Source organism: Dendrobates tinctorius, unplaced genomic scaffold, assembly GCF_039654945.1.
Source record: "Dendrobates tinctorius isolate UK_male_01 unplaced genomic scaffold, ASM3965494v1 ptg000231l, whole genome shotgun sequence".
Classification (NCBI taxonomy): Eukaryota; Metazoa; Chordata; class Amphibia; order Anura; family Dendrobatidae; genus Dendrobates; species Dendrobates tinctorius.
In genome coordinates this window covers 1,029,986-1,318,343 of record NW_027361898.1, presented here as the reverse complement: position 1 = coordinate 1,318,343, position 288,358 = coordinate 1,029,986, and the positions used below count along the sequence as shown (strand labels likewise).

At 47.3% G+C, this 288,358-nt stretch overlaps 5 protein-coding genes and 1 long non-coding RNA gene across 11 annotated transcripts in view; 3 read left to right on the top strand and 3 right to left on the bottom strand.

Annotated features, from left to right (window-relative positions):
- Positions 1 to 38,400, top strand: part of FIBCD1 (fibrinogen C domain containing 1) — a 135,695-nt gene extending 97,295 nt beyond the window's left edge. For all 5 annotated transcript variants that reach the window (XM_073555932.1, XM_073555933.1, XM_073555934.1 and 2 more), the window contains 6 exons: positions 25,973 to 26,440; positions 27,268 to 27,412; positions 27,980 to 28,116; positions 34,779 to 34,875; positions 35,633 to 35,812; positions 35,890 to 38,400. In XM_073555932.1, the coding sequence (XP_073412033.1) occupies positions 25,973 to 26,440; positions 27,268 to 27,412; positions 27,980 to 28,116; positions 34,779 to 34,875; positions 35,633 to 35,812; positions 35,890 to 36,149 (1,287 nt within the window). In that variant the 3' untranslated portion in view covers positions 36,150 to 38,400. The remainder of the gene's footprint in view (positions 1 to 25,972; positions 26,441 to 27,267; positions 27,413 to 27,979; positions 28,117 to 34,778; positions 34,876 to 35,632; positions 35,813 to 35,889) is intronic.
- Positions 38,401 to 61,240: 22,840 nt separating this feature from the next.
- Positions 61,241 to 85,200, top strand: QRFP (pyroglutamylated RFamide peptide). Its single transcript, XM_073555889.1, has 2 exons — positions 61,241 to 61,291; positions 84,145 to 85,200. Exon 2 carries the CDS (start codon positions 84,145 to 84,147, stop codon positions 84,556 to 84,558), a length of 414 nt encoding a protein of 137 aa, XP_073411990.1. The 5' UTR covers positions 61,241 to 61,291; the 3' UTR covers positions 84,559 to 85,200.
- Positions 85,201 to 119,590: 34,390 nt separating this feature from the next.
- On the bottom strand, positions 119,591 to 223,421 carry ABL1 (ABL proto-oncogene 1, non-receptor tyrosine kinase). 2 transcript variants are annotated; one of them, XM_073555930.1, is made up of 11 exons: positions 222,456 to 223,421; positions 132,443 to 132,616; positions 132,030 to 132,325; positions 129,991 to 130,267; positions 129,140 to 129,220; positions 127,997 to 128,174; positions 125,474 to 125,658; positions 125,178 to 125,330; positions 124,941 to 125,030; positions 123,282 to 123,443; positions 119,591 to 122,906 (listed from the first exon to the last, which is right to left on the bottom strand). In XM_073555930.1, the coding sequence occupies exons 1-11, from the start codon at positions 222,589 to 222,591 to the stop codon at positions 121,294 to 121,296; spliced, it is 3,345 nt and encodes a 1,114-aa protein (XP_073412031.1). In that variant the 5' UTR covers positions 222,592 to 223,421; the 3' UTR covers positions 119,591 to 121,293. The 2 variants fall into 2 exon arrangements, with proteins under 2 accessions (XP_073412031.1, XP_073412030.1); XM_073555929.1 differs by lacking the exon at positions 222,456 to 223,421 and adding an exon at positions 143,979 to 144,545.
- A 96-nt stretch (positions 223,422 to 223,517) lies between these two features.
- On the top strand, positions 223,518 to 225,854 carry LOC141059806 (uncharacterized). Its single transcript, XR_012222598.1, has 2 exons — positions 223,518 to 223,631; positions 225,636 to 225,854. It is a non-coding gene; the product is annotated as an uncharacterized lncRNA (long non-coding RNA).
- Positions 225,855 to 226,114: 260 nt separating this feature from the next.
- Positions 226,115 to 242,742, bottom strand: EXOSC2 (exosome component 2). Its single transcript, XM_073555931.1, has 9 exons — positions 242,523 to 242,742; positions 242,279 to 242,380; positions 242,098 to 242,143; positions 230,753 to 230,842; positions 230,526 to 230,591; positions 230,141 to 230,209; positions 229,891 to 230,067; positions 229,550 to 229,678; positions 226,115 to 228,951 (listed from the first exon to the last, which is right to left on the bottom strand). The coding sequence occupies exons 1-9, from the start codon at positions 242,642 to 242,644 to the stop codon at positions 228,871 to 228,873; spliced, it is 882 nt and encodes a 293-aa protein (XP_073412032.1). The 5' UTR covers positions 242,645 to 242,742; the 3' UTR covers positions 226,115 to 228,870.
- A 41,008-nt stretch (positions 242,743 to 283,750) lies between these two features.
- Positions 283,751 to 288,358, bottom strand: part of PRDM12 (PR/SET domain 12) — a 9,090-nt gene continuing 4,482 nt past the window's right edge. Inside the window, exons 4-5 of the mRNA XM_073555928.1 lie at positions 286,785 to 286,896; positions 283,751 to 286,024 (exon numbers count right to left, since the gene is read on the bottom strand). Of these exons, the coding sequence (XP_073412029.1) occupies positions 285,639 to 286,024; positions 286,785 to 286,896 (498 nt within the window). The 3' untranslated portion in view covers positions 283,751 to 285,638. The remainder of the gene's footprint in view (positions 286,025 to 286,784; positions 286,897 to 288,358) is intronic.

The following is a 288,358-nucleotide window of genomic DNA, read 5'->3' as shown; positions in this document are numbered from 1 at the left end:
GAGGAGTTTCCTCGGGAGGGACCTCACCTCCCACATTCCCAGACCCCACCGGCGCATCATCTTCAGAACCGGGGTAACATAAGCCGGGAGATGCCCATGCGGTGTGCGAAGATCCTTCAATCTTCCCCCTGTCTCCCATTCCTGGAAGAAAGGCTGAAACCATCCCTTGCAGGAGAATACCCACGGAGGAGCCCTCTCTTTCCAGAGGTTTGCCACGTTGACCTTCAAAAAGGTGTTCACTAGGAACACCACGGGGTTCACCATATTCAACCCCCCTAGTCTCCTCGTGCGGTAAGTGACCTCCCGCTTGACTAGGTTCAGTCTATTCCCCCATAACATCTGAAAGAACAGACTGTAGACCCGAGTCCAGAGAGGCTCTGGCAAGACACAGACGCTGCCCAGGTAGATTAGTAAGGGGAGCAGGAAAGCTTTGCACAGGCCAACCCTTTCCCTCAGGGTCAAAGACCAACCCTTCCATTGGTCCACTTTTTGAGCGACACCTTTGATTCTGCCTTCCCAGTTTTTCGTGGGGTAATCACCCTGACCAAATTCGATGCCTAGGACTTTGGCGTGTTCTTGGGGTTCGGGGAGGGTGTCCGGAAGATCAAACCCGGGATCCCCGCCTCCCAGCCAGAGACTCTCACACTTGCCCTGGTTGACCTTGGACCCGGAAGCCTCCGAGTAGCTCTCCACTTCTGACATCACCACCATCGCCTCCTCTCGCGAAGAAACAAAAACGGTGACATCGTCCGCGTAGGCCACTACCCTCAGGATAGCCTCTGGCGCCACCCCGCCCATCCCCACCCCCGCCAACGGTCCACACTCGATCCTTCTGAGGAAGGGATCGATCGCAAACGCGTACAGCAATGGGCTAAGAGGGCAGCCCTGACGGACACCAGATCCTACCCCGAAAGGTTGTCCAATCCACCCATTTACCAGAGGGAAAGTCTCAGCCCCAGCGTATAAGGTCTTAAGCCAGTCCACAAACCCCCCAGGCAGACCGTACCTCAAAAGAGTGGACCAGAGGTACTCGTGGTCAACCCGGTCAAAAGCCTTTGCCTGATCCAGGGTCAGCAGGAACCCCTTCCAAAGGCCCGCCCTGCCTTGCTCCACGGCCTCTCGGACACCCAGAACAGCACTGAAAGTGCTACGGCCAGGAACGCAACAGTTCTGAGCCTCTGAAAGCAGCCGCGGCGCAAACTTCACCAGCCTGTTGAAAAGTATCTTAGCCAAAACCTTCCTGTCCACATTGAGAAGTGCTATGGGACGCCAATTCTCAATGCGTGACGGATCCTTACCCTTTGACAAAATGATCAAAGCTGACCTCCTTAATGATCTCGGCAGGGTGCCCGAGGAGAGACACTCATTAAACACCTGAGTCAAGAGGGGAACCAAGGAGTCCCTAAAGGTCCTAAAGAACTCGGATGTTAAGCCATCCGGACCTGGTGATTTTTTGGGCCTGAGCCCATCGATCGCCAGTCTCACTTCCTCTTCTTTGATCGCTTCTGCCAAAACGTCCAGCGAGAGGTCAGCCCCTGGCTCCGGAACAGCTTCAGCCAGGAAAGCCGACATCCTGTCACGATCCAGTTCCCTCCTTCCCAAGAGGTGTGAGTAGTATGAACTGACGACCTCCAAGATCCCTGATCTGGACCTCTTCAAGGATCCCGTACTGTCCATCAGCCCCGTCACTATCTTACTATTCACTGACATCTTGCAGCTTCTGTAAGGGTCGGGCGAGTAGTACTTCCCGTAGTCCCTCTCAAAAACCAAAGATGCGTGCCTATCGTACTGACACCTCTTCAGCAAGGACTTCACACCGGAGATCTCCTCGCGGCTACCTCCAGTCGAGACAAGATGCTCGAGTCTCCTCCTCAGGCTCTGATACAGGCGATCCCTGTTCAGGCTTCTGAGGTTCGAGAGTTGCCGGAAGAATTTCGCCACCCGATGTTTGAACATCTCCCACCACTCTGACTTAGTGTTACTTAGGCCCAGCAGCGGTACCTGGCTCTGAAGAAAATCCTCAAAAGACCGTCTTACAGCTTCTTCCTCAAGGAGTGATGAATTCAGCTTCCAATAACCTCTTCCCATCCTAGGAGTCTCTGTAACGTTCAGAGAAAACATAATCAAACAGTGGTCGGAGAACTCCACCTCCACAACCGACAACGGCGAGGAGACGGCTTCCTCCTTCAAATAAAACCTATCTATCCTAGACCTGCACTGACTACCTCTAAAAAAGGTGAATCCCGTGCTGCCTGTGTTGTGCCGGATGTGGACATCCACTAGGCGTGCCTCACTTACTATCCTGTTTAGCGCGACGCAATCATAAGTCAGCCGGTCCCCAGAACCTCCTCTATCACAGGGTCTCGTGACGTTGTTGAAATCCCCTCCAAAGACCACCTGCCGACTTGAAAATAAGAAAGGTTTGAACTTCATGAAGAGACATTTGCGGTCCCACTTGGATTGGGGACCGTAGATGTTAATGAGCCGAAGCTCCTGTCCCCCCATGGAGACATCTAGGATCAAGCATCTCCCCATTTCTAATTCAATTAATCGTCTGCATTCAACCGCTGCGGTCTTAAAAAGGACCGCCACACCGCTATACGGCTCGGCCGCAAGAGACCAGTAGGAGGGCCCATGCCTCCACTCCCTCCTTGCTTTATGCATGGTTGATAGGTCAGTCAACCTGGTCTCCTGCAAAAACAAAATGTCGGCATCAAGTTGGCCGAGAAAATGAAAGGCCGTGTACCTTGCCGCTTCTGACTTTATGCTGGCAACATTAATGGTTGCCAGCGTCAACGGTGTGGGTGCCGCCATCATGATTGATTGGATTAGATAGCCTTTTTCTTCCCACCCCCAACAGCTTCACCCTCTTCCTCAGACAATGATGAGCTTTTAGTGCGCTTAAGACACACAGACTCATCCATTCTCTCCTTACATACACTCTGGCCCTTGTCTGGTGGTCCCGAGGTAGTCCCCCCCCAGAGGGCCCTTTAATTGCTCCCTGACAAGAAGACTCAGCGACCCCCTGAGCCCCAACATCCTTGTCCGCTACCTCCGGCTCCGGGCCCCTGTCCTCCCCCTCTGCAGGGGAGTCCTGGAGGGCCCCGAACCGGTTGGAGAGATCCACCAGAGGGGGGGCGGCTGGACCTTCCAATGGCACCTGGATCAGGGCCAGAGAATCAGAGGGGTCGCACTCCAGAGCGGAGGCTCGAGACCCGGACCCACTCCTACCCTTGGTTGTTTTCCGGTTACCCTTTTTCCTTTGTTGTGACCATTCCCCCTCTCCCTCATCCAGACTGTCACCGAATGAGGGTTCCTGGGAGGACATGGCGTCTGCCTGCTCCTCCCTTTCAAGTCTCCTGACTTCCTCACTCAATTCGCTGTCTTTAGGATCCTCAGCTGCAAGTGAAGTACCTGGGTCAGGGTTTAGGGTCATTACTCCCTGCCCCCTGTTCCCATGGCGTTGCTCCTGCCGCCTGATGTTGGATGGCGGCAGCTTGCTCCTCACCGGTTCCCTGCCTCCTCCGCCCCTACTGGTCCTTTCACCGGCAAGATTAGTCCCGGCTTTCGCCTGTCCCGCACTCGCCGCTTTCAGGACTGCATTGGCAAAGGAACGCGGACAGCGACTGAATGGATGACCGAGGTCACCACACAAGTTACACCTAATCCTGCCACAGGTAGCAGCGAGATGGCCAAGGTCCCCACACAGTGCGCACTTCTGGGTGGTACACTGCGCACTGAAGTGTGTGGGGCTGCCGCACCTGTGACAGACCTTAGGCTGCCCCTGGTAGAAAATCAGGATCCTGTCCCTCCCCAAAAATGTAGAGGAAGGTATATGGGTAACAGTGTTTCCTGAAACCTTCAATTTCACCATGAAGGTCCAGGCCCCTGACCAGATACCATGGTCGTCGCGGGTCTTCTCAGGAATGCCGACGATGTCGCCATATCGACCAATCCAGGTGGAGATGTCCATGCAGGAAAGTGACTCGTTACTGGTCAAAACGGTCACCTTCCTGACCGAGTTCTGGCGGGATATTGCGACAGGGACGAAACCTTGCCATTCGGGGCGACCCCGAGCCAGCTCATGGCGAGACCAAAAAAGCTCAAGGCCCTCCGGTCTCACGAAGCTGACATCGAAGTAGGAGGTCCCATAGGGATGGATCAAGGCAAAGATGTCGTATGCCGCGAAGCCCATCCCCAGCAGGAGCTCAGCAACCTTTGACCGATCAGGACAGGCATCCTTGCTTACCCACTGGAGACGGGCCACGTTCCTACGGTTACTCCTCTGCCCCGGTGTCGGCAGAGACCAGACAGTCTCTGCCCCTCTATCTCGGAAGGCGGAAAGACCGTGTCTCTCTATCCAGAAAGACAGATCAACCTCCCTCCCCTCTACATTGATGGAACTCTCCCCTTTCTTCAGGGCGTCCAGGAAGCGCTGCTGCAAGTCACCGTCCTCGGGGCCACCAGACAAGGGCGCACTACTACCCCCAGCAGTGACAGCCCCAGAATAGCTAGGGGCTGAAGCCCTCGCCACCGCTGGGGGGGCAGTGGGACCACTACCTACTTCCCCTCCACCAACACCAGTGCTGCTCTCCTCATTCACTCCACCAATACTCCCATCATTTGCGGCACCACATCTCCTATCATTCACTCCACCACCTGTCCCATCATTCACTCCACCAATACTCCCAACGTTTGCGGCACCACAACTCCCATTATTCACTCCACTACTACTCCCATCATTCACCCCATTACCACTGTTCTCTGCACCTTCCACAGTCACATCCATTCCCTCCTCCCTTGTGTCTGCAGTCTCTGCACTCACACCTGCTGGGTCGGGGGAGGGGTGCAGCACCACACCCGTTTTAATTAGCTCAGTGCTGACATTGTGCAGTTCTTTTGGAGCACTGTGCCCCTTATTGTCCTGGGCTGCCTGCCCTGTAGCCACAGACTTCGGGGTGCTGGTATCACATTTAGGGGCATGCTGTCCCCCCGTCACGGCAGAGCGCACAGTGTTCCTTGCTGATGATGTTCCCTGCTTTTGCTGTGTATTTCTTTTTTCCCGTGGCTCTGTCTCAGCTGCACGCCTCCTCTCCTCTGTTGAGGCGCACTGCGCCCCTGTCACAACAGTGCGCCCCCCTTTTGCCGCACCATGCTCCTCGGCCCTGCCCCCCACAGCCCCAGCGTTAGCCGGCTCAGCTGCAGTGAGCAGGGATGGAGTCTGCCCACACCGTCCCCCTTTCGCAACGGCGTGGACATCCCCCCCGCTCTCCTCGGCCCCGGTGATAACCGGCTTAGCCGCAGCAGGCAGGGAGGGAAACTCCACGGGGTCCCCTATGTCCGGCGCCGTGAGTACCTCCATAGCCTCACCCCCTGCACTGTTCCCCGCACAGACGGCAGCATTGCCGGACGTCCTCCTCCTCTCCCCACCTTGCCTATGCCCCGGACCCACTGCAGAGCCCGTGCTTTTAGGTTTGGTGGGGTTTACACAGGATGTGGTAGGTGTAACATCAGACATTGGTACATATTTGTAACTCACCACCTCCTGTGTCATCTTTTTTGTCTTCCTCCTCTTTTTGGTCTCCTCCGCTGGCTCGTCCTCCCCGAAGGAGAATCTGGTCAGGTCCACAGGAGACTCCAGCTCTCTGATCTCCCTCAACAGACCGCACTCCTCCTCTTCCTCCGCTGACACTCTAGCCTGGGTTGTCGGAGTCCTCTGCCGTGCCGGGAGGCCGCTTCCTTGCTGGCTCTGCGACTCTTTCTCCCGGCTTGTTCCAGCACGAGAGACTCCAGACACGACTTCGTCGTCCTCCTCCTCCTCGCTTAGGATGCCGGCTGGCAGTTCTCCCGAGGTATTTAACCCCTTCATTTCAGAGAACCGCCGCTGGTTCTTAAACCTCTCCAGGAAGGGACCTGCGCTTTTCTCAATCCCCTCCCGGAGGAGCACTAACCGGACCACCTCATCTCTGAGGGCTTTAAACCTCTGGGAGGTCGCGGGTCTTTCCTTGTTTGAGGCACGGGTGTTCAGGATCCGTGCCTCCCGCAGCTGCTCCTTCAGCCCGGTCAGTGCTTTGCCGGCGTCCTCGTACTCTCGTAACATGGCGACCACTCGGGAGGAGAAGGAGCTCGTGGACTCGCTGGAGGTCATCTCGCCCCATGATGTTGCTGGGCTCTTCTTCCTGGGGCCTGGGGTGCCCCTGTCTCCCTCTCTGGGCGGACGATGAGCCGTCTCGGGGTTGGAGTAGGTGGGTACGGTCTTTCTCATCCGACCAGATCTCCTCACGCCCTCCTGGGCCGGTTGCTGCTGCTCTCTGTCCCCCGCCGGCACAGACCGGGGAACAGAAGCCTGGGAAGCCATGCCTGGCTCCCAGGAAGCCTGCCTCTCCCTGGGGAGAAGAGAGGCAGACTCTGGGCCTCCTCCTGGAAGTCCTGGAGCTCACAAGACAGGTGCTGCTCTCAACAGGGTGTGACTGATTGTAGTCTCCTGTCCTGCAGTCTCCTCTCCCCAGTAATGGCTGATAACAGGGAGTAATAGATTGCAGTCACCTGTCCTACAGTCTCCTCTCCCCATTAATGGCTGATAACAGGGAGTAATAGATTGTAGTCACTTGCCCATCACATGAATGCACAGAATAGACTACACTCTCGCAGCGGAGAAAAGCCAACCATTCCGATAAAGTAAATCCCATCTCATCATTATAGTAATTACGTTCCTGCCACTAAGAGAAAGCATGAACACTGCCAGAGAGGAGAAGGTGGACAGAGCCATCACTGCACCCTAAAATAGAGGTCTCTGACTGATCTGTCACCTCCAGACCCCTCTGTGGTCCCCAACTTCTCTGTTCTACTCCAGACCCATTTGTCCTACTCCTTCAGACCCCTCTGACCTCACTATGCTACTATACTCCTATCAGATCCTTTCAACCTCATCCAGACCCCTTTATCATTATCCAGACTCCCCTGTTCTTCTCCTCCTCGATACTCCTCTGTCCTCCTCCCCCAGATGCCCCTCTCCTCCTTCAGATCCCTCTGTCCTCTGCTCCCAGACCCCTCTGTCCTCTTCCCCCTGATCCCTCTGTCCTCCAGACTCCTAAGTCCTTTTCCTCCATACTCCTGTCCTCTTCCTCCAGATGCCTCTGTCCTCCTCCAGACCCCTCTGTTCTCTCCCTCCAGACTCCTCTGTCCTCCTCCCTCAGATGCCTCTGTCCACTTCCCGACTCCTGTCCTCGTCCTCCAGACCCCTCTGTCCTATTCTTCCAGACTCCTCTGTACTCCTCTCTAGATGTCTCTCTCCTCCTCCTCCTCCAGACCCCTGTCCCTCTTCTTCCAGACCCCTGTCTCTCTTCTTCCAGACCCCTTTCTCATTGGTTTTTCTGCAGCTAGACCAAAAGGACTGTATTCCAATCCCCTTTCCCTCTAAACTTCTGCCATAAGCAGTGAGTTCGGAGATCCCCAAACACATTATCTGGTTGTGCGCTGCCCACTTTCATCTAACGTGTTTGGTTGTCCCTGGAATCGCTCATTAATCAGTATTGTAGATTTTGCTGTAAGATCAGTTATTGTGATTGACAAGGTTCCATTATTTGTGGTCGGTTCTGTGACTGTGGAGCGGCTGTCATGGCCCTGCGCTGATTTCTATATCAGTGTCAGTTTCTGCTGATCCTTGGTTTGAAGATAACAGAGAAATCTGCCCCATGTAAAGGTCAGATAAGAAGCCCCGCCAGTCACATGACCCATTCCCCTCCTCCAGAACTGCACCCACTAAATGTCTGCCCTAACATCAGTTCAGGAGTAAAAATTAAAGGGCCAGCTTTGCCAAAAAATAAGGGGCAAATTCCAATAGTCCGGAACAAATGCCTCCGTTCTTTGCTAGACAATCTGATAGTGCAGACGAATCCCTTGTGGAAATCTAAAGAAAAAGTCGCCTGTAAATGTTTCCAACCTTCTCAGAAAGCCGCTGTCACGTGACCGCGGTATGAAAATACGTCCACATTGCATGTTCTGTCAGAACCAGGGGGATCCAAGGCTTGGGGGGGGGATCAGGACAAGGGATGAACCAGCAGCTGAGTTCTATCCTGGTTGCAGACGTCTGCGAGGATGGATAGAGGAGGGGATTTGCGCAGAGACATCAGTGGCCGCTTGTAGATTTGTTGATGTGGAGGAAAGGTAACGATATCGATGAAGAGACAGTGGACGTGACAGCTCAGCGGCAGGCAGTGACAACTCCCGACTAATGAAACATGTCACATGGAGACATATGGCGGCCAGCGCCTGAGTCACACGCGCCGTACGCCATGCTTTTAGGAAAAGAACCCCCCTCTCTTGTCTGACAGCTCCAACGTCTCCACGAGAGCCCTGTAGGGACAGCTCCTCCAAAACATGAAGGCTCCCGCCGAGTCTCCGCCATTCTTGCTTTTTCCCTGGAATACTTAGCAGGCGTTACAGAGTAGCAGAGCCCAGCGGTGTCAGAGGGTGAGGCTGTGACAACCTGGAATTTTACAGAGTTGTCAGATCATAGATTGGGTTTTAGAGCAGAAGAATGCAAGTTACGAGGGGCGGTCAACATATAACTGGCGCCATCTTTATCAACGCTAATTATCCCGTCATCTGATTGATGCTGCGATAGAACCCTACCCCAAAAGAAAATAAGAAGAGAAAAAGAGAGATCATACTGCTGAGAATATAACGTGGTAATGCTAATGACTATCAATACTTTCTATGATTTCGTCAGACCTGTCCTCCCTGGGGGTCACATACTTAATGGTGGCGACTTCACTGCAGATTGTTCTTTGGCGGCAATTACCCGCAGATTACGTTTTTCTGCCGCTCAGCAGAATCTGCTTGATTTTGGCACACAGAAAAAATCATAAAAATTAGAGTATAACCCGGCGCAGGCTGTCATATTGTACACGTATGTAACATCACATCAGAGAAAAGGGACCCCTAATGATCAGTAGGTAACAGCTACATCAGTGCCACGGCTTTGTAAGCTTGTCCAGCATTGGGGGTCACATGTGGAGTCGATAAGTCAAACTTCCGGCCCCTCAGTCTCCCTGACTCCCAACTCAGACCCCCTTCATTGGTCACTACTGACATGTACATAAAGTGCAGCACAGATTCATCTCATCTACGACTCCACAGCACTGGTCACTACTGACATGTACATAAAGGGCAGCACAGATTCATCTCATCTACGACCCCACAGCACTGGTCACTACTGACATGTACATAAAGGGCAGCACAGATTCATCTCATCTATAACCCCACAGCACTGGTCACTACTGACATGTACATAAAGTGCAGCACAGATTCATCTCATCTACGACCCCACAGCACTGGTCACTACTGACATGTACATAAAGGGCAACACAGATTCATCTCATCTACAACTCCACAGCACTGGTCACTACTGAGCATGTGCATAAAGGGCAGCACAGATTCATCTCATCTACAACCCCACAGCACTGGTCACTACTGAGCATGTACATAAAGGGCAGCACAGGTTCATCTCATCTACGACCCCACAGCACTGGTCACTACTGAGCATGTACATAAAGGGCAGCACAGATTCATCTCATCTACAACTCCACAGCACTGGTCACTACTGAGCATGTACATAAAGGGCAGCACAGATTCATCTCATCTACGACTCCATAGTACTGGTCACTACTGAGCATGTACATAAAGTGCAGCACAGATTCATCTCATCTACGACTCCACAGCACTGGTCACTACTGACATGTTCATAAAGGGCAGCACAGATTCATCTCATCTACGACCCCACAGCACTGGTCACTACTGAGCATGTACATAAAGGGCAGCACAGAATCATCTCATCTATGACCCCACAGCACTGGTCACTACTGACATGTACATAAAGGGCAGCACAGATTCATCTCATCTACGACCCCACAGCACTGGTCACTACTGACATGTACATAAAGGGCAGCACAGATTCATCTCTTCTACGACTCCACAGCACTGGTCACTACTGAGCATGTACATAAAGGGCAGTACAGATTCATCTCATCTACAACCCCACAGCACTGGTCACTACTGACATGTACATAAAGGGCAGCACAGAATCATCTCATCTATGACCCCACAGCACTGGTCACTACTGACATGTACATAAAGGGCAGCACAGATTCATCTCATCTACGACCCCTCAGCACTGGTCACTACTGACATGTACATAAAGGGCAGCACAGATTCATCTCGTCTACGACTCCACAGCACTGGTCACTACTGAGCATGTTCATAAAGGGCAGCACAGATTCATCTCATCTACGACTCCACAGCACTGGTCACTACTGAGCATGTACATAAAGGGCAGCACAGATTCATCTCGTCTACGACTCCACAGCACTGGTCACTACTGAGCATGTACATAAAGGGCAGCACAGATTCATCTCGTCTACGACTCCACAGCACTGGTCACTACTGACATGTACATAAAGGGCAGCACAGATTCATCTCATCTACGACTCCACAGCACTGGTCACTACTGAGCATGTACATAAAGGGCAGCACAGATTCATCTCGTCTACGACTCCACAGCACTGGTCACTACTGACATGTACATAAAGGGCAGCACAGATTCATCTCATCTACGACCCCACAGCACTGGTCACTAATGAGCATGTACATAAAGGGCAGCACAGATTCATCTCATCTACGACTCCACAGCACTGGTCACTACTGAGCATGTACATAAAGGGCAGCACAGATTCATCTCATCTACGACCCCACAGCACTGGTCACTACTGAGCATGTACATAAAATGCAGCACAGATTCATCTCATCTACGACCCCACAGCACTGGTCACTACTGACATGTACATAAAGTGCAGCACAGATTCATCTCATCTACAACTCCACAGCACTGGTCACTACTGAGCATGTACATAAAGGGCAGCACAGATTCATCTCATCTACGACCCCACAGCACTGGTCACTACTGAGCATGTACATAAAGGGCAGCACAGAATCATCTCATCTATGACCCCACAGCACTGGTCACTACTGACATGTACATAAAGGGCAGCACAGATTCATCTCATCTACGACCCCACAGCACTGGTCACTACTGACATGTACATAAAGGGCAGCACAGATTCATCTCGTCTACGACTCCACAGCACTGGTCACTACTGAGCATGTACATAAAGGGCAGTACAGATTCATCTCATCTACAACCCCACAGCACTGGTCACTACTGACATGTACATAAAGGGCAGCACAGATTCATCTCATCTACAACTCCACAGCACTGGTCACTACTGAGCATGTACATAAAGGGCAGCACAGAATCATCTCATCTATGACCCCACAGCACTGGTCACTACTGACATGTACATAAAGGGCAGCACAGATTCATCTCATCTACGACCCCACAGCACTGGTCACTACTGACATGTACATAAAGGGCAGCACAGATTCATCTCGTCTACGACTCCACAGCACTGGTCACTACTGAGCATGTACATAAAGGGCAGTACAGATTCATCTCATCTACAACCCCACAGCACTGGTCACTACTGACATGTACATAAAGGGCAGCACAGATTCATCTCATCTACAACTCCACAGCACTGGTCACTACTGAGCATGTACATAAAGGGCAGCACAGATTCATCTCATCTACGACCCCACAGCACTGGTCACTACTGAGCATGTACATAAAGAGCAGCACAGAATCATCTCATCTATGACCCCACAGCACTGGTCACTACTGACATGTACATAAAGGGCAGCACAGATTCATCTCATCTACGACCCCTCAGCACTGGTCACTACTGACATGTACATAAAGGGCAGCACAGATTCATCTCGTCTACGACTCCACAGCACTGGTCACTACTGAGCATGTACATAAAGGGCAGTACAGATTCATCTCATCTACAACCCCACAGCCCTGGTCACTACTGACATGTACATAAAGGGCAGCACTGATTCATCTCATCTACGACTCCACAGCACTGGTCACTACTGAGCATGTACATAAAGGGCAGCACAGATTCATCTCGTCTACGACTCCACAGCACTGGTCACTACTGAGCATGTTCATAAAGGGCAGCACAGATTCATCTCATCTACGACTCCACAGCACTGGTCACTACTGAGCATGTACATAAAGGGCAGCACAGATTCATCTCGTCTACGACTCCACAGCACTGGTCACTACTGAGCATGTACATAAAGGGCAGCACAGATTCATCTCGTCTACGACTCCACAGCACTGGTCACTACTGACATGTACATAAAGGGCAGCACAGATTCATCTCATCTACGACTCCACAGCACTGGTCACTACTGAGCATGTACATAAAGGGCAGCACAGATTCATCTCGTCTACGACTCCACAGCACTGGTCACTACTGACATGTACATAAAGGGCAGCACAGATTCATCTCATCTACGACCCCACAGCACTGGTCACTAATGAGCATGTACATAAAGGGCAGCACAGATTCATCTCATCTACGACTCCACAGCACTGGTCACTACTGAGCATGTACATAAAGGGCAGCACAGATTCATCTCATCTACGACCCCACAGCACTGGTCACTACTGAGCATGTACATAAAATGCAGCACAGATTCATCTCATCTACGACCCCACAGCACTGGTCACTACTGACATGTACATAAAGTGCAGCACAGATTCATCTCATCTACGACCCCACAGCACTGGTCACTACTGAGCATGTACATAAAGGGCAGCACAGATTCATCTCATCTACGACTCCACAGCACTGGTCACTACTGAGAAGTACATAAAGGGCAGCACAGATTCATCTCATCTACGACTCCACAGCACTGGTCACTACTGAGCATGTACATAAAGGGCAGCACAGATTCATCTCATCTACGACTGTAGATTTGAATTGTGCCCTTTGGAATCCACGGTCTGTATGCAACAAGCTTCCTTTCCTACACAATTATTTTCTGAAAAACTCTCTGAATCTGTTGGCCCTCACGGAAACCTGGATTCAGGATTCTGACACTGTCTCTCCTGCTGCCATTTCCCATGGTGGCTTACAATTCTCCCATTCCCCGAGACTGACAAACAGACCTGGTGGTGGAGTCGGCATACTCCTGTCCCCACAATGCACTTTCCAGGTCATCCCCCCAGTTCCATCACTCTCATTCCCTTCTTTTGAAGTCCACACCATCAGGCTCTTTCGTCCCCTCTCCCTCAGAGTAGCGGTCATATACCGGCCCCCAGGCTCACCCACCCACTTCCTGGACCATTTCTCTGCCTGGCTGCCGCACTTCATGTCCTCAGAACTACCAACCCTTATCCTGGGAGACTTCAACATCCCCATTAACAGCCCCACTTCCACATCTGCATCCCAGCTTCTATCACTAACCACTTCTCTAGGCCTCTCTCAGCTCTCAACCTCTGAAACACACAAAGACGGTAACACCCTGGACCTGGTTTTCGCCCTGCTCTGCTCAATCTCCTACCTAGATAACTCACCGCTTCCCCTCTCTGACCACAACATTCTCTCCTTTACACTCACAAATCCTCGCTCACCCCAGCACCCTCCTACCTACCATTCAGTCAGAAATCTACAAGCCATTAACCCTCATACACTTTCAGACTCCCTACACTCATCATTGTCCCCAATCTCTTCTTTGTCCTGTCCTGATCTGGCTGTACATCACTTCAATGACACTCTTAGAAGCACCCTTGACCAAGTAGCTCCCCTCACCCTCAGAACCTCCAAACACAGAGTGAAACAGCCCTGGCTCACATCGCAAACTCGATTTCTCCAGCGATGCTCTAGGTGTGCTGAACGCTTATGGAGGAAAACACGCACACCAGAAGACTTCATACACTTCAAATTTATGTTAAGGACATATAACTCTGCCCTTCACCTCGCCAAACAGACCTACTTCACCACCCTGATCTCCTCACTATCCAACAACCCCAAGAAACTTTTTGACACCTTTCACTCCCTCCTCAGGCCAAAAGCACAAGCCCCTATCACAGACATTTGCGCTGATGACCTTGCCTCCCACTTTATAGAGAAAATAGACAATATCCGTCAGGAAATCCGCTCCCAATCACCAAATTCAGTGACTCCCATCCCTCCCTGCATTTCCCCTGGCTCACTCTCCACATTCGATCCCATCACAGAAGAAGAAGTCTCCAGGCTCCTCTCCTCTTCTCGTCCGACTACATGCACAACCGACCCCATTCCCTCACATCTCCTCCAGTCTCTCTCTCCAGTCGTCACAACTCACCTAACTACAATCTTTAATATCTCCCTCTCCTCTGGCATCTTCCCCTCCTCCTTCAAACACTCTATCATTACTCCATTACTAAAGAAACCCACCCTCGACCCATCCTGCACAAACAACTACAGACCAGTCTCCAATCTCCCCTTCATCTCTAAACTCTTGGAGCGCCTGATATACTCCCGCCTTACCCGTTACCTCTCCACTCACTCCCTCCTAGACCCTACACAGTCCGGTTTCCGCCCCCTACATTCGACAGAAACTGCACTCATCAAAGTGACCAATGACCTTCTGACAGCAAAACGTAATGGTGACCACTCTCTGCTCATTCTTCTCGACCTTTCTGCAGCTTTCGACACTGTTGACCATCCTCTCCTACTCTCTAGGCTCCAGTCACTAGGCATTAAGGACACTGCTCTTTCCTGGTTCTCCTCCTATCTTTCCGACCGCTCCTTCAGTGTTCTGTTTTCTGGCTCCACTTCATCTCCTCTTCCTCTCGCTGTTGGGGTACCTCAGGGCTCAGTCCTTGGCCCCCTTCTCTTCTCTCTCTACACGGCCCCAATTAGACAGACCATCAGCAGATTTGGCTTTCAGTACCATCTTTATGCTGATGACACACAACTGTACACATCATCCCCTGACCTTACCTCCGCTGTACTACAGAACGCCACTGACTGTCTGTCTGCAGTCTCCAACATCATGTCTGCTCTCTATCTGAAACTCAACCTCTCCAAAACTGAACTTCTTCTGCTCCCACCATCTACCAACCTCCCTAAATCTGACATTTCCCTCTCTGTGGGTGGCACCATAATAACACCCCGACAGCAGGCGTGCTGTCTGGGTGTTATGTTTGACTCCGATCTCTCCTTCACCTCCCATATACAATCTCTTGCCCGCTCGTGCCGCTTACACCTAAAGAACATCTCTAGAATCCGCCCTTTTCTCACCATGGAAACAACAAAAACTCTCACTGTCGCCCTGATCCACTCCCGCCTGGACTACTGTAATGCTCTATTAATTGGCCTCCCTCTCACTCGACTCTCCCCTCTCCAGTCTATCCTTAATGCAGCAGCCAGGGTTGTCCATCTGGCTAATCGTTACTCAGACGCGTCCGCTCTTCGCCAGTCGTTACACTGGCTGCCAATTCATTACAGGGTACAATTCAAAGTACTTGTTCTCACTCACAAAGCTCTCCACAGTGCGGCACCCCCTTACATCTCCTCCCTCATTTCTGTCTATCGGCCTAACCGACCGCTGCGCTCTGCAAATGACTTTCGACTAACCTCTGCCCTAATCCGTACCTCCCACTCCCGACTCCAAGACTTCTCCCGTGCTGCGCCAATTCTCTGGAATGCTCTACCCCAAGATATTAGGACCATCCACAATTTGCATAGTTTTAGGCGCTCACTCAAAACACATTTGTTCAGAGCGGCCTATCACATTCAGTAATCAAAGTCATGTTATGTTTGTGTGTGTGTAGCCCATTCACTATCTCCATCTAACCCCCACCCCCTGAAGGTGACTGGACCATCATTGTAAATACATCATTGTAAATACAAACCTGTGCTTTGTATCTCCCCCACCTCATTGTAGATTGTAAGCTCCCACGAGCAGGGTCGTCTTATTTCGCTTTAATTATTGTATTGTTAACGTTGTTACTTATGACTGTTGTGTTTGAAACTGTTTAACTGTAAAGCGCTGCGGGATATGTTGGCGCTATATAAATAAAGATTATTATTATTATTATTATTATTACGACCCCACAGCACTGGTCACTACTGACATGTACATAAAGTGCAGCACAGATTCATTTAATCTACGACTCCACAGCATTGGTCACTACTGAGCATGTACATAAAGGGCAGCACAGATTCATCTCGTCTACGACTCCACAGCACTGGTCACTACTGACATGTACATAAAGGGCAGCACAGATTCATCTCATCTACGACCCCACAGCACTGGTCACTACTGAGCATGTACATAAAGTGCAGAACAGATTCATCTCTACGACTCCACAGCTCTGGTCACTACTGACATGTACATAAAAGGCAGCACAGATTCATCTTGTCTACGACTCCACAGCACTGGTCACTACTGACATGTACATAAAGGGCAGCACAGATTCATCTCATCTACGACTCCACAGCACTGGTCACTACTGAGCATGTGCATAAAGTGCAGCACAGATTCATCTCTACGACTCCACAGCTCTGGTCACTACTGAGCATGTACATAAAGGGCAGCACAGATTCATCTTGTCTACGACTCCACAGCACTGGTCACTACTGACATGTACATAAAGGGCAGCACAGATTCATCTCATCTACGACTCCACAGCACTGGTCACTACTGACATGTACATAAAGTGCAGCACAGATTCATCTAATCTACGACTCCACAGCACTGGTCACTACTGACATGTACATAAAGGGCAGCACAGATTCATCTCATCTACGACTCCACAGCACTGGTCACTACTGAGCATGTACATAAAGGGCAGCACAGATTCATCTCATCTACAACTCCACAGCACTGGTCACTACTGAGCATGTACATAAAGGGCAGCACAGATTCATCTCATCTACAACCCCACAGCACTGGTCACTACTGACATGTACATAAAGGGCAGCACAGATTCATCTCATCTGCGACTCCACAGCACTGGTCACTACTGAGCATGTACATAAAGGGCAGCACAGATTCATCTCATCTACAACCCCACAGCACTGGTCACTACTGAGCATGTACATAAAGGGCAGCACAGATTCATCTCATCTACGACCCCACAGCACTGGTCACTACTGACATGTACATAAAGTGCAGCACAGATTCATCTCATCTACGACTCCACAGCACTGGTCACTACTGAGCATGTACATAAAGGGCAGCACAGATTCATCTCGTCTACGACTCCACAGCACTGGTCACTACTGACATGTACATAAAGGGCAGCACAGATTCATCTCATCTACGACCCCACAGCACTGGTCACTACTGAGCATGTACATAAAGGGCAGCACAGATTCATCTCATCTACGACTCCACAGCACTGGTCACTACTGAGCATGTACATAAAGTGCAGCACAGATTCATCTCATCTACGACCCCACAGCACTGGTCACTACTGACATGTACATAAAGGGCAGCACAGATTCATCTCATCTACGACTCCACAGCACTGGTCACTACTGAGCATGTACATAAAGGGCAGCACAGATTCATCTCAACTACGACTCCACAGCACTGGTCACTACTGACATGTACATAAAGGGCAGCACAGATTCATCTCATCTACAACTCCACAGCACTGGTCACTACTGAGCATGTACATAAAGGGCAGCACAGATTCATCTCATCTACAACCCCACAGCACTGGTCACTACTGACATGTACATAAAGGGCAGCACAGATTCATCTCATCTGCGACTCCACAGCACTGGTCACTACTGAGCATGTACATAAAGGGCAGCACAGATTAATCTCGTCTACGACTCCACAGCACTGGTCACTACTGAGCATGTACATAAAGGGCAGCACAGATTCATCTCATCTACGACCCCACAGCACTGGTCACTACTGACATGTACATAAAGTGCAGCACAGATTCATCTCATCTACGACTCCACAGCACTGGTCACTACTGAGCATGTACATAAAGGGCAGCACAGATTCATCTCGTCTACGACTCCACAGCACTGGTCACTACTGACATGTACATAAAGGGCAGCACAGATTCATCTCATCTACGACCCCACAGCACTGGTCACTACTGAGCATGTACATAAAGGGCAGCATAGATTCATCTCATCTACGACTCCACAGCACTGGTCACTACTGAGCATGTACATAAAGTGCAGCACAGATTCATCTCATCTACGACCCCACAGCACTGGTCACTACTGACATGTACATAAAGGGCAGCACAGATTCATCTCATCTACGACCCCACAGCACTGGTCACTACTGACATGTACATAAAGTGCAGCACAGATTCATCTCATCTCCGACCCCACAGCACTGGTCACTATTGAGCATGTACATAAAGTGCAGCACAGATTCATCTCTACGACTCCACAGCTCTGGTCACTACTGAGCATGTACATAAAGCGCAGCACAGATTCATCTTGTCTACGACTCCACAGCACTGGTCACTACTGACATGTACATAAAGGGCAGCACAGATTCATCTCATCTACAACTCCACAGCACTGGTCACTACTGAGCATGTACATAAAGTGCAGCACAGATTCATCTAATCTACGACTCCACAGCACTGGTCACTACTGACATGTACATAAAGGGCAGCACAGATTCATCTCATCTACGACTCCACAGCACTGGTCACTACTGACATGTACATAAAGGGCAGCACAGATTCATCTCATCTACGACTCCACAGCACTGGTCACTACTGAGCATGTACATAAAGGGCAGCACAGATTCATCTCATCTACGACCTCACAGCACTGGTCACTACTGAGCATGTACATAAAATGCAGCACAGATTCATCTCATCGACGACCCCACAGCACTGGTCACTACTGACATGTACATAAAGGGCAGCACAGATTCATCTCATCTACGACTCCACAGCACTGGTCACTACTGAGCATGTACATAAAGGGCAGCACAGATTCATCTCATCTACGACCCCACAGCACTGGTCACTACTGAGCATGTACATAAAGGGCAGCACAGATTCATCTCATCTACGACCCCACAGCACTGGTCACTACTGACATGTACATAAAGGGCAGCACAGATTCATCTCATCTACGACCCCACAGCACTGGTCACTACTGACATGTACATAAAGTGCAGCACAGATTCATCTCATCTACGACTCCACAGCATTGGTCACTACTGAGCTTGTACATAAAGGGAAGCACAGATTCATCTCGTCTACGACCCCACAGCACTGGTCACTACTGACATGTACATAAAGGGCACCACAGATTCATCTCATCTACGACCCCACAGCACTGGTCACTACTGAGCATGTACATAAAGTGCAGCACAGATTCATTTCATCTACGTCCTCACAGCACTGGTCACTACTGAGCATGTACATAAAGGGCAGCACAGATTCATCTCATCTACGACCCCACAGCACTGGTCACTACTGAGCATGTACATAAAGGGCAGCACAGATTCATCTCATCTATGACCCCACAGCACTGGTCACTACTGAGCATGTACATAAAGTGCAGCACAGATTCATCTCAACTACGACCCCACAGCACTGGTCACTACTGAGCACGTACATAAAGGGCAGCACAGATTCATCTCATCTATGACCCCACAGCACTGGTCACTACTGAGCATGTACATAAAGGGCAGCACAGATTCATCTCATCTACGACTCCACAGCACTGGGCACTACTGAGCATGTACATAAAGGGCAGCACAGATTCATCTCATCTACGACTCCACAGCACTGGTCACTACTGACATGTACATAAAGGGCAGCACAGATTCATCTCATCTACGACTCCACAGCACTGGTCACTACTGAGCATGTACATAAAGGGCAGCACAGATTCATCTCATCTACGACCCCACAGCACTGGTCACTACTGAGCATGTACATAAAGGGCAGCACAGATTCATCTCATCTACGACTCCACAGCACTGGGCACTACTGAGCATGTACATAAAGGGCAGCACAGATTCATCTCATCTACGACTCCACAGCACTGGTCACTACTGACATGTACATAAAGGGCAGCACAGATTCATCTCATCTACGACTCCACAGCACTGGTCACTACTGAGCATGTACATAAAGGGCAGCACAGATTCATCTCATCTACGACCCCACAGCACTGGTCACTACTGAGCATGTACATAAAGGGCAGCACAGATTCATCTCATCTACGACCCCACAGCACTGGTCACTACTGACATGTACATAAAGGGCAGCACAGATTCATCTCATCTACGACCCCACAGTATTGGTCACTACTGAGCTTGTACATAAAGGGCAGCACAGATTCATCTCGTCTACGACCCCACAGCACTGGTCACTACTGACATGTACATAAAGGGCACCACAGATTCATCTCATCTACGACCCCACAGCACTGGTCACTACTGAGCATGTACATAAAGTGCAGCACAGATTCATCTCATCTACGTCCTCACAGCACTGGTCACTACTGAGCATGTACATAAAGGGCAGCACAGATTCATCTCATCTACGACCCCACAGCACTGGTCACTACTGAGCATGTACATAAAGGGCAGCACAGATTCATCTCATCTATGACCCCACAGCACTGGTCACTACTGAGCATGTACATAAAGTGCAGCACAGATTCATCTCAACTACGACCCCACAGCACTGGTCACTACTGAGCATGTACATAAAGGGCAGCACAGATTCATCTCATCTATGACCCCACAGCACTGGTCACTACTGAGCATGTACATAAAGGGCAGCACAGATTCATCTCATCTACGACTCCACAGCACTGGGCACTACTGAGCATGTACATAAAGGGCAGCACAGATTCATCTCATCTACGACTCCACAGCACTGGTCACTACTGACATGTACATAAAGGGCAGCACAGATTCATCTCAACTACGACCCCACAGCACTGGTCACTACTGACATGTACATAAAGGGCAGCACAGATTCATCTCAACTACGACTCCACAGCACTGGTCACTACTGAGCATGTACATAAAGGGCAGCACAGATTCATCTCATCTAGCACTCCACAGCACTGGTCACTACTGAGCATGTGCATAAAGGGAAGCACAGATTCTTCTCATCTACGACTCCACAGCACTGGTCACTACTGACATGTACATAAAGGGCAGCACAGATTCATCTCAACTACGACCCCACAGCACTGGTCACTACTGAGCATGTACATAAAGGGCAGCACAGATTCATCTCATCTACGACCCCACAGCACTGGTCACTACTGAGCATGTACATAAAGGGCAGCACAGATTCATCTCATCTACGACTCCACAGCACTGGGCACTACTGAGCATGTACATAAAGGGCAGCACAGATTCATCTCATCTACGACTCCACAGCACTGGTCACTACTGACATGTACATAAAGGGCAGCACAGATTCATCTCAACTACGACCCCACAGCACTGGTCACTACTGACATGTACATAAAGGGCAGCACAGATTCATCTCAACTACGACTCAACAGCACTGGTCACTACTGAGCATGTACATAAAGGGCAGCACAGATTCATCTCATCTATGACTCCACAGCACTGGTAACTACTGACATGTACATAAAGGGCAGCACAGATTCATCTCATCTACGACCCCACAGCACTGGTCACTACTGAGCATGTACATAAAGTGCAGCACAGATTCATCTCAACTACGACCCCACAGCACTGGTCACTACTGAGCATGTACATAAAGGACAGCACAGATTCATCTCATCTATGACCCCACAGCACTGGTCACTACTGAGCATGTACATAAAGGGCAGCACAGATTCATCTCATCTACGACTCCACAGCACTGGGCACTACTGAACATGTACATAAAGGGCAGCACAGATTCATCTCATCTACGACTCCACAGCACTGGTCACTACTGACATGTACATAAAGGGCAGCACAGATTCATCTCAACTACGACCCCACAGCACTGGTCACTACTGACATGTACATAAAGGGCAGCACAGATTCATCTCAACTACGACTCCACAGCACTGGTCACTACTGAGCATGTACATAAAGGGCAGCACAGATTCATCTCATCTACGACTCCACAGCACTGGTCACTACTGAGCATGTACATAAAGGGCAGCACAGATTCATCTCATCTACCACTCCACAGCACTGGTCACTACTGAGCATGTGCATAAAGGGAAGCACAGATTCTTCTCATCTACGACTCCACAGCACTGGTCACTACTGACATGTACATAAAGGGCAGCACAGATTCATCTCAACTACGACCCCACAGCACTGGTCACTACTGAGCATGTACATAAAGGGCAGCACAGATTCATCTCATCTACGACCCCACAGCACTGGTCACTACTGAGCATGTACATAAAGGGCAGCACAGATTCATCTCATCTACGACTCCACAGCACTGGGCACTACTGAGCATGTACATAAAGGGCAGCACAGATTCATCTCATCTACGACTCCACAGCACTGGTCACTACTGACATGTACATAAAGGGCAGCACAGATTCATCTCAACTACGACCCCACAGCACTGGTCACTACTGACATGTACATAAAGGGCAGCACAGATTCATCTCAACTACGACTCAACAGCACTGGTCACTACTGAGCATGTACATAAAGGGCAGCACAGATTCATCTCATCTATGACTCCACAGCACTGGTCACTACTGACATGTACATAAAGGGCAGCACAGATTCATCTCATCTACGACCCCACAGCACTGGTCACTACTGAGCATGTACATAAAGTGCAGCACAGATTCATCTCAACTACGACCCCACAGCACTGGTCACTACTGAGCATGTACATAAAGGGCAGCACAGATTCATCTCATCTATGACCCCACAGCACTGGTCACTACTGAGCATGTACATAAAGGGCAGCACAGATTCATCTCATCTACGACTCCACAGCACTGGGCACTACTGAGCATGTACATAAAGGGCAGCACAGATTCATCTCATCTACGACTCCACAGCACTGGTCACTACTGACATGTACATAAAGGGCAGCACAGATTCATCTCAACTACGACCCCACAGCACTGGTCACTACTGACATGTACATAAAGGGCAGCACAGATTCATCTCAACTACGACTCCACAGCACTGGTCACTACTGAGCATGTACATAAAGGGCAGCACAGATTCATCTCATCTACGACTCCACAGCACTGGTCACTACTGAGCATGTACATATAGGGCAGCACAGATTCATCTCATCTACCACTCCACAGCACTGGTCACTACTGAGCATGTGCATAAAGGGAAGCACAGATTCTTCTCATCTACGACTCCACAGCACTGGTCACTACTGACATGTACATAAAGGGCAGCACAGATTCATCTCAACTACGACCCCACAGCACTGGTCACTACTGAGCATGTACATAAAGGGCAGCACAGATTCATCTCATCTACGACCCCACAGCACTGGTCACTACTGAGCATGTACATAAAGGGCAGCACAGATTCATCTCATCTACGACTCCACAGCACTGGGCACTACTGAGCATGTACATAAAGGGCAGCACAGATTCATCTCATCTACGACTCCACAGCACTGGTCACTACTGACATGTACATAAAGGGCAGCACAGATTCATCTCAACTACGACCCCACAGCACTGGTCACTACTGAGCATGTACATAAAGGGCAGCACAGATTCATCTCAACTACGACCCCACAGCACTGGTCACTACTGAGCATGTACATAAAGGGCAGCACAGATTCATCTCAACTACGACTCCACAGCACTGGTCACTACTGAGCATGTACATAAAGGGCAGCACAGATTCATCTCATCTACGACTCCACAGCACTGGTCACTACTGAGCATGTACATAAAGGGCAGTACAGATTCATCTCATCTACCACTCCACAGCACTGGTCACTACTGAGCATGTGCATAAAGCGAAGCACAGATTCTTCTCATCTACGACTCCACAGCACTGGTCACTACTGACATGTACATAAAGGGCAGCACAGATTCATCTCATCTACGACCCCACAGCACTGGTCACTACTGAGCATGTACATAAAGTGCAGCACAGATTCATCTCAACTACGACCCCACAGCACTGGTCACTACTGAGCATGTACATAAAGGGCAGCACAGATTCATCTCATCTACGACCCCACAGCACTGGTCACTACTGTGCATGTACATAAAGGGCAGCACAGATTCATCTCATCTACGACCCCACAGCACTGGGCACTACTGAGCATGTACATAAAGGGCAGCACAGATTCATCTCATCTACGACTCCACAGCACTGGTCACTACTGAGCATGTACATAAAGGGCAGCACAGATTCATCTCATCTACGACCTCACAGCACTGGTCACTACTGAGCATGTGCATAAAGGGCAGCACAGATTCATCTCATCTACGACCCCACAGCACTGGGCACTACTGAGCATGTACATAAAGGGCAGCACAGATTCATCTCATCTACGACTCCAGAGCACTGGTCACTACTGAGCATGTACATAAAGGGCAGCACAGATTCATCTCAACTACGACTCCACAGCACTGGTCACTACTGACATGTACATAAAGTGCAGCACAGATTCATCTCAACTACGACCCCACAGCACTGGTCACTACTGACATGTACATAAAGGGCAGCACAGATTCATCTCAACTACGACTCCACAGCACTGGTCACTACTGAGCATGTACATAAAGGGCAGCACAGATTCATCTCATCTACGACTCCACAGCACTGGTCACTACTGAGCATGTACATAAAGGGCAGCACAGATTCATCTCATCTATGACACCACAGCACTGGTCACTACTGAGCATGTACATAAAGGGCAGCACAGATTCATCTCATCTACGACACCACAGCACTGGTCACTACTGACATGTACGTAAAGTGCCGCACAGATTCATCTCATCTATTAGCCCAGAGCCTTACATCAGGAACAGAACAGACATTTATAGGACATTTTAGAACTTTCCCAAATTACAGTATTAGGGTGTGTGCACACGTTGCGGATTTGCCTGCGGATTCGCAGCGGATTTGACCCTGCAGGAGTTTTCCATGCGGTGTACAGTACCATGTAAACCTATGGAAAGAACATTCCGCGCAGGTTTGCTGCGGTTAATTTTTTGCAGCATGTCAATTCTTTGTGCGGAATCCGCAGCGTTTTACACCTCTTCCATTATAGGAATCCGCAGGTGTAAAAACGCAGGTGAGATCCGCACAAAATCTGCAGAAAATCCGCAGGTAAAACGCAGGTCATTTTACCTGCGGATTCAGCCAAATCCGCTACAAATCCGCACATACCCTTAGGAAAACATTTACAGCTCATCCTGCATTGTACTAATGCACTTAATGTATTATATATTTTAAGAGTCGGAGTCTCTCCATTCAATACGAACTCCGACTCCACCAAAATGGACTCGGACTTCACGGCCCTGCACATGACTGCGTGTGGAATAATGTGATGATATTGATGCCATATTTTCTGGGAGAGCAGCCTATAAACTCGCCAGGATTTTCTTCAGGGGGACATCAGCAATATATTGTAACCAATATAGCAAGCAAGTTCCTGATTGGCTCAGAGCGATCACAAGATAGTCAGTTTCCTCCTCCCACTCCTTGGCTTAGCAGAGGCGTACACCAAATAGAGACCGCCCCACAGGATCTTGTTGTAGTCATTCAGCCATTACAATAAACACTGCTTAACCCCCAATCTCAATCTTTTAATACTAGTTTTGCCAATTCAGTAGAAGGGGTAATTTTGGCCCCGTGCCTCGTTCAACACAAGCTTCTACATCAGACGATGGGTATATCTTCTTATGGTCAAGTCCTACTTCTTCATGCATCATGTCACTATTGCACGTGATTTTACACTCCCTACCGGTTCAGTGTCTGCCATGATGCCTTATGGGAGCTTAGCAATGCTTTGTAACAGTAACAAATAATTGTGAATGCAGCTCTGGATGGGACTAGAGTATGATTGGCAGCTGGTAGCAGAGCTCTTGACTAAGTCACTATTCCCTTTCTTTTGCAGAGGACCAGCTGTGGATACATCCTGTGCACGGTGCTTCTGTCTGTGGCTGTCCTGCTGGCTGTCACCGTCACTGGAGCCGTCCTGTTCATGAATCATTACCACGCCCCGTCCACCGAACCTCCACCAGTCATCACCACCAACATGGAGGACCCCAACGCGCTGGTCACCATTGAGAGGGCGGATAGCTCACACATTAATATATTCATCGACCCCAATTGCCCCGACCCGCTGCCGCGCCTGGATGGATTTCAGTCCTCCCTGATATCCGCACTGGCCGACCATGACTCAGAGATGAAAGCGGCAGTGGGCAAGGAGAGGGCACTACTGGCGGGACTGGCCGACCAAGTATCACAGATGGTATCACAAGTTTCCCGACAGCGAGCGGACTGGGAGAGCCTGCGGAAAGGGCAGAGCGGACTGGTGTCTGAGCTTGGGGCACTGCAGAGTGAGCAGGGGAGACTCATACAGGTAACACCCCACTTTGCTCCCCAAAAATCATAAAGTTATACCAGCCAATATGGCAGCCCACAGTTCACATCAAACTCTGTCCCTTTAAGTGACTATGATGTCTCAATTCTGCAGCGATGGGAAGCGGCAGCATACATGCAGAGATGCCTGGCACCGCTTGATACAGAACACATGGCTATGCTGGCTCTCTGCACACATAAACAGACCTGTGCCAACCAGAATCTGGCAAGAGTACATGGTACAAACTTCAGTACAAATGCCAAGTGATTGCTGCCGGTTGTGAGGGGCAGGATTTTCAGGAGACCTGAAAGCTTTAGTTACACCTGTGGTGAGAGCAAGAATGGGACCGAGAGGTTTATACAGTCTTTATGGGGGTAAGAGGTTGCTGTCACCCTGACCAGGAGAAAGAAGTCACTAGTCATAAGGGTGGAGCATGGACATGTGTGGGAAGAGCTTCACTGTGACTAGTCATTAGGGTGGAGTATGGTTAATGCGTAGAGGTGGAGTTTTAAGCTAGTACTAGTCATGGGGGTGGAGCTTTGCAATTACACTAGTCACAAGGGTGGAGCATGACAGTATGTCGGGGTAGAGCTTTTCTCTGACAAGTCATGAGGGTGGAGCATGTGCGTGTGTGTAGGCGGAGCTTTATATAGGGTCTAGCTTCCCACAAGACCAGGATATTTAATGGATTATATCTAGGAGTCCTGAATGGAATACCAGAAGGACAGTGAGGACTGGCATGCGCCAGACAGTAGAAGATCAGATTGTGATGGAAATGATTCAATATTCCTTATACCCTCTTCTTTCTCCACTGTTTCCCCCTCTAGCTTCTGTCTGAGGGTCACAGCCACGTGGCGCAGCTCGTCAGTTCTGTTAGTGAAGTCCTGGATTCGGTCCATGGAAGATCCCGTGGGAAAGGGGATCTCGTCCGGTCACCAGCGAAGAGTTCCAGACCCCGTGGCTGCACCAACGGTGAGACCTGCAGCTTGGGGGGAGGCAGGTGGGGTGACAGACTCCATCACTCCGGCAAGGAATTTGCACAGTGTTCTTTCTGAGCCTCTTGATGCATGAATAGAACTGTAAACCTGCAAGAGGAGTGACAGAGCGCAATAATAGGTAGAAGAGTGAGGGACGCACAGCTACACGTGGCGTGTAGGGTCTTTTTGGATGTGACATCAGTGGCGATTCCAATAACACAAAGTTTATGCGGTGGATCATCCGGTGTCTGCTTACTCCACCTGTGAATACGGACGGATCTTTCCAGGCCTGCGTTTTGGATGAGAGCGCAGCTCCCCTTCCCCCAATCTTGATTCTTGTATTGTAAAGCCAGAAAACTGCGACTCCTGGTAGTTCTGCCATCTTGACAGCATCATAAATCTTGGCGGCGTAGTCTTCTGCAGCGCTGTAACAATTTCAAGGGAATTTTTTTATGAGTTAATCTGTGCATTTGACCAGGAATGGAATTATCCGGCACCGTGGCTTCGAGATGATGAAAACACTTTCTGTCTGGCACTGTATAACGTCGCCACTTATCCACAGGTTCTAAGCCGCGCGACTGCTATGACATCTTTATGAGCGGGCAGCAGGAAGATGGCGTCTACTCCGTATTCCCCATTCACTATCCAAACGGATTTCAGGTCTACTGTGACATGACCACGGATGGAGGCGGATGGACGGTGAGTAGCCAGCAGTTTTATTAGTGACTTCTACTCCAGTCACATCCAAAGCTGCAGTTACAATTCTGCTGCATGATCACATCTTATACGCCGGTCACATCCAAATCTGCTGTCAGAATTCTGCTTCTTGATCATGTCTTGTACTCCGGTCCCATCCAAAGCTGCAGTTACAATTGTTCTGTATGATCGCGCCTTTTATGCCACTCAGATTCAGAGTTTCTGCATTCACATTTAAACTGCTAGAATAAAGGACAGCCTGCAGAGATTGCTAATAGTGAACAGCAGAACTTTATAGGCAGCTCTGGATGTGACTGGAGTAGAAGATGTAATGTGGGATGTCTCTTGAGATCAGTACAAATGTAAACAACCCACAAAAATAACTCAATGCTATATATTTACACAGATTTTGATATTCTTGTAGCAACCATGATGAGGGTTGCCTCCTAAAACTAGAACTAGGGGGCGCACCAATACCAATAAATGGCCAATTGGGAAATAAGAAGGCTTAGATTCCTCCTCTTCAAATCCTAAGACTCATTCTTCCTGTTTCTAATCCACAGTAGCTGCAATAAGCATCACCTGTAAACCTACAAGAGAAATTGGAGTCTGTACGCCCCAAAATATATCTAGGCAAAACTGTCTTTTAAATATAAAATCTCACTTTATTGAAAAATACATATACCATAGTACAAACACATTAAAAAATGAGTGTATTATCCCAGGGTGGTACGACACAAAAGGGATGCATCAGAAAAATTGTATGGCACACATACATTACATTATAATACAAGGGTAGGTTTAAGTAGATTTCATCAGGCAAAGAGATTCACAATAATGGGCAAGCCATCCATCCGAATCATCCAAGTAAAGGCTGCTGAAATAACGCTTAAGTAACCCCTTTTTAATATAGGTAGCAAAAAAGACAGCACAAGTCCCTCCACAATGTGAGAAACAGATTAAGAAAGAGGATATAAAGGATGGTATCCCCCAAATGATATCCTACCCATGTGGGATCCTGATGCGTCTCCCTAACGCCCGACGCGTTTCGCCCAAAGGGGCTTCCTCGGGGGGCAGTTAACACACTGCCCCCCCGAGGAAGCCCCTTTGGGCGAAACGCGTCGGGCGTTAGGGAGACGCATCAGGATCCCACATGGGTAGGAACTTTTTGTATTCTGGCACTTTATTACTCTGTACCTGTGACATTGTAGGTAGTGTTTATGTTGGCTTAATATAGATATCATTTGGGGGATACCATCCTTTATATCCTCTTTCTTAATCTGTTTCTCACATTGTGGAGGGACTTGTGCTGACTTTTTTGCTGCCTATATTAAAAAGGGGTTACTTAAGCGTTACTTCAGCAGCCTTTACTTGGATCATTCGGATGGATGGCTTGCCCATTATTGTGAATCTCTTTGCCTGATGAAATCTACTTAAACCTACCCTTGTATTATAATGTAATGTATGTGTGCCATACAATTTTTCTGATGCATCCCTTTTGTGTCGTACCACCCTGGGATAATACACTCATTTTTTAATGTGTTTGTACTATGGTATATGTATTTTTCAATAAAGTGAGACTTTATATTTAAAAGACAGTTTTGCCTAGATTTATTTTGGGGCGTACAGACTCCAATTTCTCTTGTAGGTTTATTATTAAAGTGAGTTGCCCAATTTTGACAATGTATTGAAGATGGTAGGGTTGATAACCTTTGTTGTACTAATAAGCATCACCTGACCTCTTTCAGCTCCATTAATTGGTTAAATGGATCCTCATGGGAAGAGAAAATGTGGAGGCTATTTTCCAGCCTCTTAATTGTCTGAAATGTTTACTAAAGACACCCAAATGTACAGCGACCAGCATTGCTGCCATGTTCTTGGATCACGTGCTATGATTATGATTGATTATAATGAGCAGTCAGTGATTATAAGGACTCAAGGCTCCGCCCCTGAGTAGATCTGCCCCACCCCTGCCTTTACTGCTGGCAACAATAAGGTTAATACCAGACAAGTCTCCCGTTTCTCTTCCTACGGCCGATACCCTGTGACACACAGGAGACAGAGTCTGATCTTTCACAATGATATAATTTAGAAGATTACAGTTCTCACCACTTCCTGTATCGTCACCGCCCCCGCTGAACGCGTCACTGGTCCCAAACACGCTGTATCCCACCATGCGATTGACATTTATTGTTCTGGCGACAAAGATTAAATATTAGGTAGTAAAATGTCACCTTGTCTGATGTCAGTGATTTCATCAGCAGAATGTATACAGCATTTGCACTAAATAAATAGCAGCAAAACACGTGGAGCGGCACGGCCCCGAGAGCAGTGTGGCCCTGAGAGCAGCATGTCACAGAGACATATAGTGTAATGGGTTACTGAATACACAGACTATGGTGATATTTGGGTAGATGACCCCCTCCTGTCTCCAATGTCAGGCTTGGGGGAGCCTATATATGGATATATGGGGAAGACGGACCACATACCAATCAGGTGTGACAGGTCAGGGTTATGGGAGTCTCGCACACAAGGGGTTAATATCCCTGTAATATCGGAGCCGGGTCCTTGGCCGCTGTCGGCTCAGGAGCGTATTAATATTTCAGCGCCTCGGCCCATGGACCAGCTTATTTTGCTTTAGGGGAGGATTCATATTTAATGATGAGCAAACAAACAAGAATGACCCCGCTCCGCACCTCTATGCCCGCCGTGCCTGATCACATCAAAGCTTCAAATCTCCATTGGAGGTCACTTCTGGTATCAGAGTGCCTGGTGGTCCCTCATCTCACCCTTCTCTGCAGCAGAGGTTGGAGTCTTTCCTGCTGGGGCTCCTATAATGGGGTGGGGTACAACAAGAGCGAGAGGGTACAGCATTTTGTGACTCCAAAATCTCTTTAATCTAAATAAACAAGAAAAGAGAAAGGGACTATGCATGTATGTGGGATCACCACGCCAAAAACCAAATATTTATATAAATATAATTTTTATTATAGAAAACACAAAAAGCAGCAAAAGAGCAGCAAAAGACAATACACATAAAAACAATTAAAAAAATCTGATCAAATTGTAGACCGCTGGCTGCAGAATGTAAAGGCACCAATATGAAACAATAACATACTCAATGTCATAGCATATAATACAGACAATATGATGGGGACAAAGAAACACAAATGACTGGACAATATAGTGAGATCCTGTACCTACATATAAAGTGCATAGCACATGACTAAGAGTGGCAGTCAATACCTCCTGAGAGGAGCCCTATAGTGTTTGAAATAAATCTAATAAACGGAGTATAAATAACAAGTATAACTCCCAATGAGATGAAGTCAATAGCCCAAAAAGTAACCGAAGTTACCAAAAAGGAAAAGGGCTGGTAATGTATGGCAGTTAGAGACCCCAAGCAGGAGTATAATACATCACCCAAAGGCACAACAGTCAGTAAGTCCAGTCAGAGGTCGCCCCAGCGTCTGTGTATGGTGCCAGCAGCCACCGCGGAGTACAAAGACCCACGCGTTCCGACACCGCTAGGTGTCTTTCTCAAGGTGAGTGCTATTGCAAACTCTGAACGCCGCTTATTTAAGTCAAAGAAATCACAAATAAATCCAAACCAGGTGACGGCTGGCGGCGTGCAGGGAGAATCATGGAGGCGGATATGACCTCACAGCTAAACGCATATCTATTGCGCAGGCGCCATCGCGCGGCAACCAAAACACATAAATTGAAGTCTCGTGAGACTAGAGTATCCCGCGCCTGCGCAGTACGTCCGAACGGGTAAACACAAGCAGCCTTATGAGCACTATCAGCGTCCATCAAGGATCAACAACTCAAATGGATAACGAATAACACGCATGCGCGATTCAACCCCCAGATGGCCATGGCAAGAAGGCGAACATAGTGTCAAACATACATGTGCGTAAACACCCTTCCGACATGATGGATAAATATTGAGATAATACACACTCAAAACCTGTGGGGGATGTATATCCCACAGATGCACACTGTAGCCCAATGGGCACAGAATTGGTTATTTGTGGGTATTTTGTAAGTATGCAGCAATTCATTAGAAAACAGGTATCCACACCCGTTTGGTAAATCATACACATTCACAGACCCCCACAAAAAGATTTATCCAAACGATAAAGACAGTTGCTATCCCATCAACCAAATCCACATTTTATGTGGACTAAAACATTTTTACAAGCAACATGAGTCATAGTAACTGAGCGCTAATCAGGGTATATACCCTAATTAGCCCTAGAGCAGGGTATCAGAAAAAACACATATAGTGCACCAATGCTACTGTATCAGAAGGGCGGCGCTTAATAAAATGAATATTTTAAACCCCTCACGCAACACATGCATCTATAGTGATCGAGTATTACGGCCCAGAAGCAGATAGCTCAGATGTTGGCATAATGATAGAGAAAATCAAATCAAACATGTATATACATACTAGTTTGATATAACAAGAGCCATAATTTTATTGAGTTAGGTCAAGTAAGTGCCCCCACACACAAGAGGTCTCGTTGATGTACACCTAAATCTGTATACTCAAAATGGTGGTGGTCACAAACGCCACACCAAGATGTGATACAGAGCAACAACAGTATAAGACGCATTCGAGAGAATCTAAAGCTCAATACAGGTTTTGAGTGTGTATTATCTCAATATTTATCCATCATGTCGGAAGGGTGTTTACGCACATGTATGTTTGACACTATGTTCGCCTTCTTGCCATGGCCATCTGGGGGTTGAATCGCGCATGCGTGTGATTCGTTATCCATTTGAGTTGTTGATCCTTGATGGACGCTGATAGTGCTCATAAGGCTGCTTGTGTTTACCCGTTCGGACGTACTGCGCAGGCGCGGGATACTCTAGTCTCACGAGACTTCAATTTATGTGTTTTGGTTGCCGCGCGATGGCGCCTGCGCAATAGATATGCGTTTAGCTGTGAGGTCATATCCGCCTCCATGATTCTCCCTGCACGCCGCCAGCCATCACCTGGTTTGGATTTATTTGTGATTTCTTTGACTTAAATAAGCGGCGTTCAGAGTTTGCAATAGCACTCACCTTGAGAAAGACACCTAGCGGTGTCGGAACGCGTGGGTCTTTGTACTCCGCGGTGGCTGCTGGCACCATACACAGACGCTGGGGCGACCTCTGACTGGACTTACTGACTGTTGTGCCTTTGGGTGATGTATTATACTCCTGCTTGGGGTCTCTAACTGCCATACAGTACCAGCCCTTTTCCTTTTTGGTAACTTCGGTTACTTTTTGGGCTATTGACTTCATCTCATTGGGAGTTATACTTGTTATTTATACTCCGTTTATTAGATTTATTTCAAACACTATAGGGCTCCTCTCAGGAGGTATTGACTGCCACTCTTAGTCATGTGCTATGCACTTTATATGTAGGTACAGGATCTCACTATATTGTCCAGTCATTTGTGTTTCTTTGTCCCCATCATATTGTCTGTATTATATGCTATGACATTGAGTATGTTATTGTTTCATATTGGTGCCTTTACATTCTGCAGCCAGCGGTCTACAATTTGATCAGATTTTTTTAATTGTTTTTATGTGTGTTGTCTTTTGCTGCTCTTTTGCTGCTTTTTGTGTTTTCTATAATAAAAATTATATTTATATAAATATTTGGTTTTTGGCGTGGTGATCCCACATACATGCATAGTCCCTTTCTCTTTTCTTGTTTATTTGTCTAGTCAACTTGCATGTGGTGATCCCTGCATGAGTATTTACTTGGCTGGTGCCCGCTCACCTGTTTTTCAATCCAAAATCTCTTTAATCTGGCACAAATTATTCCGACAGAACATTACTGGACAATCTGGCGCAGATGTGTGCTGCGGTGTGGCTAGGATGCAAGTTGCCCTTTAAATGTCACTCTCGCCCCGCCCATCTTCTTTGGCGCCACCTTTGTCTCAGTGCGTCCTACTTCAGCCGCACAAGGTCAGATCGGATTAAGCTGGGCTTTCCTCTCACCACTAAGACCTGTGTGATGCAGTCTGCCCCCCAATCCCCGGCTGCGACAATCTTCTGGGATGCGAGCGCTGATGTCAGACTCATTAACGCTCCATAAACCATTAACCCTTTCTCTCCCACCCACGAGATGTAATCTCCACTGTCCCCAACCATGAAGCAACTTTCAATAAATCACAAGAACGAACGTGTCCGCCGCCACCATCGCCAGATTACTTTTTTCTGATAGATGAAGCATCTCTTCGCTTCGGGAAATCTCCAATCTGTAATTCCCCGCACGGCCATGCGGAGATGGATCAGGCAGTGCGCGGAGACAGTGCATGACAAATACCGACCGCTGGTAATGGGCTGCCACGAGGAACCGTGCAACACTTATCCTGTCATGTGATCTATCATTCACTGCACCGGCGATCCGTCATAGTAGCTGATCCACATGTGTCGCGCAAAAATACAAAAGGGCAGCTATTTTCTGTGTTATCAGCCATTATCCAGCACACCGGGGAGGACAACTCCTCCATCCTCCAAGTGATGCCTTCAGCGGGAAATTTTTGATAAACTAATGGCTAGTTGGTTCAGATGGGTTAATGATTTCAGGGCGGTGCGAGGCACGTGCCTCAGCCTCATTAGCGCCTCATTATCATTATCAGTGACTGTCTCTCCCATTCCAGGTGTTCCAGAGAAGAGAGGACGGATCTGTGAATTTCTTCCGTGGGTGGGAGCAGTACAGGGACGGATTTGGCAAACTGACAGGAGAACATTGGCTGGGTAAGAAACCACAAATTCATCACAATGACGTCGCATCACATCCAGCGTGCCCCATCATCATTAGTACTTATAGGGCCAATACAGAGATTATTACAGTACAATATGAGGACTGGCTGATAACAGGGAGTAATAGATTGTAGTCACCTGTCCTACAGTCTCCTCTCCCCAGTAATGGCTGATAACAGGGAGAAATAGATTGTAGTCACCTGTCCTACAGTCTCCACTCCCCAGTAATGGCTGATAACGGAGTAATAGCTTGTGCTAAGCTGTCCTACAGTCTCCTCTCCCCAGTAATGGCTGATAACAGGGAGTAATAGCGGTTCCTTGCGCATCATCTCCTCCATCCATAGTGACAGAAGCCTTTGAGCTGTGGTCTGGGGCTCGCTGGCCATGTAGGGTTTTGTAAGTCTTGCCGAACACTGCACAGGAATCTTAATCATAGTCAGTGACTGGGGGATGGAGCCACGGCCGAGAGGCACAGAGATTTGCATTCAGCCCTTACCTGATGTCCTCATTAAGATGGTGACTATGGAGCCGGAACCCCGCTTGGGCACCTCCAGGCAGACAGCGACAGCTTTAGAATGAGAAAGTCTCCAGGACTCTGCAGAACATCTCATAGGAGTAGAGCGGATAGTTCCAGATGACGCCAGATATCTGGGTGTAGCTTGCTGTGCATGGCTGGGAGCAGAAGGTGGTGCACCACATCCAGGGGTGGTACAGGGTCGACGGGTGTGTGATTTTTGCCCTTCCATTCTAGGCCTCCAGCGGCTCTACCTGCTGACCATGCAGACACATTACCAGCTCCGCATTGACCTGGCTGACTTCGAGAACTCCACGGCTTACGCCCAGTACAACACGTTTGGTGTGGGCCTGTACTCCGCGAACCCAGAGGATGACGGCTACCCACTCACTGTGTCCGACTACTCTGGAACAGCAGGTAAGCCCCTAATCAATAGACTGAGACTCTGGGACATCCTCGCTCCTCTGTTAATTCCCTGTGCCTTTTCTCCTCAGGCGATTCCTTGGGTAAGCACACAGGAATGAAGTTTACCACCAAAGACCTGGACAATGACCACTCAGAGAACAACTGTGCCAGCTTCTACCACGGGGCCTGGTGGTACCGCAACTGCCATACCTCCAACCTGAACGGGCAGTACCTACGCGGGCACCATGCCTCCTATGCCGATGGCATCGAGTGGTCTTCATGGACTGGTTGGCAGTATTCCCTCAAGTTTACAGAAATGAAGATCCGTCCTCATCGGGAGGACAAGTGATCGTCTCTCCTTTCTTGAACTTATTGTTCCATTTTTTACAGGTGGGGGAGAATGGGAATTCAGGACTTTTATTTTTGCTGGGGAGGGATTTCCTTAACTTTCCAACATTATATATCCAGAGAGTATCCACTTGGCCAACGATGTCCGATGAGCTAAATGTTCCAGGATGGACCTTTCTCCATGTTGCCCCTTGATCAACCATCCGGTGATTGACTATAGTTACTCCAGCCTGACTTCTCCGTGAACACTACTCCCCTCATCGTCCTAGGTGCAATTTTTTTTTTAATATTGTTAGTGGTCCGGATGACTCCTTGTGAGACAAGTCATCCACCTTGTGGATCATGCGGTGGACGTCTCCTGACCCTGGTGATTACTCCTGATATGTCACACTTTGAGTATTCCCTTACATTGTCGTCTTCGCCTCAGACACACGCACAAGATACATTTTTCATTCCAAGATCGAGATACAGTATCATAACCAGGTCCAACAAGGACTCTGAGGAGCAGAGACAAAGAAGACACTGTGGCCCAGAAGTCAGACAAAAATAATTAGTTCTGAAGTTTACAAAGTTGGAACTTTCAAAAAGTTCCCCACTGTGAAGGAATGGGCATCATTAAGTGGTGCTCTCTGATAAAGGATGTGCTGGGTCATCCAGACCACAGGGAAAACTGAAGGAGGTTCTTTGGCTCGAGCTTTTATCAGAACTCCCAGACGAGCCTTTAATTGGAACAGACGGTGAGACTTCGAAATTCAGAGAGCAGCGCTAATCCCCATCCCCCTGTCTATGGCTTATCGTTCTCTCTGACAGATCCCAGTCATCTTCCATATCATCACCATAAAGTTTCTAGATATCTCAGCGGATGACATTGTGAAGTCATGGTGGACAGCTGCTTAATGCGACATTTACCATCGGCGCAGGCAGCATTACCAAAGACGAGTGAGAATTTACCTTTCAGCTTGCTAAACCTTCTCCGCATTCCTTGCTGATGTATCACTCACTGGATAATTAGAGACAAAATGCTAAAAAAGCTCAGCGTCAGGTAGCTGCTCCTTTGGGAAAAAGACATTATATTTTTTGGGATATCAACAAATCCACCTCACGACCGTACTGCCAGAATCGTGGTAATGAATAGCATTTTTGAGGACGTCATTAGCGTCTTCCGGCCAACAGTCTTCACTTTCTCTGCTCCGTGGCGGCCAATATTGTAAACAAGTGTTTAGTAAATTAGAGGAACCGAGGCAGATATAACCTGGGACTTAATGGAGCATAGCCTCGTTTGGTTGGTTACATCCAAGGAGCTGTATTAACAGGCATCTCATTAAGACCCCATCCTGGCATTGGCGAACGTCCCCCCCCTTCCTCTATCTTGACAAGTAAAATAATTTGCTTTTAATGTCTTGGTTAAACGAGCATGAAGATGTGCGAGGAGCCATAACGCAGCATGAGCAACCGAGAAGGCGGTTTCTGCTGTCCCTGGCAATGAGGGACTGTGGGGAGGGCTTCATATAAAAGAGGTCAAGGTGGGGGGTGTACATATATAAATATGGGAGTGGGAGGGGATCTTTACAGTACAGGTACAGTACAGTTCAGATGGAAGTAGACAGATGGAGCAGAGAGCCGTGCTGAGCGAGACGAACCACGGAAGACATGGGAGGACGATGAGAGTAATGAACAAAGAAGAGATGGAGGAGCAATCACCACCACCATCTTCACTATACTGGAGCTCCCAGGGTTCGAGCTGCAGAGATTCTGTAGGGGTCTACAAAGGTGCTACTATACGTAGGAGAGAAGGAGGCAAGGTCCTGGGATAGAAGTGCAGGTGGAGCAAAGTTTTCTGTGTTTATAATGGAACGCTAGAAACTTCAATGAGGCGCAGGGAGGTGCAGTGACGCCTCAAAATCCAGTGATCAGATGGAGCAGGATTTAGTTTCTAACATCAGAAAGGTTTGTGTTCACAGTGCAGCACACTAGCGGTTATTGGTCTGACTACGGGGCTCCGCGAGGCAGAGAGGTTAGGCCTAGGGCTGGTGTGAAGTTGGAGTAGAATTTTGTGTCCCCCCTGAAACTGACCACTTCCTGTTTACATAACCGTCGTGGTCGGGGAGGTGCAATGAATTGTGGGAAATGAGACATGCTGAGATGTTTCCTTTTCTTACTTTTTTATCGATAGTTTCAATGTATGAGAATTTCCAAAATGAGATGGAAAAAAAAAATGATTTTGTGTAAATTAAAGGTTTGGTGACAGAAAACTGAATTTTGGGATCTTTTGTTCTGTGAGATGAAGATCTGATCATCCCCAGTGTGTATGGTGCTGCAGCTCCGTGTGGGCGGGACAAGAGTGATTGACAGCTCAGCTGCGTGCCACAGTCCTCTGCTGGAGATCTCTGTGTATGCATGACACAATATTCACTGACAGATTGTAATCTCTGATGGAGGATAGAAAGAGCAGAGGATGCCGGCTGCAGTGTATTGTGGGACTCGTAGAGTACTTACAGCGGTCAGTACACGTCTGGTGCAAAACACACTACACATCACAATGCATTTAACAGACTGCACTGCGACCCATCTGTATTCTCAACAGCCAGCAGAATAATGTATGCAGCTCTGGAGAGTAGGACATAATAAAAGTGTATGTGCTGAAGTCACCGTGGGCCGGGAAGGCAGGTGAATGAGCAGATCCGAGACTCATAATTTACAGTAACACAATCTCTCCCACCAGCTAATAAGGGCGTCTGTCGGCGTGGGTGAAGCACCAAGTAAGAGCCGTGGGACATCACCCAGCTCCCATCTGGAGTGGATTAAGCTGCCAACTTGAAGAATCCTCTTCAGAAAAACTTACGAGGCAAAGAAAGAGCTGTGAGAGCCTTAATGCAGAAGAGAAATGTTCAAGAAGCCGCTTATACAAGTGCACCAACTCCATGATAAGAACCATCACGGAGAAATATTGGCAGAAGTGTGAAAAGAACTAAAATAATGGAGCTGAAACAACACGATTAGAGCGATAGTTCCACAGGATCTAAATTAAAATTCAAATGCTGAATTATTGGAAGAAGCTCAACCCCCGACCGTGAGCAAACGACAGCACAACGATGAATAAAGTCAGAAGTTCAGAAATAGAAGAGCTGATTGGTATCTAATGACAAAATGCAAAGTGAATGAAGAAAACAGAAATGTAAATCACATCAGTATCCGGTGACCGTCCGGCGCCTCCATCATCAGTATCTACTGACCGCCCAGCGCCTCCATCACCAGTATCTGGTGAACGCCTGGCGCCTCCATCACTACTTCTCACTTGTACGCAGGTTGTGAAGAAACTCAACAGTTGGTTGTTCCAAATATCTTGGAAACATGACCCTAGATCATCTGTATATGATGTCCCTATGTACAAGAATATAACTATTATATTGCTCCATATCTACAAGAGTATAACTACTATAATACTGCCCCCAATGTACAAGAGTATAACTACTATAATACTGCCCCCAATGTACAAGAGTATAATTACTATAATACTGCTCCTATGTACAAGAGTATAATTACTATAATACTGCCCCCTATGTACAAGAATATAACTACTATAATACTGCCCCCCATGTACAAGAATATAACTATAATACTGCATCATATGTACAAGAATATAACTACTATAACACTGCTCCTATGTATGTAGGGAAGGTGACCGGACGGACGGACTAGTCAGAGTGAAGAAGGAAAGGTTTGCACAGTGTAGGTAGGTGTCAGTTATTACAGTGGGGAAACAGCTAGGAAAGTGTATTGGACGTGCAGTACCTCGGGTTGACCATTAGATGGCAGGGAGGAGTGTGAGCAAAGGACTTGACATCAGCTTAGGGCTTTAGAAACCGTTGGTCATGGGGGGCGGGGTTACAGTGACAGGGGACCGGGAGAGCTATAAATACTGAGGGAGGGTTCCAGAAGGTTCCAGTCCCCAGGGGGAGCTCCAGTGACAGGAGGACTGCGACAGTCTGTGCGCTGTGAGGAGAATCTAAACCAGGAGGACTGAGGAGAGAGAACGTCAGGGGGGTGGTCCTGACAGGAAGGACCGCAGAAGGGACGAGGCATTGGGTGTGAGACACCATATTTGACACGACGACTGATCAGTGGAAGCGCTGTTGGTTTACGGGTCTAAGGCGGCCACAGTGACGGACCTGTCAGGAGCGTCGACTAGTGAAGAGGGGACGGTGTACGCACACGCGTCCCCAGTACAGAGTAAGCGGCCCTGGAAACAGAGGGCCGTGAGGTAAAGAAAGTGCGGTGTGCTCTGAGGCCGTCAGACGGATGGCAAGTGAAATAAACTTGGACCTGTTGCACCCAGAATCTGCCTCCATCTTGTCTCTGTTTCATCTCTGCACGGTAAGAAGAGGGACCACCCCCCCAGCTCGGCCCACCGACCCTACATTTGGCGTAGTCGGCAGGATCGCCGCCGCTAATACATCATCTTCTGTGGCAGGCCTGCCTTAAAGGATGGAGAAGGACTTGGACTGTGCTGCTTGGATAATAAATACCTGTGGATTACAATTGGCTTACCTGTGGATTACAAATTGGGAGCGCTGTGGTGACTCCGTGGTGCTGACAGAAGATCCGGGGTGGTATCAGGTGCTGCGCAAGATGGCGGCATTACTACAGCGCAGGGGAGAGGTCCGGGTGTTTGCAGTCGTGTTGAATGGACTGGGACCCCCTCCAACGTACCCCCGTGGACAGCAGTATGTGCCCGGAGGCCGACGCTCCCATGTACTGGACCCTGGCAGATGGGTGGAAAGGCCTGCCGACGCCCCACCCAGCAGGAGGAGTGGCACAGAAGAAAAGCTTGGCTGTAGCTGTCTGGCGCCATTCAATTGCTGCCCAACGGACGGTATGAGATGCTGCGGGTGTCGGGGCATGGGCCGCCTAGAGTGGCAATGGAGGCGGGAGATGGAGCTGTGCCAGAAGTCGCCCTCAGAGCCACGGGTCAGCAGCGGAATACTGAGCTGGGGAGCGGAGCCTGAGCGGAGTCATCGAGAGCGGCCGCCACCAATACCAGCAGAGGACTTGGCAGCGGAGCCCCCGAGTCCGGAGGGAAGGCCCGCCGGACAGTGGAGCAAGGAACGGAGGCTGCGGGGGCCACCGCGTGATGATGGGACGGAGGCTACAGCGCCGGGGAAGGTGAGAGTACCCCCGGCCCTATCAGTTCCTCCGCAGGCGGCCCCCACCATTCTGCTGCAGCACGCGGCCCCCTGCGCACCGGAAGGCCTAGTTACCACGGGCCCCGTGGTGTATGCGGAACTGAACGAGGCCCCCGCTCAAGTCCCTGAGCTACCCTGCCCGGAGCTACCAGTGCGGCGTTCATCCGAAGAAGACGTTGCTGCGCTCCCCTTGCCAAGAGCAGCTGCCTTGTTGGAACCGGCCGTTACTCCGGCTCCGTTAGAAGTTTTGGATGCGGTCTACCCTGCGGCCGCGGTTATGCCAGCGTTAGAATCGGCTGCGGCCTGTTTGACAGGCCCTGTAACTCCAACCCTCAAGGACCCAGCTTGCCTCATCCGCCACCCGGCCCCAGCGGCTGCTGGGCCGCAGATATCATCGGCCGCCTCTGCCCCACGCGCTTTTACAGCGAAGTCCCGCCCACCGGACTCTGGGACTGGCACGGCACCCTCCGTTTGGGTCGCGGAGGTGATCAAACAAAAGAAAGTTCGGGAGCAGGAGGTATGGAGCCTGCTCCACTCAAAGAGGGAGGCTGGCATGGCGGTGGAAAGATCCCGGGGACGGCTGGTATACACCAACGTCGACAGGGGGTACGGCTTCATCCGTGACACGACCGGCCAGAAGGTGTATGTGAATGTGGCTTCCATACGGCATGGTCGGGCGCTTAAGGAAGGGGACTGGGTTTCCTACTATAAAGAGTACTGCCCCCGCGGGTATTATGCGGTGGCAGTGCTAGCGGAGCCCGAAGGAAGCGAACCCCCGTAAAGAGGACTTGAATGGACACCCTCAGTATTCCCGGAACTCCACGGCTGTGGGGTCCCTTACTACTGACCGCTAGAAGGCAGAATAAACTGTCAGGAGTTTGCAGCAGGTTATAAGGACAGTTGCGTTTGGAAAAAAATATGTTTTGTTGATGTTTATCTGATGCAACTATTTTTCTCTCTTTCTTTCTTCTTTCTATGTTCCTTGTACGTAAATATGTTTGCCTGACAGAACGGGAATACGGAAAAGCGGAGGAGTGTCCTGGTCCAAGGAAGGGGGGAAGGCGAAAGGGGATCTGCAATGTTATGTTGTATTATGTTGGTTTTAAAATGAGCAAAAGAAAACGAAAAAAAAAATATAAAAATGGGTACTTGTGCTATTATAAAGTGGTTTAATGTATAATATGCCAAAGTGAAATGCAACAGGTCCGGGTAAGGGAAGGTCTGCGGGACCAAAGGAAAGTGTGAGATCCGGTAGGGATCTAAGAGTTGAGGAGGTCTGGGAGACCGGGACGCCGACCATGACATGTAATTGAAAGAAGGGAAAATGAGTTGGAAGACGTGAGAAAGACAGCCGTCCTAGGTCAGGTCCCCAACACCACGGACACCCCTGAAGGAGGAAGGCGGGCACTGGTAATGACCTGGAAGGTAAGAGACCTCGATCATGGCGTACCGAATAGTGGAAGGTGACAGTAGGGGAGAGTAGGGGAAGGTACACGCCATAGAGAGAATATGGGTGTACCTAGCCCAATTTGAAAGACGTTGTCATGTGGCGTGCACGCTGGTGAGTAGCAGTAGGCTGCTCAGAGCATAGTGCTCCCAGTATGGTTCAGCCCCTGCAGATAGTGGGGTTGGCTCAACAGCTGGTCCGACAACAGAATGTAGGTGTAGCTTCAGAACGACGAAGGCAGGGATGACGATTGTCGAGGACGACAATGGACAAAGGAAGGGGAAGTGTAGGGAAGGTGACCTGACGGACAGACGGACTAGTCAGAGTGATGAAGAAAAGGTTTGCACAGTGTAGGTAGGTGTCAGTTATTACAGTGGGGAAATAGCTAGGAAAGTGTAGTGGACGTGCAGTACCTTGGGTTGACCATTAGATGGCAGGGAGGAGTGTGAGCAAAGGACTTGACATCAGCTTAGGGCTTTAGAAACTGTTGGTCATGGGGGGCGGGGTTACAGTGACAGGGGACCGGGAGAGCTATAAATACTGAGGGAGGGTTCCAGAAGGTTCCAGTCCCCAGGGGGAGCTCCAGTGACAGGAGGACTGCGACAGTCTGTGCGCTGTGAGAATCTAAACCAGGGGGACTGAGGAGAGAGAACGTCAGGGGGGTGGTCCTGACAGGAAGGGACGAGGCCTTGGGTGTGAGACACCATATTTGACACGACGACTGATCAGTGGAAGCGCTGTTGGTTTACGGGCCTAAGGCGGCCACAGTGACGGACCTGTCAGGAGCGTCGATGAGTGAAGAGGGGACGGTGTACGCACACACGTCCCCAGTACAGAGTAAGCGGCCCTGGAAACAGAGGGCCATGAGGTAAAGAAAGTGCGGTGTGCTCTGAGGCCGTCAGATGGACGGCAAGTGAAATAAACTTGGACCTGTTGCACCCAGAATCTGCCTCCATCTTGTCTCTGTTTCGTCTCTGCGCAGTAAGAAGAGGGACCACCCCCCAGCTCGGCCCACCGACCCTACATGTACAAGAATATAACTACTATAATACTGCCCCCCATGTACAAGAATATTACTACTATAATACTGCCTCCTACAGTCATGGCCAAAAGTATTGACACCCCTGCAATTCTGTCAGATAATACTCAGTTTCTTCCTGAAAATGATTGCAAACACAAATTCTTTGGTATTATTATCTTCATTTAATTTGTCTTAAATGAAAAAACACAAAAAGAATTGTCCTAAAGCCAAATTGGATATAATTCCACACCAAACATAACAAAGATGGTGGACAAAAGTATTGGCACTGTTCGAAAAATCATGTGATGCTTCTCTAATTTGTGTAATTAACAGCACCTATAACTTACCTGTGGCACCTAACAGGTGTTGGCAATAACTAAATCACACTTGCAGCCAGTTGACATGGATTAAAGTTGACTCAACCTCTGTCCTGTGTCCTTGTGTGTACCACATTGAGCATGGAGAAAAGAAAGAAGACCAAAGAACTGTCTGAGGACTTGAGAAACCAAATTGTGAGGAAGCATGAGCAATATCAAGGCTACAAGTCCATCTCCAAAGACCTGAATGTTCCTGTGTCTACCGTGCGCAGTGTCATCAAGAAGTTTAAAGCCCATGGCACTGTGGCTAACCTCTCTAGATGTGGCCAGAAAAGAAAAATTGACAAGAGATTTCAATGCAAGATTGTGCGGATGTTGGATAAAGAACCTCCACTAACATCCAAACAAGTTCAAGCTGCCCTGCAGTCCGAGGGTACAACGGTGTCAACCCGTACTATCCGTCGGCATCTGAATGAAAAGGGACTGTATGGTAGGAGACCCAGGAAGACTCCACTTCTTACCCCGAGACATAAAAAAGCCAGGCTGAAGTTTGCCAAAACTTACCTGAAAAAGCCTAAAACATTTTGGAAGAATGTTCTCTGGTCAGATGAGACAAAAGTAGAGCTTTTAGGGCAAAAGCATCAACATAGAGTTTACAGGAGAAAAAAGAGGCATTCAAAGAAAAGTACACGGTCCCTACAGTCAAACATGGCGGAGGTTCCCTGATGTTTTGGGGATGCTTTGCTGCCTCTGGCACTGGACTGCTTGACCGTGTGCATGGCATTATGAAGTCAGAAGACTACCAACAAATTTTGCAGCATAATTTAGGGCCTAGTGTGAGAAAGCTGGGTCTACCTCAGAGGTCATGGGTCTTCCAGCAGGACAATAACCCAAAACACACTTCAAAAAGCACTAGAAAATGGTTTGAGAGAAAGCACTGGAGACTTCTAAGGTGGCCAGCAATGAGTCCAGACCTGAATCCCATAGAACACCTGTGTTCAATAAGGAATAAATTCTTGGACTTTGAGTGCGCTCTCTGTGCTCACCAAGGCCTGATATTGGCAGGAGAAGAGATAGGAGCCATGTCTGACTGTGGTTAACACCAGTCTGGGATAAGCTGGGTGGGTAAAGGTGCACAGCCATTAGGCTGTGCACCTTTACCCACCCAGCTTATCCCAGACTGGTGTTAACCACAGTCAGACATGGCTCCTATCTCTTCTCCTGCCAATATCAGGCCTTGGTGAGCACAGAGAGCGCACTCAAAGTCCAAGAATTTATTCCTTATTGAATTGTGGTACGGTTCCGCTGTGGACCGTTGGACGTGCAGCAGGCTGACTTACTATACAGGCTTTATTACATCTTTGAGAAGGTGAGTCTAATACTTTCAGTATTTGAACATTTACCCGGATAAGACCCTATTGCGCTTTTGTTTCAACCTTTTAGTGAAAATAACCATAGAACACCTGTGGAGAGATCTAAAAATGGCAGTTTGGAGAAGGCACCCTTCAAATATCAGGGACCTGGAGTAGTTTGCCAAAGAAAAATGGTCTAAAATTCCAGCAGAGCATTGTAAGAAACTCATTGATGGTTACCGGAAGCAGTTGGTCGCAGTTATTTTGGCTAAAGGTTGTGCAACCAAGTATTAGGCTGAGGGTGCCAATACTTTTGTACGGCCCATTTTTGGAGTTTTGTGTGAAATGATCAATGTTTTGCTTTTTTCTTCATTCTCTTTTGTGTTTTTTCATTTAAGACAAATTAAATGAAGATAATAATACCAAAGAATTTGTGTTTGCAATCATTTTCAGGAAGAAACTGAATATTATCTGACAGAATTGCAGGGGTGTCAATACTTTTGGCCATGACTGTATGTACAAGAATATAACTACCATAATACTACTCCTATGTACAAGAATATAACTACTATAATACTGCCCCTATGTACAAGAATATAGCTACTATAATACTGTCCCTATGTACAAGAATATAACTACTATAATACTGCCTCCTATGTACAAGAATATAACTACTATAATACTGCCTCTATGTACAAGAATATAGCTACTATAATACTGTCCATATGTACAAGAATATAACTACTATAATACTGCCCCTATGTACAAGAATATAGCTACTATACTGTCCCTATGTACAAGAATATAACTACTATAATACTGTCTCCTAAGTACAAGAATATAACTACTATAATACTGCTCCTATGTACAAGAATATAACTACTATAATACTGCTCCTATGTACAAGAATTTAACTACTATAATACTGCCTCCTATGTACAAGAATATAACTACTATAATACTGCCCCTATGTACAAGAATACAACTACTATAATACTGCCTCCTATGTACAAGAATATAACTACTATAATACTGCTCCTATGTACATGAATATAACTACTATAATACTGCCCCTATGTACAAGAATATAACTACTATAATACTGCCTCCTATGTACAAAAATATAACTATTATACTGCTCCCTAACTACAAGAATATAGATACTATAATACTGCTCCCTATAAGCAAGATTATAACTACTGCCCCCATGTACAAGAATATAACTACTATAATACTGCCCCTTATGTAAAAAAATATAACTACTACAATACTGCCCCTTATGTACAAGAATATAACTACTGTAATACTGCCCCTATGTACAAGAATATACTATAATGCTGCCCCCTATGTACAAGAATATAACTACTATAATACTGCCCCTATGTGCAAGAATATAACTTACTATAATACTACTATGCAACAGAGTATAATTACTATAATACTGCCCTTTGTGTACAAGAATATTACTACTATAATACTTCCTCCTATGTACAAAAATATACTTATTATATAGCTCCCCATCTACAAGAATATAGCTACTATAATACTGCTCCATATAAACAAGAATATAACTACTATAATACTGCTCCTATGTAAAAGAATATAAGTACTATAATACTGCCCCTTATGTACAAGAATATAACCTGTAACAACCCTGCCGGCATCACTGCATGGCCTCCCATCCCCCACCTGCCTTACACACCAACTTACTCACTACTCCGGGCCATGCGGTGAGTTCTATCTTCTGGCGTCTCTATGCCTCTTGCCTTCTGCCTGCTCTCTGCATACTTCCTGGCTATGTGCCTAGGGGGGCGGCACCACAACTCTCTGGCTCTTATTGAGTCAGTGTGCACCTGCCTAATGTGTCCCCGGCCAATTGTTAAGAGGTCTCCAGTACTTAAGGCACCCTCACCCATAGGAGGATGCCTGAGCAATGCCTTTACTCAATTAGTATCTTGCTACTGAGCTGCCAGGTCCTGTCCTGTATTTCACCTTCTCTGGAGGCTTGATTCCCAGACCTGTATCTGTACCTGTCTGTTCCGCCATCCAGGAGGCAGAATGTCCTGGTCTCTGTGTCCGTGTTCCTAGCCTTGTCTTGTACCTGTCCGTCTGCCCTCCAGGAGGCAGAATATCCTAGTCCCTTGCTTTTGCTCCTAACCTTGTCTCATACCTGTCCTCTCTGCCCTCCAGGAGGCAGTATATCCTGGTCCCTGTGCTATTGCTCCTAACCTTGTTTCATACCTGTCCTCCAGGAGGCAGTATATCCGGGTCTCTGTGTCTTTGTTCCTGTACCTTGTTTCGTACCTTTACCTTGTCTGAACTCAGTCCAACCTCTATCTGTTAGTCTCCTTGTCTGTGGCTCTTTTCCCTGCTGTGTCTATCCTTGTGTCCTCTCCGTCTGCCTGTGCTCCGCACTCTTGCGGCTCTGCCTTGCTTCCCTCCTGCTGCAGAGCCTCATGCTGCAGCTCCTCTCCACATCCCTTGCTGTTCCGCTTTGCTCCGCTTTTGCTGCTGCAGAACTTCTTGCTGCAAACTGCAGCTCCTCTCCGTAGCCTTGCGGGTCTTCTCCAGTGTGAACAGGTCCAAACCTGTTCCCTCATACCTGTCTATGTTTCTGTCCTTCCTGAAACCAGTTCCTGCACCTCCTGTGTGAACAGGTCTCTACCTATTCCATACACCACTCTTTCCTGCCCGTGTCCCTGTGCCTTCCCAGTCAGTTCCTTCTCCTTGTGTCTCAGCCATGCCCGCTGCCAGTGTCTCAGCCGTGCCCACCTGCCTGAGTAGGAGCCGGGCCCGCAGTATATCCGGGTCTCTGTGTCTTTGTTCCTGTACCTTGTCTCGTACCTTTACCTTGTCTGAACTCAGTCCTACCTCTGTCTGTTAGTCTCCTTGTCTGTAGCTCCTTTCCCTGCTGTGTCTATCCTTGTGTCCTCTCCTTCTCTCTGTGCTCCGCACTCTTGCGGCTCTGCCTGTGCTCCGCACTCTTGCGGCTGCAGAACCTCTCTGCATCCCTTGTGGTTCCGCTTTTCTCCACTCTTGCTGCTGCAGAACCTCTTGCTGCAAACTTCAGCTCCTCTCCGCAGTCTTGCGGTTCTTCTCCAGTGTGAACAGGTCCAAACCTGTTCCCTCATACCTGTCTATATTTCCATCCATCCTGAAAACAGTTCCTGCACTTCCTGTGTGAACAGGTCTCTACCTATTCCATACACCACTCTTTCCTGCTCATGTCTCTGTGCCTTCCCAGTCAGTTCCTGCCCCTTGTGTCTCAGCCGTGCCCACCTGCCAGTGTCTCAGTCGTGCCTGCATACTCATCTGAGTATCAGCCGTGCTCACCTGCCTGTCTGCCAGTCGTGTCTGTCGCCCGCACCTGTCATAGTGTTCCGTCCCTCAGTGAGATCAGCAGCCACAGCCAGACACCACCCTGGAGTGGCACCTGACAGCTAACTGCCGCACAAGCCTGACCTCACCATCAGAGGCTCCAGTGAACACCAAGGTAGCAACTTAGTCATGCCCCTTCCTGGGTAGTCTGGTTTGTGGCACAGTGGGGTCACATCCCCACGCTCACATCAACCAGTCAGGGTGTGAGCGTGACATAACTACTATAATACTGCCCCTATGTACCAGAATATAACTACTATAATACTGCTCCTATGTAAAACAATATAACTACTAATACTCACTATAAGGCTGCTTTCACACATTCCTCTTTTTGAATCCGGCACGATGCAGCGAAAAGTGTGAAAACCAGATCCGGAGTTGGATCCGGTTTTGTCACATAGAAAGTAATGATCGCCGCATCGTGCCAGATGTACATGCGGTGCCACCGGTTTTTGCCGGATACGGCAAACATGCGCCGTCCGGCGTCTGCAAAAAACGTTCCCTGCAACATTTTTTTGCAGCGCCGGAACGGCTTTTTAAAGTGCGCATGCCCGGACACTGTGAGATTTAACCCCACAAGTGCCCGGCAAGTCTCTCTCTCTCTCCTCCATAACTTCCTTTGGCTGCCTCGCTCCTCCCCCGCTCTCTCCAGATGGCTCTCGTCCCCTGATGCTGCGGCTCCGCTGTCTCCAGCTGACTCTCGTCCTCCGGTGCTGCAGCTCCTTTAAATGTTATCCAAGCTGCATTAGGCGCCGCATCTACATCCGGTGTCACCGCTACAGGCCGGATCCGGTGGCCCGGGTTTTCGCCGCACGCCGCCGGAACCCTGACACCGGATGTGTGAAAGTAGCCTTAGAATATAACTGCTATAATACTGCTTCTATATATAATAATAAAAGTGCTAAAATACTGCCCCCTATCTACAAGAATATAGCTACTATAATACTGCCCCATGTACAAGAATATAACTACTATAATACTGCTCCCTATGTACAAGAATATAACTACTATAATACTGCCACCTATGTACAAGAATATAACTACTATAATACTGTCCCTATGTACAAGACTATAAGGCCGGCGTCACACTAGAGAGGAATACAGACGAGTGAGAGGCGTTAAAAAAACGCATTGCACACGGACCAATGATTCTCTATGGGGTAGCTCCCATCAGCCGTATTTTTCTCGTGTATTTTCTCGTGTGATTGTCAGTGTATTACGACCGTAGTACGCCAATGCAAGTCTATGGGTGCGCAAAAAAAAACGCATTACACACGGACCACACGTGTGACTTGCGAGAAATACGCAAGACTTCTGGTGACAGGAAATGGGCCAATCCATCATCAGGAAGCTTAGACATGCAAATTAGCTCAAAAAGCGCTCCAGACATCCAGGAAGTACGCCTCCATGGAGTCCTGCAGCGTCATGTCTAGCCACATTAATGTGGAGCTCCTAATTGTATTGGTCCAGGAAAGGCCCGAACCTTGGGACCAACGGGATGCCCATTATTCTGACCGGGGCCGCAAAGAGGCGGCATGGAGGCGCATCTGTGTGCACATGTTCCAAGACTATGCCCAACGGCCATGTATGGAGCAACAACAAATTCGTAAGTAATTGCCATTTTTACCAATCAGCTTAAAGGCCAGAACTGAGCTTTTTTAAATGTAGCCCCTACAATCCTAGACTGTGTGTGTAGGTATCCCTGTTTGCTAAAGAAAAATTTAGCTAAAAAGCACCCCCCTACTAGGCCACGTGACTGTGAAATGTTAGGAATATTGCTTGGCACAATTCCCAAAGGTTACAGTCCCTTTTCAATTCATATTGCAGTTGAGGATGTGATGAGATGCTGGCGCAGCATCCGCGACAAGTACCGGCGGGAAAGACAGCAGAGGGCCAGGAGTGGGGCAGCAGCACCGACCAAGCGGAAATACATCTATTTTGACCGCTTGGCATTTTTGGCACCCAGTATGGATCTCAGACCGTAAGTACAGACATCACACCACATGACACATATGCTTTTTAGGGTCAGAGCTACATTTTGTTTTTTGTACATTTCCTAACAGAACTCAGTCCAACCTCACAGGGAGGGAGACAGGGTCGGATACTGAGCCCATTATAGACCCGGACGGGGGATGTGAAGAGGTGGATGGCCCATCTTCTGACCAGAGCTTTTGCAACCCCCAAGCTCCACCAGTATCAGGCCCAGCATCAGGTTCTGCACCTGGTCCAGACCCAGCAGAGCCACCAGCAACCAGCAACTTAGAAGACCCTGGCAACAGCAGCAGCCCTACTGGTCGTGTTGAGGGGTCCCCCCAGCCTGCAGCCGTAGGCCGCCGTGGGAGACGGAGAAGGGACAACACTGCCTCTGATACCCGGAGGCATGTAGACACAGGTGTCCTAAATTACCTGTCCAGGGCTGCCCAGGATGAGGGTGAAGAGGCATATTCCTGAAGCCTGGCCCGGTACCTCCGTCCCTCACCCCGTGAGATGAGGCTACGTGTGCGCAGATCCATTCAGATCCTAATTGATGCATGCACACACCCCAATGACCCATATGAGTTGTTTGAGTATCTTGAGAGGTGGCAGCTCTCAACCCGTAACCGTCTCCGCCTTGTCCGACACCCAGCTGTGCATGCTCAATTAGGATCTGAGTGTCCGCCTGCACGTGTGCCTACACCTCCACCCATCCCCCCCCCAAACCAACCTTGGCAACAAAAGGGCCAAATGGCAGCCTATAACCAACCTGCCCAATATGGCCACTTGTACAGACCTGGTGTTGGAGGCTGGACCCAACCTGGGTTTGGACGACATGGTCATATTGGGGGGTATGATGGACGTGGCTACAATCAGCCACAGGATTATCATCGACAGTATCCTTATGGTCTCTTTGGTGAGCAGCTGCAGGAACATGGCCACATCTTCCCACGGCCAAGATCATCCACCCCAACAGGGTGATGGTCAAGCTGGGCACCCCAACCCCTAACAAAGAGATGAAGGCCTCCCACCATCACCTCCGCCAAGCTACCAGCAGTTATAAAATCCCTAATTGTTTTATTTTTTTTTTGTTGGTATTTATCATTTCCTGTTGCCTTTTTGTGTGTCAAAAAATGACAATGTTATATACAGAAAAGGCTAAATGGCCTGGGCAATATCTGCCATATGACAAAAATATGGTACACCGTATTGTAAGCTATTTTTTGCATTTATAAAACATTTGAAAATGCATCTTTGGCCTTCTTCAGGAATTATTTTAGCCATTCGAATAAGTAAGTCAACTTTATCACATATAAACAGACAACACAAATTAGAGAAGACCAAAAAAAATTATATACACACACATAAGAACATCACAACATACTGTAGATACAGCCTGATCTTGCCAGGTAGTAGAACCATGAGGTGAAACAAAATACTGGGTGAACACATCACGTACTTTGAGTCCTGAGAGAGGACACCGTAAAGGGAGCACATGTGGCGTAGGCCTAGCCCCATTGTCCACCACTCCTTCAGTCACATCAGATGAGGAGCTATCATGCAGTCTAGTGAAGTTATGGAGGACCACACAAGTTTTGATGACCTCATTGACGTTGGCTTCACTCAGCTGAATGGCAGACTGGAGGACACACCATTTGGCACAAAGAATGCCGAAGGCACACTCCACCAGTCTTCGGGCACGTGAAAGGCGCACATTAAAAATCCTGCGCCGGTGGTCAAGGTTTCTGCACGGGTATGGCCTCATGACATGCGTGGTCAATTGGAAGGCTTAATCCCCCACTAGGACATAAGGCACTGCTTCTTGATTTGAGCCTGGCAGCTGACGTGGTGGTGGTAGGTCCAACAGGTTATTGCGCAGCCGCCGACCCATAATGGAAGAATTGAAGACTCTAGAGTCTCCAGTTCTTCCATAAGCCCCAATGTCTACAATTATAAACCTGTAGTTGCTGTCAACCAGAGCCAACAACACTACAGAAAAATGTTTATAATTATAGAATTGGGACCCTGAGTTCGGCGGCTTATGCACACGGATGTGCTTCCCATCCAGGGCTCCAATACAACTGGGGAATTGGCAGTGCTTTTCAAATCCCCTGGCAATCCTCAACCAGTCTCCAATCTTGGGCTCTGGCATGACCAGATGATGAACTCTGGACCAGATTTCTGAACATGTAGCACGAACGATGCCGGATATTGTCGATCGCCCAATCAAAAACTCTAGATGGAGTGCTGCATAAGAAAGGCCAGTTGAGAGGAACCTACAATTTAACAAATGTAGAAAATATATACATTAAAATACATGCTCAAGGATGCACACATTACATATAGAACACCAGAACAGTGTGTAAGTAAGAAGCTAGGCGAACAGTACACAAGTCCCACGGCTATGTAATGTGGAATAACACATCAAAGTGTTCTAAGTTTAAGAGCATATATTTGGTAACAATACCTAATGTTTCTTGGCCAAAAAGGGGTTACTGAGTAAGAGAATTATTTGAGAAACTAATCATCTACATACATTCTGTAGCTGAGAAATACATACCGTAACTTAAGGAGAAGGCGCTTCTCCGCAGAGATACATTTGCGCATCCGGGTGTCCTGGAAGGTGATCCCTGGGCGCACTGTCTCCAACAAAACATCAAAGGTAGAAACGGTCATCCGATAATAGAGGAAAAACTTGTCGGGATGTGTCCTCAGAGCTGCATAAAGCCTGTGAAAATGGCCTTTATTGAGGCGTTGTCTCAAATGCGGATGCACCCACATTTATCTCCTCCTCCTCGTATCCACAATCACTGGGTATGGCTGGCCAAAGCACCTGGACAAAACCCAGTTGAAGAGAACACGGTCAGTTGGGGTGAACTGAAGTGTGTCAGACATGTCTGCTAACAACCAGCAAGACCCCCACACAAGCAGAGCACCAAAATGGGCAGATTGGAGGCTGCCACCTGATATTGAGGCTATAAATGCTGATGATTTAAATTATGTGCAGGCCTCAAAACCGTTAAATGTCCATTTTGCAAGGTTGCGAGAAAAAAACGCTATACGGATTACATACGGATGCTTACATGGGACAAATACACGACCACACCCTGACAACGGATGACATATGGAGCACTATTTAGGGACCATTTATAGCCTATAACGGCCGTAAAATACGGTCCGTATTTTTATACATTGTGTGTGACTCCAGCCTAACGCTTTAATACTGCTCCTATGTACAAGAATATAACTACTATAATACTGCTCCTATATACAAGAATATAACTACTATAATACTGCTCCTATGTACAATATAACTACTATAATACTGCCCCTATGTACAAGAATATAACTACTATAATACTGCCCCTATGTACAAGAATATAACTACTATAATACTGCTCCTATGTGCAAGAATATAGCTACTATAATACTGCTCATATGTACAAGAATATAACTACTATAATACTGCCCCTATGTACAAGAATATAACTACTATAATACTGCTCCCATATACAAGAATATAAATACTATAATACTGCCCCCTATGTACAAGAATATAACTACTATAATACTGCCCCTATGTACAAGAATATAACTACTATAATACTGCCCCCTATGTACAAGAATATAACTACTATAATACTGCCCCTATGTACAAGAATATAACTACTATAATACTGCCCCCTATGTACAAGAATATTACTACTATAATACTGCCCCCTATGTACAAGAATATAACTACTATAATACTGCTCCTATGTACAAGAATATAACTACTATAATACTGCCCCTATGTACAAGAATATAACTACTATAATACTGCTCCCATATACAAGAATATAACTACTATAATACTGCCCCCTATGTACAAGAATATAACTACTATAATACTGCCCCTATGTACAAGACTATAACTACTATAATACTGCCCCTATGTACAAGAATATAACTACTATAATACTGCCCCCTATGTACAAGAATATAACTACTATAATACTGCCCCCTATGTACAAGAATATAACTACTATAATACTGCCCCTATGTACAATAATATAACTACTATAATACTGCCCCCTATGTACAAGAATATAACTACTATAATACTGCCCCCTATGTACAAGAATATAACTACTATAATACTGCCCCCTATGTACAAGAATATAACTACTATAATACTGCTCCTATGTACAAGAATATAACTACTATAATACTGCCCCCTATGTACAAGAATATAACTACTATAATACTGCCCCCTATATACAAGAATATAACTACTATAATACTGCCCCTATGTACAAGAATATAACTACTATAATACTGCCCCCTATGTACAAGAATATTACTACTATAATACTGCCCCCTATGTACAAGAATATAACTACTATAATACTGCCCCTATGTACAAGAATATAACTACTATAATACTGCCCCTATGTACAAGAATATAACTACTATAATACTGCCCCCTATGTACAAGAATATTACTACTATAATACTGCCCCAATATACAAGAATATAACTACTATAATACTGCCCCTATGTACAAGAATATAACTACTATAATACTGCTCCCATATACAAGAATATAACTACTATAATACTGCCCCCTATGTACAAGAATATAACTACTATAATACTGCCTCCTATGTACAAGAATATAACTACTATAATACTGCCCCTATGTACAAGAATATAACTACTATAATACTGCCCCCTATGTACAAGAATATAACTACTATAATACTGCCCCCTATGTACAAGAATATAACTACTATAATACTGCCCCCTATGTACAAGAATATAACTACTATAATACTGCCCCAATGTACAAGAATATAACTACTATAATACTGCCCTCTATGTGCAAGAATATTACTACTATAATACTGCCCCCTATGTACAAGAATATAACTACTATAATACTGCCACCTATGTACAAGAATATAACTACTATAATACTGCCCCCTATGTACAAGAATATAACTACTATAATACTGCCCCTATGTACAAGAATATAACTACTATAATACTGCCCCCTATGTACAAGAATATTACTACTATAATACTGCCCCAATGTACAAGAATATAACTACTATAATACTGGCCCCTATGTACAAGAATATAACTACTATAATACTCCCCCCTATGTACAAGAATATAACTACTATAATACTGCCCCTATGTACAAGAGTATAACTACTATAATACTGCCCCAATGTACAAGAATATAACTACTATAATACTGCCCCCTATGTACAAGAATATAACTACTATAATACTGCCCCTATGTACAAGAGTATAACTACTATAATACTGCCCCTATGTACAAGAATATAACTACTATAATACTGCCCTCTATGTACAAGAATATTACTACTATAATACTGCCCCCTATGTACAAGAATATAACTACTATAATACTGCCCCCTATGTACAAGAATATAACTACTATAATACTGCTCCTATGTACAAGAATATAACTACTATAATACTGCCCCCATGTACAAGAATATAACTACTATAATACTGCCTCTATGTACAAGAATAGAACTACTATAATACTGCCCCCTATGTACAAGAATATAACTACTATAATACTGCCCCTATGTACAAGAATACATCTACTATAATACTGTCCATATGTACAAGAATATAAGTACTATAATACTGCCCCCATGTACAAGAATATAACTACTATAATACTGCCCCCTATGTACAAGAATATAACTACTATAATACTGCTCCTATGTACAAGAATATAACTACTATAATACTGCCCTTATATACAAGAATATAACTACTATAATACTGCCCCTATATACAAGAATATAACTACTATAATATTGCCCCTATGTACAAGAATATAACTACTATAATACTGCTCCTATATACAAGAACATAACTACTATAATACTGCTCCTATGTACAAGAATATAACTACTATAATACTGCCCCCTATATACAAGAACATAAAAACTGTAATACTGCTCCTATGTACAAGACTGTAACGCTATAATACTGCTTCTACAGATAAGAATATGTATGTAAATATGAAACATTTTCTTGCCTGAAACTACTGCAGATTTTTGACTTTCCACATTTTCCTTTCTCTCATCCTGTGGTTTGGTGGATGCAGCAGAGATGAATTAGTGAAGGGTTTACAAGTTAGCGGATCAATGTGAGAGAGAAGACTAGAACTGGGCTGGATTACTAATATCAGAGGAAGCGGGGTGGTGATGATCTGATCAATACCGCGGCCTCTGAATTAATATAGAGGCTGCTAAGAAAACTCACAGGGAAAGCAATTATAATGGTGGGGATGAAAAATACAGCCATGTCGGACCCTCTGCATGGAGATGTGAAGGATTTGCTCAGGGAATGTACACCAGTGTAAAAGAGCCGCAAAACTAACTATCGCACCACATGAACGGCTCGCAGACTACCGCAGAAAACTGCTCCTACCGTGTAACAATTGGGCTCCATTCACATTAATGGACCATGCAGGAGGTGGGCATTGATGTGGAAGGGCTTCTATAAGAATTCACACACGATTACCAAAGAGCCAGCGCACAAGAAGTGGATGGAGTCCTGCCAGAAAACAAAGGGTTAAAATTCAGGCCTGCAGGCTTCCTCCAATTTCATCTTTGCTTGTTGTCAAAGAATGGGAAAGTTCGTATTTATATTCTAGGCAGAATCTTGTATGCCGAATACTCCTCACAGCAGAGGGTTTGCTACAGTTGTATCTGGTGTGCACAGCCCAGCTGGCGATTTCTACTTGATACAATGTATCTGCAGATAAATTGGGAAACACCTGATAGGGGAAGAAGTGTGTGCTGATCTGTTCAGCTCAGAGGATTGGCTAGACTAGATACAATTGTAACACACCCTCAGCTGTGAGAAGTGTGAGGTTACATCTCAGGGTGTAAAAAAAAAAAAGAATTCTGTGACAGCAAGCAGAAATGAGGAACCAGAAGCTTGCAGAACAGCAAGTGACAGGGACTGTTTCACAGAGGAGTCCGCTGATCTTGCGTACCAGGAGCACAGAGTATTTCAGGAGGAGAGTCTGCTGATCTTGCATATCAGGAGCACAGAGTATTTCAGGAGGAGAGTCTGCTGATCTTGCATATCAGGAGCACAGAGTATTTCAGGAGGATAGTCTGCTGATCTTGCATATCAGGAGCACAGAGTATTTCAGGAGGAGAGTCTGCTGATCTTGCATATCAGGAGCACAGAGTATTTCAGGAGGATAGTCTGCTGATCTTGCATACCAGGAGCACAGAGTATTTCAGGAGAAGAGTCTGCTGATCTTGCATACCAGGAGCACAGAGTATTTCAGGAGGGGAGTCTGCTGATCTTGCATATCATGAGCACAGAGTATTTCAGAAGGAGAGTCTGCTGATCTTGCATATCAGGAGCATAGAGTATTTCAGGCGGAGAGTCTGCTGATCTTGCATATCAGGAGCACAGAGTATTTCAGGAGGAGAGTCTGCTGATCTTGCGTACCAGGAGCACAGAGTATTTCAGGAAGAGAGTCTGCTGATCTTGCATATCAGGAGCACAGAGTATTTCAGGAGGAGAGTCTGCTGATCTTGCGTACCAGGAGCACAGAGTATTTCAGGAGGGGAGTCTGCTGATCTTGCTTATCAGGAGCACAGAGTATTTCAGGAGGATAGTCTGCTGATCTTGCGTACCAGGAGCACAGATTATTTCAGGAGGAGAGTCCGCTGATCTTGCGTACCAGAAGAACAGAGTATTTCATGAGGGGAGTCTGCTGATCTTGCATACCAGGAGCACAAAGTATTTCAGGAGGAGAGTCTGCTGATCTTGCGTACCAGGAGCACAGAGTATTTCAGGAGGGGAGTCTGCTGATCTTGCATATCAGGAGCACAGAGTATTTCAGGAGGATAGTTTGCTGATCTTGCCTACCAGGAGCACAGAGTATTTCAGGAGGAGAGTCCGCTGATCTTGCGTACCAGGAGCACAGATTATTTCAGGAGGAGAGTCCGCTGATCTTGCGTACCAGGAGCACAGAGTAATTTAGGAGGAGAGTCTGCTGATCTTGCATACCAGGAGCACAGAGTATTTCAGGAGAGTCTGCTGATCTTGCATATCAGGAGCACAGAGTATTTCAGGAGGAAAGTCTGCTGATCTTGCATACCAGGAGCACAGAGTATTTCAGGAGGAGAGTCTGCTGATCTTGCATACCAGCACGGTGGCTCAGTGGTTAGCGCTGCAGCCTTGCAGCGCTGGGGTCCTGGGTTCGAATCCCACCAAGGACAACATCTGCAAGGAGTTTGTATGTTCTCCCCGTGTTTGCGTGGGTTTCCTCCGGGCACTCCGGTTTCCTCCCACACTCCAAAGACATACTGATAGGGAATTTAGATTGTGAGCCCCATCGGGGACAGTGATGAAATGTGTGCAAACTGTAAAGCGCTGAGGAATATGTTAGCGCTATATAAAAATAAAGATTATTATTATACCAGGAGCACAGAGTATTTCAGGAGGAGAGTCTGCTGATCTTGCATATCATGAGCACAGAGTATTTCAGAAGGAGAGTCTGCTGATCTTGCATATCAGGAGCATAGAGTATTTCAGGCAGAGAGTCTGCTGATCTTGCATATCAGGAGCACAGAGTATTTCAGGAGGAGAGTCTGCTGATCTTGCATATCATGAGCACAGAGTATTTCAGAAGGAGAGTCTGCTGATCTTGCATATCAGGAGCATAGAGTATTTCAGGCAGAGAGTCTGCTGATCTTGCATATCAGGAGCACAGAGTATTTCAGGAGGAGAGTCTGCTGATCTTGCGTACCAGGAGCACAGAGTATTTCAGGAAGAGAGTCTGCTGATCTTGCATATCAGGAGCACAGAGTATTTCAGGAGGAGAGTCTGCTGATCTTGCGTACCAGGAGCACAGAGTATTTCAGGAGGAGAGACTGCTGATCTTGCGTACCAGGAGCACAGAGTATTTCAGGAAGAGAGTCTGCTGATCTTGCATATCAGGAGCACAGAGTATTTCAGGAGGGGAGTCTGCTGATCTTGCTTATCAGGAGCACAGAGTATTTCAGGAGGAGAGTCCGCTGACCTTGCATACCAGGAGCACAGATTATTTGAGGAGGAGAGTCCGCTGATCTTGTGTACCAGGAGCACAGATTATTTCAGGAGGGGAGTCTGCTGATCTTGAGTACCAGGAGCACAGAGTATTTCAGGAGGAGAGTCTGCTGATCTTGAGTACCAGGAGCACAGAGTATTTCAGGAGGAAAGTCTGCTGATCTTGCATATCAGGAGCACAGAGTATTTCAGGAAGAGAGTCTGCTGATCTTGCATATCAGGAGCACAGAGTATTTCAGGAGGGGAGTCTGCTGATCTTGCTTATCAGGAGCACAGAGTATTTCAGGAGGAGAGTCCGCTGATCTTGCATACCAGGAGCACAGATTATTTGAGGAGGAGAGTCCGCTGATCTTGTGTACCAGGAGCACAGATTATTTCAGGAGGGGAGTCTGCTGATCTTGAGTACCAGGAGCACAGAGTATTTCAGGAGGAGAGTCTGCTGATCTTGAGTACCAGGAGCACAGAGTATTTCAGGAGGAAAGTCTGCTGATCTTGCATATCAGGAGCACAGAGTATTTCAGGAGGAGAGTCTGCTGATCTTCCTTATCAGGAGCACAGAGTATTTCAGGAGGGGAGTCTGCTGATCTTCCTTATCAGGAGCACAGAGTATTTCAGGAGGAGAGTCTGCTGATCTTGCGTACCAGGAGCACAGAGTATTTCAGGAGGGGAGTTTGCTGATCTTCCTTATCAGGAGCACAGAGTATTTCAGGAGGATAGTCTGCTGATCTTGCGTACCAGGAGCACAGATTATTTCAGGAGGAGAGTCCGCTGATCTTGCGTACCAGGAGCACAGATTATTTCAGGAGGGGAGTCTGCTGATCTTGAGTATCACATTGTATTTCAGGAGATACAAAGATTTCAGATGGTTTGTACAAGGGACACAGGGGTCAAGTTCACCAGCAGTTATTCCGCCCCTCAGACATGCACACTCCAGTTCCCATGTTGCATTGCGATCCCCACATCCCGACTATCGGGAGATATTGCCGATGTAACAGGTGAAGTAATTCTTTTTTCAGGCAGTGACCTAAGGGGTTAAGGCTCATGTTGCGGTGATGTCCGCAGCAGGCAGCGATGATGATGGAGGTAATGAGCCTTATTATCCACAACGCTTAATCTTCACATTGGAGCGATTTTGAGGCGACCAATCAGCGGCGCCTGCGGTTTGCGTAGTGGCGACCATAACCATCTTTGCTGTGAATGGGATCCCAGCCTGAGGAATGTCGGCCACTAATTCCCCTATTAGGGCTCCTCCGAGTGACGTCTCAAATAATCAAGACCCTTATTTATAAGGTAGAATGAGGATGAAGGGAACGATCAAACGCAGAAACCAGCATCGGACCCTGGACCTCCCGACAACTCCAAGGTAAGTTCTGGAATCCAAGTCTTCCATTGTTACAGGTTCTGCAATCCCTTATCACAGCCCCGATATCTGATAGTGTCACCCACAGAGGTCACCAGAGGGGCTTACAGGACAGACCCAGATAGGGACTGCAGGGAGCTGTCCGCTGAGGGGCGTTGGGGTGGAGGGATGATTATTAGGCTCATGTAGGAATATTACCAGGTCCCTAAAAGTCTAATGATCTTTCAGTAAAAAATTCATTCACATTTCAGAAATTTGTATTACCTTTTTTTTCCCAAGAATTTTTTATCATCAGAGTTCTGTACTCGGCACATACAGGAGAGCATTCCTGATGGTCAGATGTGCAGTGTTTATAGTATTGGGGAGGCCTGCAACAATCAGACATTCATGAAAATTATCTTGAGAAATAGATGGTGCCGAGCAGTAGTGGGGTACAGGGGGCTCATGAGCACAGGCTGATACATAATTTGTATCCATCTACAGCAGAGGGAACATGGAAGATACTAAGACTCCACACTAAATAGTCATGGTGGGCGGATATAGCACTTGCACAGCGGAGGTACATATATGTCTAGTCTTTTAGTGGTTTACCATTTTTCCAATTGACAATAGTGACTGGTATCACAATAATTAAAATATTTTGCACTGTTTGCCATCTAACCTCAAAGTTCGTGCAAAATATGGGATGTAACCTCAGATTACTGCAACCAGCATCACCTCCCTATACAGGAAAAGTTGCTCAATATCAAAAATAAACAGATTTTTACAGCCACCACTAGAGGGAGCTCAATACATGGAGATTTATACAGTCACCACTAGAGGGAGCTCATATAGCCACCAATAGGAGGAGATGAATACATAAAGATTTATACAGGCACTACAAGAGAAGCTCACTGCACATGGTTTGTTACAGTTGTTACTTTGGTGAGAGGTTTAAATATAGATTATTTATTGAGAATATCACAAATATTACTTATAAATGGATGGAGCGCCACCGGGTGGAGGCTGCAGACAGAAGTTTATCATGTTTATCGTGACATCCCCCTAGTGGTAGCTGCAGACAGAACCGTATCATGTATCTGTGTATAAAGGGAGCTCCCCCTAGTGGTGAATGCAGACAGGATCTTATGTATCTCTATATCCTGGGAGCTCCCCCTATTGGTGGCTGCAGACAGGATCTTGTCATGTACTGTATCTCTATATACAGGGAGCTCCCCCTAGTGGTAGCTGCAGACAGGATCTTATCATGTATCTCTACATACCTCTACATACAGGGAGCTCCCCCTAGAGGTGGATGCAGACAGGATCTTATCATGTATCTCTATATACAGGGAGCTCCCCCTAGTGGTGGCTGCAGACAGGATCTTATCATGTGTGATGGTCAACATGTGACTGGACACACCGCCTCCAGCAGGGCAAATTTCTATGGCACACATGACCCTGGATACACCGCCTCCAGCAGGGCGAATTTAAATAATAAAGTGAAACACCAGGGAAACCGATACAATGGAGGGCCCTGCGATAGGGAACGGGGATGTGGAGACCTCCTGCACTCCCCTGAGTCAGTGTCTCTACACTCCTAACGAACCCTAGGCCGGTTCCGCACCGGGCGCCGATCAGGAACCTAAAAACCCTAGCTCGCCCTGCACCTAGCCCTTTCTAGTGAAATGGACGGTGCAGAAACTAATCCCACCACTGCACTGAAACACACATAAGGGAAGTCACAAAACAGGGGTAACACCACTTAGCTTTGCTCTGTTGCTCTTGCTCCCAGCAACAGAGTCCACCACCAGAATGCAGTTTTCCTCCAGAATAGCTGCTGCTTCACCAAGCTTTGTCAGAGCTGCAAGGGACTCTCTCTAGCTCCTTCCACACCAGGACTCTAACTGAGCTGCCAGGAACTCTCTCTAGATCCTTCCTCCACCAAGGATGGTTGAAATGAACACTATCACCAACCACAACATTTTTTTCTCTCTGGTGAGCCATGGGCCAAGTTCAGACCGGTGAGCAGTTGTTGCTGGCCCTCACTGAGATTAGTGAGGAGCTGAATGATGTGGTTCAGCAGCACCTGCAGCGGAATTATGGGTCTGAGGCCTACCCTCTGCCTCAACTAGAGGTTCCACATACGGCTTTGGCCAGGATGTGCCGTGGAGTCCCTGCTGGGGAGCAGGACTTGCTTATACAGGCGGACTTACCCAGGTAGGTGGGTGGAGTTGGTGTCCCCATGGTGCTGCCTGGTGTTCCCCAAGGTGAAGGGGTACGTCCCTGTAGTGAGCAGACTAATGATTTAGTCCTTGGCACTGACACCGAAACTTTGTCCCCAGGGGTGGGATTCAGCGGGTTCTCCCCGTTTTGGTGGAACCGGTTGTTAAAAAAGCAGCCAGTTCCCCGAACCGGGGAGATTCAGAGCCGCGATCCGGTTCTGAGGACTATACAGGGGCCGGAGCTGCAGCCAGCACAGTGCGGGGATCGCCGCGTCACATCCACAGGGAGCACAGAGCTCACCTCCAGCCCAGCCCCAGGAAGCAAGAACCCGGAACTACAGCTACCGTACATTACCAAGGAGACGCGCCCCCGTCCTGCAGCAAGTGCCCAGAGAGCTGTGAGGATGCTGTGGTGCTGTGAGGACGCGGTCAGGCGCAGGCGCTCAGGTACACGGAACACGCTCAGTCTGGGGGGGACAGTGGAGTCTCGGGGACAGAGAGTTCTGGAGGGGATAGAGAGGAGTCCGGAGGGGACAGAGAGGTCTGGAGGGGACAGTGGAGTCTGAGGGAGATAGGAGTCCGGAGGGGACAGTGGAGTCTGGGGGGAGAGAAGTCCGGAGGGGACAGAACGGGACAGAGGACTAGAGGGGTCAGATGAGTCCAGAGGGGACTGAGGAGTCTGAAGGAGAGAAAGGAGTCCAGAGAGGACTAGAGGGGACAGAGGAGTCTGGGGTGGACAGAAATGACAGAGGACCTTTGCAGCACTGTGCTGCCTATTGGGGATGCGTGCTGCATATAGGGAACAATGCTGCCTATTGGGGACCTGTGCCTGCCTACTGGGGACCTGTGCTACCTATTTGGGAACAATGCTGCCTATTAGGGACCTATGCCTGCCTATTGGGGACCTGTGCTGTGTATTGGGGACCTGTGCTGTCTATTGGGGACCTGTGCTGTCTATTGGGGACCTGTGCTGCCTATTTGGGAACAATGCTGCCTAATAGGGACCAGTGCTGTGTAGTGGGGACCTGTGCTGTGTATTGGGGACCTGTGCTGTCTATTGGGGACCTGTGCTGCCTATTTGGGAACAATGCTGCCTATTAGGGACCTGTGCTGTGTATTGGGGACCTGTGCTATCTATTGGGGACCTGTGCTGCCTATTTGGGAACAATGCTGCCTATTAGGGACCTGGGACCTGTGCTGTCTATTGGGGACCTGTGCTGTCTATTGGGGACCTGTGCTGCCTATTTGGGAACAATGTTGCCTATTAGGGACCTGTGCTGTCTATTGGGGACCTGTGCTGCCTATTTGGGAACAATGCTGCCTATGTGGGAACAATGCTGCCTATTAGGGACCTGTGCTGTCTATTGGGGACCTGTGCTGTGTATTGGGGACCTGTGCTGTGTATTGGGGACCTGTGCTGTCTATTGGGGACCTGTGCTGCCTATTTGGGAACAATGCTGCCTATTAGGGACCTGTGCTGTCTATTGGGGACCTGTGCTGCCTATTTGGGAACAATGCTGCCTATTAGGGACCTGTGCTGTGTATTGGGGACCTGTGCTGCCTATTAGGGAACAGTGCTGCCTATTGGGGATCCGTGCTGCCTAGAGGGGACAATGCTGCCTATTGGGGACCTGTGCTTTCTATTGGGGACCTGTGCTACCTATAGGGAACAATGCTGCCTAGTGTGGACCTGTGCTGCCTATAGGGAACAGCTCCTTGACTGCGCCCCTACTTGTATATGTTTGAGGAAAAGGTGCATGTAAATGGGTGTGGCTTAATAATGGGTGTGTCTTAAAATGGGTGTGGTTTTCCTACAAACAAACACAGAACCTGTTGTTAAAAATTTGAATCCCACCACTGCGTGTCCCCCTGGTCGTGTGGAGGCAGACGACCTGGGAGTGTATATTTCCTCCTCGCCCTCAGAAGGTACTATGACAACAGAGGTGATGGTTGACGAGGTACCTGAGGGCATACCGGTGCTTGTGGACAGTGGAGCAGAAGTCAGTCTGGTGGATGCTCAGGTTGTCCAGACTCATAGTCTGAGGAGTAAGACGTTAGACAAACCCATAAGCGTCCAAGGCCATTAACTCTGTCCCACTGAGCCAGGGGGGGGTTAAACCAAGTCGTAGAAGACATTGAGCTGCATAGCGGACATCAGGATGTGTCCCAGCCATAGTACGTCTTGGAGGGAAATCCAGCAACTATCGTTGTGGGCCCCCCTTTGTCTAAAAAACACAACCCGGTTTTAGATTGGCAGACTAGTGAAATAGTCAGCTGGGAGCAGTCGTGTGAGGGCTGCTGCCTAGGGGCTACTGTCTCTGCCGTCTCTCTACAATCGTCCCCTTCCTCTCCAGTGAGAGCAGCGGAGGTGCTGCAGGAGAGTAGGAGCAAGGTTCAACCCTCGCCATTAGCTAACCCTGAGAGGCACAGACCTCGTAGTAGGAGGGGTTGGAGGGTGATGTTTCCCTTGGTGAATTGCGGGGGTGTGAGTGTGGTGACACAGGGGGACGCTTCTGTTGTCAGTTCCAGAAAGAGTTCACCCTATTTTGACAAAGAAATGTGTGGCAATAAAGGGTCAGGTCCAGACCTGTGTGTGAACGAGCATGTATGGGTGGCCACCAAAAACATCCAGTGGAAGTGTGTTGCGGGGGTCTGGAATTCTCAGGTGATCGGGCCGTATCTGGTGTCGGCTATCCAGGGCCCGGAGTCTTACCAGCTCGAGTTACTCCCAAACGTGCACATACACAACTCGTTCCCCAGGTCGGCGCTTCGGAGATGTGTGGTGCCTGCAGAACATACATTGCCAATACCAGCGGTGCTCATTTGTCATAAACCTGAAGTGCAGGTAGTTGCAGGTGTGAACTCTGGATCTGGACGTCCCCGCTGTAGGTGGTTCCCTGATGAGGAGCGGTCTTGAGGGTCCAGAGGCACCTCATTGAGGGAGGGTACTGTCATGATCCATGCACTAGTAACCTTTTTTTTCCTTCAAGCCTTTGGCTTTAAGGTAGTTTTGCCCCCGGTGGCCATTAGGGTCATTGCACTGTGGTGATTTCAGTTCTAGTTTTGCCCCCGGTGGCCGTTAGGGTCATTGCACTCTGGTTACTTTAGTTTAGTGCACGTGATGATGAAGCAGGTGTGATTGCTGGCTCTTAACTATAAAAGAGTGTCAGGTGGTTGCAATCACTGTTGGTGATATTGCTCAGTGTCAGGTGGTTGCAATCACTGTTGGTGATATTGCTCATTTCCAACCAAGTCTGGTGGAGGAAGGAACTACAGAGAGGAGTTCCTGGCAGCTCAGGCAGAGCTCTGGTGTAGTAGCTTCAGGTGGAAGCTGAATTCTGGTGGTGGACTCTGTTGCTGGGAGCAAGAGCAACAGAGCAAAGCTAAGTGGTGTTACCCCTGTTTTGTAACTCTCCTTTTGTGTGTTTCAGTGCAGTGGTGGGATTAGTTTCTGCACCGTCCATTTCACTAGAAAGGCTTGCTGGTCTTTCTTGGGCACCCTGGAGCCTTTTTGGCAACAAGGGAACCTCTCTCCATGAAGTTCTTGATGATGCGATAGATTGTTGACTGAGGTGCAATCTTTCTAGCTGCGATACTCTTCCCTGTTAGGCCATTTTTGTGCAGTGCAATGATGACTGCACGTGTTTCTTTAGAGATAACCATGGTTAACAGAAGAGAAACAATGATGCCAAGCACCAGCCTCCTTTTAAAGTGTCCAGTGGTGTCATTCTTACTTAATCATGACAGATTGATCTCCAGCCCTGTCCTCATCAACACCCACACCTGTGTTAATGGAGCAATCACTGAAACGATGTTAGCTGGTCCTTTTAAGGCAGGGCTGCAATGATGTTGAAATGTGTTTTGGGGGATAAAGTTCATTTTCTAGGCAAATATTGACTTTGCAAGTAATTGCTGTTAAGCTGATCACTCTTTATAACATTCTGGAGTATATGCAAATTGCCATTAGAAAAAATGAAGCAGTAGACTTTGTAAAAATTAATATTTGTGTCATTCTCAAAACTTTTGGCCATGACTGTAAATAGACCTAATTTTGATAACCTTCTGGCAGAATATAGGCTGAACTGGATGGAAAAATGTCCTTTTTCGGCCTTGCTAAGTGTTACTATGTATCTGTATATAGGAAGCTCCCTCTAGTGGTGGCTGCAGACAGAACTGTATCGTATCTCTGTATACAGGGAGTTCCACCTAGTGGTGGCTGCAGACAGGGAGCTCCCCCTAGTGGTGGCTGCAGATAGGATCTTATGTATCTCTGTATACAGGGAGCTCCCCCTAGTGGTGACTGCAGACAGGATCTTATCATGTGTCTCTGTATACAGGGAGCTCTCCCTAGTGGTGGCTGCAGACAGGATCTTATCATGTGTCTCTGTATACAGGGAGCTCCCCCTAGTGGTGGCTGCAGACAGCACCGTATCATGTACGTCTGTATACAGGGAACTCCCCCTAGTGGTGCCTGCAGACAGAAGCTTATGATGTATCTCTGCATACAGGGAGTTCCACCTAGTGGTGGCTGCAGACAGGGAGCTCCCCCTAGTGGTGGCTGCAGATAGGATCTTATGTATCTCTGTATACAGGGAGCTCTCCCTAGTGGTGGCAGCAGGCAGGATCTTATCATGTGTCTCTGTATACAGGGGGCTCCCCCTAGTGGTGGCTGCAGACAGAAGCTTATGATGTATCTCTGTATACAGGGAGCTCCCCATAGTGGTGGCTGCAGACAGCACCGTATCATGTACGTCTGTATACAGGGAGCTCCCCCTAGTGGGGGCTGCAGACAGAACCGTATCATGTACTTCTGTATACAGGGAGCTCCCCCTAGTGGGGGCTGCAGACAGAACCGTATCATGTATCTCTGTATACAGTGAGCTCCTCCTAGTGGTGGCTGCAGACAGAAGCTTATCATGTACCTCTGTATACAGGTAGCGCCCTCTAGTGGTAACTGCAGACAGGATCTTATCATATATCTCTATATACAGGGAGCTCCTCCTAGTGGTGACTGCAGAGAGGATCTTATCATATATGTCTGTATACAGGGAGCTCCCCTAGTGGTGACTGCAGACAGGATCTTATCATATATCTCTATATACAGGGAGCTCCTCCTAGTGGTGACTGCAGAGAGGATCTTATCATATATGTCTGTATACAGGGAGCTCCCCTAGTGGTGACTGCAGACAGGATCTTATCATATATGTCTGTATACAGGGAGCTCCCCTAGTGGTGGCTGCAGACAGATTCTTATCATGCATCTATGTATACAGGGGGCTCCCCCTAGTGGTGGTTGCAGACAGAAGCTTATGATGTATCTCTGTATACAGGGAGCTCCCCCTAGTGGTGGTTGCAGACAGAAGCTTATGATGTATCTCTGTATACAGGGAGCTCCCCCTAGTGGTTGCAGACAGAAGCTTATGATGTATCTCTGTATACAGGGAGCTCCCCCTAGTGGGGGCTGCAGACAACCGTATCATGTACTTCTGTATACACGGAGCTCCCCCTAGTGGGGGCTGCAGACAGAACCATATCATGTATCTCTGTATACACTGAGCTCCCCCTAGTGGTGGCTGCAGACAGAAGCTTATCATGTACCTCTGTATACAGGGAGCTCCCGCTAGCGGTGGCTGCAGACAGGGTCTTATATATTTCTTTATACAGGGAGCTCCCCCTAGTGGTGGCTGCAGACAGAAGTTTATCATGTATCTCTGTATACAGGGAGCTCCCCCTAGTGGTAGCTGCAGACAGAAGCTTATCATATATCTCTGTATACAGGGAGCTCCCCCTAGCAGTGGCTGCAGACAGGATCTTATCATGTATCTCTGTATACAGGGAGCTCCCCCTAGTTGTGGCTGCTGAAAGTTTATCATATATTTCTTTATACAGGGAGCTCCCCCTAGTGGTGGCTGCAGACAGAAGCTTATCATATATTTCTGTATATAGGGAGCTCCCCCTAGTGGTGGCTGCAGACAGGATCTTATCATGTATCTCTGTATATAGGGAGCTCCCGCTAGTGGTGGCTGCAGACAGGATCTTATCATGTATCTCTGTATATAGGGAGCTCCCGCTAGTGGTGGCTGCAGACAGTATCTTATATATTTCTTTATACAGGGAGCTCCCCCTAGTGGTGGCTGCAGACAGAAGCTTATGATGTATCTCTGTATACAGGGAGCTCCCCCTAGTGGTGGCTGCAGACAGAAGCTTATGATGTATCTCTGTATACAGGGAGCTCCCCCTAGTGGGGGCTGCAGACAGAACCGTATCATGTACTTCTGTATACACGGAGCTCCCCCTAGTGGGGGCTGCAGACAGAAACATATCATGTATCTCTGTATACACTGAGCTCCCCCTAGTGGTGGCTGCAGACAGAAGCTTATCATATACCTCTATATACAGGTAGCGCCCTCTAGTGGTTACTGCAGACAGGATCTTATCATGTATCTCTGTATACAGGGAGCTCCCGCTAGCGGTGGCTGCAGACAGGATCTTATATATTTCTTTATACAGGGAGCTCCCCCTAGTGGTGGCTGTAGACAGAAGTTTATCATGTATCTCTGTATACAGGGAGCTCCCCCTAGTGGTGGCTGCAGACAAAAGCTTATCATATATCTCTGTATACAGGGAGCTCCCCCTAGCGGTGGCTGCAGACAGGATCTTATCATGTGTCTCTGTATACAGGGAGCTCCCCCTAGTTGTGGCTGCTGACAGAAGCTTATCTTATATTTCTTTATACAGGGAGCTCCCCCTAGTGGTGGCTGCAGACAGAAGCTTATCATATATTTCTGTATACAGGGAGCTCCTCCTAGTGGTGGCTAGGGGTAGAATGAACTATGTAATATATAATCTTAGCTTTCCTGCTTATTGAACAGTAACCACTTTGTATTAATTTTCCTAATTTTGAGAGGATTTTATGAGTCTGATAAAATCTAATATTTCCTTCCCTGGTGGCTGCTAATGACTGTATAGTGCTCAGTGCAGACATGTCTATAGAAGCTGATGCTGTGCAGGTGTAGGGAATGTATTGCAGCAGCTCGTCCTCCCCTCGGCTCCACACTCCAGCACTAATTAATATGATAATGTAAATCTAATATTGCCAGCTCTGCCTGTATCTTCCTGAGAATATAGTTACTCTGTTCTTATATCTAAAATCAATACACTAATGAAGTGAACCCATCGAGCTCGGGGCCAAGTCGCTCAATCCCCCGATGCTGCGCTAACTCGCCGGGAATTACTGTTCTGCAATCTGATGCATTAAACAGATCCATTACCAGAGCGGAGAAAATCCGCAGACTGGTTCATCCTCCCCAATCCTTACATTCTTCATCATCTCAGTCTTATAAGTAGCACCTGCAGAACTGGGCATTATTTTTTCATTTAGATTTCAGCGAATTTCTTACAATTTTTATTTACTATTCTTAATCTTTTGCATTTCTGTCATATATTTGCTTTTTTTTTACTTGGCACGCCTTTTTTTACAGAGTGTAGTTCTTTAGTTCTTTTTATTGATATTTAACTGCACTGAATTGCTGTGTTAGTCTACAATGAATTATTTTAGCATTAAATTTAGTATGATATATATATTGCAAAAAAGTTAGTGACTGATTGCTGTCATTTTAATCATCCGGCCTAGGCAGTGTAACTGATTGCCGTCCCTTTAAAGGTCCGGCCTGTGCAGTGTACCTGATTACCGTCCCTTTAATGGTCCGGCCTGATTGCCGTCCCTTTAATGGTCTGGCCTGTGCAGTGTAACTGATCTCTGTCCCTTTAATGGTCCGGCCTGGGCAGTGTAGCTGATCTCTGTCCCTTTAATGGTCCGGCCTGTGCAGTATAGCTGATTACTGTCCCTTTAATGGTCCGGCCTGATTACCGTCCCTTTAATGGTCCGGCCTGTGCAGTGTAGCTGATCTCCGTCCCTTTAATGGTCTGGCCTGTGCACTGTAGCTGATTGCCTTCCCTTTAATAGTCCGGTCTGTGCAGTGTAGCTGATTACTGTCCCTTTAATGGTCCGGCCTGATTGCCGTCCCTTTAATAGTCCGGCCTGATTACCGTCCCTTTAATGGTCTGGCCTGTGCTGTGTAGCTGATCTCCATCCCTTTAATGGTCCGGCCTGTGCAGTGTAGCTGATCTCCGTCCCTTTAATGGTCCGGCCTGTGCAGTGTAGCTGATTTCTGTCCCTTTAATGGTCCGGCCTGTGCAGTGTAGCTGATTTCTGTCCCTTTAATGGTCCGGCCTGTGCAGTGTAGCTGATCTCCGTCCCTTTATTGGTCCGGCCTGTGCAGTGTAGCTGATTACTGTCCCTTTAATGGTCTGGCCTGATTGCCGTCCCTTTAATGGTCCGGCCTGATTACCGTCCCTTTAATGGTCCGGCCTGTGCTGTGTAGCTGATCTCCGTCCCTTTAATGGTCCGGCCTGTGCAGTGTAGCTGATCTCCGTCCCTTTAATGGTCCGGCCTGTGCAGTGTAGCTGATCTCCGTGCCTTTAATGGTCCGGCCTGTGCAGTGTAGCTGATTTCTGTCCCTTTAATGGTCCGGCCTGTGCAGTGTAGCTGATTTCTGTCCCTTTAATGGTCCGGCCTGTGCAGTGTAGCTGATCTCCATCCCTTTAATGGTCCGGCCTGTGCAGTGTAGCTGATCTCCGTCCCTTTATTGGTCCGGCCTGTGCAGTGTAGCTGATTACTGTCCCTTTAATGGTCTGGCCTGATTGCCGTCCCTTTAATGGTCCGGCCTGATTACCGTCCCTTTAATGGTCCGGCCTGTGCTGTGTAGCTGATCTCCGTCCCTTTAATGGTCCGGCCTGTGCAGTGTAGCTGATCTCCGTCCCTTTAATGGTCCGGCCTGTGCAGTGTAGCTGATCTCCGTGCCTTTAATGGTCCGGCCTGTGCAGTGTAGCTGATTTCTGTCCCTTTAATGGTCCGGCCTGTGCAGTGTAGCTGATTTCTGTCCCTTTAATGGTCCGGCCTGTGCAGTGTAGCTGATCTCCATCCCTTTAATGGTCCGGCCTGTGCAGTGTAGCTGATCTCCGTGCCTTTAATGGTCCGGCCTGTGCAGTGTAGCTGATTTCTGTCCCTTTAATGGTCTGGCCTGTGCAGTGCAGCTGATTACTGTCCCTTTAATGGTCCGGCCTGTGCAGTGTAGCTGATCTCTGTCCCTTTAATGGTCCGGCCTGTGCAGTGTAGCTGATCTCTGTCCCTTTAATGGTCCGGCCTGTGCAGTGTAGCTGATCTCTGTCCCTTTAATGGTCCGGCCTGTGCAGTGTAGCTGATCTCCGTCCCTTTAATGGTCCGGCCTGTGCAGTGTAGCTGATTTTTGTCCCTTTAATGGTCCGGCCTGTGCAGTGTAGCTGATCTCCGTCCCTTTCAGGTTCAGGTTTCCCGCATCATTCTCCCACATGCTTTATGCATCCATTAGCCCTCTGTGTCCGTACTGTCACACACCTAACATTATGGCTGGTCCATACAATCAGGGCAACTGTTACCACCCACCTTTCGTGTCTACCTCTTTCCTCATAGACTGTAAGCTTGCGAGCAGGGCCCTCTTTCCTCTTGGTATTTGTTATAATCTACTGTATGTGATTATTGTTATGCTGTAATGTCTATTGTCTGTACAAATCCCCTCTGAAATGTAAAGTGCTGCGGAATATGTCGGCGCTATTAAAATAAAATTTATTATTATTATTTAATCATCCGGCCTGTGCAGTGTAGCTGATCTCTGTCCCTTTAGTGGTCCGGCCTGTGCAGTGTAGCTGATTGCCTTCCCTTTAATGGTCCGGCCTGTGCAGTGTAGCTGATTACTGTCCCTTTAATGGTCCGACCTGATTGCCGTCCCTTTAATGGTCCGGCCTGATTACCGTCCCTTTAATGGTCTGGCCTGTGCAGTGTAGCTGATCTCTGTCCCTTTAGTGGTCCGGCCTGTGCAGTGTAGCTGATTACTGTCCCTTTAATGGTCCGACCTGATTGCCGTCCCTTTAATGGTCCGACCTGATTGCCGTCCCTTTAATGGTCCGGCCTGATTACTGTCCCTTTAATGGTCTGGCCTGTGCAGTGTAGCTGATCTCCGTCCCTTTAGTGGTCCGGCCTGTGCAGTGTAGCTGATCTCCGTCCCTTTAGTGGTCCGGCCTGTGCAGTGTAGCTGATCTCTGTCCCTTTAGTGGTCCGGCCTGTGCAGTGTAGCTGATCTCCGTCCCTTTAGTGGTCCGGCCTGTGCAGTGTAGCTGATCTCCGTCCCTTTAGTGGTCCGGCCTGTGCAGTGTAGCTGATCTCCGTCCCTTTAGTGGTCCGGCCTGTGCAGTGTAGCTGATCTCCGTCCCTTTAGTGGTCTGGCCTGTGCAGTGTAGCTGATCTCCGTCCCTTTAGTGGTCCGGCCTGTGCAGTGTAGCTGATCTCCGTCCCTTTAGTGGTCCGGCCTGTGCAGTGTAGCTGATCTCCGTCCCTTTAGTGGTCCGGCCTGTGCAGTGTAGCTGATCTCCGTCCCTTTAGTGGTCCGGCCTGTGCAGTGTAGCTGATCTCCGTCCCTTTAGTGGTCCGGCCTGTGCAGTGTAGCTGATCTCCGTCCCTTTAGTGGTCCGGCCTGTGCAGTGTAGCTGATCTCCGTCCCTTTAGTGGTCCGGCCTGTGCAGTGTAGCTGATCTCCGTCCCTTTAGTGGTCCGGCCTGTGCAGTGTAGCTGATCTCCGTCCCTTTAGTGGTCCGGCCTGTGCAGTGTAGCTGATCTCCGTCCCTTTAGTGGTCCGGCCTGTGCAGTGTAGCTGATCTCCGTCCCTTTAGTGGTCCGGCCTGTGCAGTGTAGCTGATCTCCGTCCCTTTAGTGGTCCGGCCTGTGCAGTGTAGCTGATCTCCGTCCCTTTAGTGGTCCGGCCTGTGCAGTGTAGCTGATCTCCATCCCTTTAATGGTCCAATCTGTGCTGTGTGCAGTGTATATGTAGGGATGGGATGTTAGGTTGTGGCTGCAGTAAGGTGAGGCCGCTGTCTCCGCATCTATCAAGGATTTATCAATAAGCCGCTCGCAGCTTTGTGCTGACACATAGCGCAGGGGAACAGATGCCGGGAGCGAGTGATGCAGCAGAAGGGTTTCTGTCCAGTGATTTAAAGGGTAACTCCACCTGCTTTAGATATTTGCCCCATTTTTATCTTTGCTCGTCCATGGTGTTTCCTGTAAAGACGTCAAAACTTTGAACCAAATATCAGATATTACATTTTTTTCTATTTATTTTATTGGCAGAATACTTTTATGCCTCTGGCTCCTTTACGGAAGACAATGGGGTTGGAAAGTTTGGGCTCCGCAGTCAATGTAATAGTTTATTTATTATAGAAATAAACAAATCCATCTGATATAATCAAATTTGTGTCGAATTTTATGAAATTTGCAGGTCTTAATGATCGGTTGCGTTCCGCAAATTTGAAAAGAATGCTCATCATCGTGTCACACTTTCGAGGACATTGCATAAGTCACATGACCTCAGATGTAATCACACAGGATTCCCCATTATGCCTTGCAGGTTTCACATCACATGGTATAGCACAGCCAATCAGGAGGGACTATCAGAGCCTGCATAAAAGCCGAAGCAGGGAATGCAGCAGCTAGTAATAGGCAGTCTGCCTCGCTTGGTTCATCTCACTAAAAAGAGCTGGCTCTTTTGGATCCTAAGGCTACTTTTACACTTACCAGTTTTTTTGTGGCCTGCAAAAAACCATCTCGGATCGCCGTTTTTCCCTGTTGTAACAAATTGCAGGGAAAAAACAGGCGATCCGCAAATATGGTGTACCGCTAAAACAAGATACCGTTGTTTTTGCGGTACCATTGTTTTAAATGGAGGCTGTGTCCGTGAGCCGTGAAAAATATTGAGCAAGCTTGATATTTTATACACTGCTATGCGGCACACGGCACTCCGATGTATTTTTGTGGCCCAATGGAAATCTATTGGGGCTGCCAAAACGGCCTGCAAAAACACGGCAAGTGTAAAAGCAGCCTAAATGGATCTCTATTAAATATGTGTTCACTGCAGATTAACACATATTTAAGATAGTTACCCACCTACTTGTAGACAGACAATGAAATTGATGGGTGGGCGGGATTTGGTTCCGGTGGGCGGGATTTCAGCCGCAGAACACAATTTTACGCCCAGGGAGTGCTATTCAGAGAATTTAGTGGTTCACCCTGGGCTGCCGGCAGGGAGCAGGCTCTTTGTGGCATCACTACCAGCAGTAGCTATTGGAAGAGCTTGAATAGAGGCTGCATACAGTCCTAGGAGACCTCAGAGTGTTACACACATCTTTTCAGAGGGTGGGATGCTTTTTTCAGCTTCTGGATGTAAATAACAATCCATGTAATTTCCTTTTGCTGACAGCCAGTAGAGGAATCAAAGCACAAAAATGTTGCAGTCCATTTGATCACAGAACCATGGGCAGTCTATGTGTTGGTCCCACCCGCCACACTGTGCAGTTCGATGCCTCTTTAAATGCAAGTCATTCTGTGTCCCCCGATGGTGCGTTGGAACGGATTTTGCATTATTTGTCGCGGTTTGTGCTGACTTGCAGAGAACAAGGACACAATGTATCACTGTCCGGAGTCACAGATAACGCCGCTCCATCCTGTGGGGATTATCATAGTAAATAATCACCCGCTATTCTGATTTATCAACACGCTAGAAGACGATGGGGCGAGGGGATACAGCCAGAATCCAGATGCAGATCGGACCTGTACTGTGTATTAATGCATTGCTCCGCATACAGGAGGAATGTAATAATCCTGAGTCACATCCAAAGCTGCATTCAAAATTCTGCTGTCTTCTTACACTGCGGGGTCTGAAAACTTCCAGTGCCCCCTGCTGGTCAGTACAAAATCCAAATTGCTGTACACCTAAGTAAACTGTGTCTGACCTAAACCTAGGTGCTGTCAGGTTCTTGGCAGAATTGTGATTCCAGCTCTGAATGTGACAGAAATAATTCCTAATGGAAATGATTAGAACATTATTTGACCCAAGTTACTGTGGTGGATGGAGCAGAACAGGAAAATTGTGAAAGACGCCTTCCCCCAATAGGCACATTCAGTCCAGGTCCCAGAGTCGGCTGGATGCTACCCTCCAGAGCGGTCTCTGCCTCAATCACTGACCACCCGCAGATCTGGGGGTGCGGAGACGGTGGGATACGGACAGTGCTCATTGGTGACAGCGGGTCCGGAGATGCTGAGAAGAGATGGGTAAGTGTCGCCCCATCACATATAACGTAATTTCAATTCACAAGGGGTATACATAATGGGTAACGAATAACCCTGGAATGTACCCCAAAATACTGACCCCCAACTGCAGCCCTCTCAAATCACACCCCCAAATGCAGACCCCTACACTGCAGCTCCCCTTCTCCTCCTCTGTGGACAAGGTCCTGCACACTTAGCCATCACAGCTCAGGGTTTGTTTGTTTTTTGTATGGACTCATCCTGGCTTGTTCTCCACAATTTTTGCTCCATGGCAGCACTCCCAGCAGTTGCCTCCTCCTATCAGCCCAGATTAACCCCAACATTAATTCTACAAGAAGTTCAGCAAAGTAGTCATCCTTAATAAAAAGACAAGACCAGCCACAAAGGTCGGGGTCTCCCGGGGGTCTGAGGACTCGGTGCACACAGAATAGTAACGTTGAGGGGGGTGCAGTGTTAGGACCCTGAGGCGACAGTCACCGCACACCACTGACCCTCCGGTCCTCTGACATGTCACCCACAATGTTCTACCAAAGCAGAAGGGATCAGCTTCTAAAGCGACAAACAGCCGGCATTAAGAAGGTGCTACTGAGCATGAGAAATGGTGTGATACATTGTGCTGAGCCGTGTATCTAATCCTATCCTGTGTGATACTGACTGCTGAGCCATGTGTCTAATCCTATCCTGTGTGATACTGTCTGCTGAGCCGTGTATCTAATCCTATCCTGTGTGATACTGACTGCTGAGCTGTGTATCTAATCCTAACCTGTGTCATATTGACTGCTGAGCCGTGTATCTAATCCTATCCTGTGTGATACTGTCTGCTGAGCCGTGTATCTAATCCTATCCTGTGTGATACTGACTGCTGAGCTGTGTATCTAATCCTAACCTGTGTCATATTGACTGCTGAGCCGTGTATCTAATCCTATCCTGTGTGATACTGTCTGCTGAGCCGTGTATCTAATCCTATCCTGTGTGATACTGTCTGCTGAGCCGGGTATCTAATCCTATGCTGTGTGATACTGACTGCTGAGCCATGTGTCTAATCCTATCCTGTGTGATACTGTCTGCTGAGCCGTGTATCTAATCCTATCCTGTGTGATACTGACTGCTGAGCTGTGTATCTAATCCTAACCTGTGTCATATTGACTGCTGAGCCGTGTATCTAATCCTATCCTGTGTGATACTGTCTGCTGAGCCGTGTATCTAATCCTATCCTGTGTGATACTGACTGCTGAGCTGTGTATCTAATCCTAACCTGTGTCATATTGACTGCTGAGCCGTGTATCTAATCCTATCCTGTGTGATACTGTCTGCTGAGCCGTGTATCTAATCCTATCCTGTGTGATACTGTCTGCTGAGCCGTGTATCTAATCCTATCCTGTGTGATACTGACTGCTGAGCCATGTGTCTAATCCTATCCTGTGTGATACTGACTGCTGAGCCGTGTATCTAATCCTATCCTGTGTGGTACTGTCTGCTGAGCCGTGTATCTAATCCTATCCTGTGTGATACTGACTGCTGAGCCGTGTATCTAATTCTATCCTGTGTGATACTGTCTGCTGAGCCGTGTATCTAATCCTATCCTGTGTGATACTGACTGCTGAGCCATGTGTCTAATCCTATCCTGTGTGATACTGACTGCTGAGCCGTGTATCTAATCCTATCCTGTGTGATACTGACTGCTGAGCCGTGTATCTAATTCTATCCTGTGTGATACTGCCTGCTGAGCTGTGTATCTAATCCTATCCTGTGTGATACTGCCTGCTGAGCTCTGTATCTAACCCTATCCTGTGTGATACTGACTGCTGAGCCGTGTATCTAATTCTATCCTGTGTGATACTGTCTGCTGAGCTGTGTATCTAATCCTATCCTGTGTGATACTGTGTGCTGAGCCGTGTATCTAATCCTTTCCTGTGTGATACTGTCTGCTGAGCCGTGTATCTAATCCTATCCTGTGTGATACTGACTGCTGAGCTGTGTATCTAATCCTATCCTGTGTGATACTGACTGCTGAGCCGTGTATCTAATCCTATCCTGTGTGATACTGACTGCTGAGCTCTGTATCTAATGCTATCCTGTGTGATACTGCCTGCTGAGCTCTGTATCTAATCCTATCCTGTGTGATACTGCCTGTTGAGCTCTGTATCTAATCCTATCCTGTGTGACACTGCCTGCTGAGCCATGTACCTAATCCTATCCTGTGTGATACTGAGTGCTGGGCTGTGTATCTAATCCTATCCTGTGTGATACTGTCTGCTGAGCCGTGTATCTAATCCTATCCTGTGTGATACTGACTGCTGAGCTGTGTATCTAATCCTATTCTGTGTGACACTGTCTGCTGAGCTGTGTATCTAATCCTATCCTGTGTGATACTGAGTGCTGGGCTGTGTATCTAATCCTATCCTGTGTGATACTGTCTGCTGAGCCATGTATCTAATCCTATCCTGTGTGATACTGACTGCTGAGCCGTGTATCTAATCCTATCCTGTGTGATACTGACTGCTGAGCTGTGTATCTAATCCTATCCTGTGTGATACTGACTGCTGAGCCGTGTATCTAATCCTATCCTGTGTGATACTGACTGCTGAGCTGTGTATCTAATCCTATCCTGTGTGATACTGACTGCTGAGCCGTGTATCTAATCCTATCCTGTGTGATACTGACTGCTGAGCTCTGTATCTAATCCTATCCTGTGTGATACTGCCTGCTGAGCTCTGTATCTAATCCTATCCTGTGTGATACTGCCTGCTGAGCTCTGTATCTAATCCTATCCTGTGTGATACTGCCTGTTGAGCTCTCTATCTAATCCTATCCTGTGACACTGCCTGCTGAGCCATGTACCTAATCCTATCCTGTGTGATACTGAGTGCTGGGCTGTGTATCTAATCCTATCCTGTGTGATACTGTCTGCTGAGCCATGTATCTAATCCTATCCTGTGTGATACTGACTGCTGAGCTGTGTATCTAATCCTATTCTGTGTGACACTGCCTGCTGAGCTCTGTATCTAATCCTATCCTGTGTGATGCTGTCTTCTGAGCCGTGTATCTAATCCTATCCTGTGTGATACTGACTGATGAGCCGTGTATCTAATCCTATCCTGTGTGATACTGTCTGCTGAGCCGGGTATCTAATCCTATCCTGTGTGATACTGTCTGCTGAGCTGTGTATCTAATCCTATCCTGTGTGATACTGTCTGCTGAGCCGTGTATCTAATTCTATCCTGTGTGATACTGTCTGCTGAGCTCTGTATCTAACCCTATCCTGTGTGATACTGCCTGCTGAGCTCTGTATCTAACCCTATCCTGTGTGATACTGTCTGCTGAGCTGTGTATCTAACCCTATCCTGTGTGATACTGACTGCTGAGCTGTGTATCTAATCCTATCCTGTGTGATACTGTCTGCTGAGCCGTGTATCTAATTCTATCCTGTGTGATACTGTCTGCTGAGCTCTGTATCTAATCCTATCCTGTGTGATACTGACTGCTGAGCTGTGTATCTAATCCTATCCTGTGTGATACTGACTGCTGAGCCGTGTATCTAATCCTATCCTGTGTGATACTGACTGCTGAGCTCTGTATCTAATGCTATCCTGTGTGATACTGCCTGCTGAGCTCTGTATCTAATCCTATCCTGTGTGATACTGCCTGTTGAGCTCTGTATCTAATCCTATCCTGTGTGACACTGCCTGCTGAGCCATGTACCTAATCCTATCCTGTGTGATACTGAGTGCTGGGCTGTGTATCTAATCCTATCCTGTGTGATACTGTCTGCTGAGCCATGTATCTAATCCTATCCTGTGTGATACTGACTGCTGAGCTGTGTATCTAATCCTATTCTGTGTGACACTGTCTGCTGAGCTGTGTATCTAATCCTATCCTGTGTGATACTGAGTGCTGGGCTGTGTATCTAATCCTATCCTGTGTGATACTGTCTGCTGAGCCATGTATCTAATCCTATCCTGTGTGATACTGACTGCTGAGCCGTGTATCTAATCCTATCCTGTGTGATACTGACTGCTGAGCCGTGTATCTAATCCTATCCTGTGTGATACTGACTGCTGAGCCGTGTATCTAATCCTATCCTGTGTGATACTGACTGCTGAGCCGTGTATCTAATCCTATCCTGTGTGATACTGACTGCTGAGCTCTGTATCTAATCCTATCCTGTGTGATACTGCCTGCTGAGCTCTGTATCTAATCCTATCCTGTGTGATACTGCCTGCTGAGCTCTGTATCTAATCCTATCCTGTGTGATACTGCCTGTTGAGCTCTCTATCTAATCCTATCCTGTGTGACACTGCCTGCTGAGCCATGTACCTAATCCTATCCTGTGTGATACTGAGTGCTGGGCTGTGTATCTAATCCTATCCTGTGTGATACTGTCTGCTGAGCCATGTATCTAATCCTATCCTGTGTGATACTGACTGCTGAGCTGTGTATCTAATCCTATTCTGTGTGACGCTGCCTGCTGAGCTCTGTATCTAATCCTATCCTGTGTGATGCTGTCTTCTGAGCCGTGTATCTAATCCTATCCTGTGTGATACTGACTGATGAGCCGTGTATCTAATCCTATCCTGTGTGATACTGTCTGCTGAGCCGGGTATCTAATCCTATCCTGTGTGATACTGTCTGCTGAGCTGTGTATCTAATCCTATCCTGTGTGATACTGTCTGCTGAGCCGTGTATCTAATTCTATCCTGTGTGATACTGTCTGCTGAGCTCTGTATCTAACCCTATCCTGTGTGATACTGCCTGCTGAGCTCTGTATCTAACCCTATCCTGTGTGATACTGTCTGCTGAGCTGTGTATCTAACCCTATCCTGTGTGATACTGACTGCTGAGTTGTGTATCTAATCCTATCCTGTGTGATACTGACTGCTGAGTTGTGTATCTAATCCTATCCTGTGTGATACTGTCTGCTGAGCCGTGTATCTAATTCTATCCTGTGTGATACTGTCTGCTGAGCTCTGTATCTAATCCTATCCTGTGTGATACTGCCTGCTGAGCTCTGTATCTAACCCTATCCTGTGTGATACTGCCTGCTGAGCTCTGTATCTAACCCTATCCTGTGTGATACTGCCTGCTGAGCTCTGTATCTAACCCTATCCTGTGTGATACTGTCTGCTTAGCTCTGTATCTAACCCTATCCTGTGTGATACTGCCTGCTGAGCTCTGTATCTAACCCTATCCTGTGTGATACTGCCTGCTGAGATCTGTATCTAACCCTATCCTGTGTGATACTGCCTGCTGAGCTCTGTATCTAACCCTATCCTGTGTGATACTGCCTGCTGAGCTCTGTATCTAACCCTATCCTGTGTGATACTGCCTGCTGAGCTCTGTATCTAACCCTATCCTGTGTGATACTGCCTGCTGAGCTCTGTATCTAACCCTATCCTGTGTGATACTGCCTGCTGAGCTCTGTATCTAACCCTATCCTGTGTGATACTGCCTGCTGAGCTCTGTATCTAATCCTATCCTGTGTGATACTGCCTGCTGAGCTCTGTATCTAACCCTATCCTGTGTGATACTGCCTGCTGAGCTGTGTATCTAACCCTATCCTGTGTGATACTGCCTGCTGAGCTCTGTATCTAACCCTATCCTGTGTGATACTGCCTGCTGAGCTGTGTATCTAACCCTATCCTGTGTGATACTGCCTGCTGAGCTCTGTATCTAACCCTATCCTGTGTGATACTGCCTGCTGAGCTCTGTATCTAACCCTATCCTGTGTGATACTGCCTGCTGAGCTCTGTATCTAACCCTATCCTGTGTGATACTGACTGCTGAGCCGTGTATCTAACCCTATCCTGTGTGATACTGACTGCTGAGCTCTGTATCTAACCCTATCCTGTGTGATACTGGCTGCTGAGCTGTGTATCTAACCCTATCCTGTGTGATACTGACTGCTGAGCTCTGTATCTAACCCTATCCTGTGTGATACTGCCTGCTGAGCTCTGTATCTAACCCTATCCTGTGTGATACTGCCTGCTGAGCTCTGTATCTAACCCTATCCTGTGTGATACTGACTGCTGAGCCGTGTATCTAACCCTATCCTGTGTGATACTGCCTGCTGAGCTCTGTATCTAACCCTATCCTGTGTGATACTGCCTGCTGAGCTCTGTATCTAACCCTATCCTGTGTGATACTGCCTGCTGAGCTCTGTATCTAACCCTATCCTGTGTGATACTGCCTGCTGAGCTCTGTATCTAACCCTATCCTGTGTGATACTGCCTGCTGAGCTCTGTATCTAACCCTATCCTGTGTGATACTGCCTGCTGAGCTCTGTATCTAATCCTATCCTGTGTGATACTGCCTGCTGAGCTCTGTATCTAACCCTATCCTGTGTGATACTGCCTGCTGAGCTGTGTATCTAACCCTATCCTGTGTGATACTGCCTGCTGAGCTCTGTATCTAACCCTATCCTGTGTGATACTGCCTGCTGAGCTGTGTATCTAACCCTATCCTGTGTGATACTGCCTGCTGAGCTCTGTATCTAACCCTATCCTGTGTGATACTGCCTGCTGAGCTCTGTATCTAACCCTATCCTGTGTGATACTGCCTGCTGAGCTCTGTATCTAACCCTATCCTGTGTGATACTGACTGCTGAGCCGTGTATCTAACCCTATCCTGTGTGATACTGACTGCTGAGCTCTGTATCTAACCCTATCCTGTGTGATACTGGCTGCTGAGCTGTGTATCTAACCCTATCCTGTGTGATACTGACTGCTGAGCTCTGTATCTAACCCTATCCTGTGTGATACTGCCTGCTGAGCTCTGTATCTAACCCTATCCTGTGTGATACTGCCTGCTGAGCTCTGTATCTAACCCTATCCTGTGTGATACTGACTGCTGAGCCGTGTATCTAACCCTATCCTGTGTGATACTGCCTGCTGAGCTCTGTATCTAACCCTATCCTGTGTGATACTGCCTGCTGAGCTCTGTATCTAACCCTATCCTGTGTGATACTGCCTGCTGAGCTCTGTATCTAACCCTATCCTGTGTGATACTGCCTGCTGAGCTCTGTATCTAACCCTATCCTGTGTGATACTGCCTGCTGAGCTCTGTATCTAACCCTATCCTGTGTGATACTGCCTGCTGAGCTCTGTATCTAATCCTATCCTGTGTGATACTGCCTGCTGAGCTCTGTATCTAACCCTATCCTGTGTGATACTGCCTGCTGAGCTCTGTATCTAACCCTATCCTGTGTGATACTGCCTGCTGAGCTCTGTATCTAACCCTATCCTGTGTGATACTGCCTGCTGAGCTCTGTATCTAATCCTATCCTGTGTGATACTGACTGCTGAGCTCTGTATCTAACCCTATCCTGTGTGATACTGCCTGCTGAGCTCTGTATCTAACCCTATCCTGTGTGATACTGCCTGCTGAGCTCTGTATCTAACCCTATCCTGTGTGATACTGCCTGCTGAGCTCTGTATCTAACCCCATGCCATCCTCTGTCCTAGATGCGCGGTGCACACGGCGTCTCCCTTCTGCTCTTCCTCGTCTGGGGGTCCCGCTGCTGTCTGCAGGAGATGATGGAGGACCCTGTGCCTTGGGAGAGGGTCCGCTTGTGGCAGCTCCTGCCTGAACCGGCCGCAGCCCTCCCTGGACCTTTCCTACAAGACGACGGCCCCAGAGATAAGAAGTCCACAGACCTGGCCTCATTATTCAGTGTGGCCAAGGAGCTGCAGGGCTTCGGGAAGGAGAGGGCTGGATTCCGATTCAGGTTTGGAAGGAGAGAAGAAGGGAACGAAGTGGAAAACCTGGAGCCAGAACTGGACAAGCGCAGCGCCAGTGCCCTCGGATCTCTGGCCGAGGAACTGAACGGATACAACCGAAAGAAAGGCGGCTTCAGCTTCCGCTTTGGCCGACGATAGGTTGCGCTCTGCGCGTTCCATCGCGTTCCCAGCGGGAACCTTTCTAATCAGTTTTCTATCTCCTGTTCATCCCCTCCGAGTCTCCGCTGCGGAGTCATCCTGCAACCTGAACAGCTGCGCAAACACCGGCAGAATCCAATCTCAAACAAGTCGATAACTTCTTCTGTAGCAAACACTAAAGGGCAACAGATCCGCAGAAAGGAAGACACGACGTCTGCACGCTCCCTACTTAGAAGTATTGCTAGATTAAAGGGGAACGCCACTTTTTTGTCCTTTTACATCAATCAGTTCACTAATATTTTAGCGGTTATTAAAGGAAGCGTCCAGTAAAAAATAAGTCTCCTCTCCGTTCTGCAGTCGCTGGGACGGTAGTCTCCACATGACAACCATGCGCCTGTGTCACACTCCAACCCTTTTGGCCATTTACAGTCCAGTCATGGGTACGGGGTGTTATCAAGGACTTGACTGCAGTTTCCCTTTAACATCCCCCTTCTATGATCACTGTACAGCCATGAACCTTGCGGGAGCAGGGCTCATTTTGGACAAGAGATGCAACAATTTATCATCAATTGTTACTTATTGGATAAGAGATTTCTTTTTGTATATTGTACTTTTAAATATATAGTAATGTCTGTTACAGCAGCACAGTGTTATGTTACTTTTGTGCTTTATTTCACCAAACATCTGGAACAAGCTGGGGGCAGAGGATGGAGTACACTCGCAGATCACCATTGTGCAGCAAAATGGACAAGATGTGTGTTAATCCAACAGGAGTGCGCACGCAATCATCCTGAAGGCTAGGCACCCTTTGCCCAGGATTATGTCTCAATGCTTCTTTAAGTCCTAAATGCAAAATTAGGCAACTTAAGTATTCATTAAAAATTTCCTACTATCTTGTAGCGTCTCCTGTAAACAGACAGCTGTACTGCTGTAGAGACTCTATAGTTCATAGAAAAAAGCTGGCTGAAGCCGTGTAGCATGGGTATAGCTCCAGTACATCACCAGCTCTGCTGCTGCAGTCTCTGTGTAACTTGCATACATCACCAGCTCTGCTGCTGCAGTCTCTGTGTAACTTGCATACATCACCAGCTCTGCTGCTGCAGTCTCTGTGTAACTTGCATACATCACCAGCTCGGCTGCTGCAGTCTCTGTGTAACTTGCATACATCACCAGCTCGGCTGCTGCAGTCTCTGTGTAACTTGCATACATCACCAGCTCGGCTGCTGCAGTCTCTGTGTAACTTGCATACATCACCAGCTCGGCTGCTGCAGTCTCTGTGTAACTTGCATACATCACCAGCTCGGCTGCTGCAGTCTCTGTGTAACTTGCATACATCACCAGCTCGGCTGCTGCAGTCTCTGTGTAACTTGCATACATCACCAGCTCGGCTGCTGCAGTCTCTGTGTAACTTGCATACATCACCAGCTCGGCTGCTGCAGTCTCTGTGTAACTTGCATACATCACCAGCTCTGCTGCTGCAGTCTCTGTGTAACTTGCATACATCACCAGCACTGCTGCTGCAGTCTCTGTGTAACTTGCATACATCACCAGCTCTGCTGCTGCAGTCTCTGTGTAACTTGCATACATCACCAGCTCTGCTGCTGCAGTCTCTGTGTAACTTGCATACATCACCAGCTCTGCTGCTGCAGTCTCTGTGTAACTTGCATACATCACCAGCTCTGCTGCTGCAGTCTCTGTGTAACTTGCATACATCACCAGCTCTGCTGCTGCAGTCTCTGTGTAACTTGCATACATCACCAGCTCTGCTGCTGCAGTCTCTGTGTAACTTGCATACATCACCAGCTCTGCTGCTGCAGCCTCTGTGTAACTTGCATACATCACCAGCTCTGCTGCTGCAGTCTCTGTGTAACTTGCATACATCACCAGCTCTGCTGCTGCAGCCTCTGTGTAACTTGCATACATCACCAGCTCTGCTGCTGCAGCCTCTGTGTAACTTGCATACATCACTAGCTCTGCTGCTGCAGTCTCTGTGTAACTTGCATACATCACCAGCACTGCTGCTGTAGTCTCTGTGTAATTCTTGTATACAAGCAGCTGTGCTGCTGTAGAGTCTGAGTAACTCACGTTCATACAGTTGTGCTCAAAAGTTTACATACCCCGGCAGAGTTTTTGCTGTTTTGGCCTTTTTTTTTTTTTAGAGAATATGAATGATAACACCAAAACTTTTTCTCCACTCATGGTTAGTGGCTGGGTAAATCATGACAACTCAAAACATCCAAATGACCCTGATCAAAATTTCACATACCCCGTTACACGTATCAATGTCCCAGCGATCCCACCAATGATCCGACATGGATGGGATCGCTGTGACATAGGTGATCGCTGGTGAGCTGTCACATAGACAGATCCACCAGCGAGCAAGCTGGTTTTCAATGTAAACAGCGGGTATCTAAGAGCCGCGCAGCTCCTGGATACCCGCTGTTTAAATTGGAAACCAGAGTCGTTGATCGCTGGTCTCTCGCTGACACACGCAGCGATGCGCGCTGGCCAGAGGGAGACCAATGATCAAAAAATGGCCCAGGACATTCCAGCGCGATCAGCGATACCCAGCAGGGGGGCCGGTCGCTGATCCATGTCACACACAGAAGTGTCTCTGGCCAGAACATTGTGGCGTCACAAAATCAGCGATCTCGTTGTGTGTGACGGGGCCTATACACTTGTGATTTTGGCCTGATAACATGCACAGAAGTTGACACACATGGGTTTGAATGGCTACTAAAGGTAGCCTCCTCACCTGTGACCTGTTTTTTTTTGTAATCAATGTGTGCATAAAAGCTGAGTGAGTTTCTGTGATCCAGACAGACTCTTGCATCTTTCATCCAGCCATTGACGTTTCTGGATTGTGAGTTATGGAAACAAAAGAATTGTCAACAGATCTACGGGAAAAGGTAATTGAACTGTATAAAACAGGAAAGGGATACAAAAAGATATCCAAGAAATTGATAATGCCAGTCAACAGCATTTAAATTGTGATTAACAAGTGGAAAACTCAGGGGCTCTGTAAAAAAAAAAAAAAACACCACGGTCAGGTAGACCAACAAAAATTTTGTCCACAACTGCCAGGAAAATTGTTCACGATACAAAGAAAAACCCACAAATAACCTCAGCTGAAATACTGGACTCTCTGAAAACTCACGGTGTGGTGGTGGTTTCAAGATGCACAAAAAGTTGGCACTTGGAAAAAAAAAAATGGGCTGCATGGTCGAGTTGCCAGAAGAAAGCCATTACTATGCAAATGCCACAAAGTATCTCGCCTGCAATATGCAAAACAGCTCAGAGACAAGCCTCAAAACTTCTGGAATAAGGTAATATTGAGTGATGAGACCAAAATTGAACGTTTTGGCCACAATCGTAAACGTTACATTTGGAGAGAGGTAAACAAGGCCTATGATGAAAGGAACACCATTCCTACTGTGAAGCACGTACTTTGAGCGCTGATGTTTGGGGATTTGTGAGCTGCAAAGGCACAGGAAACTTGGTCAAAGTTGAAGGAAAGATGAATGCAGCACATTATCAGCAAATACTGGAGGCAAATTTGCAATCATCAGCCCGGAAGTTGCGCATGGGACGTACTTGGATATTCCAACATGACAACGATCCAAAACACAAGGTCAAGTCGACCTGTCATTGGCTACAGCAGAACAGAGTGAAGGTTCTGGAGTGGCCATCTCAGTCTCCTGACCTCAATATCATTGAGCCACTCTGGGAAGATCTCAAGCGTGCAGTTCATGCTAGACAGCCCAGGAATTTACAGGAACTGGAGACTATTTGTCAAGAAGAGTGGCCAGCTTTAGCATCTGAGAAAATAAAGAACCACATCTAGCACAAAAGACTTCAAGCTGTTATTATTTAGAGGGGCAATACACGGTATTAAGAAATGAGGTATGTAAACTTTTGATCAGGGTCATTTGGATGTTTTGGGTGGTCATTATGATTTAAAAAGAGAAAACACAGTAGTTTGGCAATAAATGGCTTCACCCAACCGCTAACCATAAGTGGAGAAACAGTTTTGGTGTTATTCATGTTCTCTGAAAAAAGGCCAAAAAAGCAAAAATTCTGCCGTGGTACGAATTTTTTTTTTTTTAGCACAACTGTAACCAGCTGTGCTGCTGTAGTCTCTAACGCCTGTACATAACCAGCTGTGCTGTTGTAGCTTCTGTGTAGTGTCTGTATGTAATTCGTTCTATTGTCTGTGTAGTTTGTGGACAATAGCCGGCTGTGCAGCTCATCTACATTATCTGCTCTGCTACTATAATCTGAACAGCTCCTTCGTATAATTAATGTGCTTTTTACGGCTGGACTGATCTACTCTCAAGTTACTGTCACACTTAGCGATGTACCAGCGATCCCGTCCAGCTATATGACGCGGTCAGGATCGCTGGTACATCGCTAAGTGGTCGCTAGTGAGCTGTCACATAGGCAGATCTCACCAGCGACATCGCAGGGGACGGGGGTCGCTACTTACCTGTCACATCAGGCGATCCTGCGTCCTCCCGCCCGCGTCCACCGCTCCCACGCTGGTTATCGCTGATCGCGCGAGAACGTCCTGGGCCGTTTCTCGTCGTCAGCATCCTGCTGGGCTACCTGCTGTGACGACGAGAAACGGCCCAGGACGTTCTCGCGCGATCAGCGATAACCAGCGGGGTGCGGTCGGAGGTAAGTAGGTAAGTATCAGACATAGCGATATCGCTAGCAATATCGCTATAACGTCACAAAAACCAGTGACGTTATAGCTATATTGCTAGCGATATCGCTTAGTGTGACAGGCCCTTTACCCTCCTTTCACAGTATCAGGTAGACAGATCAGAGTGTGAAAAGGGAGGAAAAGCATCCAAGTCTTTAGGAAGGGCAGATGACAAAGTAGATGAAAGTAGAGGAGGCACAAGGTCTGGGTGAAGAGGATGGATCACAGAGGCTAAGCAAAAAGCATGGAGAGGAGAGCATCGGAAGAGGCAATCACACACTCTCCAGCGCAGTGTCTGGGCACAGAAGAGAAGCAGTGCAAAAACAACATTGTACTGATACGTGAGAGAAGCAGCAGCGACCAACAGTCCTCACATGGAGCGCCCCTCATATGCTGCATTAAATTAAAAAAAAAGCAAAGTAAAACCTAAACAGAGATTAAAGGTTTTGGAAATATTTGGCCAAAAAAAAACCATCCTGGATTATACTCCTCACTATTCTGCTGGTGCAGTCACTGTACACATACATTACTTGTCCTGTAATGATCCTGAATAACATCCTGTATTATACTTCACAGCTGCACTCACTATTCTGCTGGTGCAGTCACTGTGTACATACGGTACATTACTGACACTGTACTGATCCTGAGTTACATCCTGTATTATACTCCAGAGCTGCACTCAATATTCTGCTGGTGCAGTCACTGTGTACATACATTACTGATCCTGAGTTACATCCTGTATTATACTCCAGAGCTGGACTCACTATTCTGCTGGTGCAGTCACTGTGTACATACATTACACTATGAGTTACATCCTGTATTATACTCCAGAGCTGCGCTCACTATTCAGCTGGTGCAGTCACTGTGTGAATTACATTACATTACTTATTCTGTACTGATCCTGTATTATATCCCAGAGCTGCACTCACTATTCTGCTGGTGCAGCCACTGTGTACATACATTACTGATCCTGTACTGATTTTGAGTTACATCCTGTATCATACTCCAGAGCTGCACTCACTATTCTGCTGGTGCAGTCACTGTGTGCATACATTACTTATCCTGAGTTACATACTGTATTATACCCCAGAGCTGCACTCACTTCTGCTGGTGGAGTCACTGGGTACATACATTATTTATCCTGTACTAATCCTGAGTTACATCCTGTATTATACCCCAGAGTTGCACTCACTATTCTGCTGGTGCAGTCACTATGTACATACATTACATTTCTTATCCTGTACTGATCCTGAGTTACATCCTGTATTATACACCAGAGCTGCACTCACTATTCTGCTGGTGCAGTCACTGTGTACATCCATTACATTACTTATCCTGTACTGATCCTGAGTTACATGCTATATTATACTCCAGAGCTGCACTCACTATTCTGCTAGTGTACTCACTGTGTATATACACATTACTGATCCTATACTGATCCTGAGTTACATCCTGTGTTATACTCCAGAGCTGCACTCACTTTTCTGCTGGTGCAGACTGTGTATATACATTACATTACTGATCCTGAGTTACATGCTGTATTATACCCCAGAGCTGCACTCACTGTTCAGCTGGTGCAGTCACTGTGTACATACATTACTTTACTGATCCTGAGTTACATCCTGTATTATACCCCAGAGCTGCACTCCCTATTCTGCTGGTGCAGTCACTGTGTGCATACATTACTGTTATGAATGAGTCACCGGAGGAGGAAAAAACAAAAATACAAGCATAAGTCCAGAAAACCGGAGAGGTTGTTAGCTAGGGGATTGCAGACCCCTGATCCTATTCACAACAACTAACAGTAGCCGTGGGGTGTTCCTACGGTGGTTCTAGACACCTCGTTCACAGCCGGAGAACTAAATAAACCTAAAGAAAGAAAGGGGAAATCTAAACTGCCCCAGAGCAGACCCCAAAGCAATAGACAGCCCCCAACATGTATTGACGGTGAAAACAGATGAAAACACAAACACAAACAGAAAGACAGGCTGAGCAAACGATGGGGCCCTCACTAACTAGATAGGACAGGAAAGAAAAGCAACTGTCTGCAATCACACAAAAACCCTGCCAAAAAAAATGTCCAACACGTCTGATAGAAAAGGCCCTGAAGTCACTAGACTTCAAAATCACTATATCAGCACTCAGGTATATTCTGAAAACAGAGCAAAGAGATCAACTGATCAGAGACAAAAATGGAGTTCAGCCAGTCCCAACCAGGGCTGGCTGAACAAAAACACTAAGTAAACCAGACAAAATCTCATGGAACAATAGCAGAGCAAAAACTTAGCTTTAGTAGACAGGACTAAACTGGAGGCCACAGCTCAGAGCAGAGAGGATCACCAGCAACCCAGCAGGGCGTCGGCAGCCTTATATCCACTCAGAGATTCCGGATGTCCAATCACACTCCACCTGTTCAGATGACAGGTTTTTCCCATCCAAATCAATTTCACTACCTCCTTTCACCAGCAGAGGGAATTCATCGGACATCAAAGGTGGAGAAAATGAGCTCAAAACACATTACACTATTATCCTGTGCTGATCCCGAGTTACATCCTCTATTATACTCCAGAGCTTCACTCACTATTCTACTAGTGGAGTCACTGTGTACATAGATTACATTACTTATCCTGTACTGATCCTGAGTTACATCCTGTATTATTCTCCAGAGCTGCACTCGCTATTCTGCTGGTGCAGTCACTGTGTACATACATTACTGACCCTGTACTGATCCTGAGTTACATCCTGTATTATACCGCAGAGCTGCACTCACTATTCTGCTGGTGCAGTCACTGTGTACATACATTACTTATCCTGCACTGATCCTGAGTTACATTGTGTATTATACTTCTGAGCTGCACTCACTATTCACTGATCCTGAGTTACATTGTGTATTATACCCCAGAGCTGCCCTCACTATTCTGCTGGTGGAGTCAGTGTATATATTGTACATTGCATTACTTATCCTGTACTGATCCTGAGTTACCTCCTGTATTATACTCCAGACATGCACTCACTATTCTGCTGGTGCAGTCACTGTACATACATTACATTACTGTTCCTGAGTTACATCCTGTATTATACTACAGAGCTGCACTCACTATTCTGCTGGTGCAATCACTGTGTACTGATCCTGTACTGATCCTGAGTTAAATCCTGTATTATACCCCAGAGCTGCACTCACTATTCTGCTGAAGTCACTGTGTACATACATTACATTACTTATCTGGCACTGATCCTGAGTTACATCCTGTATTGTACCCCAGAGCTGCACTCACTTCTGCGGGTGGAGTCACTGTGTACATACATTATTTATCCTGTACTAATCCTGAGTTACATCCTGTATTATACCCCAGAGCTGCACTCACTATCCTGCTGGTGCAGTCACTGAGTACATACATTACATTACTTATCCTGTACTGATCCTGAGTTAAATCCTGTATTATATTCCAGAGCTGCGCTCACTATTCTACTGGTGGAATCTCTATCAGTCGATCACCAGGGATTACCATTATTGTCTCAGAATGTAAAGGTTAAAGGGAATCTGCTAGAAGGTTTTTGCTATGTAATCTAAAGACAGCAGGAGGTAGAGGCTGAAACACAGAACTCAGGGATGTGTTACATGTTGAAGTGTGAACGGTTTACTAACTGAAGGATTTAATCACTAAGAGATTACCATTGGGGACTACACTAATGCAGCAAAGCCCCCTCCAGTGATAGGCACCTCACCATTTAATTTTGTACACAGAGATCGATGTGGGCGTGGGTCCGCTGTGGTGTGGGCGGGGTCTGCTCCACTTCATTCTAAATCTCAAAGCTCTGATTTGGTCAGAACGGCTGCACCCAGTAATCTAAGTGATACATCGCTGGATTCAGCTTCTCTTTATCTATATTGTCTGCTCTCAGATGGGACAGCAAAAACCTGCTGACAGATTCCCTTTAATGTCCCATATTTCTTGTGATGTCACCATGTGGCGGTGGTGCAGTGCCCGGCTGGTGATGGATGTGGAGCTGTATCTGCTCCTGGGAGATTTGGGCATCAGCCACTGTGAAAGGTGGAAACTCGGGGGTGATTACATAAATGTAACATCGCCGGCCCATACAGCGACCTGAGGGCCGCTGAAGGAATTATGTCATTATAATCAAACTCCCAGAAAGGACATTGATGACATATGGTTGAGAATATACAAGACTGAGCGTCTGTATTGCCCCATGAAAATGAAAGGAAAGTGAGTGTATACTACGTCATATCATCTAATAGGGCCGAAACCCTGCACTCATAATGATGCTACAAAGGACCGAGCTCGGAGAAGACCGTAAGAAAGGTCAAAGCGGTAAGGCTGAGGTCACACGTGGCGTTTTTTTCACATTTCCGCTGCGGGTTTAACCGCGCGATTTTGCCGCGAAAAATAAGCATCCCATGCATTCCTATGGGATTCCGCAATGCTGTGCTAATGCTGCGGTTTTTACCGCGGCGGAATCGCTTCACGGTAAAAAAACGCAGCATGCTCATTAATTTTGCGGAACCGCGGCGATCCCGCACTCATAGGAATGCATTGTTCCGCTTACTTCCCGCATGTGGCTGTGCACACCATGCGAAAAGTAAGCAGAACAATTGCGGATGGTACCCATGGTCCGGAGGAGAGGAGACTGTCTTTGGGTACCATATCCATGTAAAAAATAGAATTTAAAATAAAAAATGGTGTTATTCTTACCTTTCGACGTCCCACGCAGCCTTCCCGCCTCTCTCCATGCTCTCGTTCCCAGTAATCCTTTGCGAAAATGCCCGCGATGACGTCCATTCTCGCGGGATAGCGACGTCTCGCGGTCATTCGCGCGATGTCATCGCGAATGACCGCGAGACGTCGCGATCCCGAGAGAACGGACGACATCGCGGGCATTTTCGCAAAGGATTACTGGGAACGAGAGCGTGGAGAGAGGCGGGAAGGCTGTGTTATCAGCCATTACTGAGGAGACTGTAGGACAGGTGCCCACAATCAGTCACACCCTGCTGAGAGCAGCACCTGTCTTATGAGCTCCAGGATTTCCAGGAGGAGGCCCAGAGTCTGCCTCTCTTCTCCCCAGGAAGAGGCAGGCTTCCTTGGAGCTAGGCATGGCTTCTCAGGATTCTGTTCCCCGCTCTGTGCCGGCGGGGGACAGAGAGCAGCAGCAACCGGCCCAGGAGGGCGTGAGGAAATCTGGTCGGATGAGAAAGACTGTACCCACCTACTCCACCGCGAGACAGCTCATCGTCCGCCCAGAGAGTGAGACAGGGGCACCCCAGGCCCCAGGAAGAAGAGCCCAGCAACATCATGGGGCGAGATGACCTCCAGCGAGTCAACGAGCTCCTTCTCCTCCCGAGTGATCGCCATGTTGCGAGAGTACGAGGACGCCGGCAAAGCACTGACCGAGCTGAAGGAGCAGCTGCGGGAGGCACGGATCCTGAACACCCGTGCCTCTAACAAGGAAAGACCCGCGACCTCCCAGAGGTTTAAAGACCTCAGAGATGAGATGGTCCGGTTAGTGCTCCTCCGAGAGGGGATTGAGAAAAGCGCAGGTCCCTTCCTGGAGAGGTTTAAGAACCAGTGGCGGTTCTCAGAAATGAAGGGGTTAAATACCTCGGGAGAACTGCCAGCCGGCGTCCTAAGCGAGGACGACGAAGTCGTGGCTGGAGTCCCACGTGCTGGAACAATCCGGGAGAAATAATCGCAGAGTCAACAAGGAAGCGGCCTCCCGGCACGGCAGAGGACTCCGATAACCCATGCTGGAGTGTCAGCGGAGGAAGAGGAGGAGTGCGGCCTGTTGAGGGAGATCAGAGAGCTGGAGTCTCCTGTAGATCTGACCAGATTCTCCTTCGAGGAGGATGAGCCAGCAGAGGATACCAAAAAGAGGAGGAAGACAAAGAAGACGACACAGGAGGTGGTGAGTTACAAATATGTACCAATGTCTGATGTTACACCTACCACCTACTGTGTAAACCCCACCAAACCTAAAAGCACGGGCTCTGCAGTGGGTCCGGGGCATAAGGAAGGTGGGGAGAGGAGGAGGACGTCCGACAATGCTGCCGTCTGTGCGGGGAACAGTGCAGGGGGTGAGGCTGTGGAGGTACTCACGGCGCCGGACATAGGGGACCCCGTGGAGTTTCCCTCCCTGCCTGCTGCGGCTAAGCCGGTTATCACCGGGGCCGAGGAGAGCGGGGGGGGGGGGGGGGGGGGATGTCCACGCCGCTGCGAAAGGGGGACAGTGTGGGCAGACTCCATCCCTGCTCACTGCAGCTGAGCCGGCCGACGCTGGGGCCGAGGGGGGCTGGGCCGAGGAGCATGGTGCGGCGAAAGGGGGGCGCACTGTTGTGACGGGGGCGCAGTGCGCCTCAACAGAGGAAAGGAGGCGCGCAGCTGAGACAGAGCCACAGGAAAAAAAAATACACAGCAAAAGCAGGGATCATCATCAGCAAGGAACACTGTGCGCTCCGCCGTGACGGGGGGGGGGGGACAGCATGCCCCTAAACGTGATACCAGCACCCCGAAGTCTGTGGCTACAGGGCAGACAGCTCAGAAACATTCTGGCCAGGACAATAAGGGGCACAGTGCTCCAAAAGAACTGCACAATGTGCAGGTGTGTGTGCAGAGACTGCAGACACAAGGGAGGAGGGAATGGATGTGACTGTGGAAGGTGCAGAGAACAGTGGTAATGGGGTGAATGAAGGGAGTAGTAGTGGAGTGAATAATGGGAGTTGTGGTGCCGCAAATGATGGGAGTATTGGTGGAGTGAATGAGGAGAGCAGCACTGGTGTTGGTGGAGGGGAAGTAGGTAGTGGTCCCACTGGCCCCCCAGCGGTGGCGAGGGCTTCAGCCCCTAGCTATTCGGGGGCTGTCACTGCTGGGGGTAGTAGTGCGCCCTTGTCTGGTGGCCCCGAGGACGGTGACTTGCAGCAGCGCTTCCTGGACGCCCTGAAGAAAGGGGAAAGTTCAATCAATGTAGAGGGGAGGGAGGTTGATCTGTCTCTCTGGATAGAGAGACACGGTCTTCCCGCCTTCCGAGATAGAGGGGCAGAGACTGTCTGGTCTCTGCCGACACCGGGGCAGAGGAGTAACCGTAGGAACGTGGACCGTCTCCAGTGGGTAAGCAAGGATGACTGTCCTGATCGGTCAAAGGTTGCTGAGCTCCTGCTGGGGATGGGCTTCGCGGCATATGACATCTTTGCATTGATCCATCCCTATGGGACCTCCTATTTCGATGTCAGCTTCGTGAGACCGGAGGGCCTTGAGCTTTTTTGGTCTCGCCCTAAGCTGGCTCGGGGTCGCCCCGAATGGCAAGCTTTCGTTCCTGTCGCAATATCCCGCCAGAACTCGGTCAGGATGGTGACCATTTTGACCAGTAACGAGTCACTTTCCTGCATGGATATCTCCACCTGGATTGGTCGATATGGCGACATCGTCGGCATTCGTGAGAAGACCCGCAACGACCATGGTATCTGGTCAGGGGCCTGGACCTTCATGGTGAAATTGAAGGTTTCAAGAAACACTTACCGATATACCTTCCTCTACATTTTTGGGGAGGGACAGGATCCTGATTTTCTACCAGGGGCAGCCAAAGGTCTGTCACAGGTACGGCTGCCCAACACACTTAAGTGCGCAGTGTACCACCCAGAAATGCGCACTGTGTGGGGACCTTGGCCATCTCGCTGCTACCTGTGGCAGGATGAGGTGTAACTTGTGTGGTGACCTCGGTCATCCATTCAGTCGCTGTCCGCATTCCTTTGCCAATGCAGTCCTGAAAGCGGCGAGTGCGGGACAGGCGAAAGCCGGGACTAATCTTGCCGGTGAAGGGACCAGTAGGGGAGGAGGAGGCAGGGAACCGGTGAGGAGCAAGCTGCCGCCATCCAACATCAGGCGGCAGGAGCAACGCCATGGGAACAGGGGGCAGGGAGTAATGACCCTAAACCCTGACCCGTGTACCTCACTTGCAGCTGAGGATCCTAAAGACAGCGAATTGAGTGAGGAAGTCAGGAGACTTGAAAGGGAGGAGCAGGCGGACACCATGTCCTTCCAGGAACCCTCATCCGGTGACAGTCTGGATGAGGGAGGGGGGGAATGGTCACAACAAAGGAAAAAGGGTAACAGGAAAACAACCAAGGGTAGGAGTGGGCCCGGGTCTCGAGCCTCCGCTCTGGAGTGCGACCCCTCTGATTCTCTAGCCCTGATCCAGGTGCCATTGGAAGGTCCAACCGCCCCCCCTCTGGTGGATCTCTCCAACCGGTTCGGGGCCCTCCAGGACTCCCCTGCAGAGGGGGAGGACGGGAGCCCGGAGCCGGAGGTTGCGGACAAGGTGTTGGGGCTCAGGGGGTCGCTGAGTCTTCTTCTCAGGGAGCAATTAAAGGGCCCTCTGGGGGGGGGGGGGGGGACTACCTCAGGACCACCAGAAAAGGGCCAGAGTGTATGTAAGGAGAGAATGGATGTGTCTGTGTGTCTTAAGCGCACTAAAAGCTCATCATTGTCTGAGGAAGAGGGTGAAGCTGTTGGGGGTGGGAACAAAAAGGCCATCTAATCCAATCAATCATGATAGCGGCACCCACACCGTTGACGCTGGCAACCATTAATGGGAGGGAGTGGAGGCATGGGCCCTCCTACTGGTCTCTTGCGGCCGAGCCGTATAGCGGGGTGGCGGTCCTTTTTAAGACCGCAGCGGTTGAATGCAGACGATTAATTGAATTAGAAATGGGGAGATGCTTGATCCTAGATGTCTCCATGGGGGGACAGGAGCTTCGGCTCATTAACATCTACGGTCCCCAATCCAAGTGGGACCGCAAATGTCTCTTCATGAAGATCAAACCTTTCTTATTTTTAAGTCGGCAGGTGGTCTTTCGAGGGCATTTCAACAACGTCACGAGACCCTGTGATAGAGGAGGTTCTGGGGACCGGCTGACTTATGATTGCGTCGCGCTAAACAGGATAGTAAGTGAGGCACGCCTAGTGGATGTCCACATCCGGCACAACACAGGCAACACGGGATTCACCTTTTTAAGGCTAGTTTCACACTAGCGTTTATTCGACGCAGCGCACGGCGCCGCTAAGCCCCGCCCCCTGCCGGCTCCTTGCCCGCCCCATCCGGTCATCACCGCCTACTATCGCACATGGACGCTTGCGATCTACGCACCTTATCTTTAGCATAGGGTGCGCAGATCGTGCGCTGGCCGTGCGCTAGTAGGATTTTGGCGTGCGCTGTGCACTTTTGAAAGTGCGCCCGTGCACGCCAAACGCAGCATGTTGCATTTCGGCGCACCTTCAAAAGAACGCAGCGCACGCCAAAATCCTACTAGCGTACGGCCAGCGCACCCTATGCTAAAGATAGGGTGCGCAGATCGAAAGCGTCCATGTGCGATAGTAGGCGGCGATGACCGGGTGGGGCGGGCAGGGAGCCCGCAGGGGGCGGGGCTTAGCGTCGCCGTGCGCTGCGTCGAATAAACGCTAGTGTGAAACAAGCCTTAGTGGTAGTCAGTGCAGGTCTAGGATAGATAGGTTTTATTTGAAGGAGGAAGCCGTCTCCTCGCCGTTGTCGGTTGTGGAGGTGTAGTTCTCCGACCACTGTTTGATTGTTTTCTCTGAACGTCACAGAGACTCCTAGGATGGGAAGGTTATTGGAAGCTGAATTTGTCACTCCTTGAGGAAGAAGCTGTAAGACGGTCCTTTGAGGATTTTCTTCAGAGCCAGGTACCGCTGCTGGGCCTAAGTAACATTAAGTCAGAGTGGTGGGAGATGTTCAAACATCGGGTGGTGAAATTCTTCCGGCAACTCTCGAACCTCAGAAGCCTGAACAGGGATCGCCTGTATTAGAGCCTGAGGAGGAGACTCGAGCATCTTGTCTCGACTAGAGGTAGTCAAGAGATCTCCGGTGTGAAGTCCTTGCTGAAGAGTTGTCAGTACGATAGGCACGCATCTTCGGTTTTTGAGAGGGACTACGGGAAGTACTACTCTCCCAACCCTTACAGAAGCTGCAAGATGTCAGTGAATAGTAAGATAGTGACAGGGCGGATGGACAGTACGGGATCCTTGAAGAGGTCCAGATCAGGGATCTTGGAGGTCGTCAGTTCATACTACTCACACCACTTGGGAAGGAGGGAACTGGATCGTGACAGGATGTCGGCTTTCCTGGCTGAAGCTGATCCGGAGCCAGAGGCTGACCTCTCGCTGGACGTTTTGGCAGAAGCGATCGAAGAAGAGGAAGTAAGATTGGCGATCGATGGGCTCAGGCCCAAAAAAATCACCAGGTCCCGACGGCTTAACATCAGAGTTCTTTAGGACCTTTAGGGACTCCTTGGTCCCCCTCTTGACTCAGGTGTTTAATGAGTGTCTCTCCTCGGGCACCCTGCCGAGATCATTAAGGAGGTCAGCTTTGATCATTTTGTCAAAGGGTAAAGGATCCGTCACGCATTGAGAATTGGCGTCCCATAGCACTTCTCAATGTGGACAGGAAGGTTTTGGCTAAGATACTTTTCAACAGGCTGGTGAAGTTTGCGCCGCGGCTCCTTTCGGAGGCTCAGAACTGTTGCGCTCCTTGCCGTAGCACTTTCAGTGCTGTTCTGGGTGTCCGAGAGGCCGTGGAGCAAAGCAGGGCGGGTCTTTGGAAGGGGTTCCTGCTGACCCTGCATCAGGCAAAGGCTTTTGATCGGGATGACCACGAGTACCTCTGGTCCACTCTTGAGGTACGGTCTGCCTGGTGGGTTTGTGGACTGGCTTAAGACCTTATACGCTGGGGCTGAGACTTTCCCTCTGGTAAATGGGTGGATTGGACAACCTTTCGGGGTAGGATCTGGTGTCCGTCAGGGCTGCCCTCTTAGCCCTTTGCTTTACGCGTTTGCGATCGATCCCTTCCTCAGAAGGGTCGAGTGTGGACCGTTGGCGGGGGCGAGGATGGGCGGGGAAACGCCAGAGGCTATCCTGAGGGTAGTGGCCTACGCGGACGATGTCACCGTTTTTGTTTCTTTGCGAGAGGAGGCGATGGTGGTGATTTCAGAAGTGGAGAGCTACTCGGAGGCTTCCGGGTCCAAGGTCAACCAGGACAAGTGAGAGCGTCTCTGGCTGGGAGGCGGGGATCCCGGGTTTGATCTTCCGGACACCCTCCCCGAACCCCAAGAACACGCCAAAGTCCTAAGCATCGAATTTGGCCAGGGTGATTACCCCACGAAAAACTGGGAAGGCAGAATCAAAGGTGTCGCTCAAAGAGTGGACCAATGGAAGGGTTGGTCTTTGACCCTGAGGGAAAGGGTTGGCCTGTGCAAGGCTTTCCTGCTCCCCTTACTAATCTACCTGGGCAGCGTCTGTGTCTTGCCAGAGCCTCTCTGGACTCGGGTCTACAGTCTGTTCTTTCAGATGTTATGGGGGAATAGACTGAACCTAGTCAAGCGGGAGGTCACTTACCGCACGAGGAGACTAGGGGGGTTGAATATGGAGAACCCCGTGGTGTTCCTAGTGAACACCTTTTTGAAGGTCAACGTGGCAAACCAGAGGGCTCCTCCATGGGTATTCTCCTGGTTTCAGCCTTTCTTCCAGGAGTGGGAGACAGGGGGAAGATTGAAGGATCTTCGCACACCGCATGGGCATCTCCCGGCTTATGTTACCCTGGTTTTGAAGATGATGCGCCGGTGGGGTCTGGGAATGTGGGAGGTGAGGTCCCTCCCGAGGAAACTCCTCGACATGCGGGTCTTGCTTTCGCATTTTCAGAGTCCATTGGTACTCAAGGACTGCCCAAGTCGGGATCTAGAGGTTGGGTTGAGTTTGTTAAATTTTAATAGGATCCCCAAGAAGTACTGGGACTTGACTTGGCGCTGCTTCCAAGGTAAGTTGGATGTGAGGGACAATCTAAAGTACAGGAGCTCCGAGGACAGGAATTGCCCCCGTGAGGCTTGTGCCAACATGCTGGAAAGCATGGAGCACTTCCTGCTTCATTGTCCCTTTAATACAGAGATGTACAACAGGGTGGGAGCTTCCATTGGTTGGCCGCGGCTGGCTACTCTGTCCTATGCAGAGTGGGCCTATGGAGCGTTCGGAGACCTCGGGAGAAGGAACAGAGTCACTTTATTTATAGTCAGCGCAGTGGTCAGGTACTTCACGTGGAACGCACGAGTTTTAGTTTCGACGCAGAGTAAAATCCTCCGTGTAGACGAAGTTTATAGCAGCATCCTAGGTGCCCTGGTGAAGGTCCGTTCTCTGGAGTATGAAAGACTGGGTGCCCGGAGGGCGGCCCATCTCCGGAGGGGTTTCTCCTTCGGGGTGCCTTAGTCCGTTAGTACTCCAAATCCTGATGGTGGGCTGATGCCTTTTCACTCTAGAGTTTTGTTTTGAATTTCAGTCTCCTGAATAGAACGTTTGCAAGCATCGAACTTGAGCCTTAAGTGGTGAGTACGTAGGTTATGTTCTGTAACGTTGGTTTATGTATATATTGTATATAGTGTAATGTATGTATTGTATATATTGTGTATAATAGAGGGTCTTAGTTAGGTTGGGTGTGGGGATTGGGGGTTTCAACAGCGGTGATAAGAGACTGATCTGGCCTGGTCCATGCCCTGCCTGGGGAAAAACTTTGGGGCCTGATCCTAGCTCGGAGAAATCCCGAACTTTGTGGCCAGAGCTGGATCAGAGGTGGTGGGATAGTTAGAGTAGATGTGTGTTTTATATATAGTATAAAAAAAAAAAAATGGAAAAAAAAAATATATATATTAATTTGTTAATTTTGTATACTATGTTTGTAATTAGGTTTGTCGTGTGAATGTGGCGGTGTAAGGGGGAGGCTGAGGTAAGGCAGTGAGACCAGAGGGTATTAGGTGTGTTCTGGTGTCATGTACAATATTCGGACTGGTGCCATATGGTTATATTGTATATAGTGTATATAATATTGTATATAGGACGGTGTAAATGTAGTTCAAGGTTGTATATAATAGTGAGAATGGAGCTGGATCGGGGGTTTAACATGATTTTATTTATTATTTTAAGGGGGTGCTGGTGTAATTATGGTAATCTTGTTCCTTTTCGTTTTTAGTTTTGTTTTTCTTAATTTCTTGTTTCTTTAATTTTCTTTTCCCGTTTTGTAGGTCGAGAATAGCTTAGTTACTCACCGATAACGGTGTTTCTCGGAACCCATGACAGCACCACGGAGAGAGGGGATCCGCCCTTCAGGGACAGGAACCTACAGAAAAAGGGCGGTACCTCTCCTCCGCCTTCAGTTGGTTACAGAGCATCAGAGGGTCTCCAGGTTAGACAACAGAAATATATACACAATATTATAATACTGCTTACTTATCAAAGCACCGTGCCTAAACGGAAACACTCTACTAACAGTAAAACGTGCTCACCATACTCGTGAAGGGGAGGGGAATAAGCGGGTGCTGTCATGGGTTCCGAGAAACACCGTTATCGGTGAGTAACTAAGCTATTCTCTCTCACCCATGACAGCACCACGGAGAGAATTACAGAGATTGGTAGCTTAGGGAGGGACCACCGCTTGAAGGACCCTTCTCCCGAAGGTCAGGACAGATGTAGAGGCTAGATCTAATCTATAGTGCCTAAAAAAGGTCGAAGGTGATGACCAGGTGGCCGCCTTACAGATTTGTTCTATTGATACCTCAGATTTTTCAGCCCATGAGGTCGCCATTGCCCTTGTGGAATGAGCTCTCAGCCCCTCTGGGATGGTATTCCCGCTGGATGAATATGCCAGGGCAATCGCATCCCTTATCCACCTTGCCAGGGTACTCTTGGATGCTTTGAGCCCCTTCCGAGGACCCTGGAAACATACAAAGAGAGCCTTCCTTCCTACACTTTTTGGTGGCCTCTAAGTACTGTACTAGGCACCTTTTAACATCTAAAGTGTGGAGCTTTTCTTCCCCCTTATTTTTTGGATTTGGGCAAAAGGAAGGAAGGACTACCTTCTGGGACCTGTGAAAATGTGATGACACTTTAGGTAAATAGGCTGGGTCAGGTTTTAGGATGACTTTATCCTCTAGAATTTTTGTAAAAGGAGGTCCCGCTGACAAGGCTTGAATATCGCTCACTCTTCGGGCTGATGTTTAGTGCCACCAGAAGCACAGTTTTAAGAGACAGGATTTTTAGGGGTGCCGAGTGAATTGGTTCGAACGGAGGGCCTGTCAGTGTTGAAAGTTCAAGATTCAGGTCCCATGATGGTAATCTTTGACTGGCTATTGGCCTAGATCTGGTTGCGGCTTTAATAAACCGTGCTACCCAGGGGTCACCTGCCATATCATGGTTATAGAGGGCGCCCAACGCCGCTATTTGTACTTTTAATGTGTTGACCGCCAGACCCTGTTCTAGGCCCTTTTGTAGAAATTCTAGGATCTTATCAATCTGAACCCCGTCCTGAACCTTTGCCCTAGAGGTGGATAGAAATTTTTTCCATGTTCTGCCATAAGCTCTTATGGTAACCGGTTTCCTACTTTTTTGTAGTGTAGTTATCAGGTTTTCTGAAAAATCCCTGTCCCTCATCAGTGCCCTTTCAAATTCCATGCTGTTAAATGGAGGTTCGGTGCCTGAGGATGTAGCACTGGGCCCTGCGATAGCAGGTCCGGGAGATCCGGTAGGACCCATGGGTCTGTTACTGAGAGCATTCTTAGCCAGGAAAACCAGGTTCTTTTGGGCCAGAAGGGGGCTATCAGTATCATTCTCGCCCTGTCCTCCCTGACTTTCTTTAGGACCGCTGGAATGAGCATGATTGGGGGAAAGGCATATGTTAGACTCTGTGTCCATGGGAGCATAAATGCGTCCAGAGTTAGAGGATTCCCCCTGGGATTGTTTTTGAAGTCGGCGAACAGATCTACGTCTGGGGTCCCCCACATTTTTACAATCTGCCGAAAAATGGACTGCTTTAGTACCCATTCCCCCTGTCGTAATTGGGTGCGGCTCAGAAAGTCTGCCCTTTGATTCTCTGTACCGCGGATGTGTAGGGCTGTCAGAGATAACAGGTTTGCCTCCGCTAGTTTGTGTTAGGGCTCGGGACCTGGTTCCCCCCTGGTGATTTATATAGGCCACTGTGACCCGATTGTCCGAAAGGATACGGACATGGTGGTTCTGGAGTAGGGGTAGGAAGTGTGTTAGGGCATAGCCTACTGCTAGAACTCCTTTTGATTTGAGGAGGCTTTTAGTTCTTGATTTCCCCATACTCTCTGAGTCACCTCGTTGTTCATGTGCGCTCCCCATCCTGTGGGACTGGCATCCGTTGTCACTGTGTGTGTTATCTTTGATGCCCAGGGGATCCCTTTGGATAGATTCTCCTGGTTTTCCCACCAAGCTAGGGAATGAATAGTGCTTGAATTTAGGGTAATGCGACCCTCTAGGTGTCCCCGTATTACTGCCTGGTTGGCCAATACGTCCCACTGGAGATTTCTCGTGTGTAACTGAGCCCATTGAACTGCTGGCAGGCAGGCAGATAGTGAACCCAACAGTGACATGGCCTTCCTTAGTGTCATGGAGGGATTTTGGATTGCTCTTGCTGTAATTTGAGCGATCTTTTTGTGGTCTGGGAGGCGACACTCCTGAATGTTTGAGTCTAGCGTTAGGCCCAAGAATTCTTGTACCCTGCTAGGCTCCAATCTTGATTTTTTTTAGATTTAGAAGCCAGCCCAGGTCTTGTAGAGTGTTCATCACCCTGTCTCTCTTTTCCCTGCATTTTTTGAGCCGAGCTGCCTGCTATTATAAAATCGTCTAGATACGGGATTATTATATCTTGTTCCCCTATATGAGCCATCATTTCCGCTACTATTTTGGTGAATACTCGCGGGGCTATCGACATTCCGAATGGCAGGGCTCTGTAGTGGAATTCTTTCACCTTGCCTTTTATTGAGACGGCTAACCTTAGATACTTCCTGGAGTCTTTGTGGATAGGGACGTGATAATAAGCGTCGCTGAGGTCCAACACCGTCATGTAGCAGTTTGGGAACAGGACTTTGGTGGTAGATTTGATCGATTCCATTTTGAAGCTCTGGTTCTTGACGTATTTGTTTAGCTTTCTCAGATTTATAATTGTACGAAAGGTGCCGTCTGGTTTGGTCACTAGAAAAAGGGGGGAGTAGAACCCTCTGCCCATATCCTGCAAGGGAACCTCCTGGAGGACTCCTTTTTTTACTAGGCCTAGAACCTCGCTTTCTAGCGCTTCCTGTTCTTGCATGCTGGATCTCAGCGGCGTTGTTACATATTTTTGAGGCGGGAGAGAAAGTCTAATCCTTAGGCCCTCCTGGATTAGGTTTATTATCCATGGGTTTGTTGAAATTCTCCTCCAGGCTGGAAGGAAAAAGGATAACCTTCCCCCCACCCTGGGCGTACTGTCACTTGGAGGGCTTTTTGTCCCAGGGAGAGTTATTAAAGAAGAAGCCTCTATCTCTTCTTTTATCATCCCACTTTTGTTCCCTTGGTGGTCTTCTCTGAAAAAACCTCATTCCGAAAGGGTCTCTTAAATGCCGCTGGCCCTAAATTTGGGAATCCTTTTTTCTTGTCCCCTACTTTCTGGAGGATGTCATCTAACGTTTCCCCAAAAAGAAATTTTCCTTCACAGGGGATGGAGCATAATTTCATTTTGGTCTGTAGGTCCCCTGGCCAACTTTTAAGCCATAGTGTCCTTCGGGCCGCGTTTGAAAGTGCTGCTGTTTTGGACGATAGTCTGACTGAATCGGCCGATGAGTCCGCTAGGAATGCAGCCGCTCCCCTTATTACTGGGATAGAGTCTAAAATTTTATCTCTAGGTGTCCCTTCCCTCAGCTGTTTCTCAAGTTGGTCCACCCATACCATTAGGGCTCTTGAGGTACATGTCGCCGCTATCGCTGGCCTGAGGTTACCACCTGCCGACTCCCAAGCCCCCTTTAGAAAGGTATCCGTCTTCTTATCTAGGGGGTCCCTGAGGGTGCCCATGTCCTCAAAGGGAAGGGCGAATTTCTTTGAGGCCTTAGCAACTGCTACATCGAGTTTTAGGGCTCTATCCCGACGTGGATGACTCCTCCTCAAAGGGATATTTCCTTTTAAGGGAAGGGACCGTAGTATTTTTCCCATCTGGCTTATCCCATTCCTTTTTGATTAGACCCTTGACGATTTCGTTCAGCGGAAATACTCTCCGTTTTTTCTGGCCTAGTCCCTCGAACATTATGTCCTGGACTGTTTTATCCGGCCTCAGGTCCAATACCCCCATGGTAGACCTTACAGCTTTCACTAGTTTGTCTACCTCTTCTAGGGGAAAACAATGGCACCCTCCTGTTTCCTCGTCTGAGGAGCCGGATTCTGAGGATTTAGACGAGATTTCTCCCGATGTGGTAGAATCTAACTGGGAGATTTCTACCGTGTCTTTTTTCCTCGTTTTATCCTTATGTTTAAGGGATTCGAGGGCACTCTGGACCTCTGATTTAATTGCGGCCCTTAGGTCAGATGCAAAATCCGGAGTCTCCTGACAAACAATTTCTTTTGTACAGGACTCGCATAGTTTTTTCTCCCATGATACCGGTAGGGGTTTAGTGCAAGTGGGACATTCTCTGTTCTTTTTAGCCTTCTTTCCCTAATAAGGGAGAGGGATTGCATTACAAGGGTGACATTCACGAAGATCACTTACCCCAAAAAAGGCGCGCGGCTGCAGGTACCGGTTCGGTAGACGGAGTCAGGTCCAGTATTGGCTGATCTCCTGGTGGCGTTTTGCTCCTCGCCGCTGACGTACTACGTCGCGTGGAGAAACTGCTGGAATGGCGCTGTTTCGTTCCTTTTGTCGGTGGTGGTGTTGCTGCTGTTTCAGCTGCTGCCTCTGCTCCTGTTGCTGGTCGCTATCCTCCATTATTAGGATCGCTTCCAGCCAGGAGTTTCTGCGCCTCACCTTTTTAAACTTAGAGCCCCGTGATGTCACCGCTCCCCCTGCACACGCTGGTCGGGGAGCGCGCTCCTGCGCATGCGCCCGGTTCCGGGACCCGGAAGTCGCTGCTCTACTTCCGGGGCAGCGGCCATCTTGGTACTCTCCGTACCATGGCGGTGCCCACGCTCCACCGGGTCCCGCTGAGCCCCGATCTCCTTTCCGGAGCGGCGACTCAGACGTCTTCCCCCCCACTCGCTCGGCAGCCCGCATCGGCCCCGGCAGTGGCGGCTTCGGGCACCGCACCTGCCGCGACAGGGGCCTCCCCGCTGCCGATTACCGGACAGGCCGGCCCCGGACTCTTGGATGCACAGGTACAGTCCTGTGGGTCCCTCCGTCAGGGACAGGAACCCAACTGAAGGCGGAGGAGAGGTACCGCCCTTTTTCTGTAGGTTCCTGTCCCTGAAAGGCGGATCCCCTCTCTCCGTGGTGCTGTCATAGGTGAGAGAATTTCCCTTGTTTTCCTTTCTGGTTTATTTCTTTGTGTTTGTGTCTGATTTTGTCATATTGTTTCTGATTGGAGTTTTTTTTCTTACATTTGCTCTGTTGTGTTTTATTTTGTAATGTCGTGAAGGATTTTATAATAAAAAAGACCTACAATCTATTACTCCCTGTTATCAGCCATTACTGGGGAGAGGTGACTGCAGGACAGGTGACTACAATCAGTCACACCCTGCTGAGAGCAGCACCTGTCCAGTTTGCTCCAGGACTTCCAGGAGGAGGCCCAGAGTCTGCCTCTCTTCTCCCCAGAGGCAGGCTTCCTGGGAGCCAGGCATGGCTTCCCAGACTTGTTTCCCGGTCTGTGCCGGCAGGGGGTAGAGAGCAGCAGCAACCAGCCCAGGAGGGAGTGAGGAGACCTGGTGGGATGAGAAAGACCGTACCCATCTACTCCAACCCCGAGACGGCTCATTGTCCGCCCAGAGAGGGAGACAGGGGCACCCCAGGAAGAGCCCAGCAACATCATGGGGGGAGATGACCTCCAGCGAGTCCACGAGCTCCTTCTCCTCCCCAGTGGTCGCGATGTTGCGAGAGTACGAGGACACCGGCAAAGCACTGACCGGGCTAAAGGAGCAGCTGCAGGATCCTGTACACCCGTGCCTTTAACAAGGAAAGACCCGCGACCTCCCAGATATTTAAAGTCCTCAGAGATGAGGTGGTCAGGTTAGGGCTCCTCCGGGAGGGGATTGAGAAAACAGATCCCTTCCAGGAGAGGTTTAAGAACCAGCGGCGGTTCTCAGAAATGAAGGGGTTAAATACCTCAGGAGAACTGCCAGCCGGCGTCCTAAGCGAGGAGGACGATGAAGTCGTGGCTGGAGTCCCACGTGCTGGAACAATCCGGGAGAAATAGTCGCAGAGCCAACAAGGAAGCGGCCTCCCAGCACGGCAGAGGACTCCGACAACCCAGGCTGGAGTGTCAGTGGAGGAAGAGGAGGAGTGCGGTCTACTGAGGGAGATCCGAGAGCTGGAGTCTCCTGTAGACCTGACTTTCATTTGGTGAGAACGTGCCAGTGGAGGAAACAAAGAAAAAGAGGAAGAAGTCGAAGGAGACTGTACGGGAGGTGGCGAGTTACAAATATGTACCAATGTGTGATGTTACACCTATCACCTACTGTGTAAACCCCACCAAACCTAAAAGCACGGGCTCTGCAGTGGGTCCGGTGCATAGGCAAGGTGGAGAGGATGAGGACGTCCGGCAATGCTGCCATCTGTGCGGGGAACAATGCAGGGGGTGAGGCTGTGGAGGTACTCACGGCGCCGGACATAGGGGACCCCGAGGAGTTTCCCTCCCTGCCTCCTGCGGCTAAGCCGGTTATCACCGTGGCCGAGGAGAGCGGGGGGATGTCCACGCCGTTGCAAAAGGGGGACGGTGTGGGCAGACTCCATCCCTGCTCACTGCAGCTGACCCGGCCGACGCTGAGGCTGTGGGGGGCAGGGCCGAGGAGAATGCGGCGAAAGGGGGAAGCTCTGTTGTGACAGGGGCGCAGTACGCCTCAACAGAGGAGAAGAGGCGCGCAGCTGGAACAGGGGAATCACATGTCAGGAATATTCCTGCAGAAAAGCAGCAAGGGAAAACAAACTAGCAAAAATACTGGGCGCAGTGTGCCCCGGCGGCAAAAAAAAGTCACTAAACCCCCATAGTCTGTGGCTACAGGGCAGGTGGCTGACAAACATTCTGCCCAGGGCATTAAGGAGCAGGTGATCCAAAAGCACAGCACAAAGTTAACACTGAACTTATTAACACGGGTGTGGTGCTGCACCCCTCCCCCGGCCCGGCAGGTGTGAGTGCAGAGACTGCAGACACAAGGGAGGAAGGAATGGATGTGACTACGGAAGGTGTAGAGAACAGTGGTAATGGGGTGAATGATGGGAGTAGTTGTGGAGTGAATAATGGGAGTTGTGGTGCCGAAAATGGTGGGAGTATTGGTGGAGTGAATGGAGGGAGTAGTGGTGGAGTGAATGAGGAGAGCAGCACTGGTGTTGGTGGAGGGGAAGTAGGTAGTGGTCCTACTGCCCCCTCAGTGGTGGCGAGGGCTTCAGCCCCTAGCTATTCAGGAGCTGTCACTGCTGGGGGTAGTAGTGCGCCCTTGTCTGGTGGCCCTGGGGACAGTGACTTGCAGGAGCACTTCCTGGGCGCCCTGAAGAAAGGGGAACGTTCCATCAATGTAGAGGGGAGGGAGGTTGATCTGTCTTTCTGGATAGAGAGACATGGTCTTTCTGCCTTCTGAGATAGAGGAGCGGAGACTGTCTGGTCTCTGCCGACACCGGGGCAGAGGAGTAACCGTAGGAACGTGGCCCCCTTCCAGTGGGTAAGCAAGGATGCCTGTCCTGATCGGTCAAAGGTTGCTGAGCTCCTGCTGGGGATAGGCTTCGCGGCATACATCTTTGCCTTGATCCATCCCTATGGGACCTCCTACTCCGATGTCCGCTTCGTGAGACCGGAGGGCCTTGAGCTCTTTTGGTATCGCCATGAGCTGGCTTGGGGTCGCCCAGAATGGCAAGGTTTCGTTCCTGTCGCAATATCCCGCCAGAACTCAGTCAGGAAGGTGACCGCTTTGACCAGCAACAAGTCACTTTCCTGTATGGACATCTCCACCTGGATTGGTCGATATGGCGACATCGTCGGCATTCCTGAGAAGACACGCAACAACCATGGTTTCAGGTCAGGGGCCTGGACCTTCATGGTGAAATTGAAGGTTTCAGGAAACACGGTTACCCATATACCTTCGTCAACATTTTTGGAGAGGGACAAGACCCTGATTTTTTACCATGGGCAGCGTAAGGTCTGTCACAGGTGTGGCAGCCCCACACACTTTCGTGCGCAGTGTACCACCCAGAAATGCACACTGTGTGGGGATCTCGGCCATTTCGCTGCTACCTGTGGTAGGATTAGGTGTAACTTGTGTGGTGACCTCAGTCATCCGTTCAGTCGCTGTCCGCGTTCCTTTGCCAATGCGGTCCTGAAAGCGGCAGGTGCGGGACAGGCAAAAGCCGGGACTAATCTTGCTGGTGAAGGGACCAGTAGGGGCGGAGGAGGCAGAGAACCAGTGAGAAGCAAGCTGCCGCCATCCAATATCAGGCGGCAGGAGCAGCGCCATGGGAACAGGGGGCAGAGAGTAATGACCCTAAACCCTGACCCGGGTACTTCACTCGCAGCTGAGGATCCTAAAGACAGGAGACTTGAAAGGGAGGAGCAGGCGGACGCCATGTCTTCCCAGGAACCTTCATCCGGTGACAGTCTGGATGAGGGAGAGGGGGAATGGTCAAAACAAAGGAAAAAGGGTAACAGGAAAACAACCAAGGGTAAGAGTGGGTCCGGGTCTCGAGCCTCCGCCATGGAGAGCTACCCCTCTGATTCTCTAGCCCTGATCCAGGTGCCATTGGAAGGTCCAGCCGCCCCCCCCTCTGGTGGATCTCTCCAACTGGTACGGGGCCCTCCAGGACTCCCCTACAGAGGGGGAGGACGGGAACCCGGAGCCGGAGGTTGCGGACAAGGATGTTGGGGCTCAGGAGGTCGCTGAGTCTTCTTCTCAGGGAGCAATTAAAGGGCCCTCTGGGGAGGGGGGGGGGGACTACCTCAGGACCACCAGACAAGGGTCAGAGTGTATGTAAGGAGAGAATGGATGAGTGTGTGTCTTAAGCGCACTAAAAGCTCATCATTGTCGGATGAAGAGTGTGAAACTGTTGGGGGTGGGAAGAAAAAGACTAATTCAATCATGATGGCGGCACCCACACCGTTGACGATGGCAACCATTAATGTTGCCAGCATAAAGTCAGAATCGGCAAGGTGCACAGCCTTTCATTTTCTCGGCCAACTTGATTCCGAAATTTTGTTTTTGAAGGAGACCAGGTTGACTGACCTATCAACCATGCATAAAGCAAGGCGGGAGTGGAGGCATGGGCCCTCCTACTGGTCTCTTGCGGCCGAGCCGTATAGCGGGGTGGCGGTCCTTTTTAAGACCGCAGCGGTTGAATGCAGACGATTAATTGAACTAGAAATGGGGAGATGCCTAGATATCTCCATGGGGGGAAAGGAGCTTCGGCTCATTAACATCTACGGTCCCCAATTTAAGTGGGACCGCAAATGTCTCTTCATGAAGATCAAATCTTTATTTTTGAGTCGGCAGGTGGTCTTTGGAGGGGATTTCAACAACGTCACGAGACCCTGTGATAGAGGAGGTTCTGGGGAACGGCTGACTTATGACTGCGTCGCGCTAAACAGGATAGTAAGCGATGCACGCCTGGTGGATGTCCACATCCGGCACAACACAGGCAACACGGGATTCACTTTTTTTTTCCAGAGGTAGTTAGTGCAGGTCTAGGATAGATAGGTTTTATTTGAAGGAGGAAGCAGTCTCCTAGCCGTTGTCGGTTGTGGAGTTCTCCGATGACTGTTTGATTATGTTTTCTCTGAACGTTACAGAGACTCCTAGGATGGGAAGGGGTTATTGGAAGCTGAATTCGTCACTCCTTCAGCAAGAAGCTGTAAGATGGTCCTTTGAGGATTTTCTTCAGAGCCAGGTACCGCTGCAGGGCCTAAGTAGCACTAAGTCAGAGTGGTGGGAGATGTTCAAACATCGGGTGGCGAGATTCTTCCGGCAACTCTCGAACCTCAGAAGCCTGAACAGGGATCACCTGTATCAGAGCCTGAGGAGACTCGAGCATCTTGTCTCGACTGGAGGTAGCCGCAAGGAGATCTCCGGTGTGAAGTCCTTGCTGAAGAGGTGTGATTCATTCCGAAACGCGCGTCGGGGCTGTGTTGCTCGTTTACCAGCGGTCCTTAAAGGTATACACCCTCATTTGTCCTTTTTCACTCCCATTGCTATTTTTTGCACTCTGCACTTTATATATTTGTATGAATATTCCACCGCTGTTGGTTTATATTTCACTCTTGTACTTTTGTCTTGAATACACAGACACTCTTTTGAGCCTAGATATATTAGGTTTGGCTCTTTATATTTTATGTCACTTTCCCATAGGACAAGTATAAAGAAGGAGTAATTACATTTTTTTCATATATGTGGACCGTTGTGTATGCCGTTTACTAAACCTATATAGGTATATGTTTTAATCAATCTGAGCACACATTGCTTTTCTATATATATGTACCACTATTATATAATAAAGGTATTTTAATCTCATTTATGTTTTAATATTTTAATTATTCCTATTGTTGACCATAAATTCGGGTTTTTTCTTTTGGTTCGGTATGGAAGTTTCCCTCGAATGGTCTACCATTCTTCCATTAGCATCCACTTAAAAACGTTGGAAATAGGAACCTTAAATGATATCTGTTATATTATTTATTTTTCTACCGTTTCTTTGTGGCATTGTTTGTAAACAGGTTAATTGGTTTCATCGCACCTCTTGGGAAGGAGGGAACTGGATCGTGACAGGATGTCGGCTTTACTGGCTGAAGCTGTTCCTGAGCCAGGGGCTGACCTCTCACTGAACTTTTTGGCAGAAGCGATCAAAGAAGAGGAAGAGAGACTGGCGATCGATGGTCTCGGGCCCCAAGAAAATCACCAGGTCCGGACGGCTTAACATCCGAGTTCTTTAGGACCTTTAGGGACTCTTTGGTCCCCCTCTTGACTCAGGCATTTAATGAGTGTCTCTCCTCCGGCACTCTGCCGAGATCATTAAGGAGGTCAGCTTTGATCATTTTGTCAAAGGGTAAGGATCCGTCACGCATTGAGAATTGGCGTCCCATAGCACTTCTCAGTGTGGACAGGAAGGTTTTAGCTAAGATACTTTTCAACAGGCTGGTGAAGTTTGCATTGTGGCTCCTTTCGGAGGCTCAGCACTGTTGCGTTCCTTGCCGTAGCACTTTCAGTGCTGTTCTAGGTGTCCGAGAGGCCGTGGAGCAAGGCAGGGCGGGCCTTTGGAAGGGGTTCCTGCTGACCCTGGATCAGGCAAAGGCTTTGAATTGAGTTGACCACGATTACCTCTGGTCCACTCTTTTGAGGTACAGTGTGCTTGGGGGGTTTGTGGACTGGCTTAGGACCATGTACTCTGGGGCTGAGACTTTCCCTCTGGTAAACGGGTGGATTGGACAACCCTTCGAGGTAGGATCTGGTGTCCGCCAGGGCTGCCCTCTTAGCCCTTTGCATTACGCGTTTGCGATCGATCCCTTCCTCAAAAGGGACGGTTATGGACCGTTGGCAGGAGGATGGGCGGGGTGGCGCCAGAGGCTATCCAGAGGGTAGTGGCCTACGCGGACGGTCACCGTTTTTGTTTCTTCACGAGAGGAGGCGTTGGTGATGTCAGAAGTGGAGAGCTACTCGGAGGCTTCCGGGTCCAAGGTCAACCAGGACAAGTGTGAGAGTCTCTGGCTGGAAGGCAGGGATCCCGGGTTTGATCTTCCGGACACCCTATCCGAACCCAAGAACACGTCAAAGTCCTAGGCATCGAATTTGGCCAGGGGGATTACTCCACGAAAAACTGGGAAGGCAGAACCAAAGGTGTCGCCCAAAGAGTGGACCAATGGAAGGGTTGGTCTTTGACCCTGAGGGAAAGGGTTGGCCTGTGCAAGGCTTTCTTGCTCCCCTTGCTAATCTACCTGGGCAGCGTCTGTGTCTTGCCAGAGCCTCTCTGGACTCGGGTCTACAGTCTGTTCTTTCAAATGTTATGGGGGAATAGACAACCTAGTCAAGCGGAAGGTCACTTACCGCACGAGGAGACTAGGGGGGTTGAATATGGTGAACCCCGTGGTGTTCCTAGTGAACACCTTTTTGAAGGTCAGCATGGCAAACCTCTGGAAAGAGAGGGCTCCACCGTGGGTATTCTCCTGCAAGGGATGGTTTCAGCCTTTCTTCCAGGAATGGGAGTCAGGGGGAAGATTGAAGGATCTTCACACACCGCACGGGCATCTCCTGGCTTTTAATACCCCAGTTCTGTAAATGATGTGCTGGTGGGGTCTGGGAATGTGGGAGGTGAGGTCCCTCCCGAGGAAACTCCTTGACATGCGGGTCTTGCTTTCGCATTTTCAGAGTCCACTGGTGCTCAAAGGACTGCCCCAAGTCAGGATCTAGAGGTTGGGTTGAGTATGTCAAATTCTAATAGGATCCCCAATAAGTACTGGGACTTGACTTGGCGCTGCTTCCAAGGTAAGTTGTATGTGAAGGGCAATCTTAAGTACAGGAGCTCACAGGACAGGAATTGCCCCGTGAGGCTTGTGCCAACATGCTGGAATGCATGGAGCACTTCCTACTTCATTGTCCCTTTAATGCAGAGGTGTACAACAGGGTGGGAGCTTCCATTGGTTGGCCGTGGCTGGCTACTCCTCTGTCCTATGCCGAGTGGGCCTATGGAGCGTTCGGAGACTTCGGGAGAAGGGACAGAGTCACTTTATTTATAGTCAGCACAGTGGTCAGGTACTTCACGTGGAACGCACGAGTTTTAGTTTCGACGCAGAGTAAAATCCTCCGCGTAGTCGAAGTTTATAGCTGCATCCTAGGTGCACTGGTGAAGGTCCGTTCTCTGGAGTAAGAAAGACTGGGTGCCCAGAGGGCGGCCTATTTCTGGAGGGGTTTCTCCTTCGGGGTGCCTTAGTCCGTTAGTACAACTACATCCTGGTGGTGGGCTCATGTCTTTTCACTCTAGAGTTTTTCTTTTAATTTCTGTCTCCTGAATAGAAGGTTTGCATGCATCAAACTTGAGCCTTAAGTGGTGAGTATGTAGGTTGTGTTCTGTAACGTTGGTTTATGTGTATATTGTATATAGTGTAATGTATGTATTGTATATATTTTGTATAATAGAGGGTCAGTTAGGTTGGGTGGGGGGGATGGGGGTGTTTCAACAGTGGTGATTAGAGACTGGTCTGGCCTGGCCCAGGTCCCGCCTGGGGAAAGACTTTGGGGCCTGATCGTAGATCGGAGAATTCCTGAACTTTGCGGCCAGAGCTGGATCAGGGGTGGCGGGATAGTTAGAGTAGATGTGTAGTTATATAGTATAATGTAAATTAAAAAAAAAAAAGCAAAAAATAGAAAAATAAATTTTGTTAATTTTTGTATCATGTTTGTAATAGGTTTGTCTTAAGTGTGAATGTGGTGGAGTAAGGGGGAGGTTGTGAGGTAAGGCGGTGGGACCAGTGGGTATTTGTTGTGTTTTGATGTTATGTATGATATTCTGGTTGATATCATATGTTTATATTGTATACAGTGTATAAAATATTGTATATAGGACGGTGTAGATGTAGCTTGGGGTTGTATATAATAGTAAGAATGAAGCTGGGTCAGGGGGGTTTTACATGATTTTATATTTATTATTTTAAGGGGGTGCTCGTGTAATTATGGTAATTTCGTTGTTTTTTTTTCCTTTTTCGTTTTAATTTGTTTCTTTAATTTTATTTTCATATTCCCATTTGTAGGTCGAAATCTTTCTTCATTGTTTCCGTTTCTGTTCTATTTCTTTGTGTTTTGTGTCTGATTTTGTTAGTGTTTTTTTATTGGAGTTTTGTTCTGTTGTGTTTTATTTTGTTATGTTGTGAAGTATTTTATAATAAAAAAGACCTACAATCTATTACTCCCTGTTATCAGCCATTACTGGGGAGAGGTGACTGTAGGACAGGTGACTACAATCTATTACTGCCTGTTATCAGCCATTGCTGGGGAGACTAGACTGTAGGACAGGTGAGAACAATCTATTACTCACTGTTATCAGCCATTACTGGGGAGAGGAGACTATAAGAAAGGTGACTACAATCTATTACTCCCTGTTATCAGCCATTAATGGGGAGAGGAGACTGTAGGACAGGTGAGTACATCTATTACGCATCGTCAGCCATTACTGGGGAGAGGAGACTGTAAGAAAGGTGACTACAATCTATTACTCCCTGTTATCAGCCATTAATGCAGAGAGGTGACTGTAGGACAGGTGAGTACAATTACTCCCTGTTATCAGCCATTACTGGGGAGAGGAGAATGTAGTACAATCTATTACTCCCTGATATCAGCCATTACTGGGGAGAGGAGACTGTAGGACAGGTGAGTACAATTACTCCCTGTTATCAGCCATTAATGGGGAGAGGAGACTGTAGGACAGGTGAGTACAATTACTCCCTGTTATCAGCCATAACTGGGGAGAGGAGACTGTAGGACAAGTGAGTATATCTATTACTCCCTGTTATTAGCCATTACTGGGGAGAGGAGACTGTAGGACAGGAGACTATACAATCTATTACTCCCTTTTGTCAGCCATTACTGGGGGAGGTGACTGTAGGACAGGTGAGTACAATCTATTACTCCCTGTTATCAGCCAATACTGGGGAGAGGAGACTATTGCTCACTGCTGGTCCTTTACTTTCTCTGTATTCAGCACGATATAGATTAATGCACAAAATACCCACTGTTTGTGATCTTATGGAACGTGGCAATAAAGTTAGTAAAATATATTAAAATATCCTACTCCATTATTTGTTTTTAATATGCCCCTAACACCATGACCATTGTGCTCAATTGTCTGTACACCAAACCCTAAGATGTTTATCCAAAATGCCATAGAATAGAATAAGCCAGGGAGTAAAACCAGGAAAAATTATCGGACTTGGATCTCATCAGCATAAATAAAATCAGTCCGATGTTGTCCCTGAAATGTAGGACAATTGTTATGCAAGTATAATGCAATTTTTTTAGTAATTAGCACCTGTATGACCATCCGTATGCAATGCGCTTTTAACATCAGGTTTTACATACAGGAATTCTCTTTAATTTCAAGCTAGTTTACTAATAAAACAATCTTATATACAGATTTAGATAGATGTCAGTGAGAGATATAATCAGTTACTGTACATGTTTAGCTAATAAATGAAAGAAAGATGGTGTAGGTCCCCTATATTTTTCTTATCCAGCTGAGGGAAAACAGACAGCTGGGGACTGATGTTTATAGTCTGCGAATGGGGATAATGAACATAGTATCATTGACTAATACTAGTCAGAATCCATATTCACGTGCAATTTTTTTGTCAGCGCGAATTTTATGGATGCACCACTTTTGGGGCAGCCGAGGGCTGATGTAATTAGTTTGGGAGGGGGACAATATCCATGGTCCCTTCTTAGACTATTAAAATCAGCCTGAAGATGTCTGCCTAGCCTTTGATGGTTATTAATACGGGGAACCATGGGGTAGACACCCCTTGTTAATAATCAAGTAAAAGCCAAGTAGACAGCTGTAAGATTACATTAATAGACTGGGAAAAGTGCATCCCGTTTATTGGATTGCACTAGTCCATTTTTAACGTAGATGAGCAGGAGCCATTAGGGCATTACCAGGAATAACTGCCTCCATTTATCTGATGATCATGTTTTGGAACAGGAGGGATTGTCCTCTGCCACATTGATGAGACTGGTCCTATTTCTATTCTATGGGAATGTTGCTTAATATATGATGTGTTCTGGCAGACTGTTCCCAATTCTGTTCTATTCTATGGCATGTTGGTTTAATCTTAGGGTTTGGAGTACAATAAGGCTGTGTGCACACGCTGCGGATTTTGCTGTGGTTCCGCAGCGGTTTTGGCCGCTGCGGACCTGCAGCAGTTTTTGCTGCAGTGTACAGTACCATGATTCCCTATGGGAATCAAAAACCGCAATGCAGACGGTGCGGAATTTTCAGCGCGGATTATCTGCGGCTTTCAATCCGCAGAAAGAATTGACATGTCAATTCTTTCTGCGGATTCTGCTGCGGTTTGCCATCTCCTCCATTGAGGAGATGAAAAACCGCAGGGCAAAACCGCAGAGCAATCCGGAGGTAAAACCGCAGGTATTTTGACCTGCGGTTTCACCTGCGGATTTTACAAAATCCGCACGGATGAATCCGCACCTACTCCGCAGTGTGTGCACACAGCCTTAAGCACACTGGTCATGGTGGTAGTTTATTTTTAATATGACCCAGAGTGGCATATTTTCAAATTAATTAATAAGTTGTATTTTATCTACTTGATTGCTGAGTCTCTATTTTCTACTCTCCTGAACGTACTTGGCCACATCCTCTGTGAAAGAGTTAATGTAATTAGACCAAACGTCAATCTTCCTCCTTCCCCCTCCTCATCCCCATCATGGGAAAGTATGGATTTTACAGGCTGATTAAGCGGTGAGCGCCTTATTCCAAATACCCTCACACCCTCCACCCAAAGTCAACAGGCGGCGGATCGATAGCGCACACGATACATTGGCTGCCATCTCTTGCTCATCCCTTTATCTGCAAACAAGTAAAGGGTAGGCGGTAATATTTACTTTGTGACATGATGTATATACTGCAGCGCAGCGTCTCTCAGCGAGCGAGACCAATCAGCCAAATATAGAACTGTTGTACACCAGAACACCCTGCGAGACCCGCTGTATAAGACCCATGTACCGGTAACACCCCGCGAGACCCGCCGTATACTGAGAACACCCCGCGAAATCCGCTGTATATTAGGAACAACGCACAAGACCCATGTATCGGGAACACCCCGCGAGATCCGCCATACACTGTGAACACCCTGCGAGACCAGCCGTATACTGGGAACACCCTGCGAGACCCACCATATATCAGAACAACGCACAAGACCCATGTACCGGGAACACCCTACAAAACACGCCAGGTACCGAGAACACCTTCACGAGACTCGCTGTATACCAGGAACCGGCTGTGTCACATACCAGATATTATGCTTCGCTCTTCCCTGGTATTAAAGTTATGGCTGATTGTAGTAATCCTCGTTTATAACTTACAGAATTTTATTTCTAGTTTTCTGGTTGTAACCTGCAGTATAAAAATTGGAGGATTTAATTCTTGAGTATAATGATGACAACCATAAAGAAAGTTTTCAAATCACCATCACTTTCAGGTTACTGATCTCCAATACCAAAAGTTACCTGTGGTCAGGAGTCGCATTGCTTCTGCAATAATTGCCCCCTCCCCCCACACACCTATTTCTGCACAACCCCTTTAAATTAGACGCGGAGGCGGGAATATGTAAATGTTTTGTATTTTGACGAAATTTTAAAACTGCCACAGATGTGACATCACAGAAACCTAAAGTTCTGTACAGGAAGTGACATGTGAGCGGAGGAGGGGCCCCCGGAGGTGAATGCTATATAGGTGTGTATACGCCGTACCTTGCACCATGTGCTGCCGGCTTGGACTGGACACCTGCGACTCCTCTCTGATTCTATGGACCAGTGATTTGCAGAAAGCCGCTATCCAGCAATGGCTGCCACCATGGTAATGAGGCAGACGCCTGTGCCATCCTCTATCTGTACACGCCCATAGGTCAGAGTGTCTATCGCTGTCACATCGCACTAATCAAATTCAAGCAGTTTACTCGTGAAACCTCGTTTAACGGAAAAACTTATAAAACACATTTCATATTACAGGTGACATTAACTCCAGCTGTGAACAGTACTCATCCGGCGTCACACTCTAGAGCGGCTTTCTGTAGCTTCAGGAGCTGAAATCTGTTCAGTGTATGCACTGAAAATTTGCATCCTGCGATGCCATGCATCATCTGATTGGTTCAGTTCAAGATGTTGGAGCAACTCTGGAATCAATCAGCAGCTGCAGAAGGCAATTGCAGCTCTAGAGTACAAGGTAAGTAATGGACAAGTTCATGTGTTATATGGTCATATTATCGATCGCCGCACTTCAGCTTTGGACGGCGTGGCTTATCAAAGAGCAGACAATTAAGGCAACAGTACTAAGCACTGAAAAATGCATCGATTACCATCGCGGGCAGCCGACACTAGCGCAGGCCCAATGTCCCCTAGGGGGCTCCTACCAAGTGACCAGCGAGGCAGACACGACCTTCGACACTGAAAGGCGATTAAATAAAAATTGTAATAAATAGCATCCGAACCTGGACGATTTGTCCAGCAGCCCGGCCGCCATTATTACAGGCACCTTTCCCCTTTCAGCCCCAGAGGCGGACCTCTTCACAGAAGGCATCTACGTGTGCACGTTATATAGACATGTATAGATAAAACTCATACAGGCTTGGGAAGAAGAAACAAGGACAAACCAGAAGTCTACATAGAAATGACTAAAAAGAGGGGCTGCAGTATAATACACGGGCACGATGGTGTCAGGGGGAGGCACTGCTGGTTCAGTCTCTTGTGCGGAGAAGGGCTTCAATTGCACAGATTCGGGGCCCCCGATCATCGCTGACCACTGATACAGCCATGTGGAGCACCACCGTCCATTTGATTTTGGTTTTAAAAAGAATAATAGAAAAAGGAAGAAAGGAAATTGCACTTAAAATTGTAAGGTTTTTGCTTCTTGAAGGCGGCATCTCGCACCATCGTACGAGCGCGGCCGGGTGACACATAGGAAAGGTTAAGGGAAGACCGCACCGCTGATGTGCGAGTGGTCGTGTTCCGGAATGTTTCAAGAGCTATGAAACTCCTTGGCACTTTCATATGTGCAGTGGTGAAGGGAGGCGCTCTCCCTCCCCGATACCAGGCAGAGCGGCTGATGCAGGGGTGGAGGTCACTCACAGAGCTGCGAAGCGTCCATAATGCGAGGAAGGAACCTGTAGACCTTGGAGGTCCGTGTCAAGTGAAACCAAAGTGAAGGCCAGGGGTCATGTGCAGTCACCTGTGAATACCAGGGGGCAGGGTGCAGACCACCAGTCTGGGATGCATAGCTTTTATATCGGTGCCGTCTTCCGCACTGAAGTGCTACCTCTGAACCACGTCGCTTATCTCTTTGACAGATGATAGCAGCTTGGTAAAGTCCTGAGGAGTGGCGGGTCCTCCACCCACAGATGCGGCGGCCGGGCAGATCTGCAGGTCGCGGAGGCTGTTCTCCAATTTGCTCATGGCTTCTCGGAAAGCGAACTTGTTCCTCATTTGCTGAATGGAGTCCACATAGCAGGTGCAGAATGCATGGAGATTCTTGGCGGCCTCCAGCACAGCGCTGTGGCTGGCCATCTGTTCAGAGTTCCGGTTGATGGCTGCCCGCAGGCATGTGGTGCTCTCCAGCAAGGTCTCCTTGGTGACTGCTCCACTCAGCAGCTTCTCAGGAGGTTGTCGAGTTTTGCGCAAGGAAACCCTGGTGGAGATGAGTGGAATGAAGGCAGTGGAGGATGAGGACGACGTTGGCTGAGGGGGCTCCGTCCCAGTCTGGGCACTGGCCCGCTTCTCTGTAGACAGGAGCTTGGTGGCGGATGCGGTTTTCTTGGCACTTTCCGGCACCACGGAGCTTGTTCTTAAGTGGTCTTCACTCTGGTTGGCGGCCTTGTGCTTTGACTCATTGCTGCTACTGTCGTGGTTAAGGCTTTGGGGGGAAATCTTGGCAGATTTCGCCCCGATGCTGGTGGAAGATGGGGAGGTCTGGCTGGACAGTGGTAAAGGGGGGCTCGGCTTGATCTTCGTCATTTTCGCTTTGTCTTTGATGGCTGGTTCAGTGGCTTTGAGTCTCCTGAGACGAAGCTCGGTCTCAGTTTTCCCAACATTCGAATTTTGTTTCCCAGTGGAAACTGACTCGGAAGCAGTTTTTACGCTCCCACACTCTTCTCTTTGTAAGGGGGAAGAAGTCGTTGGGCCGCAGGGTTTCCTACGCGGTAATTTTGGTGTTAGGCTGGGAGGACTCGAGCCTGGACTTTGATCGGCATCTTTAAAGACTTCGTCCGTAAGCTCCTCCGGCTTTTTGGGCAGGCGGGGAGGCGGTGTAATGGCCCCCCTAGAACAAGCAAGGTCCTGTTTTCCCTCGTTGCCTCTTTTACGGGGCAGGGCTGGTTTGTCGGCTTTTTGGGCACCTCCGGAGCTAGACATGTCCATCATGTGCCTGGTAGAGGGCAACTCCCGGGGCAGTGTAACCGATTTCCATTCCATGTCCTTGGACCCCAGCGGCATGCACGAGGCAGAAGACGACCGCTGGAAGCGTTTGCTGCTGGTGCCACCCCCATCTTCTTCTGGTGGAGGTGGTTGCCGTCCAACAATTGAGACTGACTTTTTCCAGTGTGGGGTTAGGAAGAGCGTACCACCCTGCACTGAGCCATTGGTCATGGTAGTCCCGTTACTTGGGAATTTCGAGGAATCAATATCGCCTCCAATGCTGTTGTCTCTGCAGTCTCCTTCCAGGCACCTAGGCTCCATTTCTCGGAAGGAGCTACTGCGCTTGGGTGGGGTGGGAGCGGTTTTCTTCTTCCTCTTGATCAGTGTGCTGAAGAGATTAGTTTTCTTACTGTTGTGGAGCAGCCGCTCATCCTCAGGGCCGCCATCAGCTGCACCAACCCGTTCCTTACGAGGGAGGATAGGAGACACCGCAGCCGACTCCAGATCCAGAACATCTGCAAGAGAAAGAGGACAAAATCACTGAGGGAGACACAGGAGGACTACAGAACCATCTGGCCACTATGGATATACTTCCCAACAACCCAGCAACATCCTTTGCAATCAGTTTGTCTCAAGTCACCAAATTTGGAGTGAGCAAACTGGAAAGGACCCTACACAGCTCTGGGAACCATAAGAGGTGCTGCAAAGTTCCCAATTGCACGTTCAGCAGAAAACTGACCCACGGGTAAAACCGCAGTTCCTTGTGCACCCAAACTGCAGCACCATCCCTGGAGTCCGGCTCACTGACATTTACCGAAACCTTTAGGTGCCACTAAGAGGAGCTGCAGAAAATCCCCACAAATCAACACAGATCTCTGGCGTCCATGTACCTTGATCGGCAGCTCCTCGGCTGTGTGAGGTATCTGTGTTATTATCGTCCTTGTTCTCAGTCACCCTCCGGGTCGTCCTGGTCTTCGTCGGCAGCTCAGGGGCCTGCATGAGGCAGCTGACACTCACCTTCAGGCCTTTCTTCCCCAGCTCTTTCTCCACCTCTGTAAAAACAAAAATAAAGTGAGAATTGCACAGCTGAATAGCTTGTTACAATGTATCAGTGAAGACAGCCTTGTGTGGTCTAGGTACATAAGAACTCCTCTCTTCCGACCTCCCATGACAGGCATTACAAAGGCCCTAAGTGCCCGACCTGAACGGCTCCGTCCCTCCCTCCACTGCAGTTCTCAGATTCTCTACATGAATCAGGGTGCTCAGGATGAACAGAGCCGTAGGTGCTGGTAGCAGTGTAAGACATACAAAAGCACTCTGCTCATAGGGCTGCTCCCTGGCAACAGGCAGTCAATGATCCCTCAGAATAATGTAAGCACTGCATTTAGTCACCTCCATCTCCGAGGTGCATGTTGTGAATTGCCGGAGTTTTATGCGCTCCCCGCGGCTGGATACAAGAACCGCCATTTATCCCCAGAGCAATCAATCAACAATTATTCTACAAAAAGACATTCATGGGCGGGAAGAAAAAAAAAAATGCATGTGGGTGCAGCTCTCCAGGCCGCACAGAGGACAATGGTTGAGAGCTGCCTTTTATTATGTATTCAGCCCTTGGTAATAGCAATTATCGGTGAAAGCAAAAGCTAATGCATTAGTGGAATGGAGGCACTGCTTCAGACAAATGAAAGAAAAAAATATTGTTTAAAAAAGAAAAAAAAAAAAATACAGATACCACGCGTTCGTGCCAACATTGATATTGTCTGCGATTTGTGAAGAGCCTTTGTAAGGTGCACCATTGTCTGCTGAGACAAACCTTACAGCACGCTAGTTATATAGAGGGAGCAGAAAAGCGACAGCTGGGGCACTGCTGGTACAGATACAGCGCAATACATCATGTCCCCTGCAGAGGCACTACAGCACATAACAGGATCCTATCAGCTTCTTGTCAGGAGACCCAGCTAACCAAACAGGACTGTATAAATGGGACAACCCCTTTAACACAGTTCCAACTGCTTAAGTAATATTCCCCTAAATATTTTCTAATTTTGGAAATGTGATCCCTGTGGCGATAAGGTTGCCGCCTCTGCTGGACATTCTCCTGACACCCCGGTATTATTACAGGGGTTGTCCAGCACCACTCGCTTCTGCATTGGCGATGATGTGGCATCTCCACACTCCTGCCGATCCTGCTCTTGCTCGGGGAGATATATGGAGACGTTAAGGCATCAAGCTCCAGATAAAAGTGAGCGCGCATTAAAACTGGATGGTGGAATTACTAGATAGGCAATTCCCGGATTTGTTACTAAAGATCCGTTAGAAGATGGATGCGGAAAGGCAAGTGACAATAGAAGGACATGGCGAGATTCATGGAAGGACATGAAAGCAGCGGTGCTACCCGAGTAACAAACTCCCCAGTAATGAACACTCCGCATCTTTGTAATGACTTCAGATGGTCCTGCTTTTGAGATTTACTATCTTGAAAGGGTCCACACAGCATTGCATCTCCAGGAATAGAGCTCATTAGCTGCATCCTTTCTTATCATCCTTACCGTCCGAGATACTCGACTCCTGGAACATCGTCTCAAAGGCCTGGTGGATCTCAGCAAAGGAGGGCCGGTCCAGAGGGTTCCACTGCCAGCCTGCAAGAAGGCGAAGTTCGGTGAACATGGTCACACACATTCCACATGAAAGGACATTTGCTGTATTGGGGAATGGCTACTTCAGCAATTGTCTCCTGCTCTTAAATGCCATGAGGTCCCCCCTCCGCGTGTCGTGCAGACACTTACATGCTCTCATGAGTTGGTAGACCTTCTCTGGGCAGCCCTCGGGACGCTCCATGCGATAGTCCTTCTCTAGCAGCTCATACACCTGCGATAGGTCGATGCCAGGGTATGGGGACATCCCGTAGGTGGCAATCTCCCAAAGCAAAACACCGAAAGCTGTGAGGGAAAGACGACGATACCAATTAGTGGAGGAGGATGAAAATAGTAATAGGGATCTGAGTCCTGAGACTAGCAGTAGTTTGTAGGGGTCAGAGGAAGAGCAGCTACATCTTAATCAGGGACAGCGACATCCCACTCACCCCAGACGTCAGATTTTATGGAAAACTTGTTGTAGGCTAGGCTCTCAGGCGCAGTCCACTTGATGGGGAATTTGGCTCCAGCGTGGGCAGTGTACGTGTCGCCAGTCATCAGGCGACTGAGCCCGAAATCAGCGACTTTCACCAAGTGGTTTTCTCCAACGAGGCAGTTTCTGGCTGCGAGGTCTCTACAGGCAAGAGAAGAAACCAAAATATCCATGTTACACACCAATGCAAAAATATTCACATCCAGAGTACAACCACCAGGCCAGGCTTCCGCATGGGGTCTGAATATTTTCTGCTCTCAGGTTAAAACTCCTGGTCAGAGCAGTTGCAGTAATAGCCGCCAATAACCCGGAGTTCGGCACTCATGCATCATTGACCGGCCCTGATCCAGAGAGACCCCTAATTAATCTGCAATTAACCAATTATCTCTGGCTTCTCAATCAATCGTTTTAGTGTGGAGCTGAGCGGCTGCATCCCGAGGGCAGGAGACGAGCCCGTTACCAGCCTATACAGAGACAGAGGCCGGCCCAGAATACATATGGACTCTGGGGTCATATAATGGAGAGGGTAGGATCCGTGACCACTAGGATCTAGGAATCTCAGCCTCTCTTGTGAGCACAACATGAAAAGGATAAGGGGGAACCACAGACCCTCTGATATTTGTAGCTAGTGACACCACATATTAGAATGTTTATTTTGCCTAATGGGGGATGGAAATACTGAATTGCACAGATTACCGCTCTCTGCATGGGGAAAGTTCTTGCTAGGCCCAGGGGGAGCTCGCCAAGCCCAGGGAGAGCTAGCCATAGTCCCATCTTTCTGGTGAGATGCCCACTATGCTGGCTCTATGGCACTAGGAGCTCAGTGACCGCCTGGCGTTTGCAGTTATTAGCAGCACACATGGCTTTCACTGGGGTAAGTGTGGTCTCACCTGCCTAAGGAGAGGGGGACATCACCCTCTCATTACATTGTTAGGAGCGGAGATCCGATTGCAAGGAATGTGAACGGGTGGCAGCTAATTGCCCACAGAAAAAGTCACAGCACGGGCTTCGTGGCACATCGAGGCAGTCTGATTAGGACAATAGGCAATTAAAAATCTTCTACAAGGCACCAGCGATAACAAGGATTCATTTGTGCAGCTCCAGATCATCACTGTGATGAGCCACTGCCCCCCAAAAGCAGAACGGCCTGATACCCCCCTCCACCGTGGCTATCCTTCTGCATACAGCCGCCTTCCAATCGCGAATATAAAGGATCCCCCCCCCCTTCTTTGGGGCTTATTCATACGACCACACAGAGGCAGAATTCTCCAGAATCACATATGGGAGGACCGTGGGTGGGTTCTGCAAACGTAGAAATAACCAGAGTGCAGTTGTGTGAATAAGTCATTCCAAGCTGTTTTCTTCTGGTATCAGCCACCGATGTGCTGCTCCTTTCTTCCTGCAGCACAGTCTCATCTCTCTTAGGGAAAGCTGAGTGCCCCCCTCTTCGCACCCCATATGGGGGCAGACAGAACGGTAGAAAACGATATGGACCGCACATTCATAAATCTTACATTGCTCTAAAGCCGCCAGGCATAAATGTACAGAACCGAACGCGAGGCTCTTCGTATAACATTATGATCACACCGTATGAAGCCACTGCCAAGTGCAGTACTGTGGTGATGGTGGTTTGTGCAAGGTACTGCACCTTTTAGGTCAGGGACCGTAAGAGGTTTGCCATGACGTGACAATGGGCTTCATACAGTCTGATCACAATGCTTCACTAAAAACCTCATGTTCAATTTTGTAAATTTTTGATGGTGGCATTAGATCAATGTATGATTTTTGGATGTGCGGTCCAGGTCTTGTTCTACAGTTCTGCCCAAAATTGGGGTGGACTCCTAGCATTCCCATAGACCTGAATGGCAAATCTGCCTAATTACAGAAAAGATCAATGACAAGCAGTAACCCAGCTTTCCCATAAGGCAGAGATGCCAGAGATGGCTCAAGAGTCTACAGAGGGAGTTGTATGTAGTTCCTACCGTGCTCCCTGATTAACCCCTCACTGGCAGGTAACAATACAATCTCCCTCTGTCCTTGTTGTAAAAAAAACACTAGGGAGAACATTCGCGGTTGGGCTGACATTTAATATAACTTCAATTTCCCAGAGAACGGACGTAAAATGCCATGGCGTCATGTGCCGCTCTCTCAGGAGATGCTGCCTCCTTTGTGTCGGGTTTTAAAGCTGCCCGGCCTCCGTATTGTTTGCACAAACCAACACGGCAAATTGTTTCAGCACTTAAGACCATGAGCCGAGATGGTGGCGGAGCCAGGAGCACCGCTGACCGCATAATTACATCCCTGCGCAAAAATAAAATACAAAAACCACAACTGACTTAATTCTGCCGCGGCATAATGGAGCCGAGTGAGCGAACTGCCACCAATCAGACCGTTTATGGTACACGATCAGGAATGCAGACAGCGCGGAGGCACATCACATGACACAGAGGTAAGTGCACGCTCTTTAGAAACTGCAGACCTGTGGATGAAGTTCTTCTTCTCCAGGTACTCCATTGCTGATGAGATCTGCGTAGCCATGTGAAGGAGGACCACGGCCGTCACCTCCTCCCGAATGCAATCCCGCAGGTAATCCAACAGGTTCCCATACGTCATAAACTCTGTGATGATGTAGAATGGGGGCTCCCGAGTACAGACCCCTAAATAAGGAATAAATAGCAGAATAGTGAGTGCAGCTCTGGGGTATAATACAGGATGTAACTTTGGGTCAGTACAGGATCAGTAATGTATGTACACAGTGAATGCACCAGCAGAATAGTGAGTGCAGCTCTGCAGTATAATACAGGATGTAACTCAGGATCAGTACAGGATAAGTAATGTACTGTATGTACACAGTGACTGCACCAGCAGAATAGTGAGTGCAGCTCTGGAGTATAATACAGGATGTAACTCAGGATCAGTACAGGATCAGTAATGTAATGTATGTACACAGTGACTGCACCAGCAGAATAGTAAGTGCAGCTCTGGAGTATAATACAGGATGTAACTCAGGATCAGTACAGGATCAGTAATGTAATGTATGTACACAGTGACTGCACCAGCAGAATAGTAAGTGCAGCTCTGGGGTATAATACAGGATGCAACCCAGTATCAGTACAGGATCAGTAATGTAATGTATGTACACAATGACTGCACCAGCAGAATAGCGAGTGCAGCTCTGGAGTATAATACATGATGTAACTCAGGATCAGTAATGTAATGTATGTACACAGTGACTCCACCAGCAGAATAGTGAGTGCAGCTCTGGGGTATAATACAGGATGTAACTCAGGAACAGTACAGGATCAGTAATGTAATGTATGTACACAGTGACTCCACCAGCAGAATAGTGAGTGCAGCTCTGGGGTATAATACAGGATGTAACTCAGGAACAGTACAGGATCAGTAATGTAATGTATGTACACAGTGACTGCACCAGCAGAATAGTGAGTGCAGCTCTGGAGTATAATACGACGTACAGAATGTAACTCAGGATCAGTAATGTAATGTATGTACACAGTGAATGCACCTGCAAAATAGTGAGTGCAGCTGAGCTCTGGGGTATAATATAGGATGTGATGGTGATGAATGGATGCTGTGAATATGCAACTCACTGTGTACATACCCAGCAGCTGCACCAGATTTGGATGCTTCACCTCCTTCATCACAGCAGCTTCCTTTAAGAACTCCTCCACCTCCATGGTGTCTTCCTAGAAGCAAAAAGCGGGAAATGAGATGAACCTCCGCTCTACAGACACATCGTCTCATCACCATGGTGACCAAATGGGATTATGATGGCTTTTTCATTTTGTGTGACCAAAGCTCCTAAACTTTCTAACAACTTGAATGCAGAGTAGTCAAAAAAGTATATCTACTTACTGCTATGTGAATGATTTCCCCTCTGCTTGCTGAGTGAATAGAAACTCTGTGACCTTTACCTGCTCACAAGAGTGCATGGTGACTGATCCAGCAACCTGCTCCTGCACAGTACAATGTGCCTTTCCACTCACTTACAGAAACCAGTTTAATTTTCAAGAACTTCCAGCAAGCAGAGATCTGCTATCTATATGGAGACACTAGCACGTGTGTAGACAACTGATGTAATGGCGTGCTGAGAGAAGTGGTGATCAGACGCCACTGATCCTGGAGATCAGTTAAATGAGATATCGCGAGGCAATGCTGTAGATTTTCAGAGGGTGAAAACAAAATAGACTGCAATCACAAAGTAAGATCTGTAAAGTGAAGAGAAGGCACAAGAAGCCCCCAAAACTGATGGATGAGGTGATGTACTGAAGTATGGCCAAGGCAAGGAAATAGATCTGCGCTGCATGTGGCAGAGGAGACCAATGCGGGGACGGGGGACAGCCAATTTAGGATGTGAAACATTTTAGTGTCCTTTTCTATGGTCTAAATTTAGAAATTCTTTTTTTCGATCCGACTCGTGTCAGGGGCCCGATTTCATGGGTCTGATGTGACTCGCCTTCAGCGTCTTCACTGCCACGGTCAGGTTGTACTTTTTCCAGACACCCTCGTAGACCTCTCCGTACTGCCCGCCACCAAGCTTGTGCTTCATAGTGATGTCCGTCCTCTCGATCTCCCATTTATCATAGTCTGGGGACACCCCATAGATGGTGGGTTTGTTGCGCTTCGGAGCCGGGTAGTGCAGTGTGGTGATCAGTCCATCGGACACTGTGGAGTGGTGGTGCACGAGCTCGGCCAGTGTATTAAAGCGGCTGTCTGAGGACACATAGAGCTGCAGGAGAAAAACAAGATATTAGAGATCTGGTCACATCCAGAGCTGCAGCATATATGACTGATCCAACCGTAATACCTGTGCTCTCATAATTCACTGCTCTCTGCTGCACAGCATTGTGGGGAGGCACCAGTACAGTGATACATCCATCACAATGCAGCACGGCAGTACACACCCCACCAGCAGGGGGCAACAGAAGTGTAAATCAGGGCTGTGGAGTCGGTAAGCCAAACCTGCGACTCCGACTCCGACTCCTCAATTTCCCTTACACCGACTCCGACTCCAACTCCGACTCCACGACTCCGACTCCCACACATATTGCTTATATTTAAGTGAAAAATTTATTGTAGTACAATGTGAACCTCAGACATTTAATCATTTTTATGATCCAATAATCAAGATGTTTAGATAGAACAGAATATATATTGGTGTACTACCCGGTTTTCATTCTTTTTGGTACAGATACGATATGGATAGACAGATATGGATAAATGGATATATAGATAGAGCAGATTTCTAATCTGCTTTTGCTACTGAAAACATTATCTATGAGCTCAAAAACCTTTCAGGTGATGCAGTTTTTTAAAAAGATGATCAGCTTTTGCAGCTGAAAAACGTATCCTCAAAAAAACACAGGAAAAACGCTGTGTGTGAATGTAGCCTTAGATCAGGAATATAACAGCCATTTATAGGACATTTCATAACTTTCCCAAACTCCTATGAAAAAATATTCAGCACATCCTGCATTGAATTACTGTACCCAATTTATTATATATTTTAGGAGTCGGAGTCGGTCCATTTTATACCGACTCCAACTCCGACTCCGACTCCACCAAAATGAGCACCGACTCCGACTCCACGACTCCGACTCCACAGCCCTGGTGTAAATGCAGCTTTAGATGTGCCTGGAGTAAAATGCACAGTTATGATAGGTAGGTATGATACCCGCAGATCCCACAGGACGGACTCCAAACTCCTCCTGTGTGTGGCTGCTTGAGACTCTCCTTGTTGCAGTCACCAAGACGGTGACGTCGGACCCTCGCTTGTTTATTTTCCGCAGACTGCTCAGCATTACAGGCGCAGTAATTAGATTTGGGGCAGCTGCCACTCAGTTCTTGCTTCCCTCCATGTAGCAGCCACCAGCTTTATGAATCTGTGAGGATTAACCCAATTTTACTGGTTTTCCTCCGATCCCTGCCAAGCACAACAGTCCGGTGCCAGATGCCCACATACTGTACATATTTAACTCTGGCAATGCCAGGAAAGCCCTGGACCCCCAATCTCTTGCAGCAGAACAGGATCAGATCACAGCCGGGCCCTTCAGTATGTAGTGCCAGGCTGAGAGCTCACAATGAATGATCAGCATGAGGTCCTCATCCCTCCCCCAGCCCTGGAGGCGGACGGTTCCTCCAATTGTACAGCCCCGGTCTTGTGCACAATGCCTTCTCACAGCCAAGGCTGTGAAAAAATGTAGTGGAGACCAAGAATGGCTGTATCATAATAGAGTAAAACTGAAGTATAAAGCAGAGAGAACTAGAGAGCATCTAGGTTACTGAGGATACTCCAATAGACAATGCAGCTATGCATTGCTATGCAGCTATCACTGATCATAATAGAGCAATGCTGCAGTGTAAAGAAGCAGTTATGCTCCTGAGGATACTCCTGACAATGCAGCCATTCTGGAATCACAAATAGCTGTATCATAATAGAGCAGAGGATGGATTTCTGACAACCCATGGCTGGTTGTCAGCTGGGGCCTTACCTTGCCGTCAGATGCTGTATTGATCCGGTAGTGGTACACCCTGCCCTCGTATCGGAGGGATATGGACCTCTGCCCCGGGCTGCTCTCGCTCTCCCGCACCAGGAAGCTGCCGTTGATGCCGCTGCTCAGGAGGTATTCAGCTGCGTTGCGGGACACTGGCCCGTGGTACCAGGAGTGTTTCTCAGGGCTGTTGACCGGGGTGATGTAGTTACTGGGCACCCAGCCCTGGCCATTCTTGGTCTGAGCCTCGCACCACTCTCCATTGTGATTGTATCCGAGGACTCGAAGCTTTTCCCCTAATACAGAGAAAAGGTGTGAGTGCAGCTCTGGATGGGACTGGAGCAAGTGGCAGAATGTCACTTTTGGCTTTATGCATGGTGGGGGAGTAGTGCCGGTTCTCGGCCTGATCTTACCTTTTGTGATACTGAGGGTATTGTCCCCGCTGGCCACAAAGTCGTACAGTGCAACAAACAGATTGGGGTCATTCTCGCTCGGGCCGGACAGCAGGTTTTCCTTGGAGTTCCAGCGGGCGGCTTCACTCAGACCTTGAGGCTCAAAATCGGAAACGATCGGTCGCTGTAAGGCTTCTGGGGAAGAGAAGGAGACACTAGTCACCAGTGAGAAGCCACATGTTATGTGCCAGCATGCAGAAACTGTGCAGATACAATCCGAGCAGGTAACCCCCACCACAATCACAGTAGATGGGAGCTGACGAAAGGTACGATGACAGCGACAAACTCAATAAGTTCTTCCGATAGTCAGGGTGTAATCAGATCTTCAGGAAATGACGGACAGAGTAATTGTCACAGCAGCACAGAGTATATCAGGAGAACACTGTCATAGCACATCTTAACACTGCTGTTCTGATGTACTCAGAGCTGCTGGGGGCTCCACTAAGAAAGACTCAGTTTGTCACTCCCTACAAGATCAGTATTTTCTTTTTTTTGCTTAAATACTTTGTGCTGCTGGGAATTTTGTTTCTCCTCTAACTCTCAGAACCATACCTCCAAAAAGAACACCACACTCCTTTCCTGACATACTTTGTGCTGCTGAGTGGACCTTGCTATATAAATGTCTTTCCTCCTATCGGATGTGCAGAAATAGCAGAAAATAGGTATTAGACCTACCGTTAATGAGGATTCCAGGAGTCCATCCTGACAGCACCATGGAGGACGACCTCCTCCTCCTTACAGGGACAGGAAAATCACACAAGAGGTTAAAAGGTCCCGTCCCACCCCATTTCCCTCAGTGATTTAACAAGTACCACAGCGTGGATAATGCAAGTAACACTTTAATGATACAATCATATTACAGCATATGACATAATATAAACAGGGAGGGAACTACCTGTGCTGTCAGGATAGACTCCTGGAAACATCATTACCGGTAGGTCTAATATCTATTTTCCAGGATGTCCCCCTGACAGCACCATGGAGAGTACCAAAGCACCTACCTCCTCAGTGTGGTATTACCGCCTGGAGAACCTTTCTCCCAAATGCGGTCTGTTGACCGGCTAGCACATCAAGCTTGTAGTGCTTGCAGAATGTATTAAGTCTGGCCCAGGTTGCTGCTCTACAGATTTGGTCAACTGGGGCGCCTGCCCGTTCGGCCCACGAGGCCGATACTGCCCTTGTAGAGTGGGCCATTAAAGTATCTGGCGGGTTGGGGCCTTCAGCTTGGTAGGCGTCTGAGATTACTGAAGTAATCCATCTTGCGATGGTTGCCTTAGAGCAGTGTTTCTCAACTCCAGTTCTCAAGACCCACCAACAGGTCATGTTTTCAGGATTTCCTTAGTATTGCACAGGTGATGCTGTTAATGCTTGAGCAGGTGATGAAATTATCACCTGTGCAATACTAAGGAAACCCTGAAAACGACCTGTTGGTGGTGAGGCCTGGAGTTGAGAAACACTGCCTTAGAGGCTTTTTCCCCCCTTGTTTTTACCCCCAAAAAGGACGAACAGATTTTGGTCAATACACCAGCTGCTGGTGGCCTCCAAATAGACTATAACCGCGCGTCTCACATCCAGTGAGTAAAGACGCTGTTCCTTTTCATTACAGGGGGTGTCGCAAAAGGATGGTAACACTATCACCTGGTTTATATTTTGACAAGAGGCTACCTTTGGAATAAATGCCGGATCTAATCTCAAGATTATACTATCTTCTCTGATCTGGAGATACGGGTCTCTAGTGGACAGGGCCTGGATTTCCCCTATTCTCTTGGCTGTGGTAATGGCTACAAGAAAGGCCGTTCTGCGAGTGAGAGTTGAAATAGTCATCTCTTCCCTGGTGACGTAGGGATCCCTACATAGGAGCCTGAGTACCAGGCCAAGGTCCCAAGGCGGGGTGAGCTGCCTAATCGTGGGGCGAAGACGTTGCATGGCTTTTATAAATCTTGCTACCCAAGGGTGAGAAGCTAACGGGTAATCAAAGAAGGAGCTTAAGGCCGAAATCTGGACCTTTAAAGTGCTGGACTTAAGACCTTTATTAAACCCTGACTGTAGAAAGTTTAAGACACTAGGGAGGTCAGGGGTACCCGCCACGAGATCGGACCTGCCACCGTCCAGACAAAATCTCTTCCATATCCTCTGGTATATTGAGGACGTAACCGGTTTCCTGCTGGCCTGTAGGGTAGATATGACCTAATCTGATAAGCCTTTTGCCTTCAGGATGTCCCTTTCAGAATCCAAGCCGAGAGGTGGAGTCTTGCTGGATTCGGATGGCGGATCAGGCCCTGGTGGATGAATTCTTTCTTCAGAGGTAGCTCGACTGGGTTGTCCACTGGCATGCCCCCAGTAGGAGAAACCAGCTTCTCTTTGGCCAGTATGAAACGACCATTATCACCTTTGTGCGGTCCTCACGGATTTTCCCCGAGTACCGCCAGTATGAGCGCCAGTGGTGGGAACACGTAAGAGAGGGGTTCTTCCCAGGCCTGACTCAGGGCGTCTACACCTTCCGGGTGGTCCGCCGGATTCAGGGAGTAGAATCTGGAGACCTTTGAGTTTTTTTGGCTTGCTAACAGGTCTATACTGGGGGTCCCCCAAAGCTGACACAGTTGAAGAAAGATCTCTTCATTCAGCTCCCACTCTGTCTGGCAGACCTGCTTAGGTAGCCCGCTACTACGTTCTGGGAACCCTCTAGGTGGACTGCCGTTACTGAGAGGACTGTTCCCTCTGCCCAGGCGAATATTCTTCCTGCTAGGGCCTGGAGCTGTCGGTGCCTGGGGCCTCCCTGGTGCTTCAGGAAAGACACTGCTGTTACGTTGTCGGATAATACGCGGACGTCACGGTTCTTCAGGACCGCCCGGTTCCGCCGCAGGGTTTCCCAGACCGCATAGAGTTTCCTGAAGTTAGAGGATCTGCTTCTGATGTCTACTGGCCATCTTCCCTGGAAGATTTTTCCTTTTACATGGGCTCCCCATCCCCACGTACTGGCGTCTGTGATGAGTACCACGTATGGAGAGGTTGTCCATAATAAGCCCACCTGGAGATTCCTGGGCTGTGTCCACCAACAGTGATTTTTCAACAAGTCGTGGCAGCCTTATGGGTCTGTCGAGTGAAGCCTGACTCCTGTCCCATATTGCGAGGATCTCCTTTTGTAACGGTCTCGAATGGAACTGGGCCCATCTGAAGCACGGAATGCAGGCAGTCATTAAGCCCAGAACCTCCATTGCGCTTGTTATGGAGGAGCGAAGCTTCAAGCGGTCCCTGGCTCGGTCATGAACAGTCTTCTGCCTTCCTTTTGGTAGCAAGGATATCCTGTCTTGTGAGTCTAAGAGAACTCCGAGGAAGACCTGCCTGCACTCTGGTATGAGGTCTGACTTCTGCCAGTTGATCACCCAGCCGAGGAACTCGATTACTGTAATTGCCCGGTTCCTTTCTCGAATGAGCGCTTCTTCGGATCCTGCCACCAGGAGGAAATCGTCTAGGTATGGTATGATCACGATTCCTTGGCTTCTCAGGTAGGCCACTACCTTCGCTACCAGCTTTGTGAAGATTCGGGGGGGGCCGATGCCAGCCCGAATGGAAGGCATTGGAACTGGCAGGTCCGGGTTGGTAATTTGACTGCGAATCTTAGCAGGCTTTGGGATGACGGATGGATAGGGACCGGATAGTACGCACTCTTCAGGTCGAGGGTGCACATGACAGCGTCCCTGTCTATTAGCTGTATTGCGGACCGAATTGGCTCCATCCGGAACCTCTTGTACCTGACCCACGCATTTAGAGGCTCTAAATTTATAATAGTTCGGGCCTCGCCGGATGGTTTTGCAATGGAGAACAGGGAGGAGTAGTGTCCCTTTCCCCTTTCTGTCAGAGGAACCGGTAATATAACCTCTGAACTGATCATGTCCTGTATGTCCGCAATGGTTCTGAGGACCCACTGGTTGTGGCTGACTCGGGCCCAATTTACGGCGAAGTCTACCCCCGATACTTATGGCGTCATTGCCTCCTAGATCTGGAGGTTAACACAAAAAGGGAGCCTTTGCTTCTCCCACCTTGGCTGTGGGAGCTCCTATAGGAGCCTCTGTTGGACCTGGCTTGGCTCCTAAAGTCGGCCTGTCTCCTATAGGAGGGGCCGCTCCGAAAGGACTGGGGTCGCTTAAGTTTTTGTTCTGGGAAACCTTTTTGTCGGACACCAGCTCTAAAATGTTATCTAGGGCTGGTCCGAATACCCTTAGGCCCGAGAAGGGGATGGAGCATAGCTTCGCCTTAGAGGCGTTATCCCCTTACCAGGATTTAAGCCAGACCGCTCTTCTAGCTGCGTTAGAAAGGGAGCCGTTTCTGGCTGCAAACCTTACTGATTCGGCTGACGTATCCGACAGGAACGCTGTGGCTGATTTCATGAGGGAAAGGGATGCTAGGATCTCAGTTCTAGGGGTCTTGTTGGTTAGGTGTTCCTCCAACTGCCCCATCCACAAAAACATAGACCTGGCAACCGAGGTGGCTGCTATGTTAGCCCTGATGAGGGCTGTCGAAGTCTCCCATGTCCTTTTTAATAAAACGTCAGCCTTCCTGTCCATCGGGTCCCGGAGACTTGAGTCCTCGAACGGGATGGCGGTCTTCTTGGTGTCCTTGGCTACAGGAACATTGATCTTCGGTACTTCCTCCCATGATCGTGTTTCCTCGGGATCAAAAGGCAGTCGACTTTTAAAGTCACGGGATAGTATGAGTCGGCGTTCCGCCTCCTTCCACTCCTCAAGGACCATTGTTTTGATGTGTTCACTTACGGGGAAAACTGTCTGTTTCCGAGCCACCAGTCCTCCGAACATCAGGTCCTGTCTAGACTGCGGCTTAGGAACTTCCTCAATCTGCATGGTGTTCCTCACCGCCTGGACCAACTCGTCCGTGTCCTCTAGCCTGAATAGGTATTTCCTGCCTCGATCCTGTCTGTCAGCCAGGATCTCTCCTTCCTCCTCTGGATCAGAGTCCCAGGATTCTGACCCCTTGATAGAGCTTGCTTCGGACGCTGGCTCTGCTCCCTACCTCGGACGCTTGCGGCTTGGCCCTGGACTGGGGGACTGCTGCTGTTCGAGGCTGACTCTGGAGGCCAGTACTTCCTCCCGTATCAAGGATCCCATCTCGGAGAGGGGGGATGGCTGCTCGTCTCTTACGACCCTTGATGTGCAGGGTCTGCAGAGGGTTTTGCCATAGGTGTCTGGCAGCTTTACCCTGCATACAGGGCATCTGACCGACTTGGATGCGGCCTTGGCAGGGTCCTTAGTCACTGTCGGGGGGCTGCTGGGGTTCCCTTACCCTATTAATTTAAGATAGGGTAGTCAGGCCCTGGGCTGCGGGGCTGGCTTTGGGGAGGGTGGTCTGCACCAGGCGCACTTACCCCTCCATTCGCCTGAGCCTCTGTATCCATCCATGCCGCGGTCTGCGCTTCCAGAGAGACGCTGAGCTCCTGGAGCGCGCATTGAGATTCAAGCCCAGCGCGCAACGTCACCTGAAGTGACGCACGTCTTCTCGCGATACGCGGGAAATCGCTCCAGCCGCTTCCGCCGCTAGCCCCGCCTGCGCCTCTGACGGCGCTCTCTTCGTGATGCCGGCGCCCACCTGGCCAGCTGCCTGAGGGGGACCGGCCTTCACCTGCCATGGCGGCCACCAGCTGGAGCCGAGAGCCTCCCACCGGAAGGAGCGGCTCACTCCAGGAGCGTCGTCCTGCTCCTGGCCTTTGGGGCAGAGGGACTCCCCATTGGGAAGTTTCGGCCCTGGGCGTCTTGACAGGGGGAAGGTTTGGACTGGCCGCCCGATCCCCCTGAGCCCTCCGGTAAGCTCTGCAGCGCTTCCTCTCGCGTGTCCCTCCATGCAGGCACAGGAAAAACACAGACAAATGGGGTGGGATGGGACCTTTTAACCTCTCGTGTGCTTTTCCTGTCCCTGTAAGGCCTCTTTCACACTTCAGTTTTTTACAATCAGTCACAATCCGCCAGGTTTTGAAAAAAACGGATCCTCAATTTTCTTTTGAGGATCCGTTTTTTTTCCCCATTGACTTCCATTATTGGCGGATTGTGACGGATTGCCGTCCGTTGTATCCGTTTTTTTTGCGGATCCGCCAAAAGTTGCTGTCCGTCAGCATCCTCAAAGATTTCAAAACGGAGCTTGCAACGTTTTTTTCTCTGGCGGATCCTCCAGACACTCATTTAACTCTTTCTGTGTGCCGGACAAAAAATAACACTCTCTCTCTCAAATCGGACGGGTGGCATCCGTTGTCATCAGTACTAAAACGGATCCGCCATCCGTCCTTTTGGCAGATTTTGACTGGGGAGAAGATGAAGTTCACAGACAGCCGAGGGAGTAGGGCCCCAAAGCAGAACAGAGCATTTCAAATCAGAAGTGGAACAGACAAATGCCCACACCATGACTCTGGAGCTACAGGGCCCCACACCATGACTCTGGAGCTTCGGAGCCCCCACACCATGACTCTGGAGCTATGGGGCCATTTGAGAATTTTGATTGGTCAGGAGACACTGCCTTGCAGGCACATTTCATCAGGGACCCTGGCAGTAGTAAGGTGCCCAACCCAATCATCAGCCTATGTGCCACTCTACCAGACAGAATGTGGAAAAGGAGGGGTTGGCAGAGATGGGTCACGCACCAGGATGTGGCTGGTGGGAGATCACCCAATCAGAACTAAACGGAAGAAAGGAAATTCAATGCGGCCCTCTCCCCCTCATACAGAACCGCATGCTGCGCAGTAATAACAAGAGACAGACAGAGACCCCTGGAGCTGGCGGATCTGTGATTACTGGGTTACAACGGCTTACAAGACCTGTGACTGCCATCTGCCAAAAAAGTCTAACAGGCTGGAAAGCCGGATGACTACCAATATGGCCGCCATCTATAGGGTTGTCACCTAAAAGGCAAATTTGTTTTAATGTAAAAGGCAGCTAACTCCTGCAGTACCCGCGGCCGGACTACTCCATACTGACCCAATACTTCTTCAGCTGAGGGTCTGTCTCAGCTGAATCCAGAGTGATACACTATACCAACCTCTAAGGAATAGTGATGCATGGATAGGTGTTGTCTGAGCATGCTCGGGTGCTAATTGAGTGACTTCGGTGGGCTTGAAAATATGTTCGAGCCCCCGTGGCTGAATGACTCGTGGATGTTCAACAGCCCTAAACACAAGCAGGGATTGCAAGACATGCAGTCTCGGAACATATTACAGCACGCTGAAGACACTCAGTTAGCACCCGAGCATGCTCAGATAACACCTTCTCTGAACACATTCGCTCATCACTAATTAGAATGCAAAGAAAGAGCTGAAAATGTACCCACCCTGTATGGATACAACCACCAACATGCCAGCTCCCAGTTGCATTTTTTTTTTTTTTTAATAGTTTTGCTGCCACAAACTGATACATTGTATCAAGCCATTCATGTGTGAGAAGAGTCAAGCCTGTACCTATACACTGACAGCAAGCAATACTGCACCCATCATCCCACCTGTAAACTACAACTACCATGTTGCACTGCAAACCAAGACGGAGGATGCAGTCACACACCTTTATAATAAATCACTCATGAATTCTGGCCATGGTGGAGCAGTAGCAGCGCTCTCCGAGCCGCTTCCTGGGGACATTGGCGCGCTCCAGTCGTGATTTGTGTTTTACAATAATTTGTGTGAAAACTATATATATATATATATATATATATATATATATATATATATATATATATATATATATATATATATATAACTATATATATATATATATATATAACTATATATATCTATAACTATATATATATATAACTATATATATATCTAACTATATATATATATAACTATATATATATAACTATATATATATATATAACTATATATATATAACTATATATATATATATATATATAACTATATATAACTATATATATATATATATATATATATATATATATATATATATATATATAAAAATCGGCTTTTACAACGGGAGGAGGAGCGGCCGGTAGCTGCGCGCAGATGCAGCAGAGCTATCTGAATGGAAAACACAAGCAACTAATCTAACGTTTTCCAAGTTTTCGGGTATGTGCACGCGGTGTGGATTTTGCTGCGGATCCGCAGCGGTTTTGGCTCTGCGGGTCCGCAGCAGATTTAGGTGCATTGTACAGTACCATTGTTTCAATGGTAAACTGGAAAACGCTGTGCACATGCTGCGGATTTTTCCGCGCGGTTTTGCTGTGGTTTACAAACCGCAGCATGTCAATTCTTTAGTGCAGAAACGCTACAGTTTCACACCTCATCCATTATGAGGTGTAAAGCCGCAGGGCAAGTCCTGTGGATTTATCTGCGGTTTTTACTACAAAATCCGCAGAGCCAAAAGACTATGTGTGCACATAGCCTTAAAGCTTTCTTGTGCTTTAAAACTTAAAAGGGAAACCATCCCTTTATTTGTTCCTGGGGATACAATACATGTAACATGGTTACAGCTCCTACAGGGGATGTCCCCCGGCTTTCCCAGACCCCTGAATGACAAATCTGACTATTTGGTGGCTGACATTTGTATATAACAGATGCAGCATGTGAAATGCTAACTCCGCTACAGAAGTGGTCAGACAACTTTCCTTTAAGCCTGCCTAGGAACACAGCAGCAGAAGCTTAGCCGCTCAGCATGCCAGAAAAGCTGGGTGACATTAGCTGGGGCGATACCGGTGGCCATATTGATTGCTATCCAGTACCTAGATGCTCTTAAAGGGAAGGCGAGTATTTGACAAGTTCCACAAGTGGAGTTTACAAGATGTTGGCGATTTCCTTCCCACTATCTGTCATGTGATCTCGCCTTAAAGTGCTAGTACTTGGCTGTTATCTTGTGAGATTGTCGCGTCCCGTTGGATCCTAAGTGCTGTCGCCTCTGAGGAGTTAAACACAATGGAAAGTCCTGGGATGCTGAATGCTTCTGGACCCGTATTCTAAGAGATGGCGTCAAACTAGTACTGGGACTTTACCATGTAAGGTGAGGTCAGCGGAGGACGCCAGCCTCTGCTCCAAGGTGCCGGAAAGTCACGTACATGGAGCGGATGTCCAATGTAGGGGGCTCACACATTTAAAGGGCCAGTAACCAAAAAAACTGAAGGCTCTGCAGAGGAGGAAAACAGTTGCATATATAGATGGAAATATTTCTGGAGCAGTGGCCTCCAGCCTGCCACACTCCCGCTATCTGGGCATATGCTGGGAGTTGTAGTGTTGCAATGGCTGGTGCACCACAGGTTGGAGCTCAGCACTAGAGCTATGCAAGCTAAAGCAGAGAGCTCCCATTCTTCCACTGAAATGGCCGATAACCGGAACAATCTGATATATAAAGCTCAATGTGGGTGGGTATGTGTGTATGTATGTCCGCACCGTCGCAGCTACAGACACAAAATTTGGCACAGTCACACGTCTGGACCCCGAGAGCGTCCTAGGCTATGCTGTGAGGTGAAATTGTAACCCCGCGCATTCCAATTCACTAAACAATTTTGCCCCTATCTACATAATGGGGGAAAAGTGAAAGGAAAAGTGTTGGAGGCAAATTGACAGCTGCCGGATGTGAACAAGGGGGACTTAAAGAATGAGAGCGATGGCGCCAAAGAGTATATACCGTACAGTTGCTAAGGTGGGGCCCTGACATGGGATACTCACCACACACGGGGATATGAACACACACACAAAATGCGCCACACACTACCACGTGCTTCCACACATATACCACCCTCAGCACACATTTCACCACACATACACCAACCTCGCCACATAAAAGTCCAAACACAAAAGTCACCACTCAAAACTCGCCACACTGTCCCAGAGCTGTTTAAAAGATGAAAAATGAGCTGTGATTGGTTGCTATCAGCAACAGTTTTCTTTGTAGACAGTTGTGGTAACTGAGGCCTGTTATTCTTATCATTTCTATGGTGTTATCGTCCTTCTGTAAAGCTGGAAACAACACAATTTATTACCGTGCCAACACAGACCACCCTCTGACACAGACTGCAGGGGGAGTCCAGTCCAGAGGATTAGATACATGGCTCAGCAGGCAGTATCACACAGGGTAGGATTAGATACACAGCTCAGCACACAGTATCACACAGGATAGGATTAGATACACAGCTGAGCACAGTATCACACAGGATAGGATTAGATACACAGCTGAGCACACAGTATCACACAGGATAGGATTACATACACGGCTCAGCAGTCAGTATCACACAGGATAGGATTAGATACATAGCTCAGCAGACAGTATCACACAGGATAGGATTACATACACGGCTCAGCAGACAGTATCACACATGATAGGATTAGATACACAGCTCAGCAGACAGTATTACTCAGGATAGGATTAGATACACGGCTCAGCAGTCAGTATCACAGGATAGGATTAGATACACAGCTCAGCAGACAGTATTACTCAGGATAGGATTACATACACGGCTCAGCAGACAGTATCACACAGGATAGGATTAGATACACAGCTCAGCAGACAGTATCACACAGGATAGGATTAGATACCCGGCTCAGCAGACAGTATCACACAGGATAGGATTAGATACACAGCTGAGCAGACAGTATCACACAGGATAGGATTAGATACACAGCTGAGCAGTCAGTATTACACAGGATGGGATTAGATACACAGCTGAGCAGACTATCACACAGGATAGGATTAGATACACAGCTCAGCAGACAGTATTACTCAGGATAGGATTACATACACGGCTCAGCAGACAGTATCACACAGGATAGGATTAGATACACGGCTCAGCAGACAGTATCACACAGGATAGGATTAGATACACAGCTCAGCAGACAGTATCACACAGGATAGGATTAGATACCCGGCTCAGCAGACAGTATCACACAGGATAGGATTAGATACACAGCTGAGCAGACAGTATCACACAGGATAGGATTAGATACACAGCTCAGCAATCAGTATCACACAGGATAGGATTAGATACACGGCTCAGCAGACAGTATCACACAGGATAGGATTAGATACACGGGCTCAGCAGACAGTATCACACAGGATAGGATTAGATACACAGCTCAGCAGACAGTATCACACAGGATAGGAATAGATACATGGCTCAGCAGTCAGTATCACACAGGATAGGATTAGATACCCGGCTCAGCAGACAGTATCACACAGGATAGGATTAGATACACAGCTCAGCACACAGTATCACACAGGATAGGATTAGATACACAGCTGAGCACACAGTATCACACAGGATAGGATTAGATGCATGGTTATGTGCAATATAATCAGTATAATTTGTTATAACTAGCCACAGTTGGTTACTATGCCCGGGCAACGCTGAGCTCTTCGAAGCCGCCCCCCCCCCCCCAAAAAAAAAAAAAAAAAAAAGTTTCTGCATTGTTGTGCTTGCGGAGATAGGAGGAGGGGGCAGCTGGGGCCTAGGAGAAGGGACCCGAGAGCTGCGGCCTCCCCTCCTCCCCGGGTCTCACCTTCCAGATAGCAGCTGGAAGAGGAGGACAGCCCCTTCTTGGATTTGCAGCCCACCAGCTTCAGGCAGATCTCCAGCATTTTTAGGTGCTGGACGCAGCACTTGTGGGGTCTTTTTTTCCTCCGGGGGCCGTTGACGAAGATTTTCCCTCCCTCCAACATGCGAAGAAGTTCGGCGCGGGACAGGCCGGCCCGAGTGTCCAGGAGGAAGGACGGCGTCGCCCCGCGCTGCGGATGGAGAACGACTCAGACCCTCCGAAGAATCCCTGAACTTCATGGATCCAAGCAGAAGTCCCCGGGCCAGAAGAGGAGCGGCGCAGACTCCCCGGGAGAGGAGGCGGGGGCTGCGCCCACGGTCTCACGGGGACTCCTACTCCGGGCACAGGGGCGAGAAGCTGCCACCACAGGAAGACGCTCCGGTTCAGCGGCAGGAAGTGCTGCCCTCAGTCCATCCGACGGCCTGTGCGGGCAGGCTGCTACAAAGGGCCCCTCATCCTCCGCTGCCTCCAGGCACTGATGACAGGGCTGGGAACGCCCTCTGCACTGTTAACCCTCACCAAGCCCCGCCGCCCGCCCCGCCCAGGATAACGGCACCAAGCCCCGCCCGGGATAACGGCACTTAGCCCCGCCACCACGCTGCGCCCGGGACAACGGAACCAAGCCCCGGCACCACGCTGCGCCCGGGACAACGGCACCAAGCCCCGCCCCACGCTGCGCCCGGGATAACGGCACCAAGCCCCGCCCCAGCACCACGCTGCGCCCGGGATAACGGCACCAAGCCCCGCCACCACGCTGCGCCCGGGACAACGGCACTTAGCCCCGCCACCACGCTGCACCCGGGACAATGGCACCAAGCCCCGCCACCACGCTGCGCCCAGGACAACGGCACCAAGCTGCGCCCGGGATAACGGCACTTAGCCCCGCCACCACGCTGCACCCGGGACAACGGCACCAAGCCCCGCCACCACGCTGCGCCCGGGATAACGGCACCAAGCCCCGCCACCACGCTGCGCCCGGGATAACGGCACCAAGCCCCGGCACCACGCTGCGCCCGGGATAACGGCACCAAGCCCCGGCACCACGCTGCGCCCGGGATAACGGCACCAAGCCCCGGCACCACGCTGCGCCCGGGATAACGGCACCAAGCCCCGGCACCACGCTGCGCCCGGGATAACGGCACCAAGCCCCGGCACCACGCTGCGCCCGGGACAACGGCACCAAGCCCCGGCACCACGCTGCGCCCGGGATAACGGCACCAAGCCCCGCCGCCCGCCCCAGCACCACGCTGCGCCCGGGATAACGGCACTTAGCCCCGCCACCACGCTGCACCCGGGACAACGGCACCAAGCCCCGCCACCACGCTGCGCCCGGGATAACGGCACCAAGCCCCGCCACCACGCTGCGCCCGGGATAACGGCACCAAGCCCCGACACCACGCTGCGCCCGGGATAACGGCACCAAGCCCCGCCCCGGCACCACGCTGCGCCCGGGATAACGGCACCAAGCCCCGCCCCGGCACCACGCTGCGCCCGGGATAACGGCACCAAGCCCCGCCACCACGCTGCGCCCGGGATAACGGCACCAAGCCCCGCCACCACGCTGCGCCCGGGATAATGGCACCAAGCCCCGGCACCAAGCCCCGCCACGCCCGGGATAACGGCACCAAGCCCCGCCACGCCCGGGATAACTGCACCAAGCCCCGCCACCACGCTGCGCCCGGGATAACGGCACCTAGCCCCGCCACCTGCCCCATGCTGCGCCCGGGATAACGGCACCAAGCCCTGCCGCCCGCCCCAGCACCACACTGCGCCCGGGATAACGGCACTTAGCCCCGCCACCACGCTGCGCCCAGGACAACGGCACCAAGCCCCGCCACCACGCTGCGCCCGGGATAACGGCACCAAGCCCCGCCCCGCCACCACGCTGCGCCCGGGATAACGGCACCAAGCCCCGCCACCACGCTGCGCCCGGGATAACGGCACCAAGCTGCGCCCGGGATAACGGCACCAAGCCCCGCGCCGGATAACGGCACCAAGCCGCGCCCAGGATAACTGCACCAAGCCCCTCCACCACGCTGCGCCCGGGATAACGGCACCTAGCCCCGCCACCTGCCCCACGCTGCGCCCGGGATAACGGCACCAAGCCCCGCCGCCCGCCTTGGCACCACGCTGCGCCCGGGAAAACGGCACCAAGCCCCGCCCCAGCACCACGCTGCGCCCGAGATATCGGCACCAAGCACCACACTGCGCCCGAGATAACGGCACCAAGCCTCGCCCCGGCACCACACTGCGCCCGAGATAACGGCACCAAGCCTCGCCCCGGCACCACACTGCGCCCGAGATAACGGCACCAAGCCCCGCCCCAGCACCACGCTGCGCCCAGGATAACGGCACCAAGCCCCGCCACAACGCTGTGCCCTGGATAACGGCACCAAGCCCCGCCCTAGCACCACACTGCGCCCGGGATAACGGCACCAAGCCCCGCCGCCCGCCTCGGCACCACGCTGCGCCTGGGATAACGGCACCAAGCCCCACCCCAGCACCACGCTGCGGCAGAGATAACGGCACCAAGCCCCGCCCCACGCTGCGCCCGGGATAACGGCACCAAGCCCCACCCTAGCACCACGCTGCGGCAGAGATAACGGCACCAAGCCCCGCCCCAGCACCACGCTGCGCCCGAGATAACGGCACCAAGCCCCGCCGCCCGCCCCACGCTGCGCCCGGGATAACGGCACCAAGCCTCACCCTAGCACCACACTGCGCCCGGGATAACGGCATCAAGCCCCACCACCTGCCCCGACACCACGCTGCGCCCCCCGCTGTACTGGCACCACACTATACCAGCATCACACTGCGCCCAGGACAATGGAACCATGCTGGGCCCACTAACCACACACCTAACAAAAGATAAGAAGACAGCACCATCTCCCCCTGTAAATCATGTAGACACAGATAGCGCTGCCTCAGTTTCCCCGCCTGTAAATTATGTAGGTAGAGAACTAGCCGTGCCTACATAATTAGCAGGGAAAACAGGGGCAGTAGTATTGGTGCATACGTTATTTCATTATTCATAGAGTGTAACAAGGAGACAGCACTATCTATAAATACATTCATGTACAGGTAGGCGGTATATGTAAATGGCGCAGGCACAGATTGTACCGTCTCCTGCAGTAAATGACGCAGGCACAGATTGTATTTCCCCCTTGTCTCTTAAATGACATAGCTAGGCACAGATCGTACCGTCTCCTACTGTAAATGGTGCAGGCACAGATAGTAATTCCCCCTGGTCTCTCCAGTAAATGATATAGCTAGGCACAGATCGTGCAGTCTCCTGCTATAAATGACGCAGGCACAGATCATACAGTCTCCTACTGTATATGACGCAGGCACAGATCATGCAGTCTCCTACTGTATATGACGCAGGCACAGATTGTACCGTCTCCTGCTGTAAATGGCGCAGGCACAGATAGTAAATCCCCCTTGTCTCTCCAGTAAATGACATAGGTACAGATAATACAGTCTTCCCCCTTTAACGCATGTTGGTACAGATAGTACTGCTTCCCCGTCTCCCACTGTAAGTTATGTAGACACAGATAATACTACCTCTCTGTAAATCAGGGGTGGCAAATTTTTCTTCTGCCAAAGGCCATTTGGATATTTGTACCATCCTTCGGGGGACATACAAATCAAATCGCGTGCTAACTCCACCAACAAACTACGTTCTGGCACTGGTGGAAAATCATGAACTTTCATTGCATGTGCCACAGCATTCAGTAGTGTTCACAAAGGAGGAAGAAATTAATGAGTTGGCGCCCATTAAAATACAGCTGCCGCCGGTCCAAGCAATCCGGTCCCTGGGAGTTTGGTCGTCAAGGGCCATAAACAGCCTCGTGTTCCCCACCCCTGTTAATGATGTGGGAACAAATAGTACTGCCTCCCTGTAAATGTAGGTAAAAATAGTGCTGTCTCCCAACTGTAAATGATGTTGGCACAGATAGTATTAGCTCCTCATCTTCACCTGTACATCACATAGCTACAGATAATACTGTCTCCTGCAGGTATCTTGTACATTATGCAGGCACAGATAGTACCATCTCCCTTTCTGGACTGACTCACTACATATACATCCATATTCTACAGATACGGCACAGGATTGTTGGTGCTTTTGAAATGAGAAACTATTCTCCCAAACTGTTGGCCCTTTGCCTCCTTGTAGAGATGAGCGGTGTTACTGCGATATTCCGGCCTCATCCTGAACGAGCAGTGGTGACATCGCGGGTGACAGCTCCTGATCATGTACACAGCCCATGGGCGCCATTCCCATCATATTTTACTACAGCCGCCTTTTGGTCGGCTCTGACGGATGGAGTGCGGCGAGGTGAATCCGATCAGCGCGTCTCTGTTAAGAGCATTTATTTCCCATAAACAAGTGGCGCATCGACTTCTCCCGTTAACAGCGGCTGATGGTTTTATGGTAACAGCAATTTACTCTAAACTTTTAACCTCATTTTCACTCTCGCCGGTCGATGGTGAAACTGCAGAATCCATGATTACGCAGTAAAACGCGGGAGATGAGAAATCGAAATGAAGGAGCATCCACAGATAACCCAAAGTGACGGCCCGGGGATTATGAGAGACAAGATACTTGAGTGCCCGCTGTACGGACCAGGACCACCCTGGACAGCCAGATATGGAAGATGTTCTTATATAAGGGCTGCACGCAGATTTACAGAGACACTAACCCTAGATTAGAAGGATTGCTGTTTATGGGTCGTGGCTTAAAATCTTCAAAAAACCCTTTCTAGCTTTCTAAGGCTACACAGACCTGCAGACTTTCTTGGGGAGCAACCCTAGCGGTGACTCGCACCATTTGATCTTCTCCACTGCGCGCGCTTCTTGTTACTCCTCTTGAAAGTGCCCTGCTGCACTTCTACTCCGACAACTTGAAAACCTAATTAGGCACTTTATCGGGAACAAGAAGATATTGGCAGCGGAGGTTTTTCGCCATTAAGGCTGTGTGCACACGCTGTGGATTAGGTGTGGATTCATCCGCGCGGATTTTGTAAAATCCGCAGGTGAAACCGCAGGTCAAAAGACCTGCGGTTTTACCTGCGGATTGCTCTGCGGTTTTGCCCTGCAGTTTTTCATCTCCTCAATGGAGGAGATGGCAAACCGCAGCAGAATCCGCAGAAAGAATTGACATGTCAATTCTTTCTGCGAATTGAAAACCGCAGATAATCAGCGCGGAAAATTCCGCACCGTCTGCATTGCGGTTTTTGATTCCCATAGGGAATCATGGTACTGTACACCGCAGCAGAAACTGCTGCGGGTCCGCAGCGGCCAAAACCGCTGCGGAACCGCAGCAAAATCCGCAGCGTGTGCACACAGCCTAAGGGTTATACTTTTGCAATTTTTGTTAATTTACATTTTTTTTCAAATCTTTCCGTTTTGCGCCTGTAGCTCCTATGCAAAATTGTTCGTCCTTACAATTACAAAGAACAGGGATAGGTGACCACACGGCTGCCCACACAGGGATGTAACCATGAAGACATACTTACTCTTCTTAGGAGATGAATTCACATGTTGCACGTAACAACACCGCTGAAAAATGCACTGACAAATTGTGCAGTGTGGCATAGTTAAAGGGGTATTCTGCGATGCTTGCTTGCAGGTTGGGAGGTGAGCAGTGCCAATGATGTGGCATCTACACATATCTGTTGGGATGAATGCAGGGGGAAAACACCTTTTGATCGTGCACACGTCCTGGCAGGTAACATGCTGTCACGATGCCATTGTTGCTTCTCACCAATGCAAAGCGAAGTGATCCAGACAACCCCTTTAATGCAGAGTGTTGGAAGCCCATTTCGCTGTATACCCGAGCATGCATTAAAGTTGGTTTTATCTGCGGTTATTTGCAAACCAAGAAGCTCGATGCGACTGTTTTTGTATCATCATATACCTGCACGGTCAACCGCTGCTGTCCTGATCAAATCACCCTATATTAGCCTCCTGAATTTTATCCTGCCCCCAAACACCTGTCCTCTAGAATGATAGCAGCAGGGGGGCTCTGACCACCTGGTTGCAATACAGCACACACCATGTGGTGGCTAAGACATGACACATGGACGGTGCAGCATGAATTATACGTGATCTATGGGAAGGCGTCATGGCCTGGAACGCACTGGGGTTTATGCAAGAGAAGCCGGAAAATTGGGTGCAAGATGAGGGGGTACAGGAGCCCCTAGAGTGTGAACCCCATGTACATGACAGTGCAGCTGTACATTACATAAGAGAAATAAGTACCCCCTTCTGTAGCTCTACAATACGGCCCACTGTCTCCGCGCTACAAGAAAACACCGCACTCGCTGAAGCGGACGACTCGCCAAGAATTTTCATCTGAATTCCTACGATAACGTCATTGGGAGCGTTGCCAGCGGGGAGATCTCATCCAGGAGGAAGGTGGGGGCGTCCTATCCAGATATTACCACCACTTCTAGGTAAATACTATTACAAAGGATCAATTAAACATGCTGCGACTTTTCTTTCCAAGACATCTGCTTGCGGTGTGTGAATGGAAACATTTTTGATTGCATGCAGAGTTTGAAAACTCGATGGGTGGGGGCTTTTTACAATTGTATCTAGTCTGTCTGGACCAGGCCTCCTTCCTGTCCTGAGAGTTTGGTACATTGTCTCAGCATAGGTGGCTGAGGTCACAGAGGATTGTGTAGGCTGGATACAGTGATGGCTTACTGTACATTACTGATCCTGAGAATGAAGGGCTAGCGGGCAATGTCAGTGCTGCCACAACACAGCTGAATTGGGCCGGCTGCAGTCTCTGGGGGGCATCCTCTGCGCTGCGGCCCCTGCACAGTAGACTGTAGAGGACCACAGAGCTGCAAGGTCTGACTACACACAGCGCTTGTTTGTACTCTGTTACCATGGAGATATATTGCTCTGCTTAGGAGGCACAATCACAGGTATCCAAAGGGATCAGAGAGATAGAAAAGTTTAGATCCCACAAATGATAAAATGATGGCAAACCCTAGCGATAAGCTATGAAATGAGAAGAATATGCCTTTACATCCGTACAGGGCTCCAATTCAGAGACAGCAAGCACAAGCAAGTCGTGATTTTCAAACCTTGTGTAAAAGGAAGATGGCCCCCTATTTGGCCACAAGAATGGAATCGGTGGGCTTTTCTCTCCCGGGAGCCTCCTACCTGAGCCTTGGAATTCAGGCTATTAAATCCTTTTTTTCAGCATGAGAGGAGCGGTGCCCGTTTTGTGCACCTCTTTTAACCCCGATATCATATGGGGCAGCAGCTTCAATATCACTGCTACCCTTTCTGAATCCACCCTCACCCATCATTTCAGGTCTCCTGAAATGTCGCAGGGATTCTGGCTTCTGCCGCACATTTCGGGGATAGAGGTACCCTTTAACAGTCACTGAAGCAATAAAACCCATTTAATTAAATTAAGCACTCTGCACGGCATCTGCACTACTCCTGATGTCTACGAAGGAGGAACTGGATTAGAACCCTCCAGTGTAATTAATTCTCCGCTGGTTCTGCCCGGCCCGTGTCAGCGGCACGGTTCAGGCGAGGGGAACCTTGCGGCCCTGTTTGGGATGAGGCAGTGTGCTGGTATTTGCTGTATTGGGATGCAGGACGATGAGGTCATCCCTCGCTGGTGTGGGGGGGAGGAGGGGGGATGCGGATGGTCTTTGGGAATGTCTAACTCATTCCAGGTCTCTCCAATAAGACATGACCACTTGGGGCCCCCAGCCCTGCAGATGCACCAGGTGGAGTCTGCTCCATTAACCCCCTGCTGCAAGTTATCGTTCGCTCACTTTCTGCAGAGACTCTGCTGGGCAGCGCATTTCCGTAAGTGGTTCCGCCTGTCCGCCATTATCCAGACAGCAGGATCCTGGATTCACTGATCCATCCTCCCTCTCCACAGAGAACGCATCTTTTAATGCAATAATACGATGTTGCCGCGTTCTCCCCATTGTCTGGAGAATATATAGATGTCGCTCATGGAGACGAACAAAAAGGGAAACAAAAGAAAAGATAAAGAAGTGGCAAACGCAAAACTTAGTCTAATGGTCGTCCGCGGGACACCCATAGAAATGCACAGATCTCTGAGCTGCGCGTAATTGCCGGTAAATCTGTGAAATGTGGCACCTGGAGACAAGATAATCTGTGTTTTCCATGCCCACGTGTACAGGCTGGCGCTGGAAGAAAGTGATGGGAGGTCACCGGGCTGAATGGCAAGATTACTTGATGGATAGCTAGCTACAAAACCCAGATCTTATCCCAACAGTCACACAAATGGAGAACACAAAGAAGAGATTTCACAGTTTACTGCGCTAATGTTCCCCCTGATGCGCAGCGCCGCGCCGTTAAAGCGTCGGCTGCAGCCATGTGGGTGAACAGACATTACCAGAGGCTTAACGCCGGCAGGGTAAAGTAAGATCCACAGGTGCGTGCCAACCTCACAGAGGGAATCATGGTAAACAAAAGCTCATGTGCTGCCATCTTCTGCATAACCAGGCAACTCCACCACAGCCGGATGAATACGCCAGTGATGGCAGCCACACACATATTAAAGAGGTTCTCCGCTGCCGCTGCTCACTTCTGCATTGAAAGGAAGAGAGCGCTTATTAGCTGATATTGCAATTGGCGACATAAGCTCATTGGCACCGCTCACTACCGAAGAGGTCTTTTGCAGTCAAGTGGGGGTTCTGATATGCCTTTCTAGCAATCCTACAAGCAGCTCTCTATGAAATTTTGCTTGGCCTTCCAGACCTTATCTTGACCTCCACTGTTCCTGTAAACTGCTATTTCTGAATTACATATTGAACTGAGGAAAGGACAACTTGAAAACGCTTTGCTATCTTCTTATAGCCTTCTCCTGCTTTGTGAGCCTCCACCATTATCATTTTCAGAGTGCTAGGCAGCTGCTTAAAAGAGCCCATGGTGGCTGTTTTTTTGTACAAGGTTAGAGGAGGCTGTTTCTAAACCTGTGGAATCTGCATCAGCTGGCCTTTCCTAACATTGAGGGTGAACAAGCCATATCCCTTACAGGCTAAATTAAGGTCTGAAACCTTGGTCAAAGTTATCTGAGCACACAAATCTCCAAAGGTGCCCAAACTTTAGCATCGGACCATTTTTCTTTTTGTAATTTTTAAAATGTGAAAAAATTACAATGTGTATTACTTTTTAGCCTAAAATACAAAACAAATGTGTCATCTTTAACTTTAGGCCTTTTAGAGATCATTTTATCTTCAACTTGCTTAACTGTTCACAATAACAGTAATTTTGACCAGGGGTCTCTAAACTTTTGCATGCCACTGTAATTGAAGGAGAAGGACGCTGCTGCAAGTGGGCTTATCCGTGTAACGCGCCATTAACACCCGGGCTGCTGTAGAGGCATGCTGCGGAGGGTAATGGTTTGTGCCAGACGCTTCCACCAGTTCCAGATTTATCGCCGCTTGTTCCGCGTCTCTGGCCTGTACTGAGATTACCAGTGAAGAGATGATTGACTCCTCAGATGGTGAATGCCGGCCCACAATGCACTGCAGGGGCCAAATCAATCTCTTTTTTGGTCCGGTCGAAACATGGTGACGTGTCTGCTAATTCCTCCAGCGCTTCATGGCTTTAATGTCCTATGTGCGGAGACAAGAGGCCAAATCCATCTATTTCTGCACAGATTTGTCACTGCTGCCTCTGCAAATCAGATCAACAGCTCTGGGGTCAGAGATGATGGGAGTAGTGATACATTGCGTGATATGAAAATAAGACTGTGAGCTCTGGGGTCAGGGATGATGGGCGTAGTAACACATTGTGGGATATGAAATTAGACTGAGCTCTGGGATGATGGAAGTAGTGATACAAGAATAGATTGTCAGCTCTGGGGATCAGGGACAGGGCCAGCGTCACCACCCGGGCACTGGACAGACAGGTAAGCCCACTCACCGTCAGGGACAGCGGTACCCAGTGGGACCCATGAGTCAGGGGGAAATACCAACACTAGAATTGGGCCCCGCACCGCCCCTTAACTGTTTCAAATAATCACCTCTCTCAGTTCTATTTAGCATCTTCTGACTCTCTGACGTCTCAGTGCAGAGAGCGCACTGACAACACTAAAGCACACCCTCAGTGCAGAGTCAGAAGACGCTGAGGAGACTGGAGCAGCAGAGAGCGGGGAACGGGCAGAGGAGTATTTGATCATTCTTTTTAAGAATGGAGCATTATATGGGGCCCACAATACTGCATGGAGGACTAAGTGGCGCCCACAATACTGCATGGAGGACTATGTGGCGCCCACAATACTGCATGGATGACTATGTGGCGCCCACAATACTGCATGGAGGACTATGTGGCGCCCACAATACTGCATGGAGGACTATGTGGCGCCCACAATACTGCATGGAGGACTATGTGGCGCCCACAATACTGCATGGAGGACTATGTGGCGCCCACAATACTGCATGGAGGACTATGTGGCACCCACAATACTGCATGGAGGACTATGTGGCACCCACAATACTGCATGGAGGACTATGTGGCGCCCACAATACTGCATGGAGGACTATGTGGCGCCCACAATACTGCATGGAGGACTATGAGGCGCCCATAATACTGCATGGAGGACTATGTGGCGCCTACAATACTGCATGGAGGACTATGTGGCGCCTACAATACTGCATGGAGGACTATGTGGCGCCTACAGTACTGCATGGAGGACTATGTGGTGCCCATAATACTGCATGGAGGACTATGTGGCGCCCACAATACTGCATGGAGAACTGTGGCGCCCATAATACTGCATGGAGGACTATGTGGCGCCCATAATACTGCATGGAGGACCGTGTGGCACCCATAATAGCTTATGGAGGACTATGTCGTGCCCATAATACTGTATGGAGGACTATGTGGTGCCCATTATACTGTATGGAGGACTATGTGGTGCCCATTATACTGTATGGAGCAATATATGGGGCCCATTATACTGTATGGAGCACTATGTGATGTCCATAACACTGTATGGAGGACTATCCTGTCCGGTCTAAAAAGAAAAACTTTTTAATTTCCCCAGCACACGCATTGTGCACTGCGAGTATTCGTCAGTTTCTGACCTACTGTAGAATTTACAATACACAAGTGCTTCTCACAAAATTAGAATATCAAAACGTTAATTTATTTCAAGTCCAAAAAAGAGACACAGATTCAGTACCACTGCACCACCGTGGTCTCTTAAACAAATCTATATGAACGCCACATACCCCAAGGAACGGGTGCTCAATCCTGAAGAAATATAACAAAATCAAATAGCACAATGGAGGAAAAAAGGATGGCACTCACCGTTACCAAAAGTAGAAGTCTTTATTTCATGAAAAAAAAATGCATGGGCTCGGGAGCAATGCAGAGAGTGCAGACAAGGACCGTTTCGCGCTCCTGCGCTTCAACGGGTCCTAATGACAAGCGGCAGGAGAAAGGTGCCTATAACCACACACCTGTGGAACACCGCCTCCTGACAGCCGACATTAACCCCTTTACTCCCAAGGGTGGTTTGCATGTTAATTCCCGGGCCAATTTTTACAATTCTGTCCACTGTCCCTTTATGAGGTAATAACTCTGGAACGCTTCCAAGGATCCCGGTGATTCTGACTGTTTTCTCGTGACAAATTGTACTTCATCTTAGTGGTAAAATTGAATTCATATAACTTGCGTTTGTGAAAAAAATGGAAATTTGGCGAAAATTTCGCAATTTTCCAACTTTGAATTTTTATGCCCTTAAATCACAGAGATATGGCACACAAACAACTTAATAAATAACATTTCCCACATGTTTACTTTACATCAGCACAATTTGGGAGCCAAAAATTTTTTTGTTAGGAAGTTATAAGGGTTAAACGTTGACCAGCAATTTCTCATATTTCCAACACCATTTTATTTTTAGGGACCACATCACATTTGAAGTCACTTTGAGGGGTCTATATGACAGAAAATACCCAAAAGTGACACCATTCTGAAAACTGCACCCCTCAAGGTGCTCAAAACCACATTCAAGAAGTTTATTAACCCTTTAGGTGCCTCACAGAAATTTTTTGAATGTTTAAAAAAAAAAAATGAACATTTAACTTTTTTTCACAAAACAAATTACTTCAGGTTCAATTTTTTTTATTTTACCAAGGGTGACAGGAGAAATTGGACTGGAAAAGTTATTGTGTAATTTGTCCTGAGGACGCCGATACCTGATATGTGGGGGAACCACTGTTTGGGAGCATGGCAGAGCTTGGAAGGAAAGGAGCGCCGTTTCACTTTTTCCACTGCAAAATTGGCTGGAATTCAGATTGGACGCCATGCCAGGTTTGGAGAGCCCCTGATGTACCTAAACAGTGGAAACCCCCCACAAGTGACCCCATTTTGGAAACTAGACCCCCCAAGGAACTTATCAAGATATGTGGTGAGAACTTTGAACCCCCAAGGGCTTCACAGAAGTTTATAACGTACAGTCGTACAATTAAAAAAAATCGTTTTTTAACAAAAATGATCTATTCACCCCCAATTTTTATTTTCCCAAGAGTAACAGGACCCCAAAAGTTATTGGGCAATTTGTCCTGAGTACGCTGATACCCCATATATGGGGGTAAACCACTATTTGGGCACATGGCAGAGCTCGGAAGGGAAGCAGCGCCATTTAACTTTTTTGGCTGGAATTGAGATCGGACGCCATGTCGCGTTTGGGAAGCCCCTGATGTGCCAAAACAGTGGAAACCCCCCCAATTCTAACTCCAACCCTAGCCCTAACCCTAATGGGAAATTGGAAATGAATACAATTTTATTTTATCATTTTTCCCTAACTAAAGGGGTGATAAAGGGGGGTTTGATTTACTATATATGGGGGGGTTTCTTTGGCAGCTGTCACACGCTAAAAGACGCTTTTTATTGTAAAAATAGTTTATGCATCACCATATTTTGAGAGCTATAATTTTTCCATATTTTGACCCACCGAGTCATGTGAGGTCTTACTTTTTGCGGGACAAGTTGACGTTTTTATTGGTACCATTTTCGGGCACATGACATTTTTTGATCGCTTTTTATTCCAATTTTTGGGACGCAAAATGAACAAAAACCAGCGTTTCATGAATTTCTTTTGGGAGGGTGCGTTTACACCGTTCCGCGTGCAGTAAAACTGATAAGGCGGTTTTATTCTTCGGGTCAGTACGGTTACAGCGATACCTCATTTTTTTGTGTTTTGGTGCTTTTATGCAATGAAAACAATTTTATATAAAAAAATATAATTATTTTTGCATTGCTTTATTCTGCGAGCTATAACTTTTTTCACTGATGACGCTGTGTGGCAGCTCGTTTTTTGCGGGACAAGATGACGTTTTCAGTGGTACCATGGATATTTATATATGCGCCTTTTTGATCGGGCGTTATTGCACTTTTTGTTCGGCATTATGATAATAAATCATTTTTTGCTTAGTTTATTTTTAGTTTTTAAGGGGTTCACTAATGGGACAGTTTTATAGGGTGGGTCATTACGGACGCGGTGATCCCAAATGTGTACTTTTATTGCTTTTTTGCTTTTTTATTTTCAAAAAATGAATTTATTAGGGATTTTTTTTAAATTTATTTAGCGATTAAAGGTCCCCGTCGCCATATTGGATCCAGGGACCTGCAGGGAAGGCGACCCCAGCAGCGGCCCCCTCCCTGCCGATGCTTCCTATAACCCCCGATACACCGCAATCATGTTTGATCGCGGTGTGCCAGGGGTTAACGTGTCGGGGGCGGTCCGTGACCGCCCCTGACACATTGTGCCGGGTGTCAGCTGTGATAATCAGCTGACACCCGGCCGCGATCAGCTGTGCTCCCCCCGTGAGCGCAGCTGATCGCATTAGACGTACTATTCCGTCCTTGGGATTTAGGGCCCAGGTCACATGGACGGAATAGTACGTCTAATGTAGGAAAGGGGTTAACAACACTCGTACTAGAGTAAATGCCTAGAACATTAAAATCAACATATGCACAAACAGTTAAAAACAAAAGCAAAACTAATAAATCTTAAAGAGCACAAATTACAGTACATTCAGAGAAAAACTGACATATCCACCCTTTCATTCAAGCCCAATGCACCTGTTGCACTGGACCGCAGTATCCATCTAGCTTCTCTTTGCAGAAGGAGCCTGCGATGGTTACCTCCCTGACTGGGAGGATTAACCCTTTCTAAATCCCCAAACCGCAGCGATTCTGCCTTACCACCATGGAATTCTCTAATGTGGCTGATCAAACGGGGGACTCCTTTGCCAGATGAAATGGAATGAAAATGCTCTCTAAACCTAACTTAAAGGGGACGGATTGTTTTACCGATATAGAAAAAAAACACACGGACAGAAAAGAATATAAACTACAAATGAGGTTTTGCAAGAAATAAACTGACGAATTTCATGCTGAATGGGACCAACCTTCATAGAATTGCCAACACGTTTAAATGGACAAAAAGGCGGTCTACATACATGCCTCCTACCTCCTCGGGTAATATAGTCGATGTTTTTGAAATCAAAGTCGTCAGGGATATGGAGGCTTTAATTGGGGTGTGTGGTTATAGGCACCTTTCTCTTGCCGCTTGCCATTAGGACCCGTTGAGGCGCAGCAGTGCGAAACGGCCGTTGTCCACACTCTTTGCATAGCTCCCGAGCCCATGCATTTTTTTTCATGAAATAAAGACTTCTACTTTTGGTAACGGTGAGTGCCATCCTTTTTTCTTCCATTGTGCTAGTTAATTTATTTCAGTTCTTCGATACAAAAAGTGAAACTCATTATATAGTCGTTACACACAGAGTGATCTATTTCACGTGTTTATTTCTGTTAATGTTGATTATGGCTTACAGCCAATGAAAATCCAAAAGTCATTATCTCAGTAAATTACAATACTTTATAACACCAGCTGAAAAAATGATTTTAAAATCTGAAACATTGGCCTACTGAAATGTATATTCAGTAAATGCACTCAATACTTGGTAGGGGCTACTTTTGCATCAATTACTGCATCAATGCGGCGTGGCATGGAGGCGATCAGCCTGTGGCACTGCTGAGGTGTTATGGAAGCCCAGGTTGCTTTGATAGCAGCCTTCAGCTTGTCTGCATTGTTGGGTCTGGTGTCTCTCATCTTCCTCTTGACAAAACCCCACAGATTCTCTATGGGGTTAAGGTCAGGCGAGTTTGCTGGCCAATCAAGCACAGTGATACTGTTGTTTGTAAACCAGGTATCGGTACTTTTGTCAGTGTGGCAGGTGCCAAGTCCTGCTGGAGAATGACATTTCCATCTCCATAAAGCTTGTCGGCAGAGGGAAGCATGAAGTGCTCTAAAATTTCCTGGTAGATGACTTTGGCCTTGATAAAACACAGTGGTCCTACACTAGCAGATGACATGGCTCCCCAAACCATCACTGATTGTGGAATCTTCACACCAGACCTCAAGCAGCTTGGATTGTGGCCTCTCCACTCTTCCTCCAGACACTGGGACCTTGATTTACAAATGAAATGCAAAATTTACTTTCATCTGAAAACAACACCTTGGACCACTGAGCAACAGTCCAGGTCTTTTTCTCCTTGGCCCAGGTAAGACACTTCTGGCGTTGTCTATTGGTCATGAGTGGCTTGACACAAGGAATGTGACACTTGTAGCCCATGTCCTGGATACATCTGTGTATGGTGGCTCTTGAAGCAATGACTCCAGCAGCAGTCCACTCCTTGTGAATCTCCCCCAGATTTTCGAATGGCCGTTTCTTAACAATTCTTTCAAGGCTGCGGTTATCCCGGTTGCTTGTGCACCTTTTTCTACCACACTTTTCCTTCCATTCAACTTTCCATTAATATGCTTGGATCCAGCACTCTGAACAGTCAGCTTCTTTAGCAATGACCTTTTGTGTCTTACCCTCCTTGTGGAGTGTGTAATGACTGCCTTCTGGACATCTGTCAAGTCAGCAGTCTTCCCCATGATTGTGGAGCTACTGAAACAGACTAAGGGACCTTTTTAAGCCTTTGCAGATATTTTTTGCTAATTAGTAATTTACTGAGATAATGACTTTTGGGCTTTCATTGGCTGTAAGCCATAATCATCAACATTAACAGAAATAAACACCTGAAATACATCACTCCGGTTGTAAAGACTTTATATAATATATGAGATTAATTTTTTGTATTGAAGAACTGAAGTTAACTTTTTGATGATATTCTAATTTTGCGAGAAGCACCTGTATATCACTCATGTAATGTAAGAAGTGAAATCTTTGGCAATATACTAAACCTATATTTCTTATCTGTGCATCATGAATCGTGGTATGTGTTAAAGGGCCCCCAAGACTCTTTCGCCCGTGGCCCACAAAAACCTGGAAAAGGCCATGGGCAAGGATGGTGGGAGTAATACACTGTGTGATAGGAGAGTAGGTTGTGAGGTCAGGGGATGATGGGAGTAGTAATACACTGTGTAATAGGAGATTAGTCTGAACTCCTGGAGTCAGGGATGATGGGTGTGATTAGTGCACAGGCTCCACTACTTGCAGGGTCGGGTAATAATACAGAATCTTTCCTCCTGTCTATAATCCAACGATGAGCAAATACTCAGTGACCGACAGTCTGATTCATTGTGGATGCTCACACCAAGGATGTGATCCTACTCATCTTCAGAAACGGCGCCTGTGCCCTGCTCTTGGGGAGTGTGGGGGTACACAGGGTAGCCGAAACCTCACACTAGTGTCTCATCCGCAGCTCTTAGGAATGAAAACACTACATAAGTAATTCATCCTGCAAGGATTATCATGCTGAGTGCAACTTGAAGTGTAAAGAATGGAGGACTTCCCTTTGCTGTAGTATTACACTTCATCCTCTTGCCTACTCATGTAAGTTGGGTTAATAAAAAAAAAAAATTCATCAAGTTAAACAAGGGACATAAACATAACTAGAGAAATAGACAAGTGGGGGTTAACCCAAGAAGTCCGTACCCCCCTACAGATTTATACTGTCCAATCACATACACTATTAAATATATACAGTAAAACTACAAGTAGTCACTGTAACCAATGAAACCTCAATGCTTTACACTGCAGGCTGCATGCAGAGAACTGATAACTAGAAATGAGACAAAACTGGAACAATTCGCTACCAGCAACCGAGAAGCTATCAATATGGCACCGCCCTGAATAGCCAGGCAAGGGTTAATGGTGGTGTTGGTAAGAGACACCAAATAGAAGGTCCCGAAGCTGCACAAGAGGGGCGACCAGAACCTACAGGGAGCACAGAAACACTGGCAGCCTAGGACGCAATGCACAAGGGGCCACAAGTCAGGTACAAGGAAGGACACAGGGGCCACGTGTTAGTGCTGACCCCCTTCTAAGATCTGATTTCACAACTCTCTGCTGGTTCCCTTTCGCAGTTTTGATAAAATCTGTTTTATTTGCTGCAGATCTGGCAGTGCTCTTGAATGCTGAGCTCTGTGGAAGCACACTGATTAACAGCTTTCAGTGTACACTGTGCATAGGCATAAAACTGCCAATCAGAAAGGGGGAAGGGTTATACAGAGCTCATGAATATGGAGGACTACACGTCAGGAGAAAGCTAGTCCTTGTGATAATCTGGGAGCGCTGCTCTGCAGTAAAGAGTGATGAACCACAGTGTTCTCCCCTTAATTATTAGGATCGGCCCCAGATGCTGTCCCCGTAGCCGTACCTAATACTCCAAACAAAACCGATCCACCGTGTTATGCCAAGTGTAAGGGGGGAGTGACATGACACATGGATTTCCTTGTCACACTCTGCCCCTCAGACTACACAGTAGACATAACCCAGTCTCCGGTTTCCTTGATATGTGCCACCGCATTCGTCCCCCTCTTTATATTAACTCCACTAAATTCACGTTAATTCATAATTTCTCAAATACAAACACATAAATAGTCGGCGTTTCCTCTAATAGATGCAAGATTGCTCACTGGGGGGCTCTAAAATTAGCCGAATAAACTCTAAGTGGTGGCGGAGAGCAGCCGTTCCCGGGCACATCGCAAATAATAAATGAAATGGTTACTGCTCATTCTTATTTAATCCCAAGTTGTGGCGCGGTGGCAGCAGACACGATGCAGCCGGCGGTGCTAATAACCAGCCTATCCATTCTTCAAGTTAATTTAAGAGGAGAACTCCTCGCTGGTCATTCATGTAAATTATGTCACGCTATCAGGACACACAGGCGGCCATAATGAAAACCACACCATATTCATTCCGGCCTGGAAGCGGCGACAGCACAAGCAGCTCGTAATTACATCAGGAGAATAAATGCACAGGAGGTCAAGTGACAATAATCCCCTTCCACGTGATATCATAACAAAGACCCGAAGCAGACCAGCCCCCCTCCCCTCGAGTGTTGTGTGTCACAGATCATTACTCCCAATAACCAATTATGATCTTGTTAACCACAGAGGAAAAACTAGCACCGTCCTCAGGAAAGAAAAATGTCTGCACCCTGCAATAATCCCAGTATAGTCCCTGTGTACATATATTACCTATGCTGCATTTCACTCCAGAGCTGCACTCACTATTCTGTTGGTGCAGTCACTGTGTACATACACTACGTTACTTATCCTGTACTGATCCTGAGTTACATCCTGTATTATACTCCAGAGCTGGACTCACTATTCTGCTGGTGCAGTCACTGTGTACATACACTACGTTACTTATCCTGTACTGATCCAGAGTTACATCCTGTATTATACTCCAGAGCTGCACTCACTATTCTGCTGGTGTAGTCACTGTGTACATACATTACATTACTGATCCTGTACTGACCCCGAGTTACATCGTGTATTATACTCCAGAGCTGCACTCACTATTCTGCTGGTGCAGTCACTGTGTACATACATTACATTACTGATCCTGAGTTACATCCTGTATTATACCCCAGAGCTGCACTCACTATTCTGCTGGTGCAGTCACTGTGTACATACATTACATTACTGATCCTGTACTGATCCTGAGTTACATCCTGTATTATACTCCAGAGCTGCACTCACTATTCTGCTGGTGCAGTCACTGTACATACATTACTGATCCTGTACTGATCCAGAGCTGCACTCACTATTCTGCTGGAGCAGTCACTGTGTACATACATTACATTACTGATCCTGTACTGATCCTGAGTTACATCCTGTATTATACTCCAGAGCTGCACTCACTATTCTGCCGGAGCAGTCACTGTGTACATACATTACTGATCCTGAGTTGCATAATGTATTACACTCCAGAGCTGCACTCACTATTCTGCTGGTGCAGTCACTGTGTACATACATTACTGATCCTGAGTTACATACTGTATTATACCCCAGAGCTGCACCCACTATTCTGCTGGAGCAGTCACTGTGTACATACATTACTGATCCTGAGTTGCATAATGTATTACACTCCAGAGCTGCACTCACTATTCTGCTGGTGCAGTCACTGTGTACATACATTACTGATCATGTACTGATCCAGAGTTACATCCTGTATTATACTCCAGAGCTGCACTCACTATTCTGCTGGTGCAGTCACTGTGTACATACATTACTGATCCTGTACTGATCCTGAGTTACATCCTGTATTATACCCCAGAGATACACTCACTATTCTGCTGGTACAGTCACTGTGTACATACATTACATTACATATCCTGTACTGATCCCGAGTTACATCCTGTATTATACCCCAGAGCTGCACTCACTATTCTGCTGGTGCAGTCACTGTGTACATACATTACTGATCCTGTACTGATCCAGAGTTACATCCTGTATTATACTCCAGAGCTGTACTCACTATTCTGCTGGTACAGTCACTGTGTACATACATTACATTACTTATCCTGTACTGATCCTGAGTTACATCCTGTATTATACTCCAGAGCTGCACTCACTATTCTGCTGGTGCAGTCACTGTGTACATACATTACATTACTGATCCTGTACTGATCCCGAGTTACATCCTGTATTATACCCCAGAGCTGCACTCACTATTCTGCTGGTGCAGTCACTGTGTACATACATTACTGATCCTGTACTGATCCAGAGTTACATCCTGTATTATACTCCAGAGCTGTACTCACTATTCTGCTGGTACAGTCACTGTGTACATACATTACATTACTTATCCTGTACTGATCCTGAGTTACATCCTGTATTATACTCCAGAGCTGCACTCACTATTCTGCTGGTGCAGTCACTGTGTACATACATTACATTACTGATCCTGTACTGATCCCGAGTTACATCCTGTATTATACCCCAGAGCTGCACTCACTATTCTGCTGGTGCAGTCACTGTGTACATACATTACTGATCCTGTACTGATCCAGAGTTACATCCTGTATTATACTCCAGAGCTGTACTCACTATTCTGCTGGTACAGTCACTGTGTACATACATTACATTACTTATCCTGTACTGATCCTGAGTTACATCCTGTATTATACTCCAGAGCTGCACTCACTATTCTGCTGGTGCAGTCACTGTGTACATACATTACTGATCCTGTACTGATCCTGAGTTACATCCTGTATTATACTCCAGAGCTGCACTCACTATTCTGCTGGTGCAGTCACTGTGTACATACATTACTGATCCTGTACTGATCCCGAGTTACATCCTGTATTATACTCCAGAGATACACTCACTATTCTGCTGGTACAGTCACTGTGTACATACATTACTTATCCTGTACTGATCCCGAGTTACATCCTGTATTATACTCCAGAGCTGCACTCACTATTCTGCTGGTGCAGTCACTGTGTACATACATTACTGATCCTGTACTGATCCAGAGTTACATCCTGTATTATACTCCAGAGCTGTACTCACTATTCTGCTGGTACAGTCACTGTGTACATACATTACTGATCCTGTACTGATCCAGAGTTACATCCTGTATTATACTCCAGAGCTGTACTCACTATTCTGCTGGTACAGTCACTGTGTACATACATTACATTACTTATCCTGTACTGATCCTGAGTTACATCCTGTATTATACTCCAGAGCTGCACTCACTATTCTGCTGGTGCAGTCACTGTGTACATACATTACATTACTGATCCTGTACTGATCCTGAGTTACATCCTGTATTATACTCCAGAGCTGCACTCACTATTCTGCTGGTGCAGTCACTGTGTACATACATTACTGATCCTGTACTGATCCTGTACTGATCCTGAGTTACATCCTGTATTATACCCCAGAGATACACTCACTATTCTGCTGGTACAGTCACTGTGTACATACATTACATTACTTATCCTGTACTGATTCCGAGTTACATCCTGTATTATACTCCAGAGCTGCACTCACTATTCTGCTGGTGCAGTCACTGTGTACATACATTACTGACCCTGTACTGATCCTGAGTTACATCCTGTATTATACCCCAGAGATACACTCACTATTCTGCTGGTGCAGTCACTGTACATACATTACATTACTGATCCTGAGTTACATCCTGTATTATACTCCAGAGCTGCACTCACTATTCTGCTGGAGCAGTCACTGTGTACATACATTACATTACTGATCCTGTACTGATCCTGAGTTGCATCCTGTATTATACTCCAGAGCTGCACTTACTATTCTGCTGGAGCAGTCACTGTGTACATACATTACATTACTGATCCTGAGTTACCTCCTGTATTATACTCCAGAGCTGCACTCACTATTCTGCTGGTGCAGTCACTGTGTACATACATTACATTACTGATCCTGAGTTACATCCTGTATTATATTCCAGAGCTGCACTCACTATTCTGCTGGAGCAGTCACTGTGTACATACATTACATTACTGATCCTGTACTGATCCTGAGTTGCATCCTGTATTATACTCCAGAGCTGCACTCACTATTCTGCTGGAGCAGTCACTGTGTACATACATTACATTACTGATCCTGTACTGATCCTGAGTTACATCCTGTATTATACTCCAGAGCTGCACTCACTATTCTGCTGGTGCAGTCACTGTGTACATACATTACATTACTGATCCTGTACGGATCCTGAGTTACCTCCTGTATTATACTCCAGAGCTGCACTCACTATTCTGCTGGTGCAGTCACTGTGTACATACATTACATTACTGATCCTGAGTTACATGCTGTATTATACTCCAGAGCTGCACTCACTATTCTGCTGGAGCAGTCACTGTGTACATACATTACTGATCCTGAGTTGCATAATGTATTACACTCCAGAGCTGCACTCACTATTCAGCTGGAGCAGTCACTGTGTACATACATTACTGATCCTGAGTTGCATAATGTATTACACTCCAGAGCTGCACACATTATACCATGGTGGAGTCGATGTAATGAAAATACGCGGTGACTCCACCTGCAGAATAGCGAGTGTAGCTGTGGAGTACATTCGGGATGACATCTTTCTATAAATTGTACAACCTGCTCCATGCTCTGACGTTCCCCTCACCAGCTCTTCTTCTATGGCTCCCGCTGTCTCCTAGATTACATTAAGTGGATTGAGCTATTGATTCCCTGGACTGACAATTACGGGAGGCTTGTGATACAGGAGGGAGATGTTTTATGTAGAGCACCTCGAGCTCTGTAAATTAGCTGTTAGGGGCAATTGGCCAACATGCTGCTCACACAGGGCCCCTCAGTGGGATACATCCACCCCGGCATTTACTGTGCTGTGCAATTAGAGTACATCTCACGCATATAAAACCTGAACCGTCCAGGTAAAAGGAGCCCACAGTGTGGAGAAGAAGCAGTGGAAATCTGGAGGAACAGTAATGTCAGCAAAGAATACACTCTCCTTGCTCCCTGAGGGATGCCTGCAGCCCACTAGGACTGTTTTATGGCAGTCTGCAGCCTGTCTTCTTTCAGGGGCAGCTGCGGGAGTCTGCAGCTGCTCTTGTGCCCTTTCTGATCAGCTTTGCTGGCTGCAGTAGGGAGGAGGGACAGGTAGCCTTACTTCCCAGTACATTAATTTCCTTCTTCAGGTCTGGCTGGGGTGAGGGGAAGAGAGGAATATATATATTCAGACCAGGAGACCTGAGCCCCAACTCCTTTCTCCAGTGATGTTCTGAGATTTCTGAATCCTGGGGGCTGGATGAACTATGCAGTGACCCCGCTGCTCTTTCTTCATAAAACATTGGTGCTCATTGGCTTAGCTGTGTGCAGGATCCAGGAGACTGTATACATTTCTCCAGATCAAGGACTTGGAGATCTTAGAAAGACGGCGCCTCTGCCAGAGAAGACCCGGGAATACAGCCCACTGATGATCGGGGCAGCTGGCCTGAGCCGGTACACCGCCGGATATCACAGCAGCGGCTACACATCAAGTGCAAAGCGGAGGAGAATCCATCAAGACTGGAGGACTCAATCACCGCATCTGACTAGGACATGTCTGGGATGTTTGCATTGGACCACAGATCAACTACTTAGTCACCACCTCCAGAGCTGCACTCACAGTTCTGCTGCCCTTCCTCAGAGCTGTCCTTAAAAGGGGTATTCCCATCTCCAAGATCCTATTCTAATGTGTAGTAGGTGTAATATTATTAACAAATACCTCCAATTAGAAGTGTAGTATAGTTTTTCTGATTCGCTATGTCTCTTTCCTCATGTGCAGGACCTTAGGTATCCATGGTTCCAACTACTGATATAGTGAAAGTTAGCTAGTTGCTAGTGGTCGTAACCATGAATGCTTAAGGTCCTGCAATGCCTGCCCATGAGGAAAGAGACATAACGGATCAGAAAAACTACAGGACATTGCTAATTGGAGGTATTTGCAATTATTATTATTATTACACCTAATACATATTGGGAAAGGATCTTGGAGATGGGACTACTCCTTTAAACACGTATGAGTGATGTGTAAAATAAGCAGTGAACAGTCAAATCCAGAGCAAAACCATAGGCTGAAAAGAGAGAGTGAAGAGGGAGATGGAGCTGCAGTTTCAGTTTCTGCGACTGCTTGCTGCGAGAGGGGAGAGGAGCAGCCACGCAGTGCCAAGGTAAAGGCAAGAATAACACCAGGAATATAATGTCTGGGTCTGATCCTCATCCCTTTCAGATATATACATGGGTCACACATCCGAAAACAAGATCTCAGTAAGATGTAACATTAGTATCGGGGCTCCGCTCCTGTTGAAGGCTGTTAGTCAGATGAGGAAACTCATATGCTAAATGGCAGACTGTCATTAACCCCTTCAGCACTTTGGGATTTTCTGTTTCTGCATTTTTGTTTTTAGCTCCCCTTCTTTCCAGAGGGCTTGTTTTTCTGTGGGACAAGTTGTACCTTTTGAACACCACCATTGATTTTACCATATAGTGTACTGAAAAATGGGGGGAAAATTCCAATTACAGTGAAATTGCAAAAAAAAGTGGAATTCAAAATTTTTTTATTTTTCTTTAGGCTGTGTGCACACGTAGCGATTTTTAAGCGTTTTTGCCGCGATTTTTGGCGCAAAAACGCTTAAAAATCGTGTACAGAACGCCCCCCATGCATTCCTATGGCATTCCGCACATGCTGTGCTAATGCTGCGCTTTTTTCCGCGGCGGAATCGCATCGCGGAAAAAATTGCAGCATGCTCATTCTTTTGTGCGGAATCGCAAAGAATTGCCGCGATTCCGCACCCATAGGAATGCATGAGAATCGCTTACTTCCCGCATGTGGCTATGCCCACCATGCGGGAAGTTAAGCGTCTCATGTGCGGATGGTACCCACGGTGTGGAGGAGAGGAGACTGTCCTCCAGGCCCTGGGTACCATACCCCTGTAAAAAAAAAAGAATAAAAAATAAAAAATCGGGGTATATTTACCTTCCGGCGTCCGGCGCTGCATTCCCGGCCTAAGCGTTCCCAGTAATGCCTTGCGGCAAGGCCCTGTAATGACGTGGTCTCGTGAGATCGCTATAGCAACGCGAGACCAACGTCATCACAGGTCTCGCAAGGCATTACTGGGAACGCTGAGGCCGGGAATGCAGCGCGGGACACCGAAGGTAAATATACCCCGATTTTTTATTTTAGCATTTTAACATTATATCTTTTACTATTGATGTCGCATAGGCGGCCTCAATAGTAAAAAGCTGCTCACACTTGTCAAACACTATGTTTGACGAGTGTGACCAACCTGTCAATCACTTTCCAAGCGATGCTTCAAATCGCTTGGAAAGTGCTTGAATATCGCACACGAAAATCGCGGTAAAATCGTGGTGAAATCTCGCGGAAAAAAACGCGCGATTTCTGGGAAGGAGTCCGGTTTTTAGTGAGCGTTTTAAAACGCTACGTGTGCACATACCCTTACACCATTTTCACTAAATGGTGAAACTGACCTGGCAATACAATTCTCCAGTTTATTACGTGTTCACAGAGCAACATGTATATGTTCTTTTTCAATTAAATGGTGAAACAAAAATCCAAAATTTATAATAAAAAAAAAAAAAAAAAAAAAAAAGGCGCCAACTTCCGAGACCCTGTAGCATTTTATTTTTCAGGATCTGGGTAAGGGCCTATTTTTTTCGTGCCTAGCCGACGTTTTTATTGATACAATTTTGGGGTAGATACAATGTTTTGATCGCCTATTATTGCATTTTATTGCAATGTTGCTGTGAACAAAAAAAAAAAAGCAAACAATTCTGGCGTCTTGATTTTTTTTCTCGTTATGCATTTATCAATCAGATTAATTCTCTTTATAGCACGATATGTGGCAATACCAAATATATGTATTTATTGTTTTAGTTTTAATGGGGCAAAAAGGGGCTGATTTGAGCTTTCATTTTTCCAATTTTTTTTTTTTTACTTGTTTTAATAGTCTCCATGAGACTTGAAGCTCCGATCTTCTGATCGCTTGTGCTACATATAGCAGTGCTTCAGCCCTGCCATGTGTTAGCCCAAATGCTCATTTGCTATGAACGCCGGCTAGGGGGCGGTGGTCATAGCAGATCGGCAATGACAACCACAGGGGTCTCCTGCAGTCCCCGGGTTGTCATGCTAACTCATTGGCTGTTAACAGCGGCAGGGGGATCGCAATTACACCCACGTCTGTTAGGGGCACATGACAGCTGATCAGATCAGCTTTTATGTGCCTGAAATCATGCGGGCTCAGTGTCAAATCAAAGACGGGGAGGCGACCTATGACGTGCCTATACGTCCATAGGTCGTAGAGGGGTTAAAGGGAATCTGTCACCCCATTTTTGGACTATCAGCTGCCGCCACAGCCATCAGGGGCTTATCTACAGCGGGAATACTGAAGTGGGCAGGACCTTTCCCGGCGCCTGCGCTCTGCAGGACTCTGCTCTGCCCTCAACAAGGCAGAGCAGTGCGCCTGCGCAGGAGCCACGACAGGCAGCAAAGAGGACGTCACCGTTAGAAGATGGGAGGCGCCGGACCGCGAGACCCATCGGACCAAAACCGGACCCAGACTGCCCCTGGGTGAGTATAATCTAACTCATTTTTCTTCTCTTTCCGTTCATCTTTTCTGCGTCGCACAAAGACACAGTGGTTGGTACCAAAGATCTCAAATTTGGACTCATCAAACCAAAGCACAGATTTCCACTGGTATAATGTCCATTCCTTGTGTTTTTTAGCCCAAACAAGTCTCTTCTGCTTGTTGCCTGTCCTTAGCAGTGGTTTCCCAATTTTTTGGACTGATAGACCTTCATTTGTTAAAGTAATGATGGCCACTCGTTTTTCTTTACTCAGCTGCTTTTTTCTTGCCATAATACAAATTCTAACAGTCTATTCAGTAGGACTATCAGTTGTGCATCCACCAGACTTCTGCACAACACAACTGATGGTCCCAACCCCATTTAGAAGGCAAGAAATCCCACTTATTAAACCTGAAAGGGCACACCTGTGAAGTGAAAACCATTTCCGGTGACTACCTCTTGAAGCTCATCAAGAGAACGCTAAGAATGTGCAAAGCAGTAATCAAAGCAAAAGGTGGCTACTTTGAAGAACCTAGAATATAAGATACATAGTATTTTCAGTTGTTTCACACTTTTTTGTTAATTATATAATTCCACATGCGTTAATTCATAGTTTTGATGCCTTCATAGTGAATCTACAATTTTCATAGTCATGAAAATAAAGAAAATTATTTGAATGAGACGGTGTGTCCAAACTTTTGGTCTGTACTGTATGTAACCTATTAAATATGGGCATACACATTATAAAATGATTACAATAGTCCTACCTGTATGCCTCATATCTGCGGTCTTGTTGTAGAGAAATCCTCTTTTATTCGTTCATGGTAATTCTTCCAGGCTCTGGGGCGTGCAGTGTCTGGAAGATAACTCTGCCTCTGGTCTTCATTAGTACACTAGTCCCTTACCATCAGCGTCACAGTGACCTGTGACATGTAGCGGTGTCCCCGGAATCTCACGCCTGTGCCCTGCAATAGCACGATTACACCCTTCTATGGGATTTGGCTTGTGCTTTCTTCTGCGCAGGCAAGTCACTGCTAACCCGCTCCAGTGACCTCCGGTGTGCACGGTGATAAGGTCCTCTCCCCACTTACAGTGACTCGCCTGCGCAGAAGAGAGCCCCTTATCTCCGTGTCACAGGATATTTTTATTCAATCCCTTTAATAAAACCGGAAAGTCTCCACTTCAATTGCATCTCCGTTGTTTAATTTTAAATAAAAAATAGTGGCCTGCAGAGCTGAAATCACAAAGATCTGGTCACTGTTCAATTATCTCTGGAACTAACTATGTACACAGAGTTTGCACAAGCAGAATAGTGAGTGCTGCTCTGGAATATATGTCACAAGGCGAACATACTCAAAGAGTTGGTTAGGAGGCCAATTAAAGTGAGCAACGCTAACAAGTTTACATTAGGGAACAGCCAAGTAATTTTTTCCTGTTATCAGCCATTTCAGGTGTGTGAAAGGCTAACTACTAAACCCCCTATCCACCATAAGAGGAACATTATGTAACTGATGTAACCTACAGTGACATCTATAAGTGCCCGTGATCCACCGCTGCTCTTATTACCCTCCGGCACAGTTACAAGTCGCTACCTATAGGAACATCGGCTCTATAAGACCCTGAAGGTCAGGCAGGAGAGGGGAACCTGCTGGAGACAGAGCAGCACTCCTGACAGCTGAGCCTTTATCAGCGCCGTCGGTGCGCACTTCACGCATTTAATAGTCCAAACCAATGACAATAAGTTGATTTTCTATTCTGAGAGCACTATCTGCGGGGTCAGGAGCTTGTGCCGGGGGAGCGGGCGGTAAACAAATCAATTTATATGTAGACAGAATGGGGAGCTAATGTGCACGGCGCGGCTCCCCGAGGCGTTTAATTTACTCTGACAACAGCAATGAAATTCTTGGTGTAATAGCATTACTCGGCTAATCTATTCAGACGCTCACAAAGACTGCAAGATCTGCAAAGACAATCGAGTTACAGCTGGGGAAAATGGAGAGAATGAGAAGGACACAGAGGTGCCGAGTCTGCCGCCGCCAGGTAAGGAGGGAACTAGTGCTAGATAAGAAGACAAATCAATCTGAATGCCGCCCTTGCTCGTGCCACCTGCAGCTAGCACTCGGGCACTGGTTGCAGACAGTGCTGCCTGCTCAAGGGTGCGTGAGCGCCGGGGGACAGCGGAGCGAGGTCCGAGAGAGGAAACAACACTCCACAACTAGTGCACGACAGACACGACACTGAGGTTTCATTATTCACAGTTTTTCACATGTGGCTTGAAGTATAAAGAATGGTGGTTATGGGTATTGAGACTTCAACAAGCATCTGGTGTCCGGCTGCAGTCACAGCTGCCTCCTCCATCCCTGATTGGAAATTTGGTTTATTAGTAAAATTCATAATCTTTCTACTGTTTGTTCTTGCTTCATTGATTTATTAAAATGTAAATATCTGAACAACTAATAGAACGAGTTTTTCTCCAAATTCACAAGACGGCCCTTTTACTGACTCCTGCAGTCTCAGTATCAGAATCCCCCATAAGAGCCATGTGTCACCAGCTCAGGATGTAATAATCCAGAGATTATAACCGACCATGGGATAAAAAAACATAAAATACCCAGATCAGCGAGGGTGGACGTGACTGCATAAGAGGGGGCGTCACAAACAACACACAAAGGATACAGGATCCCCTCTTATCTCCTCTTCCCACAATCACATACAAGATTTCTCCCGCGCATCCCCTCTACTTTGGAACTCTCTACCACAACATATCAGACTCTCACCTACCATGGAAACCTTCAAAAAGAACCTGAGACCTACCTCTTCCAACAAGCCTACAACTTGCAGTAACCACCGATCCACCAAACCACTGCACGACCAGCTCTACCCTCGCCTACTGTATCCTCACCCATCCCTTGTAGACTGTGAGCCTTTGCGGGCAGGGTCCTCTCTCCTCCTGTACCAGTTTTGACTTGTATTGTTTAACATTATTGTACTTGTTTTTATTATGTATACCCCTCCTTACATGTAAAGCACCATGGAATAAATGGCGCTATAACAATAAATATCCCGTGGCAGAGCATGTCCGTATGGATATGGCGGGAAGCAGAGATGACAGAGAAGCAGCGGCTGCACGACCTGCAGGAAGAGGAAGCCATCAACGGCTGCCACCAGATTCCTCAGAGGCCGGAGCTACAAAACCTGCAGCAAGATCCAGTGGCAGCCGGCATGGAGGTCTGTTTGTAGATCTAGTAAGGCGAATTCTAAACTAAAGATCAGTGCCAGAAGTCCAAGACTCTGGTTCAGTGATGTTCACAGTGAAGCTGGGGCGCCAATGGACCTTCCAACAGGACAATGATCCCAGCATCCCACTATCCATCAAGGCTCAGGGTCAGAAGTCCTGGCAGATTCTGGAGCTGCCGTCAGTCACATGACCTGAACCCCATAGAAAATCTTTGGTGGGATGTGAAGAAGGCAACGGGTGCAAACATGAGATTACTTATCTGAAGATCATTACCCATGAGGAAAAAGTAGAGATCCTTCAGGAAAGCTGCCAGAAGCCAGTGACTGGAGATGTATGCCATCTGCAGCAGGGTCTAACAGCCAGAGTGGACAGCAGGGACTAACAGCCAGAGTGGGCAGCAGGGTCTAACAGCCAGTACCACTAAGTATAGAAAGGGGGAATAGTACTTAGATTGCAAAAGTCAGTAAAAGTGGCATTTTGTTGGTGAATTTGGAGAAACCTCGTTATAATAGTTGTATTCAGCTACTTACATTGGAATAAACCAAGGAAACAAAAACAGCAGAAATATTGTAAATTTTACTTTTAAACCAAATTTACAAAAGGAAGAGGGGGAAGGGGGACTGCTTGCCCCAGCAATGCCACTCTACTAGGATCGACAGTTATGACATTTTGTCCATGCAGTCACCGGAGCTAACAAGATTGGCTGCAGGGACAGGTGACTGATACATGAGACATTATAACTGTCAGGGCTTGCTGAATCTGGCATATAAAATGACTGAGTGCTATGCAATGTCTATAGCATAGCACTCAGACCACTGCTATTCTATGGGGCTGCTCAGATCTGGGATTTATGCCTATTCGGCATAAGAAAACAATCCCAGTATGCTACGAGACCTAACTCATGCGCACCCATACAAGTCTATGGGTGCACGTGAAACATCGAACTGCACTCAGATGACATCCGATTGCATTCTAATTACCGCAGATGCCAGCAATGGTAAATTACTTTTTCTGTCTACTCCACACCGATGCTGTGATTCTCCCATGCGAGACAATTGGAGCACATTGCAGCGATATTTGGTTCAACTTCTGACAGTTTAATCAGAAGATAATTAGCCCCAATTCTCTCCCATGAGATAATAGATGTTGGTGTGAGAGAGTCCTCAGTATGATGCAGGCGGTTTGTCAGTCACTTAACCCTGCAGACAATCAGTGACCTCAGGACGTCATCGCTTCCGGCTGTACCAGAGTTTACAGGTCAGCAATGCTCCAGCGCCAAAATAAGACTTTATTCTACAACCATCCCTTTATTATGAAAAAAAAAAATAGGGGGACAATTATCATTCTTGCACAATTATCTGTACTAAAAAAAAAAAAAGTATTTATCCAATCAACGCTGTAATGAGACCGAAAGAAAAAAAAAAAATAATCAAAGCTCCAAAACAAGAATTTTCCAGGCACCACAATTAAAAAGCGTTCAAAACATCATCTGTACCCAGAACGGTAACAATAAAAACATCAGTTTGATGCACACAAAAAATGAAGCCCTCGCGAACCTCTAATGATGGTATATTAAACAAAAAAAAAAAAAAAAAAGGTACCCATTTACTTTTTTTTGTTCTAAAAATTATAAAACAATTTTTACCACTAAAATATTAAACGTTTGTATCTCTGCAATCTTACTGAAGTGGAGAATCGTGCTATCACAGCAATGGCAGAAATGCGTTTCTTCTTTCTTTTCACCCTTTTACCTCACTTGGAGTTTTTTTTTTGCCTGTTCTCCAGTACATTTTTTGTAAAGTGAACTGGCACTCATAACGATTCGTACTGCGGGGGGAAAAAAAGCACCTCATGCAAGGCAATAAAAATATAAATCTTGGAGTGAGTGGAGGAAAAAATGTAAGCGTAACAACTAAAAATCACCCAGTCCTTCAAGGGTTAAGTGCTCAGGAGGACATTTCTTTAAGTGACACTGACTAATGTCCCTCCTTGTACAGGTGCTTAACAGTGGTCGCCATCAGTCGGGACCCTGTATAAGAACTACACAGGTTCTGCACTAGGCGACCTTTTCTGGTGAATGGTGTAACTCTTCACCCATTAAAGGGTCACAGTCCATAAGGCCACGGCGCCGGCTGCAAGTTCGGAGAACACTGGATTTCAATTTCCAGGTCTATCTATTGTGTTGTGTGCAGGATGCAGCCGCGTCCCCCTCCTCCCCTCAAAGGAGAAGAATGCCTCCGGCTGGGGATCTCAGTTTCCCACTTAAAATTAATTGCAGCACTGAGGGCTTGGTGCAAGGAGGGCAGCAAAGTGGCGGTGACAGCTATCGTTTCACGGCCGCGCTCCGCCAGAACAATGCACTACAGATGTCTTTGTAAGTGAGGCAGCAACACAGAAACGTGGAAGATCTGTACCTTGGGGAGACATTGTGCCTGAACTATCCTCTGCCGGATCTCTATTATTTCTATTTATAACGCGCCTGGCGCAGAAAGTGGCGCCACAGAGTTTCATCCAGGTGATGTCCCGGCAGCGCTTCTGTGGAGGGTCCGGTGTTCACCAATATGAGTGGCAGGTGAAATATCGGATCAGGAGCCTCGGTGCAAAATGGAAAAAACGTGGGGTAGAGGTTGGGGTTAACGATCCCTCTTCTGGTGGGATTACAGCTCATTTTTGGTTGGGCTTTCCCTTTAATTAGCCCATCAAGGGGTTACTGAGAAGTAATTACATTTATAATTACAGACACCATCCAAATCATGCAGAAGGGATCCAGCAATCACACAGATAGAAAAATAGCGGTTTGCTGCAGAATTATGAATGCAGCTCTGGAGGGAACTAGAAGATTTGAAACAAGATATGGAAGACAGTTTGTTACAATGGATCAGCACAGACAATATGTTGAGTCCACAGAGTATTGGAGACCATTGTAACAACCCTTCAACTGTAAGGCTGAAACCACAGCACAGACCCAGATCCATCACATGACTGACCCCATTGACTTCTATTGGCGTTGGGTTCCCTGTGATGCTAGTCATCCTAATGCCATTCAATTCCTCACAGCGGCGTCAGTGACGGAGCCAATCACGTAGGTGTGAACACGGTATTGAGATTTCAGCTTCTGAATACAATGCAAAATGTTTCCATTCACTCACAGCAACAGACACCTGGACAATGGTGAGAGAGTCTAAAGCATCGGGGTTAATTCACCTTCTGATGTGCCCAGTAGGAGGTGTACACACCTTACCGAATCTGGTGCATCTCCTGGCTGTGGTGCACCATGGTCTGGAGAAAGGTTCTGCTGCCATTTGCACCACTTTCTAATGTAAGTTACACCTACTCTGTTAGGACATCACCTCTGCACTTTTTAGAAAAGTGACAGCTGCCATCCCGAATTTGGTGAAAAGCTTCCAAATTTTTTCACAAAAATCCATCAACTTTTTTTTTTTACTTGCTTCTCCAGGAAACCGGGATGAAGAATTCGATGAATTACCGTCAGAAGTAACTGTGATAAGATGGAAGCAGAACAGCCGAGCTCGGGAGCAGCAGAAAATCTATAAAACCGGGCATATCATCCCTATACGGTAATCCAAGTGCAGCGAGATTAACCCCAGATTATTTTTTACTATGAGCAAAACCACTATCGAAATATCCTGCGGATGTATCCGTGCACCGCCAGGATCAGAGCTAACAAGTTCCAAGACCCTACTACCCTTGTTACATAAAATATGGCGGCACTTTCAGGTCAGACTGCCTGCACCCCACAGCAGGTATCCAAACGTGCCCCATTGAGTCCACAGAGGAAGCGATCAGCCGGTGCGGAGGCGCAGGACATATCTTTCGGCTCCCTCCCCCACCGTGCTGATTATTCCAGATGACTATGCAGCTGAAGATACAGAACATAAAATAATTAAATAACCCAGGTCGCGGTTTGGATTATTTCACGCTTTTCGTGAATGCCATCCCCCCCTTCCCCAGGCTGTATTCTCTTTGAATGAGCCTCAAAACGCGTTGGCGCACAGTCCCATTAATGAACAGTATGGAGGCTTCACGTCTGACTCGTTTCCATAACGAACTGAGGCCTCGTTTGTCGGCGCACAATGCTTATATCACCTTGGGGATGGGTTAGCAGAGAGGCGGCGAGCAGATTGCGTTTGCGGTTTTATGTTTTGTTTGTTTCTTGGCGCCTTCTAAATTATTTAACGTTTACCGATAAAGCTGCTTTAACCCTCCACCTCCTGGAGAGCGATGGGATGCCAGGGTTCCAGAGCAGGCTGGATGGGCGCGGAGGACGCTGGAGGCGGTAGGGTTACTTTCCCCATCGTTCCCAAGACCCCGTTAATGTTTACGCACCTGAAGTTCTCTGTACACAGCCACTCCGCCAATGCAGAAATAACGCGGCCCAAAGGAGCGGAGAATAAAAGCCTGGACCAGACATATCCCCCTTCCCCAGTGTGAGCACTGGGCATCCTCCAGGAGGCGGCATTTCTATATAATCTGTTTATCCAACCACTAATGAGAATGTGATGGATTGGGGGGACGGACAAACGGGTGGCTGTGGCTGTGCTCGGCTTTTATCTTACACAAATAATAATAGTGGTGTCATGCAAATCATGAGGTCATAATGCAGACAGTGAGTGGAGAGAGGACCATATAGACACCACGTATAGCAGGAGAGCAGAGGAGGCCCAATAGACGGCACATACACAGCGAGAGGGGAGGGGGCTCCTAAAGACAGCAAATACACCAGGAGAGCGGAGGGGACCGCTAAAGACGGCACATACACCACGAGAGTGGGGGGGGCCCCTATAGACAGCAGGTACACCAGGAGAGCGGAGTGGACCCCTATAGACTGCATATACACCAGGAGAGCAGAGAAGGCCCCTATAGACAACACGTACACCAGGAGAACGGAGGGGGCCCATACAGACAGCACGTACACCAGGAGAACGGAGGGGACCCCTATAGACGGGAGGTACACCAGAAGAGCGGATAAGGCCCCTATAGATGGCACATACACCAGGAGAGAAAGGCCCCTATAGAAAGGCATACACCAGGAGAGCGAAGGTGGGCCCCTATAGACGTCATATACACCAGAAGATCGGAGAGGGCACCAATAACCCTAAATGATTTATAACTACTATCATGAATACAATACCACAACTGCAGTGAAGACTGACACACACACACACACAGGCACACACAATACTGTGCAAAAGTTTTAGGCAGATGTGGGAATAAACTCTGCAAAAAGTAACCTAGTAGTGTGTTAATAGTTTATTTTTAACAACTGAAATGCAAAGTTAAAGAATAGAGAAGTGTAAATCCCAACAACATTTAAAGGGGTTTCCCATGAACAAAAGTTCATTTTATTCACTAGATCTTAGAATAATAATAATTTCCAAAATTGGATGTGATTAAATAAAATGTTCCTGTGCCAAGATAATCTTATAAATGTGCCCCTGCTGTGTACTGTCTAATGGCTGTTGTCTGACCTTAAAGGGACATGTGGTCTGATCATACCACATCTGCTGAGCAGAGAAGGAAGAAAGTATACAGACAGGACAGCACGGGATCACAGCGAATTATTTTTGGGAGGTAAAACATTTCCCTGCCTGTTTTTAAACAATGTTCTTCCTCACAGAAAAAATAGACTGCGATCCTGTGCTGTCCTGTCTGTATACTCTTGCTTCCCCCCTGCCCAAGAGCGGGTGGTAATATCTGACCATGGATCTTATTTTTATTCCAAGATCTAGTGAGTCAAATCAACTTTTGTTTGTGGAAAAACCCCTTTAATGACCGCCTGTCACCTCCGTCACTTCTTCTCGTCACTTGCAGAGTCAGGGATTTAGTAGGATTATTCTTCTTTGTTTATATAGCGTTATCATATTAGGATTATAGCTGGGCATATCTGTAGCCAGTTCTACCAAACAGGAGATAATGATCATCACTTTCATATGAAGGTTGAAATGCACTAATCAACTGACAAAAACAGCTGTGCAAAAAGCTTAAAACTGAGTGAGGAAGGAACAAACTCTGCTACAAAAGGTGAGGATGCGGAAGATGGATTACTGTCATAGGTCATACGAATGGCAAGACTGAGTGCAGCAACAAGACACAAGGTGGTTATTCTGCATCAGCAAGCAGCCACCCAGGGAAAGACTTCAAGGCAATTTGGTGATAAGATGTGCTGTTCAAGAACAAGAACCAAGAAATTGACAACTGAGGAACATAGATGCAGGGGTCGGCCAAGAAAAATTAGTGCAGCAGATAAGACATATAAGACATCTTACATACTGTAGGCTAAATGCTCTTTCGGTCTACAGCCATCTCTTCCGAATCTCCCCATGCAAATGATGTCGGTGTTTGGCCAAATGTTCTCTATGGAGAGAGAGGAAAAAGCTATAGGACTCATATGGCAAAGGCTTCTCTGCAGAATTAAATCAGGCATGTGAACCTGATAACTGTCGGGGGAGAATTGGGGGGCCCCTGCAGATCATTGGCGGGTGTAGCAGACTTATAATGTGTATGCGGGTCTTCACAGACAGCTGTATAGTGACTGCCGCTATGGTCACTCCACATGACAAGTGTGAGAGGGCAATACACCCCGATAATCCGGAACATCCGAGACCTGCTGGTTATACAGGAATATTACTGCACTTGCTAGAATGAGATGCGGCCTAGCGCGGGGATGGAGAACAGAAATACAGTAGATGGATTTCCTTTCATGTATTAGTGCAGAAACAATGAGTCTGCTCCGGATTGGGGGGGGGGCACAAGGTAGCCCCTTTGTTACCATGGACACAGTGCACACAAACAATACACAGGGCTACGTATATTATGAATAGTCAGATGTTGAATGTGCTGGAATACAGGAAAACCCCGTCCAAAAGCGCAAGAAATGTCCCCAGGCCTAACTTAATCCCCTGGGAAACAGTCAGCAGCCGAGACTCAGCACCCTCCGCCGCCGCGTGCCAGGAGATAGAGCTGCCATTGTGCTGTCAGCTCACAAATGAGCAATCCAGAGCTAGACGTTGGCTGCGGGCGCTATGGGACATGGCCAGCAGATGGCAGCACTTGCCCCAGAGGTCATCAGCCTGGGGAAAAAGCCAAACTTTAGCCAGATACCGACTACCTCTCCTACATACAGGGCATTGATATGCAAGTCCCTGACAACCCCTTTAACACGTGTGATTTGCTTGTCACATGTCATATTGTGATTATGTTGTAGCGTCAGGACACTGCGATCTGTGGCCACACGTTGCACTAGTCACCCTACAATCAGATGTTGCCCTCCTCCCTGACAAGTGATACAATTGTATCCAGCGCACACAATGCTCTGTACTCCACAGCCTGCACAGATACATTGTAACAAAGCAGCACATAGGACTGTCCACACTGGATACAACTGCTGAGAACAGGACATGGGGTATTACTGCTCATGCGTTTCCATTCACCGACAGCAACACAAAACTAATGAAAATATTGAGCAAAGGAAACATGCAGCCTGATGGAAAGTCGCAGAACCACGCTGATTACTAACAACACCCGGTCTCACAGACCACCATATCCAAAGGGAAAAGCGCCCCAAAGGTCCTGACACATAAGGTGGCGCAATGGCCAGGGACGTGGACACCATATACCCTGGTGCAAGGGAGGTGCATTTCAGAGCAGTGCAGATCCCTGGCCGAGGATGCTGGAGTCACAGGATTGAGTGCCCTCTCCTGGCCACAACATGCACAAGCAGAGCCATACAACACATGGAAAGGTAGGACACCACCAGAAACTCGGGTGATGGGAACAGGTAACACCAATGTCTACGGATGAGTGCAGGATCAGACAGGATCATAGGTCTTAACAAACGCAAAAAGTCCTAAATAATGTGGTATGGCACTTCGTACCAAATGCAAAACAATCACCCGAGCCTAAAGTCACCTCAGCCGCATTTTATTTACGGCTCGGGTGATTGTTGTTACAGGATCACAGGTTGGCATGGGATCTGCGTGCATAAGAAAGGACAGCAGCTACAAACCACATGGCGCAGAGCTTGGCCTCCATTGTGCTGACGTCGGGGCAGCTATGCACTCGCCATCTCCATAGCAGGACAGCTATAAATTTCTGTTACAGCAACCGCATCCGACGGGCAGTAAAAATCCAGAGTGAGCGATTCCGCAATAAATGTCGGAGCTGTCTGCAGGCGTGACAAGCTGCAGCTGAAAAATGAGGCACGTGGCATCCCAAACCCACGGATGGCAACTTAATTGAGACGCAGAATTTATAACACGACTGGGACGCTCAGTAACACGTTCCTGTAGGTCAGTGGTCTCCAAACTTTCTGGCCAAGAGAGCCACATTCAGCTCTGAGAGAGGGGCACGAGCCACAACCAGCTCCCTCACTCCTCACAGTAGTGGCAACCAGTGCCCCCATTACAGGTATAATGATAACCAAAGCTTTTCCACAGAAATCACTCCAAAGCAGTACACTGAGATCCAGGGGTTCCCACAATACCCCATTCAGTATTCTCCCATCCAGCACTCCCAACACACTGTCACATCCAGCTTCAGGCACCAGGTAGTATCATCCTGTCTCCAGCGTGCCATACCTAAATTCTCTCTAAACCCCTAAGACCAGTAAATGTGCATCCAGATCTGCTCTTCTGTGCAGGGATACTCACAAAATCACCATTTTGAGATTTGCTCTTTACACCGGTTTGTTAGACCTAGAACTTATGCAGCAAGCTGTAAGACAGCCGCGAGCCACAATTCCTGGGACCGCGAGCCACATGTGTCTCCCGAGCGACACGTTGGGGACCCCTGCTGTATCTGCAGGCGAGATCGGCCAGGAGCGCCACAGAGACCCCCAGAAATAATGCAGACATCACTTGTGTCCGTGACGGCACCCAAATGTACCACACAACAAGGACTCCCCACTGCGATGGAGTGCAGAGCCCCAGTACCGGATAAGGTACAGCAATGCTGCACTAAGACAGGTGACTACAATCTATTACTCCCTGTTATCAGCCATTACTGGGGAGAGGAGACTGTAGGACAGGTGACTACAATCTATTACTCCCTGTTATCAGCCATTACTGGGGAGAGGAGACTGTAGGACAGGAGAGTACAATCTATTACTCCCTGTTATCAGCCATTACTGGGGAGAGGAGACTGTAGGACAGGAGAGTACAAACTATTACTCCCTGTTATCAGCCATTACTGGGGAGAGGAGACTGTAGGACAGGTGACTACAATCTATTACTCCCTGTTATCAGCCATTACTGGGGAGAGGAGACTGTAGGACAGGTGACTACAATCTATTACTCCCTGTTATCAGCCATTACTGGGGAGAGGAGACTGTAGGACAGGTGACTACAATCTATTACTCCCTGTTATTAGCCATTACTGGGGAGAGGAGACTGTAGGACAGGTGACTGCAATCTATTACTCCCTGTTATCAGCCATTACTAGGGAGAGGAGACTGTAGGACAGGTGACTACAATCTATTACTCCCTGTTATCAGCCATTACTGGGGAGAGGAGACTGTAGGACAGGTGAGTACAATCTATTAATCTCTGTTATCAGCCATTACTGGGGGGAGGTGACTGTAGGACAGGTGACTACAATCTATTACTCCCTGTTATCAGCCATTACTGGGGGGAGGTGACTGTAGGACAGGTGACTACAATCTATTACTCCCTGTTATCAGCCATTACTGGGGAGAGGAGACTGTAGGACAGGAGACTACAATCAGTCACACCCTGTTGAGAGCAGCACCTGTCTTGTGAGCTCCAGGACTTCCAGGAGGAGGCCCAGAGTCTGCCTCTCTTCTCCCCAGGGAGAGGCAGGCTTCCTGGGAGCCAGGCATGGCTTCCCAGGCTTCTGTTCCCCGGTTTGTGCCGGCGGGGGACAGAGAGCAACAGCAACCGGCCCAGGAGGGCGTGAGGAGATCTGGTCGGATGAGAAAGACCGTACCCACCTACTCCAACCCCGAGACGGCTCATCGTCCGCCCAGAGAGGGAGACAGGGGTACCCCAGGCCCCAGGAAGAAGAGCCCAGCAACATCATGGGGCGAGATGACCTCCAGCGAGTCCACGAGCTCCTTCTCCTCCCGAGTGGTCGCCATGTTACGAGAGTACGAGGACGCCGGCAAAGCACTGACCGGGCTGAAGGAGCAGCTGCGGGAGGCACGGATCCTGAACACCCGTGCCTCTAACAAGGAAAGACCCGCGACCTCCCAGAGGTTTAAAGCCCTCAGAGATGAGGTGGTCCGGTTAGTGCTCCTCCGGGAGGGGATTGAGAAAAGCGCAGGTCCCTTCCTGGAGAGGTTTAAGAACCAGCGGCGGTTCTCTGAAATGAAGGGGTTAAATACCTCGGGAGAACTGCCAGCCGGCGTCCTAAGCGAGGAGGAGGAGGACGATGAAGTCGTGGCTGGAGTCTCTCGTGCTGGAACAAGCCGGGAGAAAGAGTCGCAGAGCCAGCAAAGAAGCGGCCTCCCGGCACGGCAGAGGAATCCGACAACCCATGCTGGAGTGTCAGCGGAGGAAGAGGAGGAGAGCGGTCTGTTGAGGGAGATCAGAGAGCTGGAGTCTCCTGTGGACCTGACCAGATTCTCCTTCGGGGAGGACGAGCCAGCGGAGGAGACCAAAAAGAGGAGGAAGACAAAGAAGATGACACAGGAGGTGGTGAGTTACAAATATGTACCAATGTCTGATGTTACACCTACCACCTCCTGTGTAAACCCCACCAAACCTAAAAGCACAGGCTCTGCAGTGGGTCTGGGGCATAGGCAAGATGGGGAGAGGAGGACGACGTCCGGCAATGCTGCCGTCTGTGCGGGGAACAGTGCAGGGGGTGAGGCTGTGGAGGTATTCACGGCGCCGGACATAGGGGACCCCGTGGAGTTTCCCTCCCTGCCTGCTGCGGCTAAGCCGGTTATCACCGGGGCCGAGGAGAGCGGGGGGGATGTCCAAGCCGTTGCGAAAGGGGGACGGTGTGGGCAGACTCCATCCCTGCTCACTGCAGCTGAGCCGGCCGACGCCGGGGCTGTGGGGGGCAGGGCCGAGGAGCATGGTGCGGCGAAAGGGGGGCGCACTGTTGTGACAGGGGCGCAGTGTGTCTCAACAGAGGAGAGGAGGCACGCAGCTGAGACAGAGCCACGGGAAAAAAGAAATACACAGCAAAAGCAGGGAACATCATCAGCAAGGAACACTGTGCGCTCTGCCGTGACGGGGGGACAGCATGCCCCTAAATGTGATACCAGCACCCCGAAGTCTGTGGCTACAGGGCAGGCAGCCCAGGACAATAAGGGGCACAGTGCTCCAAAAGAACTGCATAATGTCAGCACTGAGCTAATTAAAACGGGTGTGGTCCTGCACCGCTCCCCCGACCCAGCAGGTGTGAGTGCGGAGACTGCAGACACAAGGGAGGAGGGAATGGATGTGACTGTGGAAAGTGCAGAGAACAGTGGTAATGGGGTGAATGATGGGAGTAGTAGTGGAGTGAATGATGGGAGTTGTGGTGCCGCAAATGATGGGAGTACTGCTGGAGTGAATGGTGGGAATAGTGGTGGAGTGAATGATGGGAGTTGTGGTGCCGCAAATGATGGGAGTATTGGTGGAGTGAATGAGGAGAGCAGCACTGGTGTTGGTGGAGGGGAAGTAGGTAGTGGTCCCACTGCCCCCCCAGCGGTGGCGAGGGCTTCAGCCCCTAGCTATTCGGGGGCTGTCACTGCTGGGGGTAGTAGTGCGCCCTTGTCTGGTGGCCCTGAGGACGGTGACTTGCAGCAGCTCCTCCTGGACGCCCTGAAAAAAGGGGAGAGTTCCATCAATGTAGAGGGGAGGGAGGTTGATCTGTCTTTCTGGATAGAGAGACACGGTCTTCCCGCCTGCCGAGATAGAGGGGCAGAGACTGTCTGGTCTCTGCCGACACCGGGGCAGAGGAGTAACCGTAGGAACGTGGCCCGTCTCCAGTGGGTAAGCAAGGATGCCTGTCCGGATCGGTCAAAGGTTGCTGAGCTCCTGCTGGGGATGGGCTTCGCGGCATACGACATCTTTGCCTTGATCCATCCCTATGGGACCTCCTACTTCGATGTCAGCTTCGTGAGACCGGAGGGCCTTGAGCTTTTTTGGTCTCGCCATGAGCTGGCTCGGGGTCGCCCCGAATGGCAAGGTTTCGTCCCTGTCGCAATATCCCGCCAGAACTCGGTCAGGAAGGTGACCGTTTTGACCAGTAACGAGTCACTTTCCTGCATGGACATGTCCACCTGGATTGGTCGATATGGCGACATCGTCGGCATTCCTGAGAAGACCCGCGACGACCATGGTATCTGGTCAGGGGCCTGGACCTTCATGGTGAAATTGAAGGTTTCAGGAAACACTGTTACCCATATACCTTCCTCTACATTTTTGGGGAGGGACAGGATCCTGATTTTCTACCAGGGGCAGCCTAAGGTCTGTCACAGGTGCGGCAGCCCCACACACTGCAGTGCGCAGTGTACCACCCAAAAATGCGCACTGTGTGGGGACCTTGGCCATCTCGCTGCTACCTGTGGCAGGATTAGGTGTAACTTGTGTGGTGACCTCGGTCATCCATTCAGTCGCTGTCCGCGTTCCTTTGCCAATGCAGTCCTGAAAGCGGCGAGTGCGGGACAGGCGAAAGCCGGGACTAATCTTGCCGGTGAAGGGACCAGTAGGGGCGGAGGAGGCAGGGAACCGGTGAGGAGCAAGCTGCCGCCATCCAACATCAGGCGGCAGGAGCAACGCCATGGGAACAGGGGGAAGGGAGTAATGACCCTAAACCCTGACCCAGGTACTTCACTTGCAGCTGAGGATCCTAAAGACAGCGAATTGAGTGAGGAAGTCAGGAGACTTGAAAGGGAGGAGCAGGCGGACGCCATGTCCTCCCAGGAACCCTCATCCGGTGACAGTCTGGATGAGGGAGAGGGGGAATGGTCACGACAAAGGAAAAATGATAACCGGAAAACAACCAAGGGTAGGAGTGGGTCCGGGTCTCGAGCCTCCGCTCTGGAGTGCGACCCCTCTGATTCTCTAGCCCTGATCCAGGTGCCATTGGAAGGTCCAGCCGCCCCCCCTCTGGTGGATCTCTCCAACCGGTTCGGGGCCCTCCAGGACTCCCCTGCAGAGGGGGAGGACGGGAGCCCGGAGCCGGAGGTTGCGGACGAGGATGTTGGGGCTCAGGGGGTCGCTGAGTCTTCTCAGGGAGCAATTAAAGGGCCCTCTGAGGGGGGACTACCTCGGGACCACCAGACAAGGGCCAGAGTGTATGTAAGGAGAGAATGGATGAGTCTGTGTGTCTTAAGCGCACTAAAAGCTCATCATTGTCTGAGGAAGAGGGTGAAGCTGTTGGGGGTGGGAAGAAAAAGGCTATTTAATCCAATCAATCATGATGGCGGCACCCACACCGTTGACGCTGGCAACCATTAATGTTGCCAGCATAAAGTCAGAAGCGGCAAGGTACACGGCCTTTCATTTTCTCGGCCAACTTGATGCCGACATTTTGTTTTTGCAGGAGACCAGGTTGACTGACCTATCAACCATGCATAAAGCAAGGAGGGAGTGGAGGCATGGGCCCTCCTACTGGTCTCTTGCGGCCGAGCCGTATAGCGGGGTGGCGGTCCTTTTTAAGACCGTGGCGGTCCTTTTTAAGACCGCAGCGGTTGAATGCAGACGATTAATTTTATTAGAAATGGGGAGATGCTTGATCCTAGATGTCTCCATGGGGGGACAGGAGCTTCGGCTCATTAACATCTACGGTCCCCAATCCAAGTGGGACCGCAAATGTCTCTTCATGAAGATCAAACCTTTCTTATTTTCAAGTTGGCAGGTGGTCTTTGGAGGGGATTTCAACAACGTCACGAGACCCTGTGATAGAGGAGGTTCTGGGGACCGGCTGACTTATGATTGCGTCGCGCTAAACAGGATAGTAAGTGAGGCACTCCTAGTGGATGTCCACATCCGGCACAACACAGGCAGCACGGGATTCACCTTTTTTAGAGGTAGTCAGTGCAGGTCTAGGATAGATAGGTTTTATTTGAAGGAGGAAGCCGTCTCCACGCCGTTGTCGGTTGTGGAGGTGGAGTTCTCCGACCAATGTTTGATTATGTTTTCTCTGAACGTTACAGAGACTCCTAGGATGGGAAGAGGTTATTGGAAGCTGAATTCATCACTCCTTGAGGAAGAAGCTGTGAGACGGTCTTTTGAGGATTTTCTTCAGAGCCAGGTACCGCTGCTGGGCCTAAGTAACACTAAGTCAGAGTGGTGGGAGATGTTCAAACATCGGGTGGCGAAATTCTTCCGGCAACTCTCGAACCTCAGAAGCCTGAACAGGGATCGCCTGTATCAGAGCCTGAGGAGGAGACTCGAGCATCTTGTCTCGACTGGAGGTAGCCGCGAGGAGATCTCCGGTGTGAAGTCCTTGCTGAAGAGGTGTCAGTACGATAGGCATGCATCTTTGGTTTTTGAGAGGGACTACGGGAAGTACTACTCGCCCGACCCTTACAGAAGCTGCAAGATGTCAGTGAATAGTAAGATATTGACGGGGTTGATGGACAGTACGGGATCCTTGAAGAGGTCCAGATCAGGGATCTTGGAGGTCGTCAGTTCATACTACTCACACCTCTTGGGAAGGAGGGAACTGGATCGTGACAGGATGTCGGCTTTCCTGGCTGAAGCTGTTCCGGAGCCAGGGGCTGACCTCTCGCTGGACGTTTTGGCAGAAGCGATCAAAGAAGAGGAAGTGTGACTGGCGATCGATGGGCTCAGGCCCAAAAAATCACCAGGTCCGGACGGCTTAACATCCGAGTTCTTTAGGACCTTTAGGGACTCCTTGGTCCCCATCTTGACTCAGGTGTTTAATGAGTGTCTCTCCTCGGGCACCCTGCCGAGATCATTAAGGAGGTCAGCTTTGATCATTTTGTCAAAGGGTAAGGATCCGTCACGCATTGAGAATTGGCGTCCCATAGCACTTCTCAATGTGGACAGGAAGGTTTTGGCTAAGATACTTTTCAACAGGCTGGTGAAGTTTGCGCCACGGCTCCTTTCAGAGGCTCAGAACTGTTGCGTTCCTGGCCGTAGCACTTTCAGTGCTGTTCTGGATGTCCGAGAGGCCGTGGAGCAAGGCAGGGCGGGCCTTTGGAAGGGGTTCCTGCTGACCCTGGATCAGGCAAAGGCTTTTGACCGGGTTGACCACGAGTACCTCTGGTCCACTCTTTTGAGGTACGGTCTGCCTGGGGGGTTTGTGGACTGGCTTAAGACCTTATACGCTGGGGCTGAGACTTTCCCTCTGGTAAATGGGTGGATTGGACAACCTTTCGGGGTAGGATCTGGTGTCCGTCAGGGCTGCCCTCTTAGCCCTTTGCTTTACGCGTTTGCGATCGATCCCTTCCTCAGAAGGATCGAGTGTGGACCGTTGGCAGGGGTGAGGATGGGCGGGGTGGAGCCAGAGGCTATCCTGAGGGTAGTGGCCTACGCGGACGATGTCACCGTTTTTGTTTCTTCGCGAGAGGAGGCGATGGTGGTGATGTCAGAAGTGGAGAGCTACTCGGAGGCTTCCGGGTCCAAGGTCAACCAGGACAAGTGTGAGAGTCTCTGGCTGGGAGGCGGGGATCCCGGGTTTGATCTTCCGGACACCCTCACCGAACCCCAAGAACACGGCAAAGTCCTAGGCATCGAATTTGGCCAGGGTGATTACCCCACGAAAAACTGGGAAGGCAGAATCAAAGGTGTCGCTCAAAAAGTGGACCAATGGAAGGGTTGGTCTTTGACCCTGAGGGAAAGGGTTGGCCTGTGCAAGGCTTTCCTGCTCCCCTTACTAATCTACCTGGGCAGCATCTGTGTCTTGCCAGAGCCTCTCTGGACTCGGGTCTACAGTCTGTTCTTTCAGATGTTATGGGGGAATAGACTGAACCTAGTCAAGCGGGAGGTCACTTACCGCACGAGGAGACTAGGGGGGTTGAATATGGTGAACCCCGTGGTGTTCCTAGTGAACACCTTTTTGAAGGTCAACGTGGCAAACCTCTGGAAAGAGAGGGCTCCTCCGTGGGTATTCTCCTGCAAGGGATGGTTTCAGCCTTTCTTCCAGGAATGGGAGACAGGGGGAAGATTGAAGGATCTTCGCACACCGCATGGGCATCTCCCGGCTTATGTTACCCCGGTTCTGAAGATGATGCGCCGGTGGGGTCTGGGAATGTGGGAGGTGAGGTCCCTCCCGAGGAAGCTCCTCGACATGCGGGTCTTGCTTTCGCATTTTCACAGTCCATTGGTCCTCAAGGACTGCCCAAGTCGGGATCTAGAGGTTGGGTTGAGTTTGTTAAATTCTAATAGGATCCCCAAGAAGTACTGGGACTTGACTTGGCGCTGCTTCCAAGGTAAGTTGTATGTGAGGGACAATCTGAAGTACAGGAGCTCCGAGGACAGGAATTGCCCCCGTGAGGCTTGTGCCAACATGCTGGAAAGCATGGAGCACTTCCTGCTTCATTGCCCCTTTAATACAGAGGTGTACAACAGGGTGGGAGCTTCCATTGGTTGGCCGCGGCTGGCTACTCTGTCCTATGCTGAGTGGGCCTATGGAGCGTTCGGAGACCTCGGGAGAAGTGACAGTCACTTTATTTATAGTCAGCGCAGTGGTCAGGTACTTCACGTGGAACGCACGAGTTTTAGTTTCGACGCAGAGTAAAATCCTCCGTGTAGACGAAGTTTATAGCAGCATCCTAGGTGCCCTGGTGAAGGTCCGTTCTCTGGAGTATGAAAGACTGGGTGCCCGGAGGGCGGCCCATCTCTGGAGGGGTTTCTCCTTCGGGGTGCCTTAGTCCGTTAGTACTCCTATATCCTGGTGGTGGGCTGATGCCTTTTCACTCTAGAGTTTTGTTTTGAATTTCAGTCTCCTGAATAGAAGGTTTGCAAGCATCGAACTTGAGCCTTAAGTGGTGAGTACGTAGGTTATGTTCTGTAACGTTGGTTTATGTATATATTGTATATAGTGTAATGTATGTATTGTATATATTGTGTATAATAGAGGGTCTTAGTTAGGTTGGGTGGGGGGATTGGGGGGATGGGGGGTTTTCAACAGCGGTGATAAGAGACTGATCTGGCCTGGTCCAGGCCCCGGCTGGGGAAAAACTTTGGGGCCTGATCCTAGCTCGGAGAAATCCTGAACTTTGTGGCCAGAGCTGGATCAGGGGTGGTGGGATAGTTGTGTGTTTTATATATAGTGTAAAAAAAAAAAAAAATCCCAAAAAAAGGAAAAAAAAAAAATAAAAGGAAAAAAAGGAAAAATATATAAATTTTGTCAATTTTGTATACTATGTTTGTAATTAGGTTTGTTGTAAGTGTGAATGTGGCGGTGTAAGGGGGAGGCTGTGAGGTAAGGCAGTGGGACCAGAGGGTATTAGGTGTGTTCTGGTGTCTTGTACAATATTCGGACTGGTGTCATATGTTTATATTGTATATAGTGTATATAGTATTGTATATAGGACGGTGTAAATGTAGTTCAGGGTTGTATATAATCGTGTGAATGGAGCTGGGTCGGGGGTTTTACATGATTTTATTTATTTATTATTTTAAGGGGGTGCTGGTGTAATTATTGTAATTTTGTTCTTTTTTCGTTTTGTTTTTTAATTTCTTGTTTCTTTAATTTAATTTTCTTTTCCCGTTTTGTAGGTCGAGAATTTCCCTTATTGTTTCCATTTCTGGTTTATTTCTTTGTGTTTGTGTCTGATTTTGTCATATTGTTTCTGATTGAAGTTTTTGTTCTATGTTTGTTCTGTTGTGTTCTATTTTGTAACGTCGTGAAGGATTTTATAATAATAAAAAAGACCTACAATCTATTACTCCCTGTTATCAGCCATTACTGGGGAGAGGAGACTGTAGGACAGGTGAGTACAATCTATTACTCCCTGTTATCAGCCATTACTGGGGAGAGGAGACTGTAGGACAGGTGACTACAATCTATTACTCCCTGTTATCAGCCATTACTGGGGAGAGGAGACTGTAGGACAGGTGACTACAATCTATTACTCCCTGTCATCAGCCATTACTGGGGAGAGGAGACTGTAGGACAGGTGACTGCAATCTATTACTCCCTGTTATCAGCCATTACTAGGGAGAGGAGACTGTAGGACAGGTGACTACAATCTATTACTCCCTGTTATCAGCCATTACTGGGGAGAGGAGACTGTAGGACAGGTGACTACAATCCATTACTTCCTGTTATCAGCCATTACTGGGGAGAGGAGACTGTAGGACAGGTGACTACAATCTATTACTCTCGATTATCAGCCATTTCAAGCCAGAAAGAAGCTGTTTTTCATATGGCTGTGGAGTCTGTATAAAATGGACCAACTCCTAAAATATATATATATATATATATATATATATATATATATATATATATATATATATATATATATATATATATATATATATATATAAAACACATTGGGTGCAGTAGTTCAGTGCAGGATGTGCTGTAAATGTTTTCATAATAATTTGAGAACGTTCTGAAATGTCCTATAAAATGTCTGTTCTGTTCCTATGTATGGCTCTTGGATATTAGCTGAGATGAATCTGTGCTGCCCTTTATGTACATGCTCAGTAGTGACCAGTGCTGTGGGGTTGTAGATGAGATGAATCTGTGCTGCACTATATGTACATGTCAGTAGTGACCAGTGCTGTGGAGTCGTAGATGAGATGAATCTGTGCTGCCCTTTATGTACATGCTCAGTAGTGACCAGTGCTGTGGGGTCGTAGATGAGATGAATCTGTGCTGCCCTTTATGCACATGCTCAGTAGTGACCAGTGCTGTGGAGTCGTAGATGAGATGAATCTGTGCTGCCCTTTATGTACATGCTCAGTAGTGACCAGTGCTGTGGGGTCGTAGATGAGATGAATCTGTGCTGCCCTTTATGTACATGCTCAGTAGTGACCAGTGCTGTGGGGTCGTAGATGAGATGAATCTGTGCTGCCCTTTATGTACATGTCAGTAGTGACCAGTGCTGTGGGGTTGTAGATGAGATGAATCTGTGCTGCCCTTTATGTACATGCTCAGTAGTGACCAGTGCTGTGGGGTCGTAGATGAGATGAATCTGTGCTGCCCTTTATGTGCATGTCAGTAGTGACCAGTGCTGTGGAGTCGTAGATGAGATGAATCTGTGCTGCCCTTTATGTACATGTCAGTAGTGACCAGTGCTGTGGGGTTGTAGATGAGATGATTCTGTGCTGCCCTTTATGTGCATGTCAGTAGTGACCAGTGCTGTGGGGTTGTAGATGAGATGAATCTGTGCTGCCCTTTATGTACATGCTCAGTAGTGACCAGTGCTGTGGGGTCGTAGATGAGATGAATCTGAGTTGCCCTTTATGTACATGTCAGTAGTGACCAGTGCTGTGGGGTTGTAGATGAGATGAATCTGTGCTGCCCTTTATGTACATGCTCAGTAGTGACCAGTGCTGTGGAGTCGTAGATGAGATGAATCTGTGCTGCCCTTTATGTACATGCTCAGTAGTGACCAGTGCTGTGGAGTCGTAGATGAGATGAATCTGTGCTGCCCTTTATGTACATGTCAGTAGTGACCAGTGCTGTGGAGTCGTAGATGAGATGAATCTGTGCTGCCCTTTATGTACATGTCAGTAGTGACCAGTGCTGTGGAGTCGTAGATGAGATCTGTGCTGCCCTTTATGTACATGCTCAGTAGTGACCAGTGCTGTGGAGTCGTAGATGAGATGAATCTGTGCTGCCCTTTATGTACATGTCAGTAGTGACCAGTGCTGTGGAGTCGTAGATGAGATGAATCTGTGCTGCCCTTTATGTACATGTCAGTAGTGACCAGTGCTGTGGAGTCGTAGATGAGATCTGTGCTGCCCTTTATGTACATGTCAGTAGTGACCAGTGCTGTGGAGTCGTAGATGAGATGAATCTGTGCTGCCCTTTATGTACATGCTCAGTAGTGACCAGTGCTGTGGGGTCGTAGATGAGATGAATCTGTGCTGCACTTTATGTACATGTCAGTAGTGACCAGTGCTGTGGAGTCGTAGATGAGATGAATCTGTGCTGCACTTTATGTACATGTCAGTAGTGACCAGTGCTGTGGAGTCGTAGATGAGATGATTCTGTGCTGCCCTTTATGTACATGTCAGTAGTGACCAGTGCTGTGGAGTCGTAGATGAGATGAATCTGTGCTGCACTTTATGTACATGTCAGTAGTGACCAGTGCTGTGGAGTCGTAGATGAGATGAATCTGTGCTGCACTTTATGTACATGCTCAGTAGTGACCAGTGCTGTGGAGTCGTAGATGAGATGAATCTGTGCTGCACTTTATGTACATGCTCAGTAGTGACCAGTGCTGTGGGGTCGTAGATGAGATGAATCTGTGCTGCCCTTTATGTACATGCTCAGTAGTGACCAGTGCTGTGAGGTCGTAGATGAGATGAATCTGTGCTGCCCTTTATGTACATGCTCAGTAGTGACCAGTGCTGTGGGGTCGTAGATGAGATGAATCTGTGCTGCCCTTTATGTACATGCTCAGTAGTGACCAGTGCTGGGAGGGGGTCGGAGAGATTGAGGAGTCGGAGGTTTGGCTTACCGACTCCACAGTCCTGGGTTTTTCAACACACAAATAAGCGAGCGCCAATTTCCAGGCATTAAATCCACCACATGTGACATGGCTTTAGAAGCTCTGGGTTTCTCGCCTTATCTACATGGGTGGTGATCCAGCTCCATCATCCTCAGCTGCTCTTCCTGGAAAGCATTTATTATTCCCATCTAATTTTTGCAGTGTATCAGTTCGGGTTTATGTATGATCAGTACCGGAGCTACTGTCCTAAGCTCCCCAGAGCATTACAATCATACATACATACGTTTTCTAGTTTGCTGTTTTGAGCCCAAGTTTCTTAGATCCAGGACTCCATAGCAGAGATAAGGATTGGGAAGTGACCAGACAGGGGAGAGAGGAGCAGTGCAAAACTATCCTTTTAATCTCCCGACTGAGTTAATCAGACCTTTCTGACTAGAAGTGGCGTCATGACCTGACATAACCCCGTGGGCTGCTCAGAATCAGTCTTTGCCATCGCTCCCCACGGCACGATCTCTTGGTAACTTTTGCAGTCATTTACTTGCTCCTACCTGCGGTGAGACCTTCTGTCTGTGAATTGCAGGATGATGTGGCAGACTGGTACCAAGGATTAGGAAGCGTCCAGTCCCCAATTATATAATGGCACAGTATTCGCCATTTCACGTGGCGCTATTTGCAACACAGCAGGGAGATTGGTATAACAGGTAGCAGTCATGCTTAGCTGTATCGCCATGGAAAGAGAAAGCCCTGAGCGATCGCATCACACAGCAAACTACAGCGACACTACAGCATCCGGAGGCTGTGAGGACATACTGGTGGTTGTAATTTGGAAACTACAGGACTGTGCAGATTTGGTTCCCAAAACCAGCAATAATACTGCTACACAACAGCTGCAAAATGATAGAAATCAATGGAGAAGTTGAAAAGGCTAACAACAGAGAGCAATAGAAGGCTTTACAAATGGAGGCAGCATAGGTTCTCTCGTATTTCCCTCATGGAGCGCTGATGTTCCCCGACTCGGGTTACACCACCAGCTTTTGATACGCAGGTTAAGGAACCCGCACCAGTCCCTGGTCTCTGCCCCCGTGGTGTCATTTTTGCCCTTAGATCTTATCTGTCTCATCCCACACAGAACCTGATCTGCCCCCAGGTACGCCACCTCAAAGCGAGGCAGCGGCTTCTGCAACACTGGAGTGTACGCTCCACCAGGGAGCGCAGCAAAGATGAAGAAACCTCAGATGTGGGTTAAAAGGCGCCAATCAAAATCAATAAGGCCGTCATGGCGAATGTCCCTGGGGGTCTGTACAGAACAAGGGGGGTTCCGGGAATCATTATACAACTGCGGCAGTCAATAGAGGAGAAAGTAGTAGAAGCTTATAGGATGGGATGACTCCCCCCTCCTCCATCCCAGCAGCTGGCAGCACATCACATACAGCCAGAGCTGGTAGGAGAGCGAATGGCACCACCAGCTGTTCACAAGCAGAATTAGGAGAGGAGCAATGGCATTTTCCAGTTTCTGGAAATTGCATATAAATCACGCATGTAATGCGCAGCTGTCACAGGGAGCCACCATATTGGAGGCAAATCAATATTCATGGATGTGTGCAGACAATTGACTAGGAGCTGGCAATGGGTGATTTACCCACAGTAACACTGACTACAGCACTTAGCGGGCGCTTTGTATGCACAAAGCGGGGAACGTCTGGAGGCGCGCCATGCCTGGTACCTCACTCATCACTTAAAGGGGTACTACTCTGCTGACACATGGCTGGGATACCCATCACTATCATCAGTAGGATTCCTCTGAGACTCCTACAATCCTGAGAATTTAGGGGCAGAAACAGTAACAGTTTTCATTACACAATGGCTTCTTTATGTGACAATCAGCCATACGCTGCACAGCCAAGAGGTCAGGACAAAGCAGAGGTCCCTCATACACTAAACCAGTGCTAGAGGCCCTTCAATGTCAGGGGGTCCAAGAGATCACATCTCTGCTGATCATAAAGAGGGGATATCATGGGAATACCAGTTTTAAAGGATACTCCCAAAACAACAAGTTATCCCTTATATATGGCTGATCACTGGGAGTCCAACCACTGAGACTCCCAGGGATCCTGGCTTTGGGGCCTTAGCACCCTTAGAACTGGACGCTGAAGCTCCATCTTGTATGGAGCTCCATTCATTGTCTATGGGACCAGCCAAGCACTCAGCGATATCCATCAGTTCAATAGACAATGAATGGAGCAGAGATCAGGCATGCTTACTCCTGCTTCATTCAGGATGGGCGCCCTGTACTCAGAAACGCAGGGGCCCAGTGGTAGGGTAACGAGCAATCAGCACATTATCCCTATCCATGCCGAGCAGACAGTACTGTAGAAAGTTACATATATACACAATACGCACAGTTGTATACAAATCCCACATTACAGAATGCAGCGTTCGTGTTGCCCCTCTGCAGATGTGGGGGTCTTTGGGGCCTCCTGATGCTCACCCAATACCAGATTACAGCAGACCCTGGTGCCACAATCTGAGCTCCGCAAGACCAGGATTAAGAGGACGGATGGACCTGATGGATGGGGCGATAACAGTTCTTATCTGCCCCACACAGACGCTTACACTGTGAAAATGCAGAATTAACGAGGTGAAAGAAAAAAAAAAATCCCACAAACATCAGCCACAATTCATGGAAATGCCTGCGAGAATAATCTGACTGGATACACAGAGTTAACCTCGCTCACCTCGCAGCGTGGATTGTTTGATGCACAGACGTGTTTCCGCTGTCTATCCCGTTATCTGTACATGCTCCTGAGGAACAAGACCCGCACCATCCACAGGAATCAGCGCCACAAATGATGAGGTTTACAGGCAAGTGATCTGCTATCACCACTGATCTCAATAATCCGTTCTGGTGACCAGAGGCTTTCGCTGCGGAGGCTGCATGGTAATTAGAGGGCCACAGTGCCAGTCAGCAGAGGTGTTAACCCCAGTCACATGGAGCAATCCAGACTAAATGACAGGAAGCAGCAGAACATGGCGGCTCATACAGGGCCGATCCACAGAGAGAAGTCAGAGAATAAAATAGTTCTGCACTGTACTGCAAAATGTAGGCATTTCTGCTTGCTGTCAATGAGTGGAAATCTTGCATAAAGAGGATGCTTACAATGGTGCACGACTTTTTACAGTGATCCTCCTTGCTGCTACAATATGGCATAATACCCCTCGACAGTAGCAGCCAGGATAAAAGGAGACAATTAGTACCTGGATGCTATAGATGGCATACTCGTTGTCCCCTCTGATTCTGGCTGCTACAATGGAGATATTAGTTACCTCCTCTGATCCCGGCTGCTATAATGGGGATATTAGTTACCTCCTCTGATCCTGGCTGTCACAATGGGAAAATTAGTTACCGCCTCTGATCCTGGCTGTCACAATGGGGATATTAGTTACCTCCTCTGATCCTGGCTGTCACAATGGGAAAATTAGTTACCGCCTCTGATCCTGGCTGTCACAATGGGGATATTAGTTACCTCCTCTGATCCTGGCTGTCACAATGGGGATATTAGTTACCTCCTCTGATCCTGGCTGTCACAATGGGAATATTAGTTACCTCCTCTGATCCTGGCTGTCACAATGGGAATATTAGTTACCTCCTCTGATCCTGGCTGTCACAATGGGGATATTAGTTACCTCCTCTGATCCTGGCTGTCACAATGGGGATATTAGTTACCTCCTCTGATCCTGGCTGTCACAATGGGGATATTAGTTACCTCCTCTGATTCTGGCTGTCACAATGGGGATATCAGTTACCTCCTCTGATCCTGGCTGTCACAATGGGAATATTAGTTACCTCCTCTGATCCTGGCTGTCACAATGGGGATATCAGTTACCTCCTCTGATCCTGGCTGTCACAATGGGGATATTAGTTACCTCTTCTGATCCTGGCTGTCACAATGGGAATATTAGTTACCTCCTCTGATCCAGACTGTCACAACGGGAATATTAGTTACCTCCTCTGATCCTGGCTGTCACAATGGGGATATTCGTTACCTCCTCTGATCCTGGCTGTCACAATGGGAATATTAGTTACCTCCTCTGATTCTGGCTGCTACAATGGGGATATTAGTTACCTCCTCTGATTTTGGCTGCTACAATGGGAATATTAGTTACCTCCTCTGATCCCGACTGCTACAATGGGGATAATAGTTACCTCCTCTGATCCCGGGTGCTATAATGGGGATATTAGTTACGGCCTCAGATCCTGGCTGCTACCATGGGGATATTAGTTTCCTCCTCTGTTCCCGACTGCTACAATGAGGATATTAGTTACCTCCTCTGATCCCGACTGCTACCATGGGGATATTAGTTACGGACTCAGATCCTGGCTGCTACCATGGGGATATTAGGTAAATCTTGTGATCCCGGCTGCTACAAAGGGGATATTAAATAACCTCCTCTGATCCCAGCTGCTACAATGGGGATTTTAGTTACCGCCTCTGATCCCGTTTCCTACAATGGGGATATTAGGTAACGCTTCTGATCCTGGCTGCTACCAATGGGGATATTAGTTACAGCCACTGATCCTGGCTGCTACAATGGGGATATTAGTTACCTCCTCTGATCCTGCCTGCTAAATGGGAATATTAGTTACCTTCTCTGATCCCAGTTACTACAATGGGGATGTCAGATTCCCCCTTAGAGCCCAGATTTCATTGGACAGATTTACTTCAGAAAGACTTAGTGGCTCGATAATTGTGAGGCTTTGGCGTTGTTGACAAATGTTGGGAGACTCAGTGGAGAGGATCAGCCGAGAGAAGAGACATAAATACATCATGAAGGCTGTAATCTGCAACACCAAGTTAATATGTAGCTGCCTCCTCCTTGCACCAGGGTGGAAGATGAATGGGGCACCCCTCGCCTCCGACCGTCCCTCCATTATGCCATGTATCTTTGATTTGGGTTATTTTTTTTGTTATCAATCATTATCTGAGAGGCTCATTAGGCGAGCGCTGCCATTACTCCTCTACCCGTGAAAGTCATCGGCAGGCTCAGGATCCGCTGTAAATAAACGTTTCGCTGAGCGGCTTCCTGCAGCAGTCACGCACCTACAGGTCGGCGAGCGGATCTACATATATTTTTAATTGCTCTTAATTAAAATTTTAAACCCCGCTTTAAATGTTTAACATCCCCGCTCCCAATGTTCCCACCACGTTTCTTTGCTTTGAAATCTGCTCAGTTGTGTGAGTGGCATAAATTATTTAACGGCTTAAATGCCTCCCCCGATACCGCCGTTGTGGGGGCAACTTGCACTGTGCGGCCTCACCTTTGCCCTGAGTGGAGTCGTCTGATCCCAGACCTGGAGGTACGCGATTTGCTTTACCGGACTATAGGGAACGCTCTAAAAGGAATAAAAATGTGTGATTATTCTAAGAAATGGCAAAGAATAGGAGGAATGTGCTTCACCTTACCGGACCCCTTCTCTTACAGCGCTTTGTGAAAGATCTTCAGAGGCCGAAGACGCAGCTTATTGAGCGCTCATAATAACCATTAAGCCATAATAACCTGTTAGGTATAATTGTCCTCTTATCTCCGAAAAGAAGGGAAAAAATGAAGACGTAGAGGAATTTGGAAATATGAAAAAATATGAAAATCTCAGTGTTTGATGATCAAACGCGGTGACATAAATGTGTTAATCTGCGGCTCGTCAAGGCTCCTCGTTAGAGTAACAGGCGCGACTTTGGCTTTTTTGGAACGAGCTCTCGACTTGTAGAGTTGAAACCTCTGGGACAATAAATCCCTTTTGAGCGACGCAGCACAATGTATATCTGGTCCAAACACCTGAGCGAGTGTGGGAGCGGCGCTGGCGCGAATGTGTCCGGTGTGTAATTGTGCGGCTCAATATGTAAAATAAGGTGGCGGCAGCAATAGGGTCTACGAGGAAGACAGCATTGGGGGGGGGGGGAGGGGGGGAGGCAGGCACCTTCACAAGCTGCAGGATCGGTAATACCGGGATCAAACCCATACCGTGAAGACATTAATTGCAGAATTAGCCATTGGCGGTGATGATGGGATTTAAGGATCACTTCATAATATAATGTAATAGTCCATCCCTCCCCCACCACAACAATCCCAGGACTCGAGCTCCTAAACCTTAATGGAAACCATCATGGTTGATGTTACTGTCATCTCTTATCTGACATATGTTAACACCATATCAGCAGGAATCACTCCTGTCAAACTAATCTAATCAGTTTTTATGAAGAGGTAAACTATAGACTGGACCAAGGTGAGTCATTGGATGTGGTATATCTTGATTTTTCCAAAGCATTTGCCACCGTGCCACACAAAATGAGAATGCTGGGTCTGGGGGAAAATGTGTGTAAATGGGTAAGTAACTGGCTTAGTGATAGAAAGCAGAGGGTGGTTATAAATGGTATATTCTCAAACTGGGTCTCTGTGACCAGTGGGGTACCGCAGGGGTCGGTGTTGGGACCTATTCTCTTCAACATATTTATTAATGATCTGGTAGAAGGTTTGCACAGTAAAATATCGCAGATGATACAAAACTATGTAAAGCAGTCAATACAAAAGATAGTATTCTGCTACAGATGGATCTGGATAAGTTGGGAACTTGGGCCGAAAGGTGGCAGATGCAGTTTAACAATGATAAATGTAAGGATACACACATGGGAAGAAGGAATCAATATCACCATGACAAACTGAACAGTAAACCACTGGGTAAATCTGACATGGAGAAGGACTTGGGGATCCCAGTTAATGATAAACTTACCTGGAGCAGCCAGTGCCAAGCAGCGGCTGCCAAGGCAAACAGGATCATGGGGTGCATTAAAAAAGGTCTGGATACACATGATGAGAGCATTATACTGCCTCTGTACAAATCTCTGGTTAGACCGCACATGGAGTACTGTGTACAGTTTTGGGCACCGGTGCTCAAGAAGGATATAATGGAACTAGAGCGGGTACAAAGAAGGTTAACAAAATTAATAAAGGGGATGGGGGAACTACAATACCCAGAGAGATTAGCAAAATTAGGATTATTTAGTCTAGAAAAAAGACGACTGAGGGGCGATCTAATAACCATGTATAAGTATATAAGGGGACAATACAAATAACTCTGAGGATCTGTTTATACCAAGGAAGGTGACGGTCACAAGGGGGCATTCTCTGTCTGGAGGAGAAAAGGTTTTTCCACCAACATAGAAGAGGATTCTTTACTGTTAGGGCAGTGAGAATCTGGAATTCCCTGCCTGAGGAGGTGGTGATGGCAAACTCAGTCAAGGGGTTCAAGAGAGGCCTGGATGTCTTCCTGGATCGTAACAATATTGTATCTTACAGTTATTGTTAGGTTCTTTAGAAGGACGTAGATCTGGGGATTTATTCTGACAGAATTTTATAGCTGAACTGGATGGACTAATGTCTTTTTTCAGCCTTACTAACTATGTTACTATGAATGTATGGTCCCCCTGCTCCCAGGTGTGCCTTCACAGCTGCCTCAACCGCCCCCCCCGCGCAGTCAGGAGTGACAGGGGCCTCCTCTCCCCACATGCAGTCAGATGTGTCACCACAGGGGCCTCCCCTCGCAGTCAGGTGCGAGGTCACAGCGGCCTCTCCTGTAAATCAGTTATGACATTACAGCCGACCACCCCATAAAGACAACTAAGGCTGGAGTCACACATAGCGACTCACCAGCGATCGTGACAACGATATCAATGTGTCAGGATTGCTGGTGAATCGCTATGTGATCGCCGGCGTCGCTGTGCACGTTAGTAACCAGCGCGCTGATACAGGGAGCTGTTAACTACCGTACACATCGGGTATCTAGGGACGCACGTCCCTTGGATACCCGATGTGTACGTTAGTTACCAGCTGATCGCTGGTCTCCCGCCTGTCACACTCAGCGATGCGTGCTGGCCAGCGGGAGATCAGCGACCAAAAAAAAAAGTTCTGGCCTTTACTGCAGCGATCAGCGATACCAGCAGGGGGGGGGGGGGGGGGGGGGAGGTCGGTCGCTGATCGCTGTCACACACAGCGATCTCTCTGGTGAGATCGCTGTTGTGTCACAAAAATTGTGACTCAGCAGCGATCTCGCTAGCGAGATCACTATGTATGACAGGGTTCTTAAGCCTGAGGAGAGTTAGCACAGGGGGGACTAGCAGAGCAGCTTAGGCCTTTATTATAGGTATTACCATGATGCATCTAGCTACAATGAGTTAACATTCGGAGATGCGCTCTATGCAGGTGCCTTAGTTGCACCAAAGAAGTCTTCAAAAAAGTACAGGTGAAGATTCACGATCCTTATGGGAAATTATTATTATTATTATTATTATTATTATTATTTATTGTTATAGCGCCATTTATTCCATGGCGCTTTACATGTGAGGGGGGTATACATAAAAACAAGTACAATAGTCTTAAACAATACAAGTCATAACTGGTACAGGAGGAGAGAGGACCCTGCCCGCGAGGGCTCACAATCTTCAAGGGATGGGTGATAATACAGTAGGCGAGGGTAGAGCTGGTCGTGCAGCGGTTTGGTCGATCGGTGAAATAAAGCAGAGCCGGTTGTTTACATGAATCACGGCAGCCTATCCAGGAGGCGTCATTGCTGCTTTAGGAGTCAATGTCATCCTGTGCACCCGGATATGGAAAAGGTGCACAATCTCCATTATTGGACATCAATTCCCAGTATAACTGGGAGCCGTAAGCAGACGGTGAGCTATCCCAGCGACGTGCCCAGTGCCCAAAAAACCGTGAGGATCTGAATGCATGATGGACCCCATCCTTACAGAAAGTGGACGGAGGAGAGCAGGGGATATGGAGGTGGATTGTGAGCTGCCACGGCTGCAGGATCTGAACTTGCCTGTGTCAGACAGATAACCTGCAGCTTTAACGAGCACAGGACTTTGCACCAGCTCCCCACAAGGTAAACGCTGTCACCGGAGTTCTGCACCATAAATCATCAGGCGCTTGTTAGAACTGAACGGAGCGAGAGAAGAAGTCTTGACGTCTCCATCTCTTCCCACTCAGCTACGACATTCTCAGGGCTGAACAGGATGGGACACAGGGTCCTATTGGGTTACAGGTGCTCCACAGGGGCGAGCGGATCAAATTATTGTCAAAACTTATCAAAAGTGATGAAAAAAGCAAAAAAAAAAAAACCAGGTAAAGTAATGGCTATACAGATGGACTTTGCTGGGATTTTCTGAAGACTAAGTTACTAACCTCGACCCTGAAAACACCAGCTATGGACAGTACCCAAATCAGGAAGACCCCTTTCAACTTCTCTGGCCCTTGAAAAACCAACCAACCTAAACCCTGCAATACCCACCAACATTACCTCTCTCCCTTTTTCTCTGAATACTTTCTATTACATCCCGTAGGGTCTGCTAAAAAATATCATGGCCTCCACTAGAAATGAATAGGGAAAGTGAAGCAGAGACCCCAAGTGTTCGCCGGTAGGATGCATTGTCTAACAATCTAAACACTTCCGTCCTGGGAACACTTCTTCCAAGTAATTTAACAGAGATTGTAATTTCCATTTAGACTCCATAATAAAAAAAAAGCAGCATTTGTGGTAATGGAGGAGCCGCTCACATGCAGTATCACACGGAAGCCTCCATTCCTGTATGATTTGCGGCCCTCACCTCCGCTGCAGATCTGGCTCACATCCCATCCTCCGCTTGTAATGGTGCCGGAGGGCATTTATAAATACTTAATTAGAGTATACTGTTAAGTTTTTAGAGGGGGTCCCTAACTCAGCACTCACACACTACAAGGCAGTGTCTCTCTTAGTAGGACCACCCAATGAGAAGTGCAATGCTTCATTTCTCCATGTGGCAGCGCTGCAGGGGAATTAAGCCCTTGATATTGCTGATCTTTAGGGGCCCCTGCATTAGGACATCTTGTTGGAAAATTGACCAAAGCAGAGCCCCACTTTCATCACTGGGAACCTGGTCTGACTCAACAGCAGGAACACCAAAACAACAGTTTAAAAGGATATTTCAGGATTGTGACAGCCGTCCAAAGCTAAGTCAAACCAAGACAAAGCTTCTATTGAAGAGGGACGGTGCAGAAAAGTGAAGAGTAGATGTCCCATGAAATATTGATGTCACATGATGAGATCACAGACCAGGAATTTCAATCAGCGGGGCAAGGGGTTACCTAGGGACCAGAAGAGTCTGGAGGAGGGCAAGCAGATCAGCTGCATCCCCAAAATAAAGCCCATGGAAGACCCACAATATAATCCTATGACAGGACAATGCTGTGGACTAAGACAGTGCCTCTAGTGGTGAAGACAGAACGTGCAAAGTAGAGTTACAATTAGTGACAAGTCACACTGGAAACTTTCTACAATCAAGAGAGGGAAGCTCACTGCATGGCAATGCCAATCTAGATGTCACCCGCGGTCTGGATACAGCTGGCATGAATCCTGCAATCAGGGCAGTGAGCAGTTACCACCAAGCAGTGATATCAATTGCAAGTTTCTGAAAACTTCTGCAGATACAAAAGTAACGAGGTGTAACAGTGCAACAAATCAGCAGAAGTGCTCAGCACAGGAGTCGCAGATGGGGGCCGGCTTACAAATGGGCTATTAAGGATCCTACAGAAAGCCTCACTGTGGCCATAAGAGGGATTTCAGCAGGCTCAGCAGATCAGCGCCTCCTCCTGCAGATGGTACACTTGCCTGCAGTGCCCCCTAAAGGCAGCAGAAAAATAGTGCAAGGTCTCCTTCTGCACGATGGACGAGATAAAGGGCTAGAAACACAAAGAGCCGAATCCCCAGCTATAATGTGCATTATTTTAGTCACCTCTGACTAAAGCAGCACCACTCTGACCCATGGTCGTGTCTGGTATTACAGTTCGGGCCCATGTCTTCTTAACAGTGGTCAGAGAGGATCTGAAAGATAGCATGCACACTTGGGTAGGGCAAGCAGATGGTGGCACAATGTACCACTGAGGACACAAAGTGGATATAAAAAGTCTACACACCCGTTATCTGTATATATAAAAAATACAAACCCTAAAAGAATCATTTCACACAGTTTCCCCCTTTAATGTCACCTGTAACTTGTACAAATTCATTGAGAAACAAATTGAAATCTTTTTGGGAGGAAAGTAGTAAAATAATGTGGTTGCATATATCTGCACACCCTTACACTAATACGTTACTGCAGTCCCCTGTAAATTTATGACAATATTCAGTCTTTTTGGGTCAGAGTCCATCAGCGCACATCCAGAATGGGAGATCATTCAGAGAGGGCATCTCCTTTGTACAGTGCCCACCACAGATTGTCACCTGTGTTCAGGTTTGGGTTGGGCCCTTCCCAAACTTCCATCTTCCTTTGGTGAAGCAGTTCTTTTGGTGATTTGGAGGTCACTTAGGGTTCTTGTGCTGAAAGATGAAATTCATCATCATCAGCTCTTAAGCAGAGGCTGAAAGTTTTGATGGGAAATTAACTGATAATAGGACTGCTCTTAATTCCCTACAGCTTAACCCCTTTACTCCCAAGGGTGGTTTGCATGTTAATGCCCGGGCCAAATTTACAATTCTGACCACTGTCCCTTTATGAGGTAATAACTCGAACGCTTCCATGGATCCCCGTGATTCTGACAATGTTTTACTTCATGTTAGTGGTAAAATATCATTCATATAATTTGCGTTTATTTGTGAAAAAAAACGAAAATTTGGTGAAAATTTTGCAATTTTCCAACTTTTAATTTTTATGCCCTTAAATTACAGATACGGCACACAAAAAACTTAAGTAACGTTTCCCACATGTTTACTTGACATTAGCACAATTTTGGAACCAACATTTTTTTTGTTAGGAAGTTATAAGGGTTAAAAGTTGACCAGCGATTTCTCACTTTTACAACACCATTTTATTTTTAGGGACCACATCACATTTGAAGTCACTTTGAGGGGTCTATATGATAGAAAATACCCAAAAGTGACACCATTCTAAAAACTGCACCCCTGATAGCACTCAAAAACCAGATTCAAGAAGTTTATTAACCCTTCAGGTGCTTCACAGGAATTTTTTGAATGTTTAAAAAAAAAAAAAATGAACATTAACTTTTTTTTCACAAAAAAAAAATTAATTCAGGTCCAATTTTTTTATTTTACCAAGGGTAACAGGAGAAATTGGACTGCAAAACTTAATGTGCAATTTTGTCCCGAGTATGCTGATAACTGATATGTGGGGGGAACCACTGTTTCGGCGCCTGGCAGAGCTCAGAAGGGAAGGAGCGCCGTTTGACTTTTTCAACGCAAAATTGGCTGGAATTGAGATGGAGCGCCATGTCACGTTTGGAGAGCCCCTGATGTGCCTAAACAGTGGAAACTCCCCACAAGTGAACCCATTTTGGAAACTAGACCTCCGAAGGAACTTATCTAGATATGTGGTGAGAACTCTGAACCCCCAAGGGCTTCACAGAAGTTTATAAAGTACAGCCGTACAATTAAAAAATCATTTTTTCACCCCAAATTTTTATTTTCCCAAGAGAAACAGGACCCCAAAAGTTATTGTGCAATTTGTCCTCAGTACGCTGATACCCCATATGTAGGGGTATACCACTATTTGGTCGCATGACAGAGCTCAGAATGGAAGCAGCGCCATTTTACTTTTTTGGCTGGAAATGAGATCGGACGCCATGTTGCATTTGGGAGAGCCCCTGATGTGCCTAAACTGTGGAAACCCCCCACAAATGACCCCATTTTGCAAATTAGAACCCCCCCAAGGAACTTATCTAGATGTGAGGTGAGCACTTTGAACCCCCAAGTGCTTCACAGAAGTTTATAACGTAGAGCCATACAAGAAAAAAAACAAAACATTTTTTCCACAAACATGACCTTTTAGTCCCCAATTTTTATTTTCCCAAGGGTAACAGGAGAAATTGGACCCCAAAAGTTGTTGTCCAATTTGTCCTGAGTACGCTGATACCCCACATGTGGGAGAAAACTACTGTATGGGCACATGTCGGGGCTCGGAAGGGAAGTAGTGACGTTTTGGAATGCAGACTTTGATGGAATGGTCTGCTGGTGTCATGTCGCACTTGGAGAGTCCCTGATGTGCCTAAACTGTGGAAACCCACCCAAAGTGACCCCATTTTGCAAATTTGAACCCCCCCAAGGAACTTATCTAGATGTGAGGTGAGCACTTTGAACCCCCAAGTGCTTCACAGAAGTTTATAACGTAGAGTCATACAAGAAAAAAAAAAAAAAAAAAACAATTTCCACAAAAATTATATTTTTGCCCCTAATTTATTTTCCCCAAGGGTAACAGGAGAAATTGAACCCCAAAAGTTGTTGTGCAAATTGTCCTGAGTAAGCTGATACCCCATATGTAGGAGTAAACCACTGTTTGGGCGCATGGCAGAGCCTGGAAGGGAAGGAGCACAGATTGACTTTTTCAACGCAGAATTGGCTGGAATTGAGATCAGATGCTATGTTGCGTTTGGAGAGCACCTGATGTGCCCAAACAGTGGAAACCCCCCAATCCTAACGCCAACCCTAACCCCAACACACCCCTAACCCTAATCTCAGCCTTAGCCCTAACCCTAATGGGAAAATGGAAATATATATTTTTTTATTTTTCCTTATTTCTCACTAACTAAGGGGGTGATAACGGGGGGTTTGATTTACTATTTATGGCGGTTTTTATGTTTGGCAGCTGTCACATGCTAAAAGAAGCTTTTTATTTTAAAAATGCATCACCACATTTTGAGAGCTATAATTTTTCCATATTTTGACCCACAGAGTCATGGAGTCATGTGAGGTCTTATTTTTTGTAGGACGAGTTGATGTTTTTATTGGTACCATTTTCGGGCACGTGACATTTTTTGATCGCTTTTTATTCCGATTTTTGGGACGCAGAATGAACAAAAACCAGCAATTCATGAATTTGTTGGGGGGGGGGCGTTTACACCATTCTGCGTGTGGTAAAATTGGTAAAGGGCTTTTATTCTTTGGGTCAGTACGGTTACAGCGATACCTCATTTATATTTTTTTTATGTTTTGGCACTTTTATACAATAATAACAATTTTATATAAAAAATAATTATTTTTGCATTGCTTTATTCTGCGAGCTATAACTTATTTTTTCGCTGATGACACTATATGGGGGCTCGTTTTTTGTGGGACAATATGACGTTTTCAGCGGTACCATGTTTATTCAGATTTGTCTTTTTGATCGCGCGTTATTGCACTTTTTGTTCGGCGGTATGAAAAAGCATTGTTTTTTGCTTTGTTTTTTTAAGGGGTTCACTAAAAGGGTTAACTAGTGGGACCGTTTTATAGGGCGAGTCGTTACAGACGCAGCGATAAATATGTGTACTTTTATTTTGAAAAAAATAGGGAATTTTTTTATTTATTTAGGTTTTTTTTTTTTAAATTATTTTGACAAGTTTTTTTTTTTTTTGTTTTTTTTTACTGTATTACATTGTCCCGGGGGGGACATTACTACATAGTGTCAGATCGCTGATCTCAGTTTGCACAGCACTCTGTCAGATCAGCGATCTGGCAGGCGCTGCACAGGCTTCCTCCGTGCCTGCTCTCAGCAAGCACTGAGGAAGCCGCCTCCCTGCAGGACCCCCGAAGGCCCCCTCGGCCATATTGGATCCAGGGGCCTGCATGGAGGAGACCCTTGGAGAGACGCATCACATCGTGTCGCTCCAGGGGTCTTAGGAAGCACGCAGGGAGCCGCCTTCCAGTGCGATTCTTCCCTGTGCCCCGGTACACTGCGATCATGTTTGATCGCAGTGTGCCAGGGGTTAATGTGCTGGAGACGGTCCGTGACCGCCCCGACACAGTGCCGGGTGTCAGTTGTGATAAACAGCTGACACCCGGCCAAGATCAGCGGCGTTCCCCCCCATGAGCGCCGCTGATCGCGTTGGACGTACTATTCCATCCTTGGGACTTAGATCCCAGGTCACAAGGACAGAATAGTACATCCAATGTAGGTAAGCGGTTAATAATTGTATTTCTATAGCGCCATCATATTCTGCAGCACTTCACAACTGAGTAGGGACATGTACAGACAAAAATACAAACACAGTGGCTTGCAAAAGTATTCACCCCCTTGGCATTTGTGTTTTGCTATCTCACAAACTATTCATGCCCTTAAAGTCAGTACTTCGCAGAGCCTCCATTACAGCTGCAAGTTGCTATGGATAAGTCACTATGAGCTTTCCACATCTTTCCACTGGGATTTTTGCCCATTTCTCAAGGCAAAATTGCTCCAGCTTCTTCAAGTTAGATGGTTCCTCTGGTGAACAGCAATCTTCAAGTCTGATCACAGATATTCAATTGTTTTAGTCTGGGCTTTGACCAGGCCCTTCTAAAATATTGATACTTTTCCCCCTAAACCATGCAAATTGCTATAGCAGTATGCTTTATGTCATTGTCGTCTTGGAAGAGGTACCTCCATTCTTAGGGTGATGAGCTGTGTTGGTTTGGCGCTAGACAGTGTTTACCTTGGTGGCCAAATAGTTCAATTTTGGTCTCATCTGATCACAGCCCCTTCCTCCATACATTTGGGGAGTCTCCCACAAGTCTTTTGGCAAACTGAAAATGAGCCTTACAATTTTTTGAGTAAGTGAAGGCTTTTTTCTGCCCACTCTTCCATAAAGGCCACCTCTATGGAGTGTACGGCTAATTGTGGTTGTATGGACAGATACTCCAGTCTCTGCTTGGGGGTTACCTTTGGTCTCTGTGCTGCCTTTCTGATTAATGCTCTCCTTCCCTGGGATGAGAGTTTTGGTGGGTGGACCTCTCTTGGCAGGTTTGCTATAGTACCAAGTTCTGGAGAACACGATCAGGGTCAAATTTTCTTGTCCCCGATCTCACACACACAAAAAAAAAAAAAAACTGACCGATATTGAAATCATTTCTCTCTCTTCTCACATGATATACATGAAAGAAATTATGTTCCCCAAGTCCCCTCCATTCCTCCAGTACCACCGCCATGCACCAAACTTCTTTCTCTGTCCTCAGCATTAATTTCTTGAAACAAAAAATGGCGGGCGCAAGCGCAGTGTGCCCGAGATCTGCCAGCCGGCAACAGCAGAGTTATTTTTCCTATTGGTTCATTTTGGTCACTGCGATAGACCCTAGGAGTCATCAAAAGCCAAAAATTAGTATTAGGGCAGAGACACACTGGCGTATTTTTCGTCTGAGAATCGCACTGTAAAACTTGCACTGGCTGTCTGCTCTCCTGATCTGAGCTTGATAGCTGCATCCATTATGCTGCCATGCTCAGGTCAGGAGAGGTGCCGGCCAGTCCGTTCAGTGCGATGCGATTATCCCACAAGAAATATCCCAGTGTGTCTCTGCCCTTAGTATTGCATCCTACCATGTGTCATCCCTTTAACCCCGTCACTACACGCACTGTACAAGTACTGCAAATGTCGTGTCTCCACCTTTGATGTGGGCTCCGGCAGTGAGCCCACATCTTTCCTGGCACAGGTCAGCTGTTTTGAACTACCCGCGGCTGTTAACCCATTAAATGCTGCTATCAGACAGCGGCATTTAACACACGCTTCTGGCAATTGCGCCGGATATCCCGCCCATCGGTGACCCCGATGTGTGGTACCTTAGGGTTAAAAAAGCCTCACTATACCCTCTGGATAAAATTCTTCAGGGGTATAGTTTCCAAAATGGGGTCAGTTTTGAGTGGTTTACACTGTTTAGGCACATCAGGGACATTACATGGCGTCTGCTCCAGATTCCAGCTACCGTATTTTACGCATTATAAGACGCACTTTTTGTCCCCAAAATTTCTTTTGGGGGAAATGGGGGTGCGTCTTATAATGCGTATACACCTTACTGGTACCGTTATGGCAGGCTGGGATGAGGGGCTGCGGGTGTCCCAGACGCTGCTGCCCGGGGGGCTCTGCCGACATTTTGTTAAAGGCCAGAGCCCCTCAGCAGTTCCATGGTTTCCTGTGCGGTGGACTACAGGAAAATGGCCGCCGGGGGCGGCCCATGCGCACATGGAGATCTCGGCATCAATGGCTCGGGAGATGAGATTTCAGCGCTGAAATCTCATCTCCTGAGATCTTGATGCTGAGATCTTTATTTGCGCACGCGCCGCCACCTAGCGGCCATTTTCCCAGAGTCCACCGCACAGAAAACCACAGAACTGCGGGGCCTCTGGCCTTTCACGGAATGTAGGCAGAGACCCCTCTTTGCAGCGGTGGACACCGCGGACAGCAACGCCAGGGACACCCGCAGCAACAGACACATGCAGCGGTGCACTGCACATCGGACACCCCCTCATCCCACCCTACGGCCTGCAACATCACCCCACTCATGCCTCCTCCAGCAACGACCCTAGGACCCCGCTTCACTGCAGCCACCACCCCCAGTAAGCAATAAAACACATGAAATATCAGAAGCACCACCATTTTATTAAAGAAAAAAAACCTATTTTTCTCCTCAAAATTTTGGGTGCATCTTATAATCCGAAAAATACGGCATTTTTGCATTCAAAAAGGGCTCCTTCTCTTCTGAGCCCTGCCATGCACCAAAGCAGTAGTTTACTCCTACACATGGGGTATCGGATTACTCAGGAGAAATTGCACAACATTTTCTCCTGTTACCCTCGTAAAAATTAAAAAAAAATTAGGGGCTAAAGTTAAATGTTTCATTTTTTTTTTCCTTCTGCATTCCATTAATTCCTGTGAAGCACCTGAAGGGTTAATAAACTTCTTGAATGTGGTTTTGAGCACCTTGAGAGGTGCAGGTTAAAGAATGGAGTCACTTTTGTGTATTTTCTGTCATATAGGACCCTCAAGGTCACTTCAAATGTGAGGCAGTCCCTAAAGAATTGCTTTGTAAATTTTGTAGGAAAAATGAGAAAATCGCTGGTCAACTTTGAACCCTTATAACTTCCTTCCCAAAAAAAAATTACATGTTTCAAAAACTGTGCTGATGTTAAGTAGACATGTGGGAAATGTTATTCATAAACTATTTTGTGTGACATAACTATCTGGTTTAAAGGCATAAAAATGAATTTTGAAAATTGTGAAATTTTCAAATTTTTTATCCAATTTTTGATATTTTCCATAAATATACACAAATCATATAGACCAAATTCTATCACTAACAAAGTACAATATGTCACGAAAAAAATCTCTGAATCACTGGGATCCACTGAAGCGTTCCAGAGTTAAAGTGACACTGGTAAGAATTGTAAAATTTGGCCCGGTCACTAAGGTCAAAATTAGCTCAGTCACTAAGGGGGTTAATAGTGCTGCAGCCTCTGTGGCCTTTCAGAAAAGATGTATATACTGACAGACATGTGACACAGATTGCACACACAGGAGGAAGTCCTGTCACTAAGTATGTGACTTATGGAGGGAATTGCTTGTACCAGAAACGTTTAGAAGCTTCATAGCAAAAGGGGTAAATACTGTACATATGCACATGGAAATTTTCATCATTTGACCCCTTAGCGAACAGGTCAAATTTTTCCAATGTGACCAGTGTCACTTTAAATGATAACTCGAGAATGCTTCAACAGATTTCATTGATCATGAGACTCTTTTTTCATGACAAATTGTACTTTATGTTAATGGTAAATTTATGTCAATATTTTCTGCATTTATAAATATATCAGAAATTTGTCACAACATTAACATTTGTCAAAATTATCAGTTTTCAACCTTTGAAAGATTATCCCTTTAATCCAGACAGTCATACGACAATCATTAAATAACATTAATTTCATGCCTGCTTTACATCAGCACAATATTCAAAATATCTTTTTATTTTCATAGGACATTAGAAGGTGTAAAACTGTAGCCTCAATTTTTCATTTTCTCGAGGAAATTTACAAAACTTACTTTTTTTAGGGACCCAATCAGTCTTGAAGTGAGTTTAGGGGACCTATATGTCGTAAAATCTCCAAAGTAATAGCATTTTAAAAACAAAGCCCCTTCAAGTGTATTCAAAACTGCTGTCAGGTAGTTTATTAAACATTCGGGTGCTTTTCAGGAATTAATACAAAGTGGCATGACAGGAAGGAAAAATGATCATTTTTACCACAAACATTGCTCAATTCTGAACAGTTCTATAGCCGGCAAACTCTAAGGCTGTTATTTGGCCATGAATGGCATGGCAATCATCAAGACCACACGATCAAGATCTCGGGGTGCCGATGGGGTTAAAGAAGAAGCCCCCACACTCAAACATTTAGATGCAGTAATCACTATTGACAGGAGCATCTAAGGGGTTAAGACGCCATGGTAGGTGTCAATACCAATCAATGCTGATTCAGCAAGGTGTCAGCTATAGTGTATAGTCCACAGCTGCAGCATTTTCACCTGTGGGGGACGCAATTGTCTGATATGTGAGGTCAGTAAAAAGACTTATTGGTGGTCACTAAGGGGTTAATTTATGGATATATTTCTCTCACTTTACCAACAGAAACTATTTAGCGTTGATGCATCAGGAATCGGATTACAAAAATAAAAATATATAAACAGGTTGTAATGTAACAAAAAAGGCAAAAAGCCAAGGGGGTGAATACTTTCACAAACCACTGTAGTTGACCAGCTACAGGAGGAGTCAGGTCCCTGCTCACAAGCTAACAATCTATACAAGGTGGACACAATGGGTAGAAAGCGCCCGCCATGTACGATCAGCCACCATAATAATAAATAGGGCATTTCCAATAAGCTGCATGACCCGGTCATCAGCCAGGATTTAAGTGCAGTTACCAAGTGCTATTGGGGGTATGGAAGAGTAGGAGGGAAGTCCGAGGAAAATTTAGAAAGAGGGAAGCAGGGGAAAATTAGATTAGTGAAGTGACAGCATTGTCTAAAGAGATGTGTTTTTAAAGCACATTTAAAAGTGTGGGGGCTAGATATTAATCGGATCATCTGGGGTAATGCATTCCAGAACACTGGCGCAGCACAGAAGTCAGGGAGACAGAGGTGCAAGGTTCAGAATATGGAGGATGTTATTCTTAGATTGCTTGCAAAACGGAGAATATGGGTATGGTGATAGACAGAAATGAGGGATGCAATATAGGGTGGTGCAGAATTGTGGAGAGCTCTGTGAGTAAGACATACGTTTGTATTGTATTCTGTAGCAAATGAGCAACCAATGTAATGACTGGACAAGGGTGGTGGCATCAGTGTAGCGAGGAAGCCCGATCAGTAAACAGTTGCAGTAGTCCAGACTAGAATGAATAAGAGCGGCAGTAAGAGTTTTTGCAGGTTCAAAAGTGAGAAAAGGTCAGATTCTGGAGAGGTTTTTAAGATGCAGGTGACATGAATCAGTGATTGGATATAGGGAATAAAGGAAAGTTCTGTCAAATAGAACCCCAAGGCAGCAAGCATGCTGCTGGAGAGTTATGCTTGAATCACCCAAGGTAATGGCAATATCGGGTATAGGTATGTTAGAAGAGGGAGGAAACACGAGAAGTTCTGTTTTGGATAAATTCCGTTTTAGATAGAAGGAGGACAAGATGTTAGTGACAGCGACAGACAATCCCTGGCATTCCATATTAAGGTGGGGGTGATGTCAGGAGACAATGTGTATAATGGGTATCATCAGCATAGAGATGGTCCTGGAAACCAAACCTGATGACTGTCTGTCCAATAGGTGTGGTGTATAAAAAGTGAAGGGGGCTAGGACTGAGCCCTGAGGAACACCGATAGTAAGAAGGGAAGAAGACCAAGCAAAAGATATAGTGAAGGAGCGGTCAGAGAGGTAGGAGGAGAACCATGAAAGAACAGTGTCCTTGACGCTGATGGAGCAGAGCATAGCGATGAGGAGGAGCTGGTGATCCACTGTGTCCAATGCTGCAAAGATCCAGGAGAAACAGCAGGGAGCAATGAACATTAGATTTAGCTGGTAGGGGCACTCAGTCACACGAGTGTATAACACGGCTGAGTGCTTTGCGATGTTTATCGGATAGCACTCAGCCCAATATTATACTATGGGGCAGTGCAGATCTGCAATTTTTTTCTCATGCCGATTCAACATGGCAAAACAATCGCAGCGTGCTGCAAGTGCATCCAATAATGATTATAATCGGAGCACGTGCTATACAAGTCTATGGGTGCATGTGAAACATCGGACTGCACTCAAATGTCATCTGAGTGAAGTCCGATTACCATGGACACAGACTGCAGAAATTAAGCTCTTAGTCTTCTCCGCACCTGTGAATGGAGTGTCATGTGAGAGGACCGGATCAAACTCTGACTTTGATCCAAGTAACATTGGCATAACCGGACCAATTCTCGGGCATGAGATACAGATACACGTAATATATTAGAAACTGTCCCACAACAGAGCCATTTGTTTTGTCCGAATTAAAGAGTTAAATAAATATTATGGCATCAAGTGCTGATAGTCATTCTGTCCTAGCGCTCATTCTCATCCAGTCACACAGGGATGTGCAGACTAAAGACAATGGTAGAGTGGACGTCCGGGGCGGGTAACTAGGCATATGGGGGAGTCTCCTATATCCCTGGCATCAGACCAATGACACTTTATTTTAGGCTAATTAGAGAAGATACAGTGTGACAGCCAAAGTGCAGAATGATTACGGAAAATGTGACACATGCGACTTTTATTCCGGCAGCATTTCTACAGCATGCCCTAAATGTAGGGCTCTGGGTTCATGTGAACGCCCTCATTGTACAAATCACTTGCATACAATTCAGATTAAGGCTGAGTTCACACGTGGCGTTTTTCTCGCGTTTCCGTGGCGGTTTTCACTGCGCGATTTTGCAGCAAAAACGATAAGTATCTCATGCATTCCTATGGGATTCCGCAATGCTGTGCTAATGCTGCGGTTTTTACCGCGGTAAAAAACGCAGCATGCTCATTAATTTCGCAGAATCGCTGCGATCCCGCACCCATAGGAATGCATTGTTCTGCTTACTTTCCGCATGTGGCTGTGCACACCATGCGAAAAGTAAGCAGAACATTTGCGGATGGTACCCACGGTCCGGAGGAGAGGAGACTGTCCTCCGGGCTTTGGGTACCATATCCCTGTAAAAAATAGAATTTAAAATAAAAAATATTGTTATTCTCACCTTCCGACCTCTCTCCACGCTCCCGGTCCCAGTAAGCCTTTGCGAGCGATGACGTCCGTTCTCGAGGGATCGCGAAGTCTCGCGGTCATCGCGAATGACCGCGAGACGTCGCGATCATAGACGTCATCGCGGTAATTGTCGCAAAGGATTACTGGGACCGGGAGCGTGGAGAGAGGCGGGAAGGCTGCGCTGGACGTCGGAAGGTGAGAACAACAATATTTTTTTTTTTTATTATTATTTTTTACATTCTATCTTTTACAATTGATGCTGCATAGGCGGCCTCAATAGTAAAAAGTTGGTCACACTCGTCAAACACTATGTTTGACGAGTGTGACCAACCTGTCAATCAGTTCTCCAAGTGATGCTACAGATCGCTTGGAAAACGCTAGCAATTCTGCAAGCTAATTACGCTTGCAAAATGCTAGTTTTTCCACGGGAAAATCGTGGGAATTTAAAATGCGATTTTCCAACGGAATGGAATTCCAAAATTCTCGCGGTAATTTCCGCTAGAGTTCCGCTACGTGTGAACCCAGCCTAAAGGGGGTTTTACACATAGCAATATCGCTATAACGTCAACGATTTTGTGACGTTATAGTGATATCGCTAGCAATATCGCTATGTGTGATACTTACCTCCGACCGGCTCCCCCGCTGCGCTGGTTATCGCTGATCGCGCGAGAATGTCCGGCTCCATTTCTCGTCGGGCGCTTCCTGCTGGGCTTCTTGCTGGCGCCGATGACCGACGGGTGGAGGCGGGCAGGAGGACGTCAGGATCGCTGTGTGTGAAAGGTGAGTATCGCTGCATCGCTGTGAGGTCTGCCTGTGTGACAGCTCACTAGAGATCATTTAGCGATGCACCAGCGATCGCTAAATGTAAAGGGGCCTTAACACTACAATCTCTAAAGTGATAACAGGGAGTAATAGATTGTAGTCACCTGTCCTACAGTCTCCTCTCCCCAGTAATAGCTGATAACAGGGAGTAATAGATTGTACTCACCTGTCCTACAGTCTCCTCTCCCCAGTAATGGCTGATAACAGGGAGTAATAGATTATAGTCACCTGTCCTACAGTCTCCTCCCCCCAGTAATGGCTGATAACAGGGAGTAATAGATTGTAGTCACCTGTCTTACAGTCTCCTCTCCCCAGTAATGGCTGATAACAGGGAGTAATAGATTGCAGTCACCTGTCTTACAGTCTCCTCTCCCCAGTAATGGCTGATAACAGGGAGTAATAGATTGTAGTTCCCTGTACAGCAAGTGTAGATAAGACTGGCTGCAGGGGTGCAGCGTTCTTCCGATTACACCTAATGTCACAGGGGTCTTGCTTGTTGTCTCTCGCGTCATCTGAATCAATAAGCCAGGCCGCCCTCGTAATGGACAATTCCTGAATCTCACTCTCCCCCATAATTTTCAAATCTAAATGGTGCCTATGTCTGAAGGCCGCTGATTAGTGGGTCGATGGCGCAATGACAGGGCCCAGAACTTACCCCTCTGTGTTTAACATTGCACAGTCAATTTAGGTGTCAGCACGTGGAAGCGCAGGAGCGGCAGACGTGCAATTACACTACCTAATTAACTCCACCCGAGGAACGGACTGGAAATCCATAGCCGATCGACTCCCGTCAGTGTCCCGCTGTCAGTGGGGCGTTTACGCAGCGCGGCCGCCTTGTTTACATCAATGTCTCTTTCTTTGGAAAATCCAATAGTCTTTGTGCGCGGGGAAAAACAGGTCAAAGGCATCAATATCTAAATCAATGCACAAGTGAAGAGCCGTGCGGAGGGCCCGTGACGAATAGAGGCACTGGTTTTTACACGGCGGCGGTAATGGGGCCAGATGATGCTGCGCACTGCGATCGATGCTCAGATCTTCAGGTGTCAAATTGCTGCACAAAATAAAACAAAGACATTTCAACTATTCTGGAAAGTGGCAAAACCGAAGTGCTGCAGAGGACGAAGCAGTATTGCAACCTGGCTTAACATTCCGAGGGTGGGAGCCATATTAACATGCCGCCGCTCAAAATGTCACATAAATCATGATAACTTAGGTCTCCCAAAAACTAATTAAAGCCAGCGAGAAGCAAAATATCCTAAAATGTAATCATGAGTCCCAACAAAATTCAGGAGAAAATGAAATCTTTTTATTGGGAGGAAAAATTGCAATCTCAGTATTAAAACAGCGTGATTTACTGAGAGGAGGGACAAAAACCCAACTTCACATCCCCGGAGAACTGCAGTATATGCAGTATAGAGAGGCAGCGGTGACAAAAAAAAATAAATTTAAAGGTGCAGCATGGCATTGGAAAAAAATCAAGGCTGCTTTCTTCTAGAAACAGCGCCGCACCAGACCATTTTGGGTACTACAGCTGCGCTCTATTAAAGTGAATAGAAAGAAAAAGGTTTGGTACCGTGTCAGCCAGTTGAAAAAAAAAAAAAAAAAAGAATGCTCTCAGTGGGGAAAAAAGATAATCTTGTCATTATGCTAACATCTATCTTATTTCTGTTAGCCATTAAAAGGTAGAGCTACAAGATTATCTTGTTTTTTTTACTACTGAGAGAGCATTAAAGTGAATGGAACTGAGCTGCACCACCACACACAATCGGGGGGGGGGGCTGTTTCAGGAAGAAAGCCATTACCACTTTTATCAAAATCTATGCAGATACTGGTATTAACACTCAGATCAGGCTAGGACACTCTAAAGGCCCCGTCACACTAAGCGAGATCGCTAGCAATATCGCTGTAACATCACTGGTTTTGTGACGTTATAGCGATATTGCTAGTGATATCGCTGCAAGTGATACTTACCTCTGACCCGCTCCCCCGCTGGTTATCGCTGATCGCACGAGAACATCCTGGGCCGTTTCTCGTCGTCCGCTTCCTGCTGGGCTTCCTGTGGAGAGACGAGCGTGGACGCGGGCGGGAGGACGTCAGGATCGCCTCGTCTGACAGGTAAGTAGCGACCCCCGACCGCTGATATGTCGCTGATGAGATCTGCCTATGTGGCAGCTCACCAGCAACCACTTAGCGATGCACCAGCGATCCTGACCGCGTCATATCGCTGGTCGGGATCGCTGGTGCATCGCAAGTGTGACAGTACCTTAAGATATGCCCTTAAATGAGGGCATCCCTGGACGATTTTGCACCCGCCATGCGCCTACATGTCAATTACATACTCCATTCTCATCAGGGTGTCAGAGGTGATCATATGGTCTCCCTCTCTGCCAACAGAGCCCCGGCATATGCATATAGCCTGAGCTCCATTCCATTTATCCCAATGTACCCATTCACTGACAGCAAGCAGAGGTATTGCAAAAGATGAGAAATAAACACAAAGTATACACAATAATTGCAAAACTCATCTTTATGACGATCCTCTCAGTGACATTTCAGCCCCCCCCCCTGAGTAGTGCATGAGACCCCACTAATCTGGAGGCACTATGGCACTATTAGATCAGTGCTGCACATATGGAGGCCATTAGCCGGGGATCAAATCCACTTAGGCCTGTTTCACACTTCCGTTTTTGTGTCCGCCAAACGGATCCGTTTTCGTTTTTTTGACGGAAACTGATGCAAACGGATCCGTTTTTAAAAAACGGATCCGTTTTTTTGACGGATCCGCGGTAACCACTAATGGAAGTCTATGGGACAAAAAAACGGATCCTGCAAAAAAATGGCGGATCCGTTTTTTTACGGAAACCAACGGATTTTGACGGATTTGAAAAAACGGAAGTGTGAAACAGGCCTTATCCAGACAAACTATTGCTGGAGGGCCATCTGCTGCAATATACGAGCTCTCGCCACAAAAGCTGCAGCACGTACCTGGATGTCAGATGAATAAACACCAGGCTGTGCAAAACTATAGCAATAATAAATGGAGGGAGGCAGGTAATTAAAGGGACACACAAAAAAGGATACCCTGTGCTATGCCCAATTCAGGATCTATGGAGGCACAGTGTGACAGAGGGAAGCCAAGTACAAAACACTCACAACCAGGACAGCACAGCAGTCAGTTTTGCCCAGAGTGTTGTATTCTAGCACTTAATGGGCAATATCAAGAAAACATGTCAGTAAGCTGGACTTTTCCTTTAAGCCTGTCATGCACTTGCTTTCAGACGCCTTGATGGTCGCCTGCACCCTAATCTTATCATTGATATATATTAATTAATTCCTCTTTATAGGGAGCATCTGCTGCTTATCCACAAAACAGGAAAGGAAGGCCCCGTCACACGTAACGACACTACAGCGATCCCGACGATATGACCTGATAAGGATCGTTGCTGCATCGCTATGTGGTCGCTGGTGAGATGTCAAACAGTCAGATCTTCCCAACGACGCAGCAACGATCCGGCGACCCGTAGCAACCTTTTTAACGATGTCACGCCATGTGTCTCGCTGACGAGATCGTTGGAAAGGTGTCAAACATACCGATGCATGCTACCCAGCGGGACCTCAACGACCAAAAAAATGTCCAGGGCATTCCGACACGACCAGCGATCTCACAACAGGGGCCTGGTCGCTGCTACCTGTCAAAAGTAGCGAGATCACTGCTGAGGTCGTTGTTGCGTCACAAAACTTGTGACTCAGCAGCGATCTCGCTGTGTGTGACGGGGGCTTTACAGTGATCCCAAACTTGTGACTCTCCAGCAGTTGCGAAACTACAACTCCCATCATGCCCTGAGAAGCTGGAGTGCTACAGGTTGTGAACACTGGTAGAACATGAGGGATTCTGTAAGGCATCAAATGGGCCAAATAATGGACCTGCTGGGCACAGACCCACAATACATCATGTGCATCGGCCCTTATGTAATAAATAAATATAATATATCGCAGATCTGCCACCTTTTATTGTACTTACCATTTATAAGATCTCTGTTTGACATCAGTGAATGCAAGCATTTATCCATAGGGCAAAAACTCATCTGTGACCTAAGACACTGTAGCAAAACTGTATGTGTGATAAGTATCAGAACCGAAGGAGTATTTGCGCTGTTGTTGAAGACAGTCTGTATACAAGCCCTCGGCTGTGAGAAGATATCTTCCAGTTTTCATCCAATAGGCATTCACTGACAGCTAGCAAAGATAATGAAACAGTGGAATACAAGGCTGATGAAGCTTTGCCGACAACACCCAGGGGCCGCGGTATATAATACACGGTCGTTCTGACTGTGTCCACAATGATAGTATACATGGCTGAGATCACCTGCTGTGCAACATCGATCCCTGCCCTGACAAATGACAGCAGAGAGCAGACACAAGAAAACACTAACGGCGCCTATAATTGCGCTTGTGGTGGATCAGGTCTCATCACGGTGCTAAGCAAAGTACAATTAATCAAAATGTAAAAAGATGAAAAGGTGGCACTGCTGACTCCAGATCAGGTTGTGTCTGGTACTGCAGCCCCACTGAAGTGAATGGAGCCAAGCTACAATACCTGACAACCTGTATTCTATCGATGAGGTTTTCTTTTGACAGTTACAGCAGACCACCCCTACAGAAACAACTACAGAGGGTGGAATAGTGTTACCGGTGGGGACAGAGTCTGCATGACATAATGAATATTAAAGGGAATCTGTCACCCCATTTTTGGCCACCGCCATCAGGGGCTTATCTACAGCATTCTGTAAAGCTGTAGATAAGCCCCTGATGTAACCTGGATAAGAAAAACGAGTTAGATTATACTCACCCCAGCGTTCGGTCTGATGGGTGTCGCTGTCCCGTCTGGAGCCTCCCATCTTCATACGATGATGTTCTCCTCCTTGCTGATGGGAGGCGCCAGACCGGACTGCGACACCCACCGCACCCTACCACGCCCCCCGGTGAGCATAATCTAACTTGTTTTAAGGGGGGGGCTTTATCTACAGCATTACAGAATGCTGTAGATAAGCCCCTGATGGCTATGGCCGAAAATTAGGTGACAGATTCCCTTTACACATTTGTCATGACTAGCTCTGCTCGGTCTGGCATAAATTCCTTTAATCCGCGACCTGATGATCCAGCAGCTCTCCGGACCCAGAGACAGCAGATTAAAAGAATTTTCATGGGGAACGTATTAAAAAGAAAGAAGAAAGAGGTAACTGAAAACAAGGACGGGACTGGTTCAAACTTCACCCCTTACAACCTGTATGGGATTACTGCACACACAGACGTGGTCACTTACCGTGCTCCACAAATACGTTGCAGTGTGGGCCTCCATGTTTGACGGTTTCCTTCTTGCCGACTCCTTTGATAAAGGGCAAGGCAGGCAGACTCGGCCTCCTCTGGTCCCCAAGGACTTTTCCAGGCTGCTGACCCATAGGACGAAACCACACAAAGCAAAAAAATAATAATTAGCGCACGTGCTAAGTCTTTCTGGCGCCCGGCTCCTCAGCGCGGTTTCTTCGTTTTTTGAGCACCCGGCTCCTCAGCAGTTTCTCTGTCTTTCTGGCTCTTCAGAGCTTTTTCTCCGTTTTTCTGGCGCCCAGCTCCTCAGCACATTTTCTCCGTTTTTCTGGCGCCCAGCTCCTCAGCACCTTTTCTCCGGCTTTCTGACGCCTGGCTCCTCACCGCAGTTTCTCCATCATTCTGGCGCCTGCCTCATTACCGTAGTTTCTCCGTTTTTCTGGCGCCCGGCTCCTCACCGCAGTTTCTCCGTCTTTCTGGCTCTTCAATGCCTTTTCTCCGTTTTTTTGGTGCCCGGTTTCTCCGTCTGTCTAGCTTTCGGCTCCTCAGTGCCTTTTCTTCGTCTTTCTGGTGTCCGATCACTTAGAAGAGGAACTGAGGCTGCACAGACGTAGCAGGATGTGGTGAGCAGCGCAGACGATTTCATAACAATTCCCAAAAAAGCCCTAAAAATGACCGGTGCCAGTGAGGTGACCAGAGATGTCGGGGGACAGAGCACCTGTGTCACGGGTCAGCCATGGCTTACAATCTCGGGTCACAGGGGGCTCTGCACTCTTTGGTGGCGGTTACACCGGGCCCGGTAATAACAGGTCTGCTCCCCGCTGTCACTTCCTTGGTCATCCCCGTATCTGGGGGTACACAGGCCCCTGAAGGTGCGGGGGGCCCTAGTACCAAGGCTCAGCCCCCTCTGACAACTCCGCGTGAAAGTGTCAGCGGCTGCCGGGACGTCCTGCCCTCTCCACCGCCGCCATGATGGGCCCTGGCCGCAGCCTCTGCTGCCCTGGGAGACGCCGTGACGTCACTTCCGGACACAGGTTGGCGGTGATCATAGGTGACCTACGGCGCATGCGCGCTGGAGCTGCTGGGGGAGCGCACGTTCTTGGTCTCCGGCTCGGATGTTCGGAGAATACAGAAGTCTACAGCCCGCTGATCCGATAATAGGTCACCCTGGAACGTCAGTCACCTGAGCGCCTCAGTGTTATGGGTCATCTCATAATATAGAGGTCTTGTGGGGTGTTCCTTGTGTACAGCAGGTCTTGTGGGGTGTTCTCAGTATACGGTGGGGCTTATGGTGTGTTCCTGGTATACGCAGAGTGTTGTGGGGTGTTCCCTGTAGACAGCAGGTCTTAGGCTACGTGCACACGCTGTGGAATGGGGTGCGGATTTGGCCGCGCGGATTTTGTAAAATCTGCAGGTTAAAAGACCTGTGGTTTTGCTCTGCAGTTTTTCATCTCCACAATGGAGATGGCAAACCGCAGCAGAATCTGCAGAAAGAATTGACATGTCAATTCTTTCTGCGGTTTCAAAACCGCAGGAAAACTGCACGGAAAAGTCTGCACTGCGGTTTTTAATTCCCATAGGGAATAATGGTACTGTACACCGCAGCAAAAACTGCTGCAGATCTGAGGCCAAATCCGCTGCGGAACCGCAGCAGAATCCGCGTGTGCACACAGCCTTATGGTATGTTCCCGGTATATGGTGGGTCTTGTGGGATGTTCCTGGTATACGCCAAGTGTTGTGGGGTGTTCCCAGTATACGGCGGGTCTTATGGGGTGTTCACAGTATACGGCAGGTCTTGTGGGGTGTTCCCGGTATACGGAGGGTCTTATGTCGTGTTCCCAATATACGGCGGGTCTTGTGGGGTGTTGCCGGTATACGGCGGGTCTTGTGGGGTGTTCCTGGTATACGCCGAGTGTTGTGGGGTGTTCCCTGTATACAGCGGGTCTTATGGTGTGTTCCCAATATACGGCGGGTCTTGTGGGGTGTTCCTGGTATACGTTGAGTGGGGTGTTTCCGGTATACGGTGAGTGTTGTGGGGACTTCCCGGTATTCAACGGGTCTTGTGGGGTGTTCCTGGTATATGGTAGACCTTTTGGCATAGTGCTGGTATACGGCGGGTCTTGAGGGGCATTCCCAGTATACAGCGGATCTTGCGGAGACAGTCCCGTTTTCGTCAGGGCATTTCCAGTATAGAGGGTCTTGTGGGTTGTTCCCGGTATACGGAGCATTTCCAGTATAAGGTGGATCTCACGGGGCAATCCTGTTATATAGTAAGTCTTGTAAGGTGTTCCCGGTATACAGTGGGTCTTGCGGGGTGTTCCCTGTATATGGCTGGTCTCGCAGAATGTTCCTACAGGCCATTGGGGCGATGCTCTGCTAGTTCATTTAGTATTCCTTTAATACCAGTGCATTCCATAATTGCAGGGCCTCCGTCAAAAATTGGGTCAGAGGATATAGGTGACTGTCTCCAAATACCCAAATCTGATTAACGATTAGTGGGATATAGAGGGGGAAAAAAAAATTTGATCTACAAAGGCCGCACTAAGCATCTCAAATTATCTTCTGCCAGATACAGAGGTGTTCTGCGGGAATATATCACAAAGGTACACACTATAGGATAGATACACATTTGTAAAGGACGTTGGTTATCATCCCTGGTATTTATGTCCCATCACCCTAGTTGTATTTATGTGGGCTCCTAGATAGTTGAGCGAATTTGTTCAGGTCCCCGCTTATTTGACACACTATAGCACTTACCGAATAAGCTGCAGAGGGAACCCGGATACATGGAGAGCACCAGCTGATCGGCGCTGCAGCTGCTTGTGTTGTGGCCGTGTCACAGCACATGCATGGAGAGCCCAACACACAAGTTCTAAATGCATGTGCTGTGACTGACACAGCCGCAGCACATGCAACTTCAGCACGGATCAGCTGGCGCGCTCCCTGGATCCAGGTTCCCTCTGCAGCTTATTCGGTAAGAGCTATAGCTTGCCGAATAAGCGGGGACCAGAACGATTTCGCTCAACTCTACTCCCAGATACAGCAGAGGCTCACAGATGTTAGGGTCTAGAGCAGCTGAGTCATGGTGGTTGTTGATGCATTTCCAGGTAGCAGCATGGTTGATTTTTTACTGTATATTGCTGATGACTTCATACTTTCATTTTGTCTCTTTTTTCAGGAAAGCAGAAGTGACAGCAAGACAGAGCAGGAAGTAATCAGAAGAAGTGTCAGATATAGATGGTAAATTATGAGATGTTGCTCAAGGACCTCAGCCTCCGCATCCATGTGGAGAAAACCTGAAACCTCATTTATGGTGGTCACTTATTTCTATTCTGTCAAAGCAATCGGTACAAGGGCTTGTATCGCCTAAAGCCAATAAAATAGCACATGAGGTGCAGTACCTTCATTTTTTAAGTTTAATGCAGCACACACTATGTATGGATGGAGGGGGCATTTGGCCCGTGTTTTGCATGATCAACATGTCTCATAGCAGATTACTACTTTTGGGTCAATTTCTTGACTCTTGTTCATTTTGACAGGGACTATTATGGGGGTCAGTAGGCGAGTATAGGGACTAGTGAGGACTGGATTGTTCAATGTTCTGGACACTGGATTAAATGCTGGTGTGGACGAGCAAATCCAAGCAAAAGCCAAACAAACGAGACATTAATATTTAATGACTGATATTAAATGCCATTATATTAGGACAATACATATACTTATATAAGTGAAATTATTCCCCAAAATAAACTGCCCCATGTCATGTCTGTTTGGGGAGCTGCACACTGGCATGTGGTGCTTTAAAGGGAATCTTGTCACCGCATTTGACCTATCTACTGTATTTTTCGGATCATAAGATGCTCCGGATGATAAGATGCACCCCAAATTTTGAGGAGAAAAATATGGAAAAAAAAACTAATACAATGGTGGTGCTTCTTACAATCCATGCGTCTTATTGCTTACCGGGGGCGGTGGCTGCGGTGAAGCGGGGTCTTGGATTGCTGCAGGCTGGAATGAGGGGGTGTTCCGATGTCTGGTGGGGGGGGTAGTTCCATGGTTTCCTGTGCGGTGGACTCCAGGAAAATGGCTGTCGTGGGGGGCACATGCGTAGGTGGAGATCCCAACGCTGAGATCTCATCTCCCAAGATCTTGGTGCCGAGATCTCAATCTGCGCATGTGGCGCCCCCCCCCCCCCCCGGGACAATTTTCCCAGTCCACCGCACTGGAGACCATGGAACTGCCAGGGGCTCTGGCCTTTCACAAAATGTCAGCAAAGCCCCCCCACCCTGCCACGGAACACAGGGCAGTGGTACGCTAATAAGGTATATCCGCAATGTAAGCTGTACCCCAATTTTCCCCCAAAATTTCAGGGGGAAAAGTGAGTCTTATAATCTGAAAAATACGGTAAACTATTAATATGGGCATATAGGCTACAACATGCTAAACAGTCCTACCTGTAAGGATATGTTTCCACGTTCAGTATTTGCTGCGGATTAGACACTGCGTACAGCCGCAGGAGCCAGATGTTACAGCATAATGGATGGGATTTTATGAAATCCCATCTCCACTATGTGTTCAAAGATGCAGGCACAGACCTGCTTCTACACACATCCGGCGCATCTTTATAGACCGCAGCATGTCTATTTATCTTGTGGAGACGCTCAGTCTCCGCAAGATAAATAGCACCGTCCTATGTAGAGGATGCGGTGATTCCGCATGGCTCAATGAACAAGTGCAGAATCACCACGCGTACAAAAACCGGCAGCGCTCGGAGAGTGTATCTGCTGCGTTCAAAGCGCTGCCAATACGTGGAAACGTACCCTAAGCCTCATATCAGGTGCCTTGTTGCTGAGAAATTATCTTTTATCACGTTATATAAATGAACTCTTCTAGGCTCTGGGGAGGACGCTGCCTGGAAGATAACTCTACCTCCAGATTATTTTATAGGAAGAGATACCAGTGTGAGAAAAGTCACTAACACAGAACAGGAGAAATTAAATTTGTCTTCTAGCCAACTCATTTTTTGCAGCTCTCTGAGCGCTGCTACATTGTAACCCTGTTTGCCTGATATGAAAGCTGAGAGGAAGCTGCAGATGTGTCTTGTTACTCGGTTATAATCACACATAACGCTGCAGGGAGATCAGGAGGGCAGATCTGCCATTACATATCACACTGGTATCTCTCCTTCATGTAAAATTAACTCTAGGGCAGACTTATCTTCCAGGCAGCATCCTGCCCAGAGGCTGAAAAAGCTCATTTATATAAAGTGATAAAAGATTTCTCAACAAGGCATCTGATATAAGGCATACAGGAATCACTCTCCTCAGCAGTCTATAGCCTGTATGCCCATATTAATAGCTTAGATAGGTCAAGTGTGGTGACAGATTTTCTTTGCTTAGCAGATTGACTGATTGGCACTCAGGTCATTAATTTATAACAATTGTGCAGCACAGATTTCAGCAGCTTTAATAAAAGGCAATGCTTACATGTGGCAAGCGATTACTGCAGCATCTAAAATACAAAACAAGAATCTGAGGGCAACATAGAAGAGGAGGGCTGAAACCAGAGACATTAAGGCTGTAGTAGGTTATAGAAAAGACAAAAGTTGAAATGCTTCATTAACAGAGCACGCCACATAACCCCAGCCCAACGAAGCTAAAGGACACTGCAAAACCCCACCTCCACAGACAATGCACTGCGCTCCACATAACCCCGCACCCACAGAGAAAGCCAGTGCACGCCATATAACCCCGCCCCACAGAGAAAGCCAGTGCACGCCATATAACCCCGCCCCACAGAGAAAGCCAGTGCACAACGCAAAAGCTTCCCCAGAGAAAGCCACTTTGTGCAATACAAAACACAAAGCCAGAGTGTGCTGCATAACCCCGCCCCAACAAAGAAAGCCACTGCGCGATGCATAATCCCACCCCCACAAAGAGAGGGTGCAGCATAACCCCACCCCAAGACAGCCGGAGGATTGTGCTGCCCAACACCACCCCAGAGAAAGCCAACGCTTCATCCTGCATAACGCCACCCCCATATGGATCTCCGAGCATCGTGCTGCATAACTCTGCGCAATGATCAAGAACTTTTCTGGCAAGACACTCGTAACTCTGGCCTGCTCTAGATATATGTCACAAGACTCATCTCTAAGGCCTTGTTGCGGGGGTACAGTCATCGCTCACTTAGTCCTAGAAGCTTTTTACAGCAGTATACCAATGCAAGCAATCCACCGTCCCACCCATATTCCAGACCAGCATTTCCAGTACAACGATCATATACAATCTATAGCAGACGTCTCTGGCCAGGATGGAAGATGTGGAGCCACTAAGACACTAAACCTCACATGGTGGATGAAGTGTGGTGCCCCTCCAACTCTGCAGTGACTGTGGTTAGCCCGTGCCTGGCCAACACTACCCCTCCTGCTCCACAAGACGCTGCCGGGTCTCCAGCACGATGTCTTCTATTATCTCCACCTTCAGGAGATCCTTAATCTGCAAGAGAAAAGTGGCGCCAACATGAGGAACTGACATCAAAAGCAAGGAAACCCAGAAATGGCACTTCTCTAATACAACTCGAGGTCTCCTGCTGCGTCCCACCATGTGTAACCACAGCTCAGAGTGTAGGGTCCAATTAAAGGGAGACAGCATCCCACCGTCACCTCACAGCCAACTCACTTAGCCCACACGCGCATGTTTTACTGTTAAGTAAATTGTCCATATAACATTGGGTACTTAGTGTTCACCAAGGACCCTGTTATTTATATGTATTATTTACTTACAGCAACGCAAGTTGATTGTGTTTCCATGTTTAGCCTTGTCTGGTAAATGACCAGTGTGAACAAGCCCTTATATATTGCATAAATACCAACTTGTGCTCCAGAATCATGTCTTTGCTTTGACATTTTGGAACACATCCCATCCATCCCCAATATATTACACAGGATTTTAAGTACAGCAACTCTGTAGTGATGTGTCTGCCACACGCCTATCCCCAGAGAAGGCATACCTTTTGGGGTCGTGTTTGTGTGACCTTGGCCAACTAAGACACCGGTGACCCCAAGTGTAGTGGCAGGGGCTGGTGAGCGCGTACCTGGTGAGGCTGCGACGCTTCGTAGCAGTACAGGATGCTGGTGTCGTACAGGAGCATCTTCTGAGAGCTCAGAGCCAGGATACAGTTCCTCAGGCGAGAAATCACCTCCCGGTCAGAGAGAGGGATCGGCTGCAGACAGTCAACATACCGGAAATCATTATAAATTCTACTCCTCATCCAGAGGCTAAAAACAAAACCCACACTGTCCCAGCATTTCTCACAGCTGCAGGTTTGTTACAATTGCATCCAGTCTAGACGATCAGCACAAGTCTCCTTCCATCCATCCAGACTGGATACAACTGTAAAACCCTCAGCTGTGAGAAGTAGTAGATAGGCATTACCTCCAGATTGGTGATGAAGCCCCCTGCTTCCTCCTCCATCTGTTCTGGGGTGGGGTAGAGCCAGATATAACCATTGTTGCCCAGGATGATGGAGGCTCCGCAGGGGAGATTGTGGAAGTGAGTCTTGCGCCTCTTTATCAGTGATGGTGACACTTGCACCAGGACACCCTGTCCAAGCTAAGAGCAAAAACGACAGTTCACCAAATGGGACTCTGCAGACCCCCAGACACTACCCACTGGGACACCTCACCTTGCCATACTTCAGACTGCGAGTGTGTAAGGAGAGCGCACCGTCAGAGTACACTGCCTGCACCTCCGCCTGAGCAAACGAGTTAAGGGTCCACACACGCCAAACAGCGATAAACAGGCAGTGAAAAAGCCAGAACTACAGACCGACAATATAGTAGCAAACAGAAATCCAGACACCATGCGTCCAGGCCATAAAGCTCAGAGGATTGTCCAGGCCAGATACAACTGCAACAAAACCTCAGCAATTCGGGGAAATAAACCTACTGGGCTCATTAGAAAGCCAATGGAACAGATATTTACAACAGGGGTCTCGCATGTATCCTATAATGACAGCCGGCACGACAGCAACACAGCCCAGCGCCAGCAGCTCCTGTGTCAGAGGATACACTGATCAGGTCTCCTTCCTGCAGATAGCTCCTCATGGCCAGTTCATCCTCAGCAGACCTCCTCCTCTGAAAGGCAAAACACGAGATCAGAGGGGTACAGAATGGCACACAGCAGTGAGCCCACATGGATGGGGTAAAGTGAAAAAGAAAAACCTCATAAGAAAAGGAGAGCATGTCAGGCAAATAATCACAAAATCCAGTGCAAGGGGGACAAAGGAACAACTCACCAGCTCTCCACCAGGAAGATTCACAGACGAGAGAAGCAGCACAGAGTCCAGACGAGACAGAGTGTCCACCTTCCACCTCCGTTGCTGCACCTACAACAATCGATAGGAGGCAGAATTACAGTAGCTATATTCTTGTACATAGGGGGCAGTATTATAGCAGCTATATTCTTGTACATAGGGGGCAGTATTATAGCAGTTATATTCTTGTACATAGGGGGCAGTATTATAGCAGTTATATTCTTGTACATAGGGGGCAGTATTATAGCAGTTATATTCTTGTACATAGGGGGCAGTATTATAGCAGTTATATTCTTGTACATAGGGGGCAGTATTATAGCAGTTATATTCTTGTACATAGGGGGCAGTATTATAGCAGTTATATTCTTGTACATAGGGGGCAGTATTATAGCAGTTATATTCTTGTCCATAGGAGGGGATAGACGTGTGTTTGTGAGCTCCCAGCAGGGCGGAGGCATGGCTTCTGACCCAGGTGGAGGGGAGGGAAGCTGGGCTGATGATCCAGGGAAAGCCCCTAGCCTGCCGCATGGATCTGATGGTAATGGAAAACTGGAAATGGTGGCTGGTGAGTCTTCTAAACCTGCTTGTTATGTTGCTGGATTGAGTGGTAAAGTTACAAGGCAAAGCATTTTTAAGCTGGAAATGCAAATCAGCAAATTACAAGATGAAATTAAGAATGAGACTGATCCAAAGATAAAACTGATGAAATGTGAGAGCTTGGATGTTTGCAGACGAGAGCTGGACATTCGGAAAGAAAACCTGGACAAAGATGTGAACTCTGTGCCCAGAAAGGAAACTTGGGCTATGGAGAAAAATAGGGGAGCCAGAGCCCAGAAGGAGAATAGAAAACACTCCATTAGTAAGGACATTAAATCTGAAATTGTGCACAGTGTGGGGCAAGGATGTTTGGTAAGAAATGCAGCACTTATATCAGCCGTACAATGTGAGGGGTCTGAGGCAGCAGACAATGCTGGGAGCGCTGCAGAGGAAAGTGTGTCAGCAACCAAGGGGTTAACCGCAGTGGACTCTGTGTACAGCAATGAAGGGAGCTCAGCTCCTGTAAGTGATGAAGTGTCCCCTGTACTGTCACTGTGTGCGAGACCCTGCTCAGTGCTGTGAGTGAGACTCCACTTGGTGCGGTGTGTGAGACCCCGCTCACTGGTGCTAGTGAATGTATGTCTGCAACAGATACAAACATTATAATGGACTCTGAACCCTCCATGTCAATGAATGAAGATCACATTGTGCAACAATCAGTAGTGGATCTGGGCATTTTTTCAGCACAAACACGTGTCAGTGATCATGGGGCTGGGGAGAGCTCCGGCGCTGCTCCACCTGCGGCTGGGGAGAGCTCCGGCGCTGCTCCACCTGCGGCTGGGGAGAGCTCCGGCGCTGCTCCACCTGCGGCTGGGGAGAGCTCCGGCGCTGCTCCACCTGCGGCTGGGGAGAGCTCCGGCGCTGCTCCACCTGCGGCTGGGGAGAGCTCCGGCGCTGCTCCACCTGCGGCTGGGGAGAGCTCCGGCGCTGCTCCACCTGCGGCTGGGGAGAGCTCCGGCGCTGCTCCACCTGCGGCTGGGGAGAGCTCCGGCGCTGCTCCACCTGCGGCTGGGGAGAGCTCCGGCACTGATCCTCCTGCTGACCAACATCAGTTCAGGAGACTGTTCTCCAATGTAACAAGACTAGTGAACCCTCCACCTCAGAGGAGGAATGCAGTCAGGATAAAGTACACGGGACCAGAGGAGAACATCCCATCCAGAATTTATATTGGAAAAGTTCTTCTGAAAGACTATGAGGTTTAAGGCATCTGAGTTTTACGCACTGATCCATGTTCCATCCAGCAGGATCTATGACATCAGCTTTAAGCTTCAGTGTGATCTGGATATGTTCTGGAACATCTATAATGACACTAGAGATGATGAGATCTGGGATCATCTCCATTGTATCCAGCTGTCTAAGCCGCAGGAAATAACGGCCACTGTCCTGTTCCAGTCTGAGGTGGTGGCTCTGGCGGATCTGCAGCACTGGTTGAGGCGGCAGTGCATGGTGAGAAGTCATCCCCAGAAGATCTATGATGAGGAGCAAATATAGAATGGAGGATATTCTGTGAAAATCCAGCTACTACAGGAGAATGGTGTAACCAGACATCTGCCGCACTCCTTCTACCTGGGCTCAGAGAGGGGGATATGCTATTACCCCGGTCAGCCACGTCTGTGCCATAGATGTGGGGGCAGGCACCTCGCCATGAACTGCTCTCGTATCACGTGCTCATTGTGTGGACAGTTCGGGCATGCAAAGGACAAATGCACAGGAACCGTCATCTGTAACCTGTGCTCAGGACCCGGGCATATGTTTCGTGATTGCCCTCATGCAGAGCATAATAAATATAATGGCCTGACCTCCTTGGAAATTATGGGAAAAGAAACCACAAGAGGTGCAGATGTTGTCCAAGAAGCCGGCACTGATGAGATAAGTCACAGTAACAGCGAGCCTGCTCCAGAGTCTGATATAATATCGATGGATGCTGCACTATTAGGACCACCAGCCACTGAAGAAACACCTAAAGTACCACCAGCCAGAGCTAAGCCACCATCAGCCAGTAAAGTGAGATCTAAGCAATGTTCAGCCACTAAATTAAGATCTAAAATACTAGTCACTAAGGTGTCTAGAAAACCTGTCACCAAACCATCCAAGCTTCAGCCCAGTACATCTGTAGAAGTAGATAAATTGTCCGCAGTGTCCAGTGTGGATGACGAAAGTTTTGTGACCATAAAAAGGAAAAAAGCCTTTGTGGATTCCTCCAGGAAAATCACAACAGTCCAGAAAACCTCTGAGCCTCCAGTGCTGGTGATAAGTCCAGGACGTTACAATGTACTGGGAGAAGACGAAGAAGAGGCACAAATGGAGCAAGGTTCTTCATACATCATAGAAAATGACTCTGATGAGGTGGATCCTGACCCTCCCGTGTCCACAAAGAGATGGGGTACTGCAGGTGACAGCAGTGGAAGGAGAAAGAAGACCAGAAAGTTTAAGTGATCAGGATGCGGCTGAGACTAAGCTCTATTAATGTGAACAGTGTGAGGACTGGTAGCCGGCGGCAGGCGATCTACCAGCAATTGTCTGATGAGAGATCTGACGTCTTCTTCTTACAGGAGACATATCTGAAATGTAATGCCCATGTGTATGCAGCCAAGAGAGACTGGAGACTAGGTCCATCATTCTGGTCCTTCGGGCTGGAGAGGAATGACGGTGTGGGAATCCTCTTTAATACCATGGATGTCCAGGTGGACAGAGTCCTGGAGATCTGTCCAGGCCGCTGTCTGATGCTGGACTCCATCCATTATAGAGCAATAAACATGTATGCTCCGCAGACAAGAAAAGAGCGGAGGGAACTGTTTGACCATATGAAGCCATATTGCTTTACCTCTAAAGTGATTATATTGTGTGGGGATTTTAATAATGTGTCTTGTAATGTGGATAGATCCAGTAGTCACAAGAAACAGATATGATGAGACGTTTCTTAATAATATAGTCCAACAGGCCCACCTAGTAGACCCCTATGGTTCCCACCATACCAGTAAGACATACACATACCATAAGGGTGGTAATGCCAGCAGAATAGACTGGGTGTATATAAAGAGAGAGGCGAGATGCTCTCAGTACAGGATCAGCCCTCTGGAGTTCTCTGACCATTGCATGGTGAGAGTGACGCTGGATCTGGCCCAAGCTGTGGTCTGTGGAAAGGGGTACTGGAAGGTGAATAGCTCCGTGATCCAAGACCCACGGTTCAGAGAGGCCTTCACCACCTTCTATAACGATCGTAGGACCACCCAATGTATGTGTGACGACACAGCTGAGTGGTGGGAGACCATGAAAAGTGACATCAAGCAGTTTATTATACGAGCAGCCAGGAGACATAGTAATATGGATTATATGAGATACTCTGCCCTGAGACTGCAACTGAGCCGGCTATATAGCAGGATGAATGGTGGTGAGGAGGTGGATGGACGGATCGTCAGCCATATAAAGCAGCGAATGAGGTAGCTGCAGTATGATCGCCTCAAGTCTCTCAAGGCGGAGGGACAGTTTGATAATTGGGGCGTTCATAACCCAGATCCTTTCATTGCCTCTAAAAACAGGGTCAGTAAGAAGCTAATCACTGGTTTGTTGGATGAGAATGGGGTGGAGCAGTCAGAGCCGGAGAAAGTCCACAAGATCATTGCTGATTATTATAGAGATCTCTATAAAGGGGCTAATGTTGATAGGGAAGCCATTAATGCCGATCTGAAGGGGGTGTCCCTACCAACATTAGACCCCACACAGGCAGATAGTATGGCCGGTCCCATAACTGAGGAGGAGGTGAAGAAGAGCATTGACTCCTTAAAGGCCAACAAGAGCCCGGGGCTGGACGGCCTGACCAGCGAGTTTTATAGAGAGTTCAGGGACTTATTAGCTCTAGACCTGGTGCAGGTCTATAATGATTGCCTCTCTGCAGGGAAGCTTCTACCGTCCCAGTATAAATCTGTTCTGGTCCTTTTGGCAAAAAAAGGAAATTTAAAAGATATAAAGAACTGGCGTCCATTGTCTCTGCTGAACACGGATTATAAAATTGTGGCCAAGATCTTGTATTATCGGCTGAGTGAGGTGGCGGGTGAGCTCATCATTGCCAACCAGACGTGTGGTGTGAAGGGTCGGACGATAGAGGACTCATTGTTGTTGGTGAGAGAAGCCGTGACGTACATGAAGCAGCACCATGTGGGGGCGTATATTGTGGGCTTAGACCAGAGTAAAGCCTTTGATAGAGTCCATCATGATTACCTGTATCAGGTGTTGTTACAGTATGGCCTCCCGATACGGTTTGTGCAGTGGCTGCGATTTCTGTATGAGGAAGCTATAAGCCTGCCGCTGATTAATGGTCACTTGGCCGAGCCCTTTGCGATCATGTCAGGGGTGAGGCAGGGCTGTCCTCTCAGCCCATTGTTGTATGTCTTCAGTCTGGATCCTTTCCTCAGAAAACTGCAGGATCATAGAGATTTTACAGGGCTGAGGTGTCACCTCCAAAGTATGGTAGAGGAGGTAAAGTTCTGTGCCTATGCGGATGATGTGTCGGTTGTGGTGTCTTCTAGAGGTGACTGTGCGGCTCTACAGCAGGAGATCACAGCCTTCTCCCAAGTATCTAACTCCTCTGTGAACATGGAGAAGAGCGAGGCGTTGTGGCTGGGGAGTGACCGTGATGTCTTCTCTGTGCCCTTCAGAACAGTTCAGGATCAGATAAAGATTTTGGGAGTTGTGTTTGGTGCTGTAGATGATGGGAAGGTGAACTGGGAGGAGAAGCTGGTGGTGTGTGAGCGGAAGGTGCAGAGCTGGAGACACTGGAAGCTGACATATCTGGAGAAGATCCGCCTACTGAAGACCTTCCTGCTCCCACTGTTCCTCTATATCAGTGTGGTGTTCCCGCTGCCAGATACATTGCTCCCCAGACTTACCAATGTCTTCTTTCACTTCTTGTGGGGCAACAGGGTGAATGTGGTCAGGAGAAACATTGTTTATCTCTCTCATAAGGATGGTGGTCTCGCCATGCCTTGTCCGGAGCTCTTCTTTAATCTTTTGTTTCTCATGAAGAATTTTTCGTTTTGTAAGAATTCAGAGAAGGTGCCATGGTCTTGTTTGTTTAAGAGCCAGATCCAGCAGTTTGTGTCTGTGTGGTCGGTAGGGGACCCCATCAAGAGAATCTCAGGACGACTAAAGAATAATGTTTCTTGGTATGGTGTCCACATAATAAGTAAGGTCGTCAGATGGAGGATCTTGTATGATGACGTCAAGCAGCTTAGTAGGAAGGAGCTGTATAAGAAGGTCCTGTCATCTCACTTCAGTGTACAGGTACAACTGAGGGGCGCTCCGAGTCTGGATGTAAAATGGGCTGTAAAAAACGTGCTAGATCCCAGAGTTCCCCCTCATATGAGAGACGTAGCGTGGCTAGCACTCCATGGTAAGATGTACGTTAGAGATAATCTAAAGTGCAGGAATGTATCAGACAGATCCTGTCCCAGAGAAGAGTGCCCCCATATACTGGAGACGATGGACCATCTGCTGTTAGAGTGCCCCTTCAGTATGCAGGTATGGGAGTCTGTGTCCTTGTCCCTAAAGTTGCCGCACCTGGTGGGACAGTCGTATGGTCAGCTGCTATACGGAGACTTCCAACCTAAGCTCAGGGCGTATGACAGAAGCTCTCTGTATATAGTAAATGTGGTGACCATCTACCATCTGTGGTGTGCGCGGTGCTGCCTGCTCATCAATAAGGAAGTCCTGTCCTGTGATACTGTCAGGTATACGATCCTAGAAAGTCTCAAGGCCGTATATAAGAAGGATATAAAGGGGAACCCAGGGAATGTGAACTGGAGAAACATCCATGTATCGGGATTTGTCAATGTTTGCTAATGCTATTGTTTAAGTGATGTAACAACATTTATCTCCTTTACTATTTATTGCTTTGAGATTTTAATGTAACATTTTTGTAATATATGGTTGCCAGTTTTTAAATAAAAAGATTATAGCAGTTATATTCTTGTACATAGGGACAGTATTATAGCAGTTATATTCTTGTACATAGGGACAGTATTATAGCAGTTATATTCTTGTACATAGGGACAGTATTATAGCAGTTATATTCTTGTACATAGGGACAGTATTATAGCAGTTATATTCTTGTACATAGGGACAGTATTATAGCAGTTATATTCTTGTACATAGGGACAGTATTATAGCAGTTATATTCTTGTACATAGGGACAGTATTATAGCAGTTATATTCTTGTACATAGGGACAGTATTATAGCAGTTATATTCTTGAACATAGGGACAGTATTATAGCAGTTATATTCTTGTACATAGGGGGCAGTATTATAGCAGTTATATTCTTGTACATAGGGGGCAGTATTATAGCAGTTATATTCTTGTACATAGGGGGCAGTATTATAGCAGTTATATTCTTGTACATAGGAGGCAGTATTATAGTAGTTATATTCTTGTACATAGGGGCAGTATTATAGTAGTTATATTCTTGTATATAGGGGCAGTATTATAGTGGTTATATTCTTGTACATAGGGACAGTATTATAGTAGTTATATTCTTGTACATAGGGGGCAGTATTATAGTAGTTATATTCTTGTATATAGGGGCAGTATTATAGTGGTTATATTCTTGTACATAGGGACAGTATTATAGTAGTTATATTCTTGTATATAGGGGCAGTATTATAGTGGTTATATTCTTGTACATAGGGACAGTATTATAGTAGTTATATTCTTGTACATAGGAGGCAGTATTATAGTAGTTATATTCTTGCACATAGGGAACAGTATTATAGTAGTTATATTCTTGTACATAGGAGGCAGTATTATAGTAGTTATATTCTTGCACATAGGGAACAGTATTATAGTAGTTATATTCTTGTACATAGGAGGCAGTATTATAGTAGTTATATTCTTGTACATAGGGAGCAGTATTATAGTAGTTATATTCTTGTACATAGGGAGCAGTATTATAGTAGTTATATTCTTGTACATAGGGAGCAGTATTATAGTAGTTATATTCTTGTACATAGGGGCAGTATTATAGTAGTTATATTCTTGTACATAGGGGCAGTATTATAGAAGTTATATTCTTGTACATAGGGAGCAGTATTATAGTAGTTATATTCTTGTACATAGGGAGCAGTATTATAGTAGTTATATTCTTGTACATAGGGGCAGTATTATAGTAGTTATATTCTTGTACATAGGGGCAGTATTATAGAAGTTATATTCTTGTACATAGGGGGCAGTATTATAGTAGTTATATTCTTGTATATAGGGGCAGTATTATAGTGGTTATATTCTTGTACATAGGGACAGTATTATAGTAGTTATATTCTTGTATATAGGGGCAGTATTATAGTGGTTATATTCTTGTACATAGGGACAGTATTATAGTAGTTATATTCTTGTACATAGGGGACAGTATTATAGTAGTTATATTCTTGTACATAGGAGGCAGTATTATAGTAGTTATATTCTTGCACATAGGGAACAGTATTATAGTAGTTATATTCTTGTACATAGGAGGCAGTATTATAGTAGTTATATTCTTGCACATAGGGAACAGTATTATAGTAGTTATATTCTTGTACATAGGAGGCAGTATTATAGTAGTTATATTCTTGTACATAGGGAGCAGTATTATAGTAGTTATATTCTTGTACATAGGGAGCAGTATTATAGTAGTTATATTCTTGTACATAGGGAGCAGTATTATAGTAGTTATATTCTTGTACATAGGGGCAGTATTATAGTAGTTATATTCTTGTACATAGGGGCAGTATTATAGAAGTTATATTCTTGTACATAGGGAGCAGTATTATAGTAGTTATATTCTTGTACATAGGGAGCAGTATTATAGTAGTTATATTCTTGTACATAGGGGCAGTATTATAGTAGTTATATTCTTGTACATAGGGGCAGTATTATAGAAGTTATATTCTTGTACATAGGGAGCAGTATTATAGTAGTTATATTCTTGTACATAGGGAGCAGTATTATAGTAGTTATATTCTTGTATATAGGGGGCAGTATTATAGTAGTTATATTCTTGTATATAGGGGCAGTATTATAGTGGTTATATTCTTGTACATAGGGACAGTATTATAGTAGTTATATTCTTGTACATAGGGGGCAGTATTATAGTAGTTATATTCTTGTACATAGGAGGCAGTATTATAGTAGTTATATTCTTGTACATAGGAGGCAGTATTATAGTAGTTATATTCTTGTACATAGGAGGCAGTATTATAGTAGTTATATTCTTGCACATAGGGAACAGTATTATAGTAGTTATATTCTTGTACATAGGAGGCAGTATTATAGTAGTTATATTCTTGTACATAGGGAGCAGTATTATAGTAGTTATATTCTTGTACATAGGGACAGTATTATAGCAGTTATATTCTTGTACATAGGGACAGTATTATAGCAGTTATATTCTTGTACATAGGGACAGTATTATAGCAGTTATATTCTTGTACATAGGGGTCAGTATTATAGTAGTTATATTCTTGTATATAGGGGCAGTATTATAGTGGTTATATTCTTGTACATAGGGGCAGTATTATAGTAGTTATATTCTTGTACATAGGGGGCAGTATTATAGTAGTTATATTCTTGTATATAGGGGCAGTATTATAGTGGTTATATTCTTGTACATAGGGACAGTATTATAGTAGTTATATTCTTGTACATAGGGGACAGTATTATAGTAGTTATATTCTTGTACATAGGGGACAGTATTATAGTAGTTATATTCTTGTACATAGGAGGCAGTATTATAGTAGTTATATTCTTGTACATAGGGACAGTATTATAGTAGTTATATTCTTGTACATAGGGGGCAGTATTATAGTAGTTATATTCTTGTACATAGGGGCAGTATTATAGTAGTTATATTCTTGTATATAGGGGCAGTATTATAGTGGTTATATTCTTGTACATAGGGACAGTATTATAGTAGTTATATTCTTGTACATAGGGGACAGTATTATAGTAGTTATATTCTTGTACATAGGGGACAGTATTATAGTAGTTATATTCTTGTACATAGGAGGCAGTATTATAGCAGTTATATTCTTGTACATAGGGACAGTATTATAGTAGTTATATTCTTGTACATAGGGGGCAGTATTATAGTAGTTATATTCTTGTATATAGGGGCAGTATTATAGTGGTTATATTCTTGTACATAGGGACAGTATTATAGTAGTTATATTCTTGTACATAGGGGGCAGTATTATAGTAGTTATATTCTTGTATATAGGGGCAGTATTATAGTGGTTATATTCTTGTACATAGGGGACAGTATTATAGTAGTTATATTCTTGTACATAGGGGACAGTATTATAGTAGTTATATTCTTGTACATAGGAGGCAGTATTATAGTAGTTATATTCTTGCACATAGGGAACAGTATTATAGTAGTTATATTCTTGTACATAGGGGGCAGTATTATAGTAGTTATATTCTTGCACATAGGGAACAGTATTATAGTAGTTATATTCTTGTACATAGGAGGCAGTATTATAGTAGTTATATTCTTGTACATAGGGAGCAGTATTATAGTAGTTATATTCTTGTACATAGGGACAGTATTATAGCAGTTATATTCTTGTACATAGGGACAGTATTATAGCAGTTATATTCTTGTACATAGGGACAGTATTATAGCAGTTATATTCTTGTACATAGGGGTCAGTATTATAGTAGTTATATTCTTGTATATAGGGGCAGTATTATAGTGGTTATATTCTTGTACATAGGGGCAGTATTATAGTAGTTATATTCTTATACATAGGGGGCAGTATTATAGTAGTTATATTCTTGTATATAGGGGCAGTATTATAGTAGTTATATTCTTGTACATAGGGGACAGTATTATAGTAGTTATATTCTTGTACATAGGAGGCAGTATTATAGTAGTTATATTCTTGTACATAGGGGGCAGTATTATAGTAGTTATATTCTTGTACATAGGGACAGTATTATAGCAGTTATATTCTTGTACATAGGGACAGTTATAGCAGTTATATTCTTGTACATAGGGACAGTATAGTAGTTATATTCTTGTATATAGGGGCAGTATTATAGTGGTTATATTCTTGTACATAGGGAGCAGTATTATAGCAGTTATATTCTTGTACATAGGGGGCAGTATAGTAGTTATATTCTTGTATATAGGGGCAGTATTATAGTGGTTATATTCTTGTACATAGGGAGCAGTATTATAGTAGTTATATTCTTGTACATAGGAGGCAGTATTATAGTAGTTATATTCTTGTACATAGGAGGCAGTATTATAGTAGTTATATTCTTGTACATAGGAGGCAGTATTATAGTAGTTATATTCTTGTACATAGGGGCAGTATTATAGTAGTTATATTCTTGTACATAGGGGGCAGTATTATAGTAGTTATATTCTTGTACATAGGGGCAGTATTATAGTGGTTATATTCTTGTACATAGGGGCAGTATTATAGTAGTTATATTCTTGTACATAGGGGGCAGTATTATAGTAGTTATATTCTTGTACATAGGGGGCAGTATTATAGTAGTTATATTCTTGTACATAGGGGGCAGTATTATAGTAGTTATATTCTTGTACATAGGGGACAGTATTATAGTAGTTATATTCTTGTACATAGGAGGCAGTATTATAGTAGTTATATTCTTGTACATAGGGGGCAGTATTATAGTAGTTATATTCTTGTACATAGGGGGCAGTATTGTCCTCAGGTAACGTCTTTGTACCTCTGTTATTCTTCCCACCACTATGTCGCCCACTTCTCCGTTGTACCTAGGATGAAGCATAGTTGCACATTATGGCGGTGTTAATGATGGATGGCGGTTTCCACCATATGAGGCCACTACATTATTACACCACCAAGATGACCGGATGTCGCCCACCCTCCATGTCTCCCTTTCCCCTCACCTCGTCTTCAGGGCTCGGACACAGATCAGCTTGTTGACTCTCTCCACCACGCCGGCCACAGACGCCAGGAGCTTGTCCTCCTCCATGTAGGTTCCGTGGCCCCTGGAGAACAGACAGAGGAGATCACACGGGGACCTCGGACACGTCCGCCCTCACTGTCTATTCAAGGCACGATCTTATACTATAGCATTCCAATGACACAAAGAAGGATTGAGGACTACAATTCCCAGCAGTCGGTCCACACCTCATGAACCCGGTGTCCGTGGTGATGGTGTCCCCAGGAGACACGAGGTGCCAACTCCTCTCAGCCCCCAGGGCTTCAGTCACTCGTCTCCGAGCAGCCGGTAACCGCACGTCCACCGCCATCCTGCAGCCGCTACACGCCGCCTCTCACGGACGCCGCCAAATTGCACGTGACCGGATGTAAAGATTTCCTTGCTGCCATGTTATCTATTGGCGGAAGAGTGGAGCGACTTTGTGAACGGCCATGTTTGTTAGTGGCAGTGATTTATTGTGTCGGCGCGCCCTCTGGTGGAGCTGATTGGCAGGTGCACATCTTATTCCTGTCAGTGCACACAGTGCGGCCTCTTCCGCGATTATTTCTGTATTTTCGTGTAATGTGCTGGAAAACGAAAAGAACAAAGTGGGACAGATAGGGTAATGTCCTATGTTCTGTGTCCTGAGCTTTCCTTCTGGATGCTTTCCTTTTTATCTTTTATTTTTTGCTGTGTTGCGGCGACTGAGGCACTTAAATTCTTATATTGTGATATTATCTTTGCTTTGTGGTGTTAACCTACCAGATTAAGTACTTTTCTCTTGTCATAGATTGGACCTTTGTGCTACGGAGATTCTGGATTTTGTAAATATTTTTTAGATTCATCCGCAGTCGCCCCATGAGTGAGCATCTCTGCAGCGGGCTGTCCGGGGTCCGCGGTGTTCGGGGGGATGCACCTGCCCCATTTCCTGGTGTATGGACAAGATGCAACTCACAAAATATATCAGTATTCAGCATGCAGAAGAATTCACCACAATTCCCAGGGAAATATACCGGCAGAGAATACACGTTACTGGGGAGACTGCAAGTGATGCAGATGAAGCGCTACAGGTGAAGTGATGCAGAAGAAGAGCTACAGGTGAAGCAATACAGGTGAAGTGATGCAGATGAAATGATGCAGGTGAAGTGATGCAGATGAAGAACTACAAGTGAAGCAATACAGATGAAGCGATACAGGTGAAGTGATGCAGATGAAGAGCTACAGGTGAAGCGATACAGGTGAAGTGATGCAGATGAAATGATACAGGTGAAGTGATGCAGATGAAATGATACAGGTGAAGCAATACAGGTGAAGTGATACAGGTGAAGCGATGCAGAAGAGCTACAGGTGAAGCAATACAGGTGAAGTGATGCAGATGAAGAGCTACAGGTGAAGCGATACAGGTGAAGCGTAACAGATGAAATGATACAGGTGAAGCGATGCAGGTGAAGCGATGCAGGTGATGTGATGCAGAAGAGCTACAGGTGAAGTAATACAGGTGAAGTGATGCAGATGAAGAGCTACAGGTGAAGTGATGCAGATGAAGAGCTACAGGTGAAGCAATACAGGTGAAGTGATGCAGATGAAGAGCTACAGGTGAAGCAATGCAGATGAAATGATGCAGGTGAAGTGATGCAGATGAAGAACTACAAGTGAAGCAATACAGATGAAGCGATACAGGTGAAGTGATGCAGATGAAGAGCTACAGGTGAAGCGATGCAGATGAAATGATACAGGTGAAGCAATACAGGTGAAATGATGCAGAAGAGCTACAGGTGAAGCAATACAGGTGATGCAGATGAAGAGCTACAGGTGAAGTGATGCAGTTGAAGAGCTACATGAGAAGCAATACAGGTGAAGTGATGCAGGTGAAGAGCTACAGGTGAAGTGATGCAGATGAAGAGCTACAGGAGAAGCGATGCGGATGAAGAGCTACAGGTGAAGCAATACAGGAAAGAGCTACAGGTGAAGTGATGCCGATGAAGAGCTACAGGTGAAGCAATACAAGTGAAGTGATGCAGATGAAGAGCTACAGGTGAAGAAATACAGGTGAAGCGATACAGGTGAAGTGATGCAGATGAAGAGCTACAGGTGAAGCGATGCAGATGAAATGATACTGGTGAAGCGATACAGGTGAAGTGATGCAGATGAAGAGCTACAGGTGAAGAGCTACAGGTGAAGTAATGCAGATGAAGAACTACAGGTGAAGCAATACAGGTGAAACGATACAGGTGAAGTGATGCAGATGAAGAGTTACAGGTGAAGCGATGCAGATGAAGAGCTACAGGTGAAGCGATGCACATTAAATGATACAGGTGAAGCAATACAGGTGAAGTGATGCAGAAGAGCTACAGGTGAAGCAATACAGGTGAAGCGATACAGGTGAAGTGATGCAGATGAAGAGCTACAGGTGAAGTGATGCAGTTGAAGAGCTACATGTGAAGCATTACAGGTGAAGTTATGCAGATGAAGAGCTACAGGTGAAGTGATGCAGATGAAGAGCTACAGGTGAAGCGATGCAGATGAAGAGCTACAGGTGAAACTATGCAGATGAAAAGCTACAGGTAAAGCGATGCAGATGAAGAGCTACAGGTGAAGTGATGCAGTTGAAGAGCTACATGTGAAGCAATGCAGGTGAAGTGATGCAGGTGAAGAGCTACAGGTGAAGCGATGCAGATGAAGAGCTACAGGTGAAGTGATGCAGATGAATAGCTACAGGAGAAGCGATGCGGATGAAGAGCTACAGGTGAAGCAATACAGGAAAGAGCTACAGGTGAAGTGATGCAGATGAAGAGCGGTGAAGCAATACAGGTGAAGTGATGCAGATGAAGAGCTACAGGTGAAGCTATGCAGATGAAAAGCTACAGGTAAAGCGATACAGATGAACAGCTACAGGTGAAGTGATGCAGATGAAGAGCTACAGGAGAAGCGATGCAGATGAAGAGCTACAGGTGAAGCAATACAGGTGAAGAGCTACAGGTGAAGTGATGCAGATGACGAACTACAGGTGAAGAGCTACAGGTGAAGCGATGTAGATGAAGAGCTACAGGTGAAGCGATGGAGATGAAGAGCTACAGGTGAAGCGATGAAGATGAAGAGTTACAGGTGAAGCGATGCAGATGAAGAGTTACAGGTGAAGCGATGCAGATGAAGAGCTACAGGTGAAGCGATGCAGATGAAGAGCTACAGGTGAAGCGATGCAGATGAAGAGCTACAGGTGAAGCTACACAGGTGAAGTGATGCAGATGAAGAGCTACAGGTGAAGCGATGCAGATGAAGAGCTATAGGTGAAGCAATACAGGTGAGGTGAAGTGATGCAGATGAAGAGCTACAGGTGAAGTGATGCAGATGAAGAGCTACAGGTGAAGCGATACAGGTGAAGTGATGCAGTTGAGGAGCTAAAGGTGAAGCAATACATGTGAAACGATTCAGATGAAGAGCTACAGGTGAAGTGATGCAGATGAGAGCTACAGATGATGCAGATGAAGAGCTACAGGTGAAGTGATGCAGATGAAGAGCTACAGGTGAAGTGATGCAGATGAAGAGCTACAGGTGAAGAGATGCAGATGAAGAACTACAGGTGAAGCAATACAGGTAAAGTGATGCAGATGAAGAGCTACAGGTGAAGCGATACAGATGAAGAGCTACAGGTGAAGCTATACAGGTGAAGTGGTGCAGATGAAGAGCTACAGGTTGTTACCACGGCTGGTCAGGTGAGGAAAATCTCCAGGAGTGGACAATCTGGATCGTGGCACCGAGGGGCCCCGGGCGAGCTGCCACGTGGAGCCGACCCCTATACAGGGATCGTTAGGAGCAGGCCCAGGGGTTTGGGTACCACGATAGCCAGTACCGAGAGGGGCGGCTCAGAACGGACTGGAGTAGGAGCACGAGACTGTAGGAGGTAGGACCAGAGTAGGATTGCCGAGCTGGACCAGGGATAGCAGGACGAAGCGGGGTCACTGGAGACAGGACCGGAGTAGGACTGCGGGACTGGAGCATAGACAGCAGGATGGAGCAGGAACATGGGAGGCAGGACTGGTGTAGGACTGCGGGACTGAAGCATAAACAGCAGGACGGAGCAGGAACACGGGAGACAGGACTGGAGTAGGACTGCGGGACTGGAGCATAGATAGCAGGACACACAGAATACAGGACTGCAGCAGGAACCACGGAATACAGGACTGCGGGAGAGAAGAGAGTACACGAGGAAGCAGGGCCCAGTGTGCACGCAAACACGACGATCAGGCGCCTCCCTCAAAGGAGGATGGCCTGATATGCTCCTGTCTGGTCCGATGGTGCTTCCGGGTCAGGGCATTGCCGGAGCACAAGTGACAGGAGGGAGGCGCACCCGTGGCCTACGGCGCATGCGCATTGCACGCAGAGACGCCGTCGGCCGCGGACCTGTCAGAAGGGACCGCCATGGCTGTAGGGCAGCTGCGGCGCGGGAGCGGAGGCCGGGTGAGTATACAGTGGTGGCATGACGCAGGTGAAGCAATATAGGTGAAGTGATGCAGATGAAGAGCTAAAGGTGAAGCGATACACGTGAAGCAATGCAGATGAAGCAATGCAGATGAAGAACTACAGGTGAAGCGATGCAGATGAAGCAATATAGGTGAAACAATACAGGGGAATCAATACCGGTGAAGAGCTACAGATGAAGCGATACAGGTGAAATAATACAGGTGCAGCAATATAAGTGAAAGAATACAGGTGAAACAATACAGGTGAAGCGATACAGGTGAAGTGATGCAGATGAAGAGCTAAAAGTGAAGCGATACAGGTGAAGTGATGTAGATGAAACAATATAGGTGAAATAATACGGGTGAAACACTACAGTTGAAGAGCTACAGATGAAGCGATACAGGTGAAGCAGTACACGTGAAACGATACAGGTGAAATGATACGGGTGCAGCAATATAAGTGAAACAATACAGATGAAGTGATGCAGATGAAGCAATACAGGTGAAACACTAAAGGTGAAGAGCTACAGATGAAGCAGTACACGTGAAATGATAGAGGTGAAATGATAGAGTGAAACAATACAGGTGAAGTGATGCAGATGAAGCAATATAGGTGAAACGATACAGGTGCAGCAATACCCTGAGGGCCAAGTAATCTGCCCAATCAATGCACTCCAATGGGGTAATCAAGAAGTCCCTCAGTACATAGCTTAAAAGATGGATAAAGGAAGCAGTGGGACAAGTCCTAATAATCCATAATAGGCCCTATTGTCCCTGGTACTAAATATAATTAATTACCATTATGTGGCATCCAAGGACAAGGGTAGAAGAATATGACTACTTTCATCAGGGCAGACATGCTGAGGTGATGAATAGAGCGGACGCTCTCCGGTCAGCGCCTCTAATATAGCTCATCAGTGTTACACCCAGCTTTCTTTATCAGTTGGACTAGACAGTATACGTGCTCAAGGACAGTGTATGTAACATAGATTAACTCCAGCAGGCACCTATGTAGCAACCCGACCAATGACTCCACAAACTAGGCTAGCCTGTATACATCAGTATATTCAATCAGTGCAACAGAAACATAACGGTGCAAACCATGGCACGTACGCCATCATATGACCATACAGCATCCCAATCAATGCCCCTACTCGATGCATTTCCCCTCTAACATCGCAGCTTCTTCAGGAGTAAACATAAAGTAGTTAGCTTGCAATATGCACTAGGTGTAGTGGTGCACTCAAACATTCAGATGTACACTGGATAGTAGTGGTGCCAAGAGTGGATGCATCCCAGCTGTGTACCGCTGGTCCTGAATTAGTCCCACAGCCGGAAGGAACATTTTTGCTGGTCATGTGTTGGCCTGACGTGATTGTGCGTTCCGGCTTGAAAGGCTTAAGATGTTCAGAAGTGTCTAATACTAGCTGCTCCTACATGAGACACCGCATGACGTCGTATAATGTTAGAGTTAGAAAGGACCCCAACAGTGATTTCTGTTCAGCCTATGTTTGAAGACTTCCATTGCAGGAGAACTCACCACATCTCGTGGCAGTCTGTTCCACTCATTGATCACCCTCACTGTCAAAAAGTTTTTCCTAATCTCTAATCTGTATCTTCTCCTTTCAGTTTCATCCCATTGCCTCTCGTGTTTCCATATGCAAATGACAATAATGATGATCCCTCTACACTGTGACAGCCCTTCAGTGTTAGGGTTGCGGATCGCACTAAATATAAAATATGAGAAAGTGCAATCGCAACCCAGGGTCCACCGTGCAGAGGTGGTATGCTGCTGCTAGGTAATGGCGAACGCTATATTGCGGTATAACGGAAGAACACACGCAGGTTAACGTCACCTGGTGTGTACAGGGCAAACTCTGTTACCTCACAGAGCCGCACTACCGCAGAACATAAATGCCGGAGCCTGTTTAGCTCACAGAGCTCGGCAATGGCGTGCACAGAATGACGTCACAGAACTCTGTCCAAGCACACGGGGTTAGAGTCCCTCTAGCGCACGGCGTTGCACCTGTGGATGCCACTATAGACGCTGACTATGGTGGAGTGTCGAGCACGTGCACCGTGGCGTGCAGAGCCACCGATGGACACTGATGCCAGTCTCAGACTCTGCTTCTACCTACACCTAAGCCGGGCGCTTAAAAGGCTAGGCTGCACAACACATGTGTACCAAGGGTAGGGGGTCTCTTAATGAGTCATTTACCAGAGACATTCATACATCACTCACTCCTCATAGTCTGGTAATGCAGTCTATGCTAGCGCATGGCTGAGCGGCCATGCGAACCTTTTATAGCAGCGTCCTTCCGGGACCTTCCTGACCTCTCTGATGGTCCAATCCGAGCTAGAGAAGGACCTGAGCATGTGACCTCTGATCTCCAATGAGAGATCGTCTCACGGGCATGCTCAGTGGAGCGAAAGGAGGACTTAGTCCCTGGAGTAGCTCGCTGATGACCAGCATGCATTGCTATAGCTGGACCAGAGGTGGCAGCAGCAAGCAAACCCACAGAGCTGGTCTGAGCAGAGCGCTGGGATTGATGAGTCTGCTGAGCAGCCTAGTCTGTGGCCAGAGAGGAATGGGAGACTGCCAAATGCAAGGCTTGGGATTCCTGCTGTGCAGCGACAGGGACCTGACGCATAACATTACCTCCCCTCTGAGCCTCGCTACACTCAAATGCCGCAATGAGAAGAGAAGCGCAGATGTTCACTGGCTCCCAGGTCCGAGCCTCTGGACCGTGACACTTCCAGTCCACCGAATAAAACTTTTTACCACGCACCACCCTGCATCCCATGATGGCATTAACCTCAAACTCGTCCGAGGACAGGTCTGATTTCCCGGCAGATGACTCGGAGAACCGGGACATGAGGACAGGTTTAAGGAGGGACACGTGGAAGGTGTCAGAGATAGCCAAATGTGGTGGAAGGGCAAGACGGTAGACCACAGGGTTGATCTGTTCAATGACCTTGAAGGGGCCAGTGTAGCGAGGTGCGAATTTTGTGGACTCGACCCGCAGCCTGATGTTACGGGCGGAGAGCCACACCAAGTCGCCAGAAGCAAAGGCCGGAGCGGGGCATCGGTGCGTGTCGACGGAGGCCCTCATTCTCTCCTTGGAGGCCCGGATAGCATCCTGAGTGCGATCCCAAATGTCACGTGCCTCCACCTCCCAGTCTGCCACCCTGGAATCAATGGATGACACAGGCATGGGCACAGGGATGTGCAGATGCTGGCCGTAATTTAGGAGGAATGGGGTCTGGCCGGTGGAGTCGGCTACAGCGTTGTTCAAAGCAAACTCCACTCACGGCAGCAAGGATGCCCAGTCATCCTGTTTGGCCGAGACAAAATGTTGTAGATATGTGACCAGGGTCTGGTTGGCTCTCTCTACCAACCCGTTTGTCTCGGGATGATAGGCTGAGGAGAGATTTAACTCAATGCTGAGCAGGCTACAGAGCTCTCTCTAGAAACAAGACGCAAACTGGGGACCCCGGTCGCTGACAATCTTGTCCGGCATGCCGTGCAGGCGGAAAACGTGCTAAACAATGCTGCCAGGCCCCGTGCAGAAGGTAACCGGGTTAGAGGTACCAGGTGCACCATCTTGGAGAGATGATCGGTGACAACCCAAATGACCGTGCTGCCACTGGACTTGGGTAGCCCCACCACAATGTCCATCTCAGAGGGCATGTCCGCTACCGGCAGGGGGTAAAGTAGCCCAGCGGGCCGCTGCCGAGAGGACCTATTCTGGGCACAAGAGATGCGTGCCTGAATATAGTCCCTAACGTCACGGGCCATATGCGGCCACTAGAACGTCCTCGTCAGAAGCTCAGAGGTCCGTTTTGTCCCGAAATGTCCACCCACCCTGGACGAATGAGCCCAAGAGAGGACCTCCAGTTGCAGACGGGCAGGGACAAATGTCTTGCCTGGATGTACTGACTCAAGGGCAACCGGAGCCACAGTCCTCAGGCTCTCGGATGGGACGATCAGCCGAGGCTCCTCCTCTTCCTCCGATGAGACCACAGAGCGGGAGAGAGCATCGGCCTGGACGTTCTTCTCCCCGGAGAGAAAATGAAGGGTGAAATGGAACCAGGAGAAAAACAAGGACCATCTGGCCTGGCGAGAATTTAGTCGATGGGCTGTTTGCAAATACACCAAGTTCTTGTGGTCAGTGAACACCTGGAAAGGGTGGCGAGCCCCCTCCAGGAGGTGTCTCCACTCCAAGAAGGCCAACTTCATTGCTAGCAACTCCCTGTCCCCGATGAAATAATTCCTCTCCGCCGGTGTGAAGGTCTTGGAGAAAAAGAAGCATGGGTGCTTCCGACCTTACGTGTCCTTCTGAAACAGGACCGCTCGAGCACCGACGGAAGAGGCATCCACTTCCAGAATGAAGGGTTTATCTACATCGGGGCGATATAGAATGGGAGCGCTAGCGAAATGTGACTTAATGGAGGAGAAGGCCTTGGAGACAGGTTTCAACCATAACTTGGGATTTGCACCCTTCTTGGTGAGGGCCACCAAGGGGGCTACCAATGTCGAGAAGTGGGGAATGAATTGGCGGTAATAATTTATGAACCCCATAAAGCGCTGCACCGCTTTGAGAGAATGGGGCTCGTGCCAATCCATCACTGCCTGTAGCTTGGCAGGATCCATGGCCAATCCCTGGGCGGAGATGATATAGCCCAGGAAAGGCAAGGGCTCCTGCTCAAACACACACTTCTCCAACTTGGCATAGAGGGAGTTTGCCCGTAGGAGGTCGAAAACTTTGCAAACATCTCTCCGGTGAGAGTCAATATCTGGAGAGTAGATGAGGATATCATCCAGATAGACTACAACTGAGGTGGTGAGCATACCCCGGATGTTATTTACAAAGTCTTGGAAGACAGCTGGAGCATTACAGAGCCCGAAGGGCATCACCAGGTATTCATAGTGCCCATCCCTGGTGTTGAAAGCTGTCTTCCATTCGTCCCCCTCACGGATGCGAATCAGGTTGTAAGCCCCCCGCAGATCAAGCTTAGTAAACACTCTCGCTCTCCATAGCCTATCAAACAGTTCCGATATCAGGAGCAGAGGATACTTATTCTTAATGGTGATGGCATTACGACCCCTGTAATCGATGCAGAGGCATAAATCTCCATTCTTCTTCTGGACAAAGAAAAATCCCACCTCCGCTGGTGACACCGACTTCCTAATTAACCTTCTTGCCAGATTCTCCCTGATATACTGAGACATGACCTCTGTCTCCAGGAGAGATAGGGGATAGACTCGACCCCGGGAAGGCTCAGCACCAGGCAAGAGGTCAAAAGGACAGTCGTAGGGGCGGTGAGGCGGAAGAGTCTCCACCGCCTTTTTGGAGAATATGTCTTCATACAGTTGATAGCATTTGGGGAGAGAGGAAAGATCTGCGGGGACTTCAGTGGAGACAACCTGAATGCACTCCCTCTGACATCTACCCTCACAGGATTTACTACACCCGAGAATTCTCCCTAAGGACCACTCTATATGGGGAGAGTGATGACGCAACCAGGGAATCCCTATGAGGACCTGGTCCATACCCACGGGCATGACAAGGAGAGATAGCGTCTCCTGATGGGAAGGAGACAGCGAGAGCATCAGCGGGGTGGTCTGGTGGGTGATCTGAGAGGGTAGTGTCGCTCCATTCACCACTGTGATGGTGACTGGCTGAGGTAGTAAAACCAGAGGAATTGCGTGCTGTTGGGCGAAGGCAGACGACATGAAATTGCCCTCCGCCCCGGAATCCACGCAGACCTCCACCGTCAGAGTGGAAGAGCCAAACGCAAGCGTCCCCTCAAAGGACAGCTTGGAGGAAAGCTAGTAAGCTTCCTCCAACAGCCACTAGACGCGAGCATTTTCCTGGCCGCTGTGGGCACCTGTTGGCAGGGTGACCAGACTGCCGGCAAATGTGACAGACCACAGGAGCTCGCGCGGACCAGGACATGGGTCCCGCGCAAGAATTCCCCATGGCCTCTTGGAGCTCAGACGCTCGATCCGGAGGTTCCAGAGGTTTAGTAAAACTAGGTGCCAACCTAAACCTCTGCCTACACTGGGACTGCTCCAACCTTCGCTCCGAAAAACGAAGGTCTATGCGGGTGGAGATGGTGATGAGCTCCTCCAGTGTGGTGGGAATCTCACTGGTGGCCAGGGAGTCCTTTACATGGCCAGCCAGACCTCTCCAGAACTCCGGAATGAGGGTCTTATCTGACCACTCCAGTTCTAAAGCCAGCGTCCGGAACTGGATGGCATAATGGCTGACCAGAGACGAGCCCTGCGATAACGCCAGCAGGTGGAGCGCTGTATCATGGGTGACTCGCGGTCCCAAAAAAACCTGCTTCAGAGTGCCCAAGAACCACGAGACACTCTGCACCACCTGATCACCACGCTCCCACAGCGGTGTGGCCCACTCCAGAGCCCTGCCCGACAAGAGGGAAATAACAAATCCCACTTTAGCCCGCTCGGAGGGGAATCGTGCAGCCAGCAGCTCCAGCTGTATGATACACTGGCTCACGAAACCCCTACAAGAAGCACTATCGCCCGAGAACTTCTCGGGCAATGGGAGGCGGGACAAAGTCGGGGCAGGGATGGCAGGGGACACACGGGAGACAGCCTCTGTGGCTGCCTGAACAGTGACTGCGGTAACATCCACAGCTGAGGCTGAGCGCTCAAGAGCCGCCAGCCTGCCCTCCAGCTGCTGGATGTACCGCTGCAGTCGCTGTTCATCCGCCATCATTAGCCAGACCCTGGCGCTAGAATAATGTTAGGGTTGCGGCTTGCACTAAATATAAAATATGAAAAAGTGCGATCGCAACCCAGGGTCCACCTTGCAGAGGTGGTAAACTGCTGCTAGGTAATGGCGGACGCTATATGGCGGTATAAAGGAAGAACACACCCGGGTTAACATCACCCGATGTGTGCAGGGCGAGCTCTGTTACCTCACAGAGCCGCACTACCGCTGAACATAAATGCTGGAGCCTGTTTAGCTCACAGAGCTCGGCAACGGAGCGCACAGAATGCGGTCACAGAACTCTGCCCCAAGCACACGGGGTCAGAGTCCCTCTAAACCTGAGCGCGCGGTGTCGCACCTGTGGACGCCACTATAAATGCTGACTATGGTGGAGTGTCGAGCATGTGCACCCAACGCCTAATATTCAGATGTTTGTAGGCTGCTATTAAGCCTCCATCGTTGTCACTGAAGGGCTGTGCATTGATTCTGGTACATAACCACATGTCTGCCCTGATGACAGTAACTGTTTTTTCTACCCTTGATCCTTGGATGGTACATAATGGTAAATGATCTTAGTACCAGCGACAAGGGCCTACAGGGCTTATAAGGGCTAATCAGCATTGAGCAGGGCGCCCGTTGCGATTTTAGAGTGCCAACCTCGGCAGTTAAATAGGGATTTTAGTTTAGGGCCAGAATAGGGGGCATATATTATCAATGGTTATGCCTCATTGAATCCTTTATCCACCATTTAAACTATGTATTGCCCTACTCTGTATTACCCCCATTGGGGTGCATTGATCGGGTAGACTATTTGGCCCAGATGTTTTGGCTTCACCTGTTTTAAAATAATTTTGCTTTACATGTGTGATATTTTTAAAGTATATGCAATAAAGTGAATTTTTATATACTGTAGGCGCATTTTCCCTGTGAATTTTGGATGGAAGAGATGAAGACCTGTCAATCACCTTACTGTCGAGGCCACTGATGGGCTGTGATTGATCACTCCTGATTGGATGACGTCCCCTTCATCAGTGTCATGACTCTGTGCTGTCTTTAAATACCCTCATATTGCATTAGTCCAGACTTTAGAGACTTTACGGACGGTTTGGCGGCGTCCCCTCTGTCCTCTGCGAGTTTTCTACAAGTTTCCTGATACTTTTTTTCAGTTACTGAAAGTAATGTTTCTCGCTGTAGAGACCCCAGACTGCCAAAGACAGGCCTGTAGAGGAGGCAGTGCACCCTGGGAAAAAAGTATGCAAATTAGCTCTCCTCGAGAAGAAACCGCTATTGGTTGAAGGTGTATCCTGTATTGCTAATCAGAAACCTTGTGCACCACCAAAATAACCCCTGCCCCACTCCAGAAAGATGAGGTGTCACCCAACATTGTCCTCCCCTGTAGTATGAATGTATGCCACACACAGTACTTCACTGTATAATTCATTGCTGGAGAGAACATTGGGACCCTGGAGGATACTGTACTATTGCCATTATTCTGAAATACTAATTGTCATTTATCATCTTTCCAATAGGATCGCAAATAAACTTAACCCTGTTTGTGCTGCCTTCGGACTACATGAAATGAAAACTTCAGGTGAGGAAACATTATTTGAGAACTTACCTAGTTATAACTCCTGCAATTGACCACAAGAGGGCAGCAGAGCAAAACATTAGAAAATCAACCCAACAGCAGCGATGCATTCCAAGACTGCGGGAAGTCACCAACATCAATGGGAGTGACTGCGTGTAACCACCTCATAGGAAGCTTCAATAAAGTGTCAGATATTCAAAATGTAACTCATTTTAATTTACGTAAAAATAGAACATTTTGCACTGATTAATACCATCATATTAGTTTGTACATTTTTCCTGATATAGACCTACACAGTCTCTACAGAGATAGATGGTAATATGTCTGCAGCCACCACTAGGGGGAGTTCCCTGTATACAGAGAAACATGATAAGATCCTGTCTGTAGCCACCACTAGAGGGAGTTCCCTGTATACAGAGATACATGATAAGATCCTGTCTGCAGCCACCACTAGGGGGAGCTCCCTGTATACAGAGATACATGATAAGATTCTGTCTCCAGCCACCACTAGGGGGAGCTCCCTGTATACAGAGATACATGATAAGATTCTGTCTGCAGCCACCACTAGGGGGAGCTCCCTGTATACAGAGATACATGATAAAGATTCTGTCTGCAGTCACCACTAGGGGGAGCTCCCTGTATAAAGAGATAATAATAAGATCCTGTCTGCAGTCACCACTAGGGGGAGCTTCCTGTATACAGAGATACATGATAAGATTATGTCTGCAGCCACCACTAGGGGGAGCCCTCTGTATACAGAGATACATGATAAGATTCTGTCTGCAGCCACCGCTAGGGGGCGCTCCGTGTACAGACACACATAAGATCTTGTCTGTAGTCACCACTAGGGGGAGCTCCCCGTATACACAGAAACATAAGATTCTGTCTGCAGCCACCACTAGGTGGAGCTCCCTTTATACAGAGATACATGATAAGATTCTGTCTGCAGCCACCACTAGGGGGAGCTCCCTGTATACAGAGATACATGACAAGATTCTGACTGCAGCCACCACTAGAGTGAGCTCCCTTTATACGGAGACACATGATAAGATCCTGAAATAAAAAATACAGCCAACAGCACACAGTTTAGATAGAGGGATGCACGCTCCAAAAGTCCCGGGACCCAACAGGAACCATGACTCACAGAAAATAAGAAGGAACAGCATACAATCCAGGTGAAAAAAGTCAATCCATTTATTCTGCCATCAGCACAACGTTTCGACCGTGAACTGGTCTTTTTCAAGTTCACCAAATAGTGGAAGGGGCGACCTTATATGGTGTGGAACAACCAATCACCTTTCAGGAAACACCCCATAGTCAATACATTCAAAGGTATAAACAAAAGATCCATCAAGTCATTTAAAACATCAGTGCATAATGTAACAAACATCATATATACATAAAGTCATCAAAATTGACAACGAAGATGATAAATAATCATAGTGAACATCATTCTCTAATGTGATCAGCCAATCCTAAACATAGCATAGCGATCACCATAGAGATGAAACACCAATCACTATTTAGAAGACATGTCCATCATCATCTGACCTCCTCATCTCCAAAGAGATGATGATGGACATGTCTTCTGAATAGTGATTGGTGTTTCATCTCTATGGTGATCGCTATGCTATGTTTAGGATTGGCTGATCACATTAGAGAATGATGTTCACTATGATTATTTATCATCTTCGTTGTCAATTTTGATGACTTTATGTATATATGATGTTTGTTACATTATGCACTGATGTTTTAAATGACTTGATGGATCTTTTGTTTATACCTTTGAATGTATTGACTATGGGGTGTTTCCTGAAAGGTGATTGGTTGTTCCACACCATATAAGGTAGCTGTCACGCAGTTCCGACATACTCACCCGGCCTCCGCTCCCATGCCGTCTCTGCATACTCACCCGCCATCACTCCCACGCCGCAGCCCCTCGCCGCCCGACAGCCACGGCGGTAACCTCTGACAGGCGCGCGGCCGACGGCGTTTTTGCATGCAATGCGCATGCGCCATAGTCTGCGGCCGGCCTCCCTTCTGCTTCTTGTGCTCCGGCTATGCCCTGACCCGGAAGCACCCCCTGACCAATGGCAGACCCCCTGAGGGAGGCGCCTGATCATTGTGTTTCCTAGCACACTGGGCCTCGCTTCTTCGTGTGCTCTCTGCAGTCTCACAGTCCCGTTCTCATGTGCTCCCTGCATCCTCGCAGTCCTGCTACCCGTGTCCCCTGCTGTACTCCGCAGTCCGACTCCAGTCCTGCCTCCGGTGTTCCTGTTCCATCCGGCTCCAGTCCTTCCATCCTGCTCCAGTACTTCCGTCCTACTCCAGTCCTGCCTCCGGTGTTCCTGTTCCATCCTGCTCCAGTCCTTCCGTCCTACCCCAGTCCTGCCTCCGGTGTTCCTGTTCCATCCTGCTCCAGTCCTTCCGTCCTACTCCAGTCCTGCCTCCGGTGTTCCTGTTCCAATCCTGTCTACTGTGTTCCTGCTCCAACCATCCCTCCACGTTCCAGTCTACAGTCTTACTCCACTCCTGTCTCCTGTGTTCCAGCTCTGTCCTGTCATCTACACTTCAGTCCCACACTCCTACTCCAGTCCATCCTGAGCCATCCCTCTCGGTACCAGCTACCGTGGTACTCGAACCCCTGGGCCTGCTCCTAACGGTCCCTGTATAGGGGTCGGTTCCACCTGGCAGCTCGCCCGGGGCCCCTCGGTGCCACGGCCCAGAGGGTCCACTCCTGGAGATTCCGGCTCCTGACCAGCCACGCTATCAGTCGCCCCTTTCACTATTTGGTGTACTTGAAAAAGACCAGTTCACGGTCGAAACGTTGTACTGATGGCAGAATAAATGAATTGACTTTTTCACCCGGATTGGATGCTGTTCCTACATGATAAGATCCTGTCTATAGCCACCACTATAGGGATCTCCCTGTATACAGATGTATACAATCTGCTGGCACAATTAAATTAGATCCCAATGACAATATGATGTGACTCTTCTCAAATTGGACCTATTAATGAGATTGTGTTAATTGAAAGTTCTCCACATGTTCTCTACACAAGTGCCACTATGCAGTGTATCGTAGCCTACTCCCAATACACTTTTCCCCATTCTTCTTAACCAGAAAGCTACAGGGACAGTCAGGGATGTGTGGTCTCCCCTCACTGAAGCTTCAGTAGATCTGGTTGTGCTCCTAGCGTCCACTTGGGCTGCCTGCCTGTGAAGGGCACTGTGTGAAGCGTTAGCAGGTTGATGACTTAGGTCAGGGGTGGGGAACCTTTTTTCACGCAAAGGGCCATTTGGAATTTCATAATTGCAGTTGGGTGGCTGTTCAGGGGCCTGCAGTTTTGCCCAGTACAGCAGAGCTGTGTTTGTTTCCTGTCCCACTTACACTGTGACTACACGTAGGTCTGCAGGTAGCCCCCCTGCTTTCTGCATGTTGTGATTACCCTGCAACCGCAAAGGAGAACGCAACACGCTCGGCTATGCTACCTCTGTGTGTTACATGGGTGGTCTCTCCCCATCGCTGGGTGCTCAGCAGTGACAGGTTCACCCCCGTGTGGATGGAGCAGGGGCAGCTGCTCCGGTCGGGGGTGGTTCCTGTCTGGCGTCTCCCCGGTCCAGGCGCATCATCAGCACTACCTCCGCACTGCTCATGAATAATCCCCCCGTGTCTGTAACCCCACTACCCACCCAGATTATAACTTGTCCCTCACCTGGAGCCGCTCCGCAGGATTCTCCCCACTGAGCAGTGATGGAAAGAGCACATCAGACATAATAACGCGCTCACCTCTGAAGAATTAAAGGGACTGTTGTTGCAGGACCTGAATTAAAGGACCCGGGGCCAAAAAAATGGGCAAAGTGGCTGCGGGCCGCACCAGATGATATTGTGGGCCGTATACGGACCGCAGGCCGGACGTTCCCCACCCCTGACATAGGTAAACAGTCTCTAATTTTAGGGGCACACATCAGGGGCCTCCAGGTTTGTGGCCGTCCTGCTTACATACAGTGGGGAAAAAATATTTATTTAGCCACCAATTGTGCAAGTCCTCTCACTTAAAAAGATGAGAGAGGCCTGTAATTGACATCATAGGTAGACCACAACTATGAGAGTCAAAATGAGAAAACAAATCCAGAAAATCACCTTGTCTGATTTGGCAACATTTATTTTGCAAATTATGGTGGAAAATAAGTATTGGCTCATTAACGAAAGTTCACCTTAATATTTTGTCATATATCCTTTGTTGAAAATGACAGACACACGCTGTTGGTGGCATGTTGGCCCATTCCTCCATGCAGATCTCCTCTAGAGCAGTGATGTTTTGGGCCTATCACTGGGCTACACAGACTTTCAAATCCCTTCAAAGGTTTTCTGTGGGGTTGAGATCTGGAGACTGGCTAGGCCACCCCTGGACCTTCATATGCTTCTTACGAAGCCACTCCTTCGTTGCCCTGGTGGTGTGCTTGGGATCATTATCATGCTGAAAGACCCATCCACATTTCATCTTCAATGCCCTTGCTGATGGAGGGAGGTTTGCACTCAAAATCTCACAATACATGGCCCCATTTGTTCTTTCATGTACACGGATCAGTCATACTGGTTGCTTTGCAGAGAACCAGCCCCAAAGCATGATGTTGCCACCCCCATGCTTCACAGTAGGTATGGTGTTCTTTGGATGCAACTCAACATTCTGTGTCCTCCAAACACGACGAGTTTTGTTTCTTCCAAACAGTTCTACTTTGGTTTCATTAGACCATATGACATTCTCCCAATACTTTTCTGGATAATCCAAATGCTCTCTAGCAAACTTCAGACGGGTCCGGACATGTACTGGCTTAAGCAGGGGGACATGTCTTGCACTGCAGGATCTGAGTCCCTGGCGGTGTAGTGTGTTACTGATGGTAGCCTTTGTTACGGTGGTCCCAGCTCTATGAAGGTCATTCACTAGGTCCCCCTGTGTGGTTCTGGGATTTTTGCTCCTGTGATCATTTTGACCCCACAGGGTGAGATCTTGCTTGGAACCCGAGATCGAGGGAGATTATCAGTTGTCTTGTATGTCTTCCATTTTCTTATTGCTGCTCCCACAGTTGATTTCATCACACCAAGTTGCTTGCCTATTGCAGATTCAGTCTTCCCAGCCTGGTGCAGGGCTACAATTTTGTTTCTGGTGTCCTTTGACAGCTTTTTGGTCTTCACAATAGTGGAGATTGGAGTGTGACTGTTCGAGGTTGTGGACAGGTGTCTTTTATACTGATAAGTTCAAACAGGTGCCATTACTACAGGTAATGATTGGAGGACAGAGGAGCCTCTTAAAGAAGAAGGTCTGTGAGAGCTAGAAATCTTGCGTGTTTTTAGGTGACCAAGTACTTATTTTCCATCATAATTTGCAAAATAAATCTTGCCTAATCAGACAAGGTGATTTTCTGGATTTGTTTTCTCATTTTGATTCTCATAGTTGTGGTCTACCTATGATGTCAATTACAGGCCTCTCTCACCTTCTTAAGAGGGAGAACTTGCACAATTGGTGGCTGACTAAATACTTTTTATTCCCAATGTACATGTGAGCCACATATGTATTTGCATGGTCTCCCAGAAAGTATTGCAAAGATCAACTCCTGAAGTTTTATAGAAATCCATGAAATGAATGACAAAGACAGTATGGGGCTGATCCTTGAGGATGAGCTCAGCGCACGATCATGCTACGCCCTGGTCTTGCTGGCACCGAATTGATAACGGGATGCCTCTTCTGAGGGTCGTGCACCTCCATATCAGGCACTGATGTAGCACATCTGAGATACAAAACGGGGCCCATTTCATGGGTGCATGGCCTCACCCCTGTAACATCGCACCGAACATCGCACCGACACTTATTGTGGCAGAGGAGTCAATCTGGTGTCAAAAGTTGCAACATTTTTACTCAACTTCTCCTGCACAAACATTAACTAATTTTTAAGCCTTTTATGCCTCTTTTCTGCTTTAAAAGCTTTGATGAATCTGCCTCTATTTGTCACAATGCCCCCTGTGCTGCTGGGCCTGCGTCTGCTCCTCCATTGCATCCTGGGAGGGATGATGGGCTGTAGAAGAAAGGACGGTAAATACAACATTACCATAGCTCCAATTTCGAGTATAATGACCAAAGCATTTAGACAGAAATCACCTCGAGGCAGAACACCAAGATCCAGGGGTTCCACAGTACCCCCACTCTGCGTTCTCCCACCACACTGTCACATCCAACTTCAAGCACCTCCTGTGACAGGCAGCATCATCCGGGCTCCAAATCCCCAGACTTACATTATCTGTAACCGTAACAACAGTATACAGTGGGTACGGAAAGTATTCAGACCCCTTTAAATTTTTCACTCTTTGTTTCATTGCAGCCATTTGGTAAATTCAAAAAAGTTCATTTTTTTTCTCATTAATGTACACTCTGCACACCATCTTGACGGAAAAAAACAGAATTGTAGACATTTTTAAAATTTATTAAAAAATAAAAACTGAAATATCACATGTTCATAAGTATTCAGACCCTTTGCTCAGACATTCATATTTAAGTCACATGCTGTCCATTTCCTTGTGATCCTCTTTGAGATGGTTCTCTGATCTGATGAGACGAAGATAGAACTTTTTGGTGATAATTCTAATTGTGAGTAGCCTGCACAGAGGAGTAGATCTGAGTGGTGAATTGGAAGTAGTCGGCACAGAGGAGCAAATCTGAATGGTGAATTGGGAGTAGTTGGCACAGAGGAGCAGATCTGAGGGATGAATTGTGAGTGGTCGACACAGAGGAGTAGATCTGAGTGGTGAATTGGGAGTAGCCCGGCATAGAGGAGCAGATCTGAGTGGTTAATTGTGAGTGGTCGACACAAAAGAGGAGATCTAAGTGGTGAATTGGGAGTAGCCGGCACAGAGGAGCAGATCTGAGTGATGAATTGGGAGTAGTCGGTGCAGAGGAGCAGATCTGAGTGGTGAATTGGGAGTAGTCGACACAGAGGAGCAGATCTGAGTGGTGAACTGTGAATAGCCTGCGCAGAGGAGCAGATCTCAGAGTAGTAAATTGTGAGTAGTTGGCACAGAGAAGCAGATCTGAGTGGTGAAATGTGAGTAGCCGACTCAGAAGAGCCGATCTGAGTGGTGAATTGTGAGTAGTCGGGACAGAGGAGCAGATCTGAGTGGTGAATTGTGAGTAGACGGCACAGAGGAGCAGATATTGATGCACATACAGTGTGTACGAAAAGCATTCAGACCACTTTAAATTTTTCACTCTTTGTTTCATTGCAGCGATTTGGTAAATTCAAAAAAGTCCATTTTTTTTCTCATTAATGTACACTCTGCACCCCATCTTGACTGAAAAAAACCCCAGAAATATAGAAATTTTTGCAAATGTATTAAAAAGAAAAACTGAAATATCACATGGTCATAAGTATTCAGACGCCTTGCTCAGTATTGAGTAGAAGCACCCTTTTGAGCTAGTACAGCCATGAGTCTTTTTGGGAATGGTGCAACAAGTTTTTCACACCTGGATTTGGGGATCCTCTGCCATTCCTCCTTGCAGATCCTCTCCAGTTCCGTCAGGTTGGAAGGTGAACGTTGGTGGACAGCCATTTTCAGGTTTCTCAAGAGATGCTCAATTGGGTTTAGGTCAGGGCTCTGGCTGGGCCAGTCAAAAACGGTCACAGAGTTGTTCTGAAGCCACTCCTTTGTTATTTTAGCTGTGTGCTTAGGGTCATTGTCTTGTTGGAAGGTGAACATTCGGCCAAGTCTGAGGTCCAGAGCACTCTGGAAGAGGTTTTCATCCAGGATATCTCTGTACCTGGCCGCATTCATGTTTCCTTCAAATGCAACCAGTTGTCCTGTCCCTGCAGCTAAAAAACACCCCCATAGCATGATGCTGCCACCACCATGTTTCCCTGTTGGGATTGTATTGGGCAGGTGATGAGCAGTGCCTGGTTTTCTCCTCACATACCACTTAGAATTATCACCAAAAAGTTCTATCTTCGTCTCATCAGACCAGAGAATCTAATTTCTCATAGTCTGCATGTCCTTCATGTGTTTTTTAGCAAACTCAATGCGGGCTTTCATATGTCTTACACTGAGGAGAGGCTTCCGTCTGGCCACTCTGCCATTACAGCCAGACTCGTGGAAAGATGTAGTGATAGTTGTCTTTGTGGAACTTTCTCCCATCTCCTTACTGCATCTGTGGAGCTCAGCCACAGTGATCTTGGGGTTCTTCTTTACCTCTCTCCCTAAGGTTTTTCTCCAACGATTGCTCAGATTGGCTGGATGGCCAGGTCTAGGAAGACTTCTGGTGGTCCCAAACGTCTTCCATTTAAGGATAATGGAGGCCACTGTGCTCTTAGGAACCTTGAATACAGCAGAAATTCTTTTGTAACCTTGGCCAGATCTGTGCCTTGCCACAATTCTGTCTCTAAGCTCCTTGGCCAGTTCCTTTGACCTCATGATTCTCATTTGGTCTGACATGCACTGTGAGCTGTGAGGTCTTATATAGACAGGTGTGTGTCTTTCCAAATCAAGTCCTATCAGTTTAATTAAACACAGCTAAAGTGCAAGGAAGGAGTAGAACCATCTCAAGGAGGATCACAAGGAAATAGATAGCATGTGACTTAAATATGAGTGTCTGAGCAAAGGGTCTGAATCTTATGACCATGTGATATTTCCGTTTTTCTTTATTAGCAAATTTGCATAAATTTCTACATTTCTGTTTTTTTAGTCAAGATGGGGTGCAGAGTGTACATTAATGAGAAAAAAATAAAACGTTTGGATTTACCAAAAGGCTGCAATGAAACAAAGAGTAAAAAATTTAAAGGGGTCTTAATAGTTTCCGTACCCACTGTGATAGTGCCCCTATGTACAAGAATATAACTACTGTAATGCTGCCCCCTATGTACAAGAATATAACTACTATAATATTGCCCCCTATGAACAAGAATATAACTACTATAATACTGCCCCTATGTACAAGAATATAGCTACTATAATACTGCTCCTATGTACAAGAGAATAACTACTATAATACTGCCTCCATGTACAAGAATATAACTACTATAATACTGCCCCATGTACAAGAATATAACAACTATAATAATACTGCCCCTATGTACAAGAATATAACTACTATAATACTGCCCCTATGTACAAGAATATAACTACTATAATACTGTCCCTATGTACAAGAATATAACTACTATAATACTGCCCCCTTTGAACAAGAATATAACTACTATAATACTGCCCCTATGTACAAGAATATAACTACAATAATACTGCCCCTTTGAACAAGAATATAACTACTATAATATTGCCTCTATGTACAAGAATATAACTACTATAATACTACCCCCTTTGAACAAGAATATAACTACTATAATACTGCCTTCTTTGCACAAGAATATAACTACTATAATACTGCACCCTATGTACAAGAATATGACTACTATAATATTGCCCCTTTGCACAAGAATATAGCTAACTATAATACTTCCCCCTTTGTACAAAAATATAGCTACTATAATACTGCCCCAATGTATAATAATATACAGTAACTACTATAATACTGTTCCTGTGTACAAGAATATAACTACTATAATACTGTTCCTGTGTACAAGAATATAACTACTATAATACTGCCCCATGTACAAAAAATAACTACTATAATACTGCCCCTATGTGCAAGAATATAACTACTATAATACTGCTCCTATGTACAAAAAATAACTACTATAATACTGCCCCTATGTGCAAGAATATAACTACTATAATACTGCTCCTATGTACAAAAAATAACTACTATAATACTGCCCCTATGTGCAAGAATATAACTACTATAATACTGCTCCTATGTACAAGAGTATAACTACTATAATGCTGCTCCTATGTACCAGAATATAACTACTATAAAACTGCTCCTATGTACAAGAGTATAACTACAATAATACTGTCACTATGCACAAGAATAAAACTACTATAATACTGCCTCTTTATACAAGAATATAACTACTATAATACTTCCCCTATGTACAAAAATACAACTACTATAATACTGCCCCCTATGTACAAGAAGATATCTACTATAGTACTGCCCCTATGTACAAGAATATAACTACTATAATACTGCCCCTATGTACAAGAATATAACTACTACTGTATAACACTGCCTCTATATACAAGAATATAACTACTATAATACTGCCTCCTATATGCAAGAAAATAACTACTATAATACTTCCCCTATGTACAAGAATATAGCTACTATAATACTGCCCCCTATGTGCAAGAATATAACTACTATAATACTGCCCCCTATGTACAAGAAGATAACTACTATAGTACTGCCCCTATGTACAAGAATATAACTACTATAATACTGCCCCTATGTAGAAGAATATAACTACTATAATACTGCTCCCTATATACAAAAACATAACTATAATACTGCCCCTATGTTCAAGAATATAACTACTATAATACTGCCCCTATGTACAAGAATATAACTACTATAATACAGTCCCTATGTACAAGAATATAACTACTATAATACTGCTCCTATGGTCAAGAATATAACTACTATAATACTGCCTCCTATGTACAAGAATATAACTACTATAATACTGCCCCATGTACAAGAATATAACTACTATAATACTGCCCCTATGTATAAGAATATAACTACTATAATACTGCCCCTATGTACAAGAATATAACTACTATAATACTGTCCCCTATATACAAGAATATAACTACTAAAATACTGCCCCTATGCACAAGAATATAACTACTATAATACTGTCCCATATGTACAAGACTATAACTGCCGACTAATATAACGTTATCTTGTATATACCGTAAGCAAGACATTTAGAAACTCTCAGGGAATCTACATGACTGTGCATGTTGCTGTGACCTTATTGCTGTTGAATGTACACAGGTACAGCCGCCTCCTGCACTTTCTCACAGACACGTAAACATTGAATCTATGGATTTTGGATTCCATTACTGTCTTACAAATTAATCAAATTATGTGATGCAATCTGCCAGATATGTGGCAAGATCAGATCCTCTGTATAGCAGTTGTGCAGTTCAAGATGCATCTAAGAAAACAATCCGAGCATCATCTCCTAACCAGATGAAGAATGCGCTTACAGGCACAAGCTGATGTGACTACAGTGTATACATCCAGTGTATATTATTATTATTATTATTATTATTATTATTATTATGTATTCTTTTATATAGCACCATTGATTCCATAGTGCTGTACATGAGAAGGGGTTACATACAAATTACAGATATCACTAAGGCTACTTTCACACATCAGTTTTTTGCTGTCAGGCATGATCCGGCTTTTTTTAGAAAAAACGGATCCGGCATAAATTTTGGAGAACTGTAGAAACGGATCCGTTTTTTTGCTGGATCCGTCTCTGTTCCTGGAGGCTGGCCAATTGGATCTGAGCATGCTCAGACTTAAAAAAACCGGATCCGGTTGCTGGATCCGTCTTTTTCTGGATCCGGCGCATTCCGGCGCCCATAGACTTTCATTGTAGCAAAAAGCTGGAAGCGCCGGATCCGGCGCTTCAGGCTTTTTCGCCGGAGACAAAAAACGTTACAGTAGACGTTTTTTCAAGACGCCGGAATGAGACAAGTTGCCGGATCCGGCAAAAAACGGATGAAACACAATGCCATCCGGCACGATCCGGCGCTAATGCAAGTCAATGGGGAAAAACCGGATCCGGCATTGCATTTTGCCGGATCCGTTTTTTCCAAAAAACCGGATCGCTCCTGAAGGCAAAAAACTGATGTGTGAAAGAGGCCTTAGGCTGTGTTCACAAGTTGCGTTTTTTTTTTCTCGTTTTTATCAAATAAAACGCTTAAAAGAAGCTTCTCATTCATTTTAATGAATTCCACACTTTCTGTGCATATCGATGGTTTTTTTTCCCGCGTAAAAAACGCATTGTGGAAAAAAACGCAGCATGCTCATTAATTTCGCGGAAAATTCTGCATTTCTAGCTATTTTCTATGTGACTGGGACCGCTCCGGAATAAAACGTATTAAAAACGCGCAGAAAACTCGCAGAAAAATACCCGCGTTTTCTGGGAAGGAGTCAGGTTTTCAAGCAGAAATTTTCTGCATACGTGTGCACATAGCCTTACAGTAAAAAACTTACAATGACAGACTGATACAGAAGGGAGAGGACCCTGCCCTTGGGGCTTACATGCTACAGGATGGTGGGGAAGGAGACAGTAGGTTGGTGGGTTGCAGCAGTTCCGGTGTTGGTTGATAGGTTTCAGCAGTTCCGGTGATATCTCCGGTAGTGGTGAGGAGGCAGCGGGGTCATTGCAGGCTGTATATGTGTGTATATATATATTTAATTGAATTTGTGAATGTGTGTATCCCCAACCCATCACGAAGCATTTTTCATTTCACCAGAGTTGTTTAATAGATGAAAGCTGAGCTGTGATTGGTTGCTATGAGCAACAGTTTTCCCACTCCACAACACCTCAGCAGACACTGACCGGGTGGGAGAAATCTAGCCTCCCCGGGAACATAAGCTCCCAGTCATTGTCTGCCCCCCAGAAAAGAGCAGAGAGCACATGACAGAAATGAATCACCCCCTCCCATGCCCATATACCCATCACACATCCTCCATCCCATAGGCACATCTTCTCTCTTAAAGTGATCTCCAGTATGGAAGTTAGGGCAAATCCCTCAGCACTCTGATTCTGACCCCAGGCTTCTATTAAAGAGATCATTGGTATGGAAGTCAGAGCAAATCCATTCAGCGCTTTGGTTCTGATCCCAGGCCTCTCTTAGGCTATGTGCACACGTACCGGAACTCTCGCGGAATTTACCGCGAGAATTCCGGAATTCCAGTCCGCGGGAAAATTGCATTTTAAATTCCCGCGATTTTCCCGTGGAAAAACTTGCATTTTGCAAGCGTATTTAGCTTGCAAAATGCCAGCGTTTTCCAAGCGATCTGTAGCATCGCTTGGAGAACTGATTGACAGGTTGGTCACACTCGTCAAACATAGTGTTTGACAAGTGTGACCAACTTTTTACTACTGAGGCCGCCTATGCAGCATCAGTAGTAAAAGATAGAATGTAAAAAAAAATAAAAAACGGTGTTATTCTTACCTTCCGACGTCCCGCGCAGGCGTTCCCAGTAATCCTTTGCGAAAATGCCCGCGATGACGTCAGTTCTCGCAGGATCGCGACGTCTCGCGGTAATTCGCGATAACGTCGCGCGAATGACCGCGAGACTTCGCGATCCCGCGAGATCGGACGCCATCGCGGGCATTTTCGCAAAGGATTACTGGGAACGAAAGCGTGAAGAGAAGCGGGAAGACTGCGCGGGACGTCGGAGGGTGAGAATAACAATATTTTTTATTTTTAAATTCTATTTTTTACAGGGATATGGTACCCAAAGCCCGGAGGACAGTCTCCTCTCCTCCGGACCGTGGGTACCATCCGCAAATGTTCTGCTTACTTTCCGCATGGTGTGCACAGCCACATGCGGGAAGTAAGCGGAACAATGCATTCCTATGGGTGCAGGATCGCCGCAATTCCACAAATTAATGAGCATGCTGCGGTTTTCACCGCGAAGCGATTCCGCCGCGGTAAAAACCGCAGCATTAGCACAGCATTGCGGAATCCCATAGGAATGCATGGGATGCTTATTTTTCGCGTTTTCGCGGCAAAATCGCGCGGTTAAAACCGCCGCGGAAACGCGAAAAAAACGCCACGTGTGAACTCAGCCTTAAAGGGATCCCCAGTATGGAACTTAGGACCGTTCCACTCAGCTCTGTGGTTCTGACCCCAGGGTCTCTTAAAGGGATCATTGGTATGGAAGTTAGGGCAATTCCACTAAGCACTCTGCTTCTGACTCCAGGCGCCTCTTAAAGGGATCCCCGGTATGGAAGTTAGGGCAAATCCACTGTGCGCTTTGGTACTGACCCCAGGCCTCTCTTAAAGGGATCTCCGGTATGGAAGTTAGGGAAAATCCCTCAGCACTCTGATTCTGACCCCAGGCTTCTATTAAAGAGATCATTGGTATGGAAGTCAGAACAAATCCGTTCAGCTCTGTGGTTCTAACCCCAGGGTCTCCTAAAGGGATCATTGATATGGAAGTTAGGGCAATTCCATTAAGCGCTCTGGTTCTGGTCCCTCTTAAAGGGATCCCCGGTACGGAAGTGAGGGCAAATCCACTGTACGCTTTGGTACTGACCCCAAGCTCTCTTAAAGGGATCTCCTGTATGGGAAGTTAGGGCAAATCCCTCAGCGCTCTGATTCTGACCCCAGGATTCTATTAAAGGGATCATTGGTATACAAGTCAGGGCAAATCCACTCAGCGCTCTGGTTCTGATCCCAGTCTCTCTTCACCCCCAAGGGTGGTTTGCACGTTCATGACCGGGCCAATTTTTACAATTCTGACCACTGTACCTTTATGAGGTCATAACTCTGGAATGCTTATATGGATCCCGGTGATTCTGACATTGTTTTCTCGTGACATATTGTACTTCATGATAGTGGTAAAATTTCATTCAAATAACTTGCGTTTATTTGTGAAAAAAACGGAAATTTGGCGAAAATGTTGAAAATTTCGCAATTTTCCAACTTTGAATTTTTATGCCCTTAAATCACAGAGATACGGCACACAAAAAACTTGATAACTAACATTTCCCACATGTTTACTTTACATCAGCACAATTTTGGAACCAAAATTTTTTTTTGTTAGGAAGTTATAAGGGTTAAAAATTGACCAGCGATTTCTCACCATTTTATTTTTACGGACCACATCACATTTGAAGCCACTTTGAGGGGTCTATATGATAGAAAATACCCAAAAGTGACACCATTCTAAAAACTGCACCCCTCAAGGTGCTCAAAACCACATTCAAGAAGTTTATTAACCCTTTAGGTGCATCACAGGAATTTTTTTGAATATTTAAAAAAAATGAACATCTAACTTTTTTTCACAAAAAAAATACTTCAGGTTCAATTTTTTTTATTTTACCAAGGGTAACAGGAGAAATTGGACTGCAAAAGTTATTGTGTAATTTGTCCTGAGTACGCTGAAACCTGATATGTGGGGGGGAACGACTGTTTCGGCGCATGGCAGAGCTCAGAATGGAAGGAGCGCCGTTTGACTTTTTCAATGCAAAATTGGCTGGAATTCAGATCGGACGCCATGTCACGTTTGGAGAGCCCCTGATGTACCTAAACAGTGGAAACCCCCTATAAGTGACCCCATTTTGGAAACTAGACCCCCCAAGGAACTTATCTAGATATGTGGTGAGAACTTTTAACCCACAAGGGCTTCACAGAAGTTTATAACGTACAGCGGTACAATTAAAAAATAATATTTTTTCCACAAAAATGATCTTTTCACCCCAATTTTTATTTTTCCAAGGGTAACAGGACCCTAAAAGTTATTGTGCAATTTGTCCTGAGTACGCTGATACCCCACATGTGGGGGTAAACCACTATTTGGGCGCATGGCAGAGCTCGGAAGGGAAGCAGCGCCATTTGACGTTTTTGGCTGGAATTGAGATCAGACACCATGTCGCGATTGGAAAACCACTGATGTACCAAAACAGTGGAAACCCCCCACAAATGACACCATTTTGTAAACTAGACCCCCTAAGGAACTTATCTAGATGTGTGGTGAGCACTTTGAACCCCCCAGTGCTTCACAGAAGTTTATAACGCCCGGGCGTGAAAATAAAAAATTCGTATTTTTTCCACAAACATGATCTTTTAGTCACCATTTTTTTTATTTTCCCAAGAGTACCAGGAGAAATTGGACCCCAAAAGTTGTTGTCCAATATGTGGGAGAAAACTACTGTATGGGCACACGTCGGGGCTCGGAAGGGAAGTAGTGACGTTTTGGAATGCAGATGTCATGATCCCAGTGCAGGTTTTTGAGCTGCACACCGGGGGTTAATGTCTGGAGCTCTGTGCAGGTTTTGACCTGCACACTTGGGATTAATGATTGTGGCCTCTTTCTGGTTCTGGGAGAGCTTCATAAACCCCTGGGTAGCTTCAATCCCTGCCAGTTATACTTTTGCCTTTGGCCTAGTGTGCTGACCCCCGTGTGCCTGTTTGTTGCTATAGCTTGTTTATATGGTTCTGACCCGATTCTGTTTCCCGTTGTGACTTTGCCTGTTGATTTTATACTGCGTTATTATCTGTGTATGACTCATTGCCTGTGACCTGACTACTCTCTGCTCGCCCCTCTTGTACCTTGCAGTTATCTGTGTATGACTCATTGGCTACGTCCTGACTATTCTCACTGTCTATGCCCCTTGGTAACTTTGTCTCGCAGTTACTCTGCTAGGAATTGTCTTGCAGCTCCTAGCTCTGTGGAGTTTAGGCCACGCCTCTAGCAGTCACGTGCTTCAGGTCCTGCGGGTCTGAAGTACACATCTATTCGGTTGCTGCCCGCTCCACAGGTAGCTTTGAGCACTGTTCGCTTTACTCAGGACACGCGCACTGGCTCAGTGAGCAAGTTCAGTGCGGTGTTCCTGACATTATAACTGGCCTACAATTTTTTTTTTCTCTCCTCACTTCTGCAGCATGGACCCAATGTGTGCTTTATCTGAGCAGGTGAAAAGCTTGACTCAGTCACTGCAGAAGCTTAGTTTGGAACACCAAGCTCTGGCCCAGTCCCAACGGCGGGTTGAGGACTCAGTTCAGGGGGTACTTTCCGCAGGCTTCCAGCAGGTGGGGAATAGAGATGTCATTTTAGTCCCACCTGAATCCCCGGTTAAATTGCCAGATATATTTTCTGGTAACAAGGATGAGTTCAGGGCATTTAAGGAGGGCTGTAAGCTTTTTTTTTTCTTTGAGACCCCGCTCCTCTGGGGATGAGAAACAGAGGGTGGGGGTGGTGATGTCCCTGCTTAGGGGGTCCCCACAAGCCTGGGCATTCTCGCTTTCCTCTTCTGCCCCTGAGAGAATGTCTGTGGATGCATTTTTTGAAGCCTTAGGGCTTATTTATGATGAGCCTGATAGAGTGCGGTTGGCTGAGGACAAAGTAATGAGTGTCTGTCAGGGGGAGCACTCGGCCGAATGGTTCTGTACTGAATTCAGACGTTGGGCAGCGGAGATTTCCTGGAGTGATGCCGCCCTTCAGGGGCTGTTCCACAGAGGCCTGTGTGAACGTCTGAAGGATGCTTTGGCACTCCATCCTCCACCTGACTCCCTGGAGGATGCCATGGTCCAAGCGGTTCGCATGGATCGCAGGCTGCGGGCTAGAGGCATTATACAACGGGAATCGCCCTTATTCTTCAGTGGAGATGAGACCCAGACTCTTCCTATGGCTATGGAGGTGAGCGCTGTCACCTGTGAGGGAAAGGAAAGAAGACGCCGCCGGGAAAAGCAGTTGTGCTTCTATTGTGGGAAATCTGGACATTGGAAGAAGGACTGCCCCTCCTGTCCGTCATCCTCCAAGATGGCGGGAAACGACTAGGTCTGGGTAGTAATCGAGGAGGCTACCCAGACCTTCAGGTACAATTTTCCTCATGTGCAAAAATGGTGCTGCAGGTGGAACTGGAACTTGGTTATGGTCCTGTTCAGACTACTGCTTTTATTGACTGCGGTTCGGCTGTGAACCTGATTGATACCAAGGTTATGACTCTTAATAAGATAGGGACAGTCAGGCTTCATGATCCTGTTAAACTTGTGGCAATTGACTCATCTCCTCTTACCCAAGATGGTATCTGTTGCAGGTCTGAACTTTTTTCTCTTAAAGTAGGTTTCACTCATGTGGAGAAACTAAGTTGTCTGGTGCTAGATAACTTGCCTGCAGGACTGGTACTGGGGATGCCTTGGCTTCAACTCCATAATCCTACCATTGATTGGGTTACAGGGGAAATCACTCAGTGGGGATGCAATAATAAATGTGGTAACCGGGGACATCTTGTTAACGCTGTTAAATCCGTGTCTGTGTCATCTGTCGATCTGGAAGGTATTCCGGAGTACCTGAAAGATTTCAAAGACGTTTTTTCCGAAAGTGAGGCTGAGGCGCTGCCACCACATAGACCCTATGATTGTGCCATTGATTTAGTACCCGGAGCCAAGTTACCTAAGGCTCGATTGTTCAATTTGTCTGGGCCTGAGCGCCAAGCCATGAAGGAGTACATAGCTGGGAGTCTCCGTAAAGGGCATATCAGGCCTTCTGTGTCACCTGTGGCAGCAGGGTTCTTCTTTGTGAAGAAAAAAGATAGTGGTTTGCGGCCGTGCCTCGACTTTCGGGAACTGAACAAGATAACGGTTAGGAACTCTTACCCGCTTCCCCTCATCCCAGACTTATGTAACCAGTTAGCTGGGGCCCAATCGTTCTCCAAGTTAGATCTGCGGGGGGCCTACAATCTGATAAGGGTTCGGGAAGGGGACGAGTGGAAAACGGCATTCCTCACATCAGAAGGACTCTTTGAGAACCTGGTAATGCCATTTAGGTTAACTAATGCACCCGCTATTTTCCAAAATTTCATCAATGTTGTGTTTTCTGATCTGATTGGCCGTTTTGTCATTATTTATTTGGATGATATTTTGGCGTATTCCCCGGAGAGTCAATCTCACTTGCAACATCTAAAGACTGTTCTCCAGAGACTCAGGGTGAACCAATTGTTCGCCAAATTGGAAAAATGTTCGTTTTTTGTACAGGAGCTGTCTTTTTTGGGGTTGATTGTGTCCTGTGAGGGGTTTCGTATGGATCCTAAGAAGGTGCTGGCGATCGCTGACTGGGTTCAGCCTCGAGATCTCAAGGGGCTCCAGCGCTTCTTAGGATTTGCAAACTATTACCGGAGATTCGTTAAAGGTTTCTCACAAGTGGTGAAACCACTCACGGATCTTACCCAGAAGGGAGCTGATGTAAAAAATTGGTCTGTACTCGCTAAGGAATCCTTCTCAGCGATTAAGAAATGTTTTATGTCTGCCCCGGTATTGGTGCAACCTGACCCGTCCAAACCATTCATTGTGGAGGTGGATGCTTCTGAAGTGGGGGTGGGGGCTGTGCTGTCCCAGGGTCCGGCCACCCTTACCAATCTCAAACCCTGTGCCTTCTTCTCCAAGAAGTTCTCTTCAGCTGAGAAAAACTATGATGTAGGCAATAGAGAACTTCTTGCGGTCAAGCTGGCGTTTGAGGAATGGAGGCACTTTTTGGAAGGGGCGGCTCACCCTATCACGGTTGTCACGGATCACAAAAATTTGGCATACCTTGAATCTGCTAAGAGGCTTACTCCTAGACAGGCCCGTTGGTCACTTTTTTTTCACAATTTCAGTTCTCAATTACTTTTCGACCGGGGTCCAAAAATGTTAAAGCGGATGCCCTGTCCAGAAGTTTTGATCCAGTGTCTCCCCCTGAGCCGCCGTCCTCCATTCTTCCCCCAGGGGTGGTAGTGGCGGGGGTCTCAACTGAGTTGGAACAAGAAATCCTAAGGGCTCAGGCCCTAGCTCCGGCAACCAGGCCAAGCGATAAACTGTTTGTTCCAGATTTATTGCGGCCTAGACTTCTGCAGGAGTTTAATGATTCTAGGCTGAGTGCTCATCCAGGTATCACGGCCACTAGAGAGGCAGTTGCCAGGGGTTTTTGGTGGCCTTCATTAAGGTCCGATGTCAAGGAATTTGTTTCTGCTTGTGACATATGTGCCCATTCCAAAAGCTCGCATAACCGACCGGCTGGGGAACTCATACCTTTACCGGTTCCTGATAGGCCATGGACTCATCTTTCCATGGATTTTGTTACCGGCCTTCCACCTTCCAGGGGCAATACCGTGATCTGGGTGGTGGTGAATAGGTTTTCTAAACAGGCCCATTTCATTCCCTTGGCAGCATTACCTTCAGCAGAAACGTTGTCAAGATTGTTTGTGCAGCATGTGGTCCGATTGCATGGGGTACCCCTGAATGTTGTGTCTGACAGAGGTGTGCAGTTTGTGGCCAAATTTTGGAGGGCGTTCTGTATGAAATTGGGCATCTCACTCTCCTTCTCGTCGGCATATCACCCGGAGAGTAATGGTCAGACAGAACGCACCAATCAATCCCTGGAACAAATTCTCAGGTGTCTGACCTCCGCCAGACAGGAGGATTGGTGTGATGCGTTACCGTTGGCTGAATTCGCTTTTAACAACCGGGTGAGTCAGTCCACCAACATGTCCCCATTCCTGATTAACTATGGCTTTAATCCGCATTTTGGGGAGTTTTCTCAGGTGGATTCCTGTTGTCCAGGAGCAGAGGGGTCCGTTCTACGGTTAAAAAACCTCTGGGCTGAAGTCCGGCGTAATATCTCTCGAGCCCAGGGGAGATACAAATATTTTGCGGACAAAAAGAGAGCCTCGGGAGAGAAGGTTTGGCTCTCCACGCATAACATCAACTTAAATGTACCATCAGTTAAGTTGGGACCAAAGTTCATTGGTCCGTACGAGATTATGGAGATAGTCAACCCTGTGGCGTATAGGTTGCGTCTCCCCGCCTCCTTAAAAATATCTAATGTGTTCCATAAGTCTCTGTTGAAACCAGCAGGATCTGTCAAAGAGAACTCTGAGACTGTTGTTCCTCCAGTGCTGGTGGAGGGTCAATTGGAGTATGAGGTCGGACATATTGTGGACTCTCGGCGGGTGCGCCGCTCTTTGCAGTACCTGGTCCACTGGAAGGGATATGGACCAGAAGAGCGCTCATGGGTCCCTGCTCGCTCGGTACATGCAGATCGCCTGGTTCAGGCGTTCCATGCCAAGTACCCGGGGAAGCCTGGGGGTCCAGAGGCCCCCCGTTGAGAGGGGGGTACTGTCATGATCCCAGTGCAGGTTTTTGAGCTGCACAGTGGGGGTTAATGTCTGGAGCTCTGTGCAGGTTTTGACCTGCACACTTGGGGTTAATGATTGTGGCCTCTTTCTGGTTCTGGGAGAGCTTCATAAACCCCTGGGTAGCTTCAATCCCTGCCAGTTATACTTTTGCCTTTGGCCTAGTGTGCTGACCCCCGTGTGCCTGTTTGTTGCTATAGCTTGTTTATATGGTTCTGACCCGATTCTGTTTCCCGTTGTGACTTTGCCTGTTGATTTTGTACTGCGTTATTATCTGTGTGTGACTCATTGCCTGTGACCTGACTACTCTCTGCTCGCCCCTCTTGTACCTTGCAGCTATCTCTGTGTGTGACTCATTGGCTACGTCCTGACTATTCTCACTGTCTATGCCCCTTGGTAACTTTGTCTCGCAGTTACTCTGCTAGAAATTGTCTTGCAGCTCCTAGCTCTGTGGAGTTTAAGCCACGCCTCTAGCAGTCACGTGCTTCAGGTCCTGTGGGTCTGAAGTACACATCTATTCGGTTGCTGCCTGCTCCACAGGTAGCTTTGAGCACTGTTCGCTTTACTCAGGACACGCGCACTGGCTCAGTGAGCAAGTTCAGTGCGGTGTCTCTGACAGCAGACTTTGATGGAATGGTCTGCGGGTGTCATGTGCGTTTGGTGAGCCCCTGATGTACCTAAACTATTGAAACTCCCCACAAATGACACCATTTTGGAACCAAGACCCCCCAAGGAACTTATCTAGATATGTGGTGAGAACTTTGAACCCACAAGGGCTTCACAGAAGTTTATAACGTACAGCGGTACAATTAAAAAATCATATTTTTTTCCACAAAAATGATCTTTTCACCCCCAATTTTTATTTTTCCAAGGGTAACAGGACCCTAAAAGTTATTGAGCAATTTGTCCTGAGTACCCTAATACCCCATATGTGGGTGTAAATGACTATTTGGGCGCATGGCAGAGCTCGGAATGAAAGCAGCGCCATTTGACGTTTTTGGCTGGAATTGAGATCGGACACCATGTCGCGATTGGAAAACCCCTGATGTACCAAAACAGTGGAAACCCCCCATAAATGACACCATTTTGGAAACTAGACCCCCTAAGGAACTTATCTAGATGTGTGGTGAGCAGTTTTAACCCCCAAGGGCTTCACAGAAGTTTATAATGCCCGGGCATGAAAATAAAAAAAATTGTATTTTTTCCACAAACATGATCAATTAGTCCCCAATTTTTTATTTTCCCAAGGGTAACAGGAGAAATTGAACCCCAAAAGTTGTTGTCCAATTTGTCCTGAGTACGCTGACACCCCATATGTGGGAGAAAACTACTGTATGGACACACGTCGGGGCTCGGAAGGGAAGTAGTGACGTTTTGGAATGCAGACTTTGATGGAATGGTCTGCGGGTGTCATGTGCGTTTGGAGAGCCCCTGATGTACCTAAACTATTGAAACTCCCCACAAGTGACCCCATTTTGGACACTAGACCCCCCACAGAACTTATCTAGATGTGTGGTGAGCACTTTGAACCCCCAAGTGCTTCACAGAAGTTTGTAACGCTCGGACGTGAAAATAAAAAAATCATTTTTTTCCACAAAAATGATATTTTTGCCCCCAATTTTTTATTTTCCTAAGGGTAACAGGAGAAATTGGACCCCAAAAGTTGTTTTGCAATTTGTCCTGAGTAGGCTGATACCCTACATGTGGGGGTAAAACACTGTTTGTGCGCATGGCAGAGCTTGGAAGGGAAGGAGCACCATTTGACTTTTTCAACTTAGAATTGGCTGGAATTGAGATCAGACGCCATGTTGCATTTGGAGAGCCCCTGATGTGCCCAAACAGTGGAAACCCCCAATTCTAACTCCAACCCGAACCCCAACACAGCCCTAACCCTAATCTCAGCCCTAACCCTAGCCCTAACCCTAGCCCTAACCCTAGCCCTAACCCTAGCCCTAGCCCTAACCCTAACCCTAACCCTAACCCTAGCCCTGGACCTAACCCTAGCCCTAACCCTAACCCTAATGGGAAAATGGAAATAAATACATTTTCTTTTAAGTTTATTATTTTTCCCTTACTAAGGGGGTGATAACGGGGGGTTTGATTTACTATTTATGGCGGTTTTTATGTTTGGCAGCTGTCGCACGCTAAAAGACGCTTTTTATTGTAAAAATAGTTTTTGCATCACCACATATTGAGAGCTATAATTTTTCCGTATATTGTCCCACTGAGTCATGTGAGGTCTTATTTTTTGCGGGACGAGTTGACGTTTTTATTGGTACCATTTTCGGGCACGTGACATTTTTTGATCGCTTTTTATTCCAATTTTTGTGATGCAGAATGAACAAAAACCATCGTTTCATGAATTTCTTTTGGGCGGGTGCGTTTACACCATTCCGCTTGCGGTAAAATTGATAAAGCGGTTTTATTCTTCGGGTCAGTACGGTTATAGCGATACCTCATTTAGGTCCTTTTTTTATGTTTTGTCAGTTTTATGCAATGAAAACTATTTTATATAAAAAATAATTATTTTTGCATCGCTTTATTCTGCGAGCTATAACTTTTTTATTTTTTCGCTGATGATGCTGTATGGTGGCTTGTTTTTTGTGGGACAAGATGACGTTTTCAATGGTACCATGGATATTTATATGCATCTTTTTGATCGCGCGTTATTACACTTTTTGTTTGGCGGTATGATAATAAATCATTATTTTTTGCTTCGTTTTTTATTTTTATTTTTTAAGGGGTTCGCTAAAGGGGTTAACTAATGGGACAGTTTTATAGGGCGGGTCGTTACGGACGCAGCGATACCTAATATGTGTACTGTTATTGTTTTTTTTTTATTTTTATTTCCAAAAAATGGATTTATTGGGGGAATATTTTTTTTTTTTTCTAATTTATTTGGCGATTTTTTTTAAATTATTTTAACACTTTTTTTTTTTTTTTAACTTTATTACATAGTCCCAGGTGGGACTTCACTGTCCTGTGACAGATCACTGATCTGTCACATCACAGATCACTGTGACAGATCAGCGAAAGGTAGAAACAAAACTCGTCATGTTTGGAGGAGACAGAATGCTGAGTTGCATCCAAAGAACACCATACCTACTGTGAAGCATGGGGGTGGCAACATCATGCTTTGGGGCTAGTTCTCTGCAAATGGACCAGGAGGATTGATCCATGTACATGAAAGAATGAGTGGGGCCATGTATCGTGAGATTATGAATGCAAATCTCCTTCCATCAGCAAGGCCATTGAAGTTGAAGTGTGGATGGGTCTGTCCGCATGATAATGATCTCAAGCACACCACCAGGGCAATGAAGAAGTGGCTTTGTAAGAAGCATATGAAGGTCCTGGAGTGGCCTAGCCAGTCTCCAGATCTCAACCCCATAGAAAACCTTTGGAGGGATTTGAAAGTTCATGTTGCCCAGCGACAGGCCCAAAACATCACTGTTCTAGAGGAGATCTGCATGGAGGAATGGGCCAACATACCACCAACAATGTGTGCCACCTTGTGCAGACTTACAGAAAACGTTTGACCTCTGTCATTGCCAACAAAGGAAATATAACACAATATTGAGATGAACTTTTGTTAATGACCAAATAATTATTTTAAACCATAATTTGAAAACTAAATCGTGCCAAATCAGACAAGGTGATTTTCTGGATTTGTTTTCTCATTTTGACTTTCTCATAGTTGTGGTCTACCTATGATGTCACTTACAGGCCTCTCTCATCTTTTTAAGTGGGAGAACTTACACAATTGGTAACTGACAAAATACTTTTTTCCCCACTGTATATATATTAGAGAGTGCAGCAGTCACTGTGTGCTATAAGATACGTGGAATTATTGAATATAATAAACTGCATTACTCCGTATGGATGTAGTAGAGTAGAAGTAAAAGCGCACAAAAACGGGCAATTCATGTGAGCCCACCAGCCATGATAAGGCGTTGAAGGTGGTTACTTCCTCCCATCAGCCTAATGTTGTTTTAAATTCATGCAGGATCTTACCTGTCCTTTATATTTGTTTAGCCCTGGAAAGGCATGTATGATTAAAATTATATTTAGGGTCCCATGAAAGAAAGATAGCCTTGAAGTGGCCCAAATTAGCCAATTTGTGTGCAAAGTACCTTCATTTTATAAGTATATTCTATATGGCAGTAATGCATTCTAGTTTCATAATTCAATGTTTGCATCTCAGCGCTTACAGAGATGGCTGTTTTCCTATCTATCTGTTATGTATGTATCCGTCCATCCATCACGAGTGTATCTATCCTTGTATCTTTGTATCCATGCACCTATCATGTGTAGATAACTGATGTGCACTTATTACACTCATACACATGTCTTCTCGTTCTTCTTCCCCACAGCGCTGCGGTCTCCGTCTCATCTCTGGATTTTTCTGTCTTCTGTCATTTCTTTCACATTTAGAAAATAAAAGCGCCATTTTCAGAGCGTGCGCTTGTATCGTGCGCTCCACGGCCGCGTCACCCGGGAGAGTGTTATAATTTCATCATATTATTTCCTGAATGTGGCGGGCGGTGTTTTCAGACGAGCGAGGCTTTCGTGTTTTCTCCGCTGCCTTTTCATCGTGTTGTTGTACCTGTATTTTGAGACATTTCAGCGCAGCCCCCCGCTGTGCGAGACGCGAGGATACGAGAAGCGCTGTCAGCCAACAAGCCCATTCTCCTGCCTGACACAGGCGTCTATTCACTGCCAGTAATAAGTGCTTACAGCGAGGCCTCCGCTATGGGAAGAAGCGCCCCGCGCCTCGTCTCACTCGCGCCGTGTCACCTCCTGACGCTCAGGGGTCAGCGTCATGCAGACAATATGTGACAACCCACGCTCATTGCCTGACACTTCATCACCGCTACTGTCCCTTTAATGACGACGTCAAGTTCTGAAAGGTTCCAGCTTCTGCGGGAAATCGGGCGGCTTTTGTTCACTTTTTTTCGCATTTCCCATAATTCATTGTAGACGCTAATAGTACATAAATGAGTACAACGCAACTGACGGAACAAATCGTGGGAAGTGGTAACGATGGGGCGAGGTCAATAGATCAAGAGCAGACTGATACAGATAGATACGTAAGGGACATAGAGCACGAGAGATACAAGCTAAGAGATAGATACATAGATAATCAGATGACACATGCTGTAGATACACATATATTAGATACATAATCAAATAGATATATGACAGATACTGTAAATACATATACTAGATACATAGATAATCAGATCACATACTGTATATACATATATTTTAGATACATAGATAATCAGATTGATAGATACTGTAGATAGATATATTAGATACAGAGGTAATTAGATACAAGGATTTATAGATACTGTAGACCATGTCAGATAATCAGATACACAGATACTATAGATAGATCTACATTTGATGGTGATAGATACTTTAGATTGGATATAAATACCGTAGGTATTAGACGTAGACTGGAGATAAATAGCTCAGTAGACACTATATAAATAGATATGGAATAGTTACAATATTATAGGAATTTGATATGGATAGAGTAATTGTATTAGATAATTAATGGCTAAATATTTAGACAGAGGAAGATAAATAGATAATTGACAATTATTTCTATTACTGCAGATATTAGTAATTATTATTATCTCCAATGGATTCTTATTATTTGTGGCCTTGGACCTGAAAAACAAGAGCTGTGTTTTCCTGAATATTAAGATTCTGTGTTTGACATGAAGATATTTCCATTAATTGAGCAGCCGCTGCTGCGCTGTCCTGATGGGGGGGTCAAGTAAGCAGTTTAAAAACTCCATTTTCCGCTAACAATAGGACAATCATAACCCGGCACTGTAGCTAATAGAGAAATGCTGCGCATTGTGCCCGCATCCTCCACCATAAATCCGACATTGTGGATGACATAAAGCGGGTCAACAAGGAACAAGGTTACCGCAGAAAACATTCCATTGTATCCAGATACCAACAATTGTCAAGTGCAATAGGACGCGGTGTGGAGGGAGCGCCACCCAAACGTGATGATTTTCAGGCATGTTTCCAGAACGCAATGGTCTTTTTTGTTATAAGAAAATAAAAAAAGGATCAGTTCTCCAGTGCAAAATCACCTCGCTCCCAAAAAGCATAATGCCAAAATTACCATAAGTATAAGTTTTTTGTTCTTATCATCAACTCCCACCGAAAATTAAAACAATGAAATTCAGAAACAAACTAAAGCCACCGAATTATCGTATCCTGCCAGGGGAATGTTAAGGATCGGAGAAATTATGGTGCCTGTTCTAAAATGTGAATATTTTTAAAATAGTTGTCATTTTTTTATCAAAAATTTTGTATTATCTAAGAAAATTGTTAATAGATCCATTTTTGTATTCAATTATTAGATGTATTGTTTGAAGAACTTTTTTTTTAAATTAGAAGTTTTATTTGCTTTTTAACAATTTGCCATTGAAAATATTTATCCTTTTTTATTTAATATTTATTTCTTCACATTGTATTTTTTCAATTTGAAAGCAAACATATTTAAAGGTTTTATCACATTCCAATACATATGTTACAAACACTTAACATTATCTGTAAAATCTAGAAAGCTGGCAACATGCCTTATGCCCTATTTAGCACCATTTTCTTTATGTTTACATGTTTAATAACTTTACTTTTTTAGAATTTCGATTTTTGGGTAAAAGAAAAGGATTTTTAATTGTGAGAAGGTTTTTCTCTTTTGTGCATTTCAATTATTGTACATTTTGTTATATGTAATTTGTGATTATATTTTAAATATATATATATATTTATACTTTATAAATGTGTATATATAAATGTGAAGAAGTTAGAAGTTAATTATATATATATATATATGTAGAGCTGAGTAAAATATATATGTATATTTTAGCCCTCATGTGTTTAAAAAGTGTATGTGTGTACAATTGTACAACTATATATATTATTTGTGTTCTTTATAATTTTCTTTATATATACAGTATTTATGAATATTTATATATTATTTTCTTTATAATTTTTTATTTACATATTTTCTTTTGTCCCTTTTATATGAAAAGTTTTTTCAAAGTCATATTTTTAAAACATATACGGTATATACGCACACACGTGTGTAAAAAATATTAGCTACAAATATACTGTTTTTAATATATTTATATATTTTTTCTCATCTATTTTACAGATTATATATATAATGTATAAAAAAGTGTGTTTGTATAAAAAAAAGTATAAGTTAAAAATATATATTTTTACTTACAAGATGTAAAAGAAACACCCAAAAAATAAATATAATTATGCCTTTTCTATTTATATACTTATTCATACTTTCTTTTCGATCTTTGCCCCAAAAATTAAACTTTCATTGCAGGTTGGAAATTGATTAGAAATGATTATAACGATGACAGTAAGAGAATCTTTGTTTTCTTCGTATCGACAGCTCAATTTTCGACACTTTGAAAATACAAAAATAAAAATTCTTGCAATGTTAGAGGCGATGATTATTTTCATAGCAGCACTTTCTTTTTAAGGGTGGATAAAAAAATAAGATACAAATAAACCACTTATCAAATGAAATACATAAGAGAAAAATGGAAAAACCAAAATGCTTATTAGCCTCCTCCATCATAAATGTATATTATAAGAGATAAATCTGAAATCATCTGATTGCATATCAATATTTTTTTTTTAAAAAGACAAATAAGACTAAGCATCTGAGGTGGAAAACACTACCAAAGAATGAGATTTTTTTTTTTAGATTTTAAACTTAATTATAAAAGAAAATGGAAGAGAAAGAAAGATACTGAATTATTTTCCAAGTAAATCATTTCACAAAATAAATTTCCTTCTTTTATTGGGAACATGTGATAGATACAGAGAGGTACAAATTACTTACAGGTATAATACATGGAATCTCGGCCGATAGCAGCAAAGATTTTACAGAGGATATTTACAGGATATAAAGTGACTCGTTCGAGGAGTTTTCGATTTTTTTCCACTGAAGCTGTATATATATATGTATACGTATATATATATATACTATAGAGGTGATAGATATAATCTTTACTCTGTGTCTATGTATAGATATTTATATAGAGATTTATGTATTTATACACTCCTATATACAAGAATCCTTGGGATGGGGCGAAATTGAGAATTTTTTTTCATCAGCTTCCAAATTAAAATGTTTTTGACATTATTTTTTTTTAACTTTTCCCGTAAATTTAATTGCTATTTTGTAAGCTCCTTATGAGGCTATTACTGTACAGGGGTACCACACTGGCTTGGGGCAGCTGTGTTACCCCTGATCTGCGCACAGGGGGCAGCAATGAGCCTCAAAATAATACCACAGTATGGCTGAGTTCACACGTGGCGTTTTTTTCGTCTTTCCGCGGCGGTTTTAACCGTGCGATTTTGCTGCGAAAACGCAAAAAATAAACATCCCATGCATTCCTATGGGATTCCGCAATGCTGTGCTAATGCTGTGGTTTTTACCGCGGCGGAATCGCTTCGCGGTAAGAAACGCAGCATGCTCATTAATTTCGCGGATATCCCATAGGAATGCATTGTTCTGCTTACTTTCTGCATGTGGCTGTGCCCACCATGCGAAAAGTAAGCAGAAAATTTGCGGATGGTACCCACGGTCTGGAGGAGAGGAGACTGTCCTCCAGGCTTTGGGTACCATATCCCTGTAAAAAATAGAATTTCTAATAAAATATATTGTTATTCTCACCTTCCGACGTCCCGCGCAGCCTTCCCGCCTCTCTCCACGCTCCCGATCCCAGTAAGCCTTTGCGAGCGATGACGTCCGTTCTCGTGGGATCGCAAAGTCTCGCGGTCATTCGTGCGACGTCGTCGCGATCCCGCAAGAACGGACGTCATCGCGGTAATTTTCGCAAAGGATTACTGGGAGCGTGGAGAGAGGCGGGAAGGCTGCGCGGGACGCCGGAAGGTAAGAATAACAATAACAAAAAGTTAGTCACACTCGTCAAACACTATGTTTGACGAGTGTGACCAACCTGTCAATCAGTTCTCCAAGCGATGCTACAGATCGCTTGGAAAATGCTAGCAATTCTGTAAGCTAATTACGCTTGCAAAATGCTAGTTTTTCCGCTGGAAAATCGCGGGAATTTAAAATGCGATTTTCCTGTGGAATGGATTTCTGGAATTCTCGCGGTAATTTCCGCAAGATTTCCGCTATGTGTGAACCCAGCGTTAGGCTATGTACCCACATATGCAGAAAATTCCTGACTAAAAACCGGACTCCTTCCCAGGAAAAATGCGTTTTTTCCCGCACTTTTTTGCGCGTTTTTATGCGTTTTTTTCGGAGCATCCACAGTCTCATAGAATATAGTTTGAAATGCGTTTTTTACCTCAAAATTAATGAACATACTGCGCTTTTTACCCCAATGCGTTTTTTATGCAGAAAAAAACACATCATGTGCACAAAAATTGCAGAATGCATTATAAGAATGGGATGCTTAATGCATGCATTTTTTAAGTGTTTTTGCATGGAAATAACGCTTAAAAAATGTGAAAAAAACGCTTATGTGGGCACACAGCCTAAGAGCCACTTGGTGCCTCAGGCAGCAACCATGAGCCCTCTCTTATGTCACCTGCACCCATCATTTTTGGTAGCGGCTAAGAAATGAGCAGACATTCGGGAGAGATGGAAGTAAATGGCGACAGTCCAAGGTGTAACTAAAAGTCTGTATAAGTCTGTCCTCACAATACCATGGTGGGAATGTGGTGTGCCAGTGAGGCCGGGTGCGGCACCGGCAGGGTGGGGGAGTGGGCCTGCATGGATCCATTGGGGGGTCGGTGCCTGGCGCTCTTCTGGTGGGCACGGAGGCCAGCCAGCTGCGAGTAGGCGCTTTGGCACACCTGGCACTTATACGGGCGCTCCCCAGTGTGCAGTCGGACGTGGTTCCGCAGAGTGGAAGACTGGCTGAAGCGACGGTTGCAGAAGCGGCACACGAAGGGTTTGTCCAGGGTGTGGATCCGCATGTGAGAGCGCAGGTTGCTGCGGGAGTTGAAGCCTCGGTGGCAGATCACACAGCGCATGCGGCCGGACAGGACTGGCCCAGAGGAATCGATGCCACCAAATTCATCTGAGGGGGAAATAATATGAAAAATTTACTGAATACATTTACCCTCTTTGATCCCCTAAATTATCAGAACTGAACTCATCTGGGTCTCAGCCCCCTGCTGGACACTCCAGGAAATGCAAGCAAAAGACTACAGCTGCTAAGATGTGGGCAACTACTGAATATATTTTTTTATTTATTTTACTCCTATAGCGCCATTAATTCCACAGCGCTTTACAGACTTTATTGGCACTTCTGAGGGGCAAATAATATGAAAAATTTACGGAATACATTTACCCTTTTTGATCCCCTAAATCAGTGTTTCTCAACTCCAGGCCTCAAGACCCACCAACAGGTCAAGTTTTCAGGATTTCCTTAGTATTGCACAGGTGATAATTTCATCACCTGCTCAAGCATTAACAGCATCACCTGTGCAATTCTAAGGAAATCCTGAAAACATGACCTGTGGTGGGTCTTGAGGACTGGAGTTGAGAAACACTGCCCTAAATCATCAGAACTGAACTCATCTTGGTGTCAGCCCCCTGCAGGACACTCCAGGAAATGCAAGCAAAAGACTACAGCAGCTAAGATGTGGGCAAATCCAGAATATATGACATTTGAGCTGCATTACTGCTATTCAGAATACACTTTATAAAATCAAGGTATTTGGCATGTAAGTACCAGATAATGCAGGAGCAACGCAGGACGAAACTTCTGCTACGGCCTCATTTTCTGTACCCAGACTTTAAGCCATGACTATATCCATATCTGCCCCACCACTCACCATGTTTATTCTTCTTCTGCTCCTCTTCCAAGCCGGGCACACCGGGAATACCGAGGAAGGTGTTCTGAGAATTACTGTACCACACCAACAGCTCCTGGTCTGGAGGGATCGTCTGTGGGAAAGAAAGAGATGGTCAGGAATCGGCACCGCTCTCCAGCAGGATCACACAGGTGAAGCATCCCATCATACACTTCAACATCGTAGAAATCAGGGAAATGGTGCCACCTATACGGATGGAAGGATATCAGGACTGAACAATAGTATTCACCTGTCCTACAGTCTCCTCTCCCCGTAATGGCTGATAACAGGGAGTAATAGATTAGACTCACCTGTCCTACAGTCTCCTCTCCCCAGTAATGGCTGATAACAGGGAGTAATAGATTGTAGTCTCCTGTCCTACAGTCACCATCCCCCAGTAATGGCTGATAACAGGGAGTAATAGATTGTAGTCTCCTGTCCTACAGTCTCCTCTCCCCAGTAATGGCTGATAACAGGGAGTAATAGATTGTACTCACCTGTCCTACAGTCTCCTCTCCCCAGTAATAGCTGATAACAGGGAGTAATAGATTGTAGTCACCTGTCCTACAGTCTCCTCTCCCCAGTAATGGCTGATAACAGGGAGTAATAGATTGTAGTCACCTGTCCTACTGTCTCCTCTCCCCAGTAATGGCTGATAACAGGGAGTAATAGATTGTAGTCACCTGTCCTACAGTCTGCTCTCCCCAGTAATGGCTGATAACAGGGAGTAATAGATTGTGGGCACCTGTCCTACAGTCTCCTCTCCCCAGTAATGGCTGATAACAGAGAGTAATAGATTGTACTCACCTGTCCTACAGTCTCCTCTCCCCAGTAATTTGTGATAACAAATAACAATAGCTTGCATTAATCTATTCTCCTTGATATTGGGATGACTTGGGTGTGAACCCCTGATATTTTGAGCTGTGCTGCGCCCAGAAGTTTCCTCAGTCATTGTCATCTCTGTCACTCACATCCTTTTGCTCCGTCCCCCCGGTGCCCCTCGCTGTCTCCCAGTGTTGTGCTCCTTGGTTACCAAGGACATTCGATGAATGAGGTTATTAACATGTGACAATTAATAGAACAACATGGGGAGATGGGCAATGAATGTGCCGCTCTGCTGCGCTGGTGGTGCAGCGGCACTTGCACAATGTTGCAGAGAGGTGACCTTGAGCCCGACACTGTGGGACATGGAGTACAGGCTGTACAGAGTCTATGCACTCCGTGATCCCAACTCCAGTGTGTCAGGCAGGGGCAGACATCTCATTAGTGCAACCTGTGCAGCCACACTGGGGCCCGAGAGGTCAGGGGGCCCATATATTGTTCTTGCACAGAGCCCTCTTCTGTTTGTGTCCACCAGTGGTGTCAGGTGAGTGATAATCAGAGGTCTGGAGCTGCAGCCGCCCCCTCTCCCCTCACAAAGAGAGAAGAGTGACATCACTTATCAGAAGCAAATCAACAAATGGCCGGGTGCTCGCAGCTTCCATTAGGTAAGTGATGTTTACCGCGGCGGCCGCGCTCCAGCCTCGTGTATTCAGTGCTCAGCGCCGCACTCCCCG

Coding starts and splice junctions, on each gene's coding strand:
- QRFP (XM_073555889.1), top strand. CDS start 84,145: ATGCGCGGTGCACACGGCGTCTCCCTTCTGCTCTTCCTCGTCTGGGGG.
- ABL1 (XM_073555929.1), bottom strand. CDS start 144,138: ATGTTGGAGGGAGGGAAAATCTTCGTCAACGGCCCCCGGAGGAAAAAA. Junction 128,175..129,139: donor AAATCTGGTGCAGCTGCTGG/GTATGTACACAG, acceptor TTCCTTATTTAG/GGGTCTGTACTCGGGAGCCC. Junction 125,331..125,473: donor CATAAAATCTGACGTCTGGG/GTGAGTGGGATG, acceptor TTTCCCTCACAG/CTTTCGGTGTTTTGCTTTGG.
- EXOSC2 (XM_073555931.1), bottom strand. CDS start 242,644: ATGGCGGTGGACGTGCGGTTACCGGCTGCTCGGAGACGAGTGACTGAA. Junction 242,381..242,522: donor ACGGACACCGGGTTCATGAG/GTGTGGACCGAC, acceptor TCTGTTCTCCAG/GGGCCACGGAACCTACATGG. Junction 229,679..229,890: donor GCTTCATCACCAATCTGGAG/GTAATGCCTATC, acceptor GACTGTCTGCAG/CCGATCCCTCTCTCTGACCG.